Source organism: Mesoplodon mirus, assembly GCF_964341445.2.
Source record: "Mesoplodon mirus genome assembly, chromosome: X".
In the NCBI taxonomy this organism is placed as follows: Eukaryota; Metazoa; Chordata; class Mammalia; order Artiodactyla; family Ziphiidae; genus Mesoplodon; species Mesoplodon mirus.
Window position 1 is genome coordinate 1,333,041 of NC_138981.1, and position 278,874 is coordinate 1,611,914.

Genomic DNA, 278,874 nt, shown 5'->3' on the forward strand with positions numbered 1-278,874 from the left:
CCCCTCCCCAGACCCTGGCACCAAGTCCACTTTCTGTCTGTGAATTTGCCTGTTCTGGACATTTCCTATAAATGGAATCACACACCGTGTGCCCTGTGTCTGGTTTCTCTCACTGAGCATCGTGTTGACTTATGAAAAAAATCACTGAAAAAATATTCATCATAAGCCTCTACATCCTGTAAAAAGATTTACATTCAGACCGCACTATGATGCCACGATACACCTATTCAAATGGCTAACCTAAACATACTGATAATACCAAACGCTGCTGAGGATGTGGGGTGGCTAGAATTCCCACATGATGCTGGCAGGGATGCACAATGGCACCACCTCTCTGGGAAACAGTTTGGCCGTTTCTTATAAAGTTAGCATATTCTTAGCATATAACCCACGGATCCTACTCACAGATGTTTATCCAAGAGAAATAAAAACGTGCGTTCACGCAAAAACCTGTACAGGAATGTTGGTAGCAGCATTCTGCACAAATCACCCCCGAATGGAAACCCCTTGGCTGCCCTTCAGTGGGGAAAGGATGAACGACATACAACGTGTGCCTACAATGGAATATCCCTCGGTGATTAAAAGGAACGGGCCATGGTTCCTTGCGACAACTCAGCAAAATGCATATTGCTGAGTGAAGGAAGCCACTTTCAGAGGGCTAAGTACTGAAGGATGTCACTTATACGACTTTCTGGAAAAGTCAAATATAGGGAAAGAACACAGGCCAGTGGTCGCCAGGGATGAGGGCTGGAGGGAGGGTTTGCCTGTGAATAGAGGGTTTGCCTCAGAGCGAATACTCTGAGGTGATGGAAACGTTCTGAATCCCATCAGGGGTGGTGGTTCCACGAATCTGTACATGAGTTAAAACTCACATGACTGTACTGCAAAAACGAGTGAATGTTTTATCACATGTAAAAATGTTTAAAAGAGCTCTATGTGTTGAAACACTGGAAAATGGAATTACCCTATGATCCCACAATTCCACATCTGGGTATTTACCCAAAAGAAGTAAAAGCAGGGACCCGAAGAGGTATTTGCGAACCCACGTTCACAGCAGTGTTATTCACAATAGCTAAGAGGTGGAAACAACCCAAGTGTCTGTGGATGGATGGACGGATACACAGCATGGGGTCCATCCACACAGTGGAAAATGACTCAGCCATGAAAATGTGTGAAGCTCTGACACAGGCTACCACATGGATGGACCTTGAACACAGGATGCTCAGTGAGAGAAGCCAGATATAAAAGGACAAATCCTGTAGGATTCCAGTCCTATGAGATCCCTAGAGGAGTCCGATTCCATAGCGACAGAAAGTAGGATGGCCGGGGCCAGGGGCTGGGGAGGGGGATGGGGAGTGAGTGTTTAATGGGGACAAGGATTCCATTTGGGAAGATGAAATGCTTCTGGAGATGGATGGTGAGGATGGTACATCAAGTACATTGTGAATGTAGTTAATGCCACTGAACTGTGCACTTAAAAATGGTTAAGACGGTACATGAAACACTCAGTCTGTCTCTCTCTCTCTCTCCCCCCGACAAGGATCCAGAGCTGCGCTGCAAATGGTACCGAGAAATCGCGATTCCAGAAAGGCCAAGCGTGTCATAGCCACTTGGTGCTGCCGGGATCCTTGCTGGATCTGCTTACATCCCTAATCACCATCCGTGGGGTTGGGCAGGATATCAGCTCCAGATGTGGAGGCTGCATCTCAGGGCAGTGCACCTGGTTCGAGCGTCCGGGCTGTCAGGTGGGGGTGGGAGGGATGGGCTGGGATGCACGCCCGCCAGCTTCTCCTTGGCATCCCAGACCCTTAAGCGCTCTGAGAGGGGGAGCCTGGGACACCTCCCCTCGGAAAAGAAAACAGCAGTGCTCACCAGCTGGGGTGTGGGTGGGGGGAATCTCAGCGGCTTTTTCGTTGCTGTTGTGGTTTTATAATTTGGTCTGGAACAGACTGGTAACTCACTTGGAATTTTAATGTGCATTCCAGCTCTGCAATTCTAAAATCTAGTGTACATAGCTTTGAAAGGTTTAGTCTTCGGAATGACCCAGGGGTTCCCCAAAGGGAGTAACCCCGACCCCCAGTGGACACTAGCAATGCCTACGGACATTTTGGGGTGTCCCGACTGTGAGGTGCTTCTGGAATGTGTTGGGTGGAGACCAGGGATGCTGCTCCACAGCCCCCAGTGCCCAGGACGCCCACATCAGAGTAGTCCAGCCTCAAATGTCCACCGTGCCCAGGTGGAGAATACCTGGGGTAGCCAATAACATCACCCCTTATAAATTATGTAAATATATATATTTATATACACACATACACGTATATATATACACACTCATATTCATGAATCAAATTGTGAGAAAACCCAAGGTGTAGGCGTCTGGCCACTTGGTCCAGTTTCCTGGCTGTGTCCTGACCTCCCTCCCTTACAAACTTCTAAGACACGTGCATTCTCTGGTTTGACACATCGGGGCTCCATCCATCATTTTCCAAGCAGAGAGTTGCCACTTGCACTGCCTGGCGATGCTTTCAGTCATTTTCCGCAGGATATAATTTTGCGTCTCTAACTTAACCAGGTGCCATTTTTTCCTAATACCCAGGGCACATCCCGAAAGCAAATCCTGTGCCTTCGGAGGTCTCTGAATCATTTTGGACTGTTTTATAGCTCCCTGCAGCCCCGGGAAGGGTGCACCATCATTTATGCATGGCCTCTGAGGTCCTTCCAATCCTAGGAAATCGACTGTCATATTTCATTCCGCTTTGGTACTTATAAAACCTTCCACGGAGAGAATTTCAAAGACGGGCAGAAAATGTTGGAACCCAGTGGGGTCTATTTCTTTCTATTTTGAAGGTTGCTGAAACTCTTGTTATTTTTCCGCCTCCTTGCCCTTCAGACATAGGGAGGTAGAGTTTTTAAAGGAAGCGGGGCTCCTGCTACAAGTGAGCATTAAAGGCTGCTTGCCTTTGCCAAGGACGTCTGAAGGTCAAATAACTAAAATACACAGTGAAGTTGCCAACAGCCATTGATATGCAGATCTATGGCCCCAGTGGCTGGGAGGCTGGTCCAGTGGCTAGGGAGGGAAGGTCTGCTTTGGACCGGAAGTTGCACATTCTCAATGTGAAAGGATGACCTTCAGCCTCCTTCAAAGGCAAGCTATGACCTCGAAGACAGAGGGGAGCTGTGTTTTGCTTCCTAGAGCCTTGGTTCTACCTGGAAGTGAAGGGTTTGACCTGCTACACTACAGGACTGCATGGACAAGACATGCCTGCCCGGAGCGTGTCTTGAAAATTTCATTCAAAGCATCAAGTGTCAGAAGTTCTGAGGCATGGAAATATCGTCCATACGGTCCAGTGGATGGGGGCCTGGGAGCCCAAGGGAGGGACACCTTGTTTGCAGGATGCATAGACGGTTAAATAAGATGATATTGGAAGGTTTTTTTGCGGGGGGGGGAAGTAGAGTTGCTTTACAATGTTGTGTTAGTTTCTGCTGTACAATGAAGTGCATCAGCTATATGTATACCTATATCCCCTCCCTCTTGGACCTTCCACCACCACCCCCATCCCACCCACCTAGGTCATCACAGAGCATCGAGCTGAGCTCCCTGTGCTATACAGAAGGTTCCCACTGGCTATCTATTTTACACATGGTGATGTATTTATGTCAAACCTAATCTCCCAATTTTGGAAATATTCTGGCATAAAGTAGGAACTTCCCAAATGGAAGCCCCACATCTCCTGTCTTATTTCCCAATCTTTTTGAAAAGGAAACAAACACCTGTATTAGTTATCATTGATTGGATTGAAGCAAGAAACAAATTAACTTGAGGGCTATCCGATAGCTATGACAGGGTATAATACCCAAGTAGCCCACCATGGGGGTGTTCCCCGCCCCGGCATCAAGCAGTTAGCTTAGGTGGACAGGAGTTGGGCGTAACTCCTGTTCGTGGAAACCGAGGATGATATGCGAGGTCTGTCAGAACCCCCAGCATCACACTATGTCAACCCTACCATTACCGAGGTCGACATCCCTGGAAAAATGCTCTTCTTGCCCTCTTGGGAATCCCGGCTCAGTAAAGCTATCCCAAGGGAAGAATTCCTTATGCAATCCTGGTGCAAAGGAAAAATGGAAGTGGAGGGTCAGGCCAGATTGCTTCTGTTCCATTGATCAGTTTGGTCCGGTTCAAAGCACCGTACGTGAATGCCCAGCGTGTGGGGCTGAGAAGAAAACACAGCCTTGCTGGGAGGTGCTTTGTATCTGCTTCATAGCAAATATTTAATTGTATGGAGGTGAGATTCACATAACATCCAATGAAACATTGAAACTGGACAATTCAGGGACACTGTGCACATTCACAATATTGTGCAACCACCACCTCTATCTGGTTCCAGAACCTTCTCATCTCCCCAAAAGGAGACCTGTCCCCATGAGCAGTCACTGCTCCCAGCCCCTAGCAAACACTAAGCCACTTTGTGTCTCTTTGGATTTTACTATTGCGGATATTTTGTAGAAATGGACTCATATACGATGTAGCCTTTTGTGCCTGGATTCTTTCACTTAGGATGTTTCCAGTGTTCACCCACGATATACCATGTATCAATACTTCATTCCCTTTTCATGGCCAAATAATATTCCACCCCGGGGATGTAGGTTAACCCATTTTTAATGTCCCTTTACTTTCCTAAAACAAAATCACAGATACCTACAGACAAATGTAATAAGAGCCACATGATGTCCACGTAACACAAATGACCATAAAGTGATACCCATTTGAACATATCAGTGCTTGGACCTCCCCCCCACTCTGGAGAGGGTGAAGCAGTAAGGGGATGTCCTCGTATCTTGGATCCCCAAGAAGGTGCCGGCTGCCCCAGGCCTAGAGAACTGGTAACTCAAATGCCACAAGCTGCCATCTGCCCTGTGCTTTCCCCATATGGTGAACATTCAAGCCAAGGATAATCTTTTCTCTATGAATGCAATGGTTGCTTGCCTGGAAGTTCAATCTCTTACACTGATGTGTGAACAGCCATGAGTTCTAGGCTGGCGTTAATTATAAACAGGGTTTCCCCCATGTGAACATCTGGCCAGATGTGAAGAAGTCATGTGGGGTGTGAGAACATCTGACACTGGGTACCCTGTCCTGCGCCTTGTAAGAAATCTAACACGCTGGCTTCCTCCTGCCAAATGCTAGTGCGAGGTCCACTCAGGGTGCCCCTCCCCACCTTTATCTGTACCCCCGAGAAAACAGCCACTATTTAGAAGCACTAGGATATCAGGAAAGCAGTCCAGATCATTAGGTCCACGTGATTTGCACCAAACCCACAACGGCGACGTGACTCATATAGGAAACGTATTTGCAGCCCTAAAACGCTTTTAGATCCATCCTCTTATTTGAGTCTTATCACCATAAAGGACCCATTGAACAGAATGGGACACTGGGATCCTGGAGGGTAAATTGTTTGACAAAATTATGCAGTTGGCAATAGACATTTCACACTGTTGCTGCAAATCAGAACATCATGTTGTCCACCTTAAACAGATACAATTTCTATTTGTCAGTGATACCTCAATAAAGCCAGAAAACTAAATTTTCCTCCCTTAAAAAAGTGTTCCTCTTAGCTCCCATGCTGTTTTTTTTCCTTTCCAGGATATTTTAACTGAAAATGTTTTATTGTATCCACACATCTGGTACCACGGTAGACCAGAAGTCCCGCAGGGTCTTTGAAGGACAAAACAAGTAGGTTCTGGATGAATTAGAACAGATGTACTTTTTAATGCACTCCTGGACCCATGACAGTAAAATGATTATTTTTAATTCTATATACTTGGGGATTTTTAAATACCCATTGAAGCAACCCATGGGGTAAAGAGGAACCATGAAAATAAGGACTGAACTATGTATCTATGAGATGCAGCCCAAGTGACAGACAGAAATGAGGACCCTGCGACCAGAAATATGAAAAGTAAAAAATAAAGGACAGGCGTCAACTCTGGAAGCTCGACATGACATCCCAGAATGAAGGCAAAGAATGAAGGGGAAAAAGGGAAGAAACAGATGTAGTCAATATCACCAGAAGTTCTAAGCTAGCAATCAACGCAAAGATCGCTAAAAGTTTGTGAACTGCAGAAAATGCTTCATTGAAGAGAGCTCCAGAGACTGGAAAATTCTCAAGTTTTTTACTACATACAGATGCTCCTCCATCACACTTGTAGAAACCCAGGATGTCCTTATGTCTGGGATCGTGTTTGTGTTTTTGTGGCCGTCGGTAAACAAGCTACAGATTTAGATCCAACCCCTAGGATACTGGTACCCAGACGACAGAAAATACAACTCCAACTCCTTCAAACAAAACGCATACCGTCTTGCTGTCCACTCAGCAAACCCGGTTGTAGACAGGGCACATGTTAGGAGCATTATTTGATGGATAAAGAGTCGGAAACACAGAGACCAAAAGGCTTAACGAGGGTGCTTAACAAATGCGAGACTTGACACTTCCCAAGGAAGAGCCCACATGGGAAATGGGCATCGTGCTACCTCCTGGACCCGTGGGCCACCTGAGAAGCTCTTCATCAGCCTCCCAACCTGTCCAGCCTTGGAGGGAGCCCAGTGCACCTTCTATGGTTGCATTTCCTAATACCGAAGATGAGAGGTATTTTCGATATAGACACCAAAGGTATTTTCAATACAGACATCAAAATCCAGTGGGAGTTGAGACGAAGGAAGCTTCAACTGGGTCATATCGGACACAGACCCGCCTATGCAGAGCCCACTCTTTCCCATCAAAAGTGCCTCTTATCACATCTGGTACCATCCCCAGTTTCTAGGCATTAGGACCTGATATCTTTGAGTCCTAATCCCACCCTAGAGAGCAAGCTCCTTTAGGACAAGAGCTCTGTGTCACTCAACTTTGAGCTCCATCCAGTGTTTGCTCAGAGCTTGGCTGGGTAACCCTACTCAACACATCATTGCCGAATGAATGAATGGATGGATGGAAGGGTGGATGGGTGGGTGGATGGGTGGATGGGTGGATGGATAGATGAGGTGGTCGTTCCCACTGTCGAACAAAACTCATTGATGCTACACGGAGAGGACTGAGAAATACATGCACCACGGGTCCAGTTATTGAATCAAGACTTGCCCAGGGATGGAAGGTCATCCATCCCGGTGTGTATGCACAGAGCCCCCTTCCCGGGCTCCCCGAACGACAGCGATAGGTGTAAACCCAGGATCCCCAGTGCCCACCATGCCGTGGACATGGCCTTACTCACCCAGTAGTCCACGAGACTTCTCCAGCTGCTGGGAAGTGTCTCTGAGGTCTGAGGAATGTTCCACAATCAGGTGTCGAGGGAACATGGTAACTTCTCCAGAACTGTGTCCTCTCTCTCCCCTGATGGATGAGTGACATAAGGCCGGTCATGCAAAGAGGAGGGGCCCTGTGAGGCCAGGGTCCTACACAGTCCAAATTGCTCTCAGAGCCTATCTTCGCCCAGGGACTGCAGCATCTTTCAGGGGCCAGCAAGCTTGTTCTCAAAGTGACAGAGGATGTCGGACTGGCCAGGACTCACCCTGCCTCCTCATCCTGAGTCTGTACTTGGGAAACAACTGTGTGATGCTGCTAAAAGTAGCTGGCCCTTGTGTACTATGACCTCGAGCCGTAAAGGGCTGTCTAGTGATGTGCAAATGCTCCAAGGTTGGGATCTTCCTGGAAGTCAAGATCCTGCTTTACAGCACATCATCCTGGCTGTCCGGAAATATGAGACGAGGCATGTCTCCATCTTCGTTTTAACATACAAAGTAATTCTAGTTCTGAAACACATCAGTCAGGGCTGTAGGGCTTAGCAGAACATCTGAGCAGTTCTGGGAGGGGCTGGCGCCCAGGGCTGGAAGCTTCCATCTGCATTTGCCTGGCCCAGAGGGTCTCAAACTTGCCTGAACAAGAGGATGGCTTGAGGAGGTCTAATAAATGCCGGTGCCCAGATGAACAAACTTGGGGATTCTCTTGATGGTGGAGCTGAGCATTAGTGGATTTCAGAGGCTCCCCCAGTGTGCAGCCAAAACCCACTAGCCTTGCTGGATCTTGGGGCGAGGTCTTCACCACCCATGCAAGGTAGGCTTGAGCACATCAGTGGCTGGATGGGGGGTGTGCTGCAGGTGGGGGTGTCCTTATTGGGTGCAGACTTGCTCCTCTTTCTTGAGGTTGGAAGGAATGTGAGCAAAGAGGGCTATCGCATTTGCAGTTCCAGGGCAAAATGAAAATGTGGGTCCTTGTTCACACTTCATTAAGAATTTCAAGATGGCGGTCATAGGGCATTAAGCCAATAAGCGTCCTTATGAGCCCAGGGTCCTGTGTAGCAACATGGGTCACTCGCCCAGGAAAGCGGCCTTGGGTACATATAGAAGAAGCTGTGACCTCCATGGTTTTCCAGGTCACCAGAAAAGGAATGGATGTTTCCTGAGTTTCCAAGTATCCAGTTCATGTACCATGAAGTGGATTCAGTATTTTCTACCAAAAAAGATATGACCAGGTCCTAAACCCTGTTACCTGTGGATATGACTTTGTTGGCAAAAGGGTTGGCATATGTAACTAATGAAGGATCTTGAGATGAAGACATCATTCTTGATTATCCGGATGGAAGTGAAGGGTCTGAGATGAGGTCCTCTTGGATGACGGTGGCCCTAAATCCAAGGACAGGGTCCTTATAAGAGACAGAAGAGAAGAGACACAGACACAGCCACAGAAGACACAGGCAGAGATGGGAGGGAGGCGGCCACAAGCCCAGGGACCCCTGGAGCCCCCAGAAGCTGGAAGAGGCAGGAGGGACCCTCCCCTGGGACCTCTGGAGGGAGCACAGCCCTGGGACACCTTGACCTCAGACATCTGGTCTCCAGGACCTGGGGCTGGATGAATTTCTGCTCTTTTCAGACTCCCAGTTTGTGGTCCTGTGTTACAGCCTCCCAGGACACTCTTATACACCACATAATAGTGAGCTGTTTGAATAAGCAGGGTCTTCCACTCAGACCACGTGCCCCCACCTTCACACGGTGATCTGAGCCCCAGGCCACCAGGACCCACAAATCGCCTTGTGGGTTCACACCGTAATCATTACCTCTCCTGCAACTGCGATGAAGGCAGTCAGGAATCTCTGACCCTCTGGCAGCTGTCTTCCTTGTGCTGGTCCTTGGTCCCTGGGAGCCTCCTTGTCACCCTATGGTTCTCCCAGGAAGGGTGTCAGGATGTTCCTTATCCGAGCGGACATCCTGAAGAGTCTGTGCACCTGCAGAAGGGGCCCTTGTGTGTTCCTCTCAGGCCACCACATGAAAAGTCCCAGACGCTGGGCTCTCAGCTCTGCCAACCACAGCAGGATGCAGGCGAGGAGGTGAGGACCTCAAACGTACACGTCCTGGTCTCCTGTCCTTTTACACCAACGTCTCCTGGTTGCACGACACAGAATTCATAACATCTTGTTCATCTGTAAGGAAAACATGGTCTCCGGGGTTAGACACCCCTGAGGTTCCCACCTAAGTGCCAGCAGGAACTTGAAACTGGGTGACACACTGAGTCTTTCTGAGGCTAAATGCCCACCCATATGACAGGACTTACAGTTCTCAAAGTGGCACACAGGGGTCAAAACCCTAGGTCAACAAAGTATGGGCCTCTGATAAATCTGACCTCCCCCCTTTTTTGTAAATAAAGGTTTATTAGGACACAGCCACACGTGTTAGCGTAGTGTGTGTAGATGCTTGTGTGTCATATGGAAGAGTTGAGTAGTTGTAATAGATCATAAACCCCTAAAATATGAAGATATTTATTAACTGATCCTATATATAAAAAGTTTGCTGACCCGGAAACCCTATCTATCTATCTATCTATCTATCTAGTGTAGTGTGAACCCCACTCTGGAAGAGCTGCTGGCTGTTATTCCAACACATGAAAGTGCTGGGGGCTGACATCAGGTTTGGGGCCTCAGTGGGATTTTGTCAATTGAGGGAATGCATGGTTAGCTGACCAGTGGTCCCCGGTCTTGAAATTCAGGGTGCAGCCTGGCAGGAAACACACAGAGTCCTTTTGCTAGCATTCTAAATGTCTGATCTCTCCATGCTGGAATTTGAGAACCCAAGAGCCATTCTCAGAGAGAGGATTGAGCCTTCCTTGCCTCACTGGTGGGTGAAGCAGGACGGGCCCAGATGCCCAGGCAAAGGTCCACTAAGCTGCTAGAGATGTTCACATGTGTCAACAACTGTATGAGTTTCTTGTAACAAATTACCATCAAGGTGTTGGTATCTTAAAGCAACTGAAATTTATTCTCTCAGTCTGAAGATGCAGGGCTGAGCTCCCTGAAGAGGCTCCAGGGGAGGGTCCTTCCTGCCTCTTCCAGCTTCTGGAGGCTCCAAGCGTCCCTGGACTTGTGGCCGCATCCCTCCCATCTCTGACTCTGTGGTCACATGACCCCCTCCCTCTTCTGTAATCAGTTCTCCCTCTCCCTGTTTCCAATAAGCAACCTTGTGAGTACATTAGCCCTACCTGGATAAGCCAGGATGGTGTCCTCATCTTAAGACCTTAATGACATCTACAATGATTCTTTTCCCAATAGGAACACATTTGCAGGTTTCAGGGGTTAGAATGTGGACATATCTCTTGAGGATCCACCATTCAAGCCACTACAGAGGGAACTGGATGAAACCAGGATGGTCCCACCACTGACCTGTTTCCAAGGCATAGAGGGTGGCCGTCACGCTGCTGAAAGATGAGGCGTCTGCAGACCCTGGAAGGTCCATGATGAAACTAGTTCAGGAAGAGCCTGACAGACCGCGATGGGCACCCACATCCAGGGAAGCACTGGGCATTCGACATGATTATTATTATTATATTAGTATTGTGGTTTGAAGTATAATCCAAGCCCTGCACACATCTCCAGGAGAGAAACATGCCTGTATTAACATACGATGAAATGAAGCAGCAGACACCAGAAGAGAGGCTTCACATGACCACTGAAGGGTAAGTGGGCAGCAAAGCTGCCACTCTTTGACTAAGGCCCTAAAAAATGGTGGGGGAATGTGAAGACCTGCAAACCCTGTGCAGCTGAATCCCATGATTGGTTAAGTCCAGGCCCTGTCCTCATCCCCATCCTACAGACCCCACAGTGACAGGTGTCCAGGCCCCATCCTACAGACCCCATGGTGACAGGTGTCCAGGCCCCATTTACAGACCCCATGGTGACAGGTGTCCAGGCCCCATCCCTGTCCCACAGACCCCTTGGTGACAGGTGTCCAGGCCCCATCCCCGTCCTACAGACGCCTTGGTGACAGGTGTCCAGGCCCCATCCCTGTCCCACAGACCTCACGGTGACAGGTGTCCAGGCCCCGTCCTACAGACCCCATGGTGACAGGTGTCCAGGCCCCGTTCCCGTCCTACAGACCCCACGCTGACAGGTGTCCAGGCCCCATCCCCGTCCTACAGATGCCATGGTGACAGGTGTCCTGGTCCCATCCTACAGATCTCCATGGTGACAGGTGTCCAGGCCCTATCCGTGTCCCACAGACCTCACGGTGACAGGTGTCCAGGCCCCGTCCTACAGACCCCATGGTGACAGGTGTCCAGGTCCCATCCCCATCCTACAGATCCCTTGGTGACAGGTGTCCAGGCCCCGTCCTACAGATCCCTTGGTGACAGGTGTCCAGGCCCCATCCCCATCCTACAGACCCCATGGTGACAGGTGTCCAGGCCCCATCCCCATCCTACAGATCCCATGGTGACAGGTGTCCAGGCCCCGTTCCCATCCTACAGACGCCTTGGTGACAGGTGTCCAGGCCCCATCCCCGTCCTACAGACCCCACGGTGACAGGTGTCCAGGCCCCATCCCCATCCTACAGACCCCTTGGTGACAGGTGTCCAGGCCCCATCCCCATCCTACAGACCCCATGGTGACAGGTGTCCAGGCCCCATCCCCGTCCTACAGATGCCAGGGTGACAGGTATCCTGGTCCCATCCTACAGATGCCATGGTGACAGGTGTCCTGGTCCCATCCTACAGATATCCATGGTGACTGGTGTCCAGGCCCCATCCCCGTCCTACAGACCCCATGGTGACAGGTGTCCAGGCCCCCTTTCTTACCCCATGTCCTACAGAATTCCCTACCCCTCTGTTGAGGGTCTTTCCATGAGTCAGGGGGTGAGAGCCGTGATAGGTGCCCTAACGGCTGCAGGAAACCCCTAGGACCTGGTCCCCCTAAAGATGGTAGGGCAGAGGGTTAGGGTGGTCACATGACCCTTGATCAACAGACTAAGGAAGGCTCACATCTCTCCCTTTCCAGGACCCACAAATCAGAGCCGCATCTCTGGCACAAATTGCGTGTGAGAGAACAGGACACAGGACACCCTCAAAGCCACCAGCGCCCAACAGTCCCAGGCTCCCTTGAAAGTGTTTGTTTCACCCGGATGTTTCTACCCCAGGGTCCTCGGCGCCTCCGTGCTAAGCAAGAACACCGCCTGCATGGCTGGCAGGGTTTAATGACTCAGGGCACCCGGTACAACTGGACACATTGGGGATCACGAGATTCATGGCTGAGGACCAGCTGCTTAGGGTCGCACTCAGCATTCCTCTTCTCCTCAAGTTCCGGCCCAGGGCAAGGAAGCCGACGGGGGATGCTGGGGTAGACAGAGCCCCAAGGGCGGGGGATGTGAACGATGCAGACATGTGGTCCAGCACAGACACACCTGCGAGCGCCTGGTCACGGTCTCCCCGGCGGGTGGCTAACCCCAGAAGACCTCCTGGGTCACATCAGCGATGCCCGTCAACTGGCAACTTCTGGCCCACAGCTGTCGCTGAAGACCCAGGTCGTACGTGACCGCCAGAGACTTGGTCTCTTTCTCGTTGTAAAGATAGCAGCCGCCACGGCCTTCCAGCGCTGGGGTGACCGCCGCATAGATGGAGGTCCAGGCTCCCTCATCCGGGGTCTGCAGGGAGAAGAAAAGAAGAACAGGAGTCAGTTTTCAGAGCAGAGACACGGCGTCTCCACGCTCACAGACACTGTGGGTGAGACACAGCACCTCCAACCTTCTTCCATCGACTCAGGCACAAAGCCGGGCCGGACAGGCTGGGGCAGCCCAGCCTCCATGGATGCAGGAAGGTGCACCCACGTGGGTTGTATTTCCACATTGGGTTAATCCATTTCAATACATGCATATGAAGACCCCAATGTAAATACTCAGGTCTCCAACTCTATTTTTTAAAAATTATTTTTATTGAAGTAGAGTTGTTTACAATGTGGTGTTCATTTCTGCTGTATGGCCAACGCTTGATGAAAATGAAATGCTTATTCATTGGCTCAAAGCAGATGATTGTTTGGCCTCTGTGTTGAACGCACGACATTCAGCAATTTGAGATGGAAACGTCAAGACAGCAGAAAGGTTCTTGGTTTCCATGCAGTGAGGAGAGTTACAGTAGGAGAACTGTAAGTTCACAAAAAAGCTTGAAAGGCTGAGAGGAGATTGAGAAAAGTGGACCTCGGGCAGTAGGAGGGAAGGAGGAAGGTTTGAATGCCAGACACCCTGTGTTTTGGGTTGGGAGCTGGTCGCTGGGCATGATCAGTGGATTAGAAGAAGACATGGGGTGGTGGGGTGTATATATATAACTGTGTGTGTGTGTGTGTGTGTCTGTGTTATGGAGTATTACTCAGCTGTGAAAAAGAATGAAATAATGCCATTTGCAGCAACATGGATGGACCTAGAGATGATCATACTAAGTGAAGTCAGACAAAGACAAATACCCTATGACATCACTTATATGCAGAGTCTAAAAAATAATACAAATGAACTTATTTATGAAACACAAACAGATTCACAGACATAGAAAACAGAGCTACAGATACCAAAGGGGAAACGGGGGGAGGGATAAATTAGGAGTTTGGGACTAACAGACACACACTATTTTATGTAAAGGTCCTACTGTACAGCACAGGGAACTATAGTCAATATCTTGTAAGAACCTATAATGGAAAAGAATCAGAAAAAGAAAAAAAAAAATATATATATATATATATAACTGAATCACTTTTCTGTACACCTGAAACATTGTAAATCAACTATAATTTTTAAAAAACTGCAAAAAAAAAAAAAGAAGAACCGGTGGATTAGAAGAACCAGGCAGAGAAGTTCAAGGGATTAGACCTTGTGGGAAGTGAGGGGCTTTGGGGCTACGATTCAATATCCAGAAACCAACAGAATTCCCTCATCTTACTGTCATGACAATGACTCTTCAGGAGCTCATTGCATGTAACAAACTTATGGAAATCCGCTCACGTCGCCTAATCCTGGTCTTTCTCGTGTGCCTCTAAGAATGTACCATTGTAGGACCCTCAGGTACACACCCAGGCCAGGAAACAACCCAGCGGTCACACTTTCTGGATTCAGACGTGCTCAGAAGGGGTATCTCGGAAGTCGTGATGACAAATGTCCCCCGGCATGTATAATCAGGCTGGAGAAGGTTAAAAAGAGAAGTAAAGGGCAAAGCTTCCTTTACTCCACGGAGCCATCTGACAGGCAGAGAAGCTGCGACTTTGAAGGTATTGTCTGGAAGACCAACACCTCCCCATCTGATCTCCCAAGAGGGCTGTGTAGCCACCTGCCAGAAACACTGAACATGACAAAGATGGGAAATTGCTGAGGGCAGCCTGGTAAACTGTTCCTTTGATGTTACTGGGTCCCATACTCAAGGAAGCAAGATCCTGGGACCCTACGGTCAAGACATGAGTGGACGAGGACAATCTGAAACCTATGGGCATCTCCCAGGAGGAGCTTGAAGGTGTGCAAGAAAGTCTGCAGAGGAGAACATGCATTATTGGAAAGCCTGTGTTCTCTCATGTGTTGGGATGGGGTGGCCACAGCGTCTGGAGGGGGTCAGGGGTCATGAAGGGAACAGTGTGCCTCTTCAGGAAAAAACATTCATTTCATTGTAGCAACGAGCTCCTTTAGACAGGATTCTACTTTTTTATGGAGATAAAGTTATACAATATTATATGTCAGTTATAAGATATAAAACAGATTGATTTGACACGCAGTCTTATGAAGACTCCTAAGTGTTTTGGGGTTTTTTCCCCAAGTGTTGACAGGGATTTTTTCATCTTATTTTGGTTGCAGTTTCCAACTTTTAAAAACGCTTAGGTCCCCTTTTCCACCAGCCCCAAGTCCTCATCCTTGTCAATTCGTCAGTGTTGATCCAATGCTTTCTCACATCTGTTTTTCTGTATATGCAATTCTTTTCAGATGTATTCAACAAAAAAATCCTCCAAAAAAAAGGATTTACTCATTTTAAATAGGAGACACTGCCTGCACATCGCATGTGCCCTGAGTCTGTTTTCTGGGAATGGATGTTGGATTTACCTGTCTTCCTGGGCCAGTGGCTATGACCAGTGTTCTGTTTCCACCTCAACTGGGCGTCCTGTGATTCGACTCTGGTGCTGTCCACCCAGAGCTGGCAAAGCCTCTGTGTGTTTATGGCCTCGGTTCTCCTTAACTGCCCCCTCACCACATGTCTGTGGGGTCCTCCTGTGCTCCGGACCCACTGACTATAGGTACTGGGGTACCCAGGACCCCCACAGGGTTGAGGATTTCCAAGAACGACTCACAGAATCCAAGATGGCATCTCCTTGTGATTCCACTTTTATGATAAAATCCAGATCAGGAACAGCCACATGAAGAGCGTGGGCCACAGGGTGAGAGCTGGGAGGGTCCCACACATGTATTTTCCAGATGATTTTCCATTATAGGTTATTACAAGAAAGAGGAACCGGTTTTCCCTTTAGTGGTGTCTGAGACGTTCTTGTTTGGATGGATTTACACCGCCTGGGCAAACACATCCTTCAATCAGCTCCTGGGACGAGCTTGTTTCGTAAGTCAGCCATTCTCCAGGCTGAGGATTCAGGGGTCCATGCCCAGAAACCCCCCACGTTTTACCCCCAGAGTGAGTCATCTCCATCAGAAAGACCTGCTTTGTTGCAGCCGCAGGCTCCCCCACTCCTGGGATTTCCCTAGGATGTGTCCAGCCCTCTCTTTAGAGGCTGCTTCCTTTGGGTCCTCCAGCTTATCTGGGGGTCCACTTCCCCCACAGGTTGAAAGTCCTCTTGTCTGGGTAACAGTGCCTGTGATCCGCATGTCCAACTAACACACGAGGATGGCAGCTGTAGAAGATACTGCCTGTGGTGCGCTGGACATGAGCTTGGGGTGCCCAAAGGACACAGCACTGTGCCCAAAATCCAGCTACTGTCAGGAGACGGGACTGCAGTGGAATTCTGTTGGTGATCGTGTTTCTGAAGGAAAGGGACTTCGAAGCACAGACATATACCCCCCTGCACACACAGTCACATGCACTCACACATATACACCCATACACACACACAGTCACATGCACTCACACATATACACCCATACACACACAGTCACATGCACACAGTCACATGCACTCACACATATACACCCATACACACACACAGTCACATGCACTCACACATATACCCCCATACACACACAGTCACATGCACTCACACATATACACCCATACACACACACATTCACATGCACACACATATACCCCCATGCACACAGTCACATGCACTCACACATATACACCCATACACACACACAGTCACATGCACTCACACATATACACCCATACACACACACACAGTCACATGCACTCACATATACCCCCCTGCACACACAGTCACATGCACTCACACATATACCCCCATACACACACAGTCACATGCACTCACATATACACACACACACACACATTCACATGCACACACATATACCCCCATGCACACAGTCACATGCACTCACACATATACACCCATACACACACACAGTCACATGCACTCACACATATACACCCATACACACACACACAGTCACATGCACTCACATATACCCCCCTGCACACACAGTCACATGCACTCACACATATACACCCATACACACAGTCACATGCACTCACACATATACACCCATACACACACAGTCACATGCACACACATATACCCCCATGCACACAGTCAAATGCACTCACACATATACACCCATACACACACACACAGTCACATGCACTCACATATACACCCATGCACACAGTCACATGCACTCACACATATACACCCATACACACACACAGTCACATGCACTCACACATATACACCCATACACACACACAGTCACATGCACTCACACATATACACCCCCACACACACATTCACATGCACACACATATACCCCCATGCACACACACACATTCACATGCACACACATATACCCCTATGCATAGTCACATGCACACATATACACCCATCCACACAGTCACATGCACACACACATTCACATGCACACACATATACTGCCATGCACACATTCACATGCACACACATACACACATTCACATGCACACACATGCATTCACATGCACTCACACATTCACATGCACACACATATATACCCATGCACACAAATACATTTACATGCACACACATACATTCACACTTACTTGCATATACTCACATGTACACACACTCACCCAGGGTAACCCTGCCCAGCCAGGGAGTTCTCTGACATAGAAAAGGACAGGAAAAAAAAAAGAGCTGTTCTTCTTGCTCATGCATCTCATGGAGAATTAATCTCATCCACTTATCCCACTTAAACACATGATAGATGCTAGGCTAAAAACAGCCACCCCCGAGCCATTTGCAGAACATTTCCAAGCCCTGGGCAGATGATAAAGATAGAGGAAATGAGATTTCATCTGTACTTTTTAATTCCTAAATGTTTTGACAGCTCACGAAATGGACGGTATTAGGCATTTCTTCTTCCTGACATCCGATGTCACTGTCCTAACCCTCACGCATCAGGGTGATGACACATCATGCCTGAGTGACAGGCAGAAAGTCTGGTAGACGCTGAGATGCACACGTGTGTGTATAAGCAGGCACACACATACACTCGGTCACACGCACAACACACACGATCTCCCACGCCCAACTTTAACTTTGGGACATTTAGCTACATCCTCTGGAGGAGGGAGTGGCACCAAAAAATTGCGGGTCCCAGGACCAGGGTTCAATTTCTCCATCACCTCTTGTGACCCAGGAGACCTTGCTGGAGCCACCCACTCTCCGTTAGCCTCAGCTTCCTCACCCGGATGCCAGGTGTTCGTGTGGGTGTCTGGCCCCCAGTGCTCAGGTTCTGCCACGTGGACCTGAGACCAGAAACGTCCATGGCGGGTGGGAGATGCTTCTTAAACAGGTGTCCAGTGAATGCATACGTCCTGCTATGAACGGAATGTGCATGACCCCCGAGTTCATACACTGAAGCTCTGATCCCCGACGGGGTGCTATTAGGAGATGGAGCCTTTGGGAGGGGATTAGGGTTAGATGAGGTCATGAGGGTGGGGCCCCCAGGATGGGATTAGTGTCCTTAAAAGAGAGGAGGATGCCCCAGAGCTCCCTCTCCACCACGTGAGGACACAGCAAGAAGGCGGCATCTGTAAGCCAGGAAGACAGCCTCGCCAGGGACTAATCTACCCACGCCATAATCTCAGACTCCCAGCCTCCAGAACCTGGAGAAACAAATGACTGCTGCTTAAGCTGCCCAGTCTGCAGTGTTCTACTGGGGCAGCCTGAGCCGATGGCTACATGTCCCAACTCTATATTTAAACGAGGATGTCTTCAGGTTATCCAAAAAGCACGAAGAGGAAATAACCAGCACACCTTTCCCCGAATCCTTTTGAGCTAGAACCCAACAGACAAAAGTGGTCATGGTACTGGTCCAAGCAGCTTCGGTGGGAACAGCAGAAACTCCTGCAGCACCTACCTGTGCCAGGCGCTGCCCTGAACACCACGAGGGAATCCTTCTGAAGCATCCCACCCCCATTCCTGATGATGCCTTCAAAACACGTCTCAGAAACAAACATCCACGTGGCACCCAGGCCGTGCTGGATATTGGAAAACACTTCGTAAACGCTGGCACATTTAATCTGTATTCCAACACCACGGCGTGCACCCAAATACAGCCTCTAATTTACAGAGGAGGATATGCAGGGATTTTTTTAACATATTAAAAATGATTCAGTTTTATGAATGAACACATATTAAATTCACAGTTCATCGTCTAAATAATGCGTTTCAAAAATCCTCTGTAGGATCCCTGATCAAAATAAAGATGACAAGCATTCAAGAAACATCCTTGTTCTTCTGATACAGTGATCTGAGGACGGTGCCTCCTACAATTTTTGAAATGAAGGCTGCAGCTCCCAGGACAACTGGATTATCTGTCCCTGTTCACTTGTCATTGATAGGAGCTCTTCCAAGCATGATGAAGTGTGTTTCCTGGGCGCCATGTGCTGGGAAGTGAGAGTCAGATTCTGAATAGACAACAAGATGCTCTAAACAGTGGTCCCTCTGGGATAAATAACATCTCCCATTTTACCTGCAGCTTAAAAAAAAAAAAAAAACTAAGATCCTCTTGGAGACTTGTAAGAAAGCAGAGATGTCTCAAATGCGAAGCCAAACCCTGGTAGGAAACATGGTGGCTTTTATCAGAGGCTTCGGAATCCCTGAAGGACAGACGCACGCTGGGGGCCCAGGGCGCAGGGCTGGGGAGAGCACCGTGTATTAACAGCTAAAGTTTTTCTCTGCATGAAGCCAAGAAAGCCAAGAAAGATCATTTAGATAAGAGCCCCCGCGCCCCTGGAGCGGATGACCAGCAGAGGCGGTGGGTCGAGGCTGGGTACAAGCACACAAAAACTAAATAAATAAAATAAAGCGAAGGAAAGAGAGCAGAGGGTGGGGTTTACACTGTGCATAACAGAGCCGCGAGCTGTGTGCGGTGAGAGGGGAACACGGATGCCTTATAACTACATAATTATACAGGGCTTTACAGTGTTGCAAATGCTTTCCCATGTATTATGTCAGCAATGCTCACAACAGTCTTAGGAGATGGTATTATCCAGAATTAACAAATTACGAAAATGACGGGCAGAGAGGAGGCAGGGGAGGTGCTGCACGGAATGGCCAGGTCTTGCTTCTTCCAGAGACTCCAACCCTCCCCATCTTCCTCATCAGTCATGATGGGTACGTCACCCACACCCATGGCCTCGTGGGTCACCTCCCTTCCTGCCTGCATGTTTGCAACCACAAATTCCATTTGCACCTCTGAGCTGCAGACAGACGCTCATGGCAGCCCAGCTGGCAACCAGAGGTAGAGACCCTACGTACACACCTCAGGATCAATCATCCTTCCATCCCCACCTGCCAGTTCCTCCGTTTCCTGGACAGCCACCACCATACACCCCGATTTCCCTGAGTCAGAAACCCCAAATGACCCAAGTCTTTCTTGGTTCATTTTCCACGGGCAACCAGTCAAGACCGCGTGATTTGGTCTCTAGAATCATTTTCAAAACGAACTCCTGCCCCTCTGCACTGGCCTCTAACCAGACCCCAGGTCCATCCCACCATGCCCTCCAGTCCACGGGATGTTCTGTAGACTGGATGCATCTGATCCTACAAGTCACTGTTTTCTGGGATTTTTTTTGAAGTACAGCTGATTTACAATGTTGTGCTAATTTCTGCTGCACAGCAAAGTGACTCAGTTGTACACATATAGACACTTTCTCTTTTCATATTCTTTTCCATGATGGTTTATCACAGGATACAGAATAGAGTTCCCTGTGCTCTACAGTAGGACCTTGTTGTTTATCCATTCTCTATATAATAGTTTGCATCGGCTCACCCCAAACTCCCATTCCATCCCTCCCCCCTCCCCTCCCCCTTGGCAACCACAACTCTGTTCTCTATGTCTGTGACTCTGTTTCTGTTTTGTAGATAAGTTCATTTGTGTCATATTTTAGATTCCACATATAAGTGAGATCAGACGGTATGTGTCTTTCTCTGTGTGGCTTACTTCACTTAGTATGATAATCTCTAGGTCCATCCATGTTGTTGCAAGTGACATTATTTTGTTCTTTTTTATGGCTGAGTAATATCCCATTGTATATATGTACCACATCTTCTTTGTCCATTCGTCTGTCGATGGACATTTAGGTTGTTTCCATGTCTTGGCTATTGTAAATAGTGCTGCTATGAACATTGGGGTGCATGGATATTTTCACATTATGGTTTTCTCTGGATATATGCCCAGGAGTCGGATTGTTGGATCATATGGTAACTCTATTTTTAGTTTTCTGAGGAACCTCCATACTGTTCTCCATAGTGGCTGCACCAACTTACATTCCCACCAACAGGGTAGGAGGGTTCCCTTTTATCCACGTCCTCTTCAGCATTTGTTACTTGTAGACTTTTTAACGATGGCCATTCTGACCGGTGTGAGGTGATACCTCACTGTAGTTTCGATTTTCATTTCTCTAATAATTAGTGATGCTGAGCATCTTTTCGTGTGCCTACTGGCCACCTGTAATAACATCACTATTGACATCCATTATCGGGCGTCCTGGGAGGAGGTCCAGACCCAACGTCTAAGACACTCATTGGGGCTGGGACCAGTTGTCCTGGGGAGAATGGAGATGGGGGTAGCTCACACCATTTGTGGCGATCTGGGGTTCTGATGAGGGACCCAGCAGACAAGGGAGAAATGACAGTATGGCCACCCTCATCTTGAGCTATTTCTGCATCACCAATGGTCCCAGCCTGGTTCAGGCTCCTTGGACCTTAGCCCAGCCTTCAACCCCCTCCAAGGGCTGCACCTTTTGTGTCCTGCGTCCACTGCAAGGGCAGATTCCTCCTCCTTTCAGCACTCATGAAAATTGCTGAGAAAGCAGGAGTACCCACTGCCTGGTATGATGTTGGGACATACCTCCCGATGCCCTATTAACTGTCTTCACAGCTCTGTGCAGGGAGATGTCACCAGTCTGAAGGACATCACGCCTTGACTAACTCCCTGCTCCACGCCTCCTAGGGAATCCCATCTGAGGTGATGGGATCTTTTTTTTTTCTTAAGGTGTATAGAAAATGGAAGATGTTATTTATCCCAGAGGGAGCACTGTTTAGAACATCTTGTTGTCTATTCAGAATCCGATATTCATTTCTCAGCACACAGCACCCAGGAAACACACTCCATCATGCTTGGCACGTGACATGCACCAACCTCAGATCACGGTATCGGAAGGACAAGGATGTTTCTTGAATGCTTGTCAGCTTTGCTTTGATCAAGGATCCTACAGTGTATTTTTGAAAGGCTTTATTTACACTATGCTATAAACTGTGAATTTTAATATATGTTCATTCATAAAACCGAATCGTTTCTAATGTTAAAATAAAATTCCTCCATGTCCCCCTCGGTAAACTGGGGGCAGTATTCGTGCCCACCCCATGGTCTTGGAATATAGATTAAATACACCAACGTTTACAAAGTGCTGTGCAACATCCAGCATGTCGTGGGTGTCATCTGGGTGTTTCTAAGACGTGGGTCAAAGGCATCATCAGGATGGGAGGGGCTGATGCTTCAAGAAGGATTCCCTCGTGGTGTATGGGGCAGCACCCAGCACAGGTAGGTGATGCAGGCACCCACCTGAGAGGTGAGTCTTATTAACCAGAAAGGCAGGATCTGAAGCCAATGAGCTTAAAAAGCCACAAGATGATGGTCTGGACACTTGAGATCCAAGGAGAGTGTATGAGTTTCCTCTGGGGGCTCTTGTAAAGCATCACAAAATTGGTGGCTCAAAACAGCACAAAGGTATCATCTTCTTCAAATTCTAAGAGGTCAGAAACATACAGTGAATCTGGGCGAAAATCCAGGTGTGCGCAGCACTGTATTTCTTCTGGAGGTGTCATGGGGAGAGTCTGTTTCCTTGCCTCTTTCAGCTCTGAGAGGCCACTGCATCCCCCGTGGTCCTCTATTCCACCTTCAAAGCCAGGAATCCATGACCTCTGCTTCTGCTATCACTTCTCCCTCTCTGACCCTCAGCCCCCCAACCTCTCTTACGAGGACCCCTGTGATGACCTTGGGCTTCCCCTGGGTCATCCAGCCTCTCCGACGAGAGGCTGACCTCCAAGGAGCCTGGAGTCATGGATGGTGGGTCCCTACGACATGATGGAATGTCAACTGGGGGTGTCACATGTCTTAAGCTGCTGGGACAGCGTGCTTGCATTTGGATGCTCGGTCCCCGACAACAGAGCAGCTCAGGACTCAGAGGTGAGAGAGAAGGCTCCCTGGACGTGTGTCCTTGAGGTGCTTAATTAGGCCTCTCAGCCGCTGAGCGCATCCATCCGAGAACCGGACTTTCTGATCTCCTGTCTTCACTGGACAGATTTAGATGCATGGTGAAGGGAACCGACCACGGGCAGCCATGTATGTTATTCTGACAAGGGCACATTCCACAGGGGAGACCTGATAAAGGGAATTTCAAAGGGCTTATTGGACAGGAGCCCCGACCAGGGGACCAGACACAGTCAGCATTGAAAATCATGCTTTTTCGTGGTACACGTTGATCTTGAGGGAGTCGGGGGAGGGAGCCAGGATGACACCCCCAAATGCAAGGGCCCGACGGCCTGGGAGATGCAGGTTTTCTGTATCGGAGCTGGATTTGTTTTATGAAGCTACTCACTGTTTCCTAGATGCCTGAAGGGCACGCACGCCCTCTGAAGACCTTCCCTGACCCTACGGCACAGACATACGGAATGGTCTTGATTTGCTTGTAGAAAGAACCAATGAAGCCTCATATCTTTATAGATGTATCAACCTGCTGGGTTTTTTCAAGGTACTAACTGGTTTACCCAGGGGACCGGCTCTGAATTTGGAATCAAGTCCACGGCTTTTGATAAGGTGTAGAATAGAGGTTTCGGAGTGATATAAAAGAATACCATTAAATGACATAAAGGGACATAAAGACACATAAATCCTCAAGACTCCCCCCCCGGCCCCCCAGGGACTGAGGGCACATCCTTGCAGACTTCACACAATGCATGCACACACACGTACGTATAACGAAATAATATGTATAATGATGACATACAATCATCATTATAAAGGTGACATCAGAGCCTGCCATCGTCCTACAGCTTTTTTTCTCTTTACAAGTCACATCACTTTTGCTTTATTGCCATGGTAACAAATAGGCTTCCACTATGTAATTCTACAGTTTCCATAATTTCCTCTCTTATATATAAAAGCACCATTACTCAGTGCCCTGTGGTTGCACATTTTAAATCCAAATGTGCATGTGATGATCAAAAGATTTTTAAAAAATGATACGTAGGTGAAAGTTTCACCTCAGTGTTGGACCACAAAGAAAGAACAACACATACTCTCTCGAGATGTAGAGGGATTCCTGGAGGAATAGGGAGTATGTCTAAGTGTGGATGTTTTGCTAGTGAAAGAACTTAAAATTTGAAAAATTTTAAAATCCTTTGCTTGAGAATTGAGAGACTAAAAGGTGAGCTGATGAAAAAGCAAACTGAAAAGTGTTAATGAAGGTCTAAAAGGAGCCAGGGGAGTAACTGATTTCATTCAACTGGAATTAGAAAGTAGACGATGTCAGTGATGGAACTGGTAAAAGCACATTAGTAAAAACACATTAATTTAAACTTGAAACAGATATGAGAATGCTGCCAGAACTAACCACAGAAGAGGAAGAAACCCTCAACCAAGCAATAAGCATTGAAGGCATTTTGAAAGCTGACTTAGAGTTCCTTTTCTGAAAATTCCCAAACCCTAAGAGTTTTCAAAGGGAATTGTTCCACTTTTCAAAAGCTTCTCATGACAATTAGACTATTCTGAAGCAAAAGGGTGGGAAATAGAAAAGCTTCTTAATTCTCTCTTTTCTTTCTTCCTTTTTTTTTTTTTTTTTTTAACAAATCATCAAAACTTTACCATCCACCCTTGTCAAAAAACAGAAAGGGGATCTCCAGCTCTGGGATAAATATCAATAAGCAAGTGATCAATGAAGTCGTTGGGGAACAGAATCCCACAGGGTATTACAGAATAAGGCTCCACGACAGTCAGAATCATTCTAGAAATAAAGACCACCCCTTCTAGGGAATGTACTGATCCACACTACCCAAATAAGGGAGCAAAAGGAAACTAAAATGCAGTCATCTCTCTAGGTCAGAGCCAGCCAACTTTGTCTGCAAAAGGCCAGATAAGAAATACTTTTGACTTCTGTGGGCTTTTCGGTCTCTGCTGTAACTACTCAACTCTGCCTTTGTAACATGAAAGCAGCCATGTGTGCCAATAAAACTTTATTCTCAAAACCATGCAGCCAACCCATAGTTGCCTAACCCTGTGCCCCATAGGTCAGGTTTTTATAAAATTAATCTGATACTTTATTTTTTTTAAAGTAAGATAGGAGGACTTCCCTGGTGGTGCAGTGGTTAAGAATCTGCCTGCCAATGCAGGGGACATGGGTTTGAGCCCTGGTCCAGGAAGATCCCACATGCCGCGGAGCAACTGAGCCCACGAGCCACAACTACTGAGCCTGCACGCCACAACTACTGAAGCCTGCGTGCCTAGAGCCCGAGCTCCGCAACAAGAGAAACCACCACAATGAGAAGCCCACGCACCGCAACGAAGAGCAGCCCCTGCTCGCCGCAACTAGAGAAAGCCCGCACACAGCAACAAAGACCCAATGCAGCCAAAAATAAATATATAAATTTCTAAGAAAAAAAAGTAAGATAGGAATGATATACAACATAGCATACAATAAAGTATAATATACAAATGATAATAGGTATAAGTATTCTTCAGAGAGAAACATTAGATGTTTTCCCTTCAAAATAACAAATTAGCTAGCAGGACAAATTATACATGAGCTACTATTTAATTGCCTAGAGAGTATATGGGGACATTTTCAAAAGCAGCACACAAAGGAGACAGTCTGATCCATATATGCAGATTAAATAAGCATATGGCTAAAAAAAAAATTGAGACTGAAAATCTATTAGAAAGTAGAAGATGTCAGTGATGGAATTGGTAAAATCACGTTTTTGTCTATTCTTTTTTTGTTGTTTTTTAAAAATGAAATAGACATTTATTTTCTTTAACATTGTCTTCCTATATTTTGAAATTATATTTCCATGTTCCCACATAGAATGAATCATAAAGCCGTCACCACAGGCTGTACAGGCTCAGAGTATACTGACCATTGTTATCAGTGAGGCCGTTATAATGTGATTCTTCTGATAATGTGACAGAAATTTTGGAATCTCAATATTTCCTTTTTTAAATAAATTTATTCATTCATTCATTCATTTATTTTTGGCTGCGTTGGGTCTTTGTTGCTGCATGCGGGCTTTCTCTAGTTGCGGCAAGCGGGGGCTAATCTTCTTTATGGTGCGCGGGCTTCTCATTGCGGTGGCTTCTCTTGTTGTGGAGCACGGGCTCTAGGCGCACAGGCTTCAGCAGTTGTGGCACACGGGCTTAGTTGCTCCGCGGCATGTGGGATCTTCCCGGACCAGGGCTCGAACCCGTGTCCCCTACATTGCCAGGCAGATTCTGAACCACTGCGCCACCAGGGAAGCCCAGTATTTCTTAATATATGAAAATTACTTGGGAAGGAATCATGTCCCTTGGATAAATAATCTTCCATATAACTATGTGCATCTAGGAAGTTATAAATCAATGTGCATTCCACAAACGATATATGCCACATACTCCATATATATGTATGCATGTATATGTACGTGTGTGCAGATATACACACAGATATACATGTATCTATTTTTTTGTTTCTCCATTTTCTAAATATTTTCTCCTATGTTCTAATATCTTTGGTTATAACCATACAATATTACTTTTTTGTATGTTCTTGAAGCAGAAAATATAAAGGAAAAAGTATCGGCAACATACATAACTGATACAAATCAGCAGCCAGAATAAAGAACAGAGATGAATCCAAGACAGAAAGGCTAAACACCCCCTAGAAAAATGGGGAAAAGGCATTTCCCAGAAGCCAGCATCCAGAGGCCAAATAATCCCACGGAGACTGTTCAACCACAAGGATATTTCGGAAAATGCAAATGCAAATTAAAACACAGCCAATGCCATTTCCTGCTCCAGGACTGAGGAGCTTGGCACTTGACCCAAGTTGGCAAAGACTGAAAAGTCCGACACTTAACGCATATGATGAAGATGTTAACCACTGGGAATTCTCAGTAACTGGATTGTGCACTGGGAAAACCAAATGGAATTCCCAGGAAACGTGAACATGTGAGAACCTTCTAGCCTGAAAATGTCACTGCCTGTGATATTCCCTAGAGAAAGTGAGACGTGGCGATCCATGGAGGACCCATCACGGCAAAGCTGCGGTAACAGGAAAGAACCAGAAAGAACCCAAGTGTCCTTGACCCTGAGAATGAATCTGAACCATGATGTATGTGCAGGTGGACGACGTCACAGGGATAGAAATCAATAATCTACTTCTACATGCATCAACATGGGCAGATCTCCAACACTGAATACTAAGTGCTTTGGGGTAAACTGTGACCCCTCAAAAGACATGTTGTAGCCCTAGTCCCTGAACAGGACTGTATTTGGAAATACGGTCTTTGCAGCCATGAAGGGTCTGAGATGTGGTCCTCCTGGAGGAGGGTGGTCCTACATCCAATGACAGGGTCCTTCTAAGACACAGAAGAGGAGAGATACAGACACAGAGGAGAAGCCACGTGAAGACAGAGGCAGAGACGGAAGGGATGTGGCCACAAGCCCAGGGACGCCTGGAGCCCCCAGAAGCCGGAAGAGGCGGGAAGGACCCTCCCCTGGAGCCTCTGGAGGGAGCGCAGCCCTGGGACACCTTAACCTCAGACGTCTGGTCGCCAGGACCGGGAGAAGCATGAATGTCTGTGGTTTTAACCCACCTGATTTGTAGTCATTTATTATAACGACCACAGGAAACAAATTTATGGTGCAGAGAAAGCAAATCACAGACATTACTCTACTTATGTCAGGACGAAAAAATGCAAAATTAAATTTCAGAGACACACCCATGTAATGAGAAACAGAATGGGTAACACCACACCTGGGATAGGGGTTACGTCTCGGGGGAGGAAGGAAATTGCATCTGGAGAAAAGCACGGCATGGCAGATGCTGTGATGACATGTGTGCTCATTTATTATTGACTTTTAAATATTTTATTTATTCTGTTGTGTTCAGAGTTTGTAATATTTTTAATAAACCCTATTCAGAACCGAAACAAACATCAGCATTTCATAAAATAATTAGGAATCAATGCAATAAATATATGGGCATTTATGCAGAATTAATAAGGCACCTCTGAAAAGCTCTAAGATGTTGATCACCAGGTTCCCAAGTGTGGCTTTTCCAAGACCAACAAGCAATTCTGCGACTCCAGCTGGGTGTCCTACAATTCAGCTCCATTCTGACACATCTACCTGGAGGTAGCCTCAGACCCCACAGGTGAAGGGCTCAGTCCCACAGGACTACCCCTCCCTCTACCACAATTCCGACGCCAGGTGGTCACCTATGCTTCAAACCAACCGGCTATAGATGGAAGGTTGCCATGACCCCTCCTGGGGTTCAGTTAATTGGCTAGAATGGCTCACAGAAGTCAGGAAGTATTTTACTCACTAGATCACCGGTTTATTATAACAGCAGATAACTCGGGAACAGCCAGATGGGAAAGATGCAGAGGGTGAGATCTGGGGAGGGGGCAGGGGACCCACAAACCCTCTCCAGGCTGTCACTTTCCTGGTACCTCCATGTGTTCACGAACTAGGAAACTACTTGAACCCTGACCTTTGGGGGTTTTATGGAGGCTTCATGACACAGGCACCATTGATTACATTATTGGCCATTGGTGATGGATTCAACCGCCAGCCCCTCTCCCCCTCCCGGGAGGTCAGGGGGTGGGAATGAAAATCCCAACCCTTTAGACGCTGGTTGGTTTCCCTGGCAACCAGCTACCATCCTTAAGTGAGTTCCAAAGGGCACACCTCATGAACATAACAAGAGACACCTTTCAGGCTCTCAACACTCGGGAAACTCCAAGGGTTTTAGGAGCTCTGTGCCAGAAATGGGGACAAAGACCAAGCACATATATTTCTTATTATAAACCACAATATTGCAAGCATCAAGAAAGACATGGTCAAAACGAGAGATGACCTATATTCAGACAGAGAACAGCACTGTCTGAAATCTTGAGGCTCCCTGAATTAAATTAAAAATCCTCCCTCCCAGGGGATCTATGTATCCAATACTGTAAAGCAACCATACTCCAATAAAAAAAAAAAAAATTCCCCCTCCCAAATTAAGTTTTCTTACAATGATTATATCGGTTGTGAAAAGATGACAACCACCAAAATGTACAAAATATGAGCAAATGATTACACAGGAGACCCCCTCCTCCTAGATGCTATTTTTCTTGATTTGCAAAATCATCTAAAAGGTGGTCTGGAAAGATAATCAGTTCAGAGTCAGGAAAGGTAGGACAAGAGAGTGATGGTGTAGATAAAGGTAAATTCAGAACAGACGGAAGCAAGGGTAGGTTTTTAGGAAACACCTTTAGTAAGTGTCATGGTTGGCGGTTTTAGTAACCGTCATGGTGTGCGGTCAGCAGGGAAGGATGGACCCTTGGACACAGGGTTCCCAGCGTGAACAGAAATGAGCACCTGTGGTCCCCCTACATCACCCCCTGTGGACATCACCTAGGCTAACTAAGGATTCAGTTGCTGTCACAGGTAAAAATACTGGAAGGGAATTTCTAATCACATCAGCCCAGAAACCATGAAAGTTAAACAACAAAACACTTTACAACAAGAAAAAAAAAAAGTTAACCGCTTGACTCATTCTGGCAAAAAAGTACTTTCTCTAAGACCAGAAGACAGAAGAATTCTGGGGACCAATCGTGGAAGATGAAACAAGTGATTATGTCCCTAATATACAGAAAAGCTTTTTCTGAATCATCACCTCCCCTCTGCAACACACACACACACAGATAAGTGTCCCCAGAGGACAAGAACCAACAATGTGCACAAGTTGTCACATTCACAAAGGGAAATTAGATTTTAAACAGAACCACAAAGGGGAACCGGGTGATTCAGGAGCGGTGGGTTTTGATGGCCTGCTGACAAAGATGTAATTACAGCTGGCCTTGGCTGGATGCTGGGGCCCGGTTGTAACTGTTAATTCATATTTGTGAGAATCTGAGTTCCACGGGTGGCCCCAAAATGCTGCACTGAGGAGAGCCCAGTGGTGGAGAACTCAGGGCAACCACTGTCATTTATGGCATCCACCCTCCCCTCCAGGGCTCTGGCGATCATCATTTCTAATCTCTGTGACCTCGTGGTGAGGAAGAAATGAATATGGTCCACCTGCCAAGACTGTGGAAGCTGATCAGCACCTCCCACTGAAAGGTGACGGTCAGAGAAAAGAAAGACGTAATCCTAACAAGAAGCCAGACACTGTTCTGTAAACATACCATCTTACCGCTAACGGGAAAAAAATGCACAGTTAAATGGGACCACATATGGTCTAGGGGCGAAACACTAGAAAATTATCAGCAGAAATGTGTTGTGGGAATTTGGGTACCAGATTTTAAATGTGCACAGCCTCTAGATAAACAAACTCGTTTTTAAGAATTTATCCTAAAGAAATAATCACACAAAAGACCTAAACAGACATGTCTCCAAAGAAGACATACAGATGGCCAACAGGCACATGGAAATATGCTCAACATCACTAATTATTAGAGAAATACAAATCAAAACCACAATGAGGTATCACTTCACACCCGTCAGAACGGCCATCATTAAAAAGTCTACAAACAATAAATGCTGGAGAGGGTATGGAGAAGAGGGAACCCTCCTGCACTGTCGGTGGGAATGTAAATTGGTGCAGCCACTATGGAGAACAGTATGCAGGTTCCTTAAAAAACTAAAAATACAGCTACCATATGATCCAGCGATCCCAAATATCTGGAGAAAACTCGAATTCAAAAAGATACATGCACCCCAATGTTCACTGCAGCACAATACCCAATAGCCAAGACATGGGAGCAACCTAAGTGTCTGTCAACAGTTGAATGGATAACAAAGATGTGGTACATATACACAATGGAATACTACTCAGCCATAAAGAAAGAATGAAATAATGCCATTTGCAGCAACATGGATGCAGCTGACAAAGCCACATACCATATGATATCACTTATATGTGGAATCTAATTTTTTTTAATGATACAAATGAACTTATTTATGAAACAGAAACAGACTCAGACATAGAAAACAAACTCATGGTTACCAAGGGGGAAAGCGGGGGAGGGACACATTAGGATTTGGGGATTAACAGATACACACTCCTATATATAAAATAGATAATCAACAAGGGCCTACGGTAGAGCACAGGGAACTATATTCACTATTATTATTATTTTTTTTTTTTTTTGCGGTACGCGGGCCTCTCACTGTTGTGGCCTCTCCCGTTGTGCAGCACAGGCTCCGGACGCGCAGGCTTAGCAGCCGTGGCTCACGGGCCCAGCCGCTCCGCGACATGTGGGATCTTCCCGGACCGGGGCACAAACCCGTGTCCCCTGCATCGGCAGGCGGACTCTCAACCACTGCGCCACCACGGAAGCCCTATATTCACTATCTTGTAATAACCTATAATGGAAAAGAATCTGAAATAGAATATATCTCTCTATATATATATATAAAATATATATATGTAACTGAATCACTTTGCTGTATACCTGAAACTAACACAACGTTGTAAATCAACTACACTTCAATAAAAAGCAAAAAAAAAAAAAACAAAAATAAAAAGCAATGTTTTTAAAGAAAAGCAAGAAATAATCACAGAAACACCAATGTGTCTAGGGGCACGGGGCCTCCTTGGGCAGGTAGGTAATTTCACCCCTATGCTTCCAGTGTGGACAGTAAAATAACGACAACCATGGTCTTTATGGGCCTCACCAGGTTACTTGGGGATTAACTGTATATAAAGAAATTATTTTTAGCTTGTATCTCATACAGAGGGTGGCAGACTGGATGTTAATTTTTCTTATGATTATTGCACTTATCAGGGTAAAACGGATAACAACCTAACTGCACCAGAAAGGAAGTCTGATCAAGAAATAGATATCCGAAAGGACAATGTAGTGGGGGAGGATTAAGAGGTACAGACTATTAGGCATAAAATAAGCTCCAAGGATACAGTGTACAACACCAGGAATATAGCTGATATTTTCTAATAACTATAAATGGAGTCTAACGTTAAAAAAAAAAACCCAGAGACCCCGGCATACTAGATTGTCAGGGCTCACTCTACGTGGGCAAAATGGGGCAGGAGGGACACCCAAACAGGAACACGGGGAACCTTTAATCGAAGGGATTTGAGGGGCCTGGCATTCATCATTTCTCACTTCGGCATCATTTGAGCCATGGCCATGGCGGCAGGCACATGTCACCAAGCCTTCCATGTGTCCCCAGCTCCTACTTGCTGGCCTCACCCTCTGTGTCTGGTTCAACGTGTACTGTGAGAGCCCGCCCTTAGCCCTGGCATCCAGCCATGGCTGTGCTATGCCCTGGGTGTCCGATGCCCCGTGGAGAGGGGTCTGCTGAGGTCCTGCGGGACCCAGATGAGTCCTCCACGTGGGCTTTGGTGGGACTGGGACTGACATGTCCACACAGCTGGGTATAAAATAGAGAACCAACAAGGCCCTACTGTAGAGCATAGGGAACTCTACTCACTATCTTAAAATACCTATAATGTCGTGGATGGACCTAGAGATTCTCATACGGAGTGAAGTCAGACAGAGACAAATACCGTGTGGTATCACTTATATGTGCAATCAAAAAAAATGACACAAATGAACTTAATTACAAAATAGAAACAGACTGACAGGCTTAGAGAACAAACTTATGGTTATGGGCGGAAGGGTCGGGGGGAGGGAGAGATTGGGAGTTTGGGACTCACGTATACACACGGCTGTATATAAAATAGAGAACCAACAAGGCCCTACTGTAGAGCACAGGGAACTCTACTCAGTATGTTACAATAACCTGTAATGTCATGGATGGACCTAGAGATTCTCATATGGAGTGAAGTCAGACAAAGACAAATACCGTGTGGTATCACTTATATGTGCAATCCAAAAAAAGATGACACAAATGAACTTAATTACAAAATAGAAACAGACTGACAAGCCTAGAGAACAAACTTATGGTTATGGGGGGAAGGGTCGGGGGGAGGGATAGATTGGGAGTTTGGGGTTAGCAGATGCAAACTCTCACAGGTAGAATGGATAACCAACAAGGACCTGCCGAAGAGCACAGGGAACTCTACTCAATATACTGTAACAACCGAAATGGGAACAGAATCTGAGAAAGAGTGGACACATGTATATGCATAACTGAATTGCTGTGCCATACCCCTGAAATTCACACCGCATGGTTCATCAACTGTATGCCAACAGAAAATAAAAAGTAAAAGAAAAGCAAAGCTTTGTCCAAGGAGACACCGCACGCAGGGCAGCACAGACACAAGTGGGCAGCACACACGGTTATTCCCAAACCGGAGGGAGACTGGAGGGGAAGACACACGGCTTTCACTTCTAGAGGCAGACGGGTGTCCTTCCAACGCCCTTCAAGAGCGCGCAAACCAGGGCCAGGGAGAGACCAGAAGGACAACCCCAGATGCCGCCTGCTTTTTCAAGACATGACCCTCTGAGACCCATCAGCCCCGAGTCAAGACACGCTCGCATGACCAGGGTCCCTGGGAGCAAAAGCAAGCCCGCCGCCGGCCTCTGACTGAAATCGATTTTTCTCCTTTCCAACAACAACAAGAACAAAAAAATGCTGACACCCGCGTGGACACACAGGGGAGGGTTCTGCCTCGGTGCTTCTTATGTCGGCAATGGGACCACGGGCTCCCAGGCCACGAGGATGCTCAGCGTCCTGAGGACACCCACGGGCACGAGTACAGAAAGCCCAGCCCCTTCGGGAAGGTGCAACCAAACTGCACACGTGGGCTCGTAGGACACAAGCCACAGCGACACACCCGACCATCGCAGCCTTACCTTGAATATCAACCAGCCGAATAGCTTCTTAATGAGCCGTGTGCCCCAGAAGACGTGTCTATACAGGTCGGTGTCCACCACGCCGGGGTCGGCCACGTTGGCGGTCACGGGGCTGCCCATGGCCTCCAGCAGCGCCTGCAGGTGGTACGTGAACAGCACCAGGGCCAGCTTGCTCTGGGCGTACGCCGCGTGCGCCGAGTAGCTGTTGCTGCAGAAGCAAAGCGGGAGAGGGTGTGAAACGCAGGCATCTGGCCCTGATTTTCCCCTCGCCCGGCCGGGGAGGCAATCTCCAGCTACAGGCTGAGGGCAGCTACACACACACCTGAGTTCAAGTGTGTTACGAGAATTGTTTCCATCTCTGAGGACTAACTGCGTTTTTCTCTCCTCCGAACGCTCAGCGCTTGGGAAACAGGCCCTGACGCGTGTCCTGCTCGGATGCAGCCTGTCCAATTTGGCTCCCTATCATTGCAGATTATGTTAAGAGGGGCACAACATGTTGACAACCAGGGATGCCTTTCTGGCAAAACACACCGTTTCTCATTCGTTAGGGATTAGTCACTTTCTTCAGGCCCATAGTTCCTTTTCCTGAATTTTATGGGATATGAATACAGCCCCACCTGAGTTCCTTCTTCCAGTGGGATGTGCCCCATATTCTATGTTACTTTCACTTTCAACCTCAGAGGTGTCTCCTAAGTTGGGAGAAAATCCATCCATGGAATCACCCTCGTGGGAGTTTCACACAAAGATGAAAAGAAGGAAATCAGAGTCATCGCGTGAAACGCAGAGAAAACACTCTTTGGAATTCAACGGACAAAGGCTCTTCCTAAATAGGAATTAAAAATTGCAATAAATGGGGGCTTCCCTGGTGGCGCAGTGGTTAAGAAACCACCTGCCAACGCAGGGGGCACGGGTTTGAGCTCTGGTCCGGGAAGATCCCACATGCCGCGGAGCAACTAAGCCCGTGTGCCACAACTACTGAGCCTGTGCTCTAGAGTCTGTGAGCCACAACTACTGAGCCCGCATGCCACAACTACTGAGGCCCTAGAGCCTGTGCTTCGCAACAAGAGAAGCCACTGCAATGAGAAGCCCATGCACTGCAACAAAGAGTAGCCCCTGCTCGCTGCAACTAGAGAAAGCCTGCATGCAGCAACAAGGACCCAACGCAGCCAAAAGAAAAAAAAAAGATTGCAATAAACGAACTAAACTGACTAAATGATTCAGAAAAGTGAACTGAGAAAACGTGACCAAGGAAAGCACAGAAGGGGACAAAAATAATAAAAGGAAAAGGTAAATATTAGAACGTAGAAAACAGGACAAGAAAGGGTATCAGAGAAATCAAGCCTCGTATGCTTACTTGCCGAGTGAGACTTTCTGAAAAACCTCAATTCTGTAAATTGCACACATGGGCGCTTGTCTGTTCCTATGTGACAACCACATCAACCCCTTTTCGGACTGGGTCCTGCCTCCTGCTGTTTCCTGGGTAGCATCTTTCTTCCTCATCAGCATGTCCCCACGGTGTGCCCATCACATAGCCCCTTGTCACAAGAGGCCACAGGCAAACTCTGAGGTTTGGCCTCGGGTCCATGCAGTTTAAGCTGGAAAATAAACCCCAGGTCTTTTGTCTGAAAGATGACTCAGAACATGTCAGCCAAGGGTGACACCGGACAAGCTTGCCGCAGGGCATTGGCCAAAGGAATTCCAAACAGATCTTTTGTTGGAGGGAGGAATTAAGACAAAAATAGAGCACAGTTCTGAGCACAGATGCCCTCCTCTGATCCACGACAACCTCCCAATTATCGTCAAGATACTTGTTTCTGGCAGATTCCTCCTGTCTCTTCCCCCCAGAAGAGGAACAAGCTCCAGGAAAGAGGGAGTTATATAAGTGGGGGGAGAGAAAGGCTGAACTTTCACCTTGGAATTGGGCCATTCTGACATCACGTGCACGCGTTTGCTCCTGAATTACCAGGGCTGTTTGAGAGGGAACAGGAATCCTGAATTTAGAAAGAAGAGAGGGAACCATAAATGTGCAGATTCCTCAAGGGTAAATTGACAAGTGATGTAACTATGGTTTTCTACGGTAGCATGGAGAAGAGAGAACGAAAATTCTCTAAATATACTATGTGGGGGGCAAAGTCAATACATTTCTCTACAGGAGGAAAAAGAAATCAAGAGTACAAGTCGTTTCAGGAGAGGTTCCCTGGTGGATTTAAAGATAAATAAACATCCACGGTAGAACTAGAAAAGAATCAAAGCCGATCCACAAGAGGACATGATTCCCCATGAAAGTTTATAAATAAAGCCCCGAGGAATGGCAGAGATACTTGCTGTTTAAAACAATGAAGAGACTGTTGCAATTTTAACAGACAGAAGGCAGCTGAAACGGAGAATCAATCCACAAACTTAAGCAGAGGTGGAAGAAATGCATGAAATGTCTGCATGGCTTGATTCGAAACATGAGATTTTTAATACATTGCTTTTGTAATGAATGGTGTCAAAAGGTAAAATGGAAACCATAAACATCTATCTTTGTTTTCAATAAATAATAATCTATTGATGTAACTACTTCGTAACTAATTTGAAAGTCCATCTGAAACAAAAGTAGAGACAGTCTTGTGGTAGCCTTTTTGTTGGGGAGGAAAAATTTTTCTCCTGTACTTTTGTGTTCTGTACCTGAGGCCTGCAAATTAAACCACCAAGTGTCAGATTAAAGAGAGAAGTATACCAATTTTACTTCTAATTTTACACGTATGGAGAACTTCACAGAAAAGAAGAGAAAACCCCAAAGAGTTGGGCAGTCCTCATTTCTCACAAGTTTCTGCTTTTAGTCAGATAAGGGAGGCTCCAGAAAGGCAACCTTCTGCATCTGTTGCTTCTCAAGAAGCTCAAAATAACCTGTATGTCAAAGTGGCATATTCTGAGTTGGCATATTCAGACCCCCATCACTTTCTCTACCTTACAGACAAGAGAAGGAAAGGTGAAAAATGATATTTTGAACACAACATATGCAAACCTGTGTATTGAATCAAAGACTCGATAATCCTCAAAGGGGTTCTTGATTAAAAACTAGGAAAACATTACTCAGAGATGGGAAATCCTATCCAGATTGAAGCAGCATGGCTTTCTGGTTGGGAAGAGGACACTGGATTTTTTGACACCTGTGTTTCATGTAAACAGTATGTGACATTTACAAGACTGAGGAGTGTACTTGGTCTGCATCTGGCATTGATCTGACAGCCAATCTACACCCATTGAAGTAGTTACACTGAGCCACCTGAGACCAGGTGCTAAGTGCACATGGTCCGCTAGTGCTCCCATGCTCAGCAAGATACCAGGAATGTAGCAGGTCATACATTTCCGCTAAGTAGATGAGGTTTTCAAGTTCTCATCAAAGACAAAATTACTATTGCCTATGACAATAAATGCACGCCCACATATTTCTACTTTTTAAAATATACACACGTAAAACCTACATTTTAATAAAGTATTGTAAGGGAGAAAATCTTTTCCCTCTATCCTCTTAGGTTCTGTTCTGGGGCCTGTAAATCAAACTGCTAAAGGACAGTTTAACAAGAGAAAACAGTTTTAATTACATACATACATATAGGAATTCCCAAAATGATGTGATTCAAGGAGGTGGCCAGATGATAGAGGCTTATATACCATCTTAGGGTAAACAAAGGAAAAGGGGTTTTGGGATTCTGGGTGGAGGAGGCAGGTTATGGGAAGGCAGGAAATGTGTGTATATAAATAAGGACTGTCTTGTTATGCAAAAAAGAGTCTCTCAGGTGAAGAGAGTCATCTCCAGGAGTAGCTCTCTTCCTGGAATGGAGACATTACTACAAATGGAAAATGCCCAGATAAATGTAAATTTCCTTTACAAAACAGTAAATTGATACTTTATTTTTTAGACAGGTGGGGGTGGTGGGGGGGTGGTAAAGAGCATTTCCTGGGTCTGCTTGTTCTCAATTGCCTTTAGCTCAAAAGATCCCATGGATCAAAGAGGTACATTTGGGGCTGGCATGTTCTGGTCCCCTTTAGTAGGACCAAAGTATACCTTGGGAGAACTTTTTAAGGATTATATTAATTTTTCATTATTATAAAAGAAATATATATTGGTTGTAAAAAAAAAATTACAAAGCTCAAAGAAGAATAGAAAATCAATTCCATAGTGATTTCGCAGTGTGCTCCTCCACCAAGAAATGCCCATCGATCACACTGCATGAGTGTGTATATATATTTGTATATACACATATATGTATATATACTCATAATACATATATGTGTGCATCTATATGTGTATATATACTCACATATACATAGATGTATCTGTGTCTACATATATACTCATATACTCATATATATGTATATCTATATATATACTCATATATATGTATATGTGTCTATATATGTGCCTATATATATTCATATATATGTATGTCTATATGTGTCTATATATATATACTCATATATACATATATGTGTCTATGTGTGTATACATATTCATATATGTTTGTGTCTATATGTGTGTCTATATATATATACCATATACGTATATATGTGTGTGTATATATATATGTTTGTGTGTGCATGTGTGTGTGTATATATATATATTCCATCCTATCTTAAAGATGACTCTTCTCACTGGCTTTCCACAATCTTTGACTTACACCGTATTAATCCATATGCTTTCTACTCAGCGCCATTGATTTTTTAACTACTTCCACACCAGTGGTCAAGGTTCCTTCTGGGCACTGCTCTCTACTGCCCACAAGTAAACTATCGCCCACCCGTCCTAGAAAACCATTGTGCATCATTTTAAGTGTCTCACGAGGAGTCCGTTTCCTGAACTCCCTCAACCCATGAGAAATCGTGCCTATGACTATGGGATTTATAAGACAATACCTTGAAAACCATTAATTCACTGAGCTTTCTTGTTGAAGGAAAACCCCAGTGAAACACACATGACCCTGAATGTGGATATGATTAAGGGTATCTGAGGTCTGTGTTTTCAGCGTATTATAGAAAACATTATTCCCCTCTTGCCGTTGGAGATCAGAAGAAACCAACCGGCCTGGACAGTTTATTTTAAGAAAGGAGCTCTTCACTGATTATCTTGATGGACACCGTGCCGTACATGTGTGTGCTGTGTGTGTGTGTGATGGCTCCGTCCCACTCCAGTAAGACAACTGACTCTGTGATGTTGACTTCATATGAGTGAGTCCCATTTGCTTCCCTTAAAAGTTCAATTCTGAGACCGTAACACCTCAGCACATGGCAAACACAATTATGGAAACGCCACGTACTACCCATAACCTAGTTTCCAATTGGCGCGTTTTGGATGCTGGTCAAGCCTGAAAACGATCAGTCTGCAAGTAGGACCCTCATCCAGTACGTCGGTAAGTAAATAATCCCTGAGCTCCAAACTGAAGTTTTCCCTGGACAAGACGAACAACTGCCTTGCATTCTGCCTTGGTGTCCTAGGTTTAACATGACGGAAGAAGATGGAAAGAGAGGCCACCCACCAGGACCTCTGAAAATATCGTGAGCTAACAGGAGTCTCTGTCCTTCCACGAAGAGAAGTCGGCAGACACAGCCCGGTATGTGGCAGGGCCACCTGTGAATTCCAGGCTCATCCAAACACCTGCTAGAGTTGGTCACAGAAGCACGGCAAGGGTGCCGGCTGCCTGTAAGGGTCCCAGGACACACACACACACACACATTGAACATGCTAAATGTTTAGTGAAAACCACATCAATGCAGGACAGCATATTTATAATATGACATCTCACCACAGAGGTTCCACAACCAACGATATACGAGGATGTGAAGGCGTACTTGTGAATAAAATAGTGAAAAACGGCCCCAAAGTTAAATAAGTTTGGGAAACTCAAACCAAGACAGCTATTTTCACAACAAGACAGGGCCGTGCCTATAACGTGTCCATGATTATTATGTCTCCAAAGCAAGGTCAGGCTGAAATAATGTGAGCCTTAAAAGGTTAAGGATCTATCCATTGGGGAGGGACCAATGGTGCATGCTGTGGGCTGAATTGTTTCCACCCTCTTCCCATAAAAGAAGAGGTTATGCTAGAGTCCTAACCCCCAGGACCTCAGAATAGGACCTTCCTTGGAAATAGGGTCTTTACAGAGTTGATCAAGTTAAAATGAAGTTGTTTGGGTGGGCTACAATCCAGTATGACTCATGCCATAAAGCAAACTCCAGAAGCTGGAGAGAAGCCTGGAAGAGACTGAGCCTGGGTGGGTTCCTCCTAGGGCCTCCACGAGGGACCCACACTGCCTAACCAGCCAACCTTGATTGTGGACTTCCAGTCTCCAGGTCTGTGAAACAATAACTTTCCATTGTTCTAAGGTACCCAGATTTCTGGTCCTTTGTCATGGCCGCCCCAGGAAACTCATAGAGTAACCACTGTTTTACAAAAGCAAAAGTTACTTGGGAATTGGCGGTCCAGTGGTTAGGACTTGGCACTTTCATTGCCGTGGTCTGGGTATGATCCCTGATCAGGGAACTAAGATCCCGCAAGCCACATGGTGCGGCCAAAAAAAATTATTTAAAAAATAAAATAAAATAAGCTACAAGGATATACTGTACAGCACAGGGAATACAGCCAATATTTTATAATAACTGTAAATGGAATAGAATCTTAAAAAACTGTCAATCACTCTGTTGTACACCTGTAACTTATATAATATTATATAATATTGTGTGGCAATTTTTAAAAAAAGATGTAACAGAGCTTTGTGCACAGTTGATACCTTTAAAGTCAGTCTCTCTCTCCCCCTCACATATAGGTAAATTATAACTATAAACATATAATTATAATTGCATAATTACATAAATATTGCAATATTTTATATCATTTACATATTATATATAATTAAATATTATAGATATACAAGTATTAAATATATTAGATATGTAATTTTTTTTTTTTTTTTTTTTTTGTGGTACGCAGGCCTCTCACTGTTGTGGCCTCTCCCGTTGCGGAGCACAGGCTCCGGACGCGCAGGCTCAGCGGCCATGGCTCACGGGCCCAGCCGCTCTGCGGCATGTGGGATCTTCCCAGACCGGGGCACGAACCCGTGTCCCCTGCATCAGCAGGCGGACTCTCAACCACTGCGCCACCAAGGAAGCCCAGATATATAATTTTTTTACTTAAATAGTATATAGCTTTTTCACCCTCTTCCCGCTAAATATAACTTTTTTTTTTTAAACAAAGTTATCCACTACATCATGAGTCTTGTTCATTGACTACAATTTTCCAGAGATTCTGCTCACCTCTTCCATTAGAATTTCTTCTGTAGGCGGAGGGACTGAGTGCAGCCGGGCAGAGGTGACAAGCCCTCTCGTGTGTAACAACCCACCTGGGTTTGGAACACTTTATGCTTTTACAAGTGATTTATGCTTGACAAGAACGCTCCTTATGCAAGCCAGAAAATCAATCTTGTCAATTAACCGTCATCACCAGCGGTGTTTACATCAGGTGCAAGCCAAGAATTCACTCTTTTTTTTTTTTTTTTACCCCAAAAGGCAGCATGTTTTCAACCCAAGTGGTTCTCAAATGTCAGCATGCATTAAGGGCCCCTCAGAGGACGTGTTAAAATTTCCAATGCCTGGCCGCACACCCTGAGTTGTTTTGTTTTGTTTTGAACACAGTTTTAACATTTTAACAGTCTACTGTCAAGCCTTTAAAATAGAACAAGAGTAAGTTGGGCTCTTTTGGTTTTTTTAAAGGTAATTTTCTGTATGTTTATTATAGAATTAAAAGGCTATATGTGGCATGGTCTGAAGTAGAATATACACTATAAGGTATATATAAAATTTACTTGGAGGGGGCAGGTTGCTAGGAAATACCTTTTTATTGTCTTTTTAAACAATTTTTATTGCAGTACAGTTGCTTTACAATGTTGTGTTAGTTTCTGCTGTACAGCAAAGTGCATCAGCTCTACGTACACCTATATCCCATCTTTTTTGGACTTCCTTCCCATTCAGGTCACCTCAGAGCAGTGAGTAGAGTTCCCTGTGCTCTACAGCAGGTTCTCCTTAGTTATCTAGTTTATACATAGTAAGATTTACAGCATTGTGGTAGTTTCAGGTGTACTACAAAGTGATTCAGTTATATATATGTGTATATATATATGTGTGTGTGTATATGTACATATATTTTTTCAGATTATTTTCCCACCCCCCGAGTTTTGATTTCACAGGTGGGGGCTGTGTGGCCTGAGCATCTACCTGTATCATCCATCACTTCTCAGGTGATACAGATGCTGCTGCTCTGGGGACCCCACCTTGAAAACAATGGTCCTAAACGGTCTCATCCCCTTTGGATAACCGGTTAGGGAAAAAAAATGATACAACGAGATGCCTTATGATGTGATCTGACACAGGAAAATGTAAACAAATACAGGAGGGCAGTTATCACCACTTCCTGACACACTCACTCCTGAGGGCCATGAGATGACTTCTCTGCAAATGTCAGAGTTTTGTGCAATGCCATAAAAAGCTTCATTTTAGAAAAAGGAAGCTACGGGTGCACACATCTGCGTTCTCTCTTGCATATTTCTACACCCGTATTCAAAGGAGAAAAAGACTAGAATATTCCTGAAAGGAGCACCCCACCACGTACACGGGTCCCCTTGTCACGATGCTGTTTTTTGTTTGTTTGTTTGTTTGCGGTACGCAGGCCTCTCACTGTGTGGCCTCTCCCATTGCAGAGCGCAGGCTCCGGACGCGCAGGCTCAGCAGCCAAGGCTCACGGGCCCAGCCGCTCCACGGCATGTGGGATCTTCCCGGACCGGGGTACGAACCCGTGTCCCCTGCATCGGCAGGCGGACTCAACCACTGCGCCACCAGGGAAGCCCACGATGCTGTTTTTTACGAGCCGTGTGGAGTCACGCCCCCATCAGATGCAGGAAACACTTGGCGATCCTATACCCTCTGCAGACCCTGAGCCTGGACCCATGCCGATGAAACACTCTGTCCAAAGACACCTCTTTTTTTTTTTTTTTTTTTTTTTTTAAAGCAGGCCTCTCACTGTTGGGGCCCCTCCCGTTGCGGAGCACAGGCTCCGGATGCTCAGGCTCAGCGGCCATGGCTCACGGGCCCAGCCACTCCGCGGCACGTGGGATCCTCCCGGACCGGGACACGAACCCATGTCCCCTGCATCGGCAGGCGGACTCTCAACCACTGCGCCACCAGGGAAGCCCCAAAGACACCTCTTTGAGGGACGACTGGACCCCAGGAGTTAAAACACAGGGTGTTGAGTCCAGGGGGAGAAGCAGCCGCACTGCTGTGCGAGTGCTTGAGGCGACATTAGAATCTCTCCAGGCTCAGGGTCCTTTTCATTTCCTTCCTTGCTCTGCACGTCCCGTGCGGAAGGCACCAGGTTGGCTAAAGGGCTACGCACACCTACGTGCTGAGAAATAAACGGGGAAAACTCAGAAATGGCAGCGAATGAAGTCAGCCCGTTAACTCCACCAGGACCCCAGAGCGTCCATGACACCCATCCTGGCCCGGCTCAGAGGCCACGGGGCTGGTCCTCCACGAGACCCACACACCCTGAAGGTCTCCTACAGCCCCAGCACAGGTGACCCACAAACTGGGGGCTGAAAGCGACAGGACTTCAGGACTTCATCCTCCCCCAGTCCTGGAGACCAGACGTCTGAGACAGACAAATAGCATAGGATAGCACTTATATGTGGAATCTAAAATATGACACGCAGGAACTTACCTACCAAACAGAAACAGACTCACAGCCACAGAGAACAGACTTGTGGTCGCCAATGGGGAGGGGGAGGGGGAGGAGGAGGGATGGACTGAGACTTTGGGATTAGCAGGTACAAACTGTTACATTTAGGATGGATAAACAACAAGGTCCTACTGCAGAGCACAGGGAACTCTACTCAATATCCTGGGATCAACCATCATGGAAAAGAATGTGGAAAAAAACGTATATATATATGTATAACGGAATCACTTTGCTGTACACCAGAAATGAACACAACATTGGAAATCAACTATACTGCGATTAAATAAATTTTTTAAAATATACGCTTCTCAGTTTCCTCAAATGTAAAATGAGGATAATAATAGGATTTACCTCAAAGCATAAATATAAATAGACTGATATGGATGTGTGGGTGCCAGTTAGCAAACAACTATGAATACGGGTAGACCTCATTTTACTGTGCTTCACCGATACTGCTTTTTTTTTTTTTTTTTTTTTTTTTTTGCGGTACGCAGGCCTCTCACTGTTGTGGCCTCTCCCGTTGCGGAGCACAGGCTCCGGATGCGCAGGCTCAGCGGCCATGGCTCATGGGCCCAGCCGCTTCAAGGCATGTGGGATCTTCCCGGACCGGGGCACGAACCCGTGTCCCCGGCATCGGCAGGTGGACTCTCAACCACTGCGCCACCAGGGAAGCCCCCACCAATACTGCATTTTTTTACACATTGAAAGTCTGGGGCTGCCCTGCGTTGAGTAAGTCTACTGACAGCGTTTTTCCAACATCATTTGCTCGCTTTGTGTCTCTGCATCACATTTTGGTCATTCTTGCAGTATTTTAAACTTCTCCATTATTATTATATTTGTTACAGGGATCTCTGATGAGGGATCTTTGATGTTACTACTGCGAAAAGACTATGTCTAACTGTAGGCTCAGAGGATGCTGAGCATTTTTTAGCAATAAGGTATCTTTTAATGAAGGTATGTACATTGTTTTTATAGACATGATGCTATTGCCCACTACTAGACTACAGTCTAGGGTAAGCATCACTTTTAGATGCACCCGGGAGCAAAAAAATTTGTGTGACTTGCTTTACTGCAATATTTGCTTCATTGCTGTGGTCTGGAAGCAAACCCGCAGCATCTCCCAGGTCTGCCTGTGTTAGTCAACACAGCTTTCACCTCGAGACAGGTTGAGTGACAAACGTTTGGGGGTGTGCACCGCCATCACCTGGGACGAGCACGTTGCCCAGTGCGTCGTGGTGACGGGTCACCCTGACCTTCCTGGCAGCACCCGAGACCCCTGGCGACTGGCACCCACCTGCTCTGAAGGTCGTCCAAGTTCAGTTCCCCGACGTAGTGTGTGGCCGAGGACACGGTCACCACCCTCGCGCTGTGGCCGGGGGCGCCCGACTCCCGCAGGGTGTCCAGGAGGAGGTTGGTCAGCAGGAAGTGCCCCAGGTAGTTCACACCAAAATGCTCCTCAAAGCCGTCCTCGGTGGTCCCCTGCGGCACCATCATTACACCAGCTGGGGACAGAGGAAGGTTCAGGGACAGTGAGACCGGAGGAGATGGGATGAGGCGGGAGGGGGAGGGAGGGGAGGGGATGAGGATGGAAGGAGATGGGATGAGGCTGCATGGGATGAGGTGGGGTGAGGATGGGATGGGATGGGATGGGAGGAGGGAGGACAGGATGGCGGCGCTGCCCCCCAGGTGGATGGGGTACCTGCCCAGCGCCAGGAGTGTGGCTCTTATCCTGGTTGCTGCCCCACCTTCCTGCCTCAGTTTCCTGCTCTGTACACGGTGGGGAAGATGCCAAAAGACCAACAAGACCCCTTCCTGTTCTCAATCTCTGCCCGTCGATGGCCCGAGCTTGTAAATGAGGACAAAACAGCAGGACCCCCCAGAAAGTTAGACTGTCCTGAGTCACCCAACAGTGTCCCCCAGGCCGGTCACTCTTCTGGATGGGAAAAGCCATCTGCAGATGCCAGGGGGCTGATCTGAGGCGTGGGCAGCACAGCTGGGACACCGAGGGGTGACGCTGTCCTATGGTCCACAGGCGGGTGGACAGAGCCCTGATCCCCAAACTCACGTTGCCACGGCAGCCCCTCATTCGGGTGAACCCCAGAAGTGAATTCATCCCTCAGGCGCCCTTTGGGGAACGTCCCCACGGCAGGCCCCAGCCGGCCCGTCAGCCATTGGTCCATAAACACATTTGTGAAGCATGGCCTGGGGCTCCGTGCGTTCTACCCGTCCGTTTGGGACACCCAGGCCTGCCCTCCGGTGGGGGGCAAAGGTCATCTAAATCCCTGTCCCTAAGTCCCTCCCACAGAGGCCAGGACACAGGTGATGTGGAGAACACATGCCCGGCCCATATAGTTCCATCTCCTAGAGCAGCCAGCGGGCTTGCACGTGTGTTTGTCTATGTGTGTGTCTAGGTGTGTGTGTGTGTGTCTAGGTGTGTGTGTGTGCATTTTATTCGTGCATGTACTTCTGTGTGTTCGTATGCTTATTCTAGATACATTTGTATATGTCCACATATATGCGTATCATGTATGTATTTATATGTATTTGCACACATGTGCACATGCACACATTTATACGCATACATGTTTATGCGTTTGTGTATTTGCATGCACGTGTTTATAAATGCCTATCAACTTATACATGCGTTTTCTTTTGCATATATGGTATATGCATGTCTATGAATTTGCATTGCAGATGCATGTGTATATGTACTTGCATGAATGCCTGCATTTGCACATAACACATGCATATGCATGTGTATATGTGTATGTATTTGTAAGTATATGAGCAGAGTTATTTGCCTACGTGTAAGTGTTCAGAGTCAACTATGCGTTTGCACGTGTTTATGTGTAATGCATGCATACGTCTATTTCCAGTGGTATATTCGTCCACATAGGCTTTTGTATTTGCATATATATTTGCATTTGCAAGTTGTTTTGCATATGTGTATGATTTCTGTGCACATATACATATATATTTTTGCATGTGTATGCACATGTTTGTACTTGCATGTGTATACACTTCTCTGGGTATATGCATTTGCATATGTGTATATGTTTATGTTTGTATTGATGTTTGTTTACATGGATGTATAGACATATTTGTATTTGCATATGTATATGTACACCTATATGTGGCTCTATATGCATTTCTATATGTAATTCCCTGTATATGCATTTGTATATGTGTATGTGTTTGTTGATGTGTGTGTATTTCATATAGATGTATTCGTATATGTATACATATATATTTGTATGTGCCTGTGTATGCATTTCTACATGTAATTCTCCATATATGCATTTGTATATGTGTTTGTTGATGTGTGTCTATTTTATATGGATGTGTATTTCTATATCTATGTAGTTGTATATACGTACATATATTTGTATGTGTCTGTGTATGCAATTTTATATGTAATTCTCTGTATATGCATTTGTATACATGTTTGTTGATGTGTATTTTATATGGATGTGTATTTCTATATGTATATATTTTGTATTTGTATATGTGCGTGTATATATATATATGCATGTGCCTGTATGCATTTCTACATGTAATTCTCCACATATGCATTTGTATACATGTGTTTGTTGATGTATGTGTATTTTATATGGATGTGTATTTCTACATGTATATATTTTGTATTTGTATAATGTACATATATTTGCATTTGCAGGTATATGCAATTCTGTTTGTAATTCTCTGAATATACATTTGTATATGTGTATGTGTTTGTTGATGTGTATTTTATATGGATGTGTATTTCTATATGTATATATTTTATATTTGTATATGTGTGTGTATATATATATATTTGTATGTGCCTGTGTAGGCATTTCTACATGTCATTCTCCGTACATGCGTTCGTGTCTGAGTAACTGTATCTGTGGACAGTTTTCCCAGCTGCACTGCAAGGCCCCTCCCAGGCCACACAGGCCACACTGCATGTCTCTCCACACTCAGGTCCCAGGTAGGATCCACCCTGGGTTTCACGACCCCATACATCCCCACTGCAGGTTCTGAGGTTCCTGAGGCAAAGAAAACATCTGATTCAGGCTCTGGCTTTCACAGAGCCAGCCAAGTGCTCTGCGTGTTGCAAGGTGGTAATATTTTAAAAAAACAAAGCTGTAAGGAGGATGCAGGCTGATGGCAGCTTCCACAGACAAGGATAGAAGAGGAACCGTGACGGAACATGGGGCTCCAGACGCAGAAACGAGAAGACGGGGAGGTCAGGTGTGTGGCGTCTCACCCTCACACGCATCCTGGCCACACCTGCCTCTTCCCTCCACACCCAGCTCTCCCCAAAAACCTCTGGGATGTTGAAACTTTATCCCCTGCGCTGATGACTGCCAAACATCATGAGTATGGCACCGCGTGGACAGAGGCCACAGACACGAGAAAAACGAGCTACACGTGTCTCAGGCGCTCCACGGAGTGTGTGTTCAAATATACCTACAGCCACTAAAATTCGATGAACAAAACAGATTGGGAGTTTGGGACTGACAGGTTCACACAGCTGTATTTAAAATAAAATGCCTTTCCATTAAAACAACATAAAGAAGAAGTCAAGGGGCTTGGCAAAGTTCACACAGCCAGTAAATTATAGAATTAGAACTGAAAATCCTTTTTTTTTTTTTTTTTAGGTCAAAGGATGATTTTATTTTTAACTTTTATACTGGGGTACAGTTGATTAACAATGTTGTGTTAGTTTTCAGGTGCACAGCAAAGTGATTCAGTGATACATATATGCGTATCTATTCTTTTTCAAATTCTTTTCCCATTTAGGTTACTACAGAATTAAAATCCATTATTTTAACTCTAAACCCTATGATTCTCTTTTTTCCCAGGACCACTGTGTAACCAAAAATAGGTTTCCTCAGCTACAGACCTATATTCCCCAGCACGTCTGGTCTCTAAACTTGTGTCATTCTGAGATGAGACACTTTGTTATGATTTTCACAGTCAAATGAATTTGTTGAGATTATATGATATTAGGCTCAAAAATATTCTAAACTGTTGTCTTGTAATCAATAAAAAGTAAGGTATATAAAAAAAAATGTTTCTCGACTTCCCTGGCGGTCCAGCAGTAAAGAATCCACCTTCCACTGCAGGGGACGTGGGTTCGATCCCTGGTTGGGAAACTAAGATCCCACATGCCATGTGGCACGGCCAAAATAAATTAAACCTTTTCTTAAATTTGAAGAATGTTTCTGAAGCGCATGTCAGGGTGCCCTTCAGAAGTCATCCAGAAGAAACACTGGCTTTTTGGTTGTCAAGTGGACAAAAGGTCTGGCATTTAGAGAAGACGCACACACTTCCCTGGTGATGCGTCTCCTTGATTGCCTAAGTCAGTGGGACGAAGCGGGGTCAATGAGCTCTGTCAGTGCCTGCAGCGCAGGCAGCCCTCAGCGCAGGACGGACCCGTGCCTCCAGGGCACTTGGCTGATGTGAGGCTGGTTGAAAGGGACAGCGGCCTCCAAGCAGCCGGACAACCAGCCTGCACATTCGTTTGACACCCGTTTCCTCGGGAGACGGAGTCTGTATCGCACCCCTCAAATCCTGGCAGCCTCATGAACTTTGCTGTCATGAGTCGAATGCGGTGGCAGTGACTATGTCGTACAATGTCCAAGGGCATGCTCAGAAAGACCCCGGAGCTTCCGGCTTTCAGAATTCTGTCTTTCTGGGCACAGCCAGCTTCACTAGAGAAGGCTGGCAATTGTAAGGTCTCCTCACTATTTTGGTGAGGAGACCAGACGTGGGGACCTGGTTGACCAGCTCAGCTGAGGCCAGGCAACGGGCAGGACAAGTGTCCCGCCACAGGAGAAAAGCCACCCTGGACGTCTGGCCCTGGTTGACCCGTCAGACAGCGGCGACCCAGGTGCAACCCCATGGGAGGACCAGAGTGATGACTGCCCAAAATGCAAGCAAAATGGTTATTTTGATAGAAGCACTGTTTACAATAGCCAAGACTTGGGAGCCACCTAAGTGTCCAAAGACAGAGGAATGGATAAAGAAGATGTGGTACATACATAGAATGAAATACGACTCAGCCATAAAAAAACAATGAAATAATGCCGTTTGCAGCAACGTGGATGGACCTAGAGATTATTATACTTCGTGAAATAAGCCAGACAAAGACAAATACTATAGGGTATCACTTATATGTGGAATCTAAAAAATACAACAAACTAGTGAATATAACAAAAAAGAAGCCGACTCACAGATGTAGAGAAGAAACTAACGGTTCCCAGAGGGGAGAGGGAAGGGGGGAGGGACTAGACGGGGAGGAGCAATAAAGAGGAACAAACTTTGCAAAAAATAAAGCTAGAAGGATATACGTACAGCACAGGGAACACAGCCAATATTTTATAATACCTACAAATGGAGTATAATGTTTAAAAATTGTGAATCACTATATTGTATACCTGTACCTTATATAACATTGTACATCCACTGTACTTCAATAAATATAAATAAAAAATAAAAAAGGAGACGGTTATTTTGAGCCACTAGGATCGGGGAGTGGTCTGTGCACGCCGAAACGGTCAAGTCCAGGCTAGAAAGCTCCATCTCCTGGGACAAACCGGCAGCCACTAGACATGCCCTTCCAAGTGTCAAAATCCATTGGAAAATGCCCCACATCACGGAGCAGGGGCATTTGCAGGGGATATGGGGTCAGCAGGAATTATGGCCTGAATCTGGGGGTGTTAACCCGTGGTGACTTCCCAGGCTTCAGCCTGGTGAGTTAAGGGTAACATTATACAGTAAAAGGAAGCTAGTGCTGGTTGTCACTTCCTTACGATGGTCTTTGATTCCTTGGACGTCGACAGCAGAGAAAACAGCCAGGAGGCTCGGGTCAGCCAGACATTGGTACGGCTGCACCAACTCTGGATCTCACCCCGCTGGGGCAGAACAGCCGGACTCATCCGTGTTCATTTTCGCTGGGGCGCCCGGGGTCCCGTTCGTGGTGACCTGAGCTGGAGGGCAACCCCTCCCCGATCTCCTTAAGGCTGTACCTATTCCATCCACTCCACTCCGAATTACGTATTTCCTAACGAGAATGTACAAGACAGGACATGTGCAGCAATGACGCAGCCCTGGGGACATGCCAACATGGATCGTTGTTGCATACAAGCTCTGCTGACAGATTCTAGCAGAAACTCACTGACCCCGAGCAACAGTGAGGATGCTCCGTGCACAGCACGAGTTCAAGGTGAGTTGGGAAATCATCACAGTCATCTGAGCAAGGTCTGGGCAGAAATAGCATCGTTGGGGAAAACATATTTTTAAAGCAACAGCAAGGACATCGCTGCCATGCATACAGCTGCCCACCCACTGTGTTCCAGAAGCGTCTAGCCCATCCTGGGGTTCATCCACCAGGGAAGCTGTGTGAGGACTACAGCCCCATGGAGGCTGGACCCCCAAACTCCCAGGGTCCCTGCCCACGACTAAGCCCACGATAAAGTGAGATGCTGAGAATAATCACGCCGGTTTCTTTTTTTTTTTTTAAGGTGGACCATTTTTTTTAAAAGTCTTTTATTGAATCTGTCACGATATGACTTCTGTTTTATTTTTTGGTTTTTTGGCCACAAGGCCTGTGGGATCTTAGTTCGCCGACCAGGCATCGAACCCACAGCCCCTGTATGGGAAGGCGAAGTCTTAACCACTGGACCACCTGGGAAGTCCCTGGTTTCCATTTTTAAAGCAAAATGTCCTAGACAGCTCCCTGGGTAGCAGATTTAACAGCAACAATATTTACTGAACGTCTGGCGGGTGCTGAGGGAGAGATTTTAACGGTTCACCCACGTCGCTACACTTGTATATTTTTAAATGGATAAAGGGATGATGTCACGTCAGGGCTTCAAATGGTCATCCTCGTTGGTGACCATCTGTGAAAACGGCAGCCTCTGCGAACTGAAACATAGGAAAAGAAGCCATAAAAAATATCTGCTGGGCTTCCCTGGTGGCACAGTGGTTGAGAGTCCGCCTGCCGATGCAGGGGACACGGGTTCGTGCCCCAGTCCAGGAAGATCCCATGTGCCGCGGAGCGGCTGGGCCCGTGAGCCACGGCCACTGAGCCTGCGCGTCCGGAGCCTGTGCTCTGCAACGGGAGAGGCCACAGCAGTGAGAGGCCGGCGTACAGCAAAAAAAAAAAAATATGTATCTGCTAGGGACTTCCCTGGCGGGCCAGTGGTTGAGACTCCACGCTTCCACTGCAGGGGCCACGGGTTCGATCCCTGGTCTGGGCACTAAAATCCCGCAAAGCTGCACAGTGCAGCCAAAAAAAAAAATCTGCTCGTTGATGGATGAATTTGACTGGGGAGTAGACACACGTCTGTGGCCTGGAATATCTCATCGTCACAGGTGGCTTCTACACTTTGTACTTGTGTTTTTTTTAATTTGTTGGCTGTGCCACACAGCTTGTGGGATCTCAGCTCCCCGACCAGGTATCGAACCCAAGCCCCGGCAGTGAAAGCACAGAGTTTTAACCAGTGCACTGCCAGGAAATTCCCCCACTGTTTTTACTTCTATAGATAATTTTTGCCTTGCACAGAAAAGCCAAGCCACTCGTCTGTAGGATGTTTCCATTCCAAAGAAAATATATACGTTTTGTATCCAAGAAACTATAGCGTGTACTGTTTGCACTTGGCTGCTGGGATGCGGGCAGACTCTTTGCATGGTTTTCATGCTTTTCTAGTGGATACTGGCCTATAATGCTTGTTCATGGAGATGTATCAAATGTCTTCTCTGCCTGTATATTTCCATGCTTAGGTATTTCTAACGTTTATTTTTTTCCCTGTCTACTTCCAGACATAGCGACGCACCGTGAAAAGTAAATGGCATGAATGATATGTATATTATTATTCAAAATAAAGCCTTTCACTTAAAAATAAACCATGTGCTATTCCTTATAGAGAGGGGGAAAAAAATAGATGTGTCCTAATCAGGAGAGGATGAGAGAGAGTTATTTGCCTTACAGGGGAAAAGAGAGGCGCAGGGAATGAGAGAGAGAGAGAGAGAGAGAGAGAGAGACAGACAGAGACAGAGAGAGATAAAGACACACACAGAGAGAGAGAATGAGGGAAGGGTATATTCTAGCTGGTGCCCAACGGCTACATGAAGGTTTAAGTCCAGAACACGAGGAACATCGTAGAAAACTGTTACAGACAATCCACCGTCAGTCCAGGGCTGACCACAAAAAGTACCTCCAGAGCTGGGGTCGGCTGCAACTTTGGAATCCAGAGACTTTACCGTCAGTGGAACTAAAAATGCAAAAGTAAAGACGTCTGGAAGCGGGCAACCAAGGCAGTCAACAGAGGAATGCAGAAATGTTCGGGAAGAAGGATAGAAGGTTCTGGAAGGGACGAGGGTTCTGAATCCACCTGTAGAACGCGACCAGGAAAGGAGGTGTCCCTGTGTCTCAGGGAAAATCCGTAGATGGAGGGAAGCCTGTGATCTGAGGCAGGACTGGGGGTGGCAATGAACCCAGGTGTTTGTCAGCCCAGCTGGACCCGGGTGCTGGGGCTGAGTGCTTAGGGGTACTGGACACAGTCACGTCCTGGGCCAGTGAAAATGTCGAGCTTCAAAGAGCACATGAGTGTGTCCAAAATCATCCTTAAGTCAACGGGGAAAACACTGGCTAGAGCATCATGTAGACAGGTCCACAGGTCACCCTCGTCCTGTGTTTCCAATACTGTCATCTCCCTGTCACCACAGAGGACAGACCGCCCCACGCCCCATGGCCACCGCAGAGATGCCACCACTTACTGAGGATGTTTCCCCAACGAGCAACTATTCGCACTAGAAATACCCCCTGGGGACCCGCTATAAGCACAGCCAGGACACCTGGGGCCAGGGGATCGGAAATGCCCAACTCTGTTAAGAGCTCCTGTGTTGCAGTATTTCCAAAAAGACATCAAAGTAAGGCGGGAGGAACGTGCATCTTCTCGGGGGGGGGCGCATCAAAAACAAAATCTCCCTCCCACCCAGAAAACCCTTCTGAAAAGAAGACAAATTTATCACTGACTCACTGTGAAACCAGAGGGCAATCAAAGAAAGTGCAAAGATGGGAGGACATGTCACCCTCTTATTGAGCGAAGTGGCTAAAACCCATCCCATTCACAGTCTGAGGATAAAACTGCTCCATCATCAAAAAGTCTATACATAACAGACGCTGGAGAGGGCGTGGAGAAAAGGGAACCCTCCTACACTGTTGGTGGGAATGTAAGTTGGTGCAGCCACTGTGAAGAACAGGATGGAGGTTCCTTAAAAACTAAAAATAGAGCTACCGTCTGATCCAGCAATCACACTCTTGGGCATGTATCCGGACAAAACTCTGGTTCAAAAAGACACAGGCACCCCAATGTTCACTGCAGCACAATTTACAATAGCCAAGACATGGAAGCAACCTATGTGTCCATCAAGAGAGGAACGGACAAACAAGATGTGGTACCTATATACAATGGAATATTACTGAGCCATAAAAAAAAGAATGACATAATACCATTTGCAGCAACATGGTTGGACCTAGAGATTATCATACTGAGTGAAGTCAGTCAGACAAAGACAAATATCATATGATATCACGTATATGTGGAATCTAGAAAAACAGGAGATATGACCTTATGTGCAAAGCAGATACAGACACACAGATGTAGAGAAGAAACTTATAGTTACCAAGGGGGGAAGGTGGGGGATGAATTGAGAGATTGGGATTGACCTGTACACACTGCTATATTTAAAATGCATAACCAACGAGGACCTACTGTAGAGCACAGGGAACTCAACTTCATACTCTATAATGGCCTATATGGGAAAAGAATCTAAAAAAGAGTGCATACAGGTATATGTATCACGGATGCACTTGAAACGAACACAACATTGTAAATCAACTGTACTCCAATAAAAATTAAAAAGAAAAAAAAGAGCTCCTGAATTAAGGGATGCTGGAGCATTTGGGTAATTAGGAAAAAACCACTGCATTTTTGGACCCACTTCCTGGACGCTCAGGAAGGGCTTAAGAAGGAGGCCCTTGAACAGGGACACGGGATGGGCAGCCTGCTGTACTCTGGGGCACTTATGGAATCCGGGTCGATCACGTCCAACAGCCCTGCGAGCCCCACCACCAGCAAAGGAGCATCCAAGCGCCTTCTGCTCCCAAAGACAGGAGGAGCGCCCCAGAAAGCACGACACGGTGGGAAACGGTTCCCTCGGGGAGACACAAACCCCGGGAGAGAAACAGAAGGCGCTGATGAGGAGTGGTCCACGCATACTCCCATCCAACCCTCCAAGGGTAAAGGCACGCACGGGGCGTCACCAGTTTCCCAAGAGACACATCGGTCGCCTCTTTCTCGGAGGAAACGCCGAGCACATAAATAAGGAGAGTATTCGGGCATCTGCGCCCCTCCCCCGAGAACTGGGCCCCGACTCCCTGCTTTCTTGACCACCCTTGTCGGTGCCAAGGCCATGGCGGCCACTGCCAGGAGGACTGGCTCTAAGTGCACCTGGTCCCTGCTTCTCCAATGCTGACTTAGGATATGAATTCATGAATGAATGAAGAACTATACCGAACACTAGGCTCCTATGTACCTGGCCAGGCAAGCAAGCATCTTTGTGATTTTTCAGGGTTACCACGGACATATTTATTTAGAGGGAAAAACATAATTTTTAGTAATTCTTGATCTTGAGAAATATATCCGTGCGTGTTACGGGGACAACTCCTACAAGGCTAAAGCAGAAGTCCTGAGGGCTGGCTACAAATCTACCCAAGTTCTGGCACAGGGATGGAAAACGAGGTAAATCAATATTGATGTGAATAAATGATAAATATTGACCAGCTCGGCAGGACGCAGATCGTTCTTGGGTTGGATAAATGCTCAGCTTCTCTCTCAGCCAGAGAGAGGCGGTCTGGTTCTATTTATGTCCTGCTAGCAAGTGCAGAAATATTCTGCGTCTGAAATACCAAACGTTGGCAAAATCCTGATCGCTCTCTTTAGGAATAAATTTTAGAAAAGCAAAGCACGAAGTCTAGCTAGACGTGGCCTTTGGACGTCTTCTCTGTGGGACACAGCTGGGGCTGTTTTCCATGAGAGTTGATGGGTGAGCAGGAGTTTGTCCTGTTAACGCAACTCCTCTGAACCAATCACCTTGGGGCAGGGGAAGGGGTGGGGGGGAGTTAATATCCCAGAGGAGGGTCCCAGGCATATCGTTTTCAGAAACTCTGCAGACCCTCCTGGACACCAACAGTACCATTGACAGGGTTCCCCTCTGAGAAGTCCTGTAGTTGGGAAGCCCATTGGCATCTGCTGACTCAGAATCTCTCCAATATCCATCCCTTCAGAAGTGTCGTTTGAACACAGCAAAGATAAACCCTCGTGTACAAAGCAAGCCACGAGATGAATGAGGAAATCCTTCACTTCCCCCAAATCAGCTAAGTCTGCCCCGAGCCCCGGGCACACTGGGCTGGTAATGAATCCACTGTCAGTCTGGACTGGACCCTCCTGGCTAACCCCTGGCCCGAGGGGCATTGATCCCTGGAGCCGTCCACCCATCCTGGGTACCAGAGGGGGCATGCCCCTTCCTAAGTCCAGGGGGTGCCAACACTTCTGTGGTCCCGTGGCATCTCCAAGAGACACAGAGGGTCTGCAAAGGAGAGATCCTCTTTTTGAGGGATCCGACAGCTCTCCTGCCCAGCACCCTGGGGTGTGGGCATCCATTATGGGCACCAGTATAAGCTCCACCCCAGGGCACATCATTCCTGGAAGTTTCTGTCTGAACCCACAGAGGCTGTTACTTGCAAGTCCTGCAGAACCGGGCCCCTCCCTACAGGGATCCAGATGGGGTTCCGAGAAAAACCGTCCTAAGTCTGCAAAAAAAAAAAAAACCCCAGAGCCACGAATGTGCCCAACCCAGCCAACATTTTGAAAGATAAAGGGCACCACACGACAGGAGCAAACGCCACATGTGATTTCAGCCAACCGTCTTGTAATAACTGGACTCCCATTCCCGACTCTCAGAAATGGCGTTCGGCGGAGTCCGGGCTGGGAAATTCCACTCGTGGAATTTAATGTGATCACACCTAACGATGCCGTCTTCTCTTCACATGACCCTGTGTCACACTCTAAGAGACATCTGCTAGGGTCAGGCATTTCACAGATTAAGTCTTTGTTTAATGTGTGTCTCCTTGGCTAGAGAATGATTTTCATGAGGTCTAGGGCTCCTGCGTGTGAATCACCAAGAAGGTGGGTGTGGAGAACAGAATAATGTCCCAAAAATGCTGTTTTAATCTCTGGAACCTGTGACTATGCCACCTGACCTGGCAAAAGGGAGTCTGCAGATATGATTACATGAAGGACCTTGACCTGGGGCGCTGACCCTGGGTGAGCCCAGTGTAATTTCACAGTCCTTAATAGCAGGGAAGCAGGGGGTCAGACTCAGAGAAGGTGGTGTGAGGACAGAAACAGAGGTTGGAGGGAGAGGGCAACATGAAGGTGCTGTGGTGCTCACTTCAAAGATGCAGGAAGGGGCCATGAGCTAAGGAATTTGGACAGCGAAGCTGGGAACAGTAAGGAAACGGATTTTCCCAAGAGCCAGGGTCCTTTAGGGGCTCAGGAATCCCACAGCAGTTCTGTTGCCTTGAGGTGCCTCTGGGGCACTGAGCAGAAACAAGAGGTCCTGAGCTCAGAGGAAAGATCTGGATGAAGGAGTTATATCTGGGCTGAAGGTCAGCCAACGTGTGGATGAGATTCTCTGCAGAAAGGAGAGAGAGGGTGTGAAAAGAGGGGCCAGCAGCAAGCCTCCCCAGGTCCAAATGCAACTCTGTCCTGGTTTCCAGAGAAGTGTTATCTTCCTGAGAGCCATGCATGCAGGGTTTAAAATCTGCAGAGAAAAGGAACATGGGACCATCGTAGGATGATTGGAGTCATCTCAAAACTCAAGGGCCCTACAGATAAATGCTGGAGATGGTGTGGAGAGAAGGGAACACTCCTACACTGTTGGTGGGAATGTAAGTTGGTGCAGCCACTATGGAGAACAGTATGGAGGTTCCTTAAAAAACTAAAAATAGAGCTACCATATGATCCAACAATCCGACTCCTGGGCATATATCCAGAGAAAACCATAATGTGAAAATATCCATGCACCCCAACGTTCATAGCAGCACTATTTACAATAGCCAAGAGATGGAAGCAACCTAAGTGTCCATGGACAGATGAATGGATAAAGAAGATGTGGTACATATATATATAATGGAATAGTACTCAGCCATAAAAAAGAATGAAATAATGTCATTTGCAGCAACATGGATAGACCTGGAGATTATCACACTAAGTGAAGTAAGTCAGACAAAGAAAGACAAATATCATATGATAGCATTTATATGTGGAATCTAAAAACTTATACAAAAGAAGTTATTTATAAAACAGAAACAGACTCGCAGACATAAAGAACACACTTATGGCTACCAAAGGAAAAAGGGTGGGGGGAGGGATAAATTAGGAGTTTGGGATTAACAGATACACACTACTATATATAAAATAGATAAACAACAAGGACCTACTGTAGAGCACAGGGAACTATATTCACCATCTTGTAATAACCTATAATGGAAAAGAATCTGAAATAGCACATATATATACATGTGTATCACTGAGTCACTTTGCTGTACACCTGAAACTAACACAACATTGTAAATTAACTATACTTCAAGTAAAAAAAAAGAGCAGAACAGTCAACAGAGCATTGTATATAAACTAAATAAAATTACTTAAAGTGCTTTCTCTTTAAAAAAAAACAACAACAACTTGGGCTTCCCTGGTGGTGCAGTGGTTAGAAATCCACCTGCCAATGCAGGGGGACATGGGTTCGAGCCCTGGTCCAGGAAGATCCCACATGCCACGGAGCAACTAAGCCTGTGCATCACAACTACTGAGCCTGCGCTCTAGAGCCCACAAGCCACAACTACTGAGGTCCATGCACCTAGAGCCCGTGCTCTGCAGCAAGAGAAGCCACCACAATGAGAAGCCCGTGCACCGCAATGAAGACCCGACACAGCCAAAAATAAACAAATAAAATGAATAAATTTATAAAAATTAAAAAAAACAGCAACTTAAGGGCGAGGGTGAATTATGGAGAACACATTGATATGTCTTGCCTATGGTATTTTCCCCAGAGAGCTCTCTCCACTGCAGCAAATGTGCTTTGCAGACATATTTCCCACTAAAATTCTGTTGACCCAAGGCAGAGATCTGTTGGGGAAAGGCATTAGATTTGAGATACATAATTTTCCCTACTTCTTGGCAGATGGAAGGCTGTACTGAAACTGCAGAAAAGACCCTCAGTAGATATTCAGTTCTGTTGTGCATGTGTCTATAAAATCTCAGGAATCCTGCACGATGGCAGCGTACCGGGCACGCACTGCCGTTACTGATTCCTGAGGGTGTTAAATTTAATGTGGAAAGAAGATGTGTGGTTCGACACGTCTCCACGGCCCCTCCATGTAACTCACCTGTACATGTGGCCATTTATAATGTTTTCTTCCTAATCACAGAGGACACAGATGAACACCCACCAAAGGAACCCTACCCCAGCGCTGAGGATCCCAAATGGCCATGTCCTTGGAAAGCATTAATTCTGCAAAGAGGTCTAAGGCATAATCATTTTGGGGGACTTGAAAACTATCAATCAAGCGTACACTAAGTTCATTCTGAACCTTCCCAGAAGAGCCGCCGGCATTAACGACACGCAGAGTACTTTCCCAGGCTAAGTAGAGGGAAATGGTATTCGTTGTAGGTGTTTCATAGGTACCCACACATCAAAGCCACAGATGCATACGTGTAGCTTTGGAGACACAGTTTATATCCCATGCATTTCCCTTAAGTGGGAATTTCCAATTAAACAAGTGGATTGAGCAGCAGTATCTCTATCTGACCCTGACCGCCAACCCCATTAGTATTATGGGAGAAAGATAAAATACACAAGACAAAGAGAAAGGTGAGGAAATGACAACAAGCAGATCTCGGGAGCCAGAAGCAGGTGGATAAGTGTCACAGCCTCAGGAGGAGGAACGATGCTCCCTCCCCTCGAGATGTGTCCACATCCTAATCCCCGGCACTGTGCATAGGGTCCCTCAGAAAAAGGGGTGAGAGCAAAAGGGACTTCGGAGAAGGGATTAGGTTAAGGATATTTAGATGCGAAAATGACCCCGGATTATCCACGGGAGGCTCAGTATGATCACAAGGGTCCTAGTTTTCCCTGTCATCCAAAATATGAGTAATTTGGGAACTCTCTGGCAGTCCGGGGGTTAGGACTCAGCGCTTTCACTGCCGTGGCCCTGGGTTCAATCCCTGGTCGGAGAACTAAGATCCCACAAGCCACGGGGCACGACCAAAATAAATAAATGAATCCATAAAATTGCTTAAAAACCCTGGTAAAGAGAAAAATCTTAAAAACAGAATAAAAGACATTAAAAAAAACAAAATACAAATAATTTGACAAATGTTTTATCCGTTTGGGAAAAAAGTACAGTGGGTGTAACTCACTGTTTATGTCTATTCCTTTTACTGTATTCATTAATTAATTTAATTATTTTTGGCCACGCTGTGTGGCATGCGGGATCTTAGTTCCCCAACCAGGGACTGAACCCGTGCCCCCTGCATTGGGAGCACAGAGCGTTAATCCCTGGACCGCCAGGGAAGTCTCTGCTGTATCAATTTAACTATTTACCTCCTTTATATACTGGATTCTCCAAGTCTGAAAGCAATGTGTTAAATTCTACCAGCACAAATGTTTTCCAGGATGCTTACGATAGCTTTCGTTCTCTATATGTATTGTCTGGAGATGTTAATCACTGTGTTTCTCTTTGGAGAGTTTGGATGAACTTTTATGAAACAAGTTGACTGTAGCCGCGGAAGAGAGAAAGAGGCAGGGAAAAGGGCAGGAAAGTGAGAAAGCAGACGTGTTTCCAATGCTCTGAAGAGCTCAGCGTGGCTGACAGCAGTGCCCTGGGTGGTCTGTGTTGAAGGTGGCCAGGGGGCAGGTGGAAGACAGGGGGAGGGGAGATGTGGACTCCACACGTACGTTTGAAGAGTGCTGGCTGTAAGGATGATGTCGAGAGAGAGGCATGGACATAGATACACTACCAAACGTAAGGTAGCTAGCTAGTGGGCAGCAGCCGCATAGCACAGGGAGATCAGCTCCGTGCTCTGTGACCACCTGGAGGGGTGGGATAGGGAGGGTGGGAGGGAGACGCAAGAGGGAAGGGATATGGGAACAGATGTATACGTATAACTGATTCACTTTGTTATAAAGCAGAAACTAATACACCATTGTGAAGCCATTATACTCCAATAAAGTTGTAAAAAAAAAAAAAAAGAGAGAGAGAGTTGGGCGTGAGGGTCTGGAGCCCAGATAATGATCGTCATGGAAACACACTGAGGCTTTAATAAAATAACCCTTGTGAAAACACCCAACGCTTTGCATGTCCCTCATATATCTTAGCCCAAGTGGACCGGTCCAAGTATCAAATCCACAGAACACATCACCACACTTTACATCATTTCAAAGCAACATCCTAAAATTGACTGTCCTGATAACGAAAGCCAAACACATCAGTGGAACAAAGCAGTGGCAACAATTGAAACATACATTTCCTTGGGAATCCCGCTTTCCCAAAGGACCGCTAGAGCTCGTGTCTGTGTCTGAATTAACCTCTGGATTTCACCAGAACTCACCGTTATTGACCAGGACGTGGAGTGGAATTTTCTTCATCTTGAACCTGTGGACGAACCGCTGGATAGACCTCATGGACGCCAGGTCACAATACAGAAATTCCACTGGAGAAAGACAAAAAATGCGTGGTTATCCTCCAATTTACTGCAGATGCTAAGACGATTTCTAAAGAGGTTAACTTCTATCCCTCCTGGGAAGTAACACTGGATTAGAGAAAAGAGGAAGGTCCATTGTGGGCAACATACGCTAAGAAGACCCTCTATGAGTTACGTCCTGGACGATGCCCTCTTTTTGAGTGTGGGTGGAACTGTGTCCTCTTATACAGCAAAGATCCTGGGATGTCACCCCTATGACTGTATTTCATTACATAATATTCCCTCTTGCGAGAAGACTAGAGACAGAGAGATTCTCCTGCTGTTCTGGAAGAAATAAGTTGCCTCACTGGGAGAGGGCCATGGGGTAAGACCCTCAGGGCAGCTCCTGGGAGCTGAGAACAGCTCCCACTCAAGAGCCAGCAGGAAAGTCAGGACCTCAGACCTACAACCTTAAGGGACTGAGTTCATCCAACAACCATGTGAGCTCAGAGATGATCCTGCGGTCCAGAGGGGAACTTAGGCCAGACAACCGTTCTGAGCGGAAGGCAGTTTTCTGGGTCATTCTGCAGCAGTGTGGTCCTTGCACTGTCGCAGCTGGTTCTGCTGAAGGATCGCTTTGGGTCTCCCCAGACCCAGCTCTTGGTAAGACGCTCACAGGGACATCCGTGGCCCCAGGGCCCGGGAACAGAGGGGAGTACAGTTTCCATACCCTAAGGACCAGCACCTACCGTGCTGTACATCTCAGGGGTGAGACATGCCTGCAGGATTCTGTCGGTTTGTGGTTTCTGTAGGGAGTTTTAAATATAATTACACCTGAGAGCCAGCAAAAGTACTCGCTTGGGAAGGTACATATTTTGGAACACACATGCTAGTGTTCACTCAGAAGAGACATTTGAAGATAATCTTGAGCACGGAGAATGGAACCTATGTGGGCCAAGTCACACAGCCATTGAGGACAAGCGAGTGTATATATTTATTAAAATATTTTCAATATTTTCCCTAAAAAAGTACAGTGGGAGTGGGGGTGGGCATGCTCCTGGATCAGAGTTACTCAGCGTGGCCTATGGACGGGCACCATCCTGTGATCTGTTGGTTACCAGTCTGCCAGAGGACGCGTTCAGAAATTGAGGATGCGTGTAGAAATTTAAAAAAAAAAAAATCAAGTCATTTTATGTTTGCTGAATCCAGTAATTAAAAAAAAAAAAAGCAACACTGGGCACTCCCGTTTTGCATGTGTCTTACATGTATTTTTTCTCATAATTCCTTTCTATTCTGTCTCCAATGGCATCAGGCTGTGACAGACTGGGGACAAGGGAGCTTTGCCACAGGGCGTTTGGAAGTTCTGCTCTAGAACACGGTGCCATCTGGATAGGCATTCCTGACACACTGTTCTAACTTTTGCCTGAAACACTCCCAAGAATGTTAAAAAAAAAAAAAAAAGAGGAAAACTCACACTACTGCTAATAACTCGAACCCATGGTAAAAGGATGGGTGGACCCACACACTCAGCTTCCAGAAGTAGAGCACGGTTACTGGATCTTCGAAATGTCAGAAGATGATTTTTCCCTGCTCCTTGGGGGAAAAGGATCAGAAATGACCAGAAACATGAAGACTGATGTTCCACGTTGAGAGCGCTGCCTTGTGAAGGAGCTACTGGGTTTTGCTTCTTTTCTACCCATTCTTGTCATTAGCACCCACTTTCTACATCCTTTGAGAAGCTGCCCCCCACCCCTCACCTCTACAATAGTATCACTGGCAGGACGATGGGGTGACACTGCACAGGGAATATGAGCCCTCAAATCAAGCCCTACCACTGAGGAAGGCAGACTGTTCCCTGCAGACCATAAGGCTTTAAGGGCTCCATCCCTGAGAAAAGAGACGCCCAAGACAAGGTGCAAACTGTGAGGTGTGCCCCCCATCGAGCAGAAGCAACAGGATTGATCACTGACAGGATATGGGGACTCACGCATGCTACGGGCTCACCTAAAACCCAAGTAGGGGCTGCATCCCCCCAACAATGCACACGGTGAGAGGGGACAGGGATAATTCACAGCAGGGCTCCTGGCAGGGAGAAGGAGACACAAGTGACATTTTTCATTTTACCTGGGGTGCCATCACGAACACCTTCATTTCTGTCTGGATAATTAGAGAAATGAAGGTTGCGATGTTTTGAGAATGGTCAAGATACCCTTAGGAAATGAGAAATAGAACGTCTGCCATGCAGAGGACTGGAACACAGGAGGTATACCAGTTGTCCGGGTAGCAAAACAGGACACCCAGGAAACAGATAGGGGTGCAGTATGAAAAAGAGTGAACCCCAAGGGGCTGGTCAGGATGCAAAACCAAGATGGTAGCCTTGTATGGGAAGACCACACTCAGAGTTCTTCTGGATATTCACGATAGAGCTTTTTAAAGCAGGGATTGAAAATTAAAAGGCTGAAAAGTATCAGGCAAACAAGCAGAAATCAAGCAGGGCTGGCCCTACTGACATAAGGTGGAGATGATTCAGGACTAAAATATTAACGGGGCAACATGGATCGTTATCTGTGGGTCCAACGCTCAGTCAAGTTGAAGTCATGATAGTCATGTGCCATGTTCTCAGAATAACGCAATATCGCAGTCTATTTCTCAGGAACTCTTGGGAATGCAGGGAGAAGTGGACGAAACCAAAATGGTTATGGGAGAAATGAGTGTACGTCTTTGAGCATCTGACAGATCGATAGACCAAAAAAAACAAAAAAGACAGAAACAAAGACCCAGAGAAGACTGTGAATAATATATTTGACAAGGTTGAAAATGCCAATTTACAAATAGGGATGAGTCTATCGTAGGAAGAAGATTTTAAAATGATAGGTGTGTGCTTCTAACGATATTAATAATATGCTAGATTTACAAGTAAAATATGAACATCTCAAGGAAATGAATGCTTTTCTGAGAAAAACACTGATTGTTACGACCTAATCAAGGAAATTAGGACTAATCAGAGCAACGAATATGGGAGAAATAGAAAAATTAATGAAAGAACGACATCCAGAAAAGGCGGGGACAGTGTCCATGGTATTTTATCAAATTTTTTCCGACTTTCAAAACATAGATAATCCCACCTCTGTTGACTGATTGAGAACACGCGGGTGGGGGGAAAAGCCTGAGTTGATTCTTTTTATGAAGTGTGCCTTGTTCTGATACAAAAATCTGCAAAGAAATAGCACCAGAAGGAGAGGGGAGTTCACATCAATACTCAAAGAACAAAAAATTCACAAACGAAAATGTAAATTAAAACGTTTCCACTGGGATAAACATAAGCACGTATGAGAAAAACACAAGATGATTTTTAGAGAGGCCGTCTGTTCAGAGATGATTTCTGCCATGAAAGCGCTCCTAGAATTGGTTCTCTGCATCTCACCATAACGACTACCCGCCTTGGAACGTAACAGGGGTAATTTTAGGGCCACCAAGACCCTGAAAGGCTGAGAGGCACCGTTTATGGTGAAGGGGGTTCAGGTGAGCATGAGGGCAGCTTTCAAATATCCCGACACCAAGCACAGCCCCCGTACACGGGGCCAGCGGGTCCCGGAAAATCTGCCCCCCGCTCCCCAACGGGGAACAGGGCTCACTCTTCCTGTGTGTGAGGGCAGCAAGCACTGTCCGGCTCCGTCACAGACGAATTCGGGGAGCTGCCGGCTGCTACATCCATGCAGCTTCCGGAGTCCTGGCCCTGTCCTCACTCCAGACAAAGGAATAGGGTCCCCCAAAGGAACAGGAGGCACCCAGAAGGAGAACAGCTTGGTTATCGCAGCCTGCCTCTCACCTTTCCCTATATTTCTCTATTTAAAAGATAAAGGTGAAACAACACCCATAAAGTGATATGAAAAGGGCAAACAACCTTATGAAAAAATGGACAAGAGACATGAGCAAGCACTCGCCAAGAGAAGAAAACGGAATGCCAAAACACTCCCTAAAAGACATGCTATCTCAACAGCAAGTGGGAAATGCAAATTAAAACCAGAAGATGTCACTTCACATCCACCAAGGTGTCAAAAACGTCAGACCTCGCATTATCAAGGTTTCTGAGAATACAGAATACATCAGTACATGTCTACATTGCTCTTTGGAATAGAAACTGGGCCAGATCTTTGGAAAAGAATGTAATATGAGGGCCTCCCTGGTGGCGCAGTGGTTGAGAGTCCGCCTGCCGATGCAGGGGATACGGGTTCGTGCCCCGGTCTGGGAGGACCCCATATGCCGCGGAGCGGCTGGGCCCGTGAGCCATGGCCGCTGGGCCTGCGCATCCGGAGCCTGTGCTCCGCAACGGGAGAGGCCACAACAGTGAGAGGCCCGCGTACCGCAAAAAGAAAAAAAAAAAAAAAAAGAATGTAATATGACACAATCATTTTGAATGTGTGTGTAGCATTGGACTGAGCAATTCCACGCCTAGGCGTATACACCCCTGTCCACCAGGCGATGTGTATACGAATATTTGTATGCACATCGTTTCTATGGGCAGAGACAAATACACCAGAAATACATCAAATGCCTGTCAACCAGAAAAATAATAATTCATTATTTAAAGATAAACGTGACATATACACACCTCTTGGCTGTTCTAGACAGAGAGACAGACTCAAGTCTGTTGAGACGTGAGATACTATTTTCCAGGTAGGAAGCAGAACCAAGCTGCCCCTAAAACCAGATAGTGAAGGCAGACAGAGGGAGATTATTCTGTGTGTGTGTGTGTGAGAGAGAGAGAGACAGAGAGAGAGAGTGATCCCAGGCACACAGTGAGAAAAGTGAATAAACCAATGAGCATTTTTCTCTCTGGTTCTGCTGGTGACAAGCACCCTTCCATGGCTCCTAAACAGGGGGAAGTCTCCCCAGGACATGTCCTGAGTGGGGTGCGCTTTCCCGGAATAGGAGGCTGTACCCAGAAAGCATCCAGAGGACAGCTCTGCATCAGGACCAGGACACGCATGCGGAATGAACTCCTCGCAGCCTCTCTTCCGGAAGCCCCCCCCACCCCCCCGCGCCGCAAGGGCGGTCTTCCCAGAGCAACTCGGCATCACAGACAGCATCTCAGGAAATCTCTCAGGAAGCAACCGGATTCTGAACCACGGGGCCTGGCTGACGTGCTTTCTCGGGGGCTGTGACTCCGCACCACAAGGTGGATTTGCTTTTTCTCTTTGACCAGTGCGGGCAGACCTCATTGTACGGCATCTCAATGGATTGTGCTTTGCAGATGCTGTGGACTTTTTGGGGTTTTTTGTTTTTTGGGTTTTTTGTTTTTGTTTTTTTTTTACAAATGGAAGGTTTGGGGCTGCCCCGCGTCGGGCAAGTCTGTCGGGGCCATTTTCCCAAAAGCATTCGCTCAGTTTGTGTCTCTGGGTCACATTTTGGTCCATCTCGCCATATTTCAAACGTTTTCATTAGGATTCTGTTTGAGATGCTGACCTGTGATCAGGGAAACTTCCCGTTACTACTGCAACAGGATATGGCTTGGGGAAGGCTCACAAGGAAGTGAAGCAACTTTGGGCTCTAAAGTTATTTTTTAAAAAAGGTATGCGCGTTGTTGTTTTAGACACAGTACGGACCTACTGTATAGCACAGGCAACTCTATTCAATATTCTGTAATGGCCTGTATGGGAAAAAAAAACTAAAAAAGAGTGGATACCTGTATATGTATAACTGAATCACTTTGCTGTACACCTACCTGAAACTAACACAACATTGTAAATCAACTATACTCCAAGAAAAATTGTAAAAAAAGAAAAAAGAACTTTTTTTAAGTTACACGTGAATTACTTTTAATCCACGTGCAACTTTTTTTAATTAAAAAAAAATTTGTTTAATTTTAATTTTTATTTTTGGCCATGCCACGCAGATTGTGGGATCTTAGTTCCCTGACCAGGGATTGAATCCAGGGCCCCGGCACTGAAAGCTACGAATCCTAACCACTGGACTGCCAGGGAATTCCCAAGACATAATAAACTTAAACTATGGTCTAGTGTGAACATAACTTTTAGATGCACCGGGGAACCAAACAATTCGTGACTTCCTATATTATTGTGATATTCGATTTATCGTGGTGGTCTGGAACCAAACCCATGATACCTCCCAGGTGTGTCTGTACTTCTAAAAGGATCAGACCGTAGTAGACAGCCAGCCTGTACGGCCAGCATCTGAGGGAAGCCGTGAGGCCCCAGCCACTTGGTTGCTCTGTGTTACAGCTGCCCGTCCCTGCAGGTGAGGTCAGTGGGCACAGCCAGGTAGGTGCACCTGAGTGGTCTCATCCACCTGCCTTGGTCCCTTGATGCCTGTCTGTGCACATCCACTGCCCCAGCGTCACTTGTTCTCATGGTTCATAGTTAAAAATCCCCTTTTCCTTAAGTCTAATGCTCTCCTAATTGAAGTATTTCTGCTCTGTCCATATTCCCTTTTTCTAAACTGTCAACTGAAAAAAAAAAAGCACAACCTAAAAGTTGAGAATTATGTTTTACTTGGTGGACTTGCTGACGACTTAAGCCTGGGATACAGGCTCTCAGGTAGCTCTGGGGGACTGTTCCAAAGAGGTCAGGAAGCAGCCAGGGTACGCAGGAGTTTTTGCAACAAACACCAGGTAGTTCAAACATCAAAAGATTATTAAAGAAACCAGACATCTCAAGTTAATGAATCTGGCGCTTTTCTATATATGGGAAGATGCAGGAGTCTGAGCTCATTAAAATCATTCCTCTTATATGCACCTTAACTCTCTGGGGCCAGGATCCTGTTTTACTCCATCCTGAATCCCCTCAGGGCAAAACACTGGGGAAGCCACAGTGGCTGAGGGCTTGATGGCTGCAACATCCTTTGTTTAATGAAAAGGCTGGTGACATTTTTTGTCCACATCACAAAGATATCTTGGAGATCCAATGCTGTCTTACAATAACCAGCTGCAATTTTTTGTCCCCCCTGTGCCCACCTGAGCCTCAAGCTCACCCTTATCAAGCAAAGCCCTGGTCCTCAGATTACAGGGATTCCTCCCTACAGACAGACAGTTTTAGGACACACACACCCACCTCCAGGGAAGTTCATTTCTTTAAGTCTCCCCACTCGCTTTTCTCTCTCTCCCTGGAGACACCAAACCACCACCACTGAACCATCACAGGAAGACGTTACATTCAACCCCAGAATCTCAAGTATAAAACCACTGCCACCACCAAAAAAGAGTCAACAACAACACAGGTAAAAAGCTTTGGTAAAAGGTGTTGAAATTTGTGAAATTTTCAGGTTACAGATTATTCAAATGTTTATGATTGCCAAGTATATTTGGAAAATGAAATTAAAGTGAGAACATTCTCCATCGACCCCAAGACAAGTAACAGATGCCTCAAAGCACTTTAAAATTAAAGACAAAAGAATGATCTCCGGGCTTCCCTGGTGGCGCAGTGGTTGAGAGTCTGCCTGCCGGTGCAGGGGACACGGGTTCGTGCCCCGGTCCGGGAAGATCCCACATGCCACAGAGCGGCTAGGCCCGTGAGCCATGGCCACTGAGCCTGCGCGCCCAGAGTCTGTGCTCCACAACGGGAGAGGCCACAACAGTGAGAAGCCCGTGTACCGAAAAAAAAAAAAAAAAAAAAAAAAAGAATGACCTCCAACTAACTGGTAAGCCAGATGGTTAGAAGACAATCAGCGTCTTACTTGGAAACAGGGGCTTCTAAAGAGTTTTAAAAGCAATTCGTACTCCCAGGAGGTAAATGGTACTTCTGAGGATCTTATTTAGTTTATCCACCCACAGAGCTGGACTAAAAGTAACTTCCACCCAGCCCACAAGATCACAAGTCCCTAACTAGTGTAGGTTTAGTATGAGTGTGTTACCCACTTTTTATGGATTATAACACCAAGATGACATGAGCATTCCTCACAGCCAACTAAAGCGCTTCCTAAGTAATCACAGGGTAAATGCAAATTTAATTGCAATGAGATATCACCACATCACCTGTTGGAATGGCTATTATCAAAAAGATAACAAACAACAAATGCTGGAGAAGGTGTGGAGAAAAGGGAACCCTCCTACACTGTTGGTGGGAATGTAAATTGGTGCCGCCACTATGGAGATCAGTATGGAGGTTCCTTAAAAAACTAAAAACAGAACTACCATATGATCCAGCAATCCCACTCCTGGGCATATACCTGGAGAAAACCATAATTCAAAAGATACATGCACACCTATGTTCACAGCAGCACGATGCACGATAGCTAAGACATGGAAGCAACCTAAGTGTCCACCGACAGATGAATGGGTAAAGAAGATGTGGTACATATATACACTGGAATATTACTCAGCCATAAAAAAGAATGCAATCATGCCATTTGCAGCAACATGGATGGACCTAGAGGTTATCACACTAAGTGACGTAAGCCAGACAGAGAAAGATAAACACCATATGATAGCACTTATATGTGGAATCTAATTTACAAAAAAGATACAAATGAACTTATTTACAAAACAGAAGCAGACTTATAGATATCAAAAACAAACTTATAGTTACTAAAGGGGAATCTTGGTGGGCGGGGGGGAGGGGGATAAAGTAGAAGGTTGGGATGAACACACACACACACACTACTATATATAAAATAGATAACCAACAAGGACCTACTGTGTACCACAGGGAACTCTACCCAATATCCTGTGATAACCTTTATGAGAAAAGAATCTAAAAAAAGAATGAATATATGCATATGTATAACTGAATCACTTTGCTGCACACCTGAAACTAACATGACATTTTAAACCAACTATATTCCAATAAAATTAAAATATCTTTTTTTTACAAAGCAGAGAGTAGAATGGTGGTTCCCAGAGGTTGGGGTTTGGGGAAAAATAGGAAGCTACTGCTCAAAGGGTACAAATTTCCAGTTATAGGAAGAAAAAGTTCTGGGGTCTAATGTACATCATGGTGACTACGGGTAACAATACTGTCTTATATACTCAAAATCTGCTAAGACAGTAGATCTTAAATGTTCTCATCACACACACACACACACACACACACACCAAAATGGTAACCATGTATGGTGATGGGTGTGTTGAGAACGCTTAGGATCTACTGACCTCGCAAAATTTCAAGTATATAATACAGCACCGGTTCTGGTAATATTTCAAAATGTATACGCACGTTAAATTTTCACACGGGACATCTTCATAAAAAAACAAAACACCGCAGTGTACAACCAGATCAATTAATCAGTCAATCAATCAGCGAATGATCTCAGTCACAGAAAAAGAAAAAAGAAATCCAAATACTCCAAGAGTCACATTTGGTGGCCAGAAATGGAAAAAAGGGGAAAAATCCAACTCCAATATATGCCCTCTTCCCACCCATGCGACCAGCACTCTAACTTGTGAACTTTTCTGTCCACTAGGAGGCAGGACAACATCAGTAATGTGGGGTTCAGGGTGGAAAAAGTTCTTCACAATCAGCTTTTATTGAGATGAAAAGACTTCCTACCACGAGAACACAAACAAATGTACAAAGATAGCCAACTTCCTTTGTTGCTCTCAGGATCCCCTTTCGTAGTCCCTGGTGAGAAGGTCGTGTGGTTACTTGACTTGGGTGTAGACACCAGCTTTAACAAGTTGAATCCAGGGAGTACAGGCGCCCATCTGCCTGCAGGGCTCTCCTCACTCTGACCGGGATTGAGGGCTTGAAAAGGGAGCCATGGGTATCAGCTAGCTACACTGTGTAACAAATTGTCCCTAACTTCCTGGACGAAGACAACACCCATTTACCATCTCCCAGCTCTTTATGTCAGAAGTCTGGGTGGGGGTGAGCAGGGTCCTCTGCTCTGGGTCTCACAAAGCTGAAACCATGGTGTCAACAGGGCTGGGGGGTCATCCTCTGTGGCTGGGGGGTCATCCTCTGTGGCTGGGGATCCTAGTCCAGCCTCACTCGGGTTGTAGGTGAAATTCAGTTCCATGCGGTTGTAGGGCTGAGGTCCCGTTTTCCTTCTGGCTGTCGGGCAAAGGTGGCTCTCAGCTTCAAGGGGTCACTGAGCTCCGTGCTGCGTGGCCCTCCCAAAACACGGCTGTCAGCTTTTTCTAAGCCAGCATAAAAATTTCTGCTTCTGTTTCAAGTCTCTCTCACAGGGTCACCTGTTTAGGCCAGGCCCACCCAATGGTCTCCCTTTTGATTAACTCGATGCCAACTGATTTTGGACCTTAATTACATCTCCAAAGTCCCTTCGCTTTTGTCATATAGCATAATCTAATCATGGGAGTGACACCCCCATCATCCCTGGGCCCCACCTACAGAGAAGGGGAGGGGATTACATAAGGGATGCACACCTTGTAGAGGGGCAGGAATCTTGAGGCCACCTTTGCATAATGCAAACCAGTGCTCCTTTATTTGGGGTCCCCTCTACCCAGTTCCATCAGTAGATCTCCATCAGGAGGACCTCCCTTTCACTTTTGCTCTTTGCTCCGGGGGAAGTCAGTGGAAAGAGAAAGTTACATGAACAACGATCTAAAAGCAGGTTTGTACCCATAGGGCGTAAGAGGTACAAATTATTAGGTATAAACTAAACTCCAAGGATACAGTGTATAATACTGGGAATACAGCCAATATTTTATAATAACTTAAAAAAATAGTAACATAGGTAAGTATCCAAATCAACCTGGACTGCAGTCGCCATTGTGTGGTCACCATTTATCACCATACACTCACACATGCAAAAATACACATTCCCTAAGGCTGAATGGTCAGAGTAGAAGCTTTCTTGTTGAAATAAGATTGAATCATGAAATCTCCAAAATACTTAAAAATGTGAATTATTGGTTGGATTAGACGTTATGACCACAGGCATAAGAGCATTCCCTGAACTCTCCCTGTGGGTTGACTGGTTGTTTCCTCATCCTCCCACTCACCTAATTTTGTTATAAACAGGAATGAGAAGACCCTAAAAGGTCCACCTTCACCTCCCCGCTATGAATGTGGGCCAGGATCCATACTACCCAAGCCTGCTCAATGCATACGACGGCTCCATCCCATTCCCATTCAATGACTTGGTAGTGCTCAATGCATATGACAGCTCCATCCCATTCCCGTTCAATGACTTGGTAGTGCTCAGTGCATATGGTGGTCCCACTCCATCCCCAAGCAATGACTTGGTAGTGCTCAGTGCATATGGTGGTCCCACTCCATCCCCAAGCAATGAGTTGGTAGTGCTCAATGCATATGGCGGCCCCATCCCATTCCCAAGCAATGACCTGACACTACTCAATGCCATTCCATCCCCGCTCCCCTACAAAACACTGTCTGGACCACAGACCTAGCTTCCCATGAACACAAACTCACATTTCATCTTGTCATTCTGCCTACCTTCTTTTCCTTCAATAAGCTCCCCTGAAAAAAATCCAGACTCTGGCAACCCCTTAAATGACTTGATGTGCCCTATTATGCTCAGGTTTTCAGAGGTGCGGCAGATAAGGAAACACTCTAAATACCTCAGTATCTGTAAAATTCTTTGGGCACCAAGGGAAGCTACAGAACTCACTGACTGCCTAAGCAGTATGTCCGGTTCACTACAGTTGCACTTGTATGAAAGTTCTCGGGCTTATCTCGTAAAAACTGGAGTAGGGAATCATTTCAGTAATAGGTTTCCATGTTTTTACATTATCTAAGAACAGGAAATTTTTGCTTAGTTTTGGTTTCGGCTACACCCCGTCTCCACGGACACGCAGGCAACCCCAGTATGTGGTGCCCACTGCTCCATTCTATTTTTTTTAATTTTATTGGGGTACAGTTGATTTACAATGTTATTGTTCCATTCTATTTAAAAGAATATTTCTTTTCAAAAAAAAAAGGAAGCAAGGAAGCGAGGGATGGAGGGAGGAAAGAAGAAAAGGAGACAGGAGAGGGAGAGGTGTGATTATTGTCTGTCTACTGGGAACAGAAAACCCCCGGGTTTAGATTCTTTTTAATATAGAAGAATTCTTTTTACTTGCTCACATTTTAGTGATGGTAATTGGTGCCAGTGTTCTTTTTTTTCCCACTCATTTTCTTTTTGTTTTATCAAATAAACTAGTAAAAAAAAATATATTTCTTTTAAGATGACCATGTGGTTTTTGTCTTTTCTTTCACTGATGTGGTGTATCACACTGGTTGATTTGCATATGTTGAACCATCCTTGTGACCCTGGGATGAATCCAACATGGTCGTGGTGCATGATCTTTTTGATGTATGGTTGGATTCAGTTTGCTAGGTTTTGTTGACAACTGTTGCATCTACATTCATTAAAGATACTGGCCTGTCATCTTTCTTGGTAGTGTCTCAAGACTATTTCTTGAAGGAGGTGAACTGGGATTAGTATTCGCTCGCCACAGTTACTATCTCTTCAGCTGGTATGCATGTCATGGAGGGAAAGACAGAAACGTCCCAGTTTTATCCGTCCCACTCAGAAATCACCACAGTCCCGGTCCTGAGCACACACCTCGCCCCACCTCCGTCAGCTGAGCCTGAAGCTCCGATCACAACCAAAGTCTCAGCAGGTGCACGGTAATGACGATCGTTTGCTTGAGGATGCCACAGCGATTTTCTGCATCATTTCCCTTCCATGGGCGTAAGGGACACATTAACGTTTGGGAGAACCTGTTCATCAAGGCTGTTAAACCTTCCCGAAGAACAAGCAACGTCAAGACACAAAAACGTGCTTTGTTTTTCTCCAGATGTCTGCAGTTCTGCAGACAGTGGATTTTTTTTTTTTTATGCAGATGATCGCCTTCTACAAGTCTTTCATTTTTTTCCCTTTGCTTTTCAAGAAACAGTTTTGTTTTGGACTAGAAGGTACATAACAGGGGCTTCCCTGGTGGCACAGTGGTTAAGGATCCACCTGCCAATGCAGGGGACACAGGTTCGAGCCCTAGTCCAGGAAGACACCACATGCCATGGGGCCAGTAAGCCCGTGTGCCACAACTACTGAGCCTGCTCTCTAGAGCCCGCGAGCCACAACTAGAGAGAAGCCCGCACGCTGACACTGAGACCCGACACAGCCAAATTAAATTTAAAAAAAAGAAAGAAAGGACATAACAGTGGGTGGCCTCTCTTGTTTTTCTCCCCCTCGTATCTTGCAAAACTACATTCTCTGGACAAAAACTGAGGATTTCTCCAGGCAGCTTTACAGATTAGTAATACCTGCATTGTTTCACATTCCTAGCTAGAAAAATCTCGTTTTTCTGACTATAGATAAATTTGAAATCAATTGCCTTATTTTTATATAATAACTACATACTACTACACAGTTCTAATCCTGTCCTATGTTGGCATGATGTTCAATTATGTCCTGGTGACTAAAAGTCCAGCTGGATATACAATAATGCACAGAGTGTAAACTACAATCTTTCTAAAATCTGGAAAAATATTAATTGTGAAACACGTCTGGCTCCAAGGAGTACTTTTCAGGACTTTTCCTGCCAGTAGTTCCATTTTCCAGCATTGAACAGCACTAAGTAAACAAGATCGTGCTATCCAAACTTTAGCCTAATTTACTAAAGTGGTTTGTGTGCAGTAATGAATAACAGAAAACCCCATCGTATGTGATGATACATTCTAATCCAACATCAATCACAGCTGGTCTTTCTTGACCAAGCCACTTGTCTTAAAACAGGACAGTAATTAATCTCCAGAGATACTTTTTTTTTTTTTTGCAGTATGCAGGCCTCTCACTGTTGCGGCCTCTCCCGTTGCGGAGCACAGGCTCCGGATGCGCAGGCTCAGCGGCCATGGCTAACGGGCCCAGCCACTCCGCGGCATGCGGGATCTTCCTGGACCGGGACACGAACCCGTGTCCCCTGCATCGGCAGGCGGACCCTCAACCACTGCGCCACCAGGGAAGCCCCAGAGATACTTATAAAGGGAAATCTAGACTGATTATAAATCACTGAGGTGTGATTCTAGGGTGTTTTTTGGCTACAGTGATCCAGCGTGCAACATGAATTTCAAAAGCTTCAAAAGTATTTATTTTTGCCAGTATGTAATTACCTACATCTGATTTTTCTTTTGTGAAATGCAAACTTAATGTCCTAACCTTGTATTTCTGCCTAGGTCCTTTTTTTAAAAGAACTTCAAGAGTTCCATTTACTGATATCTGGAATATTGTAGGATGGTATGGATTTAAATTCATAAAAGCTGTATATTAGTTTTTGGGGTTTTTTTGATACTATCCACAACTAGCTGTCTGCCATCATAATTGTATCTTGCAGTGTTTCCTTAGTAGCTCCTTTGTTGTCTATATATAATGGCCTTTTTTACTTCACCTTCACTCCCCATGACAAGCCCTTGGTACTAAAATAAGTGCTGGATTTTGGAAATAATTTTCCTTACACGTAGTTAGAAATAGAGAGAGAGTACTATCCATACAGAAAAAGATACAGATAGAATTCCCATCTGAATTTGAAGCTACGTATTAAAAGGGGGGGGGGAGAGGGAGAGAGGGAGGGAGGGAGAGAGAGAGTTTCCTTTTGCATAACTCGACAGAGACATGCCCAAAGGTGACAGCAAAGTCCGGCCAAAGCAGTGGTACTAACGTAGATTCTGCCGTAACCAATGCATCGTGCATCCCACACTGCGCCACACAGAACACAGAACCCCGGGCTGAGATGTGTGCTTTCAGGCGATGCTGAGAGCGTAGTCCTGTCCTTGAAGCATCTTGACTCATATTCGCCCTACTTTAGCTTCCTCTGAGATTAATGCAGCCATAAGACAACACATCAGTGAGACCATGAGCTCACCTGAACCCTTTTTTAGTGCTATCACAGACACTTGAAAAACCATAGAATATAGATGATTTTGTTCGATTTATGGGTTTTTTTGGCCACGCAGCATGCAGGATCTTAGTTTCCCAACCAGGAATCGAACCCAGACCCCCTGCATTGCGAGCACAGAGTCTTAACCACTGGACCACCAGGGAAGGCCCAGATTTATAAATATTTGAAATAGCAAAAATACATATATCAGGACATTCAAATAACTCCATGGCCTGCCTAGAAGAAAGCTTTACCTTGAGACTCCAGAACGACTGAGGACGCCAGCACAACGATCTTCCGGCGTCTACCCATCAGCCATGAATGACGCTCCCTCAGAAGTTCATAAAATCAAGGGGAGGTCTGCACTCTGCGGGGGCTGGGGAGGTAAACTGACATCTTTGACTGAGAAACTAAGCAGCTAGGACCATGCATGCTCAAGACAGCAGCACAGCATAGACACATACACCATCCTCAGTGAGGCTGGCTGAGCAAATGGGCAGATTCCTTGCGCTGGGACAAAATTCCACCAGGATCTCTCACGTTTCTGTGTTTCTTGCCTGTGAGGCACTGACCGCCCTTTGTTCTGAATTAACTTTTCAAGTATTCATATAGCAAAACACCTAGAAGATGAAGACAGCATCTCACGCCAGACCAACAAATGGGCCAAAAGTTTAAAAAAAAATGGGATTGCCTGACCCCTTCCTTGTTCTCCAATCCAAACAGCCAACACCATGCAGTGCACTTAAAAAAGTGTTCTCTCATTTAAGAAAACAGAAAAGGTCCCCGTTATCTTTTCAGAAATTAATCTCAAAGTTGTCCTTCTTTGACAAGGATCTGCCAGGTCTTTTTTAAGGGGCACGATGAAAATGTTCCCACTTGTCATAATATTTGCTTCAATCCGCTCAGATTTTTCAATGAGTCTTTTCTTTCTGCTTCCAGCCTATCTAAATTTCCTTAGTTTTGCCATTTTTGAGATATTCAAATGGTAATAAACAGAGTAACAATGTGCTTCAGATACAGATGCTGTTGTGGAGATCCTGTTGCATTAGTTTGCTAGGGTGCCTAGCAAAATTCTGCAAACAGGGTGGATTAACAACAGACATTTGTTTTCTCCCAATCCTGGAGGCTGGAATCTGAGATCCAGGTGTGGGCAGGGCTGGTTCCTCCCGAGGCCTCTCTCCTGGGCGTGTAGACGGCCGTCTTCTCCCTGCGTCCTCACAGGGTCGTCCTTCCGTGTGTGTCTCTGTTCTGATCTCCTCTTTTTATAAGGACCCCCCGTCCTATGGGATCAGGACCCACCCTAGCGATCTCATTTTGACCTTCATCCCCTGTTTAAAGACCCCATCTCCAAATACAGCCCTATTCTGAGGTCCTGGGGGTCAGGGCTTCAACATGTGAATTCTGGGGGGCCATCATGGGGACAACCCATGATGCCCGCGGATTGCGAGACCCAGGTCACCTGCGCTGAAGATGTTCCGTACTTGGGCTCCTCCAACCAGACTGTCTGGCTTGGTCCTCCTTGGGACCAGTGACCCATCCTGTGGGGATGTCTGCGCAGAGTGACCAGGGAAATTGTTGGTCTTAGAACAAGGCAAAGCCACCTGGACCACATAGGCCACCAATGGGGCTTGGCTAGTGCCTTGACGGAACCGCTAAGCCAATGCCATCACCCACTCCCCCCCGCGAGGTATTTTTCAAATTCAAGAAGGATGGAGGGAGCTGGCATTGAGTATTTCCCTGCCCCCAGGTCAGGTAGGCACTGGTGAAGTAATTTCCCTTGAGGGCAGGCAGAGAAAGGAACTCTCTGAGCTTGTTCCAAAATGGAATTCCTGCAGAAGGGGATATTGCTCCAGTCTTTACCATTAGAACCTGGTAGGGTTCCTGCAAGTTCTGCATGACAGGGCAGCCTCCTCCCGTCCTGATAAAAGACTGGGTCACGGGAATTTTAACTTCTCAGACATGTCCACAATCACCAGCAAGGCTCAACAGCATCCCAAGGACGTTCTCAAACACACCAATTCAAATCCAGGCACATCTTTCCCTGAAAGACGTGGTTCATCTCCATGGGGCAGAACAGCCCCATCGTTCAGTGGCTTTGGAGCCTGACTCTCTGAGTCTCCATCCCACCTCCAAGGCTGGGTAACTTTGGGCAGGTCCCTCAACCTCTTTGAGCTCTGGGGTTGTACCAGTCAGCCTGGACCACCATAACCAGAGGATGAGGGGGCTTAGACATCAGAAATTCATTTTCTCACAGTTCTGGGGGCTGGAAGGCTGAGATCAGGGTGCCGACATGATTGGTTCTGGGGAGGTCTCTGTTCCTGGCTTGAAGACAGCCACCTTCTGGGGGAGAGACAGAGAGAGACAACAAGACCTCTGTGTCTCTTTCTATGAGGACACTAATCCCATCCTGGGGTCCCACTCTCATGACTTCATCTAACCCTAATCACCTCCCAAAGGATCTCCTGATACCATCCCGTCGGGGGTTACGGCTTCCACATATGAATTTCGGATGGACACACATTCATTCCATAGTAGAAGAAGAAGACCTTCCCCTTCTGGGGCTGGCATGAGTTGTCAATGCCCCGATGTGCCCAGAACTCAGCGCAGCATCTACAATTCAGTGAGGGATCCAGAAATAGTAGCTGTGACGCTACATGTGATTTGTCCTCACCCATAAAGCTCTTTGGCAGTGCTGGCTCACGTCTCACTTCTTTTTAGAAGTGCTGCTATCCGTGTGACATGAAATTAGACCTCAGCCCCGTCAGTTTGCAGCCACGCTGCACACGCAAGGCTGTGAGCAAGTCGGGTGTTGAGGCTGTTCTGGTGTGCTCAGCGGACACAACACAGAAGCCATCCACGTTGTTTTTAAATCTCTGGTCCAGCCGCAGGGTTAAGTAACCGTGTATGTGCCAAACCCTATAAAGAGTGGACCGTGCACTGCCTGCCTTTCCAGGGTGCAGATCTCTCCAGCACGTCCTGGCTCACCCCTTCCACACATCCTATGTAGCTTCAGAACCTGCTTCTGCACCTGTTTCTAATTTCAACCTAATGACGATCTGTGAAGGGCCTCGCGGGGGCTGTCTCGGACAGTATAAGGAGATGTCGCCGCATCCATCCACGCTGTCCACGTTCGGGTACGTGCTTGAAAAACAAAACCCGAACGTCCAAATAAACATCGCCTCCTGTCTCCCACCGTCAGGACCCCAGGAAACCACGTCTGGATGGGCTTCGGGGTGAACTAATTCTATCAAGATGGATTTTCTTTAGGGGGTGTCTCGAGGGACCCTGACAGCGGCCATGTGCCTGGAGGAGAGATCTCTTTTCGCGACCTTCGTGTGGTTACTGCAAAGCATCAGAATTTCTGTATGAGTGACGGTAGTTTCTGTGGGATGCAGGGTGAGGGCCACTCCAGGTGACCAAGGGAGACACACTGTCCCCTTCCCATCCCTTGCTCTCTGATGAGGAAAGAAAGCAAGGGATACGTGGTGTTCTTGTGACACAGCTTCTGCATCCTTGTAGCTCCTATTTATGGGGTCCCATATTTATGGCAGGGAACGTGCAAGGCACTAGGGCTCCAAGTAACACGCGGGGGTTACTCAGAGGCACCTACGGCATCCTCTGATAATGCAGGACAACAGGCTACTCCAAGGGCCACGGGCTCACAGTGAAGGCTTTGGTTGAGGAACCCACATGACGATTCACTGCACAGGCGCTGACAGACCGCAGCTCCCGTGATGTCCTTGGTCTCGGGGCCCCACCGCCATGCCGGTTTCCTTCTAGCTCCCCCACACAGAAGCACCAAGGCAGACCTGAGACCCCAAGGTGGACCCACGGCCAACAAGACAGTGGTGGGGACAGCTATGCTAGTGGAGTCTAGCTCAGAGCAGCACCAGCTGTGGATTAAGGATGTGGATGCCTTGCTCAGCTCACCATGGTCACCATCTATTACCAGGATGGGCAGGTGGATACATACAGGCACTCCCCACCTTTGGAAAACTACTTAGGGATGGAAAACCTACTGAAAACTGGACTCCGCCTGGCCTGCTTTGTCTCTCCTGGCTACTGTTTGGATCATTTGAAAATAAAACTATCAAGTGCCAATCGTACGATGCCATTTTTCTTTTGCTACATAAAGAGTACACTGACACCAGTTCTTGATACTTAGCCCTCATAGTGACGTAAAATCACCTTCAAATTCTAGATTCCCAAGGAAGTTTCCTTTAGTTTTTTGTGTTCCTGGGGTGCCATTCTTATAATCCACTAAGCAAATGTTTCATATTGACCTCATAAAAAAAAATGTCTTTGGTCTGATGAGTGGATAAAGACGATGTGGTACATATATACAACAGAATACTACTCAGCCATGAAAAAGAACGAAATAATGCCATTTGCAGCAACGTGGATGCAACTAGAGATGATCATACTAAGTGAAGTAAGTCAGACAGAGAAAGACAAATACCCTATGATATCACTTATATGTGGAATCTAAAGTATGACACAAATGAACCTATCTATGAAACAGAAACAGACTCACAGACACAGAGAACAAACTTGTGGTTGACTAGGGGGAGGGGGCTGAGGAGGGATGGAGTGGGAGTTTGGTGTTAGTAGATGCAAACTGTTCTATATAGAATGGATAAACAACAAGGTCCTCCTCGTTGTAGAGCACAGGGAACTCTATTCCTGTGATAAACCATGATGGAAAAGAACATGAAAAAGGAATGTATACGTACGTATGACAATCATGCTGCTGTACAGTGGAAATTAACACAATACTGTAAAATCAACTATATTTCAATAAAAAAATAATAATAGTAATGTGCTTGGTAATCTAGGGAGCACACAGCAACTTGCTCGCAGTTTGCCCTCACGGAGAAAACACACTTATTGATACCAACAGCACACCCAATTGCAAGGGATACAAAAGGCAGAGCAAACCCAAGGGCAAGAGGCAGCTTCCATATAACCAGCTAAGAGGGCGCCATTTTGATTCCAGAAGTGTAGATCTGGAGGTCAACCAGAAAGGAAATATGGAAACCTTAGATGTGACCCAGAGGCAGGAGGAAACAGCACAGACCAGGGCCTTCTCAATGTCTCTGAAATGTGAAAGGCTTATGGACGAGGAGGAAACATTTCCACCAAAGGACCCCCAGGTGATGGCTGAGGGCACAACGGGGCACACAAGATGGAAGAGGAGGCTCGAGAGGTGTCCAGCCTTGGCACGTGGTCCAGCCTTCCACACGAGGTAGTTGTACCCCTTCGAGACCTGGGAAAGCCTTGCTTTTCTCATCTGTGCAATGGAGCTGAGCATCACATCTACCGTTGGGCTGTTGTATGGATAAACCAAGCGATGTTCTTTGCCTCACACCCAGCATACACTGAATATCCCACGACCACTTGGTTCACTCCGCGAGTCCTGTTTTTGTTACTTAGGAGGGTGATGGCCTGTCAGGAGAACCAAGAAAGATGTTGCAGAAAGAGGAAAAGAACAGATTGATGTATTGGACAGGTAGCATGAGGCCCCAGGGAATGTCATGAGAAAGCCAAGATGCTGAGTAAAAATTACCCAGGAGAAATGTGTCAGGAAGTGGAGAGGCAGGCCAAAGTGTGTGCAGTGATATTTTCATAGTGCTTTTAAAATTAGGTTGCTAATAAATGCTGGAGAGGGTGTGGAGAAAAGGGAACCCTCTTGCACTGCTGGTGGGAATGTGAATTGGTACAGCCGCTATGGAGAACAGTATGGAGGTTCCTTAAAAAACTACAAATAGAGCTACCATGTGATCCAGCAATCTCACTCCTGGGCATATATCTGGAGAAAACCATAATTTGAAAAGAGTCATGCACCCCATTGTTCATTGCAGCACTGTTTACAATAGCCAGGACATGGAAGCAACCTCAGTGTCCATCCACAGATGAATGGATAAAGAAGATGTGGCACATATATACAAATGGAATATTACTCAGCCATAAAAAGAAACAAAATTGAGCTATTTGTAAGGAGGTGGATAGACCTAGAGTCTGTCATACAGAGTGAAGTAAGTCAGAAAGAGAAAGACAAATACCGTATGCTAACACATATATATGGAATTTAAGAAAAAAAAATGTCATGAAGAACCTAGGGGTAAAACAGGAATAAAGACACAGACCTACTAGAGAATGGACTTGAGGATATGGGGAGGGGGAAGGGTAAGCTGTGACAAAGCGAGAGAGAGGCATGGACATATATACAGTACCAAATGTAAAATAGATAGCTACTGGGAAACAGCCGCATAGCACAGGGAGATCAGCTCCGTGCTTTGTGACCGCCTGGAGGGGTGGGATAAGGAGGGTGGGAGGGAGGGAGACACAAGAGGGAAGAGACATGGGAACATATGTATATGTATAACTGATTCACTTTGTCATAAAGCAGAAACTAATACACCATTGTGAAGCAGTTATACTCCAATAAAGTTGTAATAAATAAATAATAAATAAATAAATAAAATTAGATTGCTAACTGGCCAAATTAGACCTTGGCTGGGTGACAGCGTGGGCAGCGTAACTGCCGTGTCAGCCACGATTCCAGGTCAACAGACCCCGCCAGACACTTGGAGCTTCACACGTGAGCAGAGACGAAATGGCTACACCGTGAACATGAAACACAATCTGTGTCAGCTATGTAGCCGTACGACCCCCACCCAGTAAGAGCCCACCCTGCTGCAGCCCCAAAAGACGGGATTCTCAATTTCGTACATTGGCAAAGATACCTGGATTGTCTTCCTTTGAATTCTAGCAAGACTATTGAATACCGAGTTCTCTTTCAGATCACCAGAATCACAGAGGCACATGAAGCATTTCCATTTCCATTGGATGTGGCCACAAAGGCAATCACTCAAAAATGCAAGAAGACACTTTTCTATACCGCTGGTCTTTGTCATTACCATGGGTTGTGGACAGTGCTTAATTCTTCCAGAGACCATGCAGGATACAACACAGATGGAGTATGGCCAACCCAGGAGGCTCACCCGAGCTTTGATGTCCAGGGTTTAAGTGGCAGTCATGTAGGCATGGCTGACCACATGCATAGCAGACCTTAGTGCACATTCCCTCCAGAGGTCAAGGGCATTTGACCTTTGACACTACATGCTCCAAAATATTCCATTGTATGTATGTATGTATGTGTGTGTGTGTGTGTGTGTGTGTGTGTGAGAGAGAGAGAGAGAGAGAGAGAGAGAGAGAGAGAGAGAGAGAGAGAGAGAGACATCTTCTTTATCCATTCGCCTGTTGTACCATTCTACTTCCTGTTTCTATAAGTATGACCTTTGGAGACTCCACATATAAGTGACATCACATGATATTTGTCTTTGTCTGGCTTACTTCACTTAGTATGATAATCTCTAGGTCCACCCATATTGCTGCAAATGGCATTATTTCGTTCTTTTTTATGGCTGAGTAATATTCCATTGTATACATGTGCCACATCTTCTTTATCCATGCATCTGTCGATGGACATTTAGGTTGTTTCCATATCTTGGCTATTGTGAATAGTGCTGCTATGAACGCTGGGGTCCATGTATCTTTTCAAATTAGTGTTTTTGTTTTCTCCAGGTATATATTCAAAAATGGAACGGCTGGATCGTACGGTAGTTTTATTTGTAAATTTTTGAGGAACCTCCATCCTGTTCTCCATAGTGTCTGCACCAATTTACATTCCCACCAACAGTGTAGGAGGGTTCCCTTTTCTCCACAGCCTTGTCAACATTTATTATTAATATTTAATTTTACAGTCATATTTGTGCTCATCCCCAAACCTTCCTAAATTATCTCTGTTATTATTATGCTTCTGTTTTTATTTACTTAGGTGACACCGTAAAGGAGTCACTTGTAGGTTTCTTGCAGTAGCTCTGAGTCACACAAAACACAGCGTTTCTAATATATGCCGAGTTCTTTTTCACACCAAGCCTCCTATTCTAGCTTTGCTGTCACCGTTCTCTGCCTTAGCTGCTTCTTCTGCCACTCAGTAGGCACCAGGCTTAGTCACTCTCTCCCTTCCCTGCAGACCCCTGTGGAATTTCTTTATCAAAAGCATTTTGCTATGGATAATGTACCCTTATTATATCAGACAGCTACGGTAACATTTATCCAGCAACAAGGTTAATTGCATTTGAGTAATAAACAAAAAGAGGTTTTGCTGCCAGAGGAACAGAATTAAGGAGGGAATTCTCATTTCCATTGTGCCCATCTTGTCACAAGTGTCTGAGGGTGCAAATCAGCATTTTTGTTGTCGGTGGCGGATTAATTTATACGGTTCCATATATGCACAGCCTCAGGGCAGATCCCATACCAACTACAGTCAACAGACACTCTCTCTTCTTCCTGGAGGAACAGATATGACTGAGGAGCAGACGGGTGGTTCTCAAACCGTACAATGTACTGGGGCACCTGGAGGGCTTGTGGAAGTGCAGGTCGGGGGCATCAGCTCTAGAGTCTGTCACTCCACAAGTGTGTGTTGGTGGGGGGAGCCTGGGAAGGAGCATTGGTAAGAAGGTCCCAGATGATACTGATACTGCTGGTCTGGGAATCACGCAGTGAGAGTCACCAGATGAGACCACACCCCGTGACACGCAGCTATCTGTCTATCTGTCTAATCTATCATCTATCTCTCTCTATATCTATCTATCTACCAAATCCATCATCTATCTATATCTAATCACTAAGTATTAGAGAAATGCAAATCAAAACTACAATGAGGTTAGCACCTCACACCTGTCAGAATGGCCATCATGAAAAAATCTACAAACAACAAATGCTGGAGAGGGTGTGGAGAAAAGGGAACCCTCCTGCACTGTTGGTGGGAATGTAAATTGGTACAGCCACTATGGAGAACAGTATGGAGGTTCCTTAAAAAACTACAAATAGAGTTACCATATGACCCTACAATCCCACTCCTGGGCATATATTTGGAGAAAACCATAATTCGAAAGGATACATGCACCCCTATGTTCACAGCAGCTCTATTTACAATAGCCAGGATGTGGAAACAACCTAAATGTCCATTGACAGAGGAATGGATAAAGAAGGTGTGACACATATATACAATGGAATATTAGCCATAAAAAAGAATGAAATAATGCCACTTGCAGCAACATGGATGGACCTAGAGATGATCAGACTAAGTGAAGTAAGTCAGATAGAGAAAGATAAATATTATGTGATATTGCTTATATGTGGAATCTAAAAAAAAGAATGGTACCAATGAACCTAGTTACAAAACAGAAACTGAGTCACAGATGTAGAAAACAAACTTATGGTTACCAAAGGGGAAAGGGGGGGTATAAACTGGGTGATTGGAATTGACATATACACACTACTATTTATACAATAGATAACTAATAAGGACCTACTGTATAGCAGAGACAACTCTACTCAATACACTGTAATGACCTATATGGAAAAAGAATCTAAAAAAAGAGTGGATATATGTATAACTGATTCACTTTGCCGTACAACAGAAACTAACACAACATTGTCAATCAACTATAGTCCAATTTAAAAAATAATTTAAAAAATGTATTTAATCTATCATCTATCCATCTATTTCTCTATCAAGCATCTACCCATCTACCAATTATCCATCTCTACCCATCTATCAATTATCTCTAATATATCTAGCTATTAATCTATTTATCCACCATCTATCCATCTAACAGTAATCCATCCATCTCTCAATGGTTCTCAAGTGTGAGCAGTTGTGCCTTCCATCTGTCCATATGTGAAGACACTTTGATTGTCACCACTGGAGAGGGGCATCCCTACTGGCACGTGGTGGGTGGAGACCAGGGATGCTGCTCCACAGCCCACAGTGCCCAGCACGCCCCACACCTGAGTCCCACAGCCCCCAACGTCTATGGAGACCGGCTGTGCCTCCACTTGTGTTTACACTGGACCTGCAATCACCCTCCAAATCCTCACTGAAGGCCACCAACCATCCTCTATTCTGACTCTGGTCTGGACGTCGGGTGACTCTGCTCTGGCTGGGAGGCTGGTGAAGAAAGCCAGGATGGTGGTGCTAGGTACCCTCAGATTCTTCTGGCAGAGCAACGGAATGACATGTGATGGGTGCCGTCAGCTCACCGAGGCTCCCAATGACTTTGGAATAAAGTTAGAGACGGAGCCAAGAAATGATTTTCACACCTGAAAAAAACAGGGAGCTTATTACCCCATAAGGGTCCCACTTGGTCTGAATGAATACCCCTGGTAGATCACACTGCTGTCCCAGGAAGGTCCAGAGTTGTCAACTTGGAAAGTAAGATGGTGAGTGTTTAAAAGTGCAATTTTGGGACTTCCCTGGCAGTCCAGTGGTTAAGACTCTGCACTTCCAATGCAGGGGGCCAGGGTTCGATCCCTGCTCAGGGAACTAAGATCCCACATGTTGCACGGCCTGGCCAAAAAACTTTAAAAAATTTTTTTAATTAAAAAATAAAAGAAAAGGTCGATCTCATCAACACTCTCAAAGGTAAGAGGAGCAAAATGAGACTGATGAGGATTCATGAAAATGATGAACATTCATGCTCCCAAACCACCCAAATGCTGCATTCGTCAATGCCCCCTCCCCCCACCAATCCAATATGTTTTATTGTTTGACCCTGATAGTGGGTTGAATTCTATCCCCCAAAAAGATATGTCCAACTTATAACCCCTGGTGCCCGTGAATATAAAGATATTGAGAAATAGATTCTTGGAAGGTAATTAGAATGTCAGGATGACATCATCTTGGATTTAGCATAGGGTCTAAGTCCAATAACTGGTGTCCTTGTAAGAGAAAAAAAGAGACCCAGACAGAGGAGAAGCCCCGTGAAGACAGAGGCAGAGACAGGAGGGATGTAGCCACAAACCTAGGATGCCTGGAGCCCCCAGAAGCTGGAAGAGGCAGGAAGGACCCTCCCCTGGAGCCTCCGGAGGGAGCGCGGCCCTGGGACACCTTGACCTCAGACGTCTGGTCTCCAGGACTGGGGGAGGATGAAGTTCCCTTGTTTTAAGCCCCTCAGTTTGGGGTCATTTGTGACGGCAGCCCTAAGGAATTAACACAGCCTTAACTGAAGACATGAACCTCCATTCACGCTGGGTCTCACTAATCTTCTGCAATATCGTTCCACCAACTTTCTCTGGACCTTTCCTTCCTCAGCCACGTCCACCAGTTCAGTAAGTATCACCTAGAAGCTTCTTAGAACAAAATCCTTAGCATCACGACAGACCCTTTCGTTTCTCTCATGCGCCACATTCAACTGGGAAATTCAAAATACATCCCACTTCCATTAACTTATCATCAACAGCCCCGCCTTTATATGAACAGTGTCTTAATTTTCTGTGTTTCTGATACATTGACATCCAGCATCTGGGGTCTTGCTGCCCATGGAGGGACTGCCCCTCCCAGGACTAGATAATTCCTCCAGATAGTAAATAACTAGCCCATAAGCATGCTTCTCAAATGCAAACCAACCCAGGAAGAGTCCACACCCCACCCCCTTCTCTAAGGGGCTCTCACAATCTGGGCCACCATCCACCTGCCCTCATCACTCCAGGGCAGGTGCCAGACAAGGAGGACAGTCCCTGCACCCAGCATCTGCTGGAGTTATTCACACCAGCCCATCCTAACCCCGCTCAGCCTGACTCACCTCTTCCTTCCTGCGAAAATCACAACAAAGGCTCTCGTCTAGGTGTTCCCCTCTCCCTAAACCAACCCTGATGCTTCCCCATGTAACCCTGCATGGCGTGGTGTGCTTCCTCCTTCTGGGGACTGTGAGAAAACAACTCTTTTCAATGCCAGTTGCTCCTCATCTGTTGGCCTCACCATACCTGAATGATAACAAATCCTCTATTTCAAAACAACCTTCCCCAAGCCACCATCTTTCCTGTGATGGCCATGGGTTCTGGTAAATAGGGCAGAGGATGCGAGAGCCCCAGTTTCCATAACCCATAGACGATGTTCCTCTGGGGTTTCCCAAGCCCTGGGGGTTTGTCTTCGCAGTGTCTAGCCATCACTTGTGTTGTCACAGAACTGTTATTATTATTATTTTTTTAAGTTGCAAACGTCTGTTCAATAAGCTACACTGTGAAATTCACATCCATAAGTAATAATTGGGTTTTCTTGGTGCTCCCCAATTTACCACATTTTTGAAAAAGATTTAATAAATTCCTTGAAAGATAGAAGAAAGCAAAACACATCCTTGCAGTATGCAGGAGGACTTTTCAGGTAAACTTATTTTAAAGTCCCGATATAAGCACTTATTTGTATTTTAACCTAGCTTAAAGATGTAGGAATTGAAAAATGGAATTTTTTTTATAAATTAAAAAAATATTGATATTGATCACTACTGCAGACCAAAACACCTGAAATCTCAGCTTCTCCAAACCTGTAAAAACATTCCTCAAAATAGTGTGGGGGGACGGATTCCTCTCACTGGTAAGAGAATATTTACTTGTGTCAACAACTAAACACAACTTCATAAAGCCTTCGAAACCTACTTCTGACAAAACCTTTCCACCTGTTCTTTCTCCATAATTCAAAAGTCTACCTAGATCAATTTAATAAGCCATCGTGAGATCAGGTCTCGTTTCTTTTTTTTTTTTTGGAACCCACACATCCGTATTTTTATTAAAGCAAGTTGAGTGACTGTGATGAGCAGAAAAGATTGAAAATCACTGGACCCCAAAAACTGTAGAACAAAACATATACTATTTCCAAATTATAATACTCCAGAGTAATTAAAATACAATACATAGAGTTTTCTATTAAATCATATTGTCACAGAAGTGTTATTATGTGGAAGTCTTCCACACAATTTTTTTTTTTTTTTTTTTTTTTTTTTGCTGTGTGCAGGCCTCTCAGTGTTGTGGCCTCTCCCGTTGCGGAGCACAGGCTCCGGACATGCAGGCTCAGCGGCCATGGCTCACGGGCCCAGCCACTCCGCGGCATGTGGGATCTTCCCGGACCAGGGCACGAACCCATGTCCCCTGCATCAGCAGGTGGACTCCCAACCACTACACCACCAGGGAAGCCCTGCCACACATAATTTTAAAGGCAAGTGTTTCCAATCATATCAACTGACTTCATAACGCTTCTCTGTTTGGTATTAATAGGGTTACTTAAATTGAACTGCATTAGATTAATATGCTATCACATAATTAGGGTCCCATTTCCATCCATGACCACCAGAATGGACATCCCCTTAACGTGAAGACCTCATAGCTCCTTCTATGTAAACCCACAAAAGCAAAGCATAGCCATGCGCTTAAATGAAACCTTCATTATACATGCACATACTCACACACAAGCAGTATCCTTCAGTTCCAAGAGACATGGAGGATTTTATTTCTAGGTAATTTGATATAATTATCTTCAATTCACTGAGTGCATAAGAAGCAGTGAAGTAAGTGGGTTAGTAACATAAAATCTACTTTAAAAATTTTTTTCTAGAGACACAATTCTTTCTTTTTAAATTTTTTTTCAGGGAGGGGGTATTCTTTTTGAGATGAGTTTTATTTTATTTATTTATTTATTTTGGCCAGGCTGCATGGCATGTGGGATCTTAGTTCCCCAACGAGGGATCGAACATGCACCCCTGCATTGGACCGCCAGGGAAGTCCTACTTTTATTTTTTTTTAAATTCTTATATATATTTTTATTTTTTTAAAATTGGGGTAGAGTTGTTTTACAATGTTGTATTAGTTTCTACTGTATGGTGAAGTGAAGTGGAGTTCCCTGTGCTATACAGCAGGTTCTTATTAGATATCTATTTTATACATATTAGTGCATATATATGTCAATCCCAATCTCCCAATTCCTACGACCCTCCCCCACTTTTAATTTCTTTTCAACGTTTTTTGCAAACCTAAGTAATTTCTTTTCAACGTTTTTTGCAAACCTAAGAGGAGAGCCGAGTGTCCCAGGCAGCTCACTGGTTTCTCAGCAAGGGAGATGCACTGTTTTAAGAAAATTTAAAATAAACTCTGATACACCCAAGCATTGGCGTCTGGAGTATGTGTGCCTCACAGGTGGGTCTTCAACTGGAGTTGTTATGATAACATCGAATGAGCTAGAAATAAATACATAAGTGTCTGGGCTTCCCTGGTGGTGCAGTGGTTAAGAATCCACCTGCCAGTGCAGGGGGCACAGGTTCGAGCCCTGGTCCAGGAAGATCCCACATGCTGCGGAGCAACTAAGCCTGTGTGCCACAACTACTGAGCCTGAGCTCTAGAGCCCGCAAGACACAACTACTGAGCCCGTGCACCATAACTACTGAGCCTGTGCTCTAGAGCCCGCGAGCTACAACTACTGAGCCCGTGTGCCACAACTACTGAAGCCCGCAAGCCACAACTACTGAGCCTGCGTACTGTAACTACTGAAGACCGCATGCCTAGAGCCCGTGCTCCGCAACAAGAGAAACCACCACAATGAGAAGCCCGTGCACCTCAATGAAGAGCAGCCCCCGCTCGCCGCAACTAGAGAAGGCCCACGCACAGCAACAAAGACCCGACACAGCCAAAACTAAATAAGTTAAATAATTTTTCTTAAAAAAAGCTAATCACCTTAAAAAAATTTTTTAAAAAAGGAAGTGTCACTCAGAAGTTGCATCGTTACTTCTATGCATGAATGTGCAATGAAGGTTTGGAACACTGCTATCCCCTTGGCTGTCCTTTTACTGATGAACCTTTCACGAGTATGTGATGTTTCCTTGCTCAGGGAAGCTTTCTCCTCAGCAAGGAGGTGATGGTCAGCGAAGATTTTCTAGGCATGAAGCTCCAGCTTCCAAGACTGAGCAGTAGGGATTTGTGCAATGATGCTGAGAATCAACGGTGGTTTTCCATGTCCTTGGTGGACCCAAGTAGCAAATGGATGATGATAAGCCACGGTTTACAGAGAGGAGATGAGGTGTCTCTTCAGCTGAGCCAGGAGGAACCTGCAGCCGTTCTAAAGTAACCATCGCGACCCCTCTATGGGCATGTGGACGGCATGGTGATGTAGATCACGATGGATCCCCAGATGGTCTGCACTTCGCTACAGCACCCACAGCCCTGTCTAAAACGGTGTATTTATTTAGTTACTGACAAACAGCCCGATCAGGGCTCGGCCCCACAGCTTTCAGGAGACCTACCGCTCTCCATCCCCTGCATGAGCTCAGAACCCTAGGGAAGCTGGTGCACCCACAAAATGGCCTCCTGTATAATTTCCACAATGGGATGTGATTTTGCACTGCAGTTCCTCACATGATACTGTGCACCCTGGATGGGTATGCTACCTGCAGGTTCCAGGGGATGACCAAGCACAGAGTATGACCAACACAGACAACACTCCACTGTAGGGAGATACCACACCTTCCTTATCCATTCATCCAGTGATGGCCACCTGAGGCTGGTTTAGAAGCCTCTTTCTGGGGGCATGGAGGTCTGATGAGCATTGTATCTACAATGACCAAGCACAGAGTATGACCAACACATACAACACTCCACTGTAGGGAGACACCACACCTTCCCTTATCCATTCACCCAGTGATGGTCACCTGAGGCTGGTTTAGAAGTTCGTATCTGCGGGCCTGGAGGTCTGCTGGGCATTGTATCTGCGGGCTCAGAATATGACCAACACATAAAATGTTCCACTGTAGGTAGACATCACATCTTCCTTATCCATTTGTCCATTGATGGAGGAATGCCCTTTGACCAACATCTCCCCAATTTCCCCAACCCCCAGCCCCTGGTAAACACCATTGTACTCTGTTTCTACAAGTTCAAGATTTTTCGTATATAAGTGAGATCATATAACTATCCTTCTCAAATGATCCCCCAAAATTGAAGCTATTTTTGAAGTTTTTTCAGATATAAGTGAGATCCTACACTATTTGTGAGACTATACAGTATTTGTCTTTCCCTGTCTGATATATTTCCTGGTACAATACCCTCAAGGTTCAACCATGTTGCTGCAAATGGCAAGATTTCCTTCTTTCTCATGGCTGGATAATGGTCTACTGTAGGTAGAGACCACATTTCTTTGTTGTTGCTGTTGTTTTGGTTTGTTTTGGTTTTCTTTATTTTTTATTACTTTTTATTGGAGTATACTTGCTTTACACTGTTGTGTTAGTTTCTGCTGTACAGCAAAATGAATCAGCTCTATGTATACATCTAGCCCGTTTTTTGGATTTCTTTCCCATGTAGGTCACCACAGAGCACTGAGTAGAGTTCCCTGAGCTCTACAGTAGCTTCTTATTAGTTATCTATTTTATACATGGTAGTGTGTATCTGTCCATCCCAATCTCCCAATTCATTGCAGCCCCCCTTCCCCCCTTGGTGTCCATACATTTGTTCTCTGCTCCTGTGAGAGATCACGTTTCTCTGTCCATTCATCTGTGGATGGACACTTGGGGTCTTTTCGAAGCTCATGCCTGTGGGCCTGGAGGTCTGAGATTCCTCCAGCCCTTGTCACCTGCAAAGTGATGGTGGCATGGGTGGAGATGGCCATCTGAGGCCACAGACCCAGACCACTCATGCTGAGGAGAGCATCCTCACACTGTAAATACAAGCCCCATGTCCCCATGGGGGTCACAGCTCTGATCCGGGTCTTCTCTCATGTGCTATGGCGCAGCATCCCTGACATCCTGCTTCCTCTTTGCTGGTCTGCACGCCCTCTGATCCTCCCCTAACTGCCCGAGGACGGATTCTATTTTTAGCTCCTGGGCAGGCGGGTGACCAAGTGGCAGTGCCCATCTGGCTGGCCCCTATTTGCCTTTGGAGACAGCCTGGCCTTTCTTCCAAATCCCCAAACATAAAAATAGTCACCAGATCAACTCACCAGGTGACAAGCACATGAGCTGTGTGTTTCCTCCTAAAGACTCGTGGTCACCCGGGCTGGCCTGAGACACAGCCCTGGTCCCTCGCAGAGACTCACTCCCATTCACTCCATTCACGTAACTGCCACGGCCAAGGCGCCGAGTGGGCCCCACTGAAGGAAGACCCCACCCCCTGCTCCAGGCCCCTCCTTGCAGCCTCTCATGGAGGCACAGGGTTCTGTTCTGACTTGTCCCCTGGAAGGCAGACATGGCTTCTCCCACCGTCCCTTTATGCCAACATTCCGTGATTCTCAGTTAAATAAGCACCGGGGATAGAAAAACATCATAAGGCCCTTGGAGAAGGTGGGTGCCAACATGCCAACTGGTGCGGACCAACGGGAAAGTCAACCATTCAGGTTCCGAAGGGAGGAGCCTCAGGCCAAGTCTGGTAACTTAGTTGATAGCACAGACAAGCCAGAGGACTTTCCCAGCTCCATCCTGGAGAACCAAGAGAGATGGCCCTGAGACCCTCTGTTGGCCCTCCCTCCCAGTTAACTGGTGCCTTTTGGAAGGTTCCTCTTTCTGAAATGTCAGTGGGACCCTGTGTCACCTAGCTACCATCTTCTCCCCATTGGGAATCTGTATATATCTCTACGTCGGCATCCATATGTACATCTACATCTATTCTATCCACGTGTATATCTATTTACATGTACATCTATACGTACATCTGTATTATACCTGTATGTGCATCTGTATCTATTTATATCTACACCTACATCTATTATACCTATATGTATATCTATAATCTATTTACATGTACAAGTACATCTGCATCTACACCTGTATCATACCTGTGTGTGCATCTATTTAAACCTACATCTAAATCTGTATCTACTCTACGTATATGTATATCTATAACCTACGTACATCTACAAGTACATCTGCATCTACACACACACACACACACACTCCCTGCTGGTCCCGTTTCTCTGGCGAACCCTCACCAATACACCCAGGACCTGTGTTCCCTTCTTTCCTAGGACAGAAATAAGGTTGAGGCGAACACCCAAGACAAACTCTCGTCCAGGAAAGCCCTTTACCCTTGTGCCCACCCAAAGAACTCCCCACTCACCCTCTAAAATCTGGCTCAAACACATCTGATTCATGATGGTGTGTTCAGGCCCCCAGGCAACAGCCGACATCCCGGCCACAGCATCTGCGCACACATGCGCTCAAGCACGCCTGCCATGGCTTTAAGACCCTGGGAATGGAAATCTCCCCAAGCCACTGGCCAGTCTTGTAGGCTCAGCATCTGGAAGGACGTCGCGGAAGCACAGAAGGGGTCATAGGAGACGGTTCCTCTCCACTCACACAGCCCAGTCTGGCACCACTTTCCGTACCAGTCGCTGCATTCTCCACCCACCTGGTTCTCCTCCCTCTGGTTTCCCCTCCTGCCGGCGGTCATCAAGCTGCTGTCGAGCTTAATCTCCCAAAATAGCTCTCCTGTCTCACCCACGGCCTTTGGGAAACCTCCTCCAGCTTCATGCAACGATGACGTGACTCCCAAGAACTCCGCCCCTGCCGCCCATGGCTCATTCCCAAAGGTAGGGATACACCACCCTGAGAATGTCCCCCTGCATTAAACAACATTCTCCCTTCCAGCCGCCCCACTGTATGTTCCAGCACCGTGAGGCCCGTGTGCGTGGGTCACGTACAAAACAGCGGCATCTGTCCCCAAGTGGACCACAAGCTGATCCCCACCGCCGACGGGCACTCAGTGCTCCGTCCACCCAAGGGACGTCCCCTCCACTTCAGCTGTGCCCGGGGAAGCGGCGTCCCGACTCACCCCTTCTGCAGTGCATCACAATCCCCACAGCTGCCAATCCAAACCCAGGGTCCCGCATGAAACCCAAACGGAACCAAGCAGAACCCTACCCTGGGATGCTTCAAGGGCAGAGAAAAAGACAGTTTGTCAGCACTGGAAGTAAAGCAAGGAAAGAGAAGCTGTCCTGGGGGAATAAATCTTCTCTTTAGTGACCCGAGACCTCAGAGGGAGGGAATGGACCTCACACGGGTGCCCGGGCTCTCCTCCCGGCTGCTGAGAGGGACGGGAGGACCAGCGTGGCTGCAGACTGGACGTGGGGGCAAAGGCTTCAGAGGGATCAAGCTGTGGTCAGTCCCTTGCAGGCCAACTTTTGACACGGATGTTGATTCACCCTGGATGTGTGAGTCTGTGTTGATTCAGTCGAAAAATAAAACAGAGGCTCAACCGTGTGACGGGTGTGAAATGGACCCCCCCCTCCACTGAAGGTAAGAAAGAGGTACAAGCAGATGGGTGACTAAGCAAAATGAAAATCAGAAGTCAAAATGAAATAAAATGCCCGATGTGTGTGCCATGGCCATCTGGCTTTGCAAAGACAGGACGAGAGAGGAAGGTATGTTTACACACAGCAGGTGCCGGGAGAGGCCAGCAGATGTGCATTTGATTTCCCGGCCAGCTGCTGCAGCAGAAATCTGTTCACCTGGGAGATGGCAGGAAGGAGCCTCAGAAAATGAAAAGTAGAGCCTACGCCATCATCAAACAGTCTACAAATAATAAATGCTGGAGAGGGTGTGGAGAAAAGGGAACCCTCTTGCACCGTTGGTGGGAATGTAAATTGGTGCAGCCACCATGGAGAACAGGATGGAGGTTCCTCAGAAAACTAAAAATAACGCTACCATATGATCCAGCAATCCCACTCCTGGGCATTTATCTGGAGAAAACTCTAATTAGAAAAGATCCATGCACCCCAGTGTTCAGAGCAGCACTATTCACAGTAGCCAAGACATGGAAGCAACCTAAATGCCCATCGACAGACGAATGGATAAAGAAGATGTGGTACATGTATACAACGGAATATTACTCAGCCGTAAAAAAATGAAATAATGTCACTTGCAGCAACATGGATGGACCTGGAGATTATCATACTAAGTAAGTCAGACAGAGAAAGACAAATACCATACGATATTGCTTATATGTAGAATCTAAAATATGACACAAAGGAACTTATCTACAAAACAGAAACAGACTCACGGACACAGAGAACAGACTTGTGGTTGCCGAGGGGGAGGAGGTGGGGAGGGATGGAGTGGGAGTTTGGGGTTAGTAGATGCAAACTAGTATATACAGAATGGATAAATAACAAGGTCCCTGTATAGAACACAGGGAACTATATTCAATATCCTGTGATAAACCATAATGGGAAAGAATATGAAAAAGAATGTATGTATACGTATAACTGAGTCACTTTGCTGTACAGCAGAAATTAACACAACATTGTAAATCAACTATGCCTCAATAAAATTTTTAAAATACATATATAAATACATATTTACATTAAAAACAAGAAGGAGAACCTATGATCCAGCAACCCCATGTCTGGGAATTTACCCAAAGAATTGAAAAAAGCATTTAAAAATAGATAACTGCGCCCCCATGTTCACAATAGCCAAGATGTGGAAACAGTCCAAATGTCCATCGACAGATGCACGGATAAAGGAAATGTGGTGTATATATAATAATGGAATATCATACAGACTTTACAAAAGGAGGAGATTCTGCCATATGCAGCAATATGGATGAACCTGGAGGGTATTATGTTCAGTGAAAGAAGCCAGTTACTAAAGGACAAATACTGCAGGATTCCACTTACATGTTGCATCTAAAATAGTCCAATTCATAGAATCAGAGAATAGAACGGGGGTCACCAGAGGCAAGGGTTGGGGGACTAGGAAGATGAAGGTCAGTGGGTGTAGAGTTTCTGTTTTGCTGGATGAATAAACTCCAGACACCTACGGTATGTACTGTGCCCATAATTCACAATATGGTATCAAACACTGAATGCTTTCTCAAGAGGGCAGATCTCCTGTTAGGTGTTCTCACCACAATAAAATAAAATTTTGGAAAAAGAAAATCAAACAAGTTTTAGGGTTCAAATCCATAATGGAATTCAAAATGAGAGCTATCCACGGGCTTCCCTGGGGGCGCAGTGGTTAAGAATCTGCCTGCCAGTGCAGGGGACAATGGGTTCAAGCCCTGGTCCTGGAAGATCCCACATTCCACGGAGCAACTAAGCCCAGGCACCACAACTACTGAGCCTGTGCTCTAGAGCCCGCGAGCCACAACTACTGAAGCCCACGCGCCTAGAGCCCATGCTTGGCAACAAGAGAAGCCACCGCAATGAGAAGTCTGTGCACCACAAGGAAGAGTAGCCCCTGCTCGCTGCAACTAGAGAAAGTCCGCGTGCAGCAACGAAGATCCAACGCAGCCAAAAATAAACAAATAAATTTTTAAAAAGTGAGAGCAATCCTAACCCTAACCTCAACCCTAACTGTCCACATCTGCTTTGATGAGTAGCTAGAAATACCTGTACTTTGTGTATTAAAGACTTGAATATAAATTACTGCTTATAAAAAATATAACAAGAAATGCGTTAATTACTGTGCCCCTGGCATTTACCAAGTAACCTCAGAGAGGTCACAGCTCAGCCAACGATGCGGTGTTCTGTTGCTGACCCAGAGAATTTCCGATTGAAACAGCAGCGCAGGCCACCATACCTGGTGACAGAAGCCGGAGAAACACCATCCAATGGACAGCAGTGTCCTGGACATGACAAGGGCCATGGCGTGTGTGTCTGGTCTTTGGATAAGGCTGAGGGACCAGTCCTGACTCCCTGCCCCACTAAGGAGGCAGCTAAGGCTGCATGCAGGACAAGGTTCCCTGGCTTCCGAGGCTGGAGGTCCTGTCCATGTGGGTGAGGCTTCCAGGCCAGTAGCCTGTCCTGCTTTGGATAAGAGCAGGGCTCAGAGAGGGCGCCAAGTGGTGCCCCAGGTGTCCACTCTAACCAAGAACCATCACTGGCTGGCTGGCTACTCTGGCCTTGAGCCATTACTGGATGGATGTCTACTCTGACCTGCTACTATCACTGGATGGCTGTCCACTAGCTGTGAACCATCACTGGACAGCTGTCCACTCTGGTCTTGAACCATCACTGGATGGCTGTCCACTCTGGCCTGCTAACTTGTACCTGGCTCACAGCAGCAGGGACCATGCCACAGCTGGCTCCCCACTGGCTGTCCACTAGCTGTGAACCATCACTGGACAGCTGTCCACTCTGGTCTTGAACCATCACTGGATGGCTGTCCACTCTGGCCTGCTAACTTGTACCTGGCTCACAGCAGCAGGGACCATGCCACAGCTGGCTCCCATGTGGGGATTCCCCAACCTTGGAGCGCAAGTGCCCACAGACAAGAGTTCATGGGCAGCTGTGACCTCTCACAAGTCCTGCCCCCTGTCCTCCCCCCTCGGGCAGCTGAAGGACTGAATAGTATGAAAGTCTTAAAAATCACAGAAAAATGTGGCCACATCTGAGGTCTACAGAGCAAGAAGGAAAGAGAATGAGCCCAGCTCCTTCAGGGTCAAAGAGTAGGCATTCAAAGAACTACCCAGTCGTGGGACTCGTGAGGAAAGACACGCAAACGCCAAAGAAGGAAATAATAGGCAATACATAAATATGTAATAATCTGTAGGATGTGAATAATAATAGTACGTAAGACAGGTGAAGAGCCTGAGTTCAAAGGAAGATTTACCCAAAGCAAAGGAGGATGAGCATCAGGCAGCATCCGTCTGCCATCCTAAAGACAGTGAGAGATGAGAGGGGTGACATCCTGAGATTGTGTGGGGCGGGCAGCCCCAGTGGAAGATGCTATAAAATCAAGTTCCAGAGAACCTGGCACAAGAGTACACAGAGGAAAGATCGGAATGGACACTGCAGAGAATCACCTCAGTGATGTGGAAAAATACAGAATGCAGGAGAACAAGATGATGAGAGAAAATGAACAGAGCAGGGAAAATGAAACAGATAGCAGACAGTTGGGACTTGGCATAAAGATAAGGGGTATCTCCTTATGTACAAAACAGAAACAGACCCACAGACACAGAAAACAAACATATGGTTAACAAGGGGGGGGGGTAATTAATTAGGAGTTGGGGATTAACATAGACACACTACTGTATATAAAATAGATAACCAACCAGGACCTACAGTATAGCCCAGGGAATGATATTCAATATCTTGTAATAACCTATAATGGAAAAGAATCTGAAAAAGAATATATGTATATGTGTAACTGAGTCACTCTGCTGTACACCTGAAATTAACACAGCACTCTAAATTAACTATGCTTCGATTTAAAAATGGTCTGAAAAAAAGAGAATGGGTATCTCTGAAGAAATGAACTGTGGAAAAGAAAAATGGAAAAATATGGAAAGGTACAGGATCAGGAAAAAAGCCCTGTGATACAGACTCAAACCTGCAACAAAAGGAGTTATTATAGAACATATACATTATTTGTAAATGCCCACAAGTCCACTAACCACATCCTGGTAAAACTGTTGTGCTTTAAAGATGGAGAGAAAATCCTAAAAGCTTCCAGGGAGGAAAAGCATGACGTCTGACCAAGGGAAAATCAAATAAGGTCAAGACACCTCTTCCCCCACTGTTAGATTTCAGTAAACAGTGAAGAAACATCTACAGGATCTTGAATTACAAGGGTTTCAACAAATACTTGTAGACCCAAGAGGCTAATCTTTCAGGCAGGAAAGGAAGATACTGTCAAATACTTTAGGAATCAAGAAAAAAAAACAGGTCATTGTTTGTCTCCCACAAAATGTACTGAGACACCCACTCCAGCTCATTGGGACTCCCAGGCCAACCAAGAACTCACCCTCGTTAGGGGATTAGGAGACACAAACTACTATGTATAAAGTAAGTAAGCTACAAGGATATATTGTACAGCATGGGGAATAGAGCCAATATTTTATAGTAACTATAAATGGAGTATAACCTTGAAAAATTGTGAATCACTATGTTGTACACCTGAAAGTTATGTAATACTGTAAATCAGTTCTACCTCAATAAAAAAGAAAAGGAAAGGAACTCAGCCTTGGGCAAAGAGGGCAGTGAACCTCAAATGAGGGATTCAGAACTGGGGTTATTGGAACCACGTCTACATAACTGGGGTGAAGCTGACATCGTAAAAACAAAACAACTCTTGAGAAAAGAACATCATTTCTAAAATTTATTTTTTAAAAGTATTAGAGAGTAATACGAAAAGATTTTTCTCTCATAACACCCATCATCACACTACTATATATAAAATAGAGAAGTAATAAGGACCTACCGTATAGCACAGGGAACTCTACTCAGTACTCTATAATGACCTATACGGGAAAAGAATCAAAAAAGAGTGGATCCATGTCTAACTGATTCACTTTGCTGTACACCTGAAACTAACGCAACAATGTAAATCAACTAGATTCCAATAAAAAAAATTTTTTAAGTAAAAGTAAGAAACACGCTTCATCTGCAAGAGATGGAGTTTGGTGGAGTTGTATGGTTATGGAACATCCTTTATCTTCAAAGGGCGAAGCCCATGGTCAGGGTTTCATTTTTGACCATCAACTGAGAAGTGCACTTTGTTTCGTGTTATGTGAGTTTCGACTTATAAAACCAAAATTACCAGAGTGCTGGGGAGATGAGACATGTGGGTTCCATGGAGACAAGACATGCACCAGAGCACAAAACTCTGAAAACAGGAAAATAACAAAGAAGCACAAAAAGATACAGTTTCAAATAAGACAGAGGGAGTTACAAAAATATATATTTTTTAAGTTGATGGAATAAACATACCTATTCAAGGAAAGATGCACCCTCTCACCGAAAGGCTGAAGGCAAAAACTAAATATAGTGCCTCTGAAAAGAATGCATAAAAGTGATCTGGGTTGAACAGAAAAGAGAGTTACAGGTAAATATAAACCAAAAGCAACCCAGGGTCAAAATATTATCAGAAAAAAAATAGATTCAAGGCAAAAATATTCAACATTTAACTGTGATGCAGGGCCGACTGTTGCCATGAAGCTCTAACGGCCATGACATCACCATTTACCTCGCTGGCCACTTAAGTGTGTATCATCCAGGGAGCTGATACAGCCAGGCTCTCCCCAAGATATGTCGGAAGGTCCTTCTGCTTGGTTACTGCAAGCTATCAAAGGATTCGGTACCTAAAATCCACTAGAAAATGTGGGCAAATTCCTACTGTTCTTTGGATGCCAAAAACTTACTATTCTGACCCCTCACCACCAAAGGTAGATATTTCATGGTTGAATGACTAAATATCAAATAAATATCTACAGTCAGGAACACCAGGTCCCTTGGCACGTTCAAGGCAAAGATGGAGCTGGAATGTGGGGACAGACCGAGTGACTAGAAAGGCAACACCAGCCCCCTCCCACCCAGTTCCACATGCTGGATGGAAATTTGTCTTCAGTTGGAGAATATGCACCACTTAGAGGAGACCCTTTTCATACACGTTTTAAGAGAACTTTTCAAAAGACCGCTAGTGATGCCAACAATGGTGATTATAACAGGTGAAGATATGTATGCATTACAGAATCAACTACCATTGACAAAAGTCTAACAAAGACCCTGATCTGTGGTTTCTTGAGGTCTTTAAAAACCTTTCAATTTTCATTGAATTAGACTGAATTTTTAATGAGGGAGAAAAGCTGCCCAAGTATCAAGATGGATTAGGAGGCAGAGAGCTTAAGTCCGGTCAATTTACCCTGCAGAAGGAGGTACCCTCGTGGGTACACACGAAACTCTACCCTGTCTTCTTAGTATGGTCCCAGCTCACTCCTGAGCAGATTGGAGCATGATTCCAGAACTACAAAGAGGAGCTAGATTCCTGCTTTTGATGGGCAGGATGATGAGAAGCATTTTTAGTCATGTCGCCTGAACATGCAAAATCTAATGCAAATGCTGGACCTGTTTGCCAGTGGCCAAGCACTTAATTTTCTTCCCTTCAAAGATTAATTACAGGGTGTGACGGCATTTCCATGAATTCAGTGCTTCTAATTCTTTCTTCAATTAGCGCCTAATTTCCTTCCGTGGGAGACATCTTGGCTCCACAGTACGTGCTCCAGTTCACGGTGCTTCCTGGAACCCCATATCCAAGAGGATGGGATTACAGGAGTACAGATGCCAGACTGTTCCAGCACGTCCTCGATACTGTCGGCACATGGCTGAAAACAAACAGTGTGGTGTTTCGATCCCACCAGAAGAAATGTCAAAATCCATCCCCAAATTCAAAGAAGGGAAGGCTGGGGGTAGACAGGGGAAGAGTGTTCAGAAGTAAGAACTTCAAAAAGACCCAAGACACTTAACTGCTTTTATAGGTTAAGCATGTTGACATCACTGTTGTTTTGATTTTCCTCAAAAACACTCACTTTCGAGGTCCGTATTTCAGGGGTTTAGTTGGCGCTATGCATCTCCCTCTCTTTTCAGCAATATCCCTCCGTGGAAGGCTCCCAGGGAAGAATCCATCAGTTTATGCTCTGGATGCTGTGCTCTTCTTCCAGGATACAGGACAGGAAGTAGAACCAATGACACCATCCAGCCATGGGTGGTACAATTTCAGGATCTCTAATCAAATGCGGGTATCATCTGCCATTTTTAATCACTGTTCTATGAATCAGAGCAAATCGGCACAGAAGGACAGGAGGGCAAAGTGGAAGCCGGTCCTCAGCCACCCACATCCTCACTCATCCAATCAGAGCCCCTGATGTGGGGACATTCCCGGCGGGGATGGGGCTGTGCGGGAAGAGTCCTCCCCACATAACTGGCCCAGGGTATAGGACAGATGCAGGTGGGGCGTCCACACAGTGAGGCTGAAGGGAAGGGTGAGTGCTGGGTGGGATGGAGACATCCAGGATGAGTGTCCTCAAGTCACACCCACCTGTGACGGGAAGTAAACTGTTGTAACGTGACATGATACCCAGAGGTCTAAATGCTCCCCAGGATACTGGCCTGGGGGTCCCCCCTTCCCAAAGGCTCGGAGTGCCGTCAGGTCTTGGGTCCAGGTCATTTTGTAGTTCTGGGGCAGTCATGCTCCAAGGCAATAGGCTCTGCATCAGTGGTTCTCCACTGGGGCCATTTTGCTTCCTCTCCCCCCTGTCCCCCCACCAAGGGTGGACAATCTGCAAGTCTGGAGACATTTTTAGTTGTCACAACTGGGAAGTGGGGATGTGCTTCTGGGGGTGTAAAGGGAGGGACGCTGCTCAACACCCTACAAGGCACAGGAGGCCCTCATGACTGAGATTTATCCACCCCAAATCTCAACAAAGCCAAGACTGAGAAAGTCTACCTTAGCATAAGAGACTCTGTCTATATGCTATATGATATCTATCTATCTATTTAATCTATCACCTATCTATCAAGCATCTATTCATCTGTCAATTATCAATCTCTCCATCTTTGAATTATCTCTCATCTATCTCTCAATCTATCATCTATCCATCCATCTATCAAGCATCTATCCATCTCACAATTATCGATCTCTCTATCCATCAATTATCTGTCTCATCTATCCATCTATCAATCTATATATCATTTGTCTATCCATGTATCACTTATCTATCTATCCAACTATCTCACGATGGTGCTCAACTGTGAGCAATTTTGCCTTCCACCTGTCAATATGTGGAGACATTTTGATTGTCACAACTGGCATGTGGTGGGTGGAGACCAGGGATGCTGCTCCACACCCCACAGAGCACAGGATGCCCCACATCAGAGTCATCCAACCCCAAATATCAGTAGTGCTGAGGCTGAGACACCCTGGCTTACATATAAAATATTCATATTTTCCAAACATATTCTGTGGATATCACAGAATCCAGAAACATGTTTTGAAAAGCAAAGCATTATCTGCCCTATCTTTGGATCCAATTTTCAGTCAGAGGCAGAAATGTGTATTACCAATCCCCCAAAATTCCCCACAACAGATGTAATATACTCTGATCACGAGGCTAGCAGCTCTGGAAAAGGGAATCGGAAGCAACAAAAAGAATCTTCCAGGTCAATGCTCCCCTCCAACCCTGAGGGCTGACAGATTGGGAAACCGAGACACGCGGGGGAGAGTGACTTGGCCCTGGGTCCCAAAGTGAGTCAGTGGAAACAAGGTTCATATATGTCTCCCCAAACCTGCAGCAGATTTCAGGTCTAAGAAGCCAGGGGGACATCTGCTCCTGCAATGAAAGTGTGGAGGTGTCCAGGATTCTGGGACATCTGTCCTTTCCAGGAAGCCACAGAGGAATGGGTAAGGCAACAGAACACAAGTGACAGAGAAGATGCTCCCAGAAAACCTCCTCCACCTGGGATGTGTCACCCTCAACACATCCCACTGAAAATAGGTGTTGTTCATGACCTTCTGGAAGCTTCTCCACCACGAGTGACCAAGACCCGCCATGGGGAACACCCAACTCTTCCTGTGCCACCTCTCACAATATCCCCCTAATGCACCCTAATCCCTTATCCTTCAACAAGGTTCTGGCTCATCCTTCATTCTGGAACATTCCACCATCTGAACTGCCCGTCCACTTGTGGTCTGGCCAGTTGGGACCCATGTTTCCCTCTTTGTAGGAACCCAGCTCCATTCTTGAGGTCATGATGACAGTAATACAATATCTGTGTTTTATGAAACAGTTCTCAGCCCTGGTGCCTCCTGTTTATGGGGGAGCTGGGGTGTCCACGGGGGAGACTGAAGGTGCCTGGTTCTCCTCCGAGCCCCACCATTAACTACCTGGGGGTTCCTGAGCTCCTGGAGTAACTCAATACCTTCATTTCCTCATCTATGAAATAGTGATCATAAAAGTGCCTGCCTCAAAGGATACTTGTGGGGTGACACCGGTCACATCATAAAACACTACCAGGCTCTGGTAGTGCCTGGGATACAGAAAGCTGTCAGGACTTATTAGCTTTGTGTGTGTGTGTGTGTGTGGTAAAATGCACATAATATAAAATTTAAATTTTAAATTTAAATGTTAAATTAAAATTCTTTAAAGTGGAAACCACTCAGATGTCTATCAACTGATGATTGATAAACAAATGTGGTCCATCCATACAGTGGACTATGACTCAGCCGTGAAAGGAATGAAGTTCTGACACAGGCTACAATGGAGATGGACCTTGAACACATGATGCTCAGTGAGAGAAGCCAGACGCAGAAGAACACACAGTGTGTGATTCCATTTACATGAAATGTCTAGAACTGGCAAATCCACAGAGACAGAAAGCAGATTCAAGGCTGCCAGAGTTGAGCAGGGGCTAGGTTAATGGAGAATGGGTGTTGCTGGACATAAAATTTTCATTTTGGTGACATGACCATATTCTGAAATTAAATAATGGTGATGGTGACACAGCTCAAACATACTAAAAATAACTGAATTGTATGCTTTAAGGGTGACTTTCATGGTACAGGATTGTATCTCAATAAAGCTGTATCAAAAAGAAAGTTAACTGTCATGTCTTAAATTGTTAAATTTTTAATAATTCATTGACATTTAGGACAATTGCAATGCTGAGCAACCATCACTTCGATGTAATTACAGAACATTTTCCTCACCTCAAAAAGAAACCTTCTACCGTATAGCTATTACCCCATATTCCTTCCTCTCCCCAGCCCCTGCTAATCTACGATTTGTCTCCATGGATTTGCCTGTTCTGGATGTTTCCTATAAATGGAATCACACACTGTGTATCCTTCTGTGTCTGGCTTCTCTCTCTGAGCATCATGTGTTCAAGGTCCATCCACATTGTAGCCTGTGTCAGCTTCACTCCTTTTCATGGCTGAGTCATAGTCCACTGTGTGCATGGACCCCACGCTGTGTATCCATCCATCCCCTGATGGACGCTTGGGTTGTTTCCATCTTTTAGCGATTGTGAGTAGTGCTGCTATGAACATTCAGGCACAAGTTTTCACGTGGACACCTGTTTTCAGCTCTCTTGTATAAATACCGAGAGATGTTCAAATGGTAACATATGTTCAACTCATATGTTGATATGTTAACTCACTCGTTCAAGTTGTAGAGGAACCAGCTTCTACAATAGCTTTAACAATCTCATTTAGTTCTGACTCCTTCAGCTTGGGGACTCCTGGAACCCCTCATCTCCCCATGTACACCCCAATCCATGTGCACATAGAATGTTTAGTCCCTTTGCTGGGATATCTCTGGACTTAAAACACCTCACCCTGGATGCTCAAACACCAACCTGTCCAGAACGCCATGGGGCGACCCTTCCTTATCCCGTTTCCCCCAATCTGTGTCCTTATATTAAACCCCAGAAGTTATGAAGACACCCAGGAAAACCTTGGTCTGCAGGAAAATGTCTTTTTTTTTTTTTCCCAAAAGGTTCACAGCTTCTCTCTGGGAAGCTGACAATCCCAACTGCGCCCCTCTGTCAAGGTTCGGTATATTTCAGTGATAAAGACATTCTAGAAAGAGAGGAGATGCTCCCTAAAGCAACCCAAGCACGGTACCAACGCTGCAGGAAATCAGAGGTAGGGAACAGAGGTTCACTGCCACCAATGTCATTTGCATAAACAGGAGGAGGAAATGTATCCCATTTTCTATCTTCCTCCTGATTTCAGTTATTCTTGGTGAGAACACTGAGAATCGGAGCAAATAACATCCTAAACATCGCGATGCCATAGACTACACACACGTGGTCCTGTCTGGATGGGACATCTGTCTGGCGGGGCACACGTGTCTAGCGGGGCCCAGCAAGCCAAGCAAAATGATCAGCACCCAGCCCACACAGGCGGTTGGAACTTCCTCTCTCTTCTGTGGCCACAGACAGCACCCAAACTCAGCCCAACCTTTTTCTCAAAGCATAATCCGGCTACAGGAGTTGGAACCACGGCGCAGGCATGAATTCTACAGGGACATGCTGTGTACGGACAAATGTCTTAATCACCTTCCACCTCGGCCACAGCAGCAGCCCTCGTGAAAGCAGCCCCTCTATTTCCAAGAAGGAAAAAGGGCATGTAGGACGTCTGTGAGGTTTTCAGGTTCAAGGTCATGTGACACCTTGCCAAGATGTGTGTGAGTGTACTTCTTTTTTGAGTTTAGAATTCAAGTGTAAAGGATTGAATTAATCTAGTCCTAGGTTCACAGAACTTCACCAACACTGGTCTCTGCAAAACCCCTCTCTGCTTTTCACTTTCCTTCCTTGCCTTCCTCCCTCCCTCCCTATTTCCCATTCCACCCCTAATCCCCGTGCCATGCTGTCCCCTGACCACATCTATCAGTCTTATCTTTGACACCCAAACTTTTCTTTCCAGGTCCTTATCCCTGTGCCCTGTGTTGTCAACACTCAATCTTAATACCTACTAATGGTCCAGGACCACAGCCTGCCTTCTGTTCCTCTTTCTTCCTCCATACCTTCTACCTGCTGGAGACCCCTCCCCAATTTACATTTTGACCCCTCCCCCCTCCCCCGGACTTGTCAATAGCACCAAGGTTGAGGAACCCTGTTCTTGAGAAATCAGAATCTCAGTTGGACCATCCATGGAAACCAGTAAAATTATGTTTGCCTCGTGAAAACGTCTACCATGGTAACCCATGCTCCCTGTATCATTATGGGCAAAGGGGCTTTCCGTGGGCACCCAAGCTGGAAAGTTCCAGCTCTCACCCACCACCAAGGACTACTCACCTTTAATGTCAACAATAAGTCTCCCTGTTGTTTTAAAAAAAATCACAGCAACCTTCCAAGCTGTAGGCAGCTTCAACTGACTACCTTTCTTGGTTTGTTCTTGTCTGATGGAGAGGCATAGCCTACGTCGGTTGGCCACCAAAGTGACCTTGTCACGCATCCTGAACGCCATGATAGATTGCAATTCCACAGTTTCCGCAACAGTCAGCATCATCCTAAAATACGCCCAGGGCATCATGGGAGCTCTGCAGTGAATTTCGGGCACTGATACAGCAAAATCACAGTTGGCTTGGACCCGTGCCTTCTCATTGAGATGCGTGACCATCCTCCATCAGAATTCGAGGACTCTGTATGATTCCTTGAACCTCTGGACTGGTTCCCCGTATGCATTTCAAGTCTCAGAGGACAGCCTACCCTCTCCAAGTCCTGCAGGATGCTTGATGGGTTTTCTGGACCCAGGTCCTCATCAGCGACTTTCATGACAGGGGCGACTCTCAGAGGACAGCCTACCCTCTCCAAGTCCTGCAGGATGCTTGATGGGTTTTCTGGACCCAGGTCCTCATCAGCGACTTTCATGACAGGGGCGACTCTCAGACTTGTCTCTGAGTCCTCAAGTGGACATTTTCTCTTACTCCATCCAAAGTCCAGACCATGATTTGCAAAAGCTCCAGCGAACATGGGGTTGGCTGGCTGAGCACAGGCACAGAGGTGGCAGTGAAGCTGAGAACGAGACAGCCATTCTGGAGCCCCTGAGTGCCCAGGGGCACTTCAAACAAGGTAGGAGATGCCCAAGCTCTCCTAGCCAAACTCCTCCTATTATTAAACTCACTCAAGATTACCATGTGGTCTTTAGGGATTTATGTTTGTTTGTTTTTTTAAGAATTAGATATTCAACTCAAATTTGAGACACTGATGATTCTACCTAACCACCTAAAGGAGGTTAGCCAGACAAAATGCACGCAGGCAAGGAGAAAAGAAGAAAGAAGAACGTACTTCCCAACTGCAAGATGGAAGCAGAGACATGGGTGAAAACGTCAGGCATAGGGTCAAACAGCAATGCATCTACTCTGGATGAGACCCTGAATCAGCATCACCCAGCTGATAACACACCCTATGGAGGGTGCAGGACAGACAAGGAATCTCAGCACATCCTGTCACAGGACAGTGAGAGGAGAAGCATCACAGGACCCGTTCCATGGAAGCAAATCCCCAAACTGGCCAGACTGTCTCTGATAAGAGAGGTCGGGGAAGTAGAAGGGCAAATGAGGTCTTTTCCCCACATGATGGAAAGCCCAGACCTACAATGATGGTGCAGGTGAAACCCACAGGCAAATATGTGGACACACACCACACACCTCAGGAAAGTAAGATAAAAGAAGACCTGAATAGACATGTTTCCAGAGAAGACATACAGGCAGCCAGTAGGCACATGAAAGATGCTCAACATCGCTAATCATCAGGGAAATGCAAATCATAACTACAAGGAGATATCACCTCACACCAGTCAGAATGGCCATCGTCAAAAGGCAAGTAATAACAAGTATTGCCGAGGGTGTAAAGAAAAGGGAACCTTTGGGCACTGTTGGTGGGAATGTAAATTGGTGCAGCCACTATGGAGAACAGTATGGAGGCCCCTCAAAAAATGAAGCATAAAACTACCATAGGATCCAGCAATTCCACTCTTGGGTATATACCCAAAGAAAACAAAAACACTAATTTGAAAAGACATATGCATTCCCATGTTCATTGCAGCACTGTTCACAATAGCCAAGACGTGGAAGCAACCTAAGTGTCCATCAACAGAGGAATGGATAAAGAAGATGTGACATATATATACAGTGGAATATGACTCAGCCATAAAAAAAAGGAAAATTTGCCATTTGTAGCAACATGAATGGACTTGAAGGGTATTAAGCTAAATGAAATAAATTAGACAGAGAAAGACAAATACTGTATGGCATCACTTATATGTGGAAACTAAAAAATACAACAAACTAGTGCATATAACGAAAAAGAAGCAGATTCACAGATACAGAGAACAACCTAGTGGTTCCCAGTGGGGAGACGGAAGGGGAGAGGGGATTAAGAGGTACAACTGCTACATACAAAATAAATAAGCTACAAGGATGTATTGTACAGCACAGGGAATAGAGCCAACATTTCATAATAACTTTTTTTTTTTTGGCCGTGTTGGGTCTTTGTTGCTGCGTGCAGGCTTTCTCTAGTTGTGGCGAGCTGGGGCTACTCTTTGTTGAGGTGCACAGGCTTCTCATTGCGGTGGCTTCTCTTGTTGCGGAGCACAGGCTCTAGGCGCATGGGCTTCAGTAGTTGTGGCATGCCGGCTCAGTAGTTGTGGCGCACGGGCTTAGTTGCTCCGCGGCATGTGGGATCTTCCCGGATCAGGTTTGGACCCATGTCCCCTGCATTGGCAGGCGGATTCTTAACCACTGCACCACCAGGGAAGCCCTCATAATAACTTTGAATGGAGTGTAATCTATAAAATTATTTAATCACTATGTTGTACACCTGAAACAAATATAACATTGTAAATCTACTATACTTCATTTTTTTTAACTCCATCAGCACTGTAACTGAAGCCTGCCATAGAGGTCCACTGGAGAAAACCCCAAAATAAAACACATCACCAAATTCATGGATGCACCCAGTGCCTTGTGCTACAGGCAAATTCAAAAGGTGACAAGGGGCTTCCCTGGTGGCGCAGTGGTTGACAGTCTGCCTGCCGATGCAGGGGACACGGGTTTGTGCCCCGGTCTGGGAGGATCCCACATGCCACGGAGCGGCTGGGCCCACGAGCCATGGCCGCTGAGCTTGCGCGTCCGGAGCCTGTGCTCTGCAACGGGAGAGGCCACAGCAGTGAGACGCCCGCATACCGCGCCAAAAAAAAAAAAAAAAAAAAGTGACAAGATCAGCCTGAAGCAAGTAAACACTGCTTGGCTGAAAGGACTGTTGGATATTTTTCTGTGGTATGAAAAAGCAAACACCCAATGAAAAGACCAAAACTCATGGAACCCAAGGACACAACGATCGTCAGAAGCTGACATAACCAGTCCCCAAGAGGACGGCCTTCCAGGGAGGGTCTCTTTCTGGTACCTGTGGAGGGGACCGTGGGTTTATGCTTGTCCACCATGATGAGGACTGGAAATCACTGTTCATCAGATCAGCGCTCTCCAGGTGGGACCACACAGCCTGGGGTGGGGTTGGGGTAGGATCCATGAGGTCCTAACTAGTTTCGTAATCATACAGAAACGCTTCTGCCCTCTTCACTGTGTTGATGTTTACACGGATGGTGCAGCAGTTAGGAGCAGTAAAGATGACTAATTTTGTTGTTTGGGACTTTTGGGTATATGTATTTTTTTCCCCCAACAAGGTGGAAAAAACTTTTTTTCACTGAACTAGAGTTGATTTACAACGTTGTGTTAGTTTCGGGTGCACAGCAAAATGACTCAGTTAGATAGACAGATATACTGTTTCAGCTTCTTTTCCCTTATGGTTATTACAAAATATTGAGTAGAGTTCCCTGTGCTCTACAGTAGGTCCTTGTTGTTTATCTGTTTTATATATAGTCGTTTTTATCTGCTAATCTCAAACTCCTAACTTATCCCTCCCCACCACCTCTCCTGTTTGGTAACCATAAGCTTGTTTTCTACGTCTGTGGGTCTATTTCTGTCTTGTATTTAACTTCATTGGTATCATTTTTAAAATTTTCCACATACAACTGATGTCATATGATATTTATCTTTCTCTATCTAGCTTACTTCACTTAGTCTGATCATCTCAAGGTCCATCCATGTTGCCGCAAATGGCGTGATTTCATTCTTGTTTTTGGCTGAATCATATTCCATTGTATAGAGTATATATATTTTTAACATCCTATGCGACAAGATGGGAAGTATACACAAAGCATGGCTACCCTGCGCTGAAGCGTGGTGGCTGGCTGGCATGGTAAGTGAGATGAGCTGCCTCTCTGAACACCAGTTTTGCTTGAAAGAACAAGTGATAGAGTAACTATGGCTATTCCACGTGGGGGATTTGGCAGACAGTTTCTTGAAAATGAACAAAGTGAGCGCGTCACTTTAAGGAAAACAAATGACAGTATTTATTGCCAAGGACAAAATTTGAGCTTTAACAAGAAAATTGGAATTGTGGAAAACTTTTACCTGCTATCGTGAGCTTGAAAGTTTCCCAATACATAAAGCCTTCTCTGATGAGATTAGCGGTTATACTAACAAATGTGACTTGGGGGGATACTGTATAATTTAATGTGTCCACATTGAGAAGACCTCCATAATTCCGTGAACACACATTTTTCCAAAGGACCAATGAGCAAATGGTCCACTTCAAATACTAACCTAGAACAACTGATTTTAATTTAACAGAGTAAGAAAATTTTGTTGATAATGACCCCAGATGCCATATTGTGATTCGCCATTATGAAGTGACCCCTTGTTGGTTTGGGGGAATAATATCAAAGAAAATCCACAGTTGTCTGGAAAAGCTATTAAAACAGTTCTCTGTTTTCCAGAGACATGTCTGCGTGAGGTTGGATTTTCCTCAAGGAAGACAACGTATTGCAACAGACTGAATGCAGGGGTCAACAGGAGAATTGAGCTGTCTTCCCCTGAAGCACACACATTTGCAAAAACATAAGACAATTGCAAAAATGTAAGACAATGCCACTTTCCTTCCTGAGTCTGTTTGCTTGTTTTGCTTTCACAGAAAACATGTCAGTTATGCTAACATGGTGTGTGTGTGTACGTGTGTGCTGTGGTATTAGACCACGTGCACCAGCCTCCAAAGACTGTACCCTCCTAGGAGACCCACCCAGACGTACATTTTCCTTCCACACTGTCACTTACATCCCTTCAAAATAAGGACAGAAAGACCTGGGCTCTGTTGCAGGACTAACCTGCAAGCTAACCCTTTGGACAAACTCCTTTTGAACCCAGGAGCAAGGACCCTGCTGTAGCCAAAGGGAGGGTGATGAGTCACAGCAGAAGGGGTTCGTGACAGAAAAGAGAATAAATCACCGACTTCACGCCCCTCGTGTACCCGGAATTATCTTCCCCAGCTGCCTTCTGCCTATGAATGTGATACAGGCAGTATGACCCCCTTTCTCCACTACACACCACAGCCACCTCCAATGATGCGCGTGCCACACACATGCGTGACTGTCGCATGGATCTCCATTGTTACTTCTTGACACCGAGTCAAGGATTCCAGACCAGTAACACAGAATCTGGTGTTTCCCCCTACCTTGCCATCTCCCTCCTCCAGAGGTCTTCTAGTTCTTCCAGAATACTCTGAGGCCCTCCAGGGAGCCCTATGTTTATAGACCACCATCCCCAACCACAACAGAACCCCTCTGTCTGTGGAGAAGGCCACACAAAATAACCCAATGCGCTACAAATAAAACCACGTGCATAGGCTGGCTCATGGAGATAGCAGCCCCGGGAAGCACAGAACTTCCCTGGCGCACAAATCTAGAGCACCTTCCGGGCGCCTCCGGCCCTGGGCTGCAGGCTCTCTGTGGACTCCCCCTTGAACACACAGAGGGGTGCTGCAAGTCGGGCCGGGGCCTCTTCTGCAGAGTTGAGAGCTCCGGGGTGCAGATAAGGGAGGGACCATGCTGGGCAGGGGGCTCTTTTCTGGACGTGAGAGGCTCAGGGGTGCAGATGCTGGGACCGTGTCTGGCTGGAAGGGCCACACGAAGCCCATGCTTCCCCCCGATGCCCAGGTGTCCCTGCCCACTCCTCCTGCTCTCCCCCACCCCACAGGTCACAGGGAGGGGCCCCCCAGTCCATCATCTCGGCCAGGAGCTCCACGAAAGCAGGGACCACGTGGCTGCCCTGCACAGGGCGGGTGTGGTTTGAGGGCTGAGAAAGCCTTGCCTCTCCATGTAGGACACAGATCCACCCAATGGGCGCTATGACCTTCTCCTCCACTCCCAGTGCATTTCTCACGAACAAAAGGTGCTCAGACCTGCCCCAGTGAGCACAGCCAACGGCAGGCCTCATGGCTGAAGACGCCGAACCCGTCCATCTACCTGGCATCGTTAAAGATTCCAGATTCCACGGGGCAACTCCCCTTTACAAAGCCACTACTTGTTGGGTTTGGAAGAGCGTCAAAGATGTTCCACAACTATGTGAAAGAGCTATGAAAATACTCCTCCCTTTTTCCAACGACATGCTTGGGTGAGGCTGGACTTTCTTAAACAGAAAGAAATATTGTAAGAGGAGGAACGCAGAAGCAGATGGGGAAAAGCCCAGCTGGGAAGCCACACACTGGAGACACGGCCTCTGGCCTCTATGTCTAGACAGAAGGTTCTAAAGGTCTAACGTTTTTGCCAACGTCTTACAGTTTTGCCAACATCTTACAGTTTTGCCAACGTCTTAAGTTTTGCTAACATCTTAGTTTTGCCAACATCTTACAGTTTTGCCAACGTCTTACAGTTTTGCCAACGTCTTACAGTTTTGCCAACGTCTTAGTTTTGCCAACATCTTAGTTTTGCCAACATTTTACAGTTTTGCAAACGTCTTACGGTTTTGCCAAGGTATGGTTTAAGAGGAAGACAGCCCGATTCTCCTATCGACTTCTACGTTCCATCTGTTGCCATGTTTTTTCTGTTGAAGAAAATCCAACCTCACGCAGACATGTCATTGGAAAACAGAGTGTTTTGATAGCTTTTCCAGACAATTGTGGATTATCTTTGATAGTATCCCCCCAAACCAACAAGGGGTCTTTTCATAATGTGCATTTGCAATACGGCACCTGGAATCACCAACAGAATGACGACTCTTATTCTCTTAAATCTGGATTGACTGGTACAGTTAGTGCACAGAATGGATCACTTGCCCATGTATGAAAAAGGAAACAGAAACGGCATTCCAGAGGGAAAAGCTATAGACCTTACAGGAGACCACGTATGGCCAATATGCCAGGTTCTGTCTTATTTTGTTTGGGATGCCACATTCCTTGGACATTTACTTCCTTCATCCTAAGAGCTGGTCCCCATTACACATACGGGATAGGCAACCTTCCATCCTCCACGCTTTAGGGAATCCTGAGGGCTACGAAGCTCTGAGGATGGACCCAGGATTTCCCCAAACTGGGTGAAAATGGACAAAACCCAACATGCATGATCCTTAACCCAATGTGGTTCAAGGAATCTTGAGCTCCCAGGACTGCAGACCATTCCAAGGGGTCAGGCCTGAGGTGGGAAGCAGGTGGACCCTGGTGCTCCGCGAATAGCTGTTACCCTACCACTCACACCTGAGATGAAGACTGGGGTCCCATGACAGCCCTCCCCTCCCCCAGCATACACCCTGCACCGGGATCTCTTCTCCCACCGCCCGCCTTGTTATCACAGACCATATTCTACCCTCTCAGAACCCGCAGGGGCATCTATTGCTATTGCTGACCATAGAGCAGAAAATTATCAGCTCTGAAACATGGTTAAGATAATGCTCTACATTGCACTTCAATATCCCAGGAGGAGATTACCATTACTATCAACATAGGACGGGGATGTGGGGTTTAATCAAGAGATCCCAGGGGTCTCTGCCTGCATCCTGGGTCGTTTTTACATCTGACATTCTCCATCTTTTATACCACTTGGCAAAGTACAGAGGGATGCAAAGTAAAACTCAGCCCCCAAAGAGCTGACTCTGGGGGTTTGGTGAAGAGGCCCATGACCCACTTTTGGTCCAAATGGGGCCATTTCACAAACACCCAGACTCTGCCCGGGCTTTGGATAAAGGCAACCGAGGAGGGAATGGCGGAGCTCACCTCAGGGATAACCAGAAACCGCTAACACCAAGATCCCAGTTTTCACAGCACAACTTTCTTCAGCAGAGAAAGAGATGCTATTTCCTTAGATAATTAGTGTTAAATTGAAGCATCATCTGAGAATTGAAAATAAGACCAGTAAAGAGACATCTTTCTCTTCTAGAATGTGAATAAACAGAAGATGAAGACCCATTAAGCCATGCAAAACAATGTTTGAAATTTCTCCTATTGACCTACAGTATCTAGTGATTTTTTCTATGTAATAACAAAATAAATGGAGAGGGATATGCAGGCGCACAATGGTATCTGAAACGTTTTATTTCACATACACACACACACACACAGGATCTAAAACTAATTTAGCGAAATGTGGACATTTGATAAAACTACATGTCAGGTACACAGCTATTCTTTATATTCTATCTTTCTTATGCATGAAATATTTTATAAGAAAAATTTTAAAGGCACATTGAAATTCAAATCGTTGCTACAAAAAGATGATGCTAATTTCTGTGGATCAAACATTGACATGAATTTACAGGCAGACCCTGTTTTATTGTGCTTCAAAGATGCTGTATTTCTTACAAATTGAAGTTTTGGGGCAACCCTGACTCGAGCACCACGTCTGTCAGCACTAATTTTCCTAGAGCATTTGCTCACTTCGTGTCTCTGTGTCACATTTTGGTCATTCTTGCAATATTTCAAACTTTTTCATTATGATTCGATTTGTGATGATGTCTGTGAGCTTTGATGTTACTACTATGACTTGCTGAAGGCTCAGAGGGTGGTGACCATTTTTTTAGCAATAAAGTATTTTTAATTAATTAATGAACACTGTTGTGACATAATGCCATGACACACTTAATAGACTCAGTCTAGTGTAAACATAACTCTTACGTGCACTGGGAAACCAAAATATTTGTGTGACTCGATGTATTGCAATATCCACTTGATTACGGTGGTCTGGAACCAAACCCACATTATTACCAAGGTCTGCCTTCCCTCTAAGAATAACTTGAGAAGTCACACAGAGAAAGACAAATACCATATGATGTCACTTATATGTGGAATCTAAAATATGACAAAAATGAACTTATCTATGAAACAGAAACAGACATAGAGAACAGACTTGTGGTTGCCAATGCGGAGGGGAGTGGGGGAGGGATGGACTGGAAGTCTGGGATTAGCAGACGCGTACTTTTACATACAGAATGGATAAACAACAAGGTCCTACTGTAGAGCACAGGGAACTATATTCAATATCCTGTGATAAACCATCATGGAAAAGAATATAAAGAAGAATGTATGTATAACTGAATCACTTTGCTGTACAGCAGAAATGAACACTGCAAATCAACTCTACTTCAATAAAATAAATTTTTAAAAAAGAATAATTTGAAATGCATGTTGCCTTCTGTGTAAACTAAAATCCCATGAAAGCTCTCCCCTTTTCACTGGGTCTAATCTCCTTCCGTTGAGACAAACCCACTACCCTCTTTGAGAGACTTCATGAAATCTCCTGAGTGGGAAATGGTTCCTTTTCCAATGAATTTATCAGAATCTGTGCCAGCTGGTCATAAACTCGCCAACATTCTATCTGAAGATACCGAGGTTAAACTGGTGTAGAACGAATAAAATGAATTTTGTCTGAGGGTGAGAGATGTCTCTGTCAGAACTGCAGGCAGAGGGTGGTGGGTTCGTGTCAAAAACTTATACAAAACTGGCAAAGAAAAAAAAACCAGAAATGAGCAAATGAACTGCCCTTTTGAAGAATTTAATCTGGTTTCATTTCATTTTTATAAAAATTTCAATTTTCATTAAAAATTTTATTAAAATTTCATTTTTTATAAACCTTCCATTTATTTAAAAAAACTGATATCTGAGAACCACAATAAATCAAGGTCTGCCTGTAATTTCATGTGAGCATTTGAGCAACACAGATTATCACTTTCATTCTGCAGCAATGATTTGAATTTCTGATTCCTCTGGTTCAATGATTCTCAACCTGCTTACAACACGATTACACCCTGAAGGACATCTGAAGAAGCCAAAAGGGCAGCCAGCAGGGAATGTTGCCCTCCACGGTCCCAGTGAGTTGGAAGAAGATGACAGATGGCCCCTCTGCCTTGGGCTTCTCCAAGTCCCCAAACTACAACTTCTAAGACCTTACACATGGGACCACAATCCACGGACATCTTTAAACTTTCCTTGAGTCTTGTTCTAGTCTGCGTGGGCGGCTATAACAGATCACCCCAGACTGTGCACTTGAAAAACAGACATCTGTCTTTTCAAGGTTCTGGAGGCTGGGAGTCTGAGATCGTGGCGTGGGCAGATGAGTTCCTGGCGAGGCTGTCTTCCTGGTTTACAGATGGGCACCTTCTCACTGTGTCCTCATGTGGTGGGGAGAGAGCTCTGGTCTCTTCCTCTTCTTAAAAGGACACTAGGGCCTCCCTGGTGGCGCAGTGGTTGAGACTCCGCCTGCCGATGCAGGGGATACAGGTTCGTGCCCCGGTCTGGGAGGATCCCATATGCCGCGGAGCGGCTGGGCCCGTGGGCCATGGCCGCTGGGCCTGCGCGTCCGGAGCCTGTGCTCCGCAACGGGAGAGGCCACAGCAGTGAGAGGCCCGCATACCGCAAAAAGAAAAAAAAAAAAAAAGGACACTAATCCCATCATGGGGACCCCACCCTCATGGCCTCATCTAACTCTAATCCCCTCCCAAAGGCCCCATCTCCTAGTAGTATCCCATTGGGGGTCACAGCTTCTACCTATGAATGCTGGGGAGACACATATTCAGTCCATAGCACCCTGTGCTCCTGGAAAACTAAAGGTAGACCCCCCCATGCCTTCTGTGTTCCAGGAAACGCTGTACTTTGAAGAACCTCTGTCCCCGTATCACTTAGAAAAGACTTACAGGGGTTCCCTGTTTACCCAGAACAAGGCCACACCCAGACCCTACAGGTCCCAGCCTCAGGCTCCCCAGGGATGAGCTGAAGCGTGCGCATGTGCTGACCCATCTGGACAAAACGCCTGCCGTCCGGAGTAGCTCCCACATTCATTCAGCTTCCCCCCAAGGCCTCTGGACATCTGACCCGGTGTCGGAAGGCAGAACAACCCCTCCAGAAATCAGCTGTCTCTAAGGAAACGCGTCCGTGGCTCAAACATTTCAATGACGGCACCTGACTCTTCCCACGCCTGACTCTTTCTAGGTTTATGTATAAAGGTCCTTCCTGCTGACCTTTCCATGCATGGACATCTCATGGCCGGGCCGCACTCCCTCAGACAATAGCCCTCCTTCCTCCTATTGAAATAGGTGTTTTCCAACGCCCTTCAAGCTCTAACATCCTCACCTTACAAGCAGGAAATGCTCATATCCAAAGCATGACTGCTTTAAAGAACAGCTGTCTATGAAAGGATAATATTTTGGCTATAGGGGGTTGAAAATATATATATATCATTAAAAAGAAAAAAAGAAAAAAAACAAAGAACAGCTGTCCAATTAGGCTGTGGCTGGACTGAGTCTCCATGGAGTTATAAACTATCAGGGCAGCAAGAAAGGGATGAGGCTGGATCTCAAAATGAGGGCTTGAGTGCCAGCTGGCCATCGCGACGTGATGCCTTGAGGGGCTCCTGGGCGCCTAGCACAGTGGGGATGGTGCACCTGTGCAGAGCCCTCGGGCCACGGGAGGACACAGGCCGCAGGACTGCTGAGAAAGCAAAGCACTCCGGCGGGAAAGTGCTATAGAGGAAGCAGGAACAGGAAGGCACGACCAGTGATGGACAGAAACGGCCAACGGCACCTGGACCCCAGGAGGTTTCCATCTGGTATATCATTAGGCAGAAAAAGTCACAGAGAGGCGGGCAGTGAGTGAGCAAGAGAAAGACCTTCCTGCGTCCGCACGCCTGCCCTGCCCACACACTTGCCCAGCCCAGGGGATGACCCAGGTGATGTGTGTTCTCCAGACAACAATTGGTTCTCACATACCAACATCTAGTTGCCTCTGAAAATAAACAGAGCATTCCAGAAACAGACCACACCACCTGCATTCTCCGAAGAGGCCGACCCCAAGCAGGCTGGCTGACTGTGTGGTCATGGCACGTTCGAGCCAGTCTTAAAGGGGACCCGGCGAGGGCACAAAGCACCACGTCCGGGTGGGGAGCAACCTCCCCACCCCTGGTGAGCCCTCAAATCTCCAGCAGGGAGTAATCCACACAACACAGAGAATACGCCTAAAAGCAGGAAGTGAAGGTGCCGTGGGCACATGATGGTTCTAAAATGCATTCCTTTACTTCCAGTGTGGGGGGCGGTGTGGAGAAAACAATGAAAGTGATTTCAACTGCAGAGAGGCTGGCATTTTCCATAATCACCTCCTGCTTCTCTCTACCTATTTATATTTGTCTGGGAAACCCCACGTGTGTCCCTACTTCCTTTTCCCCACAGGGACAGTCCTTAGCCATTGTATGATCTTGGTTCGTCTGTTTGTTTGATTTTCAGTTTCTTATTTCATCTGTCTGGGAAGCACACAGCTCAGTGGGTTTTCAAAGAATCCATGGGATTCCCCGGGGAAAGAAGTTGCCTCACTGTGATTTTTTTTTTTTTAATACTAAGTTGCCCGTGGCCACCATCGTTGTCACAATGCTTTCACCCAAACACAAATAAAAAGGGCAATTTTCCTGGGGTCTTGTTTTTCTTGTAAAAGAAAGAGTACCCCCTCCTTCCATGCAGGTGCCTCTAATTCAGATGGAATCAGGAAACTATGTGACTTTTCTTACTAAAGTCTAGATTCTATCTAGCTGCAGGGGCTGATGGCAGCAGGTATTGGAGGCATTAGAACTTGTAGGGTAAGAGAGAGAGAGAGAGAGAGACAGAGAGAGAGACAGAGAGAGAGACAGACAGACAGACACGGAGGGAGGAAAAGCGTGTGTGTGTGTGTGTACTTTTGCCATAAACCAAAGTAAAAAAGGGAATTGTCTTCAGGAACAATGCCAGCCAGCATCACCTGCAAGGCTGGTGTCCATCATCTAAACAGGATGATGTGTTTATGACAAACATGGCGGCCACGGACAAAGGTCTCCAGACTCTTATCTGGAAATGTGGGGTGCGAGCCTAACATCCACCCAGATTCTTGCCCAGGCATTGGGGGTAGTGGGTTGAACTTTGGCCCCTTCGAAAGGATGAGTCCACTCAGGACACGTGCATGAAACCTTATTTGGAAACAGGGTCTTTGCAGAGGTAATGAGGTAAGATGAGGTCCTATGGGATTAGGGTGGACCTGAAATCCAATGACAGGGGTCCTTATGAGAAGAAGTAAATCTGGACACAGAGACATGGGGAGAAGGCATAGTAAAAAGGAGGCAGAGATTGGAGGGATGTGTCAGCAAGATAAGAAACCTCAAGCATTGCTGGAGCGCCCAGAGGCTAAAGAGCCCTCCTCTAGAGCATCCTATAATGCCAGGCACCTTGATTTCAGACTTTTGGGCTCTAGAACTGAGAAAGAATAACTTGTGTTGTCTTAAGCCACCTAGTTGGAGGAATTTTGTTGCAGCTGCCCCAGAAAACCAGTTCATGGGGCCCACCTATGACATGCAGGAGCCGGACAGCATCACATCTCAGACCTCACAGAAGTGGAATCAGCCTCGTTGTAAAGACAATGATGGTGTCGCTCACAGATGTTGAAGCACCTACCCACCCAATGTGTTCCTGTCACTAAAAGGCAGGACCAGGAGTTGAACCTGACAAGCCCATGCCCATCACAGCCTGTCGTCCTTTAGCTCACGTCAACATCATGTACCATAGGGTCATGGAACCTTCTGTAGAAACCTCAGTTTAGAATACTAAAGCATACAACCTTAATGGAACACGAGTGAAGGGTGATGCATGTATCTTTACAAATTACTGCACCCCGATGTTCATAGCAGCACTATTTACAATAGCCAAGACGTGGAAGCAACCTAGGTGTCCATCGACAGAGGAATGGATAAAGAAGATGTGGTACATACATACAATGGAATATTACTCAGCCATAAAAAAGAATGAAATTATGCCATTTGCAGCAACACGGATGAACTTGGAGAATATTATGCTAAGTGATATAAGTCAGAGAAACACAAATACTGTATGATCTTAAAAAAATGGGGAATCTAAAAAATACAACTAACTAGTGAATATAACAAAAAAGCAGCAGACTCACAGAGAACAAACTACTGGTTACAAGTTGAGAGAAGGAAAGGGCAGGGGAGAGACAGGGGCAGGGGATTAAGGGGTACAAACTACTGTGTATAAGACAAATAAGATACAAGGATATATTGTACAACACAGGGAATATAGCCTATATTTTATAATAACCATAAATGGAGTATAACCTTCAAAAATTATGAATCACTATACTGCACACCTGAAACTTATGTAATATTGTACATCAACTATACCTCAATAAAAAAAAAAAGACCTAACAGTGACTTCTACAAATGGAACCCAACAAAGTTTTCTTAAGAGTTTAGGCAAGTTCAGAAAGGTGGTTACTTGACCACAGTTGGATGGAGTTCTCTGGGGTCAAAGCCCCCGTTGTCTGTGGCCAGTGCCTGGCAAGACTCCCTGTGTCCATGTGAACCCCCGATTCCTCCCCACCCCACCTAAGTCCTAGAGCTTGTTCTGGCTGCAAAGAGTATCCCTGACTGTCCCCAGACACATGGCTGACATGTCACATTCTGAGCAGGGGACTTCCCGATTGTCTCTTCATTAACTCGGGGTGATGTTTGATTCTAGATACACGGGGGTCTCCATCATCTGAAAAAGCTTTAATTCCTCCCCCAGGAATGGACGCTCTTCTGGGTGACTCATTGATGACCCTTCAGAACCTCATCTCAAAAGGAAATGGCGAGTCCTTTATGGATTCCAGGCTTCCACCAATTTTGACTTGTTTGTGGTTATAGAAAGTGACACCCAAGACCTTTGGGGCATGTGTCCATGGTCTTTGTTACTTTGCAGAGTGTGTGTGTGCGTGCGTGTGTGTGTGTGTGAGAGAGAGAGAGAGAGGGAAAGAGAGAGGGGAAAGAGAGGGAAAGAGAGGGAAAGAGGGAGGGAGAGGGAAGGGAAAGAGAGGGGAAAGAGAGAAAGAGGGAGTTTTCAAGCAAGAAGCACACAGAAAACACAACTTTGTTTTTCAATTGACTGTGTGCCTTCAAGTCTGGGGGACTCAGTAATTCTCAGATCCTTCCCAGGTGAGCTGTGTTTTCTTTGAAGGAACGACCTTCCCGTTGAAGTCTCTATGGTCAACAACTCTTACTGTGGGCTGTGAAGTCCCCTTTGCGTTCCTATGGGTTTCCCACGAGCTCCCTCCCAAGCAAGGCTCCTGACTCACAAAAGCTGGATCAAAGAAAGGTATCTGGCAGCTGCATCCGACAACTGCATCCTGACTATTTTCGGATGTTGGAGGGAGTGGCACCCACAGTCCTCCAGACCCACGCGGGCTCGGGGCATATGAATATTCCCAGTCCTGTTTGTAGGAAGACATCCATGGAGGGAGGGAAGAAGAGTGTTTTTTACGCTGCAAGAATGTGGACGAACTTAAGAAAGGACACGCACTGACACGTCACCAAGGACAGGCGGCTTAAATTCCCCTACGATATATACAGTTAAACAAGCAGCCATCCCGGGGAGGAAGTGTTTCCCATGCGTTGCTGATGTTCTTACAAAGCAATTCAAGATCACAAATGGCGGGTGGGGTGGGAGAGGGATGGACTGGGAGTTTGGGGTTAGCAGGTGCAAACTGGTATGTACAGGATGGATCCACAAGACCCTACTGTAGAGCACAGGGAATTATGTTCAATACCCTGTGGAAAATACGAAAAAGTATGTACACATATGTATAACTGAATCACTTTGCTGTACAGCAGAAATTAACACTATAGAAATCAACTCTACTTCAATTAAAAAGAAAAAGAAAGATCACGAATGAAGGTGCCCTTTTTCCCAGCACTCAGCCTCCCAAACACGTCCACCCCTGGTCCCTTTGCTTTGGGGGCCTATTGCTTTTAAGCCGGGAGTGCACCCCGTCCACAGGCCCTGACAACCTCTCCACCAGTCCCGTATGCCTCCACCCTGTTTAAACCTCTTCACCGAGGATGTAAAACCCCAGCCCTGTCTGCGAGGAAGGTCCTGCAATTTATCCTTGTCCTGACCCTTTGGGGGAGCTGTCTGAGGCCTCTCAGATGCAGACAACGGTGTCTGATGATTTACACGCTGCAAAAACCCATCAACTCACTCCCCCGATTGCCTGAGGACCTGGAAGGCACGGCACTGTCTACTGCGCTGCAAATACAGCGGAGAACAAAGAAGCTGCCCCGTCCCCACCTGCTCGCATGCCAGGAATGAACACAGAACGGCCCTAAGTAACATTAGTGAACCTAAGCCTTATTTGGAAATAGGGTCATTGCAGATGTGAGTCATTAAGTGTGGTCCTATGGAGAGAACAGGGGACGGAGATTAGGAGGTACAAACCTCCAGGTTCAAAATGAATGAGTCCCGGGGATGAAGCATACATAATTATTGACTATATTCCCCACGCTGTAACATCTTCGTATGGTGACAGACTGTAACTAAATCGTCGTGGTGATCCTTTTGAAACAGAGAAATGTCGAATCACTAGGTTGTGTTAACACGAACTTAACAGTGTCATAGGGCAGTGATACTTCAAAACAAACAGAAACTCAAAAATAGGGGTCAGATTTGTGGTTACCAGAGGGGAGGGGTGGGGGGAGGGGAATTGGATGAACGTGGTCAAAAGGAGACGCAAGAGGGAAGAGATATGGGAACATATGTATATGTATAACTGATTCACTTTGTTATAAAGCAGAAACTAACACACCATTGTATAGCAATTATACTCCAATAAAGATGTAAAAAAATTAAAAAAATAAATAAAAAGCAAAAAAAAGGTACAGACTCCTAGTCATAAGATATTATAAGTACTAGGAACAATGTCCAATATAATACATATAATTAACACCGCTGTACGTTGAACATGAGAGTTGCTAAGACAGTAAATCCGAAGCATTCTCATCACACGGGGAAAAAAAAATTGTTTCTGGGCTTCCCTGGTGGCACAGTGGTTGGGAGTCCGCCTGCCAATGCATGGGACACGGGTTCATGCCCCAGTCCGGGAAGATCCCCCATGCCGCGGAGCAGCTGGGCCCGTGAGCCATGGCCGCTGAGCCTGCGTGTCCGGAGCCTGTGCTCCGCAACGGGAGAGGCCACAACAGTGAGAGGCCCGTGTAACGCAAAAAAAAAAAAAAAAAAAAAATGTGTTTCTATTCCTTTTACTTTGCATCTGTATGAGAGATGAGTGTTGATAAATTTATTGCGGTCATCATTTCATGATGTATGTAACTGAAATCATTATGATGCACACCTTAAATGTATCTAGTGTTGGATGTTGATTGTATCTCAGTAAAACTGGAAGAGCAAAAAAAGTGAGGGTCTCCTGGAGTAGGGCAAGTCAAATATGACGTGATGGCAGGGGCAGGGTGGTCTTCATAAGAAGAGAAGAAAAAAGAGACACAGAGACACATAGAGGAAAGGTCATGTGAAGATAGAGGCCGAGATGCAGGTGATGCTCCTACAAGCCAAGATGGACCGAGGACTGTCTGCAGCCCCCAGGAGCTGGGAGAGGGGATAGGACAGCTTGTCCCCTGCAGCCTCCAGAAGGAACCAGCCCTGCCCACACCTTGAACTTGGACGTTTGGTCTCCAGAAAGGACAGATGACACACTTCTGTTGTCTAAGCCCCCCAGCTGGTGGCACTTGGTGACGGCCACCCCAGGACTGTCCCCCAAGGAGAAAGGGGACCTGGTGTTTGGAAGCCCCCTGTGTTGTCCTCACGGCACCAGGAGCCTCACGGATTCACCACTGTGTGGCTCTCCTGACGTGTGGGCGTGTCACGGCAACTCCGCCCTGTGGCACCGCTTGCCTCGCCCCCGAGCTTCCCGACCAGCTCCCCAGGGAAGAAAAGAACGGAAGAGGGGAAGGCAGATCTCACCCCTGAGCAAGTATCCCAGAGGCCGTCAGCCCTTCCTCCCCACGTCACAGGCCTACGGACGTCCTTGACCTTCATAATCACTCCCGAGACACGTGGCTCTTTGGAGATTCCTGACAGCTAATTAGTCCAACACGGCAAAGAAACGCAGAGGGGATTAACCTCAGCCTGCTGACGCACAGACATAGAAAACAAACCGATAGTTACCAAAGGGGAAGGGGAGGGGGGGATACATTAGGAATTTGGGGCTAACAGATACACACTGCTATATATAAAATAGAGGGACTTCCCTGGTGGTCCAGTGGTTAAGACTCCGCCTTCCAACGCACGAGATGCGTGTTCGATCCCTGGTCGGGGAACTAAGATCCCACATGCCCGGGGGCAGCTAAGCCCACGCGCCACAATAAGAGAGAAGCCCATGAGCCGCAACGAAAGATCCTGAATGCCACAACCAAGACCCGACACGGCCAAATAAATAAAGATTAAAAGTTTTAAAAAGTAATATAGAAAATCGACAAAGACCTACTGTGTAGCACAGGGAACTCTACTCAAAATAACCTATAAGGGAAAAGAATCTGAAAAAAACTACGTGTGTGTGTGTATGTATCTGAATCACTTTGCTATACACCTGAAACTAACACAACATTGTAAATCAACTATACGTCACAAAAAAATCTGTCATACGTGAGTCCCAAACTCCCAATTTATCCCCCCCTCCCAGCTTTTCCTTTTGGTAACCATAAGTTTGTTTTCTATGACTGTGAGTCTGTTTCTGTTTTGTAAATAAGTTCATTTGTATCTTTTTTTTTTTTTAGATTCCGCATATACACACCACTATATTTAACATACATAACCAACTAGGACCTACTGTAGACCACAGGGAACCCTGCTCAGTATTCTGTAAAAACCTAAATGGGAAAAGAATACGAAAAAGAATAGATACGTGTATATGTATAACTGAATCACTTTGCTGTACAGCTGAAACTAACATAACATTGTAAATCAACTTATACTTCAATATAAAATAAAAAGTAAAAAATAATAATAATTAATACAGAGGAAACACTTAGAACAGTACCTGACACCTGGTAAAGAATAAATATAAGTTGCTGATATTAATTTTCTCTTTGGGAGAATTGGAAACAGGATAAATTTCAGAAGTAGGCAGAGTTTATAGGAAATTTTACAAGCAACTATTCAGACATCTGTTTGGGATTTTCCCATTCACTATTCATTTACTCAGCAAAGCATTTACTGAGTGCCTAGTCATTGTATATAACTATTCTGATTATTCGAGTTTAGTTGTCATGTAATCAATATAACTTAATTCCATCAACATATGATCCATACATTTCTATTGTTGCATCTAATTTAATGTCTTTAACCAGTCTTAAACTGAATCAAACAAACCATATAGTAAAAAGTTACGAAGAAAAGAAAAAAATCTGAGCCTGCCCAAATGACCCAGGAACAGTCCCAAGCTGCTTGGAAAATCATCAACAGGCCAACGTCTGACCCAGGACGATGTGAAACTGCACCGCGGAAAACATTTTCCTTCAGTGGGAATTTACTTCCACGCATAACAATGAGCAACACATGGGCTGGCGCTGGTGAGGCTCTAACATGTGCTGTTTATTAGAACGAGCTCTGACCTTTCCTGTTACGCTGTCAAAGGGCAGCCCCTGAAATCACCCCCATCAGTGAGTAGAAAACTCCAACACAGACTCCGGGTAAGAGCAAGAGAAAAAGCCCTCTTGGGCTGAATAAAAAGGATGTCTGGCCGCCTCCACGCACTTCCTTAAATCAACTTCGGGGAAGCCTTGATTACAATGCTAATGAATCAGGAGGAATATTTGCAGACTAAAAGCAATTAGACCAATTATGAGGGTAATTCACTAACAAAGCACAGTGTGACCCATCCAGCAGACAAGCCAGAATCCAAGACAAAGGGCTGTCTTTTCTCTGGGTTTTGAAATCACGGGTGGATCTCCCTCTAAAGAATGGCACTGCCGGACTGGGGGCTCTCAGAACAGTGGCCAGAGTGTCGAATGGAGCCCCAGGGTGTGGAAGAATTAGCCATAAATTCGGCGGACACACGCACACACAGAGGGTGGAGTCTGTGCATCCTGTGCAGAATCTAAAACTGATGGTTCTGAAAAGATAACTAGATGTACAGGTTTCCTACGACCACTGGGACAAATGACCACCAACCAGGAGCCTGACATGAGTCTCACCGGGCTAAGATCAAGGTGTAGGCAGGGCTGGTTCTTTCTGGGGAATCCAGGGGACAATCCATTCCTCCTCTCCTCTAGCACCCAGACATGCCCACATGCCCCGGGGGGCAGGCCCCTCCTTATCTGCAAATTCAGCCACAGGGCATCACCTGGATGGTTACAATGTATCACAATGTTTCCCTCTATCTTAAAATATCCACTTCAAAAAGCTCTACCTTTAAAAGTATTTTAAAATATCAGCTACTCAATAAGTTTCTTGTCATCCCTTTTTCTTTTTCTTTTTAAATTTATATATATATTTTTGGCCACGCCCTGCAGATTGTGGGATTTTAATTCCCCAACCAGGGGTTGAATCCAGGCCCGCGGCAGTGAAAGCGACAAGTCCTGGCCACTGGACCACCAGGGAATTCCCCCTTTTTCGTTTTAATACACCCATAAAATATGGTGGGATTTCTTTAGGCACCAAACCTCAACATGTGAAATGATTATTTTAAACATAACTGTTGTGAGTAATTTCTAACAATTATTTAACACATATACTGGTGGGTTGCTATGATGCTTTGTCACTTGGAAATTTTGAGGTGTTCCATTTATTTTTTTAATCAAACAATAAAACACTTTATGAATTAAATAAATGTCTTAGTCTGTTCGGCCTCTAATAAAACAAATCCATACAAACTGGGAGGCTTATAAACAACAGACATTTATTTCTCATAGTTCTGGAGGCTGGTGCCTCTTCTTTTTCTTCTAAGGACGCTAATGCCATCATGGGGGTCCCACCATCTTGACCTCATCCAAACCTGCCCAAGGGCCCATCTCCTAACACATCCCACTGAGGGTCAGGGCTTCAGCGTATGAATTGGCGGGGGCAGGAGAATGGCGGGAAACACGTTCAGTCCGTAACAGGTATGTCCTTATCTTGATCCAACTCCTAATCCAATGAGAGTCTACAAAAGGTAGGCTCTTAATGAAGTGAGCAGGCAGGAAAATTCAAACAGCCCAATTCACAAAGCCAACTCTCTGAGTTAAAATAATAAAATCAACAGTATGGAGGTTCTTTAAAAAAACTAAAAATAAAGCTACCCTGTGATCCAGCAATCCCACTCCTGGCTGTATACCTGGAGAAAACTCTAACTAAAAAAGATACATGCACCCCAATGTTCATGGCAGCACTATTTACAATAGCCAGGACATGGAAGCAACCCAAGGGTCCACCAACAGATGAATGGATAAAGAAGATGTGGTACATGTATACAATGGAATATTAGCCCTAAAAAAAAAGAATGAAATAATACCATTTGCAGCCGCATGTATGGACCTAGAGATGATCATACTAAGTGAAATAAGTCAGACAGAGAAAAATAAATACCATATGATATCACTTGTATGTGGAATCTAAAAAAAAAATGGTACAAATGAACTTGTTTACAGAACAGAAACAGACTCACAGACATAGAAAACAAACCCACAGTTACCAAGGGGGAAAAGGGGGTGGGGGGAAATTGGGAGTTTGGGATTAGCAGATACACACTACTATACATAAAATAGATAAACAACAAGGACCTACTGTAGAGCACAGGGAACTCTACTCAATACTCTGTAATGACCTATATAGGAAAAGATTCTGAAAAAGAATAGATACATGTGTATAACTGTATCACTTTGCTGTACACCTGAAATTAACACAACATTGTAAATCAGCTATTCTTCAATTAAAAAAATAAAATAAGATAAAATAAAATAAGGATCTCATAGCAAGAACACAGAAGTCTCGCAGGCATGAATACCAAACCTTCCACCACGTTCATCCTGAAATCACCTTGCGTGGTTTTGTGCCCAGGCGGCTGTAACCTACTGGGGTAAGTGAGATGCTAGAAGGGAATTCAGCACAGGTTAACCAACCATTCTTGTTCTGGAAATTCATCAAGATACACAGAGGCCACCCAGCTGGCAGGACGGCTGGACGGACGTAGGCGGATTTCTGTGTCACGGGGAAAAATGAGTGAAAACCTAGCTTTCAAAACCACCTGCCACTGAGGAACCAAAATGGGCTGCAGGTAAAAGTAGTCACCCCTGGCTGCCAACGATGGGACATCAAGAGTGTTGACATCTAGGGACTTCCCTGGTGGTCCAGTGGTTAAGACTTTGCCTTCTAACACAGGGGGTGCAGGTTCGATCCCTGGTCGGGGAGCTAAGATCCTACATGCCTCGCGGCCAGAAAACCAAAACATGAAACAGAAGCAATGCTGTAACAGATTCAATAAAGACTTTAAAATTGGTCCACATCAACAAAATCTTAAAAAAAAAAAAAAGTGTTGAAATCTCGGGCTCTCCTTCTGAGTCTCTGTCAGCACTTCAGACCTTAACAACGCCCACCGTTTATCTAAGCAACAGACCCACTTCATTCCAACATCCTCAATACTAGTATTTATTTTGAAGCCCACTGGCATCAGATGCCCAGTAGGCAGCTAGAAGCAGGCCCTTGTACAGGATTTTCTCAATATTTTAAATAATAAAAGTCAGGTGGTTACCCACCTAACGTAGGGGGAAACGATCAATGGAAAGTCATAGGAAAAGGCACAGGATTTGCAGAGCACAGTCTGACCCCGAGAGGTTTCCCAGTTACCTGGAAGCCTTATTGGTAAATCAGTGAACTAGGATAAACGTCATCGACTTACTCTTGCTCGGGTGCTTTTATTTAAGGACGAAACTGGAGGTGATGATCTTGGACGTTCACAGTTGTGGGTGACAGACGGACGCACCTGGATGTTCTACCTGCGCCCAACCTGATTCAAGGTGTCCACTCGTGGACGGTTCCAAAGGTAGTCTTGGGTGATCGTGCTATCCAGTCAGGTGAGCAGCACCCAACGCCATGAAAAGGACCTGAAGTTAGTACACTAGCTCATGGCTGTTCCCACCCACAGGATGTCAGCCCACGTCCTCACTTTCAGACATTTAGAACATAAAGTGGTTCAGTAATGCACCCTGTAATCACCAAATCACCCTGTGTCTTAACCATTCTCGGCCTCAAATGTCTGCTCAGGAAGCCTCACCTGAACCACCATCCTCTTCCTTCAACTCCTCTGTACAAACCTGGCAAAGCTAAGGATCTGAAGTTCTCGAACAAAGAAATCTAAGTGTCCATCGACTGATGAATGGGTAAAGAAGATGCAGCACATATATACAATGGAATATTACTCAGCCATAAAAAAGAATGAAATTATGCCATTTGCAGCAATGTGGATGGACCTAGAGATGATCATACTAAGTGAAGCAAGTCATAGAAAGACAAATATATCACTTATGTGCGGAATCTAAAGAAAATGATACACATGAACTTATTTACAAAACAGAAACAGACTCACAGATACAGAAAACAAACTTATGGTTACCAAAGGGGAAAGGTCTGGGAGTTTGGGATTGACACATACACACGACTACATTTAAAATAGATAAACAACAAGGACCTATTGTAGAGCACAGAGAACTCTGCTAAATGGTCTGTAATAACCTAAATGGGAAAAGAATTTGAAAAATAGATACATGTATATGTATAATTGGATCACTTTGCTGTACACCTGAAACAACATTGTAAACCAAGTCTATTCCAATATGAAATTTTTAAAAACCTGTTACAATAAAAAATATGCAGAATAATCTGTCTCCATATTTGGATCTATAAATAGATATCTGCTTATACTATGTATAGGTATATTTTATATACCTCTTTATATTTAATAGATACCTATTTATTTTTGATATCTATTATCTATAAATAAATAGATAAAAGTAAAAGGATAAATACACAGATATACACACACACAGACTCACACACACACACACTTTTATTAAAGTGAACTTCCTGGGACTTCTCTGGTGGTCCAATGGTTAAGACTTCGCCTTCCAATGCAGGGTGTGCGGGTCCAATCCCTGGTCAGGGAGCTAAGATCCCACACGCCTCATGGCCAAAAAACATAAAACAGAAGCAATATTGTAACAAATTCAATAAAGACTTAAAAAAAAAATGGTCCACATCAAAAAAAATTCTTAATAAAGTGAATTTCCAAATTTATCCTTTAGAACATCTAAAAGGAAAATGAATTCACCAGTAATTCAAATTAAGTGTGTAATTTAAAAATATATACTATCTGAATGACCTGAATATCTCAGATCACTGCCTGAGGTAGGGGGAGGGAAGTGAGAGAGTGAATTATTTGCCTCTAATGCCATCATGGGGGCCCCACCTCCTGGACCTCTTTTAGGCTCCTTAGGAAAACCTAAAAAAATGGTTTTCCTTCATTGGTTGCAGCAGGGGAGCAAAGTTCCCTTACGTATCCAGTGAGAGATACGGACTGTATTTCCCTCAACTTTCCATCAATGAACAGCATCAGCAGCGTATGTAATTGGGGCAGGAATCCCCATCCCTTCATCGGGTCCCTTTTCCATCTTCTCTCGTGTATTGGTTACAAGGGTAGACCTCCAAGAGACCCATCCAGCCAGAACCTCAGAACAGGACCTTATTTGGACAAAAGGTCTCTGCAGATATGAGGAAGTGAAGGGTCTGAAATGAGGTCCTCCTGGAGGAGGGTGACCCTACATCCAATGACAGGGTCCTTCTAAGACACAGAAGAGGAGAGACCCAGACACAGAGGAGAAGCCCCGGGAAGACGGACGCAGAGACGGGAGGGATGCGGCCACAAGCCCAGGGACGCCTGGAGCTCCCAGAAGCTGGAAGAGGCGGGAAGGACCCTCCTCAGTCCTGGGACACCCTGACCTCAGACATCTGGCCTCCAGGACGGGAAGAGGATAAGCTCATGTTCTAAGCCCCTTGTTTGCAGTCAATTGTTTCAGCCTCTGGAAACTCATACACCCCGTAAGGAATGAAGTATGACCACATCAGGCACTCCTCCCTATGTTTCTAAGAACATCTGCTGATTTCCACAAAATGGGAATATACACACTTCCAGAAACACATGCGTCTGGCTTCTACAGGTATTATTTGTTTCAGCCCCCCAAACTGAGGTGCTATGTGCACGAAGCATTAAACTAGAGTCAAGGGAAGTGTGATGAGGGCTTGGGATACCAGCCACGAGATGCTACAGCCAGCCCGGGCATGAATTCTCATATTCGTGAGACCATGATGAGCACCATTCGTCAACTAGGTCAGAGTGAGCATTCGAGGGACAATATGATGTATATGTCTTCTTCAGTGCCTTCGGTTCTGAGGAGCTGTGTCCTCCCATGGCCCGGGGTCAACACCCACCCCAGATGGAGGTGACCACAGTAAATAAAGCCCCCAGCCCTGGATGAAGCCACAGAGGGAGAGGAAGCACGTACTGGTGGATACGGCCAGCCAGCGGGAGGGCAGTCAGCCAGGGAGCCACAGCACAAACACCCAAGCCGGGGGTGTCGCGCCAAAGATGAAGAGTGATCCCAGGAAGGCAGCCTGGTCCGGCTTCGTCCGTCACTTCTGGGCCGTCTTAACGGCCCTGCCAACTCACAGTGTAACCGAGCAGGACCCTATGGGGCCTCACAGGGTAGACACCCCTCCCCCAATGTCCTCCACCTGCCTCTTATTGCTGGAAAAATTGTAGCCTCATCGGACTCCCCCGAGCTCCGAAAACTAAATTTTATCAGAGAAGTGAGAAAATGCAGAGACAAAAGAAAACAGTCACACAAGACAACATAAGAGTTTAGCCATTAAACAGAGTCAAGGACTTTCAGTTCCTCCCTAAGGCTACAGATCATATTCTGAGCCACGTCCTTGGCGTTGTTTTGCAGACTGAAAGCCCCACCAGGTGGGAGAACTTACCTGCATGCCGCCCACCAGCACGGAGACCCCAGGTGGTTGGAATCAGAAGGCTGACGATGTGGACTCCTGGTCGCCGCCAACCAAGCCGAAGAGGGTCCACGAACTGATCTCGCACCCGAAACCCCTCCCTCACCCTGGTTTACAAACCTTGCCCTGAAGCCCTTCTGGGAGTTCGGGCCTCTTGAGCACGAGCTACCCTCCTCTGTCCTTGGCCGCACGTGGGGCGTCTTGCAGATAAACGCTGCTCTTTCCCGCACCACAACCCGGGGTCAGGAGTTGGGCTTTGCTGAGCACGGGACTCAGGTGTGGTTTGGTAACAATTATCTGCAAGCGCTGCCCCCGACGCGGCTAGCAAACAGGCTTGGGTAGGTGGGCGTCCTCTGAATTTCCCCATGTACCCCAGTGGGGCACAGACCCTGCCCTCGGGGGACTGACACAGGAGAAGTCACGTGGACATAAAATATGAAACGCGGTAGAGTCTTCTCCGTGTTAAATGCATCTGCAGAGAAGCTCTGGGGGACCAGATTTAGTCTCGGAGAAACTGAGTCATGGAGAATCGTCTATTAGTTATTTGCTGGGTAACACAGCCCGTGGGCTGAGGGTCTGATGGGGAATTTGAAGCACGGAAGAGAAAGGCAGTGCCTGGCTTCAAAGCCAGATTTTCACCAGATAATCAACCAGAAGGGTTTTCCGGCGGGGGGAGGGTCAGGCAGGGCAGATGGGACCAATAGTTTGGGAAAAGTTTAACACACGCAGCCCGAGGCCCCACATAAGATTATGAAACAGGCACCAGGAAAGTGTTAATTCTAGCAGCTCTGCTGGGAATACACACGCACTGTCTTGGGAAAGTCTCAGGTGTTCATCAGTTACCTCTTGATTCGGCCTTGAATTCGGTTTTTAAAACCTACAGGGTTTTCTAATTGAACTCTAGTTGCTGTAGAGTCTATGAGTTTCAGGTGTACTTGATTCAGTATTTATAGATTTCCAAAAAACAACACAAATTGCAAAGTGACCTAAAAACATCACAATTTCCCCTCAAATTGATACATCGAAAGACATACGATTCCAGTAATTAGAAAAATGCATCTTCATTTCCAGATAGTATTTAGCCTAGATTCCCCACCTTGCTTTGACAATGGTCCAACTCATTAAGAATTCAGCCCGTGGGCCCGTGAGCCATGGCCACTGAGCCTGCGCGTCCGGAGCCTGTGCTCCGCAGCGGGAGAGGCCATAACAGTGGGAGGCCCGCGAACCGCAAAAAAAAAAAAAAAAAAAGAATTCAGCCCGTTTCCCTCCCACGGCTGTGAGACCAAGTCCATGGGTGACCACAGCCTGGGCTGGATGAAAAAGACGGGCACAGGGCTTCCCTGGTGTCGCAGAGGCTGAGAGTCCGCCTGCCGAGGCAGGGGACACGGGTTCGTGCCCCGGTCCGGGAAGATCCCACATGCCGCAGAGCGGCTGGGCCCGTGAGCCATGGCCGCTGAGCCTGCGCGTCTGGAGTCTGTGCTCCACAACGGGAGAGGCCACAACAATGAGAGGCCCGCATACCGCAAAAAAAAAAAAAAAAAAAAAAAAATGGGGCACAAAACAAAGGTGGGCAGGGTGGGTGCAGGAGTCTTTTGGGTTGTCATATTCCCTCCAGCTCCACCATATGCAAGTTTGGAAACAATTCGTGGAGCCTGCTGCTGGCGTCTTAATTGTTTTCTTTCCCCCCGGGTGACCCTATTTGAACTAGGGACAGTGTAAGCCTCCTCTCCGAAACTCCGTGAGGCTGAACGGGATTGAACGCGCCTCTGTAGAAAGCGCGTGGAAATCCAGCCCAGGCTGTACACCTAAAGGCACGCGCATTCTTACCTTTGCATCCCACTGGTGGTACAGGATCCTGCTCCCCTGCATCACGAAAGATGGCGCCAGCGTCTTCTCATTCCTCTTGGACACACATCTCAGACCTCTCATCCGGCCGGTGGGGCTTGCGGTGGGCACACTGACTGAGACGCAGTATCTTTAGGTGACTCAGCATGTGATAAGCGCCCCCAAGACTTGTCACCGAGCAAAGGCTCACCGCCCGACGTGCACAGAAGCCAGTGCTAGGGCACCAGCTTTCCCAGAAGACGAAGAGCTTCACTGTCAGATCAACAACCAGCAGGACGCCGCGCTCGCAAATCTGTCTCCTGATCCCACCTCCGTGGTGCAATTTAAGGGGTTAGGGAGTTTCAAGCTTGGAAGCTGATTGGCTAGTCTCAAATCAGGCCATATAAGCTACGCCTGCAGCTGGAAGCCAGATTTTCCTTATTGAAGGGGTTCTCGCTTCGTAAAGGGCTCCATTTCTAGTCCTTAAGTTCTGTGGACTGAAGATTCTTGGTTCCGAGGTCACCCTAGAAACATGGGTTCCCGTCTTGAGCGTGTGCAGTGCTGTCTCTGTAAAATAACTCGAGGATTGATGAATCAACAACCTATTAAGTGAGGCGAAACCAGGTTAAGCTGGTGCTGTTTCAGCTTGATTAATCAACAACCTATTTAAGAAGGCAAAACCAGTTTAAGCTGGTCCGTGATTTCCGTGCTGTTGCAAACTGATTCCTGAAACCATGTCTGATTTGTCACGGGACATGCAAACAAACAGTCATCTTACTTTTTGCAACACTGTGCTTGAGTATCGGGCATCGTGCACGTGCAAAGAAAACGGTTCTTGAATTCTTTCCTTCTTCCAGAAATGAGACCAAGGCTCTTGTTAACCCAGAGAGGTGATGACGAAATTGCAAACAATCTCAGTGTTTTCCCCGAGCGCCTCTCTGTGGGGCCAGTGATAGAATCATTGGAAGAACTTCTTAAAAATACTGTCGACCTGGTATCTACCCAGGTCACTCTCAGGGGACGGGGCCCAGGAATGTGTGTTTTTATGGGGTGTCTGGACTGAACTGGATGCACAGCCAGGTTGAGGAAGCACTTGTTGATTAGGGACGGCAGAAGATCTGGGTATAAAAGCCCACTCCCTTATTCATCATCTTAGGAGCCCCAGAGTTCCCCTGTTTGATAAAGTGGGATATTAACAGGGCCTTTCTCTCAACATCTGCAGAGAATTAAGTGAGAAGATAGATCTGAAAGCCCCTGATGCACTGCATCCTGCTAACAAACCAGAGCCTGCTCTGTAGGTGGAAGGTCATGGGAGGATGATGGAGGGTAAGCATTTCAGACCAGTGAGTCTAAATAGCCAACATCAAATATCCTACACGGTGTGTCTGGGAGAGCAATGCAGTGGACTCCCCCGGAGAACACAGAGAAATGGCGATCACTCATTGGATCTTGTTCATTTAATATTACTGCCCTGAACGCCGACGCAGCCAAGCCATGCAGTTTGATGAGCCACCTGAGTACATACACCTGTATTAGTTTCCCCGGGGCCGCCATCACACAAGACCACACACCAGATGGCTGAAACCAACAGAAAAGTATCTTCTCTCAGTTCTGGAGACCAGACGTCTCAGAGTAAGGTGTGGGCGGGGCTGGTTCCTTCCAGAGGCTCCAAGGGAGAATCTGTTGTAGGTTTCTCTCCAGATTCTGGGGGCTGCCGGCCATCCTTGCTTGTCCTTGGCTTGTAGACACATCTCTCCAATCTCTGCTCCATCATCACATGGCTTCTCCCCTCAGTGTCTCTCTCTGTGTCTTCTGTTCTTATAATGACACCAGTTATACTGGATTAAAGACCCACCCTCAGAACCTAAATGTCCATCGACAGAGGAATGGATAAAGAAGAGGTGGTGTGTGTGTGTGCGTGTATAAAAAGTTTATTAATTGCGTTCCTTGGCAATAAATAAAATAAAGGGAAGAATCCTGCCCTGGATCCATATTTTGCAATCACAACGTATGAAAACACTCAGTCTGCTTCAAGGACCGCAGCGTTCTGTACTTGGCAGAAAAGACTCTGACCAAACTGAACCCATACCCCACAGAGTCAAGAGCCATCACCTTCAGATCATTTGCTTGGGGCCAAGACTGTGCTTGGCACGCCGATACCGGCATTACAAACTGAGGAGCAGTCGTTTTCCTGTTGCATTTTGCAACTGACCTTTCCAGTCTCATAGTTCAGATGATGGGATGGATTTTCAGATATCCTTGGGTCATCAAGTTTTGTTCAACAAAAATTTCCTGTGCCCTCATCCACTAAGACGTTTCTAAAGAACATGCAACTTGCCTTCCTCATTGGTAAACCCATCAAGCAGCCCAGCAGAAACTAATTTTGGATGCATAGTGATGAGTGATTAACATGCTGATAACAGGCGTGAGCTTCTAGACAATGGATTATATCAAGGACTTTTTTTTTTTTTCCTGCTGCGTTGGGTCTTCGTTGCTGTGCACGGGCTTTCTCTAGTTGCACCAAGCAGGGCTACTCTTTGTTGCGGTGCGTGGGCTTCTCATTGTGGTGGCTTCTCTTGTTGCAGAACACGGGCTCTAGACACACGGGCTTCAGTAGTTGTGGCACACAGGCTCAGCAGTTGTGGCTCGTGGGCTCTAGAGTGCAGGCTCAGTAGTTGTGCACAGGGGCTTAGTTGCTCCACGGCATGTGGGATCTTCCCACACCAGGGATTGCACCCACGTCCCCTGCATTGGCAGGCGGATTCTTGACCACTGCACCACCAGGGAAGTCCCAGTATATCAAGAACGTTTGAGAAGAGCTGCCTGTCCTTCTCCTTGTTTGGTGCCTGCAGTAAATGCTGCACTTTCCTTCACCACAACACCGTGTCAGTAGATTGGCTTTATTGCGCATGGGCGAGTGGACCAAAGTTTGATTCAGTAACAGGAGAATCAGGGGGTGCCCAATTCAGAGCATCTAAGAGCCACAAGAGTAGCAGACAGAGAATGAGTCTGAAAGATGGAGGGGCATAACAGGTGAAAGCAAAATCGGCATCAGTGTCTTTCCCCCATGACACTATATGTTCCCTAGAAGTAGAGGGTTGAGTCATGAAACATCTTGGTTATGCCCAGGACAAGCCCCAGCTTTGCAGCTTCCCACAGGCAAAGGGAAGCAACCAAGATGCCAAGCATGATGGGACTTCTGTAAAGTTCCAACCTGACGGGTGCATGATTAGGTTAAGAGCCTGGTTGTGCACATTTGGAGGGGTGACAGGTGGCTGACACCTGCCCAGCTCCATGGACAAGTCAGCTTGATGGAGAAGTGTCACCATGCTCCTGGGATGGCCAACAGCATCGCCCTTGAGGGCAGAACATGGACCAGGGGATGCATGAAGAGGTCCTATGGGACCTCCCAGACTCAATGGGCTTAATTAAAGTATTCAGAAACACAACCCCTGCTCCTTAGAGAAGCATTCTTTGAGTTCCATCAACCACAGTCTCTGTTTGGCTGAGCAAGGAAGCTGAACGCGGGCAGGACCCGAGAGTCTGCAGGCGTGAGGGCTGGCATCAGCCAGGGAGGTTGGGTGGGGAGGAATACGTCAGATGTGTCCGGCTTCCCTAGGCTCCTGGGAGGAGGTGCCAGCAGGGGAAGAGACTCAGACGAAGGGGCCACAGAATAGTCTGTGGACCATTAAGTAGAGCAAGGATGTTCCCACGAAGAGTGGACCTCGTGAATTATCCCGAGAGTGTGCCAGTCATTACCTTTGCATGGTATCACGGCAGTCACATCCCGAATGAAAGCATCCGTGAGGAGATGCGTGTCCTAGAAATGTGGCTCACAGATGTGGGCAACGTTTCTTTCCCTGTCAAACACTTTCCATGAGGGGTGGGAAGGGAGGTCTGACAGGAGGTATTTGCTTATCAGAAGTCACGTAATTCAGATTTGGACAAAACAGGACTCAGAAAAAACAGAAGACAAGAGCAACCATTCCCCCCTGAATCCCTCTGCAACCTTCAGATTGTTCTTTTCTGAACAGAAAAAGGAGAAAATTGATTTTCTCTGACTTACATTTCCTGGGGGGAAGCGTCCTGTCTCAGTGCCCATGTACCCAGTGCAAAAGTCATCTGGGATGCAATTGATTTCATTGAGGAAGGGCTTTCAAAGTAAGTATTTCATATCATGAAAACTCCAGCCGTAAGAAGCATGGAGAGGTAAGGTTACAACTGCAGTTCTAATATAAGAAAATTAAGAAGTAGTGGAGGAGCTTCTTTTTTTATGTTGTCCCGAAAGATGTACTTTAATCAACGCAAAGTATAGCCAGCTACCATGGTGACTAGGAATATGTCTGATAAATGCTCTATGCAAAAGCAAGGCCGAAAAGTGACAAAAGCAATATGAGATAAAATTTACCAGCAACGTCCTTATCGAGGGACAAAGGTATCGATGAAATGAAGACGAACATGAATTAATCATTTCTGGGGATATCAGAGGAAAAGACTGTTCTCTCAGCTGAGTAAAAGCTGCAAACTTTCAGCTCAGGAGAGAAGATGCAAAAATTGAGGAAATACCATGTCCTAGGTCAAAGAGACAGTTCAAATTAGCTTCTCCTGACATTCCTTCTGACAATGATCTTAAATTAAATATGATACCGTCACAGGACACAGTGAATCCACAGAATTAATGAGTCTCTCCTGTAACACAGCGGAAAAAGCATATTAAATATGATACCATCACAGGACACAGTGAATCCACAGAATTAATGAGTCTCTCCTGTAACACAGCGGAAAAAGCATATTGTAGAGGGCAGACACAAATGAGATCGTCAGTACCAGCAGCTAGCTGGGCAGCCCCAGGAAGCCCATTAATGCCTCTGGGCATCCCCTCCAAAATTCCTTATGTGTGACTAACTACAGTGGACAAGAGAGCCGTAACCATCACCATCACCATGTCATCACCATCACCGTCATCATCACCATCATCATCATTCCATCATCACCACCATCATCACCATCATCATCATTCCATCATCACCACCATCACTGTCACCATCATTGTCATGACATCTGCCATTCACTGAGATCCCACAAAGTACAAGACGTTCCCCACACTGCGTTCTTCTGGCCAGCACATCTTTTGTGTGTCCACGATGTGCCAGGGACCATGCAGAGGACTAGGAAATCGGTGACACGGTTACACAAACCACAGGACAATGTGTGAGGTCGGCGAGATGGAAGAGGGTAAGGGAGGAAGCAGTGGAGGTACCTGAGTTTCGGACAGCTCCTTCAGGGTCTGCTGTGGAGGCTGAGAAGTGTAGGGTGCGTAGGTCAATAGCAGGAGGAGAGAGCTCGTGTTCAAGTCTAGAGCTAGTGGAAGCATGGAGGGACTCCACCCGTAGGGGTTTCAGCCAGGAGGATGGGTTATGGACCAGGTAGCAAACAGGTGGAGTAGTGGTAGAAGCACAGAAAAAGAAATGAATGCTTTGGAGAGATGTTTACGAGGCAGACACAGTGCTCAGTTACTGACTGGAGAAAGAGGACTGATAAGTAGCAAAACCCATCAGGGAAACCCCGGCGTCTAGCCTCCAGCTGGGAGGTGGTGGCACCCCGACCAAATCAGGGATGAGGAAGACGGTACGTCCAGTCCTGAATGTGCTGCATGGGCAGAGAGGTCTAGCTGGTAGGAGTTTCAGAGAAAACTGTATCAGGGAGAACCAGCACCGTGGGTGTGCATGCAATGCCCGGGAGAGGGGCGTTGTGTGAGATGCTCAGATGACACACAAAGGGGTCCAGCATGAAAGGGGGCAGTAAGGAAAGAGGAAACTGCACAGGAGGGTAGGAAACCAGACAGAGCATCGTGCAAGGGGACGAAAGTGAATGTTTTAACATAGCTGCTTTAAGGACAGTGCTTTACAGCGTTTATCATAATTTTGCCGACTCAGACAAGTGCGCTGTTATTTGATTAATCTTCCTCTCCAGCTATAATATAAACTCCATGCGAGCAAGAACCTAACTTATCTGATTATCTTCGAAAATAACTTATTTGTCAAGTGCCCGCTCAGTGCCAGCAGTGGCTAAGGCTTGGGTATGTTCCCCATGAACCAGCCAAATGGCTCTGGTGCTGGCTGGTGGCTGCTTCCAATGCTTTCAGAGATTTACGGTTCATTGTGGTTCTGAGACAATTATGAGGTCATAACTGTCTCATAACAATTATGAGGTGGAGGGAGGGATAAATTAGAAATTTGGGAATATCATATACTATACATATAATAGATAAACAGCAAGGACCTACTGTAGAGCACAGGGAACTATACTCAGTACCTTATAATAACCCGTAATGGAAAAAAATCTGAAAAAGAATATATATATATGTGTGTATAGAGAGAGAGAAAACTGAATCACTTCGCTGTACCCCTGAAACTAACACAACATTGTAAATCAACAATACTTCAATTTTTAAAAATAATAAATAAATTTATAAGAGAAGAAGAAAAAAGACTGTAGCGTATGGGCCACAGTCCTTTCCCCATGACCACAGCAGACATCACCAATCAAACACAGTCTCCCTTGCTGAAGTATCGTTCTCATCTCAGGGTACCAGGCAGCCAGAACCAATCAACCAGCCTCAGGACTGGAAACTCAATTGTTATCCATTCAGTTCATGCTTCAGGTGTAGACAGACCACCTGCCACCCTTCCAGCTGCTGCTACAAAATTAATTTCTTTAGAAGTTTATTAATGAATGGATAGTGAATGATCCTGAATGCTTTACTGTTATCTTCTGAGAGAAATACGATTTTTTCTGTAAGGAAATGAAGACGTAGTTATGTCAGAGGGTATTTTTTAACCTGGGAGTCTATTCAATAGCTAGAGTTAAGCTAAACGTTCTGTATCTAGGTTAGTAAGCAAGTTGAGCTATAACTTTGCTTTGGAAATTGCGCAGTTAGGAAGAAAAGTATATGTAACACATAAAGTAAGCTTGGTGGCCACAGCCCCTTTGAATGCTACAGATCAAGAGCTGGGAAACATTTTGCACAGAGGGCCAAGGAGTAAATCCTTTTGGCTTTGCAGGCCATACAGTCTCTGTTGCAATTCTTCACTCTGTTGACCTCGGGCAAACACAGCTACAGACAGTAAGGAAATGAATGGGTGTGGCTGTTTCAATAAAACTTTATTTGCCAAAAAAAAGGCAGAGGGCCAGATTTAGCTCAGGGTCTGAAGTTTGCAGATCCTTGATCTACATCATCCTTGGAGGTTTGGAAAGAGTACTTAGGAACTTCACTACAGGCAGCAGCCTTTTGGGGGAGAGTTGTGACTTTTGGTCTTTCAACATGTCGCTGATCTGTGCATGATCTCCAATTCTATTTGCATCAATCTGGGAAAATCCAATTTTGGGGAAAGAGACATCCTTCTGTAACAGATAATCAAACAGTATTGCCCAGAGTCAAGAATAAGTTCCTTTTTGTCCAAATGTAAATCGTATTTTTATTGGGTGATATTTTCTCTTTCTCATTCCAAGGCAATACTAATTTGTTCCTGTGTCTTGTGAGATGAAAGATGAATAATTGGTTTTGGTGGGTGATTATCCATTCATTATTTTTGGAAGGAAACTATTATTGATGTTGTTTGTGGCTTCTCTGCTCTTTCCACTTGGTGCTTTATTTCTGGGCACTATGATTACGTGCGTATTCGTGCTTCCTAATTTTTACTTCACTCCCTGGGTGCCCAGTCATAATTTTGTTTTTTCATTTCATACGAGTACAAGAGCCTAGAGCAACATAAATTCTCTTCATATGTTGGCTGTATCCCAGAGATTGTGATGCCTTGCATTTCCATTTCAAATATAAAATATTTTGTTACTCACTATGAATCCCCTGTCGACATGCTTTACAAGGGGAGCTTTCAAAAATTAATGTGAGTTTGGGCCTTTGGAAATTCCTTTTTTTTTTTTTTTTTTGTGCGGTACGTGGGATCCTCCCGGACCGGGGCACGAACCTGTGTCCCCTGCATTGGCAGGCGGACTCTCAACCACTGCGCCTCAAGGGAAGCCCTGGAAATTCCATTTTGAATCAGAAGCATTAAAGGTTAAAAGGGGGGTCCTGCTACGTATCAGCTGAGACACCAAGGTTACAGACAAACGGATGGGAAATGGGGAGCACCCCAAGGGTAGAAGCTCGCAGAGGAAATGCTGGGGGGTGAGAGGACGGAGCCCCCAACTCTGGGACCTCAGCCAGACCCAGGACGTGCAAAGGGGCCGGCCTAGGGGTTGGGGTGAGTCACAGAGGAAACCTGTCTGGAGCAACCTGAATCTGAAACCTGAAGCCTGTTACCTGCAGGGGCAGCTATACAGCATAGGCGCTGGCTCCCTCCCGAAGAAGGCCGTGGCCATGACAACAGGACAGAGGTGGCTCCATGGGGACCGGTCGTCCTCCCAGGGCTGCTGGGGGTGACAAGTCTTGTGGAGAACACCGGAGTTCGAGTCCTAGGGGGTCATTCTTGGTTCTACTCAAAGAGGTCACCAGGATGAGCCCAGGGACCCCAGAGGCAAGAGGCTGGCGGTTACAAGAACACATCCAGGTCCAGAAACTTCCCATCATCCCCAGCTGAGACCCTGTCCTCATTAAAAACTCACTCCCCGTCTCCTGCCCACCCCCCAGCCCCTGCCACCCACCGTCCTACTTTCTGTCTTTATGAATCTCACTCCCCTAGGGACCTCACAGAAGTGGAACCCTACGGAATTTGTCCTCTGCGTCTGGCTTATTTCACCGAGCATCACGACCTCAAGATTCACCCATGTGGTAGCAGGTGTCAGAATTCCCTTCCTTGGGACTTCCCTGGTGGCGCAGTGGTTAAGAATCTGCCTGCCAATGCAGGGGACGTGGGTTCGAGCCCTGGTCCGGGAAGATCCCACATGCCGCGTAGCAACTAGGCCCGTGAGCCACAGCTACGGAGCCTGCGCTCTAGAGTCACCGTCCTCATTCCTTGAGAAATGGATGATGATGCTTCTGCAAATCTCTAGTCGTGGGGGACGAGGCCAGTGTCACGGTCGCAGGCCTCAGCTTGCCCTGAACAAGCAGCAGCACCTTCCTGGGACTTTCCCTCCCACCTCCCGGCCAGGTCAGGTGGAAACCCTGTCTCCCCACCCAGCAGACGTGATCCCAGCTTTGCCCAAAACATAAAAGTGGTCAACAGGCTCTCAAGGGCATGTCAAGGGCAGCTCCCAGGCCACGTCCCCTCTCTGGAGGCACGAGGGGGTCCAGAGTGTGAGAAACAGAGCGAACAGACCCCCACCACCCTGTTTCCGCCTGGCCCTCACTGCTGAAGCTACGGCCACGTTCAGGGCAGGTGATCCGTCACGGAACAGACGCAGCAGCGGGCCGAACACACCTGGAGCTGGACCGTGGCCAGGAGCTGTCGGGACACAGTTTTCTGCCCTGGGCTCGGATGTACGTGGTGCCTCTGTCTTTGGGGCAGGAGCAGGTCCCCACAGGACAGGCTTGGCGTGGCCTTTGGGGGCCCCTCACCGGCTGCCCGAGCACGGCTTCCCAGACAGAACGTTTCCAGAAAGCAGCCAGGACGTGGAGCTCTTTTTTTTTTTTGTCTTTGAACCACACTTGTTCTCTCTTCTCTCGTTACATAGCCTGCCCGAGGGATGCATGGCTAAAACCACACGATTAACTTCCGGGTAATTAACCTGTACAACAAGCCACGCCCCCGTTACGGGGGGGCGGGGGGAAGTGGGAAAGGGTCCCCCAAGTGCCGTATCCGCAGAGCTGAGGATGCGCTATCAGTCATCACCCCGCCCTGGGTGTTCCTGCCAGTCAGCGGGCAGGGGGCGCCTCCGTGAGGCCCCCCCGACGTTAGACGAGAGAGAGGAAACAGCCTCAGAGAGCAGAAAACGCATCCAGGTAGGAACGCAGGTGGGTGCAGCGGCTGAACACCCAGCGACTGGGTATGGGCTCAGGAAGACTCTGCCCTCCAGCCCAGGCGGGGATGTACCAAGTCTTGGCCATCCAATCGGACCACCGCCAACCTCTTCCCTCTAAGCCTCACCCTGACCTTCCTTTGGGGGCAACCTAACAGCTGTGGTTTTCAAAAACTGAACACACGGGGCTTCCCTGGTGGCGCAGTGGTTGAGAGTCCGCCTGCCGATGCAGGGGACACGGGTTCGAGCCCCAGTCCGGGAAGATCCCGCATGCCGCTGAGCAACTGGGCCCGTGAGCCACAACTACTGAGCCTGCACGTCTGGAGCCTGTGCTCCGCAAGAAGAGAGGCCGTGATAGTGAGAGGCCTGCGCACCGCGATGAAGAGTGGCCTCCGCTCGCTGCAACTAGAGAAAGCCCTCGCACAGAAATGAAGACCCGATACAGCCCAAAATAACTAACTAAATAAATAAATTTAAAAATAAATAAATACTCCTGTTCTCTGTTTAAAAAAAATAAAATAAAAATAAAAACTGAAGACGCTGTACCCTGCAACTCCCTCTCCTCTGGGTACACCCACCTACCGCCCAGCGCTGTATGCGGTCAGGCTTGCCCATGAGCATCTAAAATCCTGTATACGGGGAATGTTGTCCTTTATAAAAATAGGTATTCGGTGCTAAAAAGAAAGGAGCTCTGAAGCCATGAAAAGACAGGGAGGAACCTTCAATGCATATGACTGAGTAAAAGAAGCCCATCTGAAAGGGCTACAGACTGTGTGATTCCAACCCTATGACTTTCTGGAAAAGGCAAAACTGTGGAGACAGTCAAAGGATCGGTGCTAAAAAAAAAACAAATTAAAATACATAAAAAAATAAAAGGATCAGTGGTTGCCAGGGGTTGGGGGGATAAATAGGCAGAACATAGGGGGCTTTTAGGGCAGTGAAGCCACTCTGTGTGCTACTACAATGGTGGATACACGTCATGACCCATTTGTCCAGACCCACAGAACGTACAACACCAAGCGTGACCCCTAATGTAAACTACGGACCTTAGTTAGTAATGTGTGCGTACTGGGTCATCTGTTGTCACGGATGTGGTGTATTCGTGCAAGATGTTAATAACAGATGAAACTGTGGGGCAGGTATTGGGAATTCCCTGTATTGTGTCCTCAATTTCCTGTAAACTTAAAACCGTACTAAACACTAAAGTGTAGCAATTTAAAAAATAACAGTACCTGCCAGGTGAGCAGATCCTGCATGGTGACCCCTCAAACCACCACTGGGTACAAAGAAAGAATGTGCATTCCAGGAGACAGGGCTTTTTACGACTTGTTTCCCTAAAGGAATCTTAACGTCTTCTCACGTTTAATTGTACAAGCAGGTGATCCATGGCATTCGCTCCAAATGGGAAGGGTCGTTGTACAGGGTGAGGTTCCCAGTGAAAGGTCCACCCCTGGAAAACCTACGCTGGGAAGCCAGCTCTACGGCGGGACATTCAGGAGACGCATGCCATCACGGGTTGCCCTGTGCGTCCCTTCAGCGTGTCTCCAATATGGATGCGTGAAAAGGCACCATCCATCAGGTACTCGAAACAGGAACACCCTGAGGACAAGTCAGGGCGGGCGTCTGACGGGAAGAAGCCCACACCTGGGATGGTGATTAGGCAAATGAACAAGGAAGGAGCGTACCAAGCCCTGAAAACCCCCGAGCTGCACCCTCCCTGTCCACGCCCAGGCTTATCTGCAGGCATCGGGGTGGAGGAGTGATGCAAAGTGAGGATGGAAAAAGAAAAGGGCTGAATCAACTCCAAAGAGTAAACTGCCAAGTCCTGGAAGGTGAATTCCAGGTAAGGGGGTCAGCTCAGGACACACGGAGATGGGTGGCCTGATTACCCAGACAGAGAGATGTCTCTACCTGGAGCTCCAAGACCTTGCAGTACCTGCATCCTGCATCACTCGGCACACAGCATCTTTGCCAGGCCCGTGCAGGCCAAACGGCTTCACCCAGTGGCCAAACCATCACCCAGATGAATAGCTCTACATGGAAACACACAGTGGAGGACAAGGGCAAGTGGTCCACTCGTCGTGGCCGTGTTCAGTGCCACATTCCTGGAGAGGTGTTTGGCAACCTGCATTCAATGCCTTTGACTCCTCATCCGACATATCAGAAGGCATCGGGGGAAAAAGTAAGTAAGTGTTTAAGATACAAATACAAGGGCACCGAACACACAGGATAACGAAACACAAGCCATTGATGAAAAATTAGGCCAATACCCTGGGATATCCTGACAACAGAAGTGTACATAGCCATAAAAATAAGGACTTCTCTTTATGACAAAGAAAGACGTCCAACTAGACAGAAGTTGGAAGAGTTTGTTCATGGATATATATTGATAATGGATATATACACACAACCCAGGTGGCAGCTGGGGTCTTGCTTCCTCATGGGGTCATGTTCTGGATTGGAAGGAGCCATACCCTTCCCATGGGCTGTGGTGGCCCTGGAGCCCTCCCCAGGTCTCGGTACTCTCAGGGGTCTTGGGGCATATGTGGTTCCCTCTGCTGCGTTCTTGTCGCTATGAAAATAACAAGGAGGGTTATAACCCCGCCATGTTTCTCCTGCCTTCACTGTGTCCCACTGACAGAGGCGTGCAATGCCATCTTTGTGCTCACACACACAGGTACACACAGCTGTGTGTGTGTAACAGATTGTCCTGGGGACAGAACACACTACAATGTACAAGCCAGGGTCCCTACGAGACCCTGGGCCATCAACACCCACCCAACTCCAATCTGTTGAGATGCTTGAGCTGCTTTCTGTCTTTTTCCACCCACCTTCCTCTTTCTGTTTCCCTGCCTTCTCCATCTCTCCCCATCGTCAAGGTCGCTCTATTTCTGGGTTCCTTCCAGGACTCTTGAGTTCAGATTCAAATTCTCCACTTATTAACTGCATGATGTTAAGAGGCTTTCCAAAACTCTATGTGCCCTGGTTTCCTCACTTGTAAAAAGGGAAGAGTGATCATAACTCCTTCCTAGGAGAGGACCACGAGAATCCATACACGTAAAGCATTTAAAACAATACCCGCTACAGAGCAAGTATCCAACACGATGCAGCTATGTACTCTAATGATCATCATTTCTAACAAAAAGCGGTTTGGTTATCTGTTTTGCTGAAGCTCTTTATTCTAACTTCAGTAGCTTATTAAAGAGGGGCTACACATTCTGGTTTGCCACAGACCATTCTCATTTATCTTTTTTTTGGGGGGGGTGCGGTGCCCTGAGGGTACTTCTCAAATTTCAATATGCACGGATGCAGACCTCAAAGAGAAAGTGACAATTGGTTGGGCTGAGGAGTCAAAGGTCAGAGTCTGGGGCCCCTAGGGCAGCTGGAATGGAGGCGCACAATCCAAAATGAAAGGCCACAGGGGCGGGAGCTGAAAATTCTGAGTAGAAAATCCCATCGAAACCTCAGCAGACTAGTGGACTGCAGAAACACGGCAAGACACCAAGGAGTTCAGGGGCAAACTGCAGCTGGAAGGTTGAAAGATGTGAGCAGAGAAATTTCAGCCGCTGCCTGGTACTGGGGAGACAGGATGACATTTGCATCTTGCCAAGTTGCAAGGAGCTCAGTGAACAGCTCAGAGTCTCACCTGAATCCTGAGATGGGCTATGTCTTAGAACAAAGGATTGAGATTGAGAGCTCCATATCTTAAGATTGAGAGCTCCATCCAAGGCCCAAGGGCAGAACTGAAATTGACTCATCAAAACAAGAGGTGAAGCCAAGGTAACCCACCAGTGATATCACTGTCTGCTACAAAGCTCAACATTCTTCAGAGGAAGATAACAGAACCCAAAATCTCTACAGTGGATCAATCACAATGTCCAATACACAAAAAAATGACTGGACAGGCAGAGAAATGGGAAAATGTCACCTGCTGTCAAGAAGGAAAAAAATCAATAGAAACAAACCCAGAGATGATGTAGCTATTGGAATGAAGAGACAAGAACTCTCAGATAACAGTTATGAATTAAAGCATTTACAAGAAAAGATGGAGGTCAAGGGTGAAGAAAGGCGGAACGTCAGGAAAGACATGTAAACTAAAAATAACCAAATGGAAGTCCTAAAACTGAAAAATACAGCTAGTTTTGAGGACAACAAAAATCCAAGGATGGGATCACAAGTGTACTGCACACAAATGAAAAACAATTTGGTGAACTTGAGATAGTTCAATCGAAATCATTCAAGCTAAAGTACACAGGAAGAAAAGAAAGTTGGATACAATGAACAGAGCTCAATGAAATGTCAGACAGTGTCACATAATCCACCATAGGTGTAATTGTGGACTGACGAGAAGGTGGGAAAACAAAGCAGGAAAAGTATTTGAAAAATACTGGCTAAAAATTGTTCAAATTTTATCAAAACTTCCTACCCCACGGCTACAGGGAGCCTCTTAAACCCAAGTAGGATAAACACAGGGAACCATACATAGGCCTAGTATCAAAATTCTGAAAACAAGTTAAAAAAAAAAAGAGGAAAGAAGGCACATTATATTCAGGAAATAATCATAATTATAGCTGATTTCCTATCTGAAACAATGAAGGCCAGAAGTCCAGGTCACAACAACTTTAATTATCCTGGGGGGAGGGCAGTGTTTTCAACCCAGAACTCTACGTGCGTGGAAAATAGCTCTCACAAATGAAGGCGGAATAATGCTACCTGCAAACACTTAGGACCATGTGCATCTCCCACCCTGCTCTGAGGAGAGAGTGAAACTTTCCTCTTCAGGAAAAGGTTTTCAAACAAAACCTGCAATAAATGAAAATAAATATTTATCTTCAAGGCACTGTACAGTAGCTTATGGAGCCCCCAAGTATCTGTTGGAAAGTGGATCTAGGCGATTTCTAACATGCTAACGTCATGGGCTCTGCATACCCCAAACCATGCATCACAGAGATAATAACACGGAGAGGACCACAGATGTGTGCAGAGCTGGGCACGGGCTGGCCAAGCCAGCCACTGTTCTCATCAGAATCTTGACTACAATTTCAGAGGCAACGTCCTTTTCACTGAAGGAGAAGCCCCTTCCAGGGAACGTTCACCTCTGGCTCTCATTTAAGTGTTTGAAATATCATTACATAATCCTTCAAGTTTTCTTTTTTTAAAAAACCTTTCTTACTATATGTTTATCTTCTAGAACAACTAAAGACTACTTCATTTCCCCCAGGAGGAAAAATATCATGGAAGTAACATTTCCAGAATAACTTTTAGAGATGGTCACGCGAGCAGGTTCTCTAATGACCAAGTTTAAAAGCACGGAGCGCCTTGAGGTGTGTTAGAAGGGAACGGTCAAAATGAATGTCCTCGGCGATGATTCCTCGCCACGAATGAAAAGAGGAGAAACACGGAACAGGATAACAGGACAATGCAGGAGGGAGTGAAAATATGGCACAAATTATTGGTGGGGGAAATAGAACGTTGGACGCACGATGAGAATGAAAATTCTTCCCTGTGGGTTTTTTTCTTCTATTATTATTTCTGTAAGTATTTATAGACGAGCTAAGGAAACCAGGCAGACAATCCCCTCTTTCATGGAAGTCACCTTGATGGTGATTCCAAAGGTCAACATTAATCATTCCCGAGCCTGAGAAATGAAGAGCCCTTCACAGGACGAACACGGGTGAGCAGTGATAACATTAAATGTTCACAGAGGGCTGTGCTGCGCCTGCGTCCCTTTAGAAAAGACACGATGACCTTCTAAATTTTCTTTTTTTTGTCCTTTGTTAATAAAATTGACTTGCCGAATGCCATTTGTTTTTAATTGCAGTAGAGTTGATTTACAATGTTGTCTTGGTTTCAGGGGTACAGCAAAGCGATTCAGTTATACATACATATGCATCTATTCCTTTCCAAATTCTTTTCCCATGGTAGGTTATTACGAGATATTCAGTAGAGTTCCCTGTGCTCTACAGTGGGTCCTTGTTGGTTATCTATTTTATATATAGGAATGTGTACATGTTAATCCCAAACTCCTAATTTATCCCTCCCTCCTTGCCCCTTTGATAACCATAAGTTTGTTTTCTATGTCTGTGAGTCTGTTTCTGTTTTGTAAATAAGTTCATTTACGTCATATTTCAGATTCCACGTAGAAGTGCTATCGTATGATATATGTCTGTCTCTGTCTGTCTTACTTCACTTTGTATGATCATCTCTAGGCCCATCCAAGTTGCTGCCAATGGTATGGTTTCTTTCTTTTTTATGGCTGAGTAGTATTCCATTGTATATATGTACCACATCTTCTTTATCAATTCATCTGTTGATGGACACTTAGGTTGTTTCCATGTCTTGGCTAGTGTATATAAATAGTGCTACAATGAACATTGGGGCGCATGTATCTTTTCAAATTATGGTTTTCTCCAGGCATTGTTAAACCTTCTAATTGCCCACAGGAAATCATCTGTCTGTATGAACACCTGTCTAGTGTCTGTCTATCCAGGCATGCCTGCTCACTGGCTACCTCAGGACACCAAGTTAAAGATGAAAGGGGGACATTCCACAAAATTCCTGGCCAGCACTCTGCAAAACTGTCAAGGTCATCAAAAAACACGGAGAGTCTAAGAAATGATCACAGCCAAGAGGACCCTAAAGAGACGGGACAACTAGATATTACCGTAGCATCCTGTGTGGGATCCTGGGACGGAAGAAAGGCATTAGGTAAAAACTAAGGAAATTCGGAAAACACATAAGGTCTTTAGTCAGGGATCATAGACCAATAAGGTGATTTCACTGTGAGACACGAACTTAACATAAGATATTAATGATGGGGCTTCCCTGGTGGCGCAATGGTTGAGAGTCTGCCTGCCGATGCAGGGGACGCGGGTTCGAGCCCTGGTCCGGGAAGATTCCACATGCCACGGAGCAGCTGGGCCCATGAGCCATGGCCGCTGAGCCTGTGCGCCCGGAGCCTGTGTTCCACAATGGGAGAGGCCACAACAGTGAGAGGCCCGCGTACGGCAAAAAAAAAAAAAAGATACTAATGATGGAGAGAACTAGGCATAGGGTATGTGGGAACTCAGGAACCTTCACAACTCTTCTGTAATCTAGAATTGTTCCAAAATTAAAAGTCCAGTTTTTTCAAAATTCACTTATTAAATCATTCACCATCACGTCACAACTGTCAGAGTGGCTGTCATTAAAAAGACCACAAATAACAAATGCTGGAGAGGGCGTGGAGAAAAGGGAACCTTCCTGCACTGTTGGTGGGAATGTTAAGTTGGTGCAGCCACTCTGGAAAACAGGATGGAGGTTCCTTAAAAGTAAAAAGAGAGCTACCATATGACCCAGCAATCTCACTCCTGGGCACATACCTAGAGAAAACCATAATTTGAAAAGATACATGCACCCCAATGTTCACAGCAGCACTATTCACGATAGCCAAGACATGGAAGCCACCTAAGTGTACACAGACAGATGAATGGAGAAAGAAGATGTGGTATATATATACACAGTGGGATACTAGTCAGCCATAAAAAAGAATGAAATCATGCCATTGGCAGCAACATGGATGGACTTTGAGGGCATTATGCTAAATGAAGTAAGTCAGACAGAGACAAATAGTCTATGATCTCACTTATATGTGGAATCTAAAAAATACAGCAAGCTAGTGAATATAACAAAAAAGAAGCTGACTCTCAGATACAGAGAACAAACTAGTAGCTGCCAATGGGGGGAGGGACAACATAGGGGGAGGGGATTAAGAGGTACAAACTACTATGTATAAAATAAATAAGCTACAAGGTTATGTTGTAGAACACAGGGAATATAGCCAATATTTTTCCATAACTATAAATGGAGTATAACCTTTACAGTTGTGAATCACTATACTGTACACATGAAATATATAATATTGTACATCAATTATACTTCAATTTAAAAAAAATGAGGGCTTCCGTGGTGGCTCAGTGGTTGAGAGTCCGCCTGCTGATGCAGGGGACATGGGTTTGTGCCCCGGTCCGGGAAGATCCCACATGCCGCAGAGCGGCTAGGCCAGTAAGCCATGGCCGCTGAGCCTGCGCGTCTGGAGCCTGTGCTCCGCAACGGAGAGGCCACAACAGTGAGAGGCCTGTGTACTGCAAAAAAAAAAAAAAAAAAGAAAGAGGGAAAGAAAAGGATGCCTGTAAGAAACAGGAAACTGTCAATAAGGGCCATTTTAAGTTAAATCAAAAAGACAGGAGAAAACCATAATTTGAAAAGATACATGCACCCCAATGTTCATAGCAGCACTATTTACAAATAGCCAGGACATGGAAGCAACCTAAGCGTCCATCAATAGATGAATGGATAAAGAAGATGTGGTACATATATACAATGGAATACTACGCAGCCATAAAAAAGAACGCAATAATATGATTTGCAGCAGCATGGATGGGCCTGGAGATTATCATACTAAGTGAAGTAAGTCAGACAGCGAAAGACAAATATTATATGATATCGCTTGTATGTGGAATCTAAAAAATGGTACAAATGAACTTATTTACAAAACAGAAATAGAATCACAGATATAGGAAACAAACTTATGGTTACCATGGGGCGGGGGAAGGGATAAATTAGGAGATTGGGATTGACATATACACACTACTCTATATAAAACAGACAACCAACGAGGACCTACTGAACAGCTCAGGGAACTCTACTCAGTATCTCGTAATACCCTATATGGGAAAAGAATCTGAAAAGGAATATATGTATAAAACTGAAACACTGTGCTGTATACCTGAAACTAACATGATACTGTAAATCAACTATACTTCAATAAAAAATGATACAGGGACTTCCCTGGTGGTCCAGTGGTAAAGAATCCACCTTACAATGCAGGGGACACGGGTTCGATCCCTGGTCAGGGGAACTAAGACCCCACATGCCGCGAGGCAACAAAGCCCACACGCCGCAACTACTGAGCTCACACACCTCAACTAGAGAGCCTGCATGCCACAAACTACAGAGCCCATGCGCTCCGGAGCCCACACGCCACAACTAGAGAGAAGCCCGCACACCACAACGAAGAGCCTGCGTGCTGCAACTCAGACCCGATGCAGTCAACAATAAATAAATAAATAAGTAATAAATAAACCTTTTTAAAAAATGATACAAATGAACTTATTTACAAAACAGAGTCACAGACATGGAAAACAAACTTACGGTTACCAAAGGGGAAAGGTGGGAGGGAGGGATAAATTAGGAGTCTGGGATTAACACAGACACACTACTATATACAAAGTACATAACTAATAAGGACCTACTGTAGAGCACAGAGAACTCTGCTCGATATTCTGTAATAACCGAGAAAGGAAAACAATCTGAAAAGGAATCTATGTACATGTATAACTGAATCACTGTGCTGTACACCTGAAATTAACACGATATACTTTAATTTAAAAAATTTCAAAGAAGAATGACGTTAGGAAAGGTGTAAAATTGTCCAGGAAGACACTGCTGACAGTGGAAAAGTGTGAAACAGTGTCACAAAGCAAGGGATGCCTTTCTCCTTTTAAAAACAAAGAACAGACACCGCATTTCCTAGGATTTGGGACTAGGGCATTCCCTCGTGGGTGGCGTGCGTCACTGTGCAATGGGCAAAGTTTACCTGCCTGGAGTCCTTTTAAAAGTATTTAAATTATCTATTTCCATTTGGGTTCATTTGAACATTGTTATGCCATTTTGCTGTTTGTTTTTGTGGTGTTCGGGTTTTTATTGGTATTTTGGGGTGGGTTTTTTTTTTTTTTTTTGGTAAATTAGCAAGACTATTTGCTCCAAATAAGAGGGCTTGCATCAGCACATAATTACTCAAGAGCCATAAAGGTTTCAGTACCATGGACACATGGTGATAAGGTACGAAAAGTCTCTTCCCTGGAAATCTCTAGGTTGGGAAATGAGCCACATCACCTTTATTCCTGACCATACTCACAAATATATCATTCTGAAAGCCAAACTAGTTATACACTGATAGGCAGGTATCCTCCCATCCCGGCCCAAACTATGACCTCAACTGACCGTGATGTCAAAGGCAGAAATTACAGCACATAAATTCAACGAAGAACTAAGAAAAAAGGGTCAGAACAGAGATGACGGGGGAGGTAGGCTACAGGGAAATTCGGCATTTAGAAATAATTGTGTTAGGGAACTCTACTCAATACTCTGTAATGACCTATATAGGAAAAGAACCTGAAAAAGAATAGATACATGTATATGTATAACTGAGTCACTTTGCTGTACAGAAGAAACTACACAACACTGTAAAGCAACTATACCCCAATAAAAATTTCAAAAAGAAAAGAAATAATTGTGTTCTCGACAGTTATCTGCTAGCCTCAGGCTATCTGCTGCTTTGCTCCAAAAAAACCCAGAAGAATCCAGAGGATCACGGAAGAGCCATAAGCGAGGAACAGGTGGGGCTCCCCCTGCCCAAGGGGGAAGCCGGGGGTTGTGTGGACAAGACCCTCAGAGGCTGGGGCAGCGCAGCTAGTCTGAGCAGAAGCACCTCTGCAGGGCTGTGGGTTCCCCTCCAGAGAGCATCCCGACCCAGACCGGCTCCGGCCGAGTCTGCTGGGAGCTAAGCCAAGAGGAAGGGTGAGGGCCGACCGACGGCCACCGATACACAGGGAGACCCAGTGTCCCCACCGGCGCTGCGCTTGCGCAGCGGGTCCCCGGCACAGGGAGTGCCCCTCTTCCCCCGGGACTGGCTGGACCTTGGCTTGGGGGAATCCCGAGGCTGGATGCGAATTCAGCACCGTCAGTTCGAGGACCACCACCAAACCATCCTCCTCGGGCCGGGTCTCAGCATCTCCCACCTGTCCCATGGCGACCCCTCCAGGCGTGCATGGGCTGCGGTGTCCACGGACCGACTTCCAAGTGCCAGGCTACCGGTGTAAAATACAGACAGCGCTGCTTTCATGTTTGGTTCAACGCACAGAAGAGGAATTTTAAAAGGTGCGTGTGCGTGTGTAGTCAAGGGTTCACTCCCTCACTGGACCAGCCCCCGTGGGAGTGGCCACGCTCACCCTGGCTCAGACCATATCCCTGCTGCAGACCTCAGGGGTCACTCAGCTTGTGTCCAGACACCTCCCTGGCCCCCATGTCCCCTCCCAGGCCAGGGGGAACCTGAGCTTCCCTGAGCGCTGCCAGCTTCTGGGCAAGGGCCGCTCCAAGCAACACAAGGACCAGCGCGGGGCCGCTGCCCACCAAGGACGCCCAGCCTCACCCTTTCCATAAACTCGGATGCCTGGGGGGGTGGCTGCCAGGAAGTGGGGTGCAGGCAGGCTGGGGTTTGAGACTTGTGCAGACCTCTGGGCTTTCTCTGCTGTCGGTGTGCACCTGACTATCCGCCCCGGCGGCTGCTTCTCCCAGATCCAAATTTCATGGATCTACTTGGTGTCACTTGCTAGAAATGAAGACCCAGGAGCAGATACAGACGAGGTTCTGTCACCAGCCTTGACCAGAGGGACGTTGACACCACCGTCCTGGGTGATTAGGAATCATCGCCCTGCCCAGCACAGGCCCTGGGGACCTCCCTCCGGCACGGAGCTGCTATGGAGGCGTTTTCCCTTTAATCCGTGAGCTTTCCGAACCAACTGTGAATCGCAGCGTACAAAGCTGATGCCACCAGGAAATTGTCTAAAGATGTTCTAGAACGTTCTTTCCTGCCATAAATCAGGGCTACGGATTACAGCTCTGTCAGAACACATGAAGCTCTTAAACGTCCTAAAGAAGCACACGTAGCCCCAGATGAACCCTGGCACCTTGCCGATTAGGCCTGTAACGCGAGCGAGTTTGGGTGAATTATTTTTTCATTTTTTCCAACTGTTTTTCAAGTCACGAAAAGAGGCCCACGCTTTGGCGGTTTCCCACGAGACTCCTCTTTTGGTCTGGAAATTATGGTTTCATGCAGTCACGACAGCAGCGATTCTTCAACTTGAGGGCGCAGGGGGATTCCCGGGGAGGGTGTGGGAAAATGCAGGTTCCCGGCCCCGCCTGCAGAAGTTCCCATGCTCAGGGCTGGAAATCAGCACTTCTAACCACCTGCCCCTGATGATGTACTGCTAGATGCCCGGGAAATACACGCTGGGTGGAAACCAAGGCGTTGGAGAGAGCGGCTCCCTGAGCCACTGCAAACTAGGGACGGTGGGGGGTCACGATCGGCTGTCACGACAGTGGACCACTTCTGCCCCGGGGCAGGTGACGGAGAGAAGCAGCGCCTCTGTCTGCAGGAGCTGCGGAAGCCCCTCTGTGTTCCCTCTCAAGATCAAAGGCATCCTAGTAGATACCTGATGAGAACCTGCCGTAGAGCACAGGGAACTCCACTTGGCGGTACAGCAGAAACTAACGCAACATTGTAAAACAACTCTACCCCCATTAAAAAAAGAAAAAAGGAAAAAGATCAAAGGCATCCTGCCACGAGGGCAGGGGAGACACTGGGAATGTCAACACGCCCCAGCCTTGGGCAGAGGGCCCGACGGTCACCTTGAACACCCACAAGTGGGAGTCTTGACACAAAGGGACAGATAAGGCTTATCCGTCCGTCCGGGGTTTTCATGTGTCTCTCAGGAATTGCAATCTGCCCACAGATGGGAATCCTCAGCTTCTGGGTGATGCTTAAAACACCCTGGCTCTGACGGCCAAGAAAGTAACCTGCATGTGCTTTTTTAAAACATAAGGCACCAGGCTTGGGCTCAGAAAGCACCGGAGAGCGCTGGGATCAGGAAAGATGTGAGGGCCGTGTGTGTATACCCCGGATTCAATGGGTAGAGAAGGCCCCGGGGATGCACCACGGGGCAGCGCTGATCCCCGTGAGACCCAGCAGGGTCCTGTTTGGTGCATCTTCCCCTCAAGAACCCGAGAAAAGTAGGTGCACCTGCCGGAGGGTACATCCAACGGTTCCTGAGTGAACAGGGGCCTCAGAGGGCCCTGGAGATCGACACGGAATGAAAACGGGTCCCAGTTTCACAAGGAACGCCCTCCCCAGCAGGTGCCGCCGTAGCAGCACGCTTGCTGCCACCTTCCTCTCCCCAAGGAGGACAAAAGCCCCCCCAGAGAAAAGCCCAAGAATCAGAGACACCGCTGCCCAAAGCCACTTCCACCATCCGGGTCCCTGAGCCCACGCCAGGGTCTGCAGCACCCAGACCAAGCAGAAGAGCCGTCTGTCCACCGGGCAGGAGAGTACCTCTGTCATTGAGGGTTTCTTCTTTTATCTTCCTCACAGCTTCTTCCGCTTTCCCTTCGTTATTTCCACCTACAAGGAAAAGAAAAGATACAATTCAGGGTAAGGAAACTACCCCATGTGAAACAATGTTTTCTTGAGACAGGAAACACAGCCCTACAACACACTAAGTGTCTCCTTCCGTCCTGGCATTGAATTTGGCCATCGGAGCAACTGTAGCGGATTCAGCGTATCCATTGAAGATGCATTTTCTTTAGGTGGATTGGTCAAAAGAATGCATTTCTGGGACATGTTACTTTTCACTAATTCCAAGGACACGAAGCATCTAGTGGCATCAGGACCACGGGGACACCAAGAGCATGCGCATGAAACTGTCAGCAGAAATGTCAGACTAGACATAGAACTTTCGAGACTTTTGGTCCAGGCGACCGCTCTGTTCACAGTGGCTTGAGCTATAAGAACCATCACGGGGGACTTCCCGGGAGGTCCAGTGGTTAGGACTCTGCGCTTCCACTGCCGAGGCTCTGGGTTCCATCCCTGGTCGGGGAACTAAGATCCCGCAAGCCGCGTGGCATGGCCAAAAATAAAATAAAAAATAATAAAACATCGCGGGACATTCCCACCATGAGCTCGAGATGTCTCCTGCCGTTACCCGTGACTCCGTAAAATCAGCAGGTGCAATTCCAGGAACGTTCGCTTAGAAGGGTGCCGATGGGTCTTTTGTGTCGGATGAGGGTGTCCCAGTTGAAATTTGGGGCGAGAGAAAGTGAAGGAGGTTTCTTTAATGCCTGAGTAGGTGAATCTGTGCTGACCATGACGGTAGAGCCTGCAGGGCAGGGGGGCTGTTTTTCCCTACATCTGTGAGCAGACAGCCCTCATTTTAAGGGGGGCCTGATGTAGCTGCTGCTCAGGGTGGGGAGAAGCCAGGCCAGCCTGCTTCCCAGGCAGCATCCCTTATTAAGGAGCCGGCCTCAAGCAGCGCCTCTGACCCTGTGCAGGAGAAGCCACACCTGAAACTCCCTGGGGGCTGAGTCACAGGGGACCTTCAACAGGGAGGCCACAGCTGGCACCTGTGAACACAGGGGTCGGCATGGAGCCCTGATGCCCAGAGAACCAACAGGGGGCATGAGGACACCGCTGAGGGGCCTGGGAGGGGCAGGTCCAGCCCACATCACCCTCCCACCTGCAGCCAGCCCCTGCTGGCAAGATGCTGGTTCTCTCGGGTCAAAGCCTATTGAGGTCTCCGTGAAAATACACTACCAAGCAATCCTTTTATCAAGCATTTCTGCATGCTGTTTACGTACCCGTGGTTTCATGTACACACTCTAATAGAATTCCCTACTATTTTCCTCTGTATTATGTGCTCTGTGTCACTGACAAGTGTCCCCAAATGAATCTAGGCAATGCCCTTTCCAAAACAAAACAAACAAAAAAAATGTTTACAGCAAAGGGTTTATCTGTAACAAACATATAAGAGAGGAGAAGTGGTGAACCCAGGGGGAATCAGAAATGCCCCCTGCTGAAGATAAACGTGGCAAAGGACATCTCTGGGGGTGAACGAAAAGGAATATAGAAACTGTCACCGCCTCGGAGAAGTTCAAAGCTGCAGACATCAAGATGCAGCTGCAAAAGTCATTTGCACCTCCAGCTCCTTAAAGAAATAAACATTATGCGGTTATTACGTGTTTTTGATGGGAGAGCCTTCCTGCACTGCGGGAGTGCAGGGGCAGGATGGCAAAGAAGGCATGTCTTCCATCCCTAAATGTTCCGGGCATCAAAGACCAAAAAAAAAAAAAAAAAAGAATTCATGGGTAAGTGAGGGCTGCAGACATGTATGAGCTTGTTTCTGAAACTTGTGCAATTTTTAAACATTAAAACACCATCTGCTGCCGGCTACCCTCCAGCCTGAGACCATGCTGGCATCAAGGGCTGGTGTAGCAGAAGCTCAAATGAACTCAGAAAGACATAACTGTCCAGAGAAAGAAAGAAAGCTGAGGGTGGGCTGGGGAGAAGCGATGGAACAGCAGGACAAACTGGCCACGGCCAGCAGCGTCCCCCGACGGGCAGCTCACTGCATGTTCAGGCAATCAGGCAAATATCCTATGATATCGGCTCTATGCGGAATCTAAACAAAACTGATACATATGAACTTATTTACAAAACGGAATCAGACTCACAGACTTAGAGAACGAACTTGTGGTTACCAGGGGGGAGGGATAAATTAGGAGTTTGGGATTGACTTATACACACTACTATATATAAAATAGATAACCAACAAGGACCTACCGTAGAGCACAGGGAACTCTTCTCAGTACTCTGTAAGGACCTCTATGGGGAAAGAATCTAAAAAACAGTGGATATATGTCCACGTATAACTGATTCACTCTGCCGTACACCTGAAACTAACACAACACTGTAAATCAACTATGCTCCAACAGAAAACAGAAATTTAAAAAATTAAAAAGAAATCAAAGAAAAAAATATTCATGTAGTCAGGGCTGGATTGTATGGGAGGGATGGACAGGCACTTTGGGGGCAAGGGTCATCTTCAGTACCTGCCTCCTATGGGCTGGATATGGGATGCTTGACCCTACACAGCCGCCAATGCTGCCCATACGTCTCCGGAGTGACGGCTGCATACCAGGAAACACTCCGCCACGACAGAAGCAGGGCTCAACCGCAGTGGGTCTGCCTTCCGCTCAGTCTTCGTGCAGCAGGGGTGAGGTTTTATACGTGCTGCAGTGCAAGGTTTCAGGGGCACCAACTCGAGTGGGAAGGACAACCTCTCGTATCCAGGTCCGCTCCCTGAAGACAGCACCCTAGCCACCAGATTGTAAATATCTGCAAGAAGCAACAGAACTGCCACTTGTTTAAAAAAAAAAAAAAAAGATACTGAACCCAAATTAGGGCCAGCACACTATGGACCTGGGGCCAAACCTGGCCCATCGCTTAAACAGCCATGCACTTTAAGTATTGGCCATTGCTGCTTTCCTGCTGTAAGGGCAGAGCTCAGCATCATGAGAGACCTACGATAATAGTTATCATCCAGTCTATAGCAGAAAAAAACGTACCAACCCCTGGTCTAAACCTTAGATGACCGCTTATTAAGAATTATGGATAAAGAAGGATCCTCCACCAAAATAGTATTTTGAAACAGTAGGAACTAAGATACTGTGAACAGATGGGAAACTGAATAATTCATGCATTCTTAGCAACACTAATGGCCTGGACTGGGACCCAGATTATCACTTCAATTCTTCAGCAAGTAATTGATTATTCTTTAAATATTCATGGCTTCGGGACTGAGAGTGTGGAATTGATTAAACCCATCTCTTAATCTGTGTTTAACAGAAAAATGCATTCTGACCAATGATAATGTTTCATTAAGTGACCTTGTCTCCAGCTGTCCTGTAAGAAGAAAAACCGTCCCTCTCAGGATATATTCAACTATCCCCTCAAAGACACACAGACGCAGTGAGACGCCCTATGTGACTGGATTGACAGGGAGGGTCAGAACTGTGTCCCTTGGGGAAAGTTCAAACAGGGACATCAGAACGTTAGTAGGAAAGGAGACACAAGTGGGTAAGGATGTGCTGTCTACTCTCTAACTCGAGAAAAGTAGGAATTTGGTGCTGACGGATACCATACCTGATGCTCAAGAAACATCACCTAAAGGAGGTGACTGATACCACTCAGGGCTCCAGCCCTCAAATGCATGGGTGCCCAGGCTTGCTCACATATGCTCAGTGCCCATGTCTGCAGTGCATACTCAGCACCCAGCTAGACCTCATCCAGACCTTCCCAACCAGACCTCATCCTCACATTCCCAACCAGACCTCATCCTCACATTCCCAACTGGACATCCTCTTGACCTTCCCATTCAGACCTTCTCCTGACCTTCCCATTCAGACCTTCTCCTGACCTTCCCATTCAGACTTCCTCCTGACCTTCCCATTCAGCCCTCCTCCTGACCTTCCCATTCACCCCTCCTCCTGACCTTCCCATTCAGACCTCCTCCTGACCTTCCCATTCAGACCTCCTCCTGACCTTCCCATTCAGACTTCCTCCTGACCTTCCCATTCAGACTTCCTCCTGACCTTCCCATTCAGTCTTCCTCCTGACCTTCCCATTCAGACCTTCTCCTGACCTTCCATTCAGACCTTCTCCTGACCTTCCATTCAGACCTTCTCCTGACCTTCCATTCAGACCTTCTCCTGACCTTCCCATTCAGACCTTCTCCTGACCTTCCATTCAGACCTTCTCCTGACCTTCCCATTCAGACCTTCTCCTGACCTTCCCATTCAGTCCTTCTCCTTCCCCTGACCTTCCCATTCAGACTTTCTCCTGACCTTCCCATTCAGTCCTTCTCCTTCCCCTGACCTTCCCATTCAGACTTTCTCCTGACCTTCCCATTCAGACCTTCTCCTGACCTTCCATTCAGACCTTCTCCTGACCTTCCATTCAGTCCTTCTACGGACGTTCCCATTCAGTCCTTCCCATTCAGTCCTTCCCATTCAGAACTTCTCCTGACCTTCCATTCAGACCTTCTCCTGACCTTCTCCTGACCTTCCATTCAGACCTCCTCCTGACCTTCCCATTCAGTCCTTCCATTCAGACCTTCTCCTGACCTTCCCAGACTTTCCCATTCAGACTTTCTCCTGACCTTCCCATTCAGACCTTCTCCTGACCTTCCCATTCAGACCTTCTCCTGACCTTCCCATTCAGACCTTCTCCTGACCTTCCCATTCAGACCTTCTCCTGACCGTCCCATTCAGACCTTCCCATTCAGACTTTCTCCTGACCTTCCCATTCAGTCCTTCCCATTCAGTCCTTCCATTCAGACCTTCTCCTGACCTTCTCCTGACCTTCCATTCAGACCTTCTCCTGACCTTCCCTCTACATCTCCTCATGACCTAACCCTCTAGACTTCCTCATGAGCAAAACCACCACACTGAGGCAAAAAGCACAGAAATGGGGCTCTTTTTATTTCTCTGTCATCCAACATCACCTAGTTTCACTAGGAATTAAGAAGATGAAGATGTCTGTGGTGGAGGGACCCCAGGGGCAGAGACACCAGCCCTGGACGCCAGCCTCCCATCTTTGCTCAGACTGGAAAGTTCCTCCTGGATTTGCTCCACCAGCATCTTTCCACCACTAGCCCAGGTCCAGCCGGTCCTCAGAGGGGATGTATGGCTCTTCCTTTTCAACAGCTGACATCACTTTGACCAAGTCTTCCAAATATTGGCAGAAATCCAAGACATGGAAGGCTTGTCATGTCTCTAGTGAGACAGGAAAGTCAACAAACCAGGGGGTTAGAGTCCAGCACCATCTCACGGTCTCCCTGCAGCCTTGAGATCTGCTCCCACACTCTGCTCCCACATCCTACATCCTTGACATTCTCAGGCCCCAGAGAGACATAAACAGGTCACAGAGGTGCTCAAGTTGATAAAGGAGCTCCAGGTATACATCCTCAGATGCATCCCCTCTCCCACAAGACCTCCTGGTCTGCAACCAACCCATCTTCATCTAAGGGGAGTTATGGATAGTGATAAAGTTGGTAATTTCAAGTTCAGAAACTTTTAATATGTCCACATCTATCAAAAGAATAGGACTTACCCGGGGGGGAAGGCAGGGAGCTGGGATGAATTGAGAGATTGGGATGGACATCTATACACGACTATGTATAAAATAGATAACGAATGAGAACCTACTGTAGAGCACAGGGAACTCTACTCGGGGCTCTGTGGTGACCTAAATGGGAAGGGAATCCAAAAAAGAGGGGATAGATATATATGCATAGCTGATTCACTTTGCTGTACAGCAGAAACTAACACAACAGTGTAAAGCAACTATATTCCAATAAATTTTTTTAAAAAAGACTTATTGAAAGGGGGGGGGAGAAAAAGAAAACACACACACACAAAAGAAAACAGAGAATGGGCCTTAGCCATATTCCTGATGAAAAGAACCCTTCGATGGGGACAAAGAACAGTGAAGTAGACCAAGAAGTAATCTACTGCTCCCAAAGCGAGACAAATGTGGGCCATTCCACAGACCCCATCATACATGAGAGAAAGATGGATATGTGAAAACGGGAATCACCATAAGAAACTGCAGTCTTTGAAAAGAGAGTGGAACATGAGACAGGCCATGAAATGGAAGAAATTTTCATGGTGCCGTCAGGTTTTGCAAAAGCAAAAAAAAAGTTCAAATGTAAGGGCGTGAGGGGAGAGTTGTGTGTGCCCAGGTAAGCCCCACCCCTCCAAGAGCAGAGGGCTACACGGGACCCCTGGAGATGTCCCACGTGGGACTCAGGGCATCTGTGAGTTTCGACGGGGAAGAATGGACATCATCATCGTGACCGGCCTCCAAGGGAATGTGGACAAGACAAACAGGACAGGATGGACAGGATCTACGGCTTGGCCACCGACAGAAATCACATTCTCCTATCAGGGTTCAGTTCTTGAAGATGTCTTGAAATAAGGTTTAAGATCCTCAGAGCAGGACTTCCCTGGTGGCGCAGTGGTTAAGACTCCATGCTCCCAATGCGGGGGACCCGGGTTCGATCCCCGGTCAGGGAACTAGATCCCACACGCATGCCGCAACTAAGGAGCCCAACTGCTGCAACGAAGGAGCCTGCCTGCCGCAACTAAGACCCGGTGCAACCAATGGAAAAAAAAAAAAAAAAAGATCCTCACAGCTCCAAATCGGAGGGGTTACTAAGCTCATAGAAAATCATATTATTCGTTGTAGAAAGACATAATGTGTATAATTATGTGGCAATTTTTTTTCTTATATACTTTTATACCTGCATTTCAATACAATTGGTTGATACTATGATGGATTTCAGTTTGTGCACTGAGGAGTCACTAGATGTGAAGGTATTCAGGGAGCAGAAAAGGGGGAATCTGGCTGTGGATGGAGCTTATGGACAGACCCACAAAGGAGCAAGATGCACGTGTGTTTAAATCCACAGCCCCAAGTGCTGTGTCTGAGCTGAAATCATCCTTCAACCCATGATGGAGGAGAAACAGGAGAAAGGAAGAAATGAATCGATAATGAATGAATGAAGGGCCGTGGTTAACATTTTAGAAAGACTAAAGTGAAAGCAATCCCTAACACCTAAAACCAGACCTGCAGTACGATTTTCACAAAAACGGACACCATAAAAGGGATTAGCTGAATCCAGATGATGTCGGGAGAAGCATGATAAATATTATGGCCTTTTTTCAAAGCTTATCTCCCCATATCATTTTTTCCAGCTGATTTAAACTTCTACCTCCAACTGAATGGGCATGTTCGCAAATGTAAAATGAGCTCACTTGAACCGTCTTCACTTTCCTAGCAGAAGAAAGTCCCTTCATTTTCAAAGAGGATTTAGGGACGGAAATAAGCCATTAGAAAGTTTCAGAAAGAAGAAGGCAAACACAGAGAGTTTCGGCTCAGAATCTGAAATGCAGAAGCCGTTCAGATTCTGCTGGGAGCTGAATCATGACATCGCAACGTCCTATGTTGCAGCCCTGACCCCCAGGACCTCAGAGTGTGGCTGTATTTGGAGATGGGGTCTTTAAAGAGGGGATGAAGGTAAAATGAGGTCCACCCACTAGGGTGGGCCCTGATCCCATAGGACTGGTGTCCTTATAAGAAGAGGAGATCAGGACATAGACGCACACAGAGGGACGACCACGTGAGGACACAGGGAGGAGACGGCCGTCTACACGCCCAGGAGAGAGACCTCGGGAGGGACCAGCCCTGCCCACACCTGGATCTCAGATTCCAGCCGCGAGGACTGGGACAGGAAAAATGTTTGCTGTTTAATCCACCCAGACTGTCATAGGATTTGTTAGGAGAGGTCTGGCAAACTAATTCACACTTATTGCTGTTTACTGCAGTGAATCATACAGGAAAAAAAATATATGATCCATATCACAGCAGAACCTCGACTCCTGTCCAAAAAAAAGCACAACACAATTTCCTGTCTCTTTCAGTTTTTGAGTATTCACCCTTACGCCTCCTGCACTTGGATCTGGAAGCACATCAATATTTCCATACACGTAGAAGCAAGCAGCTGCGTATCTCCCGCTCGCTCTAAGATACAAGGAGTTGTAGAAGGGAATCATCACCTATGATAACGTGCATGCCCAGTTTGGCCAGATGCTTCGCGGTCGAATATCCAATTCCATCGGTCCCGCCGGTCACTATAGCAACACGCTCGAGTTGTAGGGGGAAAACTGCAGGAGAAAAGAAAAAGAAACTGAGGTAAAGGTTTAGAAGCAAGCACACGTTGATGAGAATGAAGTCGCAAAAGAGGGCACGATGCCAACGGGAGTTGTGGTTCGGTATTTGTGGTTTTGCTCTTCTGAATTCCTACAGGCTCGGGATGCAGGAGTGTAATACAGTGCAGTTGCCCTGAATAAGGACAGCCTGGTAAAGCCACCTGATAAATCCTTGCTCGGTCCCCAATGATACCTTTGCAGGAATTAACGCTGCCAAAAAGATCTGCAGAGAGCTCCACGTAGCGTCTATCATTGACGGCTGTGGGTGAGAGTCCTAGGTTAATCCTCTCGGACCGTGTTGGCTGTGTTGTAAAGTGTAGATTCTATACTTGTACTCATTTTCTCAAATTTAGTTAGGAAATTGCTTGTTATGGAGGGACGGCCCATTGTTTTCTACAAAGTCTGAAGACCACATGAGAATATAGAGTATCTTATAAAAACAGAGAACACGATGACTCCTTTAACCATGTACCTTTGCATGAACCTACACATATGCAAACATATGAGAATATACGTTTACATGATGGTGTAAAATTGACTGTTTCTGACACACACACAGAGAATAGACTTGTGGTTGCCAATGGGGCAGGGATTGGGGGAGGGAAGGGCTGGGAGTTTGGGGTTAGTAGATGGAAACTATTATATATAGGATGCATAAACAACAAGTCCTATGGAGAGCCCAGGGAACTCTATTCAATATCCTGGGATAAACCATCATGGAAAAGAATATGGAAAAGAATGTATATGTATGTATAACGGCATCACTTTGTTGTACAGCGGAAATAAACACGTTGTAAATCAACTATACGTCAATAAAATAAACTTTACTGTGTCTAATAAAATCTTAAACTACCCAAAGTGTCAATAACATGTTATTATACAAGATGAAATAATGCTTTACTAAACTTAGACTTCTCTTTTTGACTCCATTTTAAAATTGTACTGTGCGTTGTGTGACCAAAATAAAAAGGGTATATTGTGATGTAAAACTAAAAAAGAAGAAAGAAAGAAAGAGAGAGGGAGGGAGGGAGGGACGGAAGAAAGGATAAAGTGTAGGTTTTATTATTATTCAAGTATGGGGTGAGGCCAACAGGTCAGGAGACCAATATTGAAAAGACGGTTGATCACTCACAGTTCCCAAGACGAGGGGGCACAGCACACCATGCAGGGTTACACGGGGAAGCACCAGGGTCGGTCAGGAGGCAAAGGGAAAGGGGGAAACCAGACAAGAGGCTTTACTGTGATTTTTGCAGGAAGGAACAGACGAGGCGGGGTTAGGATGGGCTGGTGTGAATAACTTCATCGGGTCCTGGCTGCAGGGACTGTCCTTGTTGTCTGGTCCCTGCCCTGGGGGGGATGAGGGCAGGTGGATGGTGGCCCAGAGTACGGGAGCCCCTTAGAGAAGGGGGTGGGGTGTGGATCTGGATGGGTAGCTTTGTATTTGAGAAGCATGTTTACAGGTCAGTTATTTGCTACCTGTAGGAACTGGCTAGTTCTAGGAGCTTTAACTATAGGATCAAGGTGGCAAAGATGAATTTTGTATTTTCCCTGTCTCCTTTATTTCATTGTTTTTACACGTTTTTTATTGAAGTAGAGTTGCTATACAATATTTTATAAGTTTCAGGTGTACAACACAGTGATTCACAATATCTTAAGGTTATACTCCATTTATAGTTATTATTAAATATTGGCTGTATTCCCTGTGCTGTACAATATATCCTTGTAGCTCTTCTTTTTTTTTTTTTTTGACCGTGCCACACAGCATGCAGGATCTTAGTTCCCCGACCAGAGATGGAACCCATGCCCCCTGCAGTGGAAGTGTGGAGTCTTATCCACTGGAGCACCAGGGAAGTCCCAGTAGCTTATTTATTTCATACACAGCAGTTTGTACCTCTTAATCCCCTACCCCTATCTCTCCCTTCCCCCTTTCCCTCTCCCCACTGGTAACCACTAGTTTGTTGTCTAGAAAAGATAAACTTTTTAATAAATGGTGTGGGGACATCTAAAAAGACCTTTGAAAACAGATGAAATGAGATCCATACCTCCCAGGACACATCAAAATGAACTCCAAGAGGAAAAAAGCTAAACAATGAAAATATTCGAAGAAGGCAGGGACAAATTTATTCTCAACCTCAGAGTAGGAAATGCCTTCCTAATTCTAACTCAATATTGAGAAGAATAAATAGACCAATTTCACTCCTTAAAAAAGTGTACACAGTTTAAAAAAAAAAACAAACACCATAAGGACTTGCCTGGCGGTCCAGTGGTTAACAGTCCATGCTCCCAATGCAGGGGGCGTGGGTTCCATCCCTGTTTGGGAACTAACATCCCACAAGCCACGAGGCATGGCCAAAAAAAAAGAAGAAGAAAAAAATCCTACCCAAAATTAAAATTAAAACAACACCATAAGCAAAGTCACATTCAAAGGGCTATTTTCCGAGTATGTAAAGAGTTCTTAAAAATCAAGAAGAAGAAGAAAGAAAAAAAAACTCTACAGAGAAGGGCAAAAGCACTTGTTGATATAAAAACATACTGAAAAGGGGCTTCCCTGGTGGCACAGTGGTTGAGAGTCCGCCTGCCGATGCAGGGGACACGGGTTCGTGCCCCGGTCCGGGAAGATCCCACATGCCGCGGAGCAGCTGGGCCCGTGAGCCATGGCCGCTGAGCCTGCACGTCCAGAGCCTGTGTTCCACAATGGGAGAGGCCACAACAGTGAGAGGCCCACGTACCGCAAAAAAACAAAAACAAAAAACATACTGAAATGGCCCTTAAAAACACATGCCTGGACTTCCCTGGTGGCGCAGTGGTTGAAAATCTGCCTGCCAATGCAGGGGACACGGGTTCGAGCCCTGGTCTGGGAGGATCCCACATGCCGCAGAGCAACTAGGCCTGTGAGCCACAACTACTGAGCCTGCGCGTCTGGAGCCTGTGCTCCGCAACAAGAGAGGCCGCGATAGTGAGAGGCCCACGCACCACGATGAAGAGTGGCCCCCGCTTGCCACAACTAGAGAAAGCCCTCGCACAGAAGTGAAGACCCAACACAGCAAAAATAAATTTATTAATTAATTAATAAACTCCTACCCCCAACATCTTCTTAAAAAAAAAAAAAAAAACACACATGCCCAAGTTTACACCTAATAAGAGAAATGTTAATAGCTAACGAAAACTGCAAGATACCATGTCACCCATCAGGTTGGTGGAAGTTCAAAGACTTCAACATCCTCATTTCTCTCACCTACAGCGTGGGTAGGAGTGCAAAACAGCACAGTCCCCATCAGGGGAAACTGGGTAATATCTAGTGCAATTACACGTGCTTCTAGCGTTTGATCTCGAAAAATCACTTCCAGGAATCTGCCGTGGAGAGACAAGGCCAGTTGCCAACGTAAAGCCAAGGTTCCTCAGGGCAGCACCTGTCTCTCCGTAGAGAAGGATGGATAAACCTCCTGCCATACCTGCATACAGTGGGGCATACTTCACCCCCACCATGGGGTATCCTAGCCCATCCTGGGTCTCCACCATCACACAGGGAACACTGAGCAGCCCCAAGCGGTCCAAGCTCAGGGGATAATTCCACCTGTTGGCCAGGAGTCAGGTTTAATCCACTTGTTAGAAAATCCTTCTAATAAATGGGGACAACCTGTTGTCCACCAGGGCAGTAAGGCGTCGCTGCCCATAACATGAAGCAACAACCCTACAAAGAAAAGCCCCAAGAGGGATGCAGGGGCACCGATATCTCCCGGGAGGCGGGGAGGACCACCACTCCTCCTGCCCCCGCCCCGAGAATATGTCCCGTCACCGCATCCATCAGAAAGAGCACGTCCTTCGCGGGAACCCCAAATGAGCCCTTCGGGCGCCCCACAAAGTTCCCAGACACCCAGGCTTGATTCTACTAAAGGGATTCCAACCGCGTGTGGGTTTAGTTCCTGGGCAGGTGAGCCGGATTAATACAACAGCTATTTTCCTAGGCTCCTGGCGTTTCCAGAGAAGGGACCCAGCACCGCGCTGCAGGGCGGGGAGCCTTAGGGAGGACCCAACTCAACTTTTCTTGTCCCCCTGGCATCCATCTGCCCTCCTGAAAACGCAGACCAGCAGGTTCTGGACGCGTGTGGAGCACTGTGCTGCGCCGACTGTGTGCCGTGAGCACAGGTGCATGCTGGGGTCTTGGGCCGCAGGGGACATCTTACAGCGCCCAGTGTTACACAGAAGAGGCAAAGGACGGGGAAGTCCCTGGTGGTCCAGTGGTTAGGACTTGGGGCTCTCACTGCCAGGGGCCTGGGTTCAATCCCCGGTCGGGGAACTAAGATCCCGCAAGCCACGCGGCAGGGCCAAAAGAAAAGAGAAAAACCAAAGGACGACCACAGAAGCCTCATCAGCAGCCTGAACTTTCATCTCAAAGCGAGGTTACGGGGGAAACTGAACAGTTAAGACAAAGTAGATTACAACACAGGTCCCCAAACTTTCGCAACTTGCAACACACTTGCTGCCCAGAAGTTTTTTCACACCACCGCTAAGGAAAAAAAAGAAATAAAAATATATGTGTAAAATATATTCTTATATAACTATAAATGAAATGTTTGTTTCTGTTTAGATATTTGTAAATAGTATCTATGCTATAGTCTTATCCTAGGTAAAATTATGTTTATATATTTTAAATGTTACATATTTTACATACTTATTTTAATATATTTAAATGTTTAATATATTTAATACATAAAAAATATTTAATAATGTAAAATAAGTAAACAAGAAAAGTAAATAAGATAATAGCAAATAGGATGTATTATTTAATGATAAAAGACAATATGAAAATAAATAAATGATACTTTTATTTTAACATAAATATTTGTCAATATAAGTAATATTTATGAATATTAAATATTGTATATTTATGTTTACATATTATACCATACAAATATGTATTAGTTATACATGTTTATATTTATAACATTTATTATTTATATTTATAATGTTTATATTACTTATAAGATTTATAAATTATATAGTATTTATATATTATATAAATATTTATAATATTTATAAATATATTTATTTTATATTTATATTCACATATTTTACATATTTTATTTTGTTTTATTTATGTAAAAATGATAGTCATATATATATGCAACTAGAGATCATCATACTAAGTGAAGTAAGTCAGAAAAGGAAAGGCAAATACTATATGATATCACTTATATGTGGAATCGAAAATATGGCACAAATGAACCTATCTACAAAGCAGAAACAGACTCACAGACATAGAAAACAAACTTATGGTTACCAAAGGGAAAAGGGAGGGATAAATTAGGAGTTTGGGATTAACATATACACACGACTATACATAAAACAGATAAACAACAAGGACCTACTGGATAGCACAGGGAACTCTACTCAATATTCTGTAATAACTTATATGGGAAAAGAATCTGAAAAGGAATACACATATAAATAACAAGTATCAATATTATACATGTTATATAATATAAATAAAATCACTTTGCTGTACACCTGAAACTAACACAACATAGTAAATCACCTACACTTTGAAAAACTAATAAAAAATAATTAAATTAAATTTTAAAATAAAGAACAAAGGTCCTTAATTCTCTTGGTCCCTCCCACCAGAATTGAAAAGAACAGAGAGAGAGTTTCTGTTTCCCTGTCAAGGAGGCTTCCAAACAAACCCCTCGGTCCACACCCAGAAAGGAATGGAATACTTCATTAAAAAGAAATGTCGGGACTTCCCTGGTGGCGCAGTGGTTAAGAATCCGCCTGCCAATGCAGGGGACAAGGGTTCGAGCCCTGGTCCGGGAAGATCCCACAGGCCGCGGAGCAACTAAGCCCGTGTGCCACAACTACTGAGCCTGCACTCTAGAGCCCGCGAGCCACAACTACTGAGCCCACGCACCACATCTACTGAAGCCCACATGCCTAGAGCCCGTTTTCCGCAACAAGAGAAGCCACCGCAATGAGAAGCCTGCACACTGCAACGAAGAGTAGCCCCCGCTCACCACAACTAGAGAAAGCCTATGCACAGCAACAAAGACCTGACGCAGCCAAAAATAAATAATAAATAAATTTATTTAAAAAAAAAAAGACATGTCAAGTGAAAAGATCCGATGTCGACACGCTTCCGTCGGCACCTGCAACATCTGAAAATCTTGCCTCTACCCCCATGTCTATTGCTGAGAAGTGGCCACGGGAAAACCCAGTGAAGGCATTCATACCCCCTCCAACATGAGTAAGGTCTACAGTTTCCTCCTTGCAGGTCGACAGCACTCAGAGGACTCTGAATCGGGCATAGGGCATTGGCCAGAAGAAGCGAGAGATGCCCAGGAAAGAGACTGCCCCTCCCAGATCCCAGAGGCTAGTCTTTGCATCTGCGTCACCTGCACCCTGGGATTGCAGAGGGGTCCACGTGATTCAACCAGCCGTGGGAGGACAGGCAGCAAAGGAGGAAATGGGCAGGAGCACCCCAGGGAGGGTGGGCGGAGGAATGGCCGGGCGAAAGGCACTGGATGTGAGGTCAAGGGAATCATTCCTCTAACGTGTGCTGAGAACGAGACCACCGCCCTGATGCTGGGCACCCAGGCCAGATGTGGGCCAGTCCCCGCCTTTCCCGGAGAGCTGACTTCCAAAGCAAGAAGCTGACACGCCCACCCAGAAACAGTCCAAGTGTCAGGCTGTCGAATCCCAGTGCCCTGCCTGGTATGGGAGCTGCATCTCCCTCTGGCTTCAGCTGAGAGAAGAATCCTATCACAGGTGCTCCATGGTTGCATGGCCATCACAGCTCCTGGGATAATTTTACGTGTCAAACTGGCTGGGCCATGGGGTCCAGATATGTGGTCAGACATTATTCTGGGTGTTTCCGTGACAGTGTTTTATTGGATGAGATGAACATTTAAATCAAGGGGCTTTGAGGAAAGCAGGTTGCCCTCTCTGGTGTGGGTGGGCCTTGTCTAATCTGTTGACGGCCTCAATAGAACAAAGACTGAGATTCTCCAAGGAGGAGGGAATTCTGCTTCCTGACGGCCTTTAGACTCAAACTGCAAGTCTTCCATGGGTTTCCAGCCTGCTGGCCCACTCTGAAGATTTGGGACCTGCTAGATCCCATAATTACATGAGCCAATTCCTTAAAATGAATCTTTCCATAGACAGATACATAGATAGATAGATAGATATCAATAGACAGACAGATACAGGATAACTTGAAAGATGATATAGATGATAGAAAGATACATAGATCGATACATAGATAAAGATGGTTGGATACATACATACATAGATGATAGATAAATGACAGATAACAGATGGATATAAACAGACTGAGAATAGATAAATGGATAGTTCAGGTAGGTAGATGATAGATACATAGATACATATACAGTTGAAAAGATAGAGATAGAGATATAATTTACAACAAGCAATGAGCAATTTTCGGTGTATGTAGAGCCCATGCAATACCCGGGACATGCTTAAACTACAAGCATGTGCGTTATTTATCTTCCAGCCAAGCTGACGGCGTTTCTGCTGAGATGGGGGGTGCTTCAGCCAACAAGTCCAGGCACATCCTGGGTGGTCTCTGTAGAGCACACGTCCTCATTTTGTCAGCCTATAGGGAACGTCTGCCCCAGGCCCCTCTCCCTGGCGTGTAGATGGCCGTCTTCTCTGTGTCGTCACAGGGTCCTCCTTCTCAGCATCTCTGTGTCCACATTTCCTGTTTTTACTAGGCCCCCAGTCCTGCTGGGTGAGGACTCATCTGCAGAGACCCTATTTCCAAATAAGTTTACAGTATTGGCGGGGGGGACTCCAACATATGTTTTTGGGGGGAGGAGGCGTGATTCAAACCCTAACCAGGGGCGTACATCTGAACACACACGTACAACCACGCGAGGACACACCAGCCTGGCTGGAGGGAGCTCCCTAGGAGGGCAGGTGACCCGGGCCCTCTCTGCCCCCCTTATCTCCCCGACACGGGTCAGCTGCAATGCACATTCCTTCCACGCTTCCCCCGGAAATCTAGCTGCAAACAGATCCACGGGATCCTTGCAAATCACCTCCACGGTCCCCCTGTCTTCCCCACACCGTGCACGTCTTTGATCCTGGGTTCAACACCAACTCCAACCTGTCAGCTCCTGTCCGACAGATGTCAGAGAAAGGGCTCCGTCAATTCCAGATGTAAGCTGATCCCAAGCGCACCAGCCGGGCCTGGGACCCGTGTGGTGACTGGGACCCGCGTCGCCAGCTGCCCCGTCCCAGATGGGTATCTACCAGCCGCCCCATGACAAGGCTTTCACCTGCTCCTTTCCTGCCAAAGCCACTCAGCTCTGCAGCCTCTGGGTCCAACGCTGCAGCAGGAAGCTACTCGCCCCTGGATTGGTTTCTGGATCACCACACACCGCAAAAAGAAAGGCAACTGAGATCCTGGCAAATGGCACGATGTCTGCAGGGTGCGGAGAGAGAGGTCCCTTCCAGACTATGATTAGAACGCGCCCCGCTCCCGGTTCTGTTTGCAGCGTCTAACTTGGAGCGCTGACCTCATGCCTCGGTGATGGCCAGCGCTTGGGAAAAATGGCAAAAGGACAGCTCTCTGTATACCGAGCTCACGGCACATTAGAGACAGCTCCAAGGGCAACGGAGAACATATCTGACTCCACATTAGGGCTGTTTCTTTTACTTTAACCTTTGTATTCTTTTGCTTTGAGTTCGGAATGTTGCCCATAGCCTGAAATGTACAGGAGAGCCCTTTCTCAAGGCTCTGGCCTTTAAGGGTGTAACTACGTTTCCATTCCTAGAGAAAAAGTTGCACAGCAGAGAATAACATTGGTTTTGTTGAAGGTTAAAGGAACGCTGTGACCTGACCTACGTGGACAAAGGATTCCTGCACCAGAAGTCTGCAATCACCACCCACACCCTTCCTGCACCTTCCCATTAAAAATGCTTTGCTGAAACCCTTCGGAGAGTCCGGGGGTTTGGGGGCACATGCCACAGTCTCCTTGCAGGACCTTGCCATAAACCTTTCTGTGCTCCAAACTCCGACGCCTGGGCTCGTTTGGCCTCACAGGTGCCTGACCCAAACTTGTACCCTCCCAAAAAAAGAGAAAAAGGAAATAACAAGGAATTCACCAATACTGAATAAAACACAGATATGTAACAGGATGTTGGAACTCACTCCTCCTTAAAGAAAATAAAAGCAAAGGAAGTTAGTGGGTTTCATCAAATCAGAACAGCTCTGTCCCATCCAGGATGGCAACGCCCCAGAAAAATGAACCGTTTGCACATTTACTCAATTTTCCACGGAGGCTGTATCTTTTAGGAGGTGAGTTGGAGGGGGTCTAAAGTGGACGTGCATGTCCCCTACGTAGCAATTCTACTTCTAAGAATTTAATGCCACAGACATACTCCCACAGCTCTGCAGAGACACAGGAACAAAAATATTCACTGCAGCCTTGTTCGTACAAGAAAGATCTTTAGTGTGACTGTCATTTTACAGGTGTTATTCAAAAGAAAGCATCGTGTTCTGGCAACCAGGTGGGTGGATCTCTGGGGAATTATGCCGAGTGGGGAGAAAAAGAGCCATTTCAAAAGGGTTCCATTGTGTATGCCTCCATTTCTATGACAGTCTTGAAATGACAGAATTATAGAGAACAGATTAGTGGCTGCCAGGGGTGGGGGGTTGGTGTGGGAAGCAGATGGGCCACGCCAGGGATCCTTGGGGTCACAGAACCGCCTTGTGTCTTGACCGTGATGGTGGATTCTCAAAGCCACACATGCAACAGGATCGCACAGGGGCGCATACACGCGCGAATACAACTCAGAACAGGGAACTCTGAATAAAAGCATTGCATTGCACCCAAGTCAACATCTAGGTTGGGATATGGTACGGCCGTGTTGTAAATGGGTAGCCCTGGGAGAAAAACAGGTAAAGGGTTGCTCCATTTTAATCCTCACAACTGCACGTGAATCTACAATTATCTCAAAGTCGGAACTGTTTTTTTTGGCCATGCCACACGTCTTGCGGGATCCTAGCTCCCCGACCAGGGACTGAACCCAGGCCCTCAGCAGTGAGAACGCCGAGTCCTAACCACTGGACCGCCAGGGAATTCCCAGGAACTTTTTTTTAAAAGTCTAAACTAATGCCATGTAATATAGCCTTCCTAAAAGAGAAAAGAACTAAACTAAAAAGCAAAACAAAGAATTCTGCCTTCTTGGCCCCTGTCCAGTTGTTGTGAAATGACCCGAGCCTTCTGGCTCCCTTTTGAATTGGGGATGACCCCGTGCCTGGTCCTTTTATCAAATACTGAGAGCTGGACCCCCAGCCAGGACTGCCCACTGTCACGAGACAAAGCGGACACCAGGTACAGGGGTTTGCGAAGCCCAGGCTAGCAGCAACACTACCTCGTCCCTCATCTACCAGGTTTCTGGACTTTGGTCTCTGTTCCGTGTTTTCTATCTTCCACAGACACGTGTAAGCCACCCTGACTTCTCTCCAAGAGCACGTGGGTGGTCAACTCATTTCTTCACTGCTTAAATCTTCGATCCTGTGCTCCACTGGGAAATAACAACATACCTCTCTGAAGAGAGCCTTAGCAAAACATAAATCAAAGCCACACAGTATGTTTTATATTATGTGACTTTTACCACAATTAAAAAAAACACCATTTAAAAGAAGAAGAAAGAAAGAAAGAAACAGAAAATAACAAAGTTGGTAAGGATGTAGAGAAATCAGAACCCTCCTCCACTGCTGGTGGGGATGCAAATTGCAGGAACCACTTTGGAAAAGAGCCTAGCGATTCTTCAAATGGTTAAACATGGAGATACAATAGCCCAGCTATGCCACTCCTAGTATCAATCTATCCAGGAGAAATGAAAACACGTATCCACTCAAATACCTGTGATGAATGCTCAGAGAGTACCATGATTCCCAGTAACCAGAAAAGTGAGAACAACCCAAGTGTCCATGGACCTTGAACACATGATGCTCAGTGAGAGAAGCCAGACCCAAAAAGAGCATACATGCCATGATTCAGTTTACATGAAATTCTCAAATAGGCAAATGCATGGAGACAGAGGACCTGGCGGGGAAACAAGAGTGGGGAGTGACAGGTAACAGGTACAGGGATTCCCTTGGGAGGTGATTTTTAAAATGTTCTAAAATGACATAGCAATGGTGTTTGTACAACTCTGCAAATATACTAAAAACCACTGAATTGCGCCATTTACTGGGTGTATTGTATGGTGAAGTATTTCTCAGCTTAAAATGGAAACAACTTGCTTAATCGTGAATAATGGGGGATGGGCGGGGACTTGGAAATTCTGGTATTCTTCTCACAAATGAAGACGGACATACATAAGCCGCCCTTTCATGGACCTCCTACCATCTTAGGCATGTGTCTCAGAGTCCTCAAAATTGACAGAATGATGTTAAAATGACATATAGCTGAACCTCCACGTCAGCTGGCCCCAGGAACACGTTTTCCTGACATGCAGCGTCACGTAGGTCCTTAAGAACGGCTGTGTCGATAAACCACGATAATTAAGAAACTTAAAAGTCTCACTAGTGAGACCTGCCTGACAGACCGATGATGGGATGCAACCTTTCCAGACAAAGCCACCATCAGGCCCTTTGGACACCATACCAGCCTGTGCCCCGTCTGGTGACCAGGGAAGAGGGACAGGATGGCCATTCATCCCAGGGATAGAATGATCTAGAAGCATTAAGACTGGAGAGGCGAGGGGGGGCAGAGATGGGAAAGCTTAGTATATGAATACATCATATCATCTATGTATCAATCCTAAGGTGAGATTGGCAGAAAAGGAAACAATCTAGAAAGACATCCAGACCCTACATTAAAAAGCTACTTAGGGGACTTTCCTGGTGGCGCAGTGGTCAAGAATCCACCTGCCAGTGCAGGGGACACGGGTTCGAGCCCTGGTCCGGGAAGATCCCACATGCCGCGGAGCCACTAAGCTCGTGCGCCACAACTACTGAGCCTGCGCTCTAGAGCCCATGAGCCACAACTACTGAGCCCACGTGCCACAACTACTGAAGCCTGCACCCTAGAGCCTGTGCTCCGCAACAAGAGAAGCCACCACAATGAGAAGCCCGCACACCGCAACAAAGAGTAGCCCCCGCTCGCCGCAACTAGAGAAAGCCCGCGCGCAGCAACAAAGACCCGACACAGCCAAAGATAAGTAAATAAAATAAATTTATAAAAGAAAAAAGTGACTTAGTCCTACGAGCAATGGTGTGAGGAATGATACTGTGTCACAGTAAGTGATGGTGGGTCCAGGGAGGCCATGCACATGTCATGCTGTCCAGATGCCTCTAGAGAGCAGGAGTTCATGCTTTCGGCGATGGGTGGCATAAGCCAGAAGCCCAAGCACCACAAGGCAGGTCTCCTGAAAACTGTACTGAATTGTATGATTTAATGGTGGATTAAATCTCAATAAAGCTGCTCAACATGGGTGAAGACGGTGCTGAATCACGGACAACGGGGGAGGCGTGGATGTGTATAGGTCCCGGGAATTTCTCCGTGAGAAGGGGGCTCGTGTGGGCTGGAGGTGGGAGACCCAAAATCGACAGCACCAGCTGTCAGTTGCCAGAGAACGGACGTGGAGAGGATGAGAATGTCAGAGAAAAACCACAGCCGACCCAGGACGTAACTCCGAGAAGCCAGGCCCAGGCATCAGCCTCGACAGAAGTGCCGGGGGATCAAAATTAGTGATGCATTCAGACTTCCCCGGCTGTCCCGTGGGTAAGACTCCGCACTTCCAAGGCAGGGGGCACGGGTTCCATCCCTGGTCAGGGAACTAGAACCCCGCGTGCTGCAACGTGTGGCCAAAAACAAACAAACAAATTAGTGATGGGGTGGCCTCAGAAGCCACCACCCAGGACTCCGAGGCCGTCCAGGGCTGGTAGGAAAACAAGCGCTTCCCAAAAATTATCCCAACACATCAGAGGTTGGGGACACCCATGGCTCCTGGTAAAGATGCAAGAAAAAGTGCCTGGATTCTTCACGGGAGAATTAAACAACCAGCACCTTCGGAGCATGCCCTGAGCTTTGCACAATTCTATTTAAGCACATCCATCACGAAGCATCCACAATGTTACAGGTCAATTTGCCTCAATAAAGTTGGGAAAGAAAAGAAATGTGATATTAAGGGGGTATATGCATAACTAAGAGGGAATCACCTGTAAAGCGATCACGCTTTACATGATGAACAGTTTAGAATCTTATACAAGTAACCAAAAAAAAGAGGCAAGTATTTTGCAGTCACTTATACTTGGTTTTCAATCGACCACAGAGAAATGATGGAGGAAAAAAAGAAAAAAAACACCAAAACAGGATACAAAGTTGTATGTGATGTAGGATGATGGTTAAAGAGTATTAACATTATAGGGAAATAAATCAAATGTTCATAGCAAAAAAAAAAGCATGTCCACTAATAATGACCTCTGCTGTTCATCTATTTTGTATATAGTAATGTGTATATGTTAATCCCAGTCTAATTTATCCCTCCCCCTTTTCCCCTTTGGCAACCGTAAATTTTTCTGTCTGTGACTATTTCTGTTTTGCAAATAAGTTCATTTGTATCATTATTTTAGATTCCACATGTAAGTGATATCACATGATATTTGTCTAACTTCATTTAGTATGATCATCTCTAGGTCCATCCACGTTGCTGCAAATGGCATTATTTCATTCTTTTTTATGGCTGAGTAATATTCCATTGTATATATGTACCACATCTTCTTTATCCAACAAGGACTTACTGTAGAGTACAGGGAACTATACTCAATATTTCATAATTACCTATATGGGAAAAGAATCTGAAAAACAATATATATATATATATATATATATATATATATATATATATATATATATATAAAACTGAATATAAAACTGAATCACTTTGCTGTACACCTGAAACTAACACCACATTGTAAATCAACAATACTTCAAGTAAAAATTTTAATTTTTTTAAAAATAAATGAAAAATTCAAGAAAGTTTTCAAAGAACGAAAAAAGGAAGACTAATGATAGCAGATAGCAGGCATCAGTCTCATGTTGGCTTAGGGTTTGGTTCCATACCTTGATAATTGTTTATGTATCTATTACTTGTATTATTAAATTAATGACATTTTTAATTTTTATCTTTAAAGAACGATAAAATTGGAATACTTACATGAATTTCTTATTCTATTTCATTTTTCCTGACAGCTTTGGTTAGTAATGTAATTTTCACATTGACAGCTTTATAATATTACCATTTTATTTTGTAACAATAATTGCCAATATCGTTTTAATCTAAACTACAGAGTTGAATATTTTCTCTGTTCAACTATCAATTACACAGAATTAAGACTTACAGTTTCTTTAAGAAGGGTTTATTAAAACTACATTTGCTGAATTACAAAAAAAAAAAAACTGGCATCTGAGAAGCAGATTTCAATGACAAGGAAATGTTTAAAATTGACAGCGAGTGGGGTGACCAGAGCTTGGGTGTTTTACACGAGAGGAAGACGCTTGGCAATTAAGTCCGTCAGTATGAGGAAATGAAATTTTTTTTGACAGGTCCTCTCATGACTGGGAGGGGCTTGGCTCCTGTATTCCTTGGACCCCCAACTCTAACTGGCTTTCTTGTAGTGCCATCTATGGACATAAAGTATGTTTAGTTATGGGTCCCTCCAGAGAAATGGACCAACAGGAAACACAGAGAGAAAAAGAAAGACAGAAAGAGACAGAGAGATTATTTGAAGGAATTGGTTCATTCAACCACAGATGTGTAGAGGGGGCACCCCAAAATCTGCAGGGTAGACCAGCAGGCTGGAGACCCAGGGAGAGCTGAGGTTACAGGTTGAGACCCACGACCATCTGGAGGCAGAATTCCCTGTTCCTTGAGGAACCTCGGTCTTTTCTTCTCCTAAGACCTTCAACTGATTGGACAAGGCCCACCCACATTGTGAAGGACAATCTGGCATGTCAAAGCCTCCTGGTGTCAATTTTTTTTAAATTGTAGTTGATTGACAATGTGGTGCTGGTTTCCGGTGGACAGCAGAGTGATTCAGTGATATATTTTTTCAGATTCTTTTCCATTATAGGTTTTTACAAGATATTGAATATAGTTCCCCGTGCTCTACAGTAAATCCTTGTTGTTTATTTTATATAGAGTACTGTTAATTTTATATAGAGTACATATACTCATAGAGTACATATATACTCTATATTTTATATAGAGTATATCTGTTAATCCCAAGCTCCTTAGTTACCCCTTTCCCCTTTGGTAACCATAAGTTTGTTTTCTATGTCTGTGAGTCTGTTTCTGTTTTGTACAGAAGTTCATCTGTATCATATTTTAGATTCCACATATAAGTGATATTATATATTTGTCTTTCTCTGACTTACTTCACTCAGTATGATCATCTCTAGGTCCATCCATGTTGCTGCATGATTTCAATGTTTATCTCATCTTTTTTTTTTTTTTTGGCCATGCCACGGGGCATGCAGGATCTTAGTTGCCCAACCAGGGATCGAACCCGTGCCCCCTGAAGTGGAAGCACAGAGTCCTAACCGCTACACCACCAGGGAAGTCCCAACCTTCCTCTCATCTTAAAAAATATCTTCCCAGCAACCTCTAAACCAGCGTTTGACCACAAAGCTGGGTCCACAGCCCAGCCACATGGACATAAAATTAGCCAGCACAAAGTATGAGTTTTCAGGCAACCGAGAGCCCTAACTAGCTTCCGATGGGCATCGTCTGGAAGCAGGGACCCAGCCAGCCGGTCCAGAGGAATGTGGAAAAGGCACCAGCTCAAGCCAGCATGGCACCGTCGCCTGGATGACGGCTCATCCTTGTGGCAGGAGGACCTGACGGCCGCCTCTCATGCTGGCGTGTTTCCACAGCTTGAGAAATGAGTGCAGGTGTCAGCCACAAAGCACGGCTGCTTCCACCAACAGCAGGGGGACAGGAAGAGCTGGGGGCAGCTGAAGGGCCCCACGGCTCTTCAGCCTCGTGATGTCACCTCAGGTGGATCCTAAACCTTCCCTCCTGCAGCGGTCACCACTAAACCCTGTGGCAACTCCCTCCAAACCGAGAAATACAAGAGGTCCATGGGACTTCCCTGGCGTTCCAGTGGTTAGGGCTCCACGCTTCCACTGCAGGGGGCACGGGTTCCATCCCTGGTCAGGGAACTAAGATCCCGCAAGCCACAGAGCATGGCCAAAATTTTAAAAATAAATAAATAATAATTTTTTAAAAATAATAAAAATGGTTATGCTAAAAGGGCCAACACCAGAGGAAAGAGCCATGTGGGGAGAAGCCCCAGGGATGACAGGAATAAACGCAGAAAGGGGGAGATAAAACAGCCTCCACGTGGACCCGACAGAGGCCTTTCTAAGCAGGAGTCTTTTATGTGTGAATATAAGCCCCACCCCCTCTGCGGGCCGGGTGAGGTAACAGGTAGTTTAAAGAGGCCCCCAGCCGCCCCTGAGCACGTGGGCGACAGAGTCGGCTGGACCCAAGAGCTGTGCCCGCTGAGGCCTGCAGCCTTGGTCACGTCCCGTGGCACTCAGCTGCTCTATCTGCCAGCTCGGGCTGCATCATGAGTAAAGATATGCATCAAGTGGCTGGGGCACCGTGATCTCTGCATGTGCCTGGGAGGGTGTTTCTGGACGAGATGAGCATTTGAACAGGTGGATGGAGGAAAGCAGACGGCTCTCCCCAGGGAGGGTGGGCCCCGTCTAATCAGTTGACACTTGAATAGAACAGAAAGGCAGAGGGAGAATTCTCTCTCTCTCTCTGTCCTTGAGCTGGGATGTCCATCTCCTCCTGCCCTTGGACATCTGTGTGCCTGGTTCTCAGGCCTTTGGACTCGGACTGAACACACCACCGGCTTTCCTGGGGCTCCAGATGGCAGACAGTGGCACTTCTTGATCTCCCGAACTGCGTAGGTCAATTCCAATCAATCAACCAATATATACATACCGATATAGAGATAAAGATACAGATATATGTACTACACAGGGTTCTGCAGAGAAACAGAACCAATACCTACATTTATCTATATCATCTATCTACCTATCATATGTCTATCATCTACATATCTATCATCTAGCTAGCTAGCTATCTACCTATCATCTATCTATTATCTATCATCTATCCATCTACATAGATATTAGATATATCCTGTTGGTTCCGTTTCCCTGGAGAGCCCTGACTAATACTGGCTCTGCTATAACAAAGTAGCACAGACAAGGTGGTTTAAACAACAGACACACGTGCCTCTCACAGTCCTGGAGGCTGTTAGCCGAGACCACAGCGAGGGCAGATTAGTTCCCAGCAAGGCTCTCCTCCTGGTTTGCATAGCTGCACACTTGCCGTGTCCTCTCGTGGTGGAGAGAGAGCTCTGGTCTCTTCCTCTTCCTATAAGGACACTTATCCCATCACGAGGACCCCACCCTCATGGCCGTATCTAACCCTCATCACCTCCCAAAGACCCCACTGTCTAACACATCCCCTCGGGGGTCAGGGCTTCCACATACGAATTCGGGGGGGACACAAAGACTCAGTCTGTAACGTGCTCCCGCCACCTCACCCGGAGGTGTCCACACGAGAAGGTCAGAGGCAGAGGAGGAAAGGCAGGGCCGGGGGCTCCCTGCTCGGTCTCCCCCTACGCTGCCAGCAGTACGGACGTGCCTTCCTGCACGTGCATCGTGCACCCACCATCCCCCCGACTGTGTATCTGCTCCTCCCTTCATCCACCGCCCCGTCCCACCCCATCCCAACGCCTCGCCGGGGTGCTCAGGACAAGACCAGGGAGGGCCCCTGCCAGCCCCTCGCCCCGACCTCACCAGCCCCTCCCAGGGGGTGTCCCTCCTGCCAGACGCCCACCCAGGCAGGCTCACCGCTGGCTCGGGCACTACGCGTGTGCCGCCTCCGGTGTCCTGGGCCGCGCTCCTTCACGAGGCCGTACACGGCAGGACAGCCCCGAACCAACCTGATCACAAACCCAGGACTGGCCCCCGTGGCCTGGCACACGAGACCCCGGATGCCAGCGGGAAGGGAGGTGACCCGGTCACTGCATCCCAGCGGCTGGACCTCCCCCATGTCCTCCTGCCACTGGAGACCCTCCATGTGGGCTTCACCGCCCACAGCCCAGGAACGGGCTCCTCCATGGGGAGAGCCCCCACACACATCCCCCAGGGAGGCCTGCGGCCACTCAGCCCATCCACTACGGGGCCAGCTGCCCGGGCCCGAGAGGCATGGTGTAGCTCTCTGGCCAAGTGCGTGTGAAGGGGTGAGGGCCACACCAGCCTCGGAGCCAGGGGACCAGGCACTGAGTGCAGGGTGATGCTCCCCCAACTCTCCTGGGTGAGAAGCTGGAAATGCTGAGCCCTCAGAGGTTCCGGGAGGAGGGTGGCCTGCAGGAATCCCACGGTTCCTGCCAGAGTGTCTTATGGAGCAGGGAAACGTGTGAACCCACGACACGTTGACCAACGACAGCTGTCCTTGAAGGAGAAATGCGCTAACTCATAAAATTTCCTGCAGGGAGAATCAAAGCTGCTCAATGTATCTTCAGTTTACCCATAAAGGTATAGGACGGATGGATGGATGGACAGATAAACAGAGACAGATAGATAGATAGATATGACAAATTGATAGGTAATAGAAAATACATAGATACATAGATGATAAATAAATAATAAGTATATAGATGATAAATAATAGATACATAGAAAGATGTTAGATACAGAGACGTATGATAAATTGATCATAGATACATAGATAAATACATAGATGATATAGATAATAGATACAGATAATAGGTCGATAGATAATGGACAGAAAATGGACAAAGGCATAGATGATAGATTATAGATGCATAGATAGATTATAAATAATACATAAATACATACATAGATGATAAAAATGTAGACAGATGATAGATATGTAATAAATACATAGATGAATGATAATAGATGACAGATAATTGAGAGAATATAAAAAAGATATACATAGATAGGATATAAAAGTATATATATTTATATATGTAAATATATATACTTATGTTTATATACATATTTACATTATATATTATACATATATATATGTGTATATATATATATATATATATATATATATATATATATATATAAATAGAATCAACTCTGTCCAGGCATGGAATCACAAAGGTTAGTATGTATGCAACAAACTGGCCATCGACACAATTATCAGCTCCTCCGCTGGACCATAAACCCCAATCCCGGTGTCCCTGGCGCTGTGCACGAGACGTGACCTTCCCGATGTCACTTACCCTCCAGTCACTGCCTCATTTCCACGAAGACCCATCCGGGATCCTCCTGGAAGCAAAAGCCCCAAGAAGACTCATCAAGTACCATCTCCCAGAACACCCACTGTCCGAGGGGAAATGCATCTGCTGTCGACCCCACGTGACAAAATCTCTCAGGAGAAGTCCTCTTTCAAGGACAGCTGCGGAGACCACCGGGCTCCATCCTTCTAACAGAGGAAGCGATGCCCGTCTCCCTAAGGAAACACTTGCTGAGGAAACTGCCCCTGTCTCGTGCCATCTGCCGTCTGCTAAAAGCCTATCCCATCTGGTCTCACGTCACCCAAAAAATTGAGTGAGTGTGGGTCAGCCGAGAAGGTGAACAAACTGGGCTGAAAACAAGAGGCAGGCAAAGCATCCCACCTTGCTTCAGGCCAAAGGGCAAACCACTGAGCAGACAGTCTAAGAGTGCTCCGAGAAAACTGGCAGAAACAACCCCAGCAAAGAGGCCACGCGGAGCCCCCAGCCTCAGAGTCATAGCCTGGGAAGCCGGGATGGGCCCAAGCAGCCGGGGGGACCGGAGACCACTGAAGGTTCCAAACCCCAGGGCCTGGGAGGGCCCTGTGTCTGCAGGGCTGGCCCACAGGCCGGGTCTAGGCCAGGGCTGCAGGCCAGGAACCCGGGTCTGCAGAGAGGAAGGGGGAGCCTGAACGCTCGGGACCTTGACTTGAGCGTGACAGGATGGGGCTGGCTGTGTGCACGGCAGGGCCGGAGGAGAGGCCGGCGGGGCTGGAGGCTGAAGCCACCCAAGGCAAGCAGCAGCTGTATTCCACCCACACGGGGCTGCAGAGGACGAAGCCAGCAAAGTTCAGAGGAGGGTGGCCAAGGGCCCCCAACACGTAGAAGGAGGACCCCGAAGGCCCAGCCGTGGGTCTGCTAGCCATGAGAGGCACAGAAGGGCTTGTGTTTCCAGGCAGAGCTGCAAACCCAGCCCCCGGTGGCCAGAACAGCTGCAAAACGTCCAACGCTGGGTTTTAATTCAGCACAATTTATAGGACGGGGACACACGGGGCTGCAGGTTCCCAAGGAAAAGAATTCTAGCTATGTGTCCGGGATTGGTCCAGACTGCACGCGGAAACCAGAAAAATGAACCGTCCGAGGGCCACGGTGCTTTCAGAAGCCTGTGAAGGGCCCCAGGCCTTCTCAGCGGGTCAGGCCTTGCTCAGAGGGTGGCCAAGACCCCGGGGTCACTCCAAACACACACTGAGGCGCCCGCCTCCCTAAGCCGGGATGAGAGCGGGACTCTGAAAGGAAACTGACTTTATAGCAAGACCTGAGCGTGAAACACACACCATTTTGAGGAAGCAGAGTCCTGGGCAGACCCAGATAAGACACATCCTTAACGGTTAGGGGCTGTGTTTTTACGAGAAACTCTGGATGCCAGCAATGATACTTTATCTAAGACACTGAAGGCCACATTCCACTTAACGTTCGACGAAGAACGCTCTGGAAGTGTCAGGTTATCATGACTGAAAACTGGTCCGTTTAAACTCAAAATGTTTGTGCACAAAAATTATACGTTTGAATCCCCCACCCCATGCCCCCAGGAACAGAGGCAACCCATAATATGCAGAAGGAGAAAAATAGGACGGACGCCAACGTCCCAGTCTGTCTGTTTCTGGGGTACCTCGTTTTCTTAAAAGGAAGGAGAGAAAGGAAGGGAACGGGGAGAGAACAGAGTCGATGGGAAAGAACCCAGATGCCCTAGCGATACACATGGTCCGAGGTCAGCACCCAAAAGGCTCGGCTTTTTAGAATCATCCTCCCTACGTCCAGCGCAAAGACAGCCCAGGGATCGAACGTGCAGAATCCCTACTCCCGTAGCAAGCTTCCCCGGCTGGCAGCTTTCTTCACATAAACACATTGTGATGCCAAAAGATCCAGAAATGCATCACACCCTTGATGTGATTTCCAAAGACCCCAGAACAAAGCACAGTGGCCTTACTTCTTCTGCGTGGCTCGGAAAAGTCTCTTTAAACAAACAGAAAGAAAACCCTCCCTCGAGGCCGGAGGCTTTCCTGCAAGTGTGAAGCGTTACTCACACACGTCGGGCAGATAAATTAGGAGTCCGTTTATTGCTGGGGTTTCTTGAACAAGCGTCCGATCCGAAAGCGTTAAATAAGGAAAAGTACAAGCCAGGAAGAGAGCCGGCAACCCCAGGGCTCAGAAAAAAATGTGAGAAATGCAGACAGGCAGCTAGCTGGAAGGACCCAAGTTTTCATGAGTCACAGAAAGCCAAGATTTTAAGAAATGTGAGCGGGGGGGGGGGGTCAGATGCAAAGCAGCCAAATACGGCCCGGGAGGTGGGATGTGCATCTCTGCGGCTTTTTCCAGCCGGAGAGCAGAGGGTCTGGAGACGGCGATGCTATCGCTTTCCTTCAAGGAGACGGCGCAGGTGAAGCTGCTTTCTGACACCTGATTTCCTAAACACATTCAAGGCTGGTGACATGAAGATAAAATACTGCCTTGGCCAGAGCCACAAGAAGTCCCCAGGCAATGAACCTGGAGAAATGCCCCCGGGATGCGGCTCGATGTTGGGATCCTGGGAAAAGATTGCCAAGGGCTGAGATGGGGCATTTGTAAATCGCATACCTCCCGACAAAACATCCGTCCGGACTTGGATTGTTTTAAGGTGGGAATCAGAGATAAGAATGGTGCCTTTTTCTTTTTGGGGGCCATACCGTGCAGCATGTGGGATCTTAGGGCCCCGACCCGGGATCGAACCCATGCCGCCTGCATTGAGAGCACCGAGTCTTAACCACTGGACCGCCAGGGAAGACCAGGGGCTTTGCCTCTTAAAGAAAAGCAATTCGTTTAAAATAAATAAATAAATAAAAGTAGTTCTGAGTGTTAGAAACAGCCTTCCCGTTTCCCCCAATGGCGGAAGCAACCCACAAGGACCCCCAAAGATAAAATGATCCCTGGTACTATTTTTAATTCAATGCCCCCCAGCCCCCCATCGGTGTTGAGTTTAAAACAGAGAATGCAAGAGCCCTTTCCGAAAATCAAATCTAAACCAGCCCTCTAGAGCCAGCCGTGGGCGCAAGAGGGTCCTCCGTCTTCAAAAGCAGGGTTTCCAAGGAGTAGGGACCGCCTTCTCTCTGTTCATCCCAAGAAAAGGGATTCTGGGGAAACCGGACCTTTGAAGCATCAGACTCACAAAAAACCCACCTCAAGACCCAGGAGCTACGGGGCTCACAAGGACTGTGAATTCAGGCAAGGGGAGAAAAAGACTGATTCATGGCAGAAAACACACCACAACCAACACCTCTTTTCTGCTTGTTTTTTATAAGCGGTTGCACTGCAGACTCTCACTGTTAGCATTTTCCACCAAACACAAAACTGGTGCCTCTTGAAAACAGGGCGTCTGGCGAAAGTGTCTCTCCCCGGCTACCCAGAGGCAAGGCTCCCACGTAAACGACAGCGTACACGGGTTCCTTCACCAGCCAACGGCTGACATCCACGGATGGTGTCGGTGCAGGACATGCAGGGGGTTTCATCCTCAGCTGCCTGCCGGTTTCAGTCTTTCTCCGATTTACCCCAAACCGTCCCTCGCAGAGGACACGCATGTTGCGGGTACGGAATTATCTAGGAGGCAAAACATCCCTGCCGGCCGTGCTTCTGTCGCGGAGCTTAGCACTTGCAAGCCTATCGGCGGACATCTAGAGCTTTTATAAGTCATTTCTTTCCCTTGCGTTGGGACGCAAGGGGCCCCTCCAGAGAAAACGCTCGTTTTCACCAGCTTTGGGCCACCCAAAGCCCCCCTACCTGTCCTTTGGGGCAACCAAAGCCCATCTCTCTCCTTTGGGCCACCCAAAGCCCCACCCAAGGTCCATCTCTCTCTTTTGCGCATTTCCTCTGTCCCGGGCAGCGCGCCCACCGGCGGGGTCAGTACTGACAGCCAAGCATCCGACGAGAGGCGCCCACGCTGGGTCCCCTCCCCCCCTCCCCCCCGCCCCCCGCTACACGAAGCCGCCGTCCCTGAGGCCGAAGTAGCCGGCGTGGCCGGCGTCGCCCAGAGGGAACGCCTGCTCGTGGTCCAGGCCCCACTCGCCCTCGTCCTCGTCCTCCAGCTCGGCCTCGGCGCCGCGCGCATTCTCGTACAGGAAGATCTGCTCGTGCACGTGCGCGGGGGCCAGGCGGTTGCGCTTGGCGCTGACGACGTTGGCCGAGGAGCCGAAGAGGCGCTCGGGGCAGACGCGCGTGGCCGCCACGGACCAGTACTTCTGCAGCACCCTGGGCAGCAGCGGGAAGAGCGCCAGGCGGTCGGACCACCACCTGAGGGGGTCCTCGCTGAGCCCCAGCACCTTCTGCGACTTGAAGTTGCTGAGCTCCTCCACCACCTGCGCGCGCCAGCCGTCCTGGTCCTCCACGCCCGCCGCGGGGCAGAAGATCTCGGCCAGCATGTCGTTGATGACGCTGGCGGGCGGCGGCGTGGCCGAGGGCGCCGGCTTCTTCACGGGGGGCTCCTCGGGCGGGGCGTACAGCTGGTCGCCGGGGGCGCGGTAGGCGCCGTCCTTGGCCTTGTCCAGGAGCCCCTTGGCCTCCTCCACCACCCTGTTCTCCACTTGCTGCCTCTCGAAGGTGGACAGGAAAGGCAGCCTCTTGTAGCGCGGGTCCAGGAAGGTGGCCACGTTGAGGAACATGTCGATCTCGGGCGTCTCCTGGTAGGTCTTGGCGAGCTCCTTGGCGATCACCTCCTTGGCCATGCTGATCTCCTTGGAGTCGGTCTCCTTGCTGTTGAGCGTGCTGTTGAGCAGCATGTGCAGCAGAGGCTTCACCATGCTGATGGTGGGGTACTTGGATACGGACAGCATGTCGGCCACCTGCTTGAAAGGCTGCAGCAGGTCCACCAGGCCCTCGATGGTGGCCCACTCGGCGGCCTCCAGCAGCAGGTGGTGGTTATTGCTGTCCTCCAGGAGGACCCCGGCGATGGCGAACTGCTGCTCCTTGAGGCGCTGCAGCATGGCCAGCGTGCTGCCCCACCAGGACACGCGGTTGCTGACCAGCATGCAGTGGGCGGCGTTCTGCTGCTTCTGCTTCTCGTACAGCATGTACATGGCCACGGTGGACTGCTGGAAGTACTCCACCAGCCTGCGGCAGCGGCCGAGCAGCGCGCCCAGCTTGGGCAGCCGGAAGGCCTGCTGGATGCCCGCGTCGAACGTGTGGCCCAGGCAGGGCATCTGCACCGCGATGTCCAGCAGCGAGCAGGCCTTGGCGATGTCCTTGCCACGGTCCGTGGTGGCGCTGAAGACCTTGGAGCTGACGCCCCACTCGATGAAGGCTTCGTACAGGACGCGCGTGATGGTCTCGGCCGCGTTGTCCTCCGGCACCTCGAAGGTCTTGAGGCAGCGGGAGCCCAGGAAGAGGCCGTGGGGGGCGGCGCGGCCCAGGAAGTGCGCGGCCAGCGTCACGTAGGTCCGGTTCTGGCTCTCGCTGCGCCACAGGTCGGTGGAGACGCCGCACCACGCGGCCTCCGCCAGCTCCTTGAGCACCACGTCGCGCACGGCGCCGTAGCGCTCGGGGATGGCCTTGCCGCAGAAGAACTTGCGGCTGGGCAGCTCGTAGCGCGGCTCGGCCGTCTTCAGCAGCACCTTGAACGTGGGCTCGTCCACGATGGACGCGGGGTAGAGCCCCTCGCAGATGAGGCCCATGACGGCGGCCGTCAGCTCCTGCTGCCTGCGGCCATCGTGGCCGTGCGCCGCCGCCGCCGCCGCCTTGGCGGCCGGCGGCTCCGGCGCGCTCTGCTGCGCGGCCTCGGGCTTGAGCTTGGAGAAGGCGCTGGCGAAGGCCTCGCGCATCTGCTCGGTGTTGCTCTTGACAAACTCACAGAACTCATCGGGGTGGTTCTTCTCCAGGTGGTAGGACAGGTTGGAGGTGTTGCCCGAATAGGCGATCTGCGCCATGCAGATGCGGCAGTAAATCTTCTTCCACTGCAGGATGCAGCCCTCGGCGTTCGTGTCGAAGCCGAAGTAGCGCCACACTTTGCTCTTGGCGCGCGGGTGCGCCACCAGCTTGAGGTCGGTCTGCGCGCCCTCCAGGCTCTTGCCCTCCATGGCGCCACCCGGGCCGGGCCTCCGCTCATTCGGGACGACCTGCCGAGAAGCAGCGAGACAAACACAGCGTGAGAAGAGACCCGGCTCCGGCCGGCGGGGACCGGGGCTGCTCCGGAACCAAGGGCGCACGCAGAGGGACCCCGGGGGCCGCCGCTCCGGCTCGTGGCTTTGGCAAAGCAGAGGGGCCAGTCTGACAAGCCAGCAACTCTTCCATCCAGGTGCGTCCGAAGACACGCGTTTTTTATTGTTAGTTTGGGGATCGTCTTTGGGCTGCTGATGACAGCTCTTTCCTCACCTGAGCTGCTTTACTCTGTCCTGTTCTAGGAAATCCAGAAGCCCCGATGCCAAGCAGGGGGGCTCGTTCTCCAGATGGAGGCCACATTCCCAAGCGCCCCACCAGCCCAAGATGACCCCCACCCCAGCCGAAAACCTGGTCAGCAAGCACGCGTGCCACACGCCACCATCAGATGTGGCTCCGATCAGAAGACAAAAACAGAGGGTCTCAAGTGGATATTAAGTTGGCAGAGTGGCATTAAATACGAGCTTTTTCTAATTTTATGTTTTGAAATGATGTCTTTTTGACCACAATGAGATATCACCTCACCCCCCGGCGGAATGGGTTTCATCAAAAAGAACACAAATAACACATGCTGGTGAGGGTGTGGAGAAAAGGGAACCCTCCTACACCGTTGGTGGGGATGTAAACTGATGCAGCCACTGTGGAGAACAGGATGGAGGTTCCTTAAAAAACTAAAAATAGAGATGCCGTATGATTCAGCAATCCCACTCCTAGATATTTATCCGAAAGAAACAAAAACACTCATTAGAAAAAAGATCCATGCACCCCCATGTTCACAGCACCATGATTCACAACAGCCAAGACACGGAAGCAACCTAAACGTCCACTGTCCATGGACAGAGGAATGGATAAAGAAGATGTGGTACATATATACAATGGAATATGACTCAGCCATAAAAAAGGAACGAAATTGCACAATTTGAAGCAACATGGATAGGCTCGGAGATTATTATGTTTAGTGAAATAAGTCAGACAGAGAAAGACAAATACTGTATGGTATCAGTTATATGTGGAATCCAAAAAAATTTTTTTTTCTTTAAACTAGTGAATATAACAGAAAAGAAGCAAACTCACAGATATACAGAACAAATTACTGGTTACCAGTGGGGAGAAGGAAGGGAGAGGGGCAATATAGGGGAAGGCGGTTGAGAAGAACGAACTATAATCCTCAGTATAAAATAAATAAGATACAAGAATATATAGCCAATATTTTATCATGACTATAAATGGAGTATAACCTTTAAAAACTGTGAATCACTATGTTGTACACCTGAAACTTATATAATATTGTACATCAACTACATATCAATTAAAGTTTAAAATATTACTTTCTGAACTGCACACGCTCTAGTTGTTTGTTTTTTTTTTTAATCTATCTATCTATCTTGGCTGCGTCAGGTCTTAGTTGAGGCATGCGGGATCTAGTTCCCCGACCAGGGATCGAACCCAAGCCCCCTGCACTGGGAGCGCGGAGTCTAACCCACTGGACCATCAGGGACGTCCCTCTATTTTTCTCCTAGGTGCATCTGGGATCAGGAACCAGATTGGGGCAATACTGGACTTCTCAATCTCTGGAACTTCTCAAAATGCCCACCGTGGGCACTCACACCTGGGCACAGAGATACCTATGAGCTGTGGTGCAGCACTGCCCGGCTATCAGTGGGGAAGTCGACCTTAGGTCCAGATCCCCGGGTTCCCACTGTTGGTGGTGCCCACACATTCGGCTTCCCGGAGCTGCCAATCAGAGCCAGGACACCCAAAAGGGCAGCTGAGTTTTCTTAAAAGCTGGCTGTTACTCACAGACATAGAAAACAAACTAGTGGTCACCAAAGTGGAAAGGTGCGGAGGGATAAATTAGGAGTTTGGGATGAACAGATACACACTACTATATATAAAACAGATAAGCAACAAGGACCTACCATATAGCACAGGGAACTACATTCAGTATCTTGTAATGACCTATAATGGAAAAGAATCTGAATATATATGTATAACTGAATCACTGTACTGTACACCTGAAGCTAACATAAACAAATATACATACATATATATGCCTAGATACAGAGAGAAAAAGATATGCTTTAAGAGCATGAATGTTAGTTTTATTACTTATTTGATTTCCTCAAATCATGTCCATGGAACAGACTTCCCCCTGAAATGGGTTAAGTCTGCGAGCTTTCAACCCCCTGTACAGCACTCAGGGGGTTAAATCACAAAGTGCACCAACCAGGTGTTTTCTGAATGTGGGGCGTATGTTCAAAGCCAAAACCCAGTAACAACGACAGTGGTTTGAATAGCAGCCCCCCTCCCCAAATTCATGTCCCCCCAAAACCTGAGAGTGGGAAACAGGGTCTTTGCACATGAGATGCAGTGAAGGGTCTGAGATGAGGTCCCCCTGGATGAGGGTGGCCCTATATCCAATGACATGGTCCTTACAAGACACAGGAGAGGAGAGACCCAGACACAGAGGAGAAGCCCCGGGAAGACAGAAGCAGAGACGGGAGGGACGCGGCCACAAGCCCAGGGATGCCCGGAGCCCCCAGAAGCTGGAAGGGGCGGGAAGGACCCTCCCCTGGAGCCTCTGGAGGGAGCGCGGCCCTGGGACACCTTGACCTCAGAACAGGACCTTATTTGGACAAAAGGTCTTTGCAGATGTGATGCAGTGAAGGGTCTGAGATGAGGTTCTCCTGGATGACAGCGACCCTACATCCAATGACCGGGCCCTTCTAAGACACAGAGGAGGAGAGACACAGACACAGAGGACAAGCCCCGTGAAGACAGAGGCAGAGACGGGAGGGAGGCGGCCACGAGCCCAGGGACGCCCGGAGCCCCCAGAAGCTGGAAGGGGCGGGAAGGACCCTCCCCTGGAGCCTCTGGAGGGAGCGCGGCCCTGGGACACCCTTGACTTTGGGTTTCTGGGCTCCAGAAAGAGACAGGATGAACTTCCATGATTTTAAGTACTTTGTTACAGCCGCCCCCAGACGCTCTGCTGATGAGAACAAAACTATAAAAGCTATGAGTGGTAACATCACCCCTGGTGCTGGGCGCCCTGCGGTCAAAAGGGCCCACCTGAGGCTTTCCGGGAGAGGTCACGCTTGGGGGGGGCTGGTTTGAGGGGCACGTCGTAGCCGGGGCTGGGGCAGCAGAGTCTCCAGGACAGGAGGAGGGGGTCCGACACAGCCAGGACTGTCACAAAGAGGAAACCCCCAAACCGCACATCCTACAGCCAAGCCAGGATGGGGCACCTGAGCGTGGGAAAGGTGGTCCCAAAAAGCGACGGGAACTGCACAGCGGGCACCACACCTGGGCTCTGGAATATGAGCTGCCACTTCCCGCACGGGCCACGCGATTCAGTTTTATCAGATCCGACTACACCTTGATGATGATGATGAATTATTGCTGTGATCTGGCTGAAGGAGTCCAGCGCCATCCTGGCGCAAACTTTTGCCCACAAAGCAGGAAGCATCCCTGACACGGTGACAACCTAAGGAGGCACCGCCCGTGGGGCCTCCCCCTGCAGCATCACTTCCTTCGGGCCAATGATGTCAGAACCTCCAAGGAGGTGACACACAGTAGGAGGGTTCTGAGCACATACGTTGAAGGCGGCTGCACAAAGCCACCCTCCACTGTCTGGAGGGAAAGGTCTACATCTCCCGTCAGTCAGGAATCAAGGTTTTGTCAAAGCAGCCTCTCCACAGCGTCCTTCTTACAGGGCGGCCTGAGCATCTCTGGGGGGGACCGTCGCCAAGACACTGCCAGGGATGTGGCGAGGTCCTGCCTTTTCTCACATCAGAGACACCAGCCAGATCTTCCCGATCGGCTTCACCAACACAAGGAACATGTCACAAGACACAGGATGAAGCCACCAAGTGGAGCACCAGCTGCATTCTGCCTAGTGGGTACTTCAGGAAACTGGCAAGAACCAAAAACAGGGCCACTCTCCCTGATTTCTGTTTGTTTGTGTTGGAGAACATAGTTATTCTTCACTGGGAAAAAATGTTACTGGGAATAACATGTAAGTGACTTGTTATGTTACTTGAAATATATGTTGTAAATTTCCATTTCAAATTTCTGTTCACATTTTTTTTTCATTTCAAATAAATTTAAATTTAATTAACATATAAGTGAACAGGATCCACATGGATAAGTAAAAGCCACATAAACAAAAGCTCTTGGGGACTTCCCTGGAGGTCCAGTGGTTAAGACTCCACGCTTCCAAGGCAGGGGGCATGGGTTTGATCCCTTGTCAGGAAATTAGGATCCCACATGCTGCGTGGGACAGCCGAAAAGTAAAAATTTAAAAATTTATTTTAAAAAAAGTTCTTTGGTGGGGGGAGTACTTTTTTTTTTTTTTTTAAGAGTAAAAAATGCCTAAGATCATGAAAACTGTGGCTTCACCTCCCTGGATCCACAACCCCCAACTGTTCATCTGTACACAACACCAACGAGAAATAACTTCCTCTTTATCGGTTTTTAAAAACCCTACAGTTTGAACACCAGGATCCACCCTAAAATAGCTTCATAAATGGGCCAGCTGACATCTTTTGGGGTGTCAGCCCATCAGTAGAAGTCCATTTCCAGACCTACCTCCTATTTCCAACAGAATTCTTAAGGGAAATAAATGTCTGTGTGGTATCAGAACTGCCCTGTAAAACGCATCTGGATGATTTTCTCTCCCTTTCAAAACTCACTGATGCATCAGAGACATTTAATTTGTAATAGACAATCGCCACAGAGAATCTGGAAATCAGAGTCTCTTACAGGAATTTTTAATTTGCTTACACACGTCTCTATCCAGGCACAACCTGCAACAATCATGAGTCTGTAATGATCTTGTTTACAGATGGCGCATTTTAAGGTTACATTCAGGAGTGGGTTACTTTTTCAGCATCTTCCTTCACCTTTTCATAGAATCCACGTGAACTCACACCACACGCCTGTCCCCCACCTGGTAAAATGTGCAGGACCACCCACAATTCCAAAGCAACAGTAATAACTGTGAGGCAGCTCCATGTTATCTGAGTCCCAATAAAAGTTATATTCCTGCATTAAATATGTGCAGTATGCACAAGCAACTCATCAAAACGCTGAGACGATCTATAGACAGATTCTCTAGATATTGAATATCTGACATGCAAATATTAGCAAACGATCGTAACCAAGGTAGTTTGAAATCTGATGCATGATCTGACCGCTCAGGGTGGGTTATCAAAGAACTTTCACAATAGCAAATGCACTTCAATAATCACCGCTGTGGTTTGTCGTTACCCGTTTAGAATATATAAATAAGAGAATATTTCCGTATCAACTATCTTATACTGTGCACATTTTTATTTATATAGACTATATAAATTATTTTTTTAAAAAAAGAAAACGTGATGTTTCAGAACAACAAACCCCAGCTACTCTCCATGTGGACTGGGCCTCTGGTTACTGTTTATTCAGCTCCATACCGGGGCAAAGTTCAATGTCTCCTCCCCCGCAAAGGTTAAGTCCAGTTAGGGGCAAATAAAAAATGGGTCCAAAAGCAGAGGAACAGTGCCACTTGGGACACCGGCCACCACCAGGCACAAGGGATGGATGTTCGTTCACTCCTCCGCCCAGACCTAAAATGATTTCTAACCCCGCAGACCACGTGGCTTGCACACAGCAAGCCCATCTTTCGATGAAACAACCCTCTGCAAAAGCCGGAATAAGGATGCCCTCGGCTGACACATGGCTTCATGGCTGGTTTGCCTTTCCACAACTTTTTTTTTTTTCCTCAATCAATCAACAGGTGGAAACCACAAGGCAAGCCCTCAGGTTGGATGCATCTCCAACACGTTTCCGAGGCACGCACTTTGGGGTGCTGCTGCGATAACAGCGACAAGTCTAAATTCCATCCTTAACTTGTCTTTTCTGCGAGCAGCTAAACAGGCTCCCAGGCGAGACAGCCAGACGCGTCTGGGAGCAAAACTACTCGGAGTGGAGCGCGGGGCAACTTGGGACAGCTTTCCATACCTCTTCGCTGTTTTCAAGCCAGTCCTGATCTCAAAGGTGACTATGCGGACCCCACCCCCGAGCCCCAGGTACTGGCTGGGGTCTTACCCTCTGTTCATTTCTGATCGCTCTCAATGTGTTTTTTTAATAAAAAAAAATACCGAAATCCAGCTTATCAGAAAACCAAATGCTCACCTCACATAAACCTGGAAGATGTATTTCCCTGGATGGAGGCCTGGGAGGGTGGAGCTCATATAAAAATATCTACTCCTGCTGGGGAGCTGCAGGTTTCCAAAGTGTGGCCCCGGCAGCGCCCCTGCCGTCGGGGAGTGGAGCGATTCTCAAGTATTTTCACAACCAAAGTCACATGTTCTTTGCCTTTTCTTCACCCCCGCGTCTCAGGGGTGTTGCCCAGACGCTGCTGGGGGTGCCAGGTCCATAGGGTGGAAACACGGGTGAACCTGAGACTCTATCTATCCCCTTAGGCCACACAGTAGAGAGACCGGGCACAAGGTGACACAGCACCACTCTTCCCACAGTATACTTTGTTTTAGAAAGGATTCATCTGTCACCTAAAAATACAATGTCATGTATGCTCGCGTAGCCTAGGGTGAGTGTGATCTCCTGCAAATTAGGGCAGACAGAGATTCCTACACGTTTCCCCGTTTTACGTCCTGGGCACGCCGCTGCGACCAGACACAGCCCCAGACGCACCGCCGCCCCCCCCCGCCCCCCGGAGGTCCCGAACGTGCGTGAAGAGCGCGAACGGGTCCCCGGAAAGTTTGGGACCGGAGACGCCGCGGAGGTCGCGGGGGCCAGAGGAACAAGGTGCCCCAGAACGGAAGCCCCTCCCTCCAGGACTCGCCGCGCCCCCGAGCGCGCCCGGCGTCCCCCACCCACCCCGGGGAGGCCCGTCCTACCTGACCCTGCGCGCGGCCGGGCTCTCGAGCGCCCCCTCCTTCGCCCCGGCCGCGGGGCTGCGGGGCGCGCGGGACCCCGGGGACCCCGGCCCGCAGTGCGCGCGGGGAGCGGACCCCCGGGCCGACCCCGGCCCGGGATGCGCGGAGCGGGGGAGGAGGCGCGTGGGGACGGCGCACCTCCCTCCCCCCGCGCGGCCGCCCGGCCCTGCTTCCGGGAGCGCCCGGCGCGGCGCGCCCTGACCGGCGGCCGGGGTCAAGGGCACGCGGGTCCCCGCCGCGCCCCTCCCCCGTTCCTCCCCCACCCCGGGGGTCCCGGCCGAGCGATGGGCGCGACCCCGGCCGGGCGCCGCCGCCGCCGCGAGCCCCCCGCCCGCCCCCGGCGCCGACGCCCCCGCCCCCCGCCGACCGCTGACCTGGCTCCGCGAAGCCCGGGAGGCGGCGGCGCAGCAGCTGCGCCAGGACCACCGCCGCGCCCACCGCGTACACCCGCAGGGCCGCCAGCGCCGCAGACAAAGGCGACATGGCTGCCCGGCCGCCGCTTCCGCGCCGCCCGCGGGACTCAGAGCCCCGCCGGACGGCGGAAACGCGCCCGCGCCGGCCCGCCCCCCGCGCCCACGCGCCCGCCCCGAACCCCGCCCGGACCCCGCCTGGACCCCAGGACGCTGCCTGACCCGGGGCGCCGGACCCCAGACCCCCGACCCCGGCCCGGAATAGGCACTCCCGCCCGCACCGCGAACCCCCTCCCGGCTGACGACCTCCGCCCGGACCCCGGGACTCTGCCTGACGCCGGGGCCCCAGACCCCAACCCGGACCAAGGACCCCAGGGACCCCCGCTCAGACCAAGGACCCCAGGGACCCCCCCGACCCCAGGGACCCCCGCCCGGACCAAGGATACCAGGGACCCCCCCGACCCCAGGGACCCCCGCCCGGACTAAGGATACCAGGGACCCCCGCCCAGGCCAAGGACCCCAGGGACCCCCGCCCAGACCAAGGATACCAGGGACCCCCGCCCAGACCAAGGAACCCAGGGACCACCCCCCGACCCCAGGGACCCCCGCCCGAACCAGCGGCCCCTCCCTGTCTGGGCACTGGGACCCCCCCTGACCCCGGACCCCTGCTCAGACCATGGACCCCACCCGGATCCCCAGGACCCCTGCCTGGCTGCAGGACCCCCACCCAGATGTGGACCCAACCGACCTTGGACTCCTGCCCGGAACCCCCAATCCGGCCCTCGGACCACAAGAGCCCCCCTGGACCTCAGACCCTCCATTGAGACCGTGGACTCCCTCTAGGCTATTGCCCACCTCCACAACAGAACACCAGGCCCCCCAGACAGGACCATGGACTCCCACGTGGATCCCTCCTGGAGCGTGGAACCCCCCGCTCAGACTTCCACCAGACCCCCACTAGAACCACAGACCCCGCCCAGATCACAGCTAGGACCCTCCCACCCCACACTTCCCCAACCCAGACCCCCAGTAAGACCCCACACAGACCCCTATCCAGAACCTTACAGAAACCCTAAACCTGGCAACCCCAGACCCTACGGGGGCCTTAATACCCACCAGAACCCTGGACCACATCCATATCCCCCCAGTTCAGACACCTACTGGACAGCACCCCTCATACACACACCAGCAGAGACCCCCTCCTCCCTGTCATCAGTGCCCGCCAACACCCAGGACCAAGGATCTCCACCCCAGCCCCACCAGGATTCCTGCCCCTGCTAGGACCCAGGATCCCACCACACTCCACAACCCTCTGGAACTGTGACCCCCGCACCTGGACTCTGGGTCTCCCCCCATCGCCATAGGAAGTGAACCCAGCTGGTCTGACTTGGGGGGTCACCCCCAACGTGCAGGCTGCCCCCCTCCACTCAGGCCACCTGGAGATGCTCAGCATACAGACCTCTTTGGTGCAATCCAAGGCTGGGTTAGGAGGGTCCTTCTGGTCTTTGTGACCCTCTGTCCTACAGATGAGAAAACCGAGGCCAGGAAGCCTTACCCAGGATCCCTGGCAAGACCATGGTATCAGCTGCCCCCCTTGGCCAGGTGCACCCTGGTGTGCCAGGCGTGCCCAGGTGTGCCCAGAAAAGAGCATCAGGGAAAGCCTCCATAGCTGCCACCCTCAAGGGTTTCCTGCAAGAGCCCCAGGTGTGGCCACAGTGATAGAATAAGAAGGACCTAGAAGCAGGTGGAACCCAGGGAACAGTGGGGGCGTGGACCTGTCCCTGGGTGTTTGTCCAAAAAGAAAGGCCCGCTGCCAGGCATGTTACCTGTGGAGGCATAGCGATGCCAGCTGACGCCTCCTGTCCTCTTGCCCAGTTTCCCCGAAGCGTCTGTGTTTTAACGTGGTTTCTGGAGCAGTGAATGCAGGGGCTGGGGTCGTCACCAGCTGCTTCCGGCCACGGCCCCCAATTCAGAGAGCCTGGAACGCATTAGAATGTTGATGCTGCAAATGCACTTGACTTTTATGGCACCTGTAATAAATCACCCCGCGTGTAGCAGCTCAAACAAACACCAACATAGGATCTCACTGCCCTGTAGGTGAGAAGTCTTGCCTGTGGGTCTCCTGCTCAAGGTCTGACAAGGTCAAAATCGAGATGTCTACCCACTGGGCTCCCAAGGGAGTGGATCTGGAAGAGCCTGTTTCCAAGCTCATTTGGGTTAACAGCAGAATCTAGTTCCTTGTGGTTCTAGGGCTGAAGTCCCCACCTCTACGCTGGTGGTCAGTGGTGGGGAGGGGAGGATCCTCTCTCTGGTCTGAGCAGGTGTCCCCTAGATCCCACCCTCAGCATCTGTTCACCTTCCCGTCTGTCACATCTCTCCCGCTCCAGCCAAAGTTCTCTGCTTTTGAGGGTTCATGGGATTAGAATGGAGCAGGGACCAGGTTAATCTGGGATCATCTCCCTATTTTAGGGTCCGTACCTTAATTACATTTGTAAGGTCCCTTGTGCCATATAAAGTTCCAGGGGATTCTGGCTTGGACACCTTTGGGAGATATCCTTGGTCTCCTCCACCATGCTTGACAGATTCCCGTCCCTTCAAGGATTTTAGGACTCCACCACTGAAGGTAGGTTCACCTGGACCAGAAGAGGCAGGGACAACTCCAGGTGAGGGGCAGGACATCCCCCCGGAAAAGAAGGTTAGGCAGAATGGGGCCCCCTAGTAGAGGACCAGGAAGCAGGGCGAGAGCAGCCATCTGGTTGACCCAGAGGCCAACATCTGCCATCAGGCACCCTTGGCACAGTTACAAGGTGCTCATAATCATCTTTGGAGTCTTTTTGAACTTCTCTTAAAATCGGGGACGGGGGGGAAGACTATAATAATAATAATGAATAAATATAAATAATGCATGCAGCATGGAAAATAAGTTTTCTACCAGAACTGTCTTAAAATATACACTTTAATATATCTTATGGAAGCCGCAAAGGTGACCATAGAATGGCCCCGAGGAAGCCAGATCCTGAAGCATCACATGGGGTGGTCAGTTCCTAGAGGCCCCTGGCCCTAGAGAAGGGGGCTTCAGTGATGCTGGCCACACACTAAACCACAGCAACGTGGGCCCTCAGAGAACTTTGTGTTGGTAAGGAGCCTCTTTGTGGTCAAAGGTCACCCTCCGTACGACAGCCCCTGATAATTCAGTGGCTCCCTCCCACCTGAGTCTCCTTGTAAGCAGGCAGCCCCCGTGGCAGCTCCTCTACCACACCAGGTACATGGGCCACACCGGCCACTTCTGTTTCATTCCTCTCCTATCCCTGGTGCTAACACTGTTATTGTGCAAATTGTATTCCCTGCAAATAACCAGTAACCGTGGACTCTGCCAGTTCAAACTGTGCTATAGTAATTCACTAGGATGCCTGGTCTTTTTTTTTTATTGATTGATTTGTTTGGTTGCGCCGGGTCTTAGTTGCAGCCGGCGGGCTCCTTAGTTGCAGCATGCAGGCTCCTTAGTTGTGGCATGCAAACTGTTAGTTGTGGCATGCCTGTGGGATGTCGTTCCCTGACCAGGGATCAGACCCGCGCCCCCTGCATTGGGAGCACAGGGTCTCAACCACTGCGCCACCAGGGAAGTCCCAGGAGCCTCATAGCTGGGAGAGAGGCTAGAACAGGTTCTCCTTCAGACCCCCCAGGAGGAACCAGCCCTGCCCACACCTTGATCTCAGACTTCTGGCCTCCAGAACTGTAAGAGGATACATTTCTGTTGTTTAAGCTCCCCAGTTTGGGGTACTTGGTTACGAAAGCCCTCGGAACCTAACATAGATGCTGAAGAAAAATATTTTCTCCTGAAAGGGACCCCCCAGCCACAGTTCTGAGCCCTCAAATCCTGACACTTGAGGGGATAGTCAGACCCCTCGAGCCCTGTGGTCACCCTAGTATGTCTTCAGACCTTCAGATTCTATAACCTAGACATGGATCCATCACAATCATCACGGAGCCCAAATCTCCTCCAGGCTCTGGGTGTCCAGCTTTCTTGGGGTATCAGGGAGGCCCGAGTTCAGTGCCCGGGAGCAGGTGGAGAAATAGGCAAGTGCCCTGAGCTCCTGGAAGGGGGGACGCCCCATGACTCTCTATCCAGCACGATAGGAAGCTGTGACACGCGCTTTGAACACTTGGTCGATGCAACCTTTACACATGAGACTGATTTCTTCCTACTTCACCTCCCTCCTGAACGATGGAGCAGGAGTTGAGGGGTTAGGGACTTCCCTGGCGGTCCAATGGTTAAGACTCCGCACTTCCACTGCAGGGGGCCCAAGTTGGATCCCTGGTCCTGGAACTAAGATCCTGCATGCCTCGCGGGGCAGCCTAAATAAATAAAAGAGTTGATGGGTTATTTAGCAATTGAACCATGGTGTGAGTGCCTGCATGTGCGTGCATGCTGCCCCGGGGGGTTGGGGGAATGGCCTCACACATGCTACCCTGCACTGCCCACATGAGACGGGCTGTCACGTACACTCACAGCCTGTGGAGGAGAACAGCCCACTGGGGCCGCACGGGGCTGCCCCTGAGGTCAGGGTGGACCCCAGAGGCAGGCTTTTTAGTCACAAGGGTCTGAGGGGACCCTAGGAGGGTGTGATGGGCTCGTGTGAATAATTCCTCGAGCAGATGGGAGCTCAGTTGACTACGGAGGGATGAACCCGCAGCGAGCGTGGCCCCCCTGCTGAGGAGGGGGCTGGGCTGGGGGAAATGAAAGGGAGATGCTGAGCGGACAGGCCAGTGTGCCATCAGGCCATTTGAGGGCCCCCTGGTTCCCCCCAGACACCAAGGAAGCACCTCACATTGGCCTTAATTTTCATCATTGCGGCGCAGTATGATTGGGAGGCTGGGATGCGGTGGTGTAAGGAGGAAGGTGGATCCCAGTGTTTTACTGAGTGTGCAGACCAGGCGCGACCCTACACAGATGGCGTGTACACAGGGCGGATCCATAGGGGTGTTTTTCCATGAGTCTGGGGAGACTCGTTTAACGGCTGCATCCTGGAGGTGTGCTCCAGACCTGCCAGAAATTACACACACACACACAAACACACACACACGTCAAAAAAATCCAAAACCTGGGCACTCACTTAAAAAGCAGACTCCCAGAAAACATTACATACCTCCTGAGTCAGAATCCACTGGAGAATTGTTAAAGAGAAAAAAGAGAAAGACCCGGAAGTGTGGAGAGAAAGCTGGTGTGGATGCCAAGGTGTGCCCTGTTTTGTTTTCACTGTGTGTGTGTGTGTGTGTGTGTGTGTGGCATGGGTGTTTATAGGTTTGCTTTTGCATCCTTATTATACATGGTGTGAGGGAATTCTCACTGTGATGGAATCAAGTGATTATAAAATCATTTAACCCATCCACAGATGGATGGAGAAACAGCCTGGGGTCCATGCACACCGTGGAATATGACTCAGCCATGAAAAGGAGTGAAGCTCTGACACAGGCTACCACGTGGATGGACCTTGAACACACGATGCTCAGTGAGAGAAGCCAGACCCAGAAGGACACACAGTGTGTGATTCCGTTGATAGCAAACGTCCAGAACAGGCCAAGTCCACAGAGACAGAAAGTGGATTCGTGGTTACCAGGGGCTGGAGAGTGACAGCTCATGGGGTTGGGGGGGGGTCTCCTTTTGGGGGGAAGAGAATATTCTGGAACCAGAGAGAGGTGATGGTTGCACACATGTCGCCATCTTGAAATCAAGGTTGGGCACAGGCTGCATTTTTATTCTGCATCGGCCCTGCCAGTTCTACGGCACAAAATGTTCAGCCCTCAGGGCCAGAATCATCCAGACACCGAGCGTGGACGTTTTGCAAGCAATTGGGGTTCTCATTATTTCTCTTCATAAGTCAAAACATAATAATAATAATGCCATAGATGAAAGAAATACACGTAAACTGTGAACGCTTTAAAGAAGGAAACTATCTCATCCGTTTTAGTAGCAAGAGGGGAAGCTCCAGGAGGTCTTCTCAGAGCAGTGTATGTCAACCCCAGGACTGAAACCGAGTGGGGCCCTCTGGGGCTCCGGGGCACAGAGGCCTTTCTTGTAGGCAAGACCCCAGCCTCCATGACTTTTCCTGAGTTCCCAAGGGCGGATGCGAACAGTTGCTAATCAAGCCCCTGCACACCGGAGACCCTGCACACACCCTAATCTTATCAGCAACCCCACCCTTGAACCATGGCTATAAACTCATCAAATCCTCCCAAATTGTGATACATAGTTTTTCGAGGGCAGGAGCCCACTGTGCCCCCCTCTGCCTGGCAAAGCAATAAACCTCTCCTTTTCTACTTCACCCCTCTGAGATGCAATTCGGCAACGGTGCAGAATAGAAGCTGAGCTTTCAGCATCAGCACCGATGGCCTTCGGGGATAAAGATCTCTTTGCTGCGGCGGTGCAGCCCCGTAAAAGGTCTAACAGCACCTGGTGTGGGGGGGGCGGGGAGCGGATGCTTATGGGGAGGCCCAGAAAGAGATCAGAGTCCTCTTTTTGTGTTTTTCCACAACCTCAAAGTTTCCAGTCCAGATAGAGAATATTCTTTAGGACCCAGGTGTGCAGGAAAGAATTAACTTTGCTCAAAGCCAGGTCTGGCCTTGTCTCCCGGACTCCTGGGAGGTCACCTCTGAGCCCTTGGCTATCCTGCCTGATAAGAGTATAGTTGCTTGCCTGGGGCCTGGGCCAGACGATAGTCTGTGCTCCAGAGTGATTTAGGGTGGATGCCTTGGGGCATGCAGTGTCAGCTCGACCTTGGAGGAGATGGAGACCAAAGTCAGTCCTCCAGGCAGTCCACCATGCTGGTTGGCCATAGCCGGAAATTAGCACACACCCTTGGTGGGAGGGGAGAGCCCTGCCATTACTCTGCTGGGACGGGCACCTGCAGGCTTACACCTGGTCTCTCCTAGACACTGCCCCACGCACCACTTCCCTCGGCCGATTTTATTCTGTGCCCTTTCCCTGTAATGAACCATAACAATGACATCAGCAGCCTGGCAGAGTTCTCTGGGTCCACGTGGTGAACTATGGACCCTGAGGGTGGTCTCGGGGGCCCACAAGTTACAATTGGCGCTGGAAGTGAGGGTGGTCTTGCGGATGTCACACCAGGGATATGCAATGATATTCCAAGGACCCAGGAAGTCCACCTTATGCTCTGTGAGTTGCCTTTGCACAGAATGGGAGGAGGGAAGAGAAAGGCTTGGGGGTGTTACCCCAAAACCTGGGCTCCCCTCTCCGTGGGTGTGGAACCAAAAGACACAGCCAAGCCAAAATCAGGAGAAGGAAGGATTTATTATTTGGGGCAAGTAGGGAGAACACAGGGGACCTTTCCCAAAGCAGTGTTTCCTGAACAGCAAAATTGGGGAAGCTTTAATCTCAGGGTACGTGCATATTCATGGGGGGGTGGAAACACTTGGGTGGTACATGCATATTCATGAAGGGGCTTGAGCAGAGGAGAATTCAACATTGCACTGGGGCCAAGGTCCACAGAGTCTAAACTTTAGTTGAGTTGAAGTCACAGGGTCAGAAAAGGTCAGTATCATCCTCCGCCTTTAGGTCCCAGTGGATCTGGTGGTTGAGGCTTCAGACTAATCTTCACCACTGAAACAGAACTGGGAGACTTTACCACTGGTTTGTTATCTTTGTATTGTTCCTTCTCTTGTCTGATAACAGTTTGCTCTTTGGTTCCCTTAAGATGATCAATTACCAAGACCTGTTCAAGGTCAAGCATGGCGGCCAGGCCTAGATCCCAAAAGGGTTTCAGCCAAAAATGGCTTCTTTTATGTCAAGAAAGCCATGCCTAGTTCTCTTTCTCGGGGACCTCCTACCTTATCTGTTTACAGGGGAGAGGGTCCCGGTGAAATATCCCTTTCCTCCTTCATGTTAGGAGAAGGCTGTGAGCTATCCAGGTGATCATAAATGTTCTCTTCCCAGCACTGAGTTTCCTGGCGTTTCCCACCTGGACGCTTTGTCCACCGACTTGGTGAGAAACGCCTTAGAAAACTCCTTAGAACACTTCAGAAAATGAACATGGTCGAGCTTTTTGTTTTTGTTTTTGGCCTTGTGTGGTCCTTCTTTCCGGAAGCAGCTGTGACGCCTATGGGGGTATTCACACAATCATGTGTGTCCCTGGGGAAACACAAGAGAGGGTGCCTTTGAAATCTGCTTCTAAATCTGCCATCCCATTTTATCTTCTGCTATTGTGACGAGCAGAACAAAGAAGGCAGGTGCAGCTGGGTGGCTAAGGGTGACGCCCGTGTGTGGATATTTCTCCAACTCGGGCATCCTTCTCTACCACCAAGCCCCATATAAGAATCCTTTCACTTCAAGGAAGCGTTCCAAAGACAGTGATGGGCTCCATGTTAGTTTCGTCCTCCCTGCCTTTTCCCAAGTTCAGATTTTTTTTTTTTTGAAATGGGTGTCTTGTTATTCATAACAAACCTCTTTCCACGACAGCTGGGTTTATGTGAATGGAGTGACGTTTGTTTGTTTGTTTTTTGCCGCACCGCGCAGCTTGTGGGATCTTAGTTGCCTAACCAGGGATTGAACCCGCGCCCTCGGCAGTGAGAGCCCCAAGTCCTAACCACTGGACCGCCAGGGAAGTCCCCAAAGTCCAGATTTGTATTTTAATCCTGTTGATGTTCACTGCTGTCCCTCCTAGACGCCGTCACAAAGAAAACAGGTTCAGAAAAGTAAAACAGTGGGAAGACATTACATTCTTCCATGTTCAGTGTATAGAATCTCGAAAAGTTTAAACGCCTTGGAGGTCCTCCGCTCCTGTAGGAATTCTAAAGACTAAGCAAAGTGTGAGATTCTTGCATCCAACGTCTTAAAAGTCATTCCTTGAATTCCTTCGCTTTTAACCGAATCATGACCCCACCCCTATTTCTCAGGGGCATTTTTATTTTTAAATTTTATTTATTTATTTATATTTATTTTTGGCTGTGTTGGGTCTTCATTGCTGCGCACGGGCTTTCTCTAGTTGCGGTGAGCGGGGGCTACTCTTTGTTGCGGTGGGCGGGCTTCTCATTGCGGTGGCTTCTCTTGTTGCAGAGCACGGGCTCTAGGCACGCGGGCTTCAGTAGTTGTGGCTCGCGGGCTCAGTAGTTGTGGCGCACAGGCTTAGTTGCTCCGCGGCTTGTGCAATCTTCCCGGACCAGGGCTCGAACTCGTGTCCCCTGCACTGGCAGGCGGATTCTTAACCACTGCACCACCAGGGAAGTCCCAGGGGCATTTTTAAAGTCTTATCTGTGTTCCATTTTCTTTTTTATTTCTGTAATATGGAAGCAAAATTCTTTTCTGATGAGAAAATATCTGACTCTATTTCCCTGGAAATTTATGTATTTAGATGTCAAAGTTGGTGACTTCAGAAGTTTGTGTCTCCATCATCATAATTATTATTTATTGTGCATCCTTGGTCCTCTTTTCCTGGGAGCATTTATTTCACAGACTCTTGATCAAGACTTCATAATCCTCTGGCCTCTGGTCATTCATCCTAAAAGAGTCACAGAAAGCATGGCAGGTATATTCTGTCTGGATTTGCTGGGGCTCCAGGGAGGTCTTTGAACATGAATAATAACATTGGGCTTTTTCTACAAGGCCAGCGGTATTGGGGCCAAGTAGAAAACAGATGTGAGAGCTGAGAGTTTGGGGAAAAGACATCCCACACCCACCCTCAAACTTTTGTCTGCCTGAAACTGAGCAGGACCCTGAGGGGCCTTCCTGGGGACAAATCCTTTCTGTGTCCCCCCATTTCTTATTTGCAGAATAAAGGCTTCAGCCTCCTGGACCTTCCCTGAGTTCCAAAGGGCAGGTTCAAACAGTTGCTAATCAGGGTAGGAGGGTATGCAGGGACAAGGGAGGAGCCCTGAGGAAACAATATGACATACTTGGGTGAGTCAGGGTCAAGGGATCTGATATGGAAACACTTAAAGTTTGTATCTGCTATTTCCAGGTCATCTGGGGTGAATTGATATGGGTTTTTTTTTTCCACTTGATTTTATTATATTTTAATTAGTTTTTATTGGCGTACAGTTGCTTTACAATGTTGTGTTAGTTTCTGCTGTACAGCAAAGTGAATCAGCTCTACGTATACATATATCCCATCTTTTTTGGATTTCCTTCCCATTTAGGTCACCACAGATCACGGAGAGTCCCCTGCGCTATACAGTAGGTTCTCATTAGTTATCTATTTTATACATAGTATCAATAGTGTGTATATGTCAATCCCAGTCTCCCAGTTTATCCCACCCACCCCCCTTGGTATGCATACATTTATTCTCTACATCTGTGTCTGTAATTCTGCTTTGCTGATAAGTTCATCTGTGCCATTTGTCTAGATTCCACATGTAAGTGATATTACACGATATTTGTTTTTCTATTACTCAGCCATAAAAAGGAACGAAATAGTGCCATTTGCAGAGATGTAGATGGACCTAGAGAGGGTCATACAGAATGAAGTCAGTCAGAAAGAGAAAAACAAATATCCAGTTGATTTTAGATTATGTTTTCCTGGTTCTTCACATCTATTGTGTGTGTGTGTGTGTGTGTGTGTGTGTGTGTGTGTGATGGACATTGTGGTCCATGTGTTGTCACTGACTCTGTAGACAGTCAACTTCCCCTGCAGAGTCCAGCAGACAGTTCACTAGGCTGGATGTAAGCTCTAAACTCTGCCTTCCCTGCACTGGGCAGCAGCTGAAACCTCTGCTTCAGGCTAAACCATTCTACCTAGTTCCCTGGAACTTTCCTACACAGGCGTCCTCCAGATCTGCCAAAAATGTGGGCTACACTCACACACAGATTTTCAGGCCTCCTGCCGCAGAAGCCCCATTGAGGAATCTCACCCTCATTTTCCAGGTGATCAGGCACCTGCCAGCCCTGTTTTCTGACTTACAGACTAGTAAACCTGCAGTGGTTTTAGCTTCCCCCAGATTAGCAGACTGGGGGCGGCTCTCAGGAGAAACGCCGCAGAGATACACAACTTTCACTGTGCAGTTCCTCACTGTTCAAAAGACTCCCCCACCCTGCTCTGGTTTCTGCTCATTTGGGGTCATGCCCCAGTGTCTTCAGAGAGTTTTAATGTTTAGAAATTTCATCCAGAGTTTATACTTGTTATCTGTAGGACGTTCAGTCCAACTGAAGCTACATTCCAATTGCTGGGAAAGGAATTCGATACTTCTTAGCATCTTTAAGGCGTCAAGTTGCTCAGAAGAGCACTTTGCTTTCATAAATTGAGCCTCAGCACTTTTATCTCTTGGGAACGTGTTCCACTGCTTTTTATAACTGAGATCCTTGTGTGGTGCAGCCTTAGAGATGATTTGAAGAAATTCTATAATTATATATTATTATAGAGAAGTTTGTTCGTTGTTAAAAATCCTTGTGGTTGAGAGTGGATGTTTTCCCCACCCCTATGATAAAGGACCATATCTGCTCACTTCTTAAATGAGGACGCTGAATCGGAGAAGTGTTTACTGCTTAGAAAGCAAATTACCCGCTTCGTAAGTGTAGGCTGCAAATGATACAGTATGGGAAAGAGCGGGAAGGGGTATCTACCCAGTGGAGAAATCCGATAAACACTTCCACCAGGGCACCTGGGGCAACCTCACCTGTGATAAGCCGTGTTCGTAGTCATCACCCCGGTATAACGTGATGAGAAGTGCACTTGAGCTCTGTGGTCTTCCTCTCCCAAAACCCACAATCCCAGTCTAACTGTGATAAAAAATCAGACAAATCCCAATAGAGGGGCAGCCTACAAAATCCTTAACCAGCACCAGTCAAAACAATCAAGGTCTATAGATAAATAGGTAACTAATAAGAACCTACTGTAGGGACTTCCCTGGTGGTGCAATGGTAAGAATCCGCCTGCCAATGCAGGGGACGGGGTTCAGTCTCTGCTCTGAGAAGATCCCACATGCCGCGGAGCAACTAAGCCCGTGCGCCGCAACTACTGAACCTGCACTCTAGAGCCCACGAGCCACAACTAGTGAGCCCATGTGCCCTAGAGCCCGTGCTCCACAACAAGAGAAGCCACCACAATGAGAACCCTGCGCACCACAACGAAGAGTAGCCCCTGCTCGCCACAACTAGAGAAAGCCCACGCGCAGCAGCAAAGACCCAACACAACCAATACTAAATAAATAAATAAATATAAAAATTTAAAGAAAAGGACCTATATATACATAAAACTGAATCACTTAGCTGTAAGCAAAAACTAATACGACACTGTAAATCAACTATACTCCAATAAAAATTAATTTTAAAAAACTATCAAGGGCCTCCCTGGTGGCGCAGTGGTTGAGAGTCCGCCTGCCGATGCAGGGGATACGGGTTCGTGCCCCGGTCCGGGAGGATCCCATATGCCGCGGAGCGGCTGGGCCCGTGAGCCATGGCCGCTGAGCCTGCGCGTCCGGAGCCTGTGCTCCGCAACGGGAGAGGCCACAACAGTGAGAGGCCCGCATACCGCAAAAAAAAAAAAAAAACTATCAAGGTCATCACAAACAAGGAGAGTCTCAGAAATGGTCCCAGTCCAGAGGTGCCCCCAAAGAGGTGACAATTCAGTGTCATGTGGATCCTGGGATAGAAAAAGGACATCGCAGGAAATCTGCATAGCTGTGAACCAGTAAATCATAATGCATCAATATTTGTTCTCTAATGGTAACCAACGTGCTAGGCTAATGTAGGATGTTGGTAATAGGGGAAAGTTTGTAACTTAGACGACAACTCCTTGGACTATCTTTGCAACTTTTCTGTCAACCTGGAACTATTCTGAAACAAAAAGTTTGGTTAAATACCTAGTATAAAATCAAACGACAGATGTATTTAAGAATCGGCATTACGATTCAATTTGTTGTCAATGGTGTACAGATGATACACGCCTCACAAGAGCTTCTCAGCCCTTTCTTTGTCTTCCCACGAGGAATCTTCACTATCATAGCAGCCATCAGCGTCCTCAGTCTTAATTGGGCCGAGCCCCTTTCACATGTCTGATTCACCATCGGCCAACGACTTCACCTGAGGAGACCCTGATACACAGGTAATAGGTCAGCTTTTCTTTTATGCAACTTAAGAATGTGCCAGGTTGATTTTGCCTTCAGTTTCCTTAAAACTGGCCCTTTGCATGGGCCAGATGGATTCCCGTAAAACAAGGTTATATTACCCACCACGGAACACCCAGTGCTCAAAATATCACTTTCTTCCAATATCCTTCTGCAAACATGGTTGCAAAAACAACAAGAACGAGGCAATATCTCAGACATGCGTTTGCAGAGAATCTGCCTGTGGTCCATCCTTTGGGGACCTCAGTTTTGTCTTCCGTAAGCTGGAAATAATGACACCACCTAAGTGTGAAGTTGGAAGGATTCCATCAGAGGATCCGTGTCAAATATTTACCATAATGAGATGGATCCGGAGTTTGGGATGAGCAGATGCAAACTATTATAGTCAGGATGGATACACAACAAAGTCCTCCTGTAGAGCACAGGGAACTCTATTCAATATCCTGTGGTAAACCATCATCGAAAAGAATATGGAAAAGAATGTATACATATGTAGAACGGAGTCACTTTCCTGTACAGCAGAAATTAACACCACACAACAAATCAACTCTCCTTCAATAAAATAAACTTTAAAAACATTACAACGTCTGCACAGTCGGGGCTCAAGAAACAGTAAATGCGATTTTTAAAATTTTTTTAATTTTTAAAATTTAAAAATTTTTAAAATTCGGGGTGCATGTCCATGCTTTGCTTTCAACATCCAACTGCTCCAGCGTTTTTCCCCTATAAGGGAATGTTATACCCAGCGTGTTTAGGCACCTCTTGCATTCGATGTCTGAGTGACTGATAAACGAGGGGGCTTTTGTGTGTGGAACCATCTTGCTTCCTGATGACCCTCAGAGATCGCAGGTTGGTATTTGGTTCTGAGGACAGGGGTGGGAGGGTGGATTATAGGGAGGATGTGGATGGACACACAAGGTGTGGGAGAGTTGTAATAAAGGACTGTTTCCAGAGGTGCAGTGGTGGTCGGGGAGGGCTCCTGGGGGCTGGGAACCTGGCGAGCCTGTACCATCTCGGGCAGTGGCAGCGGAGGAAAGGGACAGCCACCAGACCCGGAAAAGGCAGCTAAATGGACAGGGCCAGTGGACAGGAGCCGGGGCCTTGGGCAAGAGAAGAAAGCCCGTGCATGGTGATGCTGCATCAGGAACGCAGGGATGTGCTGCCCCCTCCAGCCTTGGCTGGGGCTCCCCACTCTTAGAACGGCAGCCAAAGGGCAAGGGAACCCCGGGATGTGGTCCAGGTGCACCAGACCCCCTGCCCCGACAGGTTGAGCAGTGTGCAGAAGCCTGGGTAGTGGGTGTTGAGGAGCAGAGGGAAGGGATGGGTCACAAGTGTTAGAGAAATGTGGCGGCGTACACTGGGTGGAAGAGAGCTGTCCTGCTCCTGGGTAATGTAAGAGTTCAGATGGGAAGGAAGGAAGGAGGGAAGGAGAGAGGGATTTAATAAAAGCTGTGAAAGTTATCGATTCAGCAGCCCTACGGCATCCCTTTCTAATTAAATTCAACAAAAGTCTTAAGAACATTCATCTCCATTTCTCATGAACGTTAGACGGCGAACCACAGATGTGTCGGCTCCGTCTCCACCATGAGCCTCAGCTGTGATTTTCTCCGCGTGCTGGTTCTCCGTGGTGAACCCCTAAGTGAAGACTCTGTGCCATGCCCGAGCTCTCTGGGGGCACTGCTGCCATGGGGGGGTTTCCAGGTGGGTGTCCCCTCGGGCGTCCTAGAAAACCAATGACTCATCTTCCAGTCTGTGTGCAGAAACCAAGTGGTGCCACGCTAGGTTTCCTTTTTCTTTGCTTTTTTTTAAAAAGATTTTTTTGATGCAGACCATTTTCAAAGTCTTTACTGAATTTGTTACAACATTGCTTCTGTTTTATGCTTTGCTTTTTTGGCCATCAGGCATGTGGGATCTTAGCTCCCCGACCGGGGATCGAACCCACACCCCCTGCCTTAGAAGGCAAAGTCTTAACCACTGGACTGCCAGGGACGTCCATAAACTATGTTTTCTTGACTTATTTCACACAGGTGTAGGAAGGCTTAACAAATATCCTGGTTAGTGGACATTGTATTTTTTTTAAAAAAATAATCTAAGCAGTGTTCTTTCCTTAAAAATATCTAAGGATGGTTACACAATTGAGATAACTGGTGGGAAGCCAACACAGTTTTCAGTTCCCAGATTATTCTGAGATGCACAGGAACAGGGTAGGTGGAACACATCAGAGGTCCCTTGAAGAGTGTTAATGGATTAAACCTTTGTCTGTGTTTCATGGGACATAGAGATAACATGGGTCACGGTTATTTAAAAATAACAATAAAATACATCGTGCAGATTATAGAAGGCATTTTGAGGAGCCTGATGCTTGAAATCCCAAGATCTACGACCCTGATGATTATTGCCCTTTTAAATGTCCCCTCCTTCCTTCCTTCATCAAGGATGTCTTAGTGCCAAATGGACCCAGAATTCTTGTTGGACCCCAGGAACAGTCGTGAGCACAGCAAAACACGTTTGTTCCCAAATGCCATGGACTTCAGTTGACTCAGATGATTTCATCATTTTTAGAAAGATTCGTTGGCATCCGTTCTCAAAGCCTTTGTCCAAACACATTTTTAGAAAGCAAGCATTTTTTCTCTTTGGCTTACTACTTTAAAAAATACTTGGAAACACAGAGGAATGGTGGCTACACAATAGTATAAAAGTAATTCCGGCCACTGAACGGCACATATAAAAATGGTCAGAATGGCAGATTTCATTATTTTTATTGATTGCATATATTTTTAATAGATCTTTATGGGAGCCTAATTGCTTTACAATGTTGTGTTAGTTTCTGCTGTATAACAAAGTGAATCAGCTATACATATACATACATCCCCATATCTCCTCCCTCTTGTGTCTCCCTCCCTCCCACCCTCCCTATCCCACCCCTCTAGGTGGTCACAAAGCATGGAGCTGAGCTCCCTGTGCTATGCGGCTGCTTCCCACTAGCTATCTATTTTACATTTGGTAGTGTATATATGTCCATGCCACTCTCTCACTTTGTCCCACCCATTTTTTGATTAGGTTTTTTTTTTTTTTTCATATTGAGCTGCATAAGCTGTTTCTATATTTTGGAGGTTATTCCTTTGCCCATTGCTTCATTTACAAATATATTCTCCCATTCTGTGGGGTGTCTTTTCATCTTGTTTATGGTTTCCTTTGCTGTGCAAAAGCTTTTAAGTATAATTAGGTCCCATTTGCTTATTTTTCTTTTTATTTTCATTACTCTAGGAGGTGAGTCATAAAAGATCTTGCTGTGATTTATGTCACAGAGTGTTTTTCCTATGTTTTCCTCTAAGAGTTTTATAGTGTCCAGTCTTACATTTAGGTCTTTAATCCATTTGGTGTTTATTTTTGTGTATGGTGTTAGGGAGTGTTCTAATTTTATTCTTTTACATGTAACTGTCCAGTTTTCCCAACACCACTTATCGAAGAGGCTGTCTTTTCTCCATTGTATATTCTTGCCTCTTTTGTCATAGATTAGTTGACCATATGCGTGTGGGTTTATCTCTGGACTTTCTATCTTGTTCCACTGATCTATATTTCTGTTTTTGTGCCAGTACCATACTGTCTTGATTACTGTAGCTTCGTAGTACAGTCTGAAGTCAGGGAGCCTGATTCCTCCAGCTCCGTTTTTCTTTCTCAAGATTGCTTTCACTATTCGGGGTCTTTTGTGTCTCCATACAAATTGTAAAATTTTTTGCTCTAATTCTGTGAAGAATGCCATTGGTAGTTTGATAGGGATTGCATTGAATCTGTAGATTGTTTTGGTTAGTATAGTCATTTTCACAATATTAGTTCTTCCAATCCAAGAGCATGGTATATCTCTCCAGCTGTTTATGTCATCTTTGATTTCTTTCATCAGTGTTTTATAGTTTTCTGAGTACAAGTCTTTTGCCTCCTTAGGTAGGTTTATTCCTAGGTATTTTATTATTTTTGTTGAAATGGTAAATGGGAGTGTTTCCTTAATATCTCTTTCTGATTTTTTTGTTGTTAGTGTAAAAGAATGTCAGAGATTTCTGTGCATTAATTTTGTATGCTGCTACTTTACCAAATTCATTGATTAGTTCTAGCAGTTTTCTGGTGGCATCTTTAGGATTTTCTATGCATGGTATCATGTCATCTGCAAACAGTGACAGTTTTACTTCTTTTCCAACTGGTATTCCTTTTATTTCTTTTTCTTCTCTGATTGTCATGGCCAGGACTTCCAAATCTATGTTGAATAAGAGTGGCAAGAGTGGACATCCTTGTCTTATTCCTGATCTTAGTGGAAATTCTTTCAGTTTTTCACCATTGTGTATGATGTTTGCTGTGGGTTGGTCATATATGGCCTTTATTATGTTGAGGTAGCTTTCCTCTATGCCCATTTTCTGGAGGGTTTTTATCATAAATGGGTGTTGAATTTTGTCAAAAGCTGTTTCTGCATCTATTGAAATGATCATATGGTTTTTATTCCTTAATTTGTTAATATGGTGTTTGTATAATATGATTGTATATATATTTAGATATATAATATATATTTATAATATTTATATATATTATCATAATAAAATTTTTTGTTGTTTCTCAATAGGTGGTATTATATTGTTTACAAATGTTCTTTTATTGAGATATAGATGATTTACAATATTATATTAGTTTCAGCTGTATGCACAATAAAACTTTAAAAATATATATATTACATTTTAGCGTTGCCTATCTCACCTCCAAAGGGCAACAGAGCACACTGAGTGCTCACACACACACACTCACTCAAGGATCAAATGATTCTGTATATTTTTTGGAGTATGAGTTTTCTTTTCCTCAGAGCAGGGTATTAATCTTCATGCAAATTAAATTTGCTCTCACCTTTTCTGGAAGCTTCACACTGTCAAAGAGCTGCTTTCTCAGTGTAGGCATGAAAAGAAAAATCCACACAACCATTCCCAACATTATACCAGATATCCAGCTAGGAGCTGAGGTGTTTTTCCTGAGGTGGCAAAGTCACAAAGGAATTTTCATTTGTTAACATATTTATATATAGCTTGTGTCCTACTTTCTTCCGAAATGGCCAACGCGTTGATACCGAAAATAACATCTGGACTATTTCTTTTTTTAATGTCCTTACCAAGTTTTCAATGTTTTTATAGCCTGAGGGTTTTTGAAGTTTCTGTGGACAGGTTTGGTGAACACGCCCCAGACAATGTAGGTTACTCTCTTCTTCTATCGCATCTCATACTCTCACCTGGTCCACTTTCCAGGGGGCTCTTTCCAAGACAATGGCTTTCCTTTTCAAAATTTCTTCCAGACGGCACTATTCACAGTAGCCAGGACATGGAAGCAACCTGAGTGTATATTGACAGAGGAATGGATAAAGAAGATGTGGTACATATATACAATGGAATGTTACTCAGCCATAAAAAAGAATGAAATATTGCCATTTGCAGCAACATGAATGGACATGGAGATTATCATACTGAGCGATGTAAGTCAGACAGAAAAAGAGACTTATCATATGATATTACTTATAGGTGGAATCTGAAAATTGATATAAATGAACTAATGTACAAAACAGAAACAGACTCACAGACTTCAAAAACAAACTTACGGTTACCAAAGGGGAAAGCTGGGAGTGGGGGAGATAAATTAGGAGTTTTGGATCAACAGATACACATGACTATATATAAAATAGATAAACAACAGGGACCTGCTGCGGAGCACAGGGAACTCTACCCAATATCTTGTAATAACCTATAAGGGAAAAAAAATATGAAAAAGTGTATATATATAATATATATATGTATGTATATATATATATACATATATATATATATATATACAACCGAATCACTTTTTTAAAAAACTAGTGAATATAACAAAAAGAAGCAGACTCATAGGTATAAAGAACAAACTAGTGGTTCCCAGTGGGGAGAGGGAAGGGGGGAGGGGCAAGATAAGGGGAGGGGATTAAGAGGTACACACTATTATGTATAAAGTAAATAAGCTACAAGGATATATTATCCAGCACAGGGAATAGAGCCAACATTTCATAATAACTGTAAATGGAGTGTAACCGTTAAAAATTGTATAAGAAATAAAACATTTAACAATAATAAATAAAATTTCCTAGAAGCCACATTGAAAAACAAAAAACCATGGTTGCAGGCTTCCCTAGTGGCGCAGTGGTTAAGAATCCACCTGCTAATGCAGGGGACACGGGTTCGAGCCCTCGTCCCAGAAGATCCCGCATGCCGCCGAGAAGCTAAGCCTGTGTGCCACAACTACTGAGCCTGCGCTCTAGAGCCCGCGAGCCACAACTACTGAGCCCACGTGCCACAACTACTGAAACCCACATGCCTAGAGCCCGTGCTCTGCAACAAGAGAAGCCACTGCAATGAGAAGCCCATGCACTGCAACGAAGAATAGCCCCCGCTCTCCGCAAGTAGAGAAAACCTGCGTGCAGCATCAAAGACCCAACATAGCCAAAAATAAATAAATTAATTAATTCTTAAAAAAAAGGTTGCATCCAGTAGGCACCCTCTTCTAAAAGAAAATTTGTTTATGTAAAATGTACTCATCATCAGGTACAGGTAATATACCTCGGAGATGGTGAGGATTCGGTTCCAGGCCACTGTAATAAAGTGAATATCTCAATAAAGAGAGTCACACAAAATCTTTGGTTTCCCAGTGCATGTAAAAGTTATGTGCATACTGGACTGTAGTCTATTAAGTGTGCAATAGCATTAGGTCTTAAAAAATATGCCTACCTTAATTAAAAAATATATTATGGCTAAAAAATGTAAAGCATCATCTGACAGCGCAGGGTTGCCACAAACCTACTGTGAAAAACACAACATGTACAAAGCACAGTAAAGCAAACTGAAACAAAACCTTGCAGTGCCCACCGTCTGTGAACATTTAGGGGCCCATTAAGTGCTTTCAGTTCTTTTAAAATGGAAAGAAAAAATGTGCCTATAACACAGCCTGGATGATATTCATGTTTATAGCAACACAGTCATAAAATATAATGTTTAATATTTTTTTATTTTTTAAAGTTTTTATTCTTATTATTTTTAAATTTGATTTTATATTGGCATACAGTTGATTAACAATGTTGTGTTAGTTTCAGGTGTGCAGCACAGTGATTCAGTTACGCATATACATGTATCTCTTCTTTTTCACATTATTTTCCTAATTAGGTTGTTACAGAATACTGAGCAGAGTTTCCTGAACTATATTTTTTAAGTGGAGGAAGGGGCCCATCAAGGCTGTAACCTAACCCTGGATGTAAGGTTCCCCTACGTCCAGTAGTCAGGGAGTCAGGGGCCCCCTCCCAGAGCCTCTTGAGTCTTTCCCACGTTTATCATTTTAATGATCTTGTCATGGTCAACCTCAAGGGCCCTGGCGTCAAGGTTGGATGTGATCCCTTGTAAGTGACGGCAGGGTGAGCTCGGCCCCCTCCAAGAAGCAGGGAAGCTGTGCAGATGTGGTCGGTGGGAGAACAACCGGCCTCCTGTGGGCACCTTCCGAGAAAGGTCGAGACCACCACCACCCCCAGCCTCTCATCTCTCTGAAGGACAGACCCAGGCTCTGGGGTCCCTGTTGGGTGAGTCCGAATCCCACCTCTATCTGTGCTGACTGTGTGCACCCTTCACCCCTTGCCCTGGGCCCAGAGTCTTGGTTGGCTTAGCGGGCGGTCACAATAGGGGCTGTGGGCCAGGGCTCGGGGTGTGGTGCTCACGCAACAAACATATTTCCTCTCCGAGAGGCTGGAGCTGTGCTTCCCACAAAGCACCGTGGCTAGAGTTGGTCCTGACTGCAAAAGAATCTCTGCATCTTCCGTAGTGGAGAAAAATGGAGAATTTGGAAGCAATGGGCATGAGAATTAAAAGGAAAATCAAGGAGTCGTTGGGACAGACGGTTCTCATTCAGCCTTGGAGTGTGGACCAAATATCACTCTGTCAGAACCAGGAAGCTTATTGAGAGAGAAGATAAATTCCATCATTGGAGCCTGTGTGTATGTAATGCATTATTTTTTTTTCTCACATGATATCTGACTTCTTATTGCCTCCTTAATTATTTGAGCTTGGTCTCTAGGGCTTGTGTGTGAAGGGTCCAATTTTTTTTTAATTGAACAAATAAATTATTCATCTGAGCTGATTTCCTGTTTTTACGGAGACAGATGAAAGGTGATTTATATAACAGATCTGACTGCCAAATCGGTAGTCTTTCCACGTCCTTGGCTTCTGCTGAAAACTGCGAGTCCAAATGCGATTTTTGCCCGTGGTTTTGTGCATTGAAATCTTCGGTTTTGAAAGGATAGATCTTATTTAAACACAAATAAAGGTAGACAACTACAAATGCACCTCTGTCTCACTGGGTACCCCCGCTCCAGGGGAGCCCCGGCTCTCAAATTCCTGAAGGGTTTTCAGGCCCTTGAACCATAAAGAGATATGCAGTCCTTCTGCGTTGGGAAGAAACCATGGAACTTTACCATCCAAGGTGGCATGGCACCAAATAAAAGTTTTAAAAAGGTTCTGCTGCTCATAAGAAAGCTACAAAAATATTTTGACAACCTGAAATCTGCTTGCTGTTGGATCTCCTTCTGTGAAAGAAAAGAGGGGGGGAAAGCAAGTCTGTCTTAAAACCCACCCTTGATTTAGAAACAGAACATCTTCTGGGTGTATTACTCATCTCCTGACTCAGATGATGTTGTTGACTCATCATGTCGGATCCTTCTGCTTATTTTGAGGTTGCACCTTTCGGGGGCGATGTCCGGGGTTCTGGGTGGCATCCAGGAAGCTGCACCCTGGTTGCAGATGAACTAAGGGCTCTGGGCCTGAGGGAGGAGCAGAAGCGGGGACCGAGGGACCTCAGCAACCGGGACGCACCTCAACCCAAGGAACAGGGAAACCCGCTCCTGAGTTCGGAAGGATCTGGGCAGGAAGGAGGAGAAACAAGGGCACCTCCTTGACGGAGCCCCTGAAGGAAGTGCTCAGGCTCTGGGATCCCCTGCAAGGACCACAGGTGGTGGAGAGGAGGGGGTGGCCCATGCAGCCACCGCTGGATGGAGACATTGGGGTCGTCCTCTTCTGGAAGCTGTTGGCACCTCCCACCAAGGGACCACCATCTTCTGGCCTCCGTGGCACCCAACACAATGGTGCGCCTGCCCCGTGAAGGTGAGACCCCCGGGTGTTTCAGATATGGCAGCTCAGGAAGCGGAGGAGGATGGGTTTGAAGAGAAGGATGAGCCACTATGGCTTCCCGTGCTCTGAAGGATAACGACCGTCAGGGTATCTGGTGTCCAGATCATACGATCCCGGGGTCATGTCCCAGCACAAACCTGCCTTCCGCCCCGTCCTTGTCTCCAGAGCCCGGGGAGACCTCCCGTCTGGGAGTCTCCTCCCGTCTGCCCCAGGAGCTGAGAGAGACCCTCCAGGCCCCACCGAGGGGCCATCTCTTCCATTCCCATCACGATGCTGTGCCTGCTCTTCCCAGGGGGCTGGCCGGCCCCTCCTCTCCACTCCCCTGATTTTCCGTCTTACCTTTCTTGACGTGCGTGTCTATTCCCACATCTATGCCTACACCCTCACCTGTATCCCACTACCTGTCCACCCACACCTATACACCCCTACCTGTCTACCCACACCTATGCTAGACCTATGTCTAAATAGCTATACCTGTAGATAAAACATGTATGTATCTACCTGTGGATGCCTCTAGCTCTGTCTATACTTCTAATGCAATAGTGGCATGCACCCCATGACTGATTCTCTTGTCGCCCTGTTCCACTAGATTGTGAACTCCTTGAGACAGAGGCTGTTAATCTTGCTTTCTCGTAGCAAGACTTGGCATGGTGCTGGGTAGGCATTCAATACATTTGTGCTGAATTGAATGAACGCATACATTATTCTTGTCCTAAAATTAAGAGTAAAGTCAGAGGCTATGAAATCTTAAAGTGCAGTTGTTTGATTTATGCTTATGCTGAGTAGACTAAAGATCCAGGAAGAAAAGAAATTCATCTCTTTTGTGTCCCTTTTTATCCCAATGCCTAGTACTGTGCCTGCCACATACCAGGGGGCTCTGTAAACATAAGTGAAAGATGCAAAGAGCTGTATCATTTCACCACGATGGGTGTGAAAGCAGAGCAATGATTCCCTCTGTGAAGGATACACATTTGAAGATACAAAGACACTTATTCCAGAGGATGTGAGTGTGTAATTCTGTACTAACTTTTGTAAGGAACTCTCGACTGTCTCCAAACCACTGAAGGATTCTGGAGTGGGTTAGGAAGTCAGAAGTCTTTTTTCCAAAATTAAGGCAATTGGACCTCTGTGCCATGTGCCAGGAGAACATTCCCCCTCAACCCCCATCCAATAAGAAACTCAGGTTAACTGATAAAGTAGGGAGTCCCAGGAAGAAAGGTTGTGTGGTGGACAACATTGAATTCTTCATGCTCCCAGCTTGGAAGGATGAGTTTAAAGGTTTACTTTTTCAAATGGCTTATATAACTTCATGGAAAGATTGTCAGTGGGAGGGAGAGGACACCACTTCTCTGGAGTGTCCCTTTGTGTAAGCATTTGATCAGTACTAATTTTGTTGGGTTTTATCCTGATGTATCTCAATCCCTCGCTTGGAACCGCAGACTATAATACTAGCACTATAGAGTTACTGTGAAGATTGAAATGGGATCATGGGGCTTCCTTGGTGGCGCAGTGGTTAAGAACCCGCCTGCCAATGCAGAGGACACGGGTTCAAGCGCTGGTCCTGGAAGATCCAACATGGTTCAGGGCGACTAAGCCAGTGCAGCACAACTACTGAGCCTGCCCTCTAGAGCCCTCGAGCCACAACTACTGAGCCCTCAGACCACAAATGCTGAAGCCCTCTCACCTAGAGCCCTCGTCCCGCAACAAGAGAAGCCACTGCAATGAGAAGCCCGTGCACCACAACAAAGAGTAGCCCCCGCTCGCCGCAAGTAGAGAAAGCCCGCACGCAGCCAACAAAGACCCAACATAGCCAAAAATAAATAAATTAATTTTAAAAATAAATAAATAAAGTTTATCTCCTCCTTGGAAGATATCTAGAGTAGCCTTAACCATGGTTAAGCCCAATGTATCTCATATTGTTCACATTTAATTTTGTACAGGGTTAATGGAAGGTTGGATGGGGAACCCTCATTCCACAAGCTCAGAATCAGAAATTTATGTTGTCTTCTGCTTACTAACAACTTAACCAAACTCCTTGCTCTGCAAAACTTAGTTTACAAAACCTCATTGAAATTTGGACAAAATGACTCAATTTTTATTATTTTAAACACTATTCCTGGTATGTTCAGTGCATTCCGTTATCATCCCAAGAACTTCTTTTTTTTACACATATATGTATTCTTTTATTAATATTCTTTTCCATGATGGTTTATCCCAGGATATTGAATATACTTCCCTGTGCTCTACAGTAGGACCTTGTTGTTTATCCATTCTAAATGTAATAGCTTGCATCTGCTAACCCCAAACTCCCAGTCCGTCCCTCTCCCTCCACACCCACCTTTGGCAACCACAAAACCACAGACATATGTCTGTGAGCCTGTTTCTGTTCTGTAGATAAGTTCATTTGGGTCATATTTTAGACGCCAGATATAAGTGATATCACATGGTATTTGTCTTTCTCTTCCAAGAACTTGATGTGGAGAAAACGGAGCCTTCATGGGATATACAAGAAGTAGGAGATTTTCAATTATCTTAGTCAACTCTTTAGGAAACATATCAAATGCGCTTCATTAGAATGAGATAATATTTGAAAAGCTAATTATAACCCGTTTTATTCTACTAACTAAATCAGGCCCCTGTTGGTCTTCTACCTCTTGGTACTTTAATAGTGTATTACCTTTATTTAAAATTTTTTTTCCAGTTTATGAAGGTGTAATTTTTTTAAAAGAAATTAATTTAAAAATAAAGGAAAAGCATTTCCCTGGTGGCGCAGAGGTTAAGAATCCACCTGCCAATGCAGGCGACACAGGTTCGAGCACTGGTCTGGGAAGATCCCACATGCCGCAGAGCAACTAAGCCGGTGAGCCACAACTACTGAAGCCTGTGTACCTAGAGCCCGTGCTCCACAACAAGAGAAGCCACCACAATGAAGAGTAGCCCCTGCTCGCTGCAACTAGAGAAAGCCCACGCACAGCAGCAAAGACCCAGCGCAGCCAAACATAGACAAATAAAATAAATAAATTGATTTTTAAAATTAAAATAATAAAGGAAAAAGCCACGGACACACACCACAACATAGCAGAAGCTCAAAACCACCTACGTTAAGTGAAAGAAGACAGCCTCAAAAGGTTACATAGTGTAATCCCTTTTGAATGCAGTAATGGTTCAATTTGTAAAATCCTCATAATATAAAGCTTGGCAAAGAATAAACTGAAATTTGAAAAATGAAGCTCTTTGCTCTGATATGTTCATGTCTTTTCCTTCAAATAGGAGGAATCTTCGTAATTGCCTTCTCCTCTTTTTAAAAAACATATGAAAAGTAATTCCTGCAGAGGCTATGTATGATTTAAAATCTCTCGAATTTCTCCTATAGTAGCATATTTGTCACGTCTGGTATTGTTTTTGCTTTTCATTTTGTCCAATATTCCCCCCATAGGCTGCGTTTTTCTCCTCTTTAATTTGCCTCATGGTTTAGGAATTTTTATTTTAAGAGGATTTATCCCTTTGAAGCCCCACTTCCCCCCCCACCCCATGGTGAATCCGTTCTTTCAACCTCGTCAACATCCAGCTGTGTCTGCAGAGTTGGGATGGGTTTGTTTGGAGCAGGTTCTCAGGAAGGGTCCCGCCTTTGTGTCTGGGGAGCCTGTCTCTGACTGTGCCTCAGATCTGCTCTTCTATCCCAGTTGCAGTTGTCCACAATGCCTCTTTGTTTTGTTTTGGGCTGTGAGTCCTTCCTCTTCAAGTCAGCCTTTTCTTATGTTTTATTTTTTAAATAGAAAGGTCTGCAGTGCACATAGAGTTAGGAACTCAGCTTGCCTCTGTATAAATGTTTGACCTGAATCCACACACAATACAGGTGTGTGGGTTTTCTCACTTATTTTTACACTCAGGCAATTCTTTTTTTTTTTTTTCCTACTTACACCCTTGTGAGATGGAAGAGCCAGAAATGGCACCAAATTCAGCCCATGGGCTGCCATCTTGGTTTTTTCTTCTCAGCTGCCTTCTCCGTATCGTTTGATAAGCCTGCCTTACTAGCTCATGGTCACGGATCGAGTCAACCTCAAGGAAAATTGAACAATACTCATCATTGTTTGGGTTTGAGCCACAGCTATTAAACAATTATTGAAAGATAAAGCAAGTTTACTGCTTTTCCATCTTGCCCTCTGCAGTCAACAGCTCATAGTTTGGGTGATTTTGAAAAAAGTGTTTGTTTTGGAGACATGGCTATTAGCGCTGCAGAGAGATTTCTGTAGGGGACCAGAGCGCGAGGATTTGGTTGACCGTCTCCAAGATGGTCCCTCCCGACCCCCACCTCCTAATATTCATGCCCTTGTGTCATCTTCACCCCAGGAATATGGGTGAAATCTGTGTCTTTCTTCTCATGCAAAGATGGCAAAGCTTAGGGACTTTCCTGGCAGTCCAGGGGTTAAGATTCCACGCTTCCACTGCAGGGGACGAGGGTTTGATCCCTGGCTGGGGAACTGAGATCCCGCATGCCACGTAGTGTAGGAAAAAAAAAAAAAGAGATGGCAAAGTTTGGTGGATGTCTCTTCTGAGACTGTGTTGCATAAGACTGAAACTTCTGGGACTTGCCTGGTGGCTCAATGGTTAAGAATTCACCTGCCAATGCAGGGGACAGGGGTTCCAGCCCTGGTCTGGGAAGATCCCATATGCCGTGGAGTAACTAAGCCCGTGCGCCACAACTACTGAGCCTGCGCTCTAGAGCCCGCGAGCCACAACTACTGAGCCCGTGTGCCACAACTACTAAACCTGCGAGCCTAGAGCCCGTGCTCCTCAACAAGAGAAGCCACTGCAAAGAGAAGCCCGAGCAACACAGCGAAGAGTAGCCCCCGCTCACTGCAACTAAAGAAGGTCCACACGCAGCAACAAAGACCCAATGCAGCCAAAAATTAAAAAAAAAAAAAAGACTGAAACTTCTGTTCTGCCAGCAGAGCCTCCTGCCCCATTTGCTGGTTCTAATGGAACCCAGGGGCCGTGTCCTGAGATGGCCACACAGCAAGGAATGGACAGTGGCTTCCAGCCAACAGCCAGAAGGGAGCCAAAACCCTCAGTGTGAAAAGCCACAAGGAACCAGTTCCTGCCAACAGCTGCTTCAGACCCTCCCACTGTCTCAGGGGAGACCCCAGCCCTGGCTGACACATTTGCAGCCTGAAGCAAAGGACTCAGCTAAACTATGCCTGGATTTCAGACTCCCAGGAACGTGTGTTGGTTAAGCCTCTGTGTTCGGGGGGGGGGGAAGATGTTTTGCATCAAGAGGTAAGTGACACAAAGGCAGAGGTATTTGGAGCAGAGATAGATTTTTGAAAAGAGCCTCAGTTTCATCTCTGGTGGGTTATAGAAGTAAAGAGGAGGATGCTTGCAGTATTGGGGGTTTCTGGTGCCTTGTCGTATTAGGGGGTGTGGCCCTAAAGAGGTCTGTGTCGGTATTTCCTGCTGGACTCAATCTTCCCAAAGGAACAAACCTTTTCAGGCAAGAGCTCTCTGTGGCGCAGCAGCCAGCCCCGCTGGCTGCAAGGTCTGTGGGGAAACATCCCATCCATACCTCAGAGACTAAGGCAAATTCTTACATCAGCCACGCTCCTGTTTCCTCTGCGTTCGTCTTTTTTAAAAAACAAGTCTCATGAACTTGGACCTCCTTCTGGATTTCGGTTCTCTGTTCACCCACAGACATCCCTCAAGATGTGGGTGTCAGAAGATGTCCTGACCCAGCCTTGATAAGAGAGAATCCTGCCTGTGGCCTTGAGTCTGTGCTGGCCCATCTTACCTCCATGCCTAGGAAGACACAGATTTCTCCGGAGCAGGAAAATGGAATTTGGCATCACATGAACACTCACGGCTAGGGATATTTTGTGTGTGTGTGTCTTTAGTTAAAAAATGCTATGGAGAAGAGATGGTCTATTTTGCAAGTGGAAAAATACTGTACACACAGAGACACACACACACAGAGTGTGGTGCTATATCTGTAGGTGTGAGGGGGTGCAGTAAAGTGTCAGCTCAGCTCACCTGAGTCCAGATCGAAGGCTCATCCTCCAGGTCAGGAGCCAGCAAAGCGCTGTCTACACCAGTGAAGCTTCAGGCTGGGAACTGAACTACAGTCAGGGGTGTCTGTGATCCAGCTGCAAACAGTCCCACCCTTGGGATGCAGGTCACACTCCCTCCCTGATCGCTGCTTTGTGGCCCCAGAGTTCTGGGATGCTGGGGGTTCCAGGGAGAGCTCTCAGGGGAAGAGGGAGTGAAGAAGACAGAGCAGGGTAGGAGGAACAGCCCAGCAAGGATGTGATCTCTGCAGCCTGATCCCTTGGGGAGGTCTGGCGCCTGCATTGCACCGCTGAGCTGGTCTTTTGTACAATGGGTCATTGCCTGTTGGCTGCCTGAGCTTGGGGATGTGTGGGGTGATCTCCCAGGCCAGGCAGCTTCCATAGAGCTGAGCCCATCACAAGGAAAAAATGTTTTTCTATTTCTTTAATTTGGAGACTTTGAATCATCAATATGAAAAGATGAATCTTCACTAAACTTATCCTTGTTTCATGATGTAAGTCAAATCATTATGCGATACGCCTTCAACTGTTCCAGTGCTGTATGTCAATTCTACCTCAATAAAAATGGAAGAAGAAATAAAAATTTAGAAAACGTTTTTAAATAAGAAAATGGAACCGTTTAAAAATGTGAAAGCCGTTCTTAGCTTAGGGGCCATAACGACCCAGTTTAAATTTCATCTCCTGCTGGAATACTTAGAAATAAAGCCTTCCCAATTCTATCTCGTTTACCCTTAATTTGGTCAGCACTGAGTTTTTTTGTTTTATTTTTTCATCGTGAGCGATTTTGTATCAAGTTAAATGTGTGTCATCCAAAACAAGCTGCATGATGCTGGCCCTGGATCTCCTGGACAGGAGAATATTCAGAAAGTTTGGTTTCGGGACCCTGTACATTTTATAGATACAACCGCCAAGGAGGTGAGTGAGGATGGTAAAAATAGCAAAATGCAGACACAACTCGAAACGCCCAGCCCTCCATGTGGTGATTATTTAATTCGCGCTTCCTCTTCCCATCAACTGTCAGGTCGCCCTGTTCAGACAATTAGTCATGGAATTCGAACACCGATAACAGCTCCTAAAATGTAATTTGGGTTGTAGATCCAAGATACAGGATACTACGCGTCCCTCCTGAAAGCCAGGCACGTTTTTATTAGTCACGGTTTTGAATTATTGACCGCTCCCTTTAATTAGAATTGAGGAATGAGGCTTTAGATCAATGCCGAAGTCTGCGTTTTAAAGTAAATTAAAACAGGAGCTGAAAGGAATCTGTATCCTTCCGGCACCAAGCGTGAGCTATGATTTTCTCTTTTTCTTAAGCCCTCCAACCACGTTGAAGTGTGCTTTAAATACAGGCTTAGAGATATATCTGGAGAATGATTTATCAATTCGAACTATTTTATTGCTAATAAACTCCGGGAGAATGGACGCACATTTTCTCTGGGTCTCTCTTCTTGGTTGTGGAGCTGTTTTTCTTACAGTTCGCTGAAAGGCTGGAATGAACACAGTGATGAAGGATTTTCCATCATCTTTTTTCACGTAAAATCCTCCCACCTTTTTCTTCTTCCAGGTTTATTGAGATAGAATTAACACACAGCACTGTATAAGCTTAAGGGATACGGCATAGTGACTTGACTTAGATACGTCATGAAATCATGACAAAGGTAAGTTTAGTGACCATCCATCATTTCATAGAGATACAAAAGAAACAAAATAGAAAAAATATTTTTGCTTTTCTCGTGATGAGAAATCTCAGGATTTACTGTCTTAATGACTTTCATATATAATACAGAGCAGTGTTAATTATTTTTATCATGTTTATAATATTGTACATTACATCCCTAGCACTTATTTACCTTTTAACTGGATAAAAGTTCCTTTGGATCACCTTCCTCCAATTCCACCTTCCCCCAACCCCTGTCTCTGTAACCACCAATCTGATCTCTTTTTCTAAGAGTTTTTGTTTGCTTTTGAAGTATAATTGACCTACAACACTTTTAGTCCTTGTTCTACGACATAATGATTCGATACTTCTGTACATTGGTCCACTTTCTAAGTTACCCAGCTTTCACGTGTTTCTGGGCTTATTGGAACTACAATTTCATTGGGGAATGATCATCCCCAAACTGGTTTATTTTATTTCATCTGTCGCGTTTACCAACGTTAATCACCACCAGTCATTTGTACAACCTCCCTGTGTTCCTTCAGATAGAGGGTCAATAAAAATCAACCCATGGGAGCCATACTTGAGTGTATGAACATTTATATTCAGCATACTGGCTTATTTCAAACATTTAAAAATCTTCTCCCAGCTGTGTTTCTAACTCATGGCTTTTCTTTGTTCCTAACCTACGTTTTGAAATAAATTTATAACATACCACATTTTATCAAACCTGAATACTTTATCCATGAAATAGCCATGCCTCCATCCCCCACCCCTCAAATTGTTTGGAATTAAAATTGTACGTTTACTCCAAATGTTTTACCCAAACGTATTTGTTTTTAGCGGAAAGATTTTTGGTGGCCAAAAATAATTTTCTTTTTTTTTTTTTTGGAAATAAACTAATCCACCCACCGCAAAAGCTCTGTTTCAGCTTGATAAGGCATTCAGGTGTTTGCAAAACACTTTTATCCTTTCAGCAATGCGAAAATTGGCGGCTATACCAGCATGACATTTTTGCACATGGAAACGTTCTCAGTTGAAAGTGGCCTGGATGGCACATCCAGCTTGAGACTCTGATGCGTCTCCTGGCAACACTGGGCTGGCCTTCATAAACACCCGCCAAGATGATGCGGATTCCGTGGAAAGCCTGCCAGTGTATCCTACATGATTCCATGAGCTGCTTACCACTGAAGTTTTTCTGTGTCTAGTCACCTTCAAATAGTGGTCCATCCTTTTTTTTTTTTTTTCTTTTTTTGACTTAATTTTTTCCAATTGCAAATCTTTTTTCTTCTTTGTTTCTGTTTCTAATTGACGTCTAGTAGATTCACAGTGTTGCATTAGTTTCAGGTGAACAGCACAGTGATTCAGTTATACATATATATCTATTCTTTTCCAGATTCTCTCTCATCATTTTAATGTTTCTTTTTTCTTCAATGTGTGCATGCCAACCAGTTTTCTCTTCTCTCCTTAGGGGATGCATATCAGAACAGCGGGATCCTGGTAAAGGGTTAACCGATTATCCAGGAAAAAAAAAAAGAAATGCTGGTCCGTCTCTGGAGCCAGTTTCTGTCGTGTAAACACGGCCACCCTGGTTGAGGTCGTGGAGCATGGATATGGGACCTGATGAGAAGTGTTGGGCCCCAAGGGTGGGTAGGAGCTGGTTCTGTCACATCTCCATTAAGGTGTCGACAGGGGTGACGGATGAGACGCCTAAGGGGGCTTTGGGATGGGAGACACATAACCCCACAGGTGATTCGTTCCAAGGGCATGATTGGCCATGGCAGGTGTGTACCCCAGGGGAGACGGTATTCCACAACCCTGGGAAGATGTATGTGGACCTTCCTCACCTCCAGATAAGAATATGCCTCTCTCCTAGACCCTAAGTCCATCCCTACCAGAATCACCAACTCCGTGTAGGTATCACCACCTCAGCTCACGGGAGACCCTAACAGAGTCCCACGGTTGCCCGTTGGGTTGACTAAGAAGATGCAGAGTGTCGTGGCCATACTAGGAAGTGTGAGGGAGAAAGTGTGAGCAGGGCTGGATGGAGCTCCCACCTGGGACTGGACAGAGCTACCCTCCGTCCAGTGTCATGACACCCACACCTGCACAGGTGAGTCAGTACAGGTGCTGGGGCTGGAGGCTACCTGTGCACACAAAATACAGTGGAAGGCGCTTCCCTGGTGGTGCAGTGGTTACGAATCCTCTTGCCAATGCAGGGGGCACAGGTTCGAGCCCTCATCCGGGAAGATCCCACATGCCGTGGGAGCAACTAAGCCCGCGAGCCACAGCTACTGAGCCCATGCGCCACAACTCCTGAAGCCCACACACCTAGAGCCCATGCTCCACAACAAGAGAAGCCACCATAATGAGAAGCCCACGCACCGCAACAAAGAGCAGCCCCTCTTGCTGCAGCTAGAGAAAGCCCGCGCACAGCAACGCAGACCCAACGCAGCCAAAAATAAAATTAATTAATTGGTAAATTTATAAAAAAAAATACAGTGGGAATATTGGAGGGAAGTTCAACACTGCCTCGAAATGTTCTCTAAGACTGAGGAGGTGAGTGTCCCTGAGGGATACTTCAGAGTGTGTACAATGAAATTAAAGCAAAAAGGTCAGAGGACCCTGGCTGGTCTCTCACTGGGTCCATCTTCATCCTAAACTCCTAGATAAGCTTCATCCCCAACCAGTGCATTGGCTACCTGGACCCCACACAATTCCTCAACTCCCTTGGAATGCTATTCTCCCTGGCAGAAAATGTGTCTTTTTTTTTTTTTTTTTTTTGGTCTATAACATGTATATCTGGTCAACCAGACAAATAAGCTAATTATGTGAGAAAATGCTGTCAAAACAGAAATTGCTTTTCGGTGTAGAGTCATAGGAAACGTTTGTGCAAGATTTTTTTTAAATGGCACTTATTTTGATTTGGGGATTCAGAAACTCTACCAGATTGCAGAAAAAAATAAATGCAGAAAATAAATCACACTTGCACAGTTCTGAGAAACGTGGGTCTTGTGCTTGGGAGGGGTGAAACGCAGGCTAAGGGTGATACTTTTTTTTAAAGGGATGTTTATCTATTAAATATGTTCACATATATTTATTTGGCAAACAACTTCAGTAAATAAAAAAGCATGTATTTATAGAATGCAGGCCTAGGAGTCTTCTCAGCAACCAGAGGTTGTAGATCGGGTGAGCTGAATAGTCCATGGGGATGGAGCACAGTTCTGCATGTTAGGGCACAGCTACAATCCCAATGAATAGGGGACAGTGGGGACACCCTCTCATGGGCTAATGGTCCAAAGAATTGTGGAAAGTGATGAGTGTCTTCCAGGCATTCAGCAAACTCCCTGCTCTCCTTGAATGAGCTCAGAGTCCACCATCAAATCAAGGTCCCTGTATGCGCCAGCCCTAAAAAATTTCTGGGGAACTGGGGACAATTTTTCAAAGATAAAAACCACCATGCTACAGGGAATACAGCCAATATTTTATAATAACTATAAATGGCGTGTAACCTTTAAAAATTGTATCACTATATTGTACACCTGTAACTTATATAATATGGTACAGCAAGTCTACTTCAACTTAAAAAATCACCATGCAGAAAATCAGTCAGTCAGTCTTGTAGCTCAAAGCCTGTTTCTTGGACCAACTGCTGCAGCCGTTGCCCGGGAGCTGGTTACAGACATAGCGTCTCGACCCCATCCTGACTGGCTGAAGCTGACTCTGGTTCATGAGACCCCTGGGTGATTCACTCTAGAAGGATATTTGCTCTGACCTGTCATATTTTAAGAGGTGAATCAGTCTCCTGTTGCTGTCGTAACAAATTACCATCTACTTTGTAGCTTAAAGCAAAGCCAGCATCTTCTTTTATGGTTCTGGAGAAATGCCTAGTTAGGTTTTCTGCCCGTTTTCTGATTTTTTTTTTTTTGAATTGTATAAGTTCTTTGTATACTTTGGAAATTAAGCCCTTGTTGGTCTCATCATTTGCAAATATTTTCTCCCCTTCCATAGGTTGTCTTTTCATTTTGTTGATGGTTTCCTTTGCTGTGCAGAAGCTCGTAAGTTTGATTAGGTCCCCTTTGTTTATTTTTGCTTTATTTCTATTGCCTTGGGAGACTGATCAAAGAACACATTGGTACAATTTATGTCAGAGAATATTTTGCCTATGTTCTTTTCTAGGAGTTTTATGGTATCATACCTTATATTTAAGTCTTTTAGCCATTTGAGTTTATTTTTGTGTGTGATGTGAGGGTGTGTTCTAACTTCATTGATTTACAAGTGACTGTCCAACTTTCCCAACACCACTTGCCAGAGTGACTGTCTTTTCTCCATTGTATATTCTTGTCTTCATTGTCAAAGATTAATTGACCATAAGTCTGTGGGTTTATTTCTGGGCTCCCTATTCTGTTCCTTTGATCCATGTCTGTTTTTCTGCTGATACCACACTGTTTTGATTACTGTAGCTTTGTTTGGAGTATTGTCTGAAGTCTGGGAAGGTGATGCCTCCAGGTTTGTTCTTTTTCTTGAGGATTGTTTTGGCAATTCTGGCTCTTATGGTTCCATGTAAGATCCAGTGATTTTTTAAAACAAATATTCTCAAATCTTCTCAAATCTCAAAGGTTAGGTAGTGTGATATGGTGATTTGGCATAAGAAACAAATATGTGTTCCTCATCCCAGTTGCTGGGTGATGCTGCTGCTGCCAGTCCATGGACCACTCCATGTGTGGTTATGTGTGTAAACGCACTGCAGAGAACAACCTAGGCTGGAAATGGTAGCAAAGTGAAATCTGGAGGTTTGCTTAACTCGGGAGATGGAGTTGGAGCTTGGGAAAGCCTCTCCCCTGACCTTCAGTAGGAATTGAACACACCCAGACAATTTATCACAGAGCAGATGAGATGAACATCCCAGATGGATCAGTTCAAATGCATCAGTAAGACTAGCAACAACCAACAGCATGCATGGCCTCCCGACAGGATACAGGAACAATTGCATCACCTTCCTCTGTGCCTTTCTGTGGTTTTGTCCCTGAGGAAGAAACAGCTCATGTGATGAAGGGCTGATTAGATCAAGCCAGGGGGGAAAAGCTTACAAAAGGGGCAGGGGTTAGTCGATCATGGCAGAAAAAAGGAACTTTTATCAAGTCCAAACCCCAATCAGTTTTAAAGAGTAATTAGTTGTGTACACAGCAAAGGAAGATTGACAGGGATTTAAACGTTTTTTTCATTAATTTTAAAAGTGAGTCTTGCTACGTTGATGCTTTTAGAACTCATCGTTGAAAGACGCAGAGTCTGCACGGGAAGCTCCCTGTGGACTTTGTGGAAAAAACCCAGAGCTCCATCCTGCACTGAGCAAAGTGCGTTTTCCCAGCGGGGCTCAGGGCCCCATTTTAAAAGGGGGAGTCTGGAGGCTGGTGTTTGCCCACGCTAGTAGGGGATGATAGAATTCTCTAGGATCTAGATGCTAAAAGGTCACCTTTCACTGTCTTTCTGCTTCAGAGGTGAGGAATGATTCATTTAATCCAGGATAAATGGCTCTTTAAACTTATCTAGGTAGACTGGTCAAAGATACATTAAGGTGGAGATTCCAAAAACAAACATATTATACTATAAAGGTGTCTTTTATTTAAAAAATAAAAGAGAAAGGAAAAGACATGAGATCTTCCAGGCATTATGACATGAGCAACGTTTAGAATATCAGGTAATCCATCCTCGATCCAAATGTTTGCCAACACGGCATAAACATTATTCCCCTATTTTCCAGTTTCTAGAGTACAGTATGATGCTGCACTTGTTGGGACTTGCACAGAGATGAAACAGTGAGTAACAGTCAGTATGGCAACCCGCCGTTTCCAATTTCCTGAACCATCGGGAGAATATAATCCGTCTGTCTGGTGATATTTATGAACCATAACTTGAGAATTGTTACTACAATTCCACGTGCCCAACATTTATTCTTTCCTATCTAAAGTCATGGCAACTCTGGAATCTAATTGTTTTTCTCTGGAACAAACAGCCAAGCAGAGAGAATGTAAAGAGACTTATGGGTATTCCACAGAATATGTTTTGTGATTTCTTTGCACCATGAACTGGGCTTCTCTCTCTCTCTATCTCTCTCTCTCTCCAGGGGACTATGATTCTCTGGTGTACCTGGGAACCCAGGCCTCTTCCAACCAACTCTTTTTCTTCCCTTGGATTTATTCCTCTGTAAAACTAAGAATAGCCCCAGAAAGCGTCTGCAGAATGATCCACTCTAAGTCATTTCATTCATTCATTCATTCATTCATGTGTGCATTCATTCATGAAGTGAATACTGATAACCTAGGTTGTGCCAGGTATTGAAGGATGCCTGCATATACATGGGTATAAATATTTGATCTCAGAAAGTAATATGTACATGGATGGAATAACAAATAGATAGATGGGTGGATGGGTGGGTGGGTAGGCTGATGGATGAATGGATGGATCAATGGTTGGGTGGATAAACGAATGGATGGATAGATGGGTAGATGAATTGATGGATGAATGGTGGATAAATGAATAGATAGTTGGGTAGATAGATGATGGGTGGATGGATGGGTGGAAGATTCTCCAATTTCTGGTTTACTGCCCCCCCTTTCCATCCTTCAGGGTGTTTGCTAGTGCCAGAGGGGCAGGATGGGTGGTTCCATGCAGAGATTATGAGGCCATATGCTGTTGTCAGCAGCCCCAGGTACCAGCTGTATTACCTTGGACATGCAACTCAGCCTCTCTGCTCCTCCATTGTCATATCTTTAAAGCAGAGGTATCCATAGTGCCCCGCCTCATAGGATTGTCATGGGGAATTTGTGAGAAAAATCTGGGTCCACAAGGCATAGTGAGAGGTCCGTACATGATACTACAATTGAGAGAGTGATCACTAGATGTATCCCCTCAAAGGTACTTGAGGTCATTACTCTCAAGTGGCCCCAGAACAGGGCAAGTTCTTTTCCAACTGAAAACTCTGTCAACTATAGTGTGAAACCAAATGACCCCAATTTTAAATTTACATCTCTTTCAACCAGAGCAAGGGGAGCCCACAGTTGTCTGGAACAGTAAAACATGTCACAGAAGCACGGACTTGTCAACCAAACTGGGGAAGATGAATAATCCTGTACCAAACACAAGAAGAACCACGAGCTGTCCCCACTCAGACGGATGAACACAACAAACAACAAAGCAAGTGAGAATGTCCTGGAGATTAATGCATGGGTCCCGCAGTTGGATACACGGAGCTTGAGTCACGCCTGCTCCTAGCTGGTGCTAAGTGGGCCAAATGACTTCCATCCATCAGCTCCCCAATCTATAAAAGATCAGCAACATCCCTCCCTGGCTGGCACGGGTGAGAAGGATTAAATAAGGTTATGTCCACCCTGGCAGCCAGTGCTGGCGATTACATGGTGTGGATGATATATTCTTACTTTGCTTTGTGTTGCAACAGAAACTGTGCAAAGAGGAAATGTTGATGCCAGGCTCATGCCTTGCTTTCCTCTCTTCGAATTGATTCCCGAAAGTAGATCTGTCTACTTCTTCCTCATGTTTTCTTTCTTTTTTTACTTGAAGTATAGTTGATGTACAATGTTGTGTTAATTTTTGCTGTACAGCATGGTGATTCAGTTATACACATATATACACACTTACATTCTTTTTCATATTCTTTTCCATGATGGTTTATCCCAGGGTATTGATTATAGTTCCCTGGGGTCTACGGTACGACCTTATTGTTCCTTATGTTTTCTCTTACGTTTTCCCACAACACTAAGCTTTTTCGAAACGTATGAATACTCTTGATCTTATACCCTTTTTCTCTAAACTATCGATATGGGCCCCAAACATGTGACAATAAGCATCTTAATGATGTTTTTCCTTTGGCTTGAAACTTATGACAAGAATACTGGGTATGCCAGCCATAAAAAAGAATGAAAAAATGTCATTTGCAGCAACATGGATGCAACTAGAGATGATCATACTAAGTGAAGTAAGTCAGAAAGAGAAAGACAAATACCATATGATCTCACTTATATGTGGAACCTAAAATATGACACAAACTTATCTATGAAACAGAAACAGACTCACAGACATAAAGAACAGACTTGTGGTTGCCTAGGGGGAGAGGGGTGGAGAGGGGTAGGTTGGGAGTTTGAAATTAGCAGATGCAAACTAGTATATACAGGATGGATAAACAGCAAGGTCCTACTGTAGAGCACAGGGAACTCTACTCAATATCCTGTGATAAACCATAATGGAAAAGAATATAAAAAAAGAATGTCTCTATGTGTATAACTGAGTCACTTTGCTGTACAGCAGAGACTGGCACAGCATGTAAATCAACTATACTTCAATTTAAAAAATGCTACTAAAAAAAGAATACTGAGTATGCAGTAGTCAAGTGGATGTGAGGGTCCCCAAAACAGAGAGTTTCTCATTGGGGCTGCTTGTGGCTGAGGGCAGGGTTTCTGCAAACCCCCTGATAACTTGTGCAGGACTTGGTTGGGTATGAGAGTGTGCATTTTCCATTCATGTTCAGAGTTTTCATTGACTCTGAAAAATGACTGTCTTCCCATCTTACCACATCTGACCCGGCACACATAACTCCAACCTCTAATCAACTCTTTTCGATTGCCATTCAGAGTCTCAGGCAAAGTGCAAGATCTTTTTTTTTTTTCAACATAATAAGGATTCAAGAACGGTGTAAACTCTTACCTTGTTCTCTAGCCTTCCAGGATAAACATACAGCCCATGACTTAATTAGACAATCCTGCTCCCTTGGTTCAAAAATGTTCACGCACATCTACCCTTTTTCTCACTTTGTTCCTTGGTGAACTTAAACTATGCAGAAGAATGGTAACTGGCACATGTCGAGGGCTTATATTATGCCATTGTTTTTAAACATATTCCACACACATTAACATATTTGTCACATGGTCCTTATACAGCAGGCATCATAGGATATTCATTTTCATTTCTTAAGTTAGGTACCCCAGGGTGTCCCCAGGATGAGATGTTTACTCCTAGCTTTAAGCCAAGGCAACCGGAGTCTAGACCATGCTCTTAGCCAGGATGCTCTGCTGGAGGGTCCCTGAACCCCTCCACGGAGGGAGGGTGTCCATCTTCTCCCAGTTGCATGAAAGTAGAGGGATCTCACCTGCAAAATGGTGATGATTTGTGGGGTACACACTCAGGTCTCTCCCTGTTCAGGCCTCCCAGGTGTCTCAGCAAAATGCACCCTGAAAATATGAGAAGGCGGCTGTCTGTCTGTCTGTGGGGTTCTTCCCCACCAATGCTTGCTCAGTTTCTGACAAAACCCCTATGTCACCACCAAGCCAGCTGCTTCTTGTATCCTCCCCTGCTCCCTTAGATAAGCCATCCCTGGCACCCCAGCCCACGATGCTGAAACCCCTTTCCCAGGGGAAAAGGCCCCCCACCCAGCCTCTTCAAACACTGCATCCTTTAGTTGGGAGTGTAGAGAGAGAAATGATCCCTGAGCCCAGATTTGCCCAGATGTTCCTTCTTTGGATTAATATGAAAATAAGTGCATTATAAGCACAAGAGGGTTTCTTTTTTCTTTTATCCAATTAAAATCATGCTCATTCAATATGCCTTGGGACTTCCCTGGCGGTCCAGTGGTTAGGAGTCCGTGCTTCCACTGCAGGGGGCCCGGGTTCGATCCCTGGTCGGGGAACTAAGATCCCACATATCGGGCAGTGTGTACAAAAATACATTTTTTTAAATATGCCTTTTCCAACTCCATTCCTTAGCCCTTCCACCCTGTTCTGGGCTGGGTCACGAGATTACTCTGCATCTTATGTGTGTCCTCCTTGTGGGGCAGCTCCCAGAAGAGGCAGGTGCGTGATGAGAATTGAGACCAGCAGCGCTGGAGAGGAGCATTCTCCAACTCAAGGGCAGTGACCTTCCTGAATCCTCCTGAGATACAGGGAAACCAGACCTCGTTTAGGAAAATGACATCAGAATAATAACTCTTGTGTGAAATCACCATCCAGTTTTGCCATTGCTTTTTTGTTGTGGTTGTTTTCATAGAAATTACACCCTTTCCCACCTACGGACAAGCATCTGAGAGGCGTCTCCTTCTGCAAGATGCACAGAGACGAGGCTATGCCCACCTCGTGTGATAAACACCTTTCCACCCTTGGCTGTCTCTACAGGGTCCGTGAATTCTCTGTGCCTCTTCCAAGTGCCACGCTGCTAGCTGCACACACGCCCGGGTTCTGTTCCCACTATGAGACAAAGAGCTGTAGCCATGCTGTGCGGTTTCAAAAATATTTTATTTTCTGGAATAGCCATATGTCTGGAAGAGCTTTGTCTTTATTGCCCATCTCCACACGGGGAGACAGAAGCTACGACGAGAGAACAGAGGTGCCATACATCACACCTGCAGGACGGCATGACGGGAGGGTTTGAGAGAATGTATAAAATGCTCACCAGGGTGCATGAGGACAGGTTGGGGGCAGGGGTTGCACACTGCCGAGCACATTCATCGAGACGTGCACGCACCCCACAGCGCGGAGGGAGGGGGGCCCTGAAGTTTCACCCGGTCCCCCTCAGAGTTTAAACAGAGTGGAGGGAAAAACCTGCTACAAGTCCTCCGCGGCTGCCACACCGGGCAATGCAAGTCTCACCCGTGATGTGATGTCCAAAGTGCCTGATGCATCGTTTACAGTTGCAAGAGAAGTAATGCTAGGCTTGTTTCTAGAATGTTCCAGGACCCTCTTATTCCATGTGCAGAGTCTCTTGTCGGTATTTTATAAGAATGACTCTCTTCTTCCAGATCATGGGCTCTGCTCACCGCCACAGATGGATAGAAAGACTCGGGGTACGCTGACAACAAGGATGGCGGGGTGTGTCTTGTCTGTGTCCCCTTGCGCGTCTGCCTGCTGTGTACACAGGAGCAAGCCATGAAGATCTGGGCGTGCTTGTGTACGCTGTAGGGCTTGCATCTGACACTGAAGAGGGTCAGGCACCAGCTGTACCTACCTTCACGATGGCATAATCTGAAGCTGATTGTCCTCTGGACTGGCCTAGCCAGGAATAAGAGTAAACACTTCCACTGGGCTGCCCCACTGAGCCCTGGAACCCCTGTGAGTTACGACTATGCACAAGGGGAAGGTGGAGGAAAACTTCACAACATGGAGTGGGCCGGGGGGTGGGCGGGCAGGAATGGCTAGGATGGGACCACAAGGGGGTATGGAGGTTACAGATGCCAGCATAGCCCCGGAGGTGACATTTGCCCATGAGTCCTGACCACCTGGTGATGGCTTGGCAAGGTGAGTGACGGGGGATGGCCTTAATCCTCATAGGTGGTCACACCACCCTTCACCCCACAGCGCAGCTGGAACACATGCTGGTTGGCAGTCTCCAGAGTAAGGCCGAGCAGGGACCTCCAGGCGTCCGACCCTACATCCACATTGGAGTCCTGGCCGGCCGGTGGTCCACGCGGGGGGGGTGTTCTCACGACCTCTTGGCTTGTACCTGGAGGACAGGTGAACGGTAGGCTCCACGGTCAACCGGAGCTTCTCTGTCCCATCAGGGCCCCTAAAGGGTTGTAAAGAGAAGGAAAGACAACAAAAGTGTAAGGGGGAAAACATCAGTGGTGAACCCACAAGAGTGAAATCTCTTCCACGCTGCTGAGAAGCTTTTTCCCCCAGCACCCAGACCTCAGCTCTTAATATCATGCTCAAATAAGAGGAAACAGGGCTCCCTGGAGAAATGGCTAATTCTAGGACCCAGGCTTGGAAGACACAGGATGTGGCTGGAGTGTCTTCTAGTTCCAGAAAGTAAGGAAATATTCAAAAATACACAATAATTGGGGCATGTCAGTAGGACACAGAAGATAAAGTGAAAGAGGTCCCAATGGCCAAGCCGTTTGAGCCAGGAAATAAAATACTATTGGATTATAACCCGAAATAAGATATAAACATCCATGTGTCCATACTGGGAGAAATCCATGATTGAATGAATAAATAAATGAGGGAGGAAAAATAAACATCCCATGCAGAAAAATTCCAAATAGATACTGTGCCCTCAAGATGGTGGAATATAGATTTCCTGCTTAAGTGTGGGCTGTTCACAGGGTCTTCCTTCCAAAAGGGTGTGGAATGAGGACTCAAAAGTAGCTTTGCATTGGAGACGTCTGACTACCTCAGCCAGCTGACCAAGAAACCCCAAAACCCACAGTGACAAGTCATGTTGATAATATGTCCCTTTGATAAAAGGTGATGAAAAGGGCACTGCACTCCTGTGGTTTTTCTCTCAAAGACCAATCATCCCAGTCTAATAATGAAAAAAAAAATCAGGCAAATCCTAATAGAGGGGCAACCTAAAAAAAAGAAACCTAATCAGTGCTCATCAAAGCGAAGATTATCAAAAACAAAGAAAGAAAGTTTTAAAATAGAATTACCATATGATCCAGCAATCCCACCCCTGGACCTATATCCAGACAAAACTATAATTCGAAAAGTTGCATGCACCCCAATGTTCATTGCAGCACTATTCACGATAGCCAAGACATGGAAGCAACCTAAGTGTCCACAGACAGATGAATGGAGAAAGAAGATGTGGTACATATATACACAGTGGGATACTAGTCAGCCATAAAAAAGAATGAAATCATGCCATTGGCAGCAACATGGATGGACTTTGAGATGATCATACTGAGTGAAGTAAATCAGACAGAGAAAGACAAAAACAAAGCTTGAGACACTGTCAGAGCCCAGAGGAGCCCAAGGAGGCATGAGGGTGAAAGTTATAATGGTGCCCTAGGTGGGGTCCTGGGACAGAAAAGGGACTTTAGGGAAGAAGTAGTGAAACCCAAATAAAATTTGGGGTTTAGCAGGAGAGTCTTTTTTTTTTTTTTTTTTTTGCGGTACGCGGGCCTCTCACTGCTGTGGCCTCTCCCATTGCGGAGCACAGGCTCCGGATGCGCAGGCTCAGCAGCCATGGCTCACGGGCCCAGCCGCTCCGCGGCACGTGGGATCCTCCCGGACCGGGGCACGAACCCGTGTCCCCTGCATCAGCAGGCGGACTCTCAACCACTGCGCCACCAGGGAAGCCCTGCAGGAGAGTCTTGACTCACGTGCCTACATGAATATCATGTTCCGTTCATGGATTATTTCTATTCTTTGTATGGCTGGACCAAACGGAACACAAGATCTGGCCATCAGCGGTGTCTCTGAAGGCTGAAGGGATGCTCGGTGAAGCATGGTGGGGAATTCTGGGGCCCCGCTGCTGTCAGGGCACCCAAAAAGGCAGCGATCCATCACAGAAGCAGCAGCCATGTGTGGTGGTTTGGATGTGTCCCCCGACCAGGAATAGTTCTGGCCAAGTAACCCTACATTTAGGAAACTGGATGGTAGACAATGCTGATGAGCACAAGAGACAGGGGGATTCCTTCAGGGCCAAGGGAGTTCCAGGAATCCTACCCAGAAAAGGGTGGGTGAGTGGGAAGACACTAGGGCATCCGACCCTGGAGCCACCAAGGTCTTAGATAAAGCTTGTCTCAACTGACACGTGCTGTAGGGGTACGACACCCATGGGGTCCAAAGGCTTAGGATGAAAACAGCACATCAACTGTCTCCCTGATGGTTAGACAGACAATTCTAAATGCGTGTATATACCTATAGAATTTTAAAATATAATTTTAGTAAATTATATATGTATGTATATACCTATAAAATTTATAAAGTATATGTATATATGTTTTCATAAATTTCTATAAATTCTGTACACTAAAAAATAGAAACATATGTATCTCTATTAATATATAAATTTACATGTTCATTTAGGTATATGCACACACCCATATATACACATATATTGTTGAAATGATACTTCTTTGATATACTGATTAAATAAAATATATTAATTCAATTGATTTCTTTTTTTATAAATTTATTTATTTTATTCATTTATTTTTGGCTGCATTGGGTCTTTGTTGCTGTGCGCGGGCTTTCTCTAGTTGCGGCGAGTGGGGACTACTCTTGGTTGTGGTGCGCGGGCTTCCCATTGTGGTGACTTCTCTTGTTGCAGAGCGCAGGCTCTAAGCGTGCGGGCTTCAGTAGTTGTGGCTTGTAAGGTCAGTAGTTGTGGCTTGCGGGCTCTAGAGCGCAGGCTCCGTAGTTGTGGAGTACGGGCTTAGTTGCCCCGAGGCATGTGGGATCTTCCCAGACCAGGGCTGGAACCCGTGTCCCCTGCATTGGCAGGCGGACTCTTAACCACTGTGCCACCAGGGAAGCCCTCAATTGATTTCATCTTGACCATTTTTACTTTCTTTTTTCATGTGGCTACCACAACAATTTTTTCCTTCCAGTTTATTGAGATATGATGGACATACAGTGCTGTATAAGTTTAAGGTATACAGCATGGTGATTTGACCTACATACACCATGAAATAATGACCACAATAAATTTAGTGAACACTCGTCATCTCATCTAGATCCAAAATTAAAGAAATAGAAAAAGACTTTTATGATGAGAACTGTTAAGGTTTCGTCTGTTGACAACCTGCATGTATGACACACAGCAGAGTTAATTATCTTTCTCATGTTGTACATTACATCGTTAGTACTGATTTATCGTATAAGTCGGAGTTGGCACCTTGGTGGCTACCAGAAAACGTTTTAATGATTTATGGGGCTCGTACTGTACTGCCATTCGACAGAGCTGTTCTAGACCCTGGAAAAATGGGGTTTCCAGGGGAACATGCAGGAACAGGGCCCCAGGCCCATCAGCGTCATGCTAGGTAGGGCTGTATACCAGCGGTCATGCCCCTCAGAGGACCCCAGGAGCCCCATGGTATCTGGGCACAGTGGCCCAGGCAGCCACCTGCCGCCACTCCTGGCCCCTCCACCTTTGTCAGAAAGTGGCCAAAGTCTTTCCCCGTTCGGATCTTCTGGAACCAAGGCACACCCAGCACCTGGGGGCCCCTCCGTGTTGCAGGTGGGGCAACTCGGAAGTGGATGGCTGGTCCTTGTGAGCCGGGGGATGGGGCCTGGGGTGGGAGCATCCCTCAGACTTTCCCAGGAAATATCTACTGAAAGAGGCTTCTCCTCCTTGGAGCCACTCGAATTTCAGCAGCAAACTCCATGTACCACCTCCTAGGTTACAGTAGCTGCTTAGAGACCGTCGTCAGCGTGCGAGGACGACCACACTCCCCCCAGCCCCCGTACCCGGCACTATTTAATTTGGCTTTTGCAAGGAGGCTGACCCGTCAGTCCAAACCAGATGTCCCCCGATTCCATCCCTGTTATTTGTAAGTCTCATCCTTAAGACGGGGTGGGTCTCCACCCCCTACTGTGTCTTCCCAGGACACTGACATTCCCAAGAGGGCTGAGCCTGGCAGGTCACCTGTGGGGTCATTTGAGGGTCACAAAGGAGGCCCTTCCTGACCAGCCTCGGAGCCTGGCTTCCCACCTCGGCAAGGTCCTCCCGGGCTTTCGGAGGCTGTGATTCGAGGAAGTTACAGGAAAACATGCAAATGCCCCTGAGGGGTAACCTGCACTGTCTCTCTGCCCCCGGTACCAGTTCCAGGGGAGCAGGAAGAAGCGCCACAAGCCACAGGAGCCAGGGCCGTGGGGTGGCTTTCAACCCCGGACTGTGTGCACAGTGTGGTTTTCAGGGTCTGAGACCTGGACCCACCAGGACCTTCACCAGCATCGTTTCCCTTCTCCCCTCATGAATCTTTAAGGCACGAGTGGGACAAGGTAGGTTTGTGATTCACCTGTACCCGCTGCGGACCTGGGACGGGGGACTTCAGCAACTCTGAGACTGGTACCCAGCTGGCGGGGTGATGGGCGGATGCGGTGCTGCCTTAAGGCGGGGTCCCCAGAAGGGTGTGAGGTTGGGATTACGGGGCACAGCTCTGAGGGGGAGAGGGAGGCCCCATCAGGAAGCGGAGGTGCTGAGGGATGACGAAGTCCTGGGTCACACCTGCACCGGATCCCTGGGGGGCTCGGCAGTGCAAGCTGTACCGCAGTTTCCTGCCCCAGGGCACACAACGGTGTGTGTGTGTGTATGTGAGTGTGTGTGTGTGTGTGTGTGTGTGTGCGCGCGCGCACTTTCTCCCCAGCCTCCTCCGGAGAAACCATCTTTGTCCTTCAGACGACGGTCAACGGTCAGTCAATGGCCGTGGCCTCTGAGAAGTGTCCCCACCCACACACGCCACCCCTACTCGCGTCCCCCTCCACGCGTCCCTAGCACAGAGGAGGGGCAGCCTGTCCGCAGGGGCTCCCTGGCACGCAGCCCAGACGTCTGCTCCGGTGCGGATTAAACTGTACAATGATTATCCAATAACCTTGCCATCTCCCCAGCCGGGGATTTACCCTCGGAGCCAGGACGAGCGGCATCTGGCAAAGACTGCAGCTCGCGGGTTGGGAAGGAGCTCGGGAGAGATTTGTTCACTGAGGGTTATGAATTGTGTCTCCCTCCCGCCAAATTCGGATGTTGAAGCCCTGACCCCCAGGACCTCAGGATGGGGCTGTATTTGGAGATGGGGTCTTTAAAGAGGGGATGAAGGTACAATGTAGTCATTAGGGTGAGTCCTGATCCCATAGGACTGGTGTCCTTATAAGAAGAGGAGATCAGGACACACACACACACACACAGGGACGACCCTGTGAGGACACAGGGAGGAGACGGTCGTCTACACGCCCAGGAGAGAGGCCTCGGGAGGGACCAGCCCTGCCCACACCTGGATCTCAGACTCCAGCCTCCAGGGCTGGGAGACATAGATGTCTGATGTTTAAGCTGCTCTGTGCTACTTTGTTACGGCTGCCCCGGCAGAGACGTACAGTGAATGAATCAAATAGTACGTAAGTTGGAATTCTCGCCGTGCTGCCCAATATGGGTACCATATGTGGCTGTTTAAGTTTAAACACATCACGATTCAATACAATGAAAAATCCAGGCCCTCAGTGTATCCGTGAATGCCTGAGTTGTAGTGGCCCAAAGTGGCTGGTGTCTCCTGTGTGGGACGGGGGAGGTCTGGAGCTGTGTGGCCGCCCTCCCATCCTCTTCTTGCGGGGGGTCCTCTCTCTGACCCTGAAGGACGCACTGCTTGTCTTGTCTGCACTTCTAAGCACATCCCCCGACCCCCAGTGTCCCCAGATGAAGGTGGTGCAGCCACTGTAAAATGATGTTGGTCCGGTCTCTCCTGGGACCATGTACGTGGGCACACACACTGACCGCTTTGCTGATCTCCACTGGCAGGAAGGAGCCGGTGTCCTTGAAGTTCCCACCCGGGCGCCGGCCACCGCTCAGGGCTCGTTCCACTCCCCCACGCCCCGTACATCAACCCCGACCCCTCCCCTCTCAGAGGTGAGGACCCAGACAGCGGTATTTCTTTCAACAGTCCAGGGATTCCCAATGAGTAGCCAGGACTGGTCACCCCTTCTCGCGTTGAAACTTCACGTTTCTAAATGCTATTTTACTTTTTCTTCTCGTTTTTTCCCTCTTTCATGGGACTGTCTGGTTTCCCTGAACCTTTTCAGGTCAAGGGCTGAGTCTTCCAACACATTTGGAATCTGACACGTTGCCAAAGGCATCATCGTGATAGGATGAGCTGGAGGTCAGTCTGGAAAAATGCAGCGTTCCTAACAGGCACCATGGGACTGATGGAACCAAGGCAGCAAGGCAGAGAGAGAGAGAGAGAGAAAGAGGGAGAGAAAGAGAGAGATAAAGACAGAGAGAGAAAGAGAGAAAGACAGAGAGAGAGACAGAGAGAGAGATAAAGACAGAGAAAGACAGAGAGAAAGAGAGAAAGAGGGAGAGAAAGACAGAGAGAGAAAGACAGACAGAAAGAGAGATAAAGACAGAGAGAGATAAAGACAGAAAGATAAAGGCAGAGAGAGAAAGACAGAGACAGAGACAGAGAGAGAGAGAGAGAGTCCCAAGCCTGGGGTCCAGCCGAGCGGGGCTGGAATCCTACCTGGGCCCATCGTAGCTCTGTTGCTACGAGTTTGTTGCAAAACATCTCTGGGTGTCCGTTGTCTCGTGTGAAAATCAGATATGGGGGCTTCGAGGATGTGGCTGGCTGAGTCATGGCCCCAACGTCATGGTCCTAATTCCTGGAGCCTGTGGATGCTCCCTCCAACAGCAAAAGGGATTTTGAAGGTGTGACGCAGTGAAGGGTCTAGACACACAGACATGATCTGGGATTATCGGGTCAACCCAGGGTGATCACAAAGGTCCTTATAAAGAGGCAGGGGCTGGGGGCGGGGTTGGAGGGAGGGGGGATGATGTGACCATGGACGCCAAGGTCAGAGAGATGCGTGGCCACCAGCCAGGGAATGCGGCCGCCTATAGAAGCTAGAAGAGGCCAGGAAGGTTCTTTCCTAGAACTTTCACCAACACCCTGCCTTTATTCCCGTAAGACTCACTTGGCACTTCCGGCCTCCAGAAGTCTGGACTCCCACCAGATCCAGCGCTATTTGATTCAGCTTTTGCAAGGAGGCTGACCCGTCAGTCCAAACCAGATGTCCCCCGATTCCATCCCTGTTATTTGTAAGTCTCATCCTTAAGATGGGGTGGGTCGCCACCCATTTCTCTGTCTTCCCAGGAGACTGACATTCCCAAGAGGGCTGAGCCTGGCAGGTCACCTGTGGGGTCATTTCAGGGTCACAAAGGATGGCCTTCCTGACCAGCCTCGGAGCCTGGCTTCCCACCTCGGCAAGGTCCTCCCGGGCTTTCGGAGGCTGTGATTCGAGGAAGTTGCAGGAAAACATGCAAATGCCCCCGAGGGGTAACCATGGTCACCTGCACTGTCTCTCTGCCCCCGGTACCAGTTCCGGGGGAGCAGGAAGAAGCGCCACAAGCCACAGGAGCCAGGGCCGTGGGGTGGCTTTCAACCCCGGACTGAGCATGTGCTCAGCAGAGGATGTAACATCAGGACCCGGCCCGGGGCCTGGCATCACCAGGACCCTCTGAAACACAGGGTCCCGGTGGGCAAGGGGAAGGACTAAATGTTGCTTCATGCCTCCTTCTGATAGCTGAGTGATGGGCTTGGAGCAGCACAATCTCTGTGACCGCTTGGCCTCAACCGTACTGGCTCAGAATTGGAGCAGCCTTTCAAATGGGGGCGGTGGTGTGTACAGGAAAGGGTGTCCCCCTGTGGACATTGTATCCTTTCAATATAATGACTCAAGGCATTTTTGCAGTTATTTCCTTTTTCTTTTTTTAATATTCACATCAGATTTTAATTTGTTATACATTTTTGTTGTTCAGTAAATGTCCTTGATAATGTAAAACAAAAAGTGTTATTTACTTGGGACAAAAATAGTAATCTGCGTAAAAAGGGGGGAAGACCAAAATATTTTTATATGCTTATTCAGATACATGGAATGTTTGTGAATTTAAGAGGAATGAAGATATTCAAACAGTAATAGAAAATCATTACACCTATTTGAGTGTTCAAATGCTTATGTAAGTCTTCAATCCGTCTGGTTTTATAAAACCAAAACTTTGAATACAAACAAAAGCAGAAAACTTCACATTACCTTTTTATATGTTCCTAAGTATCAAACTGCATCAATTTATTATGAACTTAAAGAACACCACAGATTTTAAAACTAAAGTACAGAAGTGTCTGATTCTTTTTAATTCCACAAATACCTAACATCCCAAAATAACATGTAAAGAAACCTCTGTGCTGCTCAGTGAATTTTTAAATAATGATCCAACAAACACTGTATGGGAACGTGTACAATCACACCTTTGCCTACATGTGGTTTTTGTTTTGCTTTGTTTTCCACTTTTTAAAGATTTTTATTTTATATTGGGGTATAATTGATCAACAATGTTGTGTTAGTTTCAGTTGCACAGCAAAGTGATTCAGTTGTACATACACATGTATCTGTTCTTTCTCAAATTCTTTTCCCATTTAGGTTATTAAAGAATATTGAGTTCCCTGAGCTCTACAGTAGGTCCTTGTTGGTTATCTATCTTATATACAGTAGTGTGTACATGTCAATCGCAAACTCCTAATTTATGACCCCCCCCCGTTTCCCTTTGGTGTTTGTTTTCCATTTTGAATGAATACCTCTCTATATCTGCTAGCCCGGGGGCTGCCAGGTGAAAATGATTCATATTCTCCCTTCGTGGAAGATGGGCGTCCCGTCTTAACTCCTTGAGTGCAGTAAACCACTAGTCAAAAAATATACCCTAGGTTCAGAACGGCCATCATCAAAAAATCTACAAGCGATAAATGCTGGAAAGGGTGTGGAGAAACGGGAACCCTCCTGCACGGCTGGTGGGAATGTAAATTGGTGCAGCCGCTACGGAGAACAGTATGGAGGTTCCTTAAAAAACTACAAATAGAACTACCATACGACCCAGCAATCCCACTCCCAGGCATATATCCAGAGAAAACCATAATTCGAAAGGATGCACGCACCCCGATGTTCATTGCAGCTCTATTTACAATAGTCAGGACATGGAAGCAACTTAATGTCTATCAACAGAGGAATGGATAAAGAAGATGTGGCACATATATACAATGGAATACTACTCAGCCGTAAAAAGGAATGAAATGGTGCCATTTGCAGAGATGTGGATGGACCTAGAGACTGTCGTACAGAGTGAAGTCAGTCAGAAAGAGAAAGACAAATATTGTATAATATTGCTGCTATGTGGAATCTAGAAAAATGATACAGATGAACTTATTGGCAAAGCAGAAACAGAGTCACAGATGTAGAGAACAAACTTACGGTTACCAAGGGGGGGCGGGGGTTGTGGTGGGACAAACTGGGAGATTGGGATGGACATATATACACTATTGATACTATGTATAAAATAGATCACTAATGAGAACCTACTGTAGAGCACAGGGAACTCTACTCACTGCTCTGTGGTGACCTAAATGGGAAGGGAATCCAAAAAGGAGGGGATATAGGTATACATAGAGCCGATTCACTTTGTTGTACAGCAGAAACTAACACAACATTGTAAAGCAACTGAACTCCAGTAAAAATTTTTTAAAATTACTCTAGGAGTGGTTCAGTGGGATAAACAGCAGTCATCATTCTGGGACTTTCGCTTGTGATGGAAGGTGACATCCAGATTTCCAGGCCGAGGCTGGGCCTCCCCTGGTTTTGCCTGATTCACCCAAGGAGGAGGTGGGCTAATAAAGGGCTGGCATGCCAAGGAGGACGGGGAAATATAGGCCCCGAAACAGGTCACCCAGCTCTGGCAGGAAGCAGCCTCTCTTTATAGCTCAGTGGACTAAATAAAGCCCTGAGTGCTGAAGAAGAGGCCAAGGAGAGTGTTTTTATTCCAGGAGAAGAATAATTATTTCCTAAGTAGAATTCCTTTGGTAAAAAACAAAACAAAAAACAGCTGTGCACCCTAGAAACACTTCAAGGGGAAAAAGAGAGCAAAAGATGGCAAACAACAAAATGAATGCCAGGCAGAGTAAAATTCCAAGATCCTCATTCCTTTTTTTTTTTACAATGAGATTTTAGTTTCCACGGAGCATGAGTAACCTGGGCCGTCTCTAACCTACTTGAAGAAATTGCAGGAAATTTAAAAGTAAGTTAATAAAAACAAAGAAGGTGTTAAATCACAGCCAGTTCTGCAATGAGGTGGTATTCCGTGTTTCTCAAAATCACGGTGCTGGGCAAATCCAAGATAAAAACCAAAGGGTTTCAGAGAAACATGGGATTAGGGTCCTAACACTTGAGAACTCTGTCACAGACACACCAGAAACAATGACCACGAAAAGAGATAGGAATCGAATAAAACGTTAGCACAGATTTACAAGTTCTGCATGGTTATGGTCAGCATATGCACGACAATGCATATGTGTTATTCGTTGTTGGTATGTTCTATAATTGTTTGTGGAATTCGACCCTGGAAGGGTCTCAGCATGTGAGTAATTGTGAAGGGGAAATTCACTCGGAAAGTTCTAATAACAGACTTGGGTGCATATGACTCAGATACCACACGTGTGACCAAGGGGGCTGGCGGATGTCTCAGGGGTGTGTGTGTGTGTGGTACAGGGCTCCTTTCAGCTGGGTGTAATTTTCTGGGTGCGTGTAGTATTTCTCGAAGATGAAACCACACACAAGCAAAGACAAATGCCAAAAGATGCTCAAATAATTCTCTGCAACAGTGGCATCGGAAGAAGCTCGTGCTTTCAAAAGAAGCGAGAAAAGAGGAGAATGGACCATCCGGGGGCCCCCGGTTCAACAAATTGACACTTTTGCTTCTCTCATGACTGTTCATTGCAAGCTCCTGTTTACTTGTTTACATTTTTTTTCCTCTAGAAGTTGATGCAATACACACTGTTTTAAGCCCCTGTTTTGTGATGCATTTCTTCCCATGTCTTTCTATCCCCCTCTACTATCTTATTCAGTCCTTTTGTGTCTTTGGTTGTCTTGGAATTGTGCGTAGTTGATAGCATCCAACACCTATGTTGTCATCATCTCCATGAGACCTGCTCCCTTGGTATCCAAACAGTAAAAGATGAGATGGTGGTGGGGTGGGGAATAATTTAGTCTTCATCCTAATTGTATTCATGCTTCACAAACATGGTGAGAACGTAGCAACGAAGAGTCATACACCAAAGAAGAAAGAGCAATGAGAGACAGAGAGACACTGAGTCCTGGTGACATCAGTTGAGGCCCTGGATCAAGCCATACCTGAGGACTGTCAAGGACATTTCTGTTACATTAAAAAAAAATTCAAAAGAGTACAAGGACCTACTGTATAGCACAGGGAACTATACTCAATATCTTGTAATAACCTATCATGGAAGAGAATGTAAAAAAGAATACATACGTTTATACATATCTATGTATAACTGAATCACTTGGCTGTACACCTGCAACTAACACAACATCGTAAATCAACTATATTTCAATAAACATTTTAATAAAGAGTCATGTGACACTGCATGGTGGTCGGACTGTCGTGCACTGGGAGACGCAAGCATGCGTTTGATGTTTCACAAGTGTGGTGAGCCCATTTCCCCGGTGATCCTCCCATGATCACCCCGGGTGACTGGTCGACCAACAGCTTCAACCACTGGGTGCACACAGACAGGAAGGAACCAGGAGCTCCGCGTGGACCGCACGTGGCCGGAAGGTCATGCTTTATAGTCCATTTGTGCTTCCTTTTTATTTACAGGTCGCACAGACTCCATCTGTGTCGGAGGGTGGGGAGTGACTTATGGAAACATGGTCTTTTAGAGATGGAGTCACTCAGAGGCACAGAAGGGGCTTAGGACATTCCACGGGGCCGTTTTCCTCTTTGGCTGAGCTGCTTTATTCCTGTACGCACAGCCCAGCATCCCAGCCCGGCGGCGTATGGGTTTCAGATGCAGCCTCCTGCATCCCCGCCAGCCACGTGCCCGGCAGCCCCAGCTCCAAGTCAGGGCTCCATCCCGCCCCCTCCCAGCTTCAGATCCACTTCTTTCCCATTTCACTCTGCAACTGTGATTTAGCTTGACACACGGAGAATACCGCATCTTGAAACGAAGGGGTGAGACGCTTGGTCTTCCTTACCTGCCAACACCTTGGATCTCTGTGATCTGAGTGCCCACGTGTTTTAGAAACATCTGCAATGCAGACCACTTTAAGGACGAACATCTGTGGAGTGGAGCTTGAACAAAGTAGGAACAAAGGCTATTGTATGAGGCATTGTGATGGCTTCACAAACATTCTCTGCCTTTTTTTTTTCTCTTTCTGAAGCTGAAAATAGCTTCAGAAGCAAGAATCAGATTCTGTACTCAATTCTTTCCCCCCAAAGTCACTTGTCTTGAATTGTAACATGTTTGCTTCTGCCAAAGAATCTTGCTTTTCAGGGATGCGGGAGCTGGGGGATAGGTACATCAGCTCACAGAGTATGAAACCCCAGGACTATACTTCTCCAGCCCCGCCCGCCAGCTCACACATCCTGAGCAAAAATCAACTGCCCAGAAAGCAAACACCCCCGGCCACTTCTGGGGCAGCCTGCTCCTGTCCTGCTCAAGTTTAACTTTTACAAAGTTCTTTCTTATGTGATTGACAAACAGCCTCCTTCTAAGTGTCATCAGTTTTCCCTCGTGCTGGGTTCTGGGTGCTCTGTTTCCGTTTCCCCTGATGCTTCTGTGCAGACCCAAGGTGCTCACTTCCATCAACTAACTATCCTTTGAAAGAAGCCGAGGTTTCCCAGCAGCCACTCTTTGCCTCTTTGGAGAAACCTTCAGTTTGGGGAAGAAAGGGGTGGGGGGCACAGGAGGGAGCTTTGGGGGCATCTTTACACAATACAGGATGCAAAGCGCAATCCTTGTAGGACACAAAAGTGTTCTCAAAACAAAGTATATTAGGACACTGTTATTAAAAAAGTACTGTCCGGGAATTCCCTGGCGGTCCAGTGGTTAGGACTCAGCGCTTTCACTGCTGAAGGCCTGGGTTCAAGCGTTCAATCGCTGGTCGGGGAACTAAGATCCCACAAGCCACGTGGTGCAGCCAACAACAAACAAACAAACAAACAAACAAACAAAAACAAAAGCTTTCCTTGCCCTCGGAACATTAACTGATAACTTCCAAAATATAAAAATATAGACACACTCTTTTTAAAATTTTAATTGAACTATAGTTGATTGACAATGCTGTGTTAGTTTCAGGTGTACAGCACAGTGATTCAGTTATATATATATATATGTGTGTGTATATATGTGTGTGTGTGTGTGTGTGTGTGTGTGTGTGTGTGTGTGTGTGTGTGTATACATATATATACATTCTTTTCCAGATTAGTTTCCCATATAGGTTATTACAAAGTATTGAGCATAGTTCTCTGGGCTATACAGTAGGTCCTTGTTGGTTATCTATTTTATATATTAGGCACACTCTTGAATTCACTTTTTCAAATTTGTATGGCTGATTATCAATACTTATAAAGAAATAAGTCAAAAGCTTTTTTAAAATTGAAACCTATGTGGACAATGCCTGTAAATATATATTAAGCAGTTATTTTGTAATCTATCAAAAACAACTTAAAAGAAGAATATTATTCCTAAGCCCTAAAGGAGAGGTGAAGATAGAAACACAATTACAGATTTTTGGAATGGGAAAGCAATGGAGGTGAGGTTTTATTTACAGATACACATGAGCATGCATGCAGGTCCGGGGTAAGAGCTTGGAGACTCTTGGTGACTGATTTTGTTTCCTTGCAATCTTAGGAAAATTACATAACCTTTTTCTTTTAGCCTGTTTTTTCCTGTTCTGTATAATTGGGCTAATCATGAGATTCAGGTTGCTGTCAGAAGGATACAATGCGATGTAAATAATATCCTTTTAACTCTGTCTGGTACTTTGTAACACACTCTGTAAATATCAGATGTAATTGTTATTTATAGGAAGCCACATTTTGTTTTTTCCTTTTGGCAGGCACTCTGCATTTGTTGCTTGCCCGTAGAAAATTCAGAAGGTGACAGGACAGATATTTGTACCTTGTCACACTCTTTCCAGCCTTTTGAGATCAGCCTCCCCCCCGGATTCAGGAGTGATCTTTCTGGGCCCCAGAGGATGATTCTTGGTGGAGGCTGCTGTCTTGAGGCAGATGAGCGGTCTCTTTTCTTTAGGCAGTAAATACCCACAGGGTCCCCAGGATCTCGGGGCTCCCTTGGAGAGGTGATGGGTGGAAACATGCAGTCATGGACATAAGAGGGAACAGGGTGCTTCTTTCACAGAAGCAGAGGAAGGTCTCCTGAGCGGCCCCTCTCTGGCCAGAAGCTCCCCGAGTGTGACTCTCTCCTTTACCAGTGATGCCTTGGCACTTATGGCTCCGTGACCTTGGGCAAGAAACTACCTTGGTTTTGTACCTGAAATGGGGATACTGGCGTCGATCCAGAAGACCATTTGGGAAGGTCTTCTGTAGATCACAGAGGCTACCATGAACGTGAGGGACCGTGATTTCATTTTGTCTAAAAGGGTCGTGGGTCTACCCTGGTCTAGGTCGGAGTGGGAGGGGGCAAGGGTCTATACCGTGAGCATTTCTGTGTCACAGCAAGAGCATTAACTCACGGGTTCATTAAGAGAGGCCGACTTCACACACGCCTGGCAATTTGATTTCTGGGACCCTGCGTTTTTGTCCTGATTCTGCGATGACCCTCTCCGCAGACACGGTAATGATTACGAAGGAGACGCGTTTCATGGGTCATAGAAATAATACGCAGATGGCTGGTTTCTAATTGATGGGGAGGCATTCTCTGGGAAATGGAATCAATGCTGATCTGTCGGGATTGAAATGGCATGTGAGGAAAATAACCCAAGGGAGGCCCAGCATGTACCGACCTGACATGTCACCGGATGGGAATGGGGTCCCGCTCCCGTGTGTGTGTGTGTTTGTGTGTGGCCAGCACCATCAGCCGTGGGGGACCGACCCTCCGGCCGCAGGAGAACACCCTGGATGGTCTCAGTTATGTAATGCTGGGCTCTTTTCCTTGTAAAGGTGTTTTCCTACCCCTGCCAGATGGGCCCTGCTAGTGACCAACCCCCAGTCACAACGTCCTCCCCCAGGCTTACCCGAGAGATTCAGGCACCTCCTATTGGTGGCTTCCCCCTTCCTAATCCACTCTCCCGCAGTGTATGTGTTTGTTGTAATTTTGGATCCTAATTCACGTGCCGTGCGTGGGATGCAGACTTGTGAGGTACTTTCTCTGGTGGAGGATGGACAGTTTTCAAGGTATCATATTTGGGGACGTGATCACGCATCTTCTAACCTCCTTTCGCTCAGCTAATGCACCTGATACCTAAGGCACGGCAATCCAGAAATTTACCAGAAGTATTTGCCTGGTCTGTTTCGAACCGAGCTGAGCAAATCTTACGCTCTGGCTCTTGAGCTGGGGGTCGGGTGGGGGGGATGGTGGACAGGGGAAGGGGACCGGTTTGCGGAGCTGGGGCAGGCCCTCCAGAGATGCATGTGACAGGAGAGCGTTTCCCCAGCCAGCTCCACAGAACGCCTTCAGAATGCATTTGCATTCGGGGCAGTGTCTGGGGGGTGTCCTCGGATCTCTAGTCCCTCAAACAGCGTTTGTTATCTTGAAAATGGGTCTCCCATCCCCTCCCTCCTGGTCCTCAGACACTGGATCTTGGAGACGTGCGCTGGTGACTGCAGGGCCACTCACCGACTCCGAACCAATTTTAACCGCAGGAGAAAACCCACGCAACGCGCACAAACCCTGATCGCCCCACATCAGACAGGCTCGCTCCCCTTTGGGTTTTCCAGAGATTCCTGGGGACGAGGAGTGTCTGCGCTTTCAGTTTCCTTAACCCTCCGGGGGCTGGAAACGGTTAGCGGGAGAGGAATACAGGAACATGAATTGCACAAAGCAGGGCTGCTGAGAGCTGGGGCGGCTCCCACATGACCGCCGGGACCCAGACATCCCCCTCTGCCCTGATTACCCCAGGAAGACGGCCTAGCCATCTGAAGGTGCATAAACTGGCAGCCTGTCTGAGATGGGTGTTTTTCCTCACGCGTTGCTTCTGCACAGAGACGTTCAGAGAGAGGTATTTTTTTCTGGATAACAAGATATTTAAGTCGCAAACTTGCTCTGCACACCTGGTAGAGGGCAAAGCTTTCCCGCTTTCCCTCTCCTCTGGGGTAGGGGGCTAGGGCACCGGGGAGGAATTCCCCTCCCTGCTGGTCTGCGCCCCTTGGGGGTGCCTGGGGCGTGAGGAGGGCGCCCCGGGCTTTCGACCCGTTTTCCACTGCTGGCGGGAGGCGTCCCTTTGCGGTGGAGGGCGCTCGGCCCCCCCGCGCCGCGCTCTCTCCGCACGGCCCGGCGGGGCTGCCCGGGGTCCTCCGCGCGGCGTCCCCGCGCCCGCGGGCCGACGGCTGGGGGACCCGGCAGCGCGCGGCACCAACCGGGCGCCCGGCAGCTCGGTCCCGCTCCGCCCCGGGCCGCTGCGCAGGTGGCGACCCAAGGCGGGAGCGCCCGACTCCTCGGACCCAGGGCGCCGGGCTGGATCGGGGGGCGCCCGGCCATCCGCACACCCTCCCGCCGCCGACTCCCCCCGGGCGGCGAGGCCGGGGCGCGGCGCCCACCCGGGGCCGGTCCCGCGCCGGCATCCCGCGCCCTCCGCGAAGTTGTGGCTCGCCCCCGCCTCGCCCCGCAGGGCGGCCGCCGGAGTGCACTCACCCGCTCTGCCCGCTCCGTCCCTGAAGGTCAAGGCCAGGTGGCTGCGGCGGGCGCGCGGCGGGGCCCGGGGCGGGGGGCGCCGGCGGGCCGCCCCGCCCCCATGCCCGGCGCCGCGGGGGCGCCCTCAGCGCGGCGGGCCCCGGGGGCCGCGGCGCTCAGATGCCGTGGTCGCAGTCCACATCGCGGCAGATGTACCAGAGGATCACGTACAGGATGAGGAGGATGGCGAAGATGAAGAGGGCCACCAGGATCGCCTTGGTCACCGGCGAGATGAGCGACTGCATGGCCCCGGCGGGGCGCGCGGGGCGCGGGGCGCGGCGCTCACGACCCCCGAGCGCGCCCGGAGCCCCGCGCCGGCCCCGCGCCTCATCCGCAGTGCTCCGTGCCGGGGACGGGCGCCCGCCGCTCGGCCGCGGCTGCTCGGGGCGGCTGCGCGCGGGGTCCGACCGCCCGGCGCCGCTCCGGGGCCCGCGCTCCTGCGCTCACCGGGCCCGGCGGCCGCGGGGCTGGGCGGGCGGCGCGGGGGGCGCGGCGGCCATGGGCGAGGACGCGGACGCGGACGGAGGCGACGAGGCGGCGCGCCCGGCAGGTCCCCGCAAACTTGGGCGGCGGCGAGAAGGCGGGCGCGCGGGGACAGGTGGAAGCCCGGCCCCGCGGGGCGCGGCGCGCGGCCGTCCGCGGGCGGCGTGGGGCGCGGGGCTGCCGGGCGGCGGGGGCGCGGCGGGGAGGCGCGGGGCCGCGCGCGGGGAGGGGCTGCGGCGCGGCGGGGGGGGCGGGAGGCCGCGTCCCCACCCGCGGCCCGCGCGCGCCCCTCCCGCCCCGGCGCCCCGGCCCTCTGGCTCCGTCTCAGCCTCGGCGGTCCGCCCGCTCCCCGTCCGCGCGCCCCCCTCGCTCCCCGTGTCCCGGGCGCCCGCCCCTCAGTCCGCGGCCGGGGCGCTGAGCTGTAATTACGGAGGACCGGGGAAGGCGGGCAGGAGGCAGCGGCGGAGACGGGCAGCCCCTTCCTGCCCTCTGTCTCCCGGAGCGCCGCTGGCTGGACGCGGGAGGGGCTGCGGGTTGCATCCAACTCACTGCTGACCCGGGCAGGACGGGGTGCAGACGCGATGGGCCAGAGGCAGGGGCCAGGTTCAGACCAGAGTGCCCTTACGTAAGGGGGCGCCCCGTTCTGGGGGAAATAGATGAAGAGCCCCGGGGGCTGGACCTCCCGGAATGGGGAGGCGGGCTTGTGCCCTGACGGACGAGAAGCCTCGCACACCCGCGCCGCCTTCCCATACGTGCGTCTCCCACCCTCCTGGGCTGGGCCTTGTGGATGACAAACCAGACCTTGTCCCCCACCGCCTACACACTCACTCACACACGCGCACACACGCACACACAAACACACACCTTTCCTGCGGGCTGGGCTGCGCTTAGGGCTGATGCCCGCTGGCCCTTCCGGCAGGGACAGGGAACGGAGGTAGAATCCCCCCAGCCCAGCACTTCAGGGATGCGGTGCAGGACAGGGGTACCAGGGCCTAGACTAGAACTTCGGGATATCCAAAAACCAGAGCCACCCCTGTCCCAGAGGATAGAGCGTTCAGGCCCCAGGAGCTCTGATTCCAGTCTCCACCACGTGAGGCCCTCAACGCCAGGGGCCGGGTGGTCAGAAGGCCTCATGTGTGCAGGGTGTGGGGCTGTGAACGGGAGGAACGCATCTGCAGGGAGCCCCCCATCCCTGAGTCCCGGGTGCCTCGGGGCCGGGGGGCGGCCAGGGGCTCTTCTCCTGTACTCACTCCAGGTGACCTTCAGAGCCTGGCACACAGGACACAGGACCTGACCCCACCGGAAACAGCATCCCCTCTGACGGCAGCTGAGTGAGGATGCAGGCAGGATGTGCGCGGTGATCGTAGGGGGATGGTCTGGTCCGGCGTGGACACAGGGGAGGAAAGAATCAGGAGTGGATTCCAGAGTGGTCCTGGACCGCTTCCTGCAGCCCATCCCGGGGACTGTGCTCTCCCCCCGGTGCGGCCAAGGAAGAACGGAGGCTACCCACCCACGCTGGGGCCAAAGAAGGAGGCCACATCCCCGGCTCCGGGCAGCCAGGACGGGTCTGCGGTCTGTGAAAGGAGTAAGGGCTGAAGGAATATCCTGGCAGGTGAGGTGACCCAGCCCAGCAGGATTGCAGTCAGGGGGCTTCTCAAGGTCACCTGGGGCGGGGGGATGCCTGGTATCTGCACACACACACAGCAAACTGTTGGTATCCCCCAGGAAGTAACTGAGGAGCAGTAATACTGTGCATCTTTTTCCAGGGCTGCAGCTTCTCATTCTGAAAGGCATCTGTCTTCCCAGCCTTGAGCTGTTCCCTGGCCAAAACAAGAAGGGTAACTGAATGTCTATCTCCGCTTCCAGTGCTCCCAGCTCACTCACACATGCAGAGTTCCCGTTTCTTCGGGGTCCGCTACAGAGGGGAGCCCATCTCTGACGTTCTTTGTTAAACTTAACTTGGTCTGCAGAAGCTCTCCGACGCCAGAGCCAGAGCCAGAGCCGCCCTGGTGTGAAGGCATCGGAGGTGTCCGAGGACATATGGCACGATTCTTTGCTCACCAAATGGACTTGGATGTTGACCGTGAGAAAATGAATTCAGTTCAGGGAGCATTTTTTTCTACATTGCTCTTGGGAGCTTTGGTGCGTTCTGGTTGGCCCCCGTCTGTTAACATCTAGTGTGTGTGTGTAACTTCATCGGATTCCCGGATAAGCCTTGACATGGAAGCTAGTCCTGTGGATGGCGAGAGAAGAGTCACTCTGTCGAGAAGCGCGCCCTCGCCCAGCACCGTAAAACTCATTATGTGTCCAGGGTCTGTGCACCCTCAGAGCCAGCCTGCCCTTTGCACCTTCGTCTGGGTTACTTAAGTTTTTTTTTTGTGGTACGCGGGCCTCTCACTGCTGTGGCCTCTCCTGTTGCCGAGCACAGGCTCCGGATGCGCCGGCTCAGCGGCCATGGCTCACGGGCCCAGCCGCTCCGCGGCATGTGGGATCTTCCCGGACCGGGGCACGAACCCGCGTCCCCTGTATCGGCAGGCGAATTCTCAACCACTGTGCCACCAGGGAAGCCCTGGGTTACTTAACTTTTGTTCTCAGCCCCTGTTCCCCGCACTCCTGGCTTTATCTGAAAGCTGCGCTCACACGGAGCCTCCTGTCCGTTCTCCTTCCACTTGCAGAATTGTCCTTGTCGCTTTTTATTTCTATTTACTCCTGCCATGGGTTTTCCTCTTCCAAGTCCTGCAGGAAGACAACTTTCAGTGCCTGTGATCTTCCTGGAGTGAATTGTTTTGGAATCAGATACATGGTTGGTTCCGAGATCAAAATTCACGAGCTGCTAAGACCTCTTCCTAGGTACAGTGGCTGAACCGCAGGCCTCTGGACAGTGATGCACTCTGGTGGTCCACTCTTAGCCATCAGGGATTCCTTTTTTTTCCAACGTGTGTACGTTTGTCTAAAACCTTTCCTTGCTCCTGAGTGTATAAAGCAACCTGAGAATCCAGGCCAGACTGTCCCTACAGGGGAACTTGAACTTTAGAAAGAAATCGTGGATGAATCAACACGCCTTCATCCTGGCTGTGGTGCACTGTTTTTCAGACTGCAGGTCACGATCAGTGAGAGGGGTCTGAGATGGATTTGGGTGGCTGCAATGGGAATTGTTAAAACCCGGTGGATTGTAACAGCAGAAGGCGCCACCTGCAGGAAGCATCAGTGCTGTGTCAGGAAGCTCTGGGTGTGTGTGTGTGTGTGTGTGTGTGTGTGTCTGTCTGTCTGTCTCCGTGCCCATGCACGCACACACACATGTGCTGGCTGTTAATGGATACTGTCTGTCAAAGGTGCTAGAGGGTAGCCACCCTGTGGGCAGAGACTTGAAAGATGCAGAAACTACGATGGTAGAGTTTGGATGGAAGGTTAGGAACAAAATTTTTTTTAAATATTATTGACGTAGAGTTGATTTGCAATCGTGTGTTAACTTCTGCTGTACAGCAAAGGGATTCAGTTATACATATACATACATTCTTTTCCGTATTCTTTTCCATGATGGTTTATCCCAGGATATTGAATAGAGTCCCCTGTGCTCTACAGTAGGGCCTTGTTGTTGATCCATCCTACATCTACGGGTTTGCATCTGCTAACCCCAAACTCCCAATCTTTCCCTCCAGATATTCCTGATAAGCAAAGCCATGAGTGGACATCTGTAAGCCACAGATGAGTCCCCTGGATTGGTCTTCATTTGAGCTGGCGGTAGCATTTGGGAACTCAGGGGCAAGGGCACCCCATGGATTTGGGGCAGGCAGACAAGAGCAGGGAAGGTCCCCCAATGACCCAGGGCTCCTGCATGACTAGGAGAATCAGGAATCCAGTCCCCTCCTGTCTGATTGTCTGGCTTGATGTCTGTCTGAGCAAGCACTGGCCGTTGTCCAACCAGAGAAGCTGTGGACCCTTGGCGAGCCACTCTGTCTAGGTGGGCTTGTGGAAGAGATGTGTGTATTTTCCTGAACAGACTACAGGTCTTTGGGGTAACCCTAGAGCAAGCTGGGGGCGACCCAGCCTTTTATATAGAAGACTGAACACCTCTCCTGAGAGTTTTTGGACAGTGTCTTTCTGTGGCTTGACTCTTTTGCCTGTATTAATCCAATAATAATTGCTTCTCCCTCGGCATCACTTGGAGCACCCACATGTGTGTTTTTATCATAGGAAGCTTGCCCGAACGGCCCCCCATGTCCATCTCCCATGGAGGATTACGGATCTGGGGACCCCGTCTCCTGGATTTCCACATCGAGTCACCAGTATTCAGCACCCATGAAGCCTGGTCGGGTGTCCCGTTCCTGGATTCCAGAATTCCCGCTCATAAAACTCGATTTGTAAACTGTCAATTTTCTCTCTGGCTCTGTGGCTGGTGCATGTGTGTTGGGATGAGAGTGGTGGTATTGAAATTAGCGTTCTTTTCCTTCTTGATAGGTTTTTATGATTATAGGTTTTCGCCTACATGTTGGCTTAGGCGAAAACAGACTTGCTAATTGAGGCCAAAAAACAAAGCAAATGGTAAAAAACCAACAGAGCCAATGAACTAAAACGGGATGTTTCCATAGTAGCAAGATGTCACCCTAAGGCTGGGATGACACTTCATCTTTTTAGTGTGTGCTTTCTGCTTTCCTTTACTCTCTCAGCTTTCTTATCTGTGGGATATGCCTTTTTATAATTTGTCCAAATCCTTTCAAAGTTCATACGGGTCAGCCCAGTGGATAATAGCTAAGGCTTTATGTAGATGCACTTAATACACTGAAACTAAAAATTGAGATGTACCGCATTTGCGTCTGTGAACAGAAGCTGCTATAGGAGAAAGACATCCCTGTAAAGGGAAGCAGGTGTAGCCCATCTGCCTCTTAGAATGGGGTCGCTTTACAAGGAAACATTCCTCACGTTCTTGGGATAACTGCTTTGTTCCAAAAGACGGGTGCATTAAACTCAGTGCATTGGAAAGGTAGTCATCAAGTAATAGAGTAACAGAGGCAGCGCTCATGGCAAGTTCAGACTTCAGCACTTTTAAAAAAACTTTATTGCAGCAGCTCTGGGTCGGTGAGCAACTATAGGAACCGTAGGAAAGGGTTTTACTTTTGAATGGTTGGGTTCGTCGTCTGCTTTTAAAAAATGTTTATCAAGTGGATGGGATAACCATCTGTATTTCATGCATCAGGGTACTGTCGACCGAGTGTGGAATCTTTTATAATTTGCATGCAGGTCTGTGGCTTCAAGTAACGTTTGAAACGCTCCTCCATTAGGGAGATCACAAGAGCTGACTTCAATACGTATTTATGCCCTTTTATGGGGAGTAGGGGGGGTCCTTGCTTCCCACGGAGTGGGTGCTTGATAAAGATGGATGGTCTGTGAAAATCAGGGGAAATCCTGCCAAGATAGAGCATTGATGGCTTGTAGGAAAATGCCCACTTTTGTGACAAGCTCAACACCACCCACCCTCCCAAAGAGACGGGGGAAACTCAGGTGTCCAGGGGACCTCCTGGTTCTGTCAATGGGATATTTAACAAGCAGTTTTGTGTTCTTTGAAAAAAGTCATATCCTTTAAGGCAGGAATGCCCACGTGCTCTACATCCTTAACCATCAGGCTGAATGTAAGATGACTAACAAGGACCTACCGTAGAGCACAGAGAACTATATTCAGTATCTTGTAATAACCTATAGGAATGCCCTAGTAGGGAAAAATATGGGACTGGGGGACTAGAGGGGAACAAACAGAAAATATGGGTTCATCGATTCCCCTTTCATGGTGTTTCCTGTGTCTGGAAATATTTTACATAAAGCCCATCCCTTTGAGGTAGGAAGGATTGTGCCCCTTTCAAAGGAGAGAGCTGGGGGAGCCAGACCAACTCATCTATGGGGTTTGAACTCCACTCTTCCTTGCGGGGACAATGGTAGGGGTCATTCAGTGTCAATAGATAATTATGTTTTGTTTCTAAAAAGGTGTAAGGTAGGGGTTAAACAGAAGTGCGATTTTTAAATCTCCCCCTGCCTTTAACACAAATTCCAAATTTCCAAGTATAAAGCCAGACTTGGGTGCCCATTTGGAGCATCAGAAAACTCATGATGGCAAAGTGTCTCCTATGCTCTACGTTGTCTGATATTTACCCTCTTTTTAAATTGGAGTATGGTTGGTTTACAATGTTGCGTTAGTTTCAAGTGTACAACGAAGTGCTTCAGTTATACTTCTATAAATATCTATTCTTTTTCAGATTCTTTTCCATTATAGGTGATCCCAGGATATTGAATAGAGTTCCCTGTGCTCTACAGGAGGACCTTGTTGTTTATTTTAGGTACAGTAATACGTATCTGTTCATCCCAAGCTCCTAATTTATCCCTCCCTCTCACCTTTCCCCTCTGGTAACCCTGCGTTAAGTGTTCTATGTCTGGGAGTGTGTTTACGGTATTTATTCTTTAATCGCCCTCTGACCTCGTGCATCTCGCGCCTCCCAGGGTTTGGGTGGGGCTGGGCTGTGTGTGACACCCTGGCTGGGTTTCCTTCGAGGATGGGGAGGGTCCTGGCGGGGTGATTGTGCGGTGTCATCACACGTGTGTGAGGACCTGGCACAGCCTGCGGGGTGAGGCTGCCCCGCAGACTCCAGCTATGATTCGGGGGTTGCTTCCCGGGACGCAGGCACAGGCACAGCTCGGATTCCCTTTACCGCGGTCTGATGGCGCCACCTACCGGCCCTGCAGGGCGCGCGCTGCCCCCCTGGTCTTTTCCAGGCGCAGCTGCCATTGCCCGTGTGTCTGTCGGAAGCCTGGTGCCGCCCTGGGTCCACCTGCCCGGCCGCCCCTGGGGTGCTGTGCACGGTGTCACCTGCCGTCCGTCGGGTCTGGGAAGAGCGCAGAGCAGGGCACAGAGAGTGCCCATTTTGTTAGGGATTTTTGAGGTTGCTCACCCCATCTAAGTTTCTTTAATAATGGAAACTTTTTGGTGATGGGGTGCTGGGTTCTAGAGAGGAAGTGGAGGGGTTGGGGAAAGGGGGAGGGAGAGAGAAGCTGAGGCCGATTGTCCATTTCCTGAGCCATGACTGATTTACAATATTATATAAGTTTCAGGTGTACAACATAGTGGTTTGTACAGGTTATACTCCACTTCCCTTTATTATAAAATGTTGGCTACATTCCTCGTCTTGTACAATATATCCTTGTAGCTTATTTAATACGTAGTAGTTTGTGCCTCTTAATCCCCTACGCCATTATGCCCCTCCCCGCTTCCCTCTCCCCACTGGGAACTATTAGTTTGTTCTCTATCTCTGTGAGTCCGCTTCTGTTTTGCATAGACGTTCATTTCGTTTATTTTTTTAGATTCCACACATAAGTGATATCATGCAGTACTTGTGTTTGACATTTCATTAAGCATAATAATCTCTAGGTCCATCCATGTTGCTGCAAATGGCATTATGTCATTCTTTTTGATGGCCGAGTAATATTCCATTATATATAGGCACCACATCTTCTTTATCCATTCCTTGGCTATTGTGAATAGTGCTGCTATGAATATTGGGGTGCATGTATCTTTTCGAATTCGAGTTTTCATTTGTCTCTGGAAATAAGCCCAGGAGAGGAGGTGCTCGATCATGGGTGATGCACTCTTCTCCCCCAGAATGAGAAGAGTAGCGTCACTGGAGTGTTTTAAGCCATCTACTGTATACAGTGAAATCACTATGGAGCACATAAGCCCTGGAATTTCAGTGGCTTAACACATTAAATGTTAAATGTTTATTTCTAGGAATTCCCTGGCAGTCCAGTAGTTAGGATTATGGGCTTTCACTGCTGGGGGCCCAGGTGGTTTTTTTGTTTGTTTGTTTTTTGTTTTTTGGCTGCGTTTGGTCTTCGTTGCTGCAGGCAGGCTTTCTCTAGTTGTGGCGAGCAGGAACTACTCTCTGTTATGGTGCGCGGGCTTCTCATTGCAGTGGCTTCCCTTGTTGTGCAGCACGGGCTCTAGGTGCGTGGGCTTCAGTAGTTGTGGCACGCGGGCTCAGTAGTTGTGTCTCACGGGCTCTAGAGCGCAGGCTCAGTAGCTGTGGCACACGGGCTTAGTTGCTCCGCGGCATGTGAGATCTTCCCGGACCAGGGCTTGAACCCATGTTCCCTGCATTGGCAGGCGGATTCTTAACCACTGCGCCACCAGGGAAGTCCTGGGACCCAGGTTTGATCCCAGGTTGGGGAAGTAAGATTCCGCAAGCTGCTGCGGTGCAGCCAAAAAAAAAAAAAGACGTGTAAAATAAATGTTTATTTCTCACTTCCCTAATCGTCGACTGCAGGGGCTGCTGGATGGCAAGGATGCCTCTGTGACTGACTGAGGACCCCTGACCAGGTGACCAGCTCCCAGTGCCGATGTCTGGATGTCTGGGCAACAGGAAAAGCTGCGGGAATTCTGGTGCCTCTCATGTCCAGGGAGACTGGCCTCTGGGTTCCTCGGTTCCCAGTCTTGGTACAGATTCCTGCATCCTCAGGATATCAAGGGATGCTGGTCGCAGGTGGAGGGGGTGAAGGGGGAGTGAAGCTCTGAGTGCATCTGTGATGGACCAGTTTTCAAGTTGTCTGAAAATGGAGCATGACCCAAATTCTAGTGAGACGCTCGGGAGGGGAGGGGAGGGAACCAGAGTAATTGGCAGGATTACATTTCCCAGTGGGGCAGAGTGTAGGAGTTGATTTAAGTCCATTTAAACTGAAACGGAAAGGATGCAGATATGCAACAGCCTAGGGGTTCCTCAACAGATTAGCTGTAGACTTACCATGAGACCCAGGTGTTTTTCTCCTGGGTGTAGTCACACAAGAGCTGTGAAAACACATGTCCGCACGAACACGTGTGCACTTGTATGCATGGTGCTCACAGCAGCGCTATTTATAATGGGCATAAATGTGGAAACAGCCCAAGTGTCCATCCGCAGATGCATGGAATAGCTTATACATTATTAAGCTTTTTCTTCTTTGGCCAGCGCCTAAAATATGAGTCAGATATATTCTTGAGTGAGTTCAAGCTTTAAATGCTTGCCTAGTTCTTGTTTTTGTTTTTGTTTTTTCCTGGGTGGAGACAACTTTCTGAAACATGTATAAAATTGTTTAGCCTTCATGCATACTCCCTTCCATCGTGACAGAATTAAAACAAAAGCCTTTTATAAATTCTTCTTTCCTTCCCCCCATCCTGTGCCAACAGAAAGCACAAGTGTGTTAGCCCGTGTTAATTCACGAAGTTCTACTGCCAGATGTTTCATATCCTTGGAATAGGGTTTAACAAACAAACACACACACACACACACACAGAACTTGAGAGTAATGGAAATTGTATAACCCAGGTCTGGATTTGAACGTACAGCTCACGAAGTGTCCATTTTTGGACACGAAATATGTTTTTGCTCTGTTTACCTGTTTAAGCATTTTTTGTACTTTGTAAAGGACACCCACTTCTTTTTGGAATGAGCAAGGCTACGAGAACTCGGATGTGGACCCCTTCGTTGTGACATAAAACCGCATGGAACAGCCGATTTAACATGAATCACACTTCCTCCCAGCTGCTTCTGCAGCTGCTTTGAGTTTCCTGAGGCCAGAGTGATGCTCACCAGAAGTGACAGCTGGTTCCCAAGGAAACCCCACCCCAGGTGCTGCACCCGGGGAATCTTCTGCTTCCCTAAGAGGCAAATGACACACACAACTGGGAAGCAACAGGGGTGTTTGCAAGGCACCCGCAGGCTCTGCTGCTTCCATTAATCTTGCAAACCTGAGAGTGATTTTGCAGACTTACATCACATTGGCCATGGTTGCCCCCAGCCCTACCTGTGTGATCCAGGGACCTTAAAGAACACCAAAGCCAGGAGCCACTCCCCTGCCCTGAGATTCTGATGTATTTGGGGTCTTGGGGGCAGCCTCTCCATCAAATACCCAGGGCTGGGAGGTGTGAAACTTGGGAATGAAACTCTTTATTCAGTGTCCTAAGCTGACTGGCATTTGTGCTGAATGGCCATGCAGGAAAGTAAGGATTAAATATCCACCAATCCCACTCCTGGGCATATATCCGGAGAAAACCATAATTTGAAAAGACACATGCACCCCAATGTTCATTGCAGCACTATTTATAATAGCCAAGACATGGAAGCAACCTAAGTGTCCATCAACAGATGAATGGATAAAGAAGATGTGGTACATGTATACAATGGAATATTACTCAGCCATAAAAAGAACAAAATAATGCCGTTTGCAGCAACATGGATGGACCTAGAGATGATCGTACTAAGTGAAGCAAGTCAGACAGAGAAAGACAAATATCACATGCTATGGCGTATACGAGGAATCTAAAAACAGTACCCATGAACTTATTCACAAAACAGAAACGGACTCATAGACTTTGAAATCAAACTTATGGTTACCAAATGGGAAGCGTGGGGGGGAAGTGATAAATTAGGAGACTGGGTTTAACAGATACACACTACTATATATAAAATAGATAAGCAACAAGGACCTACTATAGAGCACAGGGAACTCAATATTTTGCAATAACCTATAATGGAAAAGAATTTGAAAAAGAATGGATATATATGTGTATGTATTGCCAAATCACTTTGCTGTACACCTGAAACTAACACAATATTGTACATCAACTATATTCCAATAAAAATTAGGAAATCAACAAATCAATATTGGCTAAGAACAGGGTCCGAACAACTCGTATGATTCAGCCCCTGACTCTAGGTGCCTGGTCCGTGGGGCTCACGCGTTTGGGAGTGGATGATACCTTGGCACGAGAGGGCAGACGCAGAAGGATGAAAGGGCAGTGGGGTGCCTTCATTTCCTGCCACCGTTGTCACAATTACCAACACTTAAAATAATGCAAACGTATCATCTGACGTTTCTGGAAGTCCGAAGTCTGGGATGGGCATCACTGGGTTACGACGGAGGTGTTGGCAAGGTCACAGACTCTCTGGAATCGCTTCCAATGAATCCATTCCTTTTCTTGTCCAGTTTCCAGAGGCCACCTGCATCCTTGGCCGGTGGCCCCTTTCTCCATCTTCAGAGACCATCGCTCGGACCTCTGCTTTCATCAGCACATTTGTTTCTGTGGTTAAATCTCTCTCTTATGAGGACCTTTGTGATTCCGTTGGGATTGTGTGGAAAATCCAGGACCGTCTCCCCATCTCAATATCCTTCACTTAATCCCATCTGCAGAATCACCCTTTTTCAGGGACGCTAACACCTTCACAGCCTCCAAGGATTAGGATATGGGCGTCTTTGGGGACCATTCTCCAGCCCACCACGTGGGGTCTGTACAATTCTTGGGATCCAGGAGCCTGGTAAGGAGGGAGCGCTGGGTCGCTGTGGGGCTGGGTCCTTGACAACCAAGTTGCTGGAGCAGGTGGTCCAGGAAGGTGGTGGCTCCTGAGGGCACCGGCTTAGCAGAATGAAGGGGTCCATGCAGGGGGTGGACGGAGAGACACTGGGAGCCTCCAGCTGAGAGACGGAGCCACCTACATACAAAGGGAACCCTTCATATGCAGGTTCCTGTAGGACAATAGGATTGTATCGAAGCAATTTACATGAATGGAGAAGTTCAACCTCAAGAAGATGGGTGCAAGCAATATCAGTGGTGTCCTTCAAGGGCAAATGTGAGTGTGTGTTTTTTTTTTCCTCCATTACCTGGATTCTTTTGGTTTTCCTGGTTGTCTGTAATGAGCAGACTGCTTTCAAGATGGGAAAGTAAACGCTGCACTTTGATGCTCGAGGGAAGGATGTTAGCGATGCGACACCAGTAGAAGCAGCTTAAGAGCCCAAGCCAAGGGCAGCTGTGGGGCAGGAGGGGGCTCTCGGGGAGCAGGCTGGGATGGGGGGACCCCATGAGCGTGGGAAGCAAGGGTGGCCCCGGGGAAGAGTCAAAGGGACGTTTTCAGGATTGGGCTGCCCCCCCCCCGCCCCCGCCCCGATCTCACTCTGCTCACTTTGCCCCACCCTAGCCCACACTTCCTCTTTTCTTCTCCCCACGTAGCCTCACCGGCATCCTGTGCCGCCACGTGGGATGCCGCCACCCAAAACTCCCTTCCGGCTCCCCTTGGAGTCACAACTCCTGCTTCTTCTTCAACGGTCAGCACAGCTATTGCTTCCCCTCTCGCGAACCCCTCTGATCCCCATCTGGGCCCCTGCCAGACCCCCTGGGGTCCCCTTTGGAAGCATGCAGAGCCCCAGACCCCTCATCACTGCTGTTTGCACAGAGGTGCTTCATACTCTGTTGAAGATTTGGTTCCCAGCCTCCTTCTCTATTGGATTCTAAGCAGCAGGAAGGTGGACGTCTGGCTGATCTGGGCAGACCCTGTGCGTCTGGTGGTTTTCTAAGCTGGACCATCACCATGGGTGCGGGACATGGAATATTGCCGGCCCTATCAGTAAACAAAGGATGTCACAGTCATCAGTGATGGCAGCCAGGTGAGAGGGTGAGCCCTGAGGGAACTCAGGAAGGAAAGACTACCTGCCGTCTAGCAGCCATCAGGTTGCAGCCACTCTCCGCGGTGAGCCCTGAGGCCCATTTCGTCAGGGTGGGGCCCTCCTCCCAGCCTCCCGGTGTCCAGAGAAAACCCAGCGCAGATGTAGAGTAGCCCTGGGCAGTGAGCCCAGCTGTCTTTTCTGTGGGGTGATCTTCCCCAGATCCTTGAACTCTCCTGGGTCTCCCTCACCTCCTTGGTCAAGTGGAAGTCTCCGGGGTTCTCCTTCTGTGTGACATGTGGCTCTTCAGAGTCCGGGGAGGGGGGTGCAGCCTGAGCCTCTCTGGGAACCCCTTCCAGCCCACGACCTCCTATCTCTTTGGAACACACTTGAAACTCTAGAAAGGGCTGCTTGGGTTTCTCTTCCGGGGCTGTCTGTGGGAGTCCCCACCCCACAAATGCACAGATGCCTTCCCTCACCCATTCCATCCTCTGCTTCCTGCTAGTGAGCCACCCCTGCTGGCATCAGCCACTTCCTGACACAGGGATCCTTGTTCAGAGCTCGCTGACAAGGCGCCGCCGCCTGAGTGGGAGCCCCACGGGGCACAGCCCACTGCAGGACATTTTTGCAAAAGTCATTCAAATTCCTGGTCGTTTACATCCTGTCTGCAAACACATTTGAACATGTCTTCCTCCTCACTGGGCACATGACTCCTTGCCCTTTCACTGCCAAACCAAGGCGAGGTAGGGAGGGTTGTCTATACTGCCCACGGGGTGGCCAGAGACAGAGTCTCCGAGGGTTTGAAAGTGGGGTCAGAGTGTTTGGTTTCTCCTAGAAGCCAGGCATGTGGCACTCAGGGCCACACCAGCTGAGTTTGCGAGTGGCTGGCGGGGCAGCTGAGTGACCAACCAATGAAATGAGGCCCTGGGAGAGTTGGGGGGCTGGGATGCCATTTCCCTGCCCCAGTAAATTGCATTTTCTTGTCCTAGTTCTGGAGTCTTCCAGCTCTTTTTCCATCCCAAGTGGGCAATGGGATGTCTTTGCCTCTAGCCTGTCCCTGGGGTATCACCCCACTGTGCGCTAAGAAAGACAGAACGTGGACCAGGAGACCCAGCTTTTTCAGTCAGTGTGTGTATTCTTTTCCCCCATGGTGCCCACTATGGACACAGGCAACAGACCGCAACAGTATTCGAGTTGCCTGTGGATTTGTCACCAATCATAATCACAGGTATTTTCATATCACTGCAGTGGACTTTCAAATAACTTAAAGTATCATCCTTTATACTCATCACCACAGCAAAATTATCATGGTTATCATGCCTATAGATCCCTTAATTTAATGGATCTCTAAATGCATGACAGGGTTTACCTGACAGCAAATGAAACCATGATTTATCAGTTGCTCAGGTGAATTGAAGCATGTTTGACAGCTGGGAAAGATCATTCAGGATTTTTAAAAGTCCCCTATGTAATAGGATTTTAGACTTGGGAGTCAATCTAGTAGGATTTGCTGCCCGATTTTAAGATGACACACACGTTTGAAGATCTTGACTGTAGAATAGGTTTTAAAATGCCACGTTGGTTTCTAACAGCAGATGGATCTTATGTTGAGGCAAAACTGTATAACCTTGGTGGTATCTAGTGTACACATGTGTGGGCACGTGTGAAAATTTGCAATTCTTTTCCATATTCATCTAAAGTGGAAGAGAAATGGAAATAGAGTGTGCTTCTTCTGCAATTCCCATACCTCTGCTTTATTCATATATCAATTTCTAAGAGGAGCTAGTGGGCTGTTTTGCCTTTCAGAACAATACTCTTTCCTAACCCAAAATTTGAGCTGACCTAGAACCATCCCCACTGGACCCAACAGGGGACATGCCAGCCTGAATTTTAGTGCTGTTTAAAATACATTAAAACCTGAATTGCTTTTTGAAGAGCTACCTTACCCTAGAACAAATATGGAGATGTTCTCAAGTGGAACTTAGACATCTATCAGAGCATCCCAAGCTCTGCTTTACATAAGAGACCCACAACTGTTAAGAAATGTTGTCGATTCCTTGGGATTTGGAAATACAGTTCTAACCAGAAAACAGGAACTGCATTAACCCTACCTCTAAACACTTTCAGTTGTCTTTCTATTCATAGTTGCATTTCCACCTTCTGTACAAATGCAGTGATGACGAGGAGGTCATGAATGCATGACTGAGTTCACTTCTGTGTGACCAGAAATCTTCCGTGTTGTGAATGTGGGCATCTGTGATTCTCCCCAAAGGTTTATCTTTAGTGTGGTGAATGTGTGATGGAGATGAAAATGTTCCGTATTCTGAGGATGGTCCATTTTCCTCCAGACCATGGTCAATCACTGTGGCTTCAAAGGTAGATGTTCAAGCTCCGTTTTGCCCACAGACGGAGGCTGGTTATCACCTGTTTAGCAAGGGCACCATTAACAGCTGTGATCTCCCCAAGAGGAGAGTGATTGTGGTTGTCATATTTTTAAAATTTATTTATTTTATTTATTTATTTTTGGCTGCATTGGGTCTCTGTTGCTGCGCATGGGCTTTCTCTAGTTGCAGCGAGCAGGGGCCACTCTTTGTTGCCGTGCCCGGGCTACTCATTTTGGTGACTTCTCTTGTTGTGGAGCACAGGCTCTAGGTGCGCGGGCTTCAGTAGTTGTGGCATGTGGTCTCTAGAGCACAGGCTCAGTAGTTGTGGCACACGGGCTTAGTTGCTGCGTGGCATGTGGGATCTTCCCGGACCAGGGATGGAACTCCTGCACTGGCAGGCAGACTCTTGACCACTGCCCGACCAGGGAAGCCTGTTGTTGTCATTTTAATCGTGCCTGAATTTTAGCTCACATCCTGAGGGTGGAGAGCTCTGTGGGTGATTCCCATTTCTCAGCCAAAGTGAGAAGCAGGGGTCTTACCTCCTGTGTCAGGGGAAGAGGCATGGACGTCTGCACAGAATCAGTGTGGAGTGATGGGAAGGCAATCAAGGGCGTCTACTGTAAACGTTTATGATGAATAATCCCTTCCGCCTATCGACATTGGTCGCGGTGCATAGCCCCAGAGGGAAGAAGACCCTGGAACAAGCAAGCATTGAGGAGAGAGTGAGGCTCAGGGCCTGGGTCCAGCCCACCCGGGAAGATTCCAAAGAGTCTCAGGCAGCTCATTTCTGTTTCCTCTTTGGAGGGCTGGCTTTGGCGACTCATTCATCCAATCAAACGTTGCACAGTTAGCTACCGACCTAACCTGTCTCAGAGAACCAGCCCAGAGGTGGAGACACAGGAGAAAGGGATGGCTGGGGCCACCCAGGGAGGGCATATGAGACAAATCCTCGTGAGTGACGTCAGTGAGCGTCACCTTAAGGGATGCAGTCAGCAAGAAAGGGGTGAATTTTCATTTCAGAACCTTTGCTCTGGGAGCAAAGGATGGATTTAAGGAGGACCAGATCAGAATTGCAACGATGTGTCCTGAAGGCCAGGGGGTCTGGATGATGGGCAGACAAGAGTGTGAAGGTGACAAGGAACCCAACGGTGACGAGTTCATGGAAGGCTATGCAAGATAACCAAGGGTCACCTTTGTCAACTCATTCATAAATTTTTCTGGGGGATAAGCACCGAGCCTCACCGTGCCCCCACCGAGCCTGTGTGTGTGTGTGAGAGAGAGATTTAGGGTGATTTAGCGGGGAGGAGAGAGAGATGGCAGGGGGCATTTGCTGAGGTGTGAGAGGGAAGGAAAGAGTTCCTCCGTGGGACTTCCCTGGCGGTCCAGTGGTTAGGACTCCGAGCTTCCACTGAAGGGGGCACAGGTTCGATCACTGGTCGGAGAACTAAGATCCCACATGCCTTGTGGTGTGACAAAAAAAAAAAAAAGAAAAGAAAAAAGAAGATTTCCTCCTTGGAGGAAGGAAGAGGTTGCCTACATCTATTGCCCTCGTGTGAATTACAAGACTTGGAGTGTCATATGGGATCTGGCTTGGATGGAGATGCCCACTGGGTACCATATGTGTGATGGTGGCCGTGCCAGTCTCCACGAGACAAAGGTATTCTGGTCTCCTTGTACCTGGAGTCCTATGGAGGGCCAGGAAGGGGAAGAATAAAGCAATATTCTCCTCCTGCATCTTGAAAGAAAGCATCACGGGCACCATCTCTTCTGTGCAAAGGAGAAGACGCACTCCACTCGTCAGTGACGTGGTTGTCGACGCTCCAGTGCAGACGGTCCTAGACTGTGTCCAACTTTCTTCAGGTTTGAGATGAGCACGTGAAGGTTCAGGTCTTCAGGTCTGAAGCACGTCTCATCTATTTGGGGAATGTGCACTTAGGAATAGGATGATTTATTCTTATGCGCTGGGCAGAGGGGTAAAGATGGGGGTGATGAAGAGAGACAGAATTGCCCACCACTGGGGCAGTCTCCGGTGACACACACATGCTATTTTTTGCCTCTGGGTCTGTGCTGTGTTTTTAAAAATATCTGTGGCTGATAAAATAACAAAATACTCAAAATATAGGAAAAACTAAAGTCCCTAAGATACCATAAAATATCTTCAGTTTATAGAGATCACCATAATGTATCTTCAATTTGTAAAGGATTCAAATAGATACATATAGAAACTGCACGATAGAGTGAATTTTATTCTGATCATAAAAGAATAAAATTTTTTTTGTTCTTTGGAAGATTCCTAAGAAGGAATAAGATTTGAAATATCAATGCTTACTATAAAGTTGCTTAAAGAAAAAAACTCAAAAAAAAAAGAAAGAATCCATGGCAATGGCCAGAAGCTTTTAAAACATCAATCTGCTACCCAATCTAACATTTTTCAGTTCCTGAAAACAAAACCTGCACCAGAACAGGAAATCTTACTAATCTTCAGCCCTTCATTCTTTGTGGTTAAACAAAGCCGGATTTAGAGCTGCACAACATCTCCATGGAGAAGGTGAAAACAAAACAGAAGCAAGAAGAGTCAGCGGGAAGCCTGAGCTGAGCCACGCGGAGACCCAGCAGCAGCCAGGGAGGGGCTGTGGGCAGGCACCTGGGTGCAGCGGGCCTCTTCTGCTTTTGTATAGTTTGTTTGCATTCCACTTGGTAGTGAAGCAAACAAACAAAGCCCCGCAGAAGTACCTTCATTTGTCCTGACCCCAAGAGAAGGGTGCTCCTTCTAGACGAATAAATATCTTATTTTAACACCATGGTCGGAGGGAAAAAACGGACCTAGGGTTTTCCCTGAGACACATTTACTTAATTTATGATTTAAAAATTTTTTTTTAATTTTTTAATTTAACTCATTTTATATTGGAGTAGACTTGGTTTGCAATATTGTGTTAGTTTCAGGTGTACAGCAAAGTGAGTCAGTTGTACATATACATATATTCATTCCTTTTTAGATTCTTTTCCCATTTAGGTTATTACAGGGTACTGAGTAGAGTTCCCTGTGCTATACAGTAGGTCCTTGTTGATTATCTATTTTATATATAGTAGTGTGTATATATCAATCCCAAACTCCTAACTTATCCCTCCATCCTTAAAAAAAAATTTTATTGAGGTATAATTGATATACAATATTATATATAAGTTTCAGGGGTACGACATAGTGATTCACCATTTTTAAAAGTTATACTCCATTTATAGTTATTATAAAATATTGGCTATGTTTTCTGTGTTGTACTAAATATCCTTGCAGCTTATTTATTTTATACGTAATAGTCTGTACCTCTTACTCCTCTCCCTCTATCTTGCCCCTCCCCCCTTCCCTCTCCCCACTGGGGGCCATTAATTTGTTCTCTGTATCTGTGAGTCTGCTTCTGTTTAGTTATGTTCACTAGTTTATTGCATTTTTTAGATTCCACATGTAAATGATGTCATATAATATTTGTCTTTCTCTGTCTGACTTATTTCACTAACATAATGCCCTCCAAGTCCATCCATGTTGCTGCAAATGGCAAACTTTCATTCCTTTCTCTGGCTGAGCCGTATTCCACTGTATATTAATTTACAGTTTGAGAATGGACTTCTGTGTCTCAAGAATTATGTAGGTGGGCATTTCGAAGGATAAGGGGATTTGAGATTGAAGACGCTGTGCTCTCAGCATGGGGTACACGCTTATTCATCAACGCCACCCTGCCCCCTGTGAGATAAAGGACATGGGGTGGTTGTGCCTTGCTTGAATGCACACTAGTCCCTCTGGGGTGGAGCAGGGCTGTGAGCACCTCCCCGCCATCACCCATAAAATCAGGTTTCTCCAAGCAAGGAAGAAAGGGAGTATCTTGGGTCCGGTTCCCCAGAAGCAGACCCTGAGATTTGCTTTCCCGAGAGGACGCCCTGGGGGGTTCAGGACTGGCCCTCAGGGAGCTCTGGAGGAGGAGTCAGTCCTCAGAGGTCACCAGACACACCCATGGCAGCCCCAGGTGGCCAGCAGCTCAGGGCCCTGGTGACAGAAGGTCACAAGATCCCCAGGCATGTCCAGCTCGCCACCCAGGGGACACAGTGTTCCAGTAACGCCAGCCTCCGGGGAGAGTCACTGGTCCAGTGGGTAAAGCACCTGCAGGCCGGGAAGATGGAGCTCAAAAAAGCGAAAAGGATCCCAGGGGAGCTGGATGAGGCAACTCGATGGTCAGCTGGGTGGACAGACCGCCCCGGATGAAGGGCTCAGTCCTACAAGGCAGCCCCGAGCTTCAGACTCCAGGGACAAGTCCGGGCGGGCACCAGGACTTCTGACCGACCGGCTATAATTTCAAGGTTCCCAGGAGCCCTCTTTGGTTTGATTAATCTGCTAGAACGGCTCACAGAACTCAGGAAACATTTACTCACTAGATCTCCGTTTTATTGTAAGAAGAGCTAACTCAGGAACAGCCAGATGGGACCGATGCAGAGGGTGAGATGTGGGGAGGGGGCAGGGGACCCCGACACCCTCTCCAGGCTGCACTTCTCCCCAGATCTCCACGGGTTCACCAACCTGGAAACTCTCCCAGCCCCATCCTTTTGGGGTTTTATGGAGACTTTGTCACCTAGACATGATTGATTAAGTCATCGGCCATTGGTGATGGATTCAACTTCCAGCCCCTCTTCCCGGCCCCTCCCGGAAGGTCAGGGGTAGGACCGAAGGTTCTAACGCTCTAATCACATGTTGGTTGCCCTGGCAACCAGCCCCATCCTAAGGTCCTTTCTAAAAGTCACCTCATTCACGTAAGCAAAAACACCTTGATCTCTCGCATCCCTTAGGAAATTCCAAGGATCTTAGGAGCTCTGGGCCGAGATTGTGGACAAAGACCAAATATCTAGCTCTTATGCTCGATCACAAATTCCCAGGCAGGCAATTGCGTGCCCCACAAGTTGCTCTCCTGGTTTGACAAGGGAGAAGCTGAAAGGCTTGCAACTTCTCTGAGTGAGCCTTTCTTTTCATTGGAAAGGTTCATTCTATTGCCTTCCACCCATGTCTGTGGGTAGCAGGTCAGGGACGGGCCAACCCAGCTAAGGGATAATGGGTACATATTTCAGGCTGCACCAGCTGTCTGGTCACTGTCATGACTAAGGCACCTTGGTGGGGGGGAGGAGTCAGGGTTTAATGAAGACAGAGTTTCGGTTTAGGAAGGTGAAAAATTCCGGAGGTGGAGAATGGTGAGGGTCATACAACAATGGGCATGTCCTTTGTGCCACTGAGTTGTGCAGTTAAATATGGCTAAAATAGTATGTTTTATATTTTGTGATTTTTGCCTCAATAAAAAAAAACATTAAAAAAAAAAATCACCTGGTCAGCCCTACAGAGGGAATCTGCCTGATAGGCCCCTGCTGTCCGCTGAAGGAAAGTGACCTTGCCACACCGAATCCGCTGTTTTTCTGGTGTAACTTCCTTGTCCTGCTTCTACCTGCAAAAGTCTTTCATTGTGTACAGCTCCTCGGAGAGCTGTACCTTTCTATCTGCTGGATGGGAGGTTGCCCGATCCATGACTCATTAAATCAAGCCAAAAAGACCTTTACAATCTACTCAGTTGAATTTTTAAAAAATTGG

General features: G+C 47.1%; 2 protein-coding genes across 5 annotated transcripts; both read right to left on the reverse strand.

Annotated features, from left to right (window-relative positions):
* Positions 1–7,263: 7,263 nt before the first annotated feature.
* DHRSX (dehydrogenase/reductase X-linked) lies at positions 7,264–199,829 on the reverse strand. Of its 4 annotated transcripts, XR_014292434.1 has the most exons (10): positions 199,714–199,829; positions 166,760–166,867; positions 158,640–158,708; positions 61,519–61,620; positions 45,084–45,291; positions 34,021–34,228; positions 12,710–12,949; positions 10,699–10,758; positions 9,103–9,465; positions 7,264–8,671 (listed from the first exon to the last, which is right to left on the reverse strand). XR_014292434.1 is itself a non-coding variant. In XM_082609410.1 (8 exons), exons 1-7 carry the CDS (start codon positions 199,820–199,822, stop codon positions 12,746–12,748), a joined length of 1,008 nt encoding a protein of 335 aa, XP_082465536.1. In that variant the 5' UTR covers positions 199,823–199,829; the 3' UTR covers positions 10,753–10,832; positions 12,710–12,745. The 4 variants fall into 4 exon arrangements, 2 of the variants coding, with proteins under 2 accessions (XP_082465536.1, XP_082465535.1); XR_014292433.1 differs by lacking the exon at positions 9,103–9,465; XM_082609410.1 differs by lacking the exons at positions 7,264–8,671; positions 9,103–9,465 and having other exon boundaries at positions 10,753–10,832.
* ZBED1 (zinc finger BED-type containing 1) lies at positions 190,214–199,840 on the reverse strand. Its single transcript, XM_082609405.1, has 2 exons — positions 199,714–199,840; positions 190,214–192,361 (listed from the first exon to the last, which is right to left on the reverse strand). Exon 2 carries the CDS (start codon positions 192,320–192,322, stop codon positions 190,229–190,231), a length of 2,094 nt encoding a protein of 697 aa, XP_082465531.1. The 5' UTR covers positions 192,323–192,361; positions 199,714–199,840; the 3' UTR covers positions 190,214–190,228.
* Positions 199,841–278,874: the final 79,034 nt, after the last annotated feature.

What these genes read in the sequence shown, in the direction of transcription:
- DHRSX (XM_082609410.1), bottom strand. Translation starts at nt 199,822, where the DNA reads ATGTCGCCTTTGTCTGCGGCGCTGGCGGCCCTGCGGGTGTACGCGGTG. An exon ending in CCCGGGCTTCGCGGAGCCAG is followed by an intron (nt 166,868 to 199,713) that starts GTCAGCGGTCGG and finishes TTTCTCCTGCAG; the next exon opens with TTTTCCCCCTACAACTCGAG. An exon ending in TTGGACGACCTTCAGAGCAG is followed by an intron (nt 34,229 to 45,083) that starts GTGGGTGCCAGT and finishes TTGCTTCTGCAG; the next exon opens with CAACAGCTACTCGGCGCACG.
- ZBED1 (XM_082609405.1), bottom strand. Translation starts at nt 192,322, where the DNA reads ATGGAGGGCAAGAGCCTGGAGGGCGCGCAGACCGACCTCAAGCTGGTG.